General features: G+C 38.5%; 4 protein-coding genes across 14 annotated transcripts, besides 3 other annotated features; 2 read left to right on the top strand and 2 right to left on the bottom strand.

Annotated features, from left to right (window-relative positions):
* The first annotated feature begins 118,697 nt into the window (after window positions 1-118,697).
* On the top strand, window positions 118,698-139,997 carry C4orf54 (chromosome 4 open reading frame 54). Of its 2 annotated transcripts, none has more exons than NM_001354435.2 (3): window positions 118,698-119,031; window positions 121,847-127,295; window positions 135,330-139,997. In NM_001354435.2, the coding sequence occupies exon 2, from the start codon at window positions 121,878-121,880 to the stop codon at window positions 127,257-127,259; it is 5,382 nt and encodes a 1,793-aa protein (NP_001341364.1). In that variant the 5' UTR covers window positions 118,698-119,031; window positions 121,847-121,877; the 3' UTR covers window positions 127,260-127,295; window positions 135,330-139,997. The 2 variants fall into 2 exon arrangements, with proteins under 2 accessions (NP_001341364.1, XP_373030.5); XM_373030.12 differs by lacking the exon at window positions 118,698-119,031 and adding an exon at window positions 120,666-121,007.
* MTTP (microsomal triglyceride transfer protein) lies at window positions 152,529-212,396 on the bottom strand. Of its 3 annotated transcripts, NM_000253.4 has the most exons (19): window positions 212,289-212,396; window positions 201,556-201,717; window positions 194,434-194,621; window positions 193,009-193,152; window positions 186,776-186,883; window positions 185,175-185,291; window positions 184,736-184,875; window positions 181,643-181,793; window positions 179,302-179,459; window positions 175,793-175,961; window positions 174,812-174,919; window positions 169,566-169,778; window positions 167,549-167,760; window positions 165,286-165,383; window positions 165,073-165,194; window positions 163,386-163,613; window positions 157,428-157,552; window positions 155,295-155,465; window positions 152,529-153,849 (listed from the first exon to the last, which is right to left on the bottom strand). In NM_000253.4, the coding sequence occupies exons 2-19, from the start codon at window positions 201,614-201,616 to the stop codon at window positions 153,678-153,680; spliced, it is 2,685 nt and encodes an 894-aa protein (NP_000244.2). In that variant the 5' UTR covers window positions 201,617-201,717; window positions 212,289-212,396; the 3' UTR covers window positions 152,529-153,677. The 3 variants fall into 3 exon arrangements, with proteins under 3 accessions (NP_000244.2, NP_001287714.2, NP_001373069.1); NM_001300785.2 differs by lacking the exon at window positions 201,556-201,717; NM_001386140.1 differs by lacking the exon at window positions 212,289-212,396 and having other exon boundaries at window positions 201,556-201,702.
* Window positions 212,184-213,383: an enhancer, noted in NCBI's record as "BRD4-independent group 4 enhancer chr4:100484300-100485499 (GRCh37/hg19 assembly coordinates)". NCBI's record gives its function as "activates an origin of replication core promoter dependent on BRD2, P300/CBP, MED14 and CDK7 cofactors, and independent of BRD4, by STARR-seq in HCT116 cells {active_cell/tissue: HCT116}" and the evidence as "EXISTENCE:reporter gene assay evidence [ECO:0000049][PMID:35650434]".
* Window positions 212,409-212,468: an enhancer, noted in NCBI's record as "active region_21740". NCBI's record gives its function as "activates an Ori minimal core promoter by ATAC-STARR-seq in GM12878 lymphoblastoid cells {active_cell/tissue: GM12878}" and the evidence as "EXISTENCE:reporter gene assay evidence [ECO:0000049][PMID:35858748]".
* TRMT10A (tRNA methyltransferase 10A) lies at window positions 212,487-229,815 on the top strand. Of its 7 annotated transcripts, none has more exons than NM_001134666.3 (8): window positions 212,487-212,613; window positions 217,176-217,372; window positions 218,315-218,477; window positions 219,110-219,181; window positions 220,306-220,380; window positions 222,592-222,741; window positions 225,536-225,641; window positions 227,170-229,815. In NM_001134666.3, the coding sequence occupies exons 2-8, from the start codon at window positions 217,188-217,190 to the stop codon at window positions 227,436-227,438; spliced, it is 1,020 nt and encodes a 339-aa protein (NP_001128138.1). In that variant the 5' UTR covers window positions 212,487-212,613; window positions 217,176-217,187; the 3' UTR covers window positions 227,439-229,815. The 7 variants fall into 7 exon arrangements, with proteins under 7 accessions (NP_001128138.1, NP_001362811.1, NP_001128137.1 ...); NM_001375882.1 differs by having other exon boundaries at window positions 217,165-217,372; window positions 222,592-222,720; NM_001134665.3 differs by having other exon boundaries at window positions 217,165-217,372.
* Window positions 212,819-212,948: an enhancer, noted in NCBI's record as "active region_21739". NCBI's record gives its function as "activates an Ori minimal core promoter by ATAC-STARR-seq in GM12878 lymphoblastoid cells {active_cell/tissue: GM12878}" and the evidence as "EXISTENCE:reporter gene assay evidence [ECO:0000049][PMID:35858748]".
* Window positions 234,223-265,505, bottom strand: C4orf17 (chromosome 4 open reading frame 17). Of its 2 annotated transcripts, NM_032149.3 has the most exons (9): window positions 265,254-265,505; window positions 263,318-263,537; window positions 253,817-254,026; window positions 251,941-252,005; window positions 246,568-246,711; window positions 238,776-238,857; window positions 237,156-237,363; window positions 236,071-236,114; window positions 234,223-234,616 (listed from the first exon to the last, which is right to left on the bottom strand). In NM_032149.3, exons 2-9 carry the CDS (start codon window positions 263,442-263,444, stop codon window positions 234,417-234,419), a joined length of 1,080 nt encoding a protein of 359 aa, NP_115525.2. In that variant the 5' UTR covers window positions 263,445-263,537; window positions 265,254-265,505; the 3' UTR covers window positions 234,223-234,416. The 2 variants fall into 2 exon arrangements, with proteins under 2 accessions (NP_115525.2, XP_011530617.1); XM_011532315.3 differs by lacking the exons at window positions 234,223-234,616; window positions 236,071-236,114; window positions 238,776-238,857 and having other exon boundaries at window positions 237,196-237,363.
* Window positions 265,506-288,358: the final 22,853 nt, after the last annotated feature.

Genomic DNA, 288,358 nt, shown 5'->3' with positions numbered 1-288,358 from the left:
TCTATCCTTTTATTTTGAGTTTATGCATGTCTTTGCACGTAAGATGGGTCTCTTGAATACAACACAACAATGGATCTTGATGCTTTTTATTTAATTTAATTAATTAATTTATTTATTTGAGAGGGAGTCTCACTCTGTCACCTAGGCTGGAGTGCAGTGGTGAAATCTTGGCTCACTGCAACCTCTGCCTTGCGGGTTCAAGTGATTCTTCTGCCTCAGCCTCCCAAGTAGCTGGGACTATAGGCACGCGCCACCATGCCTGGCTAATTTTTGTATTTTAATAGAGATGGGGTTTCACCGTGTTGGTTAGGCTGGTCTCGAACTCCTGATCTCAAATGATCCACCCACCTTGGCCTCCCAAAGTGCTGGGATTACAGGTGTGAGCCACCACACCCATCCTGGATCTTGACTCTTTATCCAGCTTGCCATTCTATGTCTTTTAATTGGGGCATTTAGCCCATTTACATTTAAGGTTAATATTGTTATGTGTGAATTTGATCCTGTCATCATGATACTAGTTGGTTATTTTGCAGACTTGTTTATGTAGTTGCTTCATAGTGTCAATAGTTTGTGTACTTCAGTGTATTTTTGGAGTGGCTGGTAACAGTTTTTTCTTTTCATATTTAGTGCTTCCTTCAGAAGCTCTTGCAAGGCAGGCCTGGTGGTGACAAATTTTCTCGGCATTTGCTTGTCTGAAAAAGATTTTATTTATTTCTCACTTAGGAAGCTTAGTTTGGTGGATATGAAATTCTGGGTTGGAAATTCTTTCCTTTAAGTATGTTGAATATTGGCCCACCATCTCTTCTGGCTTGTAGGGTTTCCACTGAGAGGTCTGCTGTTAGTCTGATGGGCTTCCTTTTAGAGGTGACCTGGCCTTTCTGTCTGGCTGCCCTTAACATTTTTTCCTTCATTTCTACTTTGGCGAATCTGATGATTATGTGTCTTGGGGTTGATCTTCTCATGTGGTTCCTTATGGGGTTCTCTGGATTTTCTGAATTTGAATGTTGGCCTGTCTTGCTAGCTTGGGGAAGTTCTCCTGGATGATATTCTGAAGTGTGTTTTCCAATTTGGTTTTGTTCTCCCCGTTTCTATCAGATAGCCCATCAGTCATAAGTTCAATCTCTTTACATAATCCCATAGTTTTTGGAGGTTTTGTTCATTCCTTTGCATTCTTTTTTTCTCTAATCTTGTCTGCATGTCTTATTTTAGCAAGATAATCTTTAAGTTCTAATATCCTTTCTTCCACTTGGTCTATTTGGCCATTGATACTTGTGTTTGCATTGTGAAGTTCTCGTGTTGTGTTTTTCAGCTCTATCAGATCATTTATGTTCTTCTCTAAACTGGATATTCTGATGAACATCTCCTGTAATATTTTATCATGGTTTTTAACTTTGCAATTAGTTAGAACATACTCCTTCAGCTCAGCAAAGTTCATTATTACCTATCTTCTGAAGACTACTTCTGTCAATTCATCCGTCTCAGCCTCAGTCCAGTTCTGTGCCCTTGCTGGAGACATGTTGCAATCATTGGGATTAGAGACACTCTAGCTTTTTGAGTTTTCAGTATTTTTGTGTGTTGATTTTTTCTCGTCTTCATGGGTTTATCTACCTTTGACCTTTGAGTCTGCTGACCTTTGGACAGGGTTTTTTGGGGTCTTTTTCATTGATGTTGTTGCTTTCTGTTTGTTTTTCTTTTAGCAGTCAGGCCTCTCTTCCATAGGGCTGCTGGGGTCCCACTCCAGACCCCATTTTCTTGGGTCTCTCCTGCCCCTGGAAGTAACACCAATGGAAGCTGAGGAACAGAAAAGATGGAAGCCTGCTCCTTCCTCTGTGAGCTCTGTCCCTGCCGGGGCACTGATCTGATGCTGGCCGGAATGCTCCTTTGTGAGGTGTCTGGAGACTTCTACTGGGAGATCTCATCCAGACAAGAGGAGTGGGATCAGGAACCCACTGAAATAAGCAGTCTGGCTGCCCCTTGGCAGAGCAAGTGTGCTGCTCTGGGGGTAATCCTTCTCATCTGGGCTGCCTTGACCCTCCAGAGCCAGCAGGCAGAAAAGATTAAGACTGCTGATCCATGATCCTGCAGCCACTACTCCTCCTAGGGGCTCCTCTCAGGGATATCAGAGTTCTGTCCATAAACCCCTGGCTGGGGATGCTGAAATTTCCACAGGGAGCCCCAGCCTGGTGAAGAGGAGTGGATTGGGGTCCTGCTTAAAGGAACAGTCTGGTCACGAACTGTCCCAGCTCCTGTGCTGCACTGTGGTGAATTACTCCTCATCCAAACTGCCCAGTCTCACTGGCACCAGTGGCAGGGGAAAACGGCGGACTGGAGCCACAGTGATGACGGTTGCCTCTCCCAACCCCGGAACTTGGTCTTCTTAGTCAGTCTCTAGCCCGCCGTGCTGGCTGATGGGGATTCCAAGCCAGTGGGTTTCCATGGGAACAACGCCACTTGGCTCCCTGGCTTCAAACCCCTTCCCACAGGAATGGATGGATCTCCTGTCTCACTGGGGTTCCTGGAGCCAGAGTATGCAAAAACTCCCATGTCTCAGTGCCTGCTCGAGTGGCCGCACACTGAGCAGTCCCCATGAGTCTGCACAGCTCTTTTCTTGGGGCCCAAGGCCCTGGTGACATGGGCTCAATGAGGGAACCTCCTGATGTATGGGTTGCAAGGATCTGTGGGAAAAGTGTGGTTTTCAGGGAAGGGTAGCACAATCCTTCACCACCTCCCTTGGCTGGAGGGAGGGAGTTCCTTTTGCTGCATGAAGCTCCCAGATGGGCCCTTACTCTATCCTGCTTTTCCTCGCTCTCTGTGGGTCATGTCTACCACCTAGTCGGTCTCAATGAGAGAACTTTGGTACCTCAATTGAAGATGCAGAATTCACTCACTATTTTCATCCTTCGTGGGAGTCGCAGAGTGGAGCTGTTTCTATTCAGCCTTCTTGGTTGCTGCAACCCAACACTGTGTTTTTGACACATGGCTTGTCTCCCTTCCTTTTGTTACCCTTCCTGGGCCCATGTAGGCATTTGAATTTATCCCAATTCAGAGAAATTCATGAAGACAAAGATTAAAGAGCACAAGAATAGCAGATTCTCCAACAGAAGTTGGAGCCAAGATCCCAGTGTGGTATAGAGTAAAGCAAATAAGTCTTTGAAGTCAGAGAAACCAGCTTTGGTATATGATCTTATACAATTTATTTAACCTCTTTAAGCCTCAGTTTCCTCATTTGTAATACCATATCATATGATTGTTCTAAGAATCAACTAAAATAATGCATAAAAACAGTGTTGGATGCCATCAGTAAAGGGTAGATATAATTATTCTCCAAAGTCTCATTTCTCAACTGCAAAATAGGGATCATACCACCTGTTTTACAACTCTATTGCAAAGGTTAAATGAGACATTTGAAAAAGTACTTTCTGCTTTTTAGCTTAAGAGCCAATCAATATATGTTGGTTTCCTTTCTTCCTTCCCAAAATTAATATAAAAGAAACATCTATTTTGGTGTATAATATTTGTCTTGATTATGATAGAACAGGATTTAATTATGTTGCAGAAAGTAGTCAAATGAAACCAGAAATAACACAAAAGTGACTGGAAACCAAATACTTAGAATCAGCTTAAATATTCTTCCAAAAAAGAGTAACTACTAACAGAATCCACAGCATTTATGTGCCTAGAATAAAGATTGTAAAAGATGCTGTACTTTCTTTTTTTTTTTTTTTTTTTTTTTTTGAGACAAAGCCTCACTCTGTTGCCCAGGCTGGAGTGCAGTGGGGCGTGATCGGCTCACTGCAACCTCTGCCTCCCAGGTTCAAGCAATTCTCCTGCCTCAGCCTCCCAAGTAGCTGGAACTATAGGCACACGCCACCACACCCAGCTAATTTTTGTTATTTTTTTAGTAGAGACAGGGTTTCACCATATTGGCCAGGCTGGTCTCGAACTCCTGACCTCGTGATCTGCCTGCCGTGGCCTCCCAAAGTGCTGAGATTACAGGTGTGAGCCACCGCACCCAGCTGATGCTGTACTTTGTTTTCTAATTTTGCTATGCTAATAAAAGAAATTAGTTTCCAAAAAATGTTAATTTAAGCAGAAGGGATGAGAGACAAAAACAGTTATCACAAATTTTTAAAATGTTGGAACAGGAAGATATAAAAATATAAGAGTATAAATATAGCAAAATATGTAAGAAGATGAATTCTGGAGTTGGAATTCCAGCTACATCTCTTAGTAGCTATGAGGCCTTAGTAAAGTTACTTATCCTCTGTGCCACACTTTCTTGTCCTTCCTCCATGCCTCATTTCTATCTTTAAAATGGCTACAATGATAGCAGCTGTCTCACTGGATTGTTGTGTATTGCAAATGAGTTAGTTGAATATATCTAAAGTGTGTTTAAAACAGTGCCAGAAACATCATAAATGCTATGTATAAGCTATTATTATCCTAAGAGGCAAGATGGATAGAGAGAATTCTGATTCTCTTTTCTAAATATCAGAGACTGGAAGTATATGTTATAAACCTGTCAAAATACTCCCAAGTAAAGCGTCGATGGTGACTCTGATAGAGAAGATTTTAAAAACAAACATTGCCCCTGCTCCCAACCACAGAAGTAGAAGAAATAGTAAAAACAAAGAGCAAGTCAAAGGCAACTGTGGGGACACAATGAAGCTGTTAAAAGACACAAGTGGTCATGAAAGAGTAACCACCTAGAGAAAATTTCAGTGACTTTTTTTTTCCGCTTAAGATACAGGGTGGTGGTAGTGTTAGGGGAGGAACATTGAAAGGGAGGTTATGGATAAGAGAATTATAGTATTTTGTGAGCTCATTAAAAAAATTTATGTGAATAATATATGTTTATCATGTGGAAATTTAAAAATATATGTGAGGTAAATAAACAATAGCAACAACCCATGATCCTATTGTGGTGGGCAGAATAATGGCCAACACAGGTGTCCATATCCTAATCCTGGAGCCTCTGAATATGGTAGGCTATGTGGCAAAGGGGAATTAAAGTTTCAGATGGAATTAAGGTTGCTAATTAGCTGCCTTAAAGTAGGAAAACTGGAGGAGCCAAGATGGCCGAATAGGAACAGCTCCGGTCTACAGCTCCCAGCGTGAGCGACACAGAAGACGGGTGATTTCTGCATTTCCATCTGAGGTACCGGGCTCATCTCACTAGGGAGTGCCAGACAGTGGGCGCAGGTCAGCGGGTGCGCGCACCGTGCGGGAGCCGAGGCAGGGCGAGGCATTGCCTCACTCGGGAAGCGCAAGGGGTCAGGGAGTTCCCTTTCCTAGTCAAAGAAAGGGGTGACAGATGGCACCTGGAAAATTGGGTCACTCCCACCCCAATACTGCGCTTTTCCGACAGGCTTAAAAAACGGTGCACCAGGAGATTATATCCCGCACATGGCTCAGAGGGTCCTACGCCCACAGAGTCTCACTGCTAGCACAGCAGTCTGAGATCAAACTGCAAGGCAGCAGTGAGGCTGGGGGAGGGGCGCCCGCCATTGCCCAGGCTTGCTTAGGTAAACAAAGCAGCTGGGAAGCTCAAACTGGGTGGAGCCCACCACAGCTCAAGGAGGCCTGCCTGCCTCTGTAGGCTCCACCTCTGGGGGAAGGGAACAGACAAACAAAAAGACAGCAGTAACCTCTGCAGACTTAAATGTCCCTGTCTGACAGCTTTGAAGAGAGCAGTGGTTCTCCCAGCACACAGCTGGAGATCTGAGAACGGGCAGACTGCCTCCTCAAGTGGGTCCCTGACCCCTGACTCCCGAGCAGCCTAACTGGGAGGCACCCCCCGGCAGGGGAAGACTGACACCTCACACGGCCAGGTACTCCAACAGACCTGCAGCTGAGGGTTCTCTCTGTTAGAAGGAAAACTAACAAACAGAAAGGACATCCACACCAAAAACCCATCTGTACATCACCATCATCAAAGACCAAAAGTAGATAAAACCACAAAGATGGGGAAAAAACAGAGCAGAAAAACTGGAAACTCTAAAAAGCAGAGCGCCTCTCCTCTTCCAAAGGAATGCGGTTCCTCACCAGCAATGGAACAAAGCTGGATGGAGAATGACTTTGACGAGCTGAGAGAAGAAGGCTTCAGACGATCAAATTACTCTGAGCTATGGGAGGACATTCAAACCAAAGGCAAAGAAGTTGAAAACTTTGAAAAAAATTTAGAAGAATGTATAACTAGAATAACCAATACAGAGAAGTGCTTAAAGGAGCTGATGGAGCTGAAAACCAAGGCTCGAGAACCACGTGAAGAATGCAGAAGCCTCAGGAGCCGATGCGATCAACTGGAAGAAAGGGTATCAGCGATGGAAGATGAAATGAATGAAATGAAGTGAGAAGGGAAGTTTAGAGAAAAAAGAATAAAAAGAAATGAGCAAAGCCCCCAAGAAATATGGGACTATGTGAAAAGACCAAATCTACGCCTGATTGGTGTACCTGAAAGTGACGGGGAGAATGGAACCAAGTTGGAAAACACTCTGCAGGATATTATTCAGGAGAACTTCCCCAATCTAGCAAGGCAGGCCAACATTCAGATTCAGGAAACACAGAGAATGCCATGAAGATACTCCTCGAGAAGAGCAACTCCAAGACACATAATTGTCAGATTCACCAAAGTTGAAATGAAGGAAAAAATGTTAAGGGCAGCCAGAGAGAAAGGTTGGGTTACCCTCAAAGGGAAGCCCATCAGACTAATAGCGGATGTCTCAGCAGAAACCGTACAAGCCAGAAGAGAGTGGAGGCCAATATTCAACATTCTTAAAGAAAAGAATTTTCAACCCAGAAATTCATATCCAGCCAAACTAAGCTTCATAAGTGAAGGAGAAATAAAATACTTTACAGAGAAGCAAATGCTGAGAGATTCTGTCACCACCAGGCCTGCCCTAAAAGAGTTCCTGAAGGAAGCGCTAAACATGGAAAGGAACAACCGGTACCAGCCACTGCAAAATCATGCCAAAATACAAAGACCATCCAGACTAGGAAGAAACTGCATCAACTAATGAGCAAAATAACCAGCTAACATCATAATGACAGGATCAAATTCACACATAACAATATTAACTTTAAATGTAAATGGACTAAATGCTCCAATTAAAAGACACAGACTGGCAAATTGGATAAAGAGTCAAGACCCATCAGTGTGCTGTATTCAGGAAACCCATCTCACGTGCAGAGACACACATAGGCTCAAAATAAAAGGATGGAGGAAGATCTACCAAGCAAATGGAAAACAAAAAAAGGCAGGGGTTGCAATCCTAGTCTCTGATAAAACAGACTTTAAACCAACAAAGATCAAAAGAGACAAAGAAGGCCATTACATACTGGTAAAGGGATCAATTCAACAAGAAGAGCTAACTATCCTAAATATATATGCACCCAATACAGGAGCACCCAAATTCATAAAGCAAGTCCTGAGTGACCTACAAAGAGACTTAGACTCCCACACATTAATAATGGGAGACTTCAACACCCCACTGTCAACATTAGACAGATCAACGAGACAGAAAGTCAACAAGGATACCCAGGAACTGAACTCAGCTCTGCACCAAGCAGACCTAATGGACATCTAAAGACCTCTCCACCCCAAATCAACAGAATATACATTTTTTTCAGCACCACACCACACCTATACCAAAATTGACCACATACTTGGAAGTAAAGCTCTCCTCAGCAAATGTAAAAGAACAGAAATTATAACAAACTATCTCTCAGACCACAGTGCAATCAAACTAGAACTCAGGATTAAGAATCTCACTCAAAACCGCTCAACTACATGGAAACTGAACAACCTGCTCCTGAATGACTACTGGGTACATAACGAAATGAAGGCAGCAATAAAGATGTTCTTTGAAACCAACGAGAACAAAGACACAACATACCAGAATCTCTGGGATGCCTTCAAAGCAGTGTGTAGAGGGAAATTTATAGCACTAAATGCCCACAAGAGAAAGCAGGAAAGATCCAAAATTGACACCCTAACATCACAATTAAAAGAACTAGAAAAGCAAGAGCAAACACATTCAAAAGCTAGCAGGAGGCAAGAAATAACTAAAATCAGAGCAGAACTGAAGGAAATACAGACACAAAAAACCCTTCAAAAAATTAATGAATCCAGGAGCTGGTTTTTTGAAAGGATCAACAAAATTGATAGACCGCTAGCAAGACTAATAAAGAAAAAAAGAGAGAAGAATCAAATAGACACAATAAAAAATGATAAAGGGGATATCACCACCGATCCCACAGAAATACAAACTACCATCAGAGAATACTACAAACACCTCTATGCAAATAAACTAGAAAATCTAGAAGAAATGGATAAATTCCTCCACACATACACTCTCCCAAGACTAAACCAGGAAGAAGTTGAATCTCCGAATAGACCAATAACAGGATCTGAAATTGTGGCAATAATCAATAGCTTACCAACCAAAAAGAGTCCAGGACCAGATGGATTCACAGCCGAAGTTTACCAGAGGTACCAGGAGGAACTGGTACCATTCCTTCTGAAACTATTCCAATCAATAGAAAAAGAGGGAATCCTCCCTAACTCATTTTATGAGGCCAGCATCATCCTGATACCAAAGCCGGGCAGAGACACAACAAAAAAGAGAATTTTAGACCAATATCCTTGATGAACATTGATGCGAAAATCCTCAATAAAATACTGGCAAAACGAATCCAGCAGCACATCAAAAAGCTTATCCATCATGATCAAGTAGGCTTCATCCCTGGGATGCAAGGGTGGTTCAATATACACAAATCAATAAATGGAATCCAGCATATAAACGGAACCAAATAAAAAAACACAGGATTATCTCAATAGATGCAGAAAAGGCCTTTGACAAAATTCAACAACGCTTCATGCTAAAAACTCTCAATAAATTAGGTATTGATGGGACATATTTCAAAATAATAAGAGCTATCTATGACAAACCCACAGCCAATATCATACTGAATGGGCAAAAACTGGAAGCATTCCCTTTGAAAACTGGCACAGGACAGAGATGACTTCTCTCACCACTCCTATTCAACATAGTGTTGGAAGTTCTGGCCAGGGCAATTAGGCAGGAGAAGGAAATAAAGGGTATTCAATTAGGAAAAGAGGAAGTCAAATTGTCCCTGTTTGCAGATGACATGATTTTATATCTAGAAAACCCCATTGTCTCAGCCCAAAATCTCCTTAAGCTGATAAGCAACTTCAGCAAAGTCTCAGGATACAAAATCAATGTACAAAAATCACAAGCATTCTTATACACTAACAATAGACAAACAGAGAGCCAAATCATGAGTGAACTCCCATTCACAATTGCTTCAAAGAGAATAAAATACCTAGGAATCCAACTTACAAGGGATGTGAAGGACCTCTTCAAGGAGAACTACAAACTACTGCTCAAGGAAATAAAAGAGGATAGAAACAAATGGAAGAACATTCCATGCTCATGGGTAGGAAGAATCAATATGGTGAAAATGGCCATACTGCCCAAGGTAATTTACGGATTCAATGCCATCCCCATCAAGCTACCAATGATTTTCTTCACAGAATTGGAAAAAACTACTTCAAAGTTCATATGGAACCAAAAAAGAGCCCACATCGCCAAGTCAATCCTAAGCCAAAAGAACAAAGCTGGAGGCATCACACCACCTGACTTCAAACTGTACTACAAGGCTACAGTAACCAAAACAGCATGGTACTGGTACCAAAACAGAGATATAGATCAATGGAACAGAACAGAGCCCTCAGAAATAACACCACATATCTACAACTATCTGATCTTTGACAAAACTGAGAAAAACAAGCAATGGGGAAAGGCTTCCCTATTTAATAAATGGTGCTGGGAAAACTGGCTAGCCATATGTAGAAAGCTGAAATTTGATCCCTTCCTTACACCTTATACAAAAATCAATTCAAGATGGATTAAAGACTTAAACATTAGACCAAAAACCATAAAAACCCTAGTAGAAGAAAACCTAGGCATTACCATTCAGGACATAGGCATGGGCAAGGACTTCATGTCTAAAACACCAAAAGCAATGGCAACAAAAGCCAAAATTGACAAATGGGATCTAACTAAACTAAAGAGCTTCTGCACAGCAAAAGAAACTACCATCAGAGTGAACAGGCAACCCACAAAACGGGAGAAAATTTTCACAACCTGCTCATCTGACAAAGGGCTAATATCCAGAATCTACAATGAACCCAAACAAATTTACAAGAAAAAAACAAACAACCCCATCAAAAAGTGGGCGAAGGACATGAACAGACACTTCTCAAAAGAAGACATTTATGCAGCCAAAAAACACATGAAAAAATGCTCACTATCACTGGCCATCAGAGAAATGCAAATCAAAACCACAGTGAGATACCATCTCACACCAGTTAGAATGGCAATCATTAAAAAGTCAGGAAACAACAGGTGCTGGAGAGGATGTGGAGAAATAGGAACACTTTTATACTGTTGGTGGGACTGTAAACTAGTTCAACCATTGTGGAAGTCAGTGTGGCGATTCCTCAGGGATCTAGAACTAGAAATACCATTTGACCCAGCCATCCCATTACTGGGTATATACCCAAAGGACTATATAAATCATGCTGCTATAAAGACACATGGACATGTATGTTTATTGCAGCATTATTCACAATAGCAAAGACTTGGAACCAACCCAAATGTCCAACAATGATAGACTGGATTAAGAAAATGTGGCACATATACACCATGGAATACTATGCACCCATAAAAAATGATGAGTTCATGTCCTTTGTAGGGACATGGATGAAATTGGAAATCATCATTCTCAGTAAACTATTGCAAGAACAAAAAACCAAACACCGCATATTCTCACTCATAGGTGGGAATTGAACAATGAGAACACATGGACACAGGAAGGGGAACATCACACTCTGGGGACTGTTGTGGGGTGGGGGGAGGGGGGAGGGATAGCATTGGGAGATATACCTAATGCTAGATGATGAGTTAGTGGGTGCAGCGCACCAGCATGGCACATGTATACATATGTAACTAACCTGCACATTGTGCACATGTACCCTAAAACTTAAAGTATAATAAAAAATAAAAAAAAAAGTAAGAAAATTATTCTCTTGAACTAGGTGGGCCCAGTGTAATCACAAGGGTCCTTACAAATGAAAGAGGAAGTCAGAAGACAGACCAGAGAGATGGCTGCATCAGAAGGTTGGGCTGGCTTTGAAAACAGAGGAAGGGGCCATGAGCCAAGGAATGCAGGCAGCCTCTAGCAACTGGAAGGACAAAGAAACAGATTCTCCCCTAGAGCCTCTAGAAAGAAATGCATCTTTGCTGACATCTGGATTTTAACCCAGTGAAACTCAGTTTGGATTTCCTGACTATATTAGTCCATTTTGCATTGCTATAAAGGAATACTGCATGAGGGTCAGTAATTTATAATGAAAAGAGGTTTATGTTGGGCCCACATTTCTGCAGACTGCACAAGACGCATAATGACAACATTCGCTTCTGGTGGGCCTCAGGAAGCTTTTCCTCATGGCTGAAGGCAAAGGGGAAGCAGGCATCACATGGCAAGAGAAGGAGCGAGAAAGATGTCAGGCTTTTCTAAACAAACAGCTCTCACATGAGCTAACAGAGTGAGAACTCACTCATTACTGTGAGGAAAGCGTCAAGCCATTCTTGAGGGATCAACCCCATTACCCAAACACCATTCACTAGGCCCCATATTCAACACTGGGGGTCAAGTTTCAACATGAGATTTGGAGAGGACAAATTCTAAACCATATCACTAATGACAGCATTGTAAGATAACAAACTGGTGCTGTTTGAAGCCACCATATTAGTGGTAATTTGTTACAACAACTATGGGTGTATTAGTCCTTTTTCACACTGCTATAAAGAAATACCTGAGACTGAGTAATTTATAAAGGAAATAGGTTTAATTGGCTCACAGTTCCATATGGCTGGGGAGGTCTTAGGAAACTTACAATCACGGCAGAAGGCGAAGGGGAAGCAAGCACCTTTTTCACAAGGCAGCAAGAGAGAGAAGAGCAAAGGAGGAGCTTCTAAACACTTAAAAAACCATCAGATTTCGTGAGAACTCACTGTCATGAGAACAGCATGGATGAAACCGCATGATCCAATCACTTCCCTCCCTTGACATATGGGAATTACAAATCGAGATAAGATTTGGGTAGGGACACAGAGCCAAACCGTGTCAATGGGAAACAAGTGCACCTACTATCCAGGGACAACCACTAGTATAGGTAAACATTTTAATGTATGTATATATATATATATTTATGTGTGTATGATTTTTGCATAAACAGATTTTTTGAAAGCAGAATTCTTTAAGAGACTGCTTTGGAAGCAGGAAAAGTAGAGAGAGAAGGGAAATAATGCAAGTTAGGGTTCAGTTAGCAGTCAAATAATATAGCAGCAGTGTCAAAATAGTTGACGTCTGCAATGGCCTGAGTCAGCCAGGGCACACATAGAAAAATGCTGTGAATGGTACTCAGAAGATCTGCAATAGGGTTCACTAGGATGACTCACACTTCAGAAACAAATTTGCCAGAATTAGTTGCTAAAAGGTTGAGTCACTCATGACAGTATGCCAGCTGGCAAAAAGAGTGCCACTTTTAAGTTGAATAAAGCTGAGGTTAAAGATGCAAAAATTATCTCATGTGGTAGGACACTTTCTCCCTCCAGTGCACTGTCCTTCCTCACCTGCCAGACCATTCACCATTTCCACCTATGGGTCTGGGTGCAGTGATGTTTAAGCAAACCCGAGTTCTCCCTTTCTTTGCTTTAATCCCTTTTCAAGGCTATCAGTTCACACGATGTCATTCTGGGCACCAGGCTGTAGGAGTCTATCTCTGAACTTAACCTGGCTAGTATATATTATGGCTTCTTCTTAGGGTCTCTTCCATTTTCTCTCCTTGAGGCTGAATCCTCCTTTCTAGATCTGCACCATTTTTCATGCCCACCTTCTGACAGATTCACACAATAACAACAGCATCTCTTGGAACCCTAGATTTATTTTGCCATTCAGGCAATGAGCTTTTAGGTTCCTTTTTACACAGGTCAAGCTCCCATGGGATGCTGAGAATCTTGGGTACAGACATGATCAGTCCAATGATGCAAGGACAGTGGCAGTCTTTTCACTTAAGCAAAAGAAAATTAGACTTTGGAAGCTGCTGATGTTTTAAACATCGTTCCAAGAGGTTTCAAGACGAACTTGCTGCAAAGCTGCAAAGAACAGCAGAGGCCATGGCATGGATGCTGCAGAGGTTCAAGACAGCAGTGGGGAAGTAACAAATGTGCCAAAGGATGGGGTGGGAAGACACTTACGATGTTCAGGACTATAGAAGAAACTTGAACAGACAAATATAATTTTCTCCTTAAGAACACCCATGATATAATGTGCCTGAGAAGATGCCAATGATGGGGTCTTGTATCCTAGTGCCAGCTGGTGGGGAAACCAATCAAGTGACTAGCAGAGAGAGATAAAGATCCCAGGAAAGATATTTAAGAGACACTCTTGTGACGGTGATTGGAAGGTGCTGCCAGTGCTTAGTTATAAGTAGCTGACATCCTTCTGGCAGTAAATTTTTAAAAGTACAGCAAAGAAGCGGTATAATTATAGCTCACTGTTGAGTGCTTACCACCTGCCAGACACTGGGTTAAGTGCTTTATATACATGATTTTATTTTTTATTATTTGTTTTGGGAGATGGGGTCTCGGTCTGTCACCCAGGCTGGAGTGCAGTGGCACAATCTCAGCTCACTGCAAACTCTGCCTCCTGGTTTCAAGTGATTCTCATGCCTCAGCCTCCCGAGTAGCTGGGATTACAGATATGCACCACAACACCTGGCTATTTTTGTATTTTTAGTAGAGACAGGGTTTCACCATGTTGGTTAGGCTGGTCTTGAATTCCTGACCTCAAGTGATCTGCCCACCTTGGCCTCCCAAAGTGCTGGGTTTACAGGCGTGAGCTACTGTGCCTGGCCCACATGATTTTATTTAGTATACCTTATTATAGCAGCCCTATGAGGGATATTGTTGTAAACAGAATTCTAAGATGGCGTCCTTGGTCTCTGCCCTATAACAATAGGTCCTGCATTATCTCCTCCCCAAGAGTGCAGGTGGAACCTGTGATTTGCTTCAAACCAACAGAATATGTCAATCCCTCAGTGATCCTTGTTCATTTCCTTCATGGTGCTTAGGACAATCCAAACAATAATCATTTACTTCCCATTGCTCCATGAGAACTTGGATGATCCCTGTTTTGTTCATTGTTGGATCTGTAGTGGTAACACACTTGTGCCTGGCATTTACCAGCAGCTCAACAAACACATAATTTATCAGATGAATGAATTAAGGGAGATCCCCTGTTCATATAATGTAAAGAAATAAAGAAGCAGAACTATAGGAAGGGATGGACTTGAGGATGAAGCTTTTGCTCAGGAAATTGACATGCTCAGATGGCAGCCATCCATGGGAGACTCACACTGCCTATTGCTGGCCAGCAATGAAGTGTTCAGGGCCAATAGCAAACTTTTGACCAAAAGGTGGAGAGAGGCTGGAGGAAAGCCAACAATACTGGGTCTCTGAATAAAAGTTGTCTAGGTGTGGGCAAATTGAAGAAGGAAGGAAGACAGAATCACAATTGTGTCAATAATGTTATTGATTGAGTGGAAACACAGCAGTCAGAAACAGGTAAAAGTTCCAAAGGAAGATCCAACAGAATGGATAAGACACACTCTTGAAAAGAGAAGATTCTGGTAGATGAAAAGAAAATAATGAAGACTTGGGGATACTGCAATTATAGGAAACTGCTATCATATATCTATGGAAAGTTTTGGTAATTGGGAAGTGTAAAAATATTACAATTAAATAAATTTGGGTATTATTAATTTGCATATTTACATAAATGTTTTCATAGAAACCTATGAAATAACATATATAAAAGAACTTTAGAAAAGCAAAAAAGCAATTGCAATGAAAGCCAAAATTGACAAATGGGATTTAATTAAACTGTAGAGCTTGTGCACAGCAAAAGAAACTATCATCAGAGTAAACAGGCAACCTACAGAATGGGAGAAAATGGAGAAATTCAAATCAAAGCCACAATGAGATACCATCTCACAACAGTTAGAATGGCAATCATTAAAAAGTCAGGAAACAACAGATGCTGGTGAGGTTGTGGAGAAACAGGAACGCTTTTACACTGCTGGGAGTGTAAGTTAGTTCAACCATTGTAGAAGACAGTGTGGCGATTCCTCAAGAATCTAGAACCAGATATAACATTTAACCCAGCAATCCCATTACTGGGTATATATTCAAAGGATTATAAATGATTCTACTATAAAGACACATGCACACATATGTTTATTGCAGCACTATTCATAATAACAAAGTGTTGGAACCAACTCAAATGCATATCAATGATAGACTGGATAAGGAAACTGTGGCACATATACAATATGGAATACTATGTACCCATAAAAAAGGATGAGTTCACACCATTTGCAGGGATGTGGAAGAAGCTGGAAGCCATCATTCTCAGAAAACTAACACAGGAACAGAAAACCAAACACCACATGTTCTCACTCATAAGTGGGAGTTGAACAATGAGGACACATGGACACAGGGAGGGGAACATCACACACCGAGGCCTGTCACGGGGTTGGGGGCTAGGGGAGGGATAGCATTAGGACAAATACCTAATACATACGGGGCTTAAAACCTAGATGACAGGTTGATAGGTGCAGCAAACCACCATGGCACATGTACCTATGTAACAAACCTGCACATTCTGCATATGTATCCCAGAACTTAAAGTAAAATAAAATAAAAAAGCAACATATAAATGTAAGCAATTTTTTTCTTTATAATCGCAGCAGTGAGAAAATCATTAATGCAAGCATCCCCTTGGAGAGACAAAGTACTAAAGCTAGGCAAGCCTTGAGACACAGAGTTCTTTTCCTCACCAAAATACCAAGAACAAAGGAACAAAATGTTCAGGAGAGGAGCCGCTCTGTAGAAGTAAGATGAGTAAAATAAAGTTGCCAGTTGTTAACATATTGCTTGCATTATTTTTTTGAATCGTAACTTTCCTAGTATTTCCTGTATCAACTTTTATACTTTAGTGCTTAGTTCTTTCTCAGATGTACTTCATAACTACTCAAGAAAGACTTAATTACATGACATGAGGCTCTTAAAACAGTTCCTAGCACATAGTAAGCAACTCCATACGTATTTGATAAGTAAGTGCATGATTCTAAACATTCACCTCAAGTCTGAATTTCATCTTCTATGTGGTTTTCTTTATCATACTTAAACTCAACAGGGTTAAAATATGAAATGAAACAAATGATTCACAAAAAGACTGGGAATGGGTGTATTAAGTGGGTTGGTACATTTATAAAAAAGAGTTAAATGACTCATCTTACAAATTTTTTTCTCTTCTTCACACTCTTCTTCCCCCACTTCATATGATCTATAAATATATCTGAACACTGGGAATTTTACCCTAACACTTTTAAAGACTTCAGCAGAAAGCTCGTATTTCTCTATAAAAATAACCCTTTCCTTTTCATTTGTGACTAATCACTTCCCCCAATCATCCTTAAAAGAAGCATGACAAAAAAGTGCTTAAAATTCATGTTTCTATGTTCTATTTATTGCTCTGAAAATACAGGATATCTGTCGAGGAATGTGGAGTTTAGTTTTCAATTTGCTTTGTCAGCATATGGACCAGCACTGAATTTATGTTTCTTCAATTCCAGATCTCTAATGGACTGAATTTATGTTTCTTCAATTCCAGATCTCTAACGGACCACACTAAAATTCCTTCTGGTGAACTGTGGGAAATTTTCCACTTCCCAGTTGGTGCTGCTTGAACTTCATTTAGAACTCTGTGATATGTGCCTCCTGCCTTGTGTTTCTTTCTCTGCCCAAATGTGGAAGACCGGATGGCACAGAGGGGGAGGACACAGAGGCGGGACTGCAAGTGCCTGCACCTGTTGGAAATGGCAGGTCCTGTGCTTTCTTCCCTGCCCCTCATGCCTCATGTCCATCTCTTCAGCTCTCAGGGCTGAAGGTTCTGCATTCTTTTTTCCTAGCTTGTTTCTGGCCCCAGTTCTTACATGTTGTCCACTAATAGGAGTGATGCATGAATGAAAAGCGATGAGGAGGGGGTGGGAGCCATGGGCTGGGTGGGATCCAGGCATATAGGGGGCTGTAAAGAGGGTACAATCTGACCTGGAGCAGATGTTATACCTCTGTGAGCCATCCTGGTGGCTCTACATTAGGGAACTGATTTTTCAACCCATATCACTGTGGGAGAGAGGGTGCACAGTACTTCACATTTAAAAATAAAATTTGTCTTTAAAAATATCTATTTTATTTTATTTTTTTGAGACAGAATCTCCTTCTGTTGCCCAGGTTGGAGTGTGGTGGTGTGATCACAGCTCACGGCAGCCTTCACCTCCCGGGCTCAAGCAATCATCTCGCCACTGCCTCCTGAGTAGCTTGGACCACAGGCATGCACCACCACATCCAGCTAATTTTTAAATTATTTATAGAGATGGGTCTTGCTATATTGCTCAGGCTGGTCTCAAACTCCTGAGCTCAAGTGATCCTTCTGCATTAGCCTCCCAAAGGGCTGAGATTACAGGCATGAGCCACCATGCTTGACCCTAAAACTGGTCTTTGAATTAGGGAAGAACAACTAGTAACAGGATAATTAGTTTTTAAAAAAAACTAAAATTCAACGTTTTACCTCACACAGATGGGATAAAGGGAGTTTTAAATTTATTTCAGGGCTAATAGCCACAATTTAAAAAATACTAAAAACTACACATTGTTCAATAGTGAAAGAAAGTTGTTATGAGATTTGTTTTGGATGGGCACATATCCAGTTCACTTTCTGGCACGTTGATTACTAATTCTCCTTTTTAAAAACAAAGACAGCAGGGTCTATATCCCAAGACTTGGGTTCCAGCCTGAGCAGCTTGTCAGACATTATTCAAACTCTTTGGACCTCAGCTTTTCTCATTTGTAAAATAAAAGATTTAGTTCAAATGAGGGGTCGGCAACCTTTTTCTTTAAAAGAAAGATGGCAAATATTTTAGGCCCTGAGGTTCATATAGTCCATGTAACAACTCAGCTCTGCTGTTGTGCTGTGAAAGCAGAGGTAGACAATAAGAAAACAAGTGGTATACATGGATTGAAACATCACCCTGTACACCATAAATATGTACAATTATTATATGTCAAATAAAAATAAAAGAAAACTTTTAAAAACTCATTTAAAAAATTCAAAAATTCAGTCATTTAAATGACTGACCAAAATGATGAATCATTAGGCCAGGTGTGGTGGCTCATGCCTGTAATCCCAGCACTTTGGGAGGCTGATGCGAGCAGATTGCTTGAGCTCAGGAGTACAAGACCAGCCTGGCCAACAAGGTAAAACCCCATCTAAAAATACAAAACTTAGCCTGGCATGGTGGCACACGCCTGTAATCCCAGCTACTCAGGAGGCTGAGGTGGGAGGATCGCTTGAACCCAGGAGAGGGGGGTTGCAGTGAGTCAAGATCGCACCACTGCACTCCAGCCTAGGGGACAGTGAGACCTTGCCTCAATAAAAAGAAAAAAAAAAGTCATCAAAAAATTCAAATGATTAACAAATGTGAAAAAAAAAAAACAAATGAATATGGCAGTGTTCTGATACAATTTTATTCACAAAAACAGGTACGGGGCTGGATTTGGTGTGCAGGAGGTAGTTTTCTGACCACTCTAGAGAGGTCTAGATCACTTGTCTTTCAACTGTTTTCCTCAGAGATTGCTGGGGCTGCCTTAGGAAGAAAAAGGAGTAGGGAGCCTGAGCACATGGGATTGTGCAGTTCTCGCCTCCATTTCAATCAAAGCACTTCTTTTTCATATTTTGGACTTCTAAGATTTTTTTTTAAAGGTTTTTCATTTGAAAAGCATGTAAAAAATATTGTCTTTAAAGTCCCCTTGAAAATTGTATGCTTCTGGCCGGAAACGGTGGCTCTCACCTGTAATCCCAGCACTTTGGGAGGCTAAGGCTGGCAGATCACGAGGTCAATCTTGATCGAGACCATCCTGGCCAACATTGTGAAACCCTGTCTCTACTAAAAATACAAAAATTAGCTAGGCATGGGGGTGCACGCCTGTAGTCTCAGCTACACGGGAGGATGAGCCAGGAGAATCATTTGAACCAGGGAAGCGGAGGTTGCAGTGAGCGTAGATCGTGCCACACTGCACTCCAGCCTGGGAACAGAGCGAGACTCCGTCTCAAAAAGAAAAAAATCCTATGCTTCTAGGCAGTGTCAGCCACTCATGCTTTTGACCGCCTGCTTCCCACCCTCCTGCTTTACCCGCGCTTCACCCTGATGATATTGCGGCTGCTGTGTTTCCTTTTCTGGTCCAGAATTCTCCATGGATTAGACCCCTATATTCCAATTTCTTTCTGGACAACTCTCTGGATTTTCCGCAACTACATCATAATCAATATGTCAAAAATACTCATTATTTTAAACTCTAAAGCTGCTCCTTTTCTCTTTTTTCATCTGAGTTAATGGCTCCAGCTTCCCTCTAGTCACACAAACAGAAACCTGGGACTTAACTCTTTTCTCTCCACTGAGAACCAGCCCCCGGTTCTGACAGGTTTTATCTTGTGATCACATGTTCTAATCTGTTCCCTCCTCTGTGTTAGTGCCTTCATCCTGATGTAGGCCTCCATCTCTCATCTGGGCGGTTCCCAAATGAGAGAAAAGGAGAGAGAGAAACTGGTGACAGGAATAAACTGGTCTTTGCCACCTTCTCAGTGTGTGAGAATGATCTGTCTAAAATGCAGCACTGAGCTGGAAACTCGCCTGATTAAAATGCTTCATTAGTTTTTTATTCTATGCAAGATAAATCTCAAGTTCCTTAACCTGGAATTAGTATAAAAGTTGTCCATGACCAACTTCACTGGTTAGAACCACATGAAATAGCCATTTCTCTAGGTCAAAATGGCTGACTGTAATAATGGTTTATGGTTAACCTAAAACTTTTCTGGTGTCATCTCCTACCATTCCCTAACTCATACTTCATACACGGGAAGAGGGGGACGGGATGGGGGTGGTGACGGGGGAGGGGGAAATTCCTTTGCTGAAACTGAGATCCGCATCTTGACTGACCTCATTAATTTCTATACATCTTTCTCACCTTAGTTCTGGTGGACATTTCCTTCAGATCTCCAAAGTGCTTCCTGAGAAAATGTTCCCTCTCTGTATTCCCAAAGTAACCACTGCAAAAGACAGCCATAGTACTTAGGCATTGCGTTGAAATTGTCAAATGATCTGTTTGTGTCCCAGCCATCTGCCCAGACCTTCAGGAATTTGGAAGCATCTTTGCCTCCCCTCTGCCTGGCACAATGGATTTAGTCTATTGAACTACACTTAATAGACTGGATCAAAGCTATCAAGGTGTCCCCCAATTCTTAGCAAATAACTATCACTAATAAACTGCTTTTGGATTTCACAGTTGTGTTTGAATTTCAGAACTCTTTGGTGGATTTGAGACTGACCAGTGTTTTTATGTGCTGATAAATGTGATTTGAAGCATGAAGCATTAACTAAATGAATATTCAGCTTTGAGAATTCAAGAATAAATTAAGCCAAAGGCTTGTACTTTTAGTCATAAGATTTATATCAGAATAAATGATTTGAGTAAAGGATTTCTGGAGTTGTGCTGTGGGAGAAAAACATTTTTATAGTATGAGTAATGCAAACTTTCATTTTCAAGTTCTCTGAATGTGCAAAATTGCTTTTCTTCATTACATACAGATCTGCATAGATGAAGATGTGATATTTCAGCCCTCCTCCCCCACAAAAAACATACTGAGAAGATTGTAGGCAAATAGTAACTTTAGTTTAGATAAAAAATAATTCTCAGTCATAATTATAACAACCCAGCTGTGAAACTATATATGGCGTGGGAACAGACATATATATTGGGCTGTTGGGGGAGGTGAACAAACTTTTATTCATGCAGGGATGGAATGTTCCCAGATAAAGCTCTCCTGCCTGGTGGAGAGGTAGACAACAAACAAGCCAGTAAGCAATGTCAGCTAATGGGTCACATAGTTGTGTGGGGCTCCTGGAGTAAAGAGCCCAAAGAGGGAGGCAGCCCGCTGCAAACAGGTGATGGCTGTACATATTCAAAGAACTGGAGTGAAACAATAAAAAATAGCAGGCTTATATGGGAGGTAAATATTGAGCACCTCTCCTAGATACTGTGCCAACTGGAGGGCTCTCACAAAGAAAGCCTCACTGTGGCATCCTCCCCTGTCCTTTAAATGCCACACACAGCTGTTAAGCCATCTTGCTCACCAGTATGTGTTAGGAGCCTCATCCCCAGCGCAGCACTAGGCATATAGCAATTAGCAAAGGTTTTTTGACAGTCAAAACTCTCCCACAGGGAGAGGGAAAACTGAAGACCAAGAAGGACACAAGCCTGTGCAGAAGCTACATGAGCATACCAAGGTTGCAACATATCCTGTGCTCAGAAAGGGCTTTATATCCTGGATATTGAAGCAACATGTGTGGAGGATGTGTACAGGATTTCATGGCTATCATAATCAGTGTAAAATCTAAATACAGTGAATACCATGTTTTTCTCCTCTTCTTCCTCCCCCCCGCCCTTCCCTCTTGCTCCAGAGCTGTGTGGCTTATCAGAGAAAGCAAGGTGACTTTTCTAAATGCAGTTGTGTGGAGTCTTATTTTACTGCCACACCTGGTTCCATGTCCATATGAAACCGCATGTATTCCCATTTTCCTTTATCTTCACTTTGAGTACTTTTAAGTGTCTGGGTTACTCTCCATTTTCCTTTTTGGCTCTCAGCCATCATTCTCATAATGATCTCTAATGGCTTTCTCTGGGCCTTGACCAGAGATTTTTTTTTTTTTTTTTTTTTTTTTTTTTTTGTCCCCTGTGGTATTTCCAACCAGAGCTTTTTTCTAAGGAGATTATATATATATATATATATATATACTCTCTGCTTCTTGTAATAATGGTGATGATGGTGTGTGTTGTTTAGCCAACATTTACTGAGTATTATTACATGCCACACACTGCTATGAGAAATTCAAATATGTTATTTACTCTCATTCACTCATTATTTGATTTTTATTCTCTGTGTAACTCATTAAGTTAGGTATTGCCATCTTCATTTTTAGATAAAGAACCCAATGGTAAGAGAGAGAAGTTTGATTAATACTGTTAGCAATTAGCAAAGTTAGAATTTAATCTGTGTTCTGTTTGACCTCAAAGCTCAGGCTCCTTCTACTTGATAACTTTTGTTGCAAGTGGTTGCACCTGGTTCTCCATCATCACCTGTTTTTGTTCGTCTAAGTTGGCTTCATTTACTTTTCTTTCAATGTATCCTACGTATTTGACTGGTACTTTTGTGTGACTGTTTACAAATTTGCCTTTCTGTTCTAACTCACATTCAGAGCCCACCACCTAGCATTCTAAAAAAATGTGTTGGAGTTCTTTCTACAAACCTTTATAGAAAGACAAAATATCTAACCATTATTCCCAAGCCCTTCCTAATTTAGCTCTTTTCTATAACTCAGAGAGCCCTCATAATTTGTCCTGTTCCCTAACCACAAAATCTTTCTGCTTAATTTTAACCTTTTCTATAATAATGTGCAAGCAAAATTCAAATACAGGTATTATGTTTTCTAATGTTCTTGAACTGACCTCCTCTATGTCTTTCAAGGGTATCCTTTTAATTATTGACTAATTTACTGAAAAGGTTTCAGATTGTTGCAACAGAAAATATCAAGATAAAGTTAATATTGTTCTTCTGGCATCCAAAATAGGATTTTGCAATGATGGTTTTGAAAGCTGGGCATTTTGGAAGAATACAACTTTAAAGTTCCTTTATCCTGTCTTTCAACATATGAAGAGCAGGCCCTGGTGTACTGGTTCATAAAGATTTATTTAAGGAAAGTCCCAATCTGATAGAAAGAAGAAGGAAGAATAAGCTTTGGGAGAAGGAAGATTTCAAATGGTGATGGGGGAAGAATCATCCAGAGGAAGCCTACCTGCTTACATGATCTGGAGAAGGCTGGAAGTCTCCAAGAGAAGCCAGACATACGACCATTTTCAACAGGATTCAGAGAGACGATATAGAGGTACCAGCAGGAGTGAGCTAAAAAGATAATGCCTCAGCTTACACAAAGCAGTAATGGAGTTCAGGTGTGCCCAGATGCTGATTTAGGAAAGCACTGTGGCTCTTAGAGGATCTTGGTAGGTAGAGCCTAGGGCTGGGGAGAGGAGGTGTTTGACAATGGAGAGCAAGAAGATCAAAGTTCACGTGGTCAGAAAGAGTGGAACACTCTCCAAAAAGTAGGATAGGATTCGTTGCAACTCAATATTCACCCATTCAAGCAGCCACTGAGACCAGCCACTCTGCAGCAGAGCCTGGCAAGAGGTAGAAGACACTGCATGGATCCACATCTTCCTACCATTCCACCAACCGTGGGATCACATGAGCCAGAATTATTTCCTGTATATATAAGGCCATCTTGAAAGAATCAAGGAGAAGAAATACATTTGAGAGACTAAGAAATTCCAAGTATGAACACAGCTCAGGCTCATTATAGAAAAAAGAACCACAGAAAATACTCACAAAAAAGAAGAAAATACTCATAATCACATACATCTTGCAACAGATCCTGTTAGATCCTTTCAATATCATTCCCTCATCTCTCTCTCTCACTTGCTGTCTGTCACGCAGGCACTTATTTTCTGTGGCTCAGCCTCTTACCACTCATGCGACCTTGAGCATATTCATCATTTGTGAAATGAAGGTAATAATAATAAGTCATGTGCTGCACAATGATGTTTTGGTCAATGACAGACTGCATATACAATGGCAGTGCCATAAGATTATAATAGAGCTGGAAAATTCCTATTGTCTAATGACATGGTAGCCATGGTAAGGTCATAGCACAATGCAATAGTGTTTGTGGTGCTGGGTGTAAACAAACCTTCACAAACTTTCACAGTACATATAATTATGTATAGTATATAATACTTGCTATTGATAATAAATGACTGTTACTGATGTATGTATTTACTACACTTTTTATCATTATTTTAGAGTATACTTAATTCTTCTACTTATTAAAATAAAAGTTAACTGTAAAACAGCCTCAGGCAGGTCCTTCAGGAGGTATTCAGAAGGCACTGTTATCATAGGAGATGACAGTTCCCTGCATATTATTGCCCCCAAAGACCTTCCAGTGGGACAGAATGTGGAGGTGGAAGACAATGATATTGATGATCCTGACCCTGTGTAGTCCTAGGCTAATACATGTGCTTATGTCTTAGTTTTTAACAGCAAAGTTTAAAAAGTAAAAAAATTAAAAATTAAAAATGTAAAAATAGAAAAATGCTTACAGAATATATAAAGAAATAATATTTTTGTACAGCTGTACAATGTGTTTCTGTTTTAAGCTAAGTGTTATCACAAAGGAGTCAAAAAGTTTTTAAAAATTGTAAAGTTTATAAAGTAAAAAAGTTCAAGTAAGCTGAGGTTAATTTAATGTTGAATAAAATTTTTTACTTTGGGAGGCCGAGGCGGGCGGATCACGAGGTCAGGAATTCGAGACCACCCTGGCCAATATGATGAAACTCCATCTCTACTAAAAATACAAAAATTAGCTGGGTTTCATGATGCATGCCTGTAATCTCAGCTACTCAGGAGGCTGAGTCAGGAGAATCACTTGAACCCGGGAGGCAGATGTTGCAGTGAGCCGAGATTGCACCATTGCACTCTAGCCTGGGTGACAGAGTGAGACTCCGTCTCAAAAAAAAAAAAAAAGAAAGTAAATAAACCTACTGGATCCTAAGGGTACAGTGTTTATAAGGTCTGCAGTAGTGTATAGTAATGTCCTAGGCCTTTACATTCACTCACCACTCACTCACTGACTCACCCACCCAGAGCAACTTCCAGTTCTGTAGGCTCCATTCATGTTAAGTGTCTTATACAGGAGTAGTTTTTTTTTAATCCTTTGTACCATATTTTTACTGTAATTTTAAATGTTTAGATTTTTGGATACTTAACACTGTGTTATAATTGCCCACTGTATTCAATATAATAACATGCTGTCCAGGTTTATAGCCTAGAAGCAACAGGCTATACCATATAGCCAAGGTGTGTAGTAGGCTAGACCATCTAGGTTTGTGTAAATACACTCTATGTTTGCACAATAAAGAAATTACCTAATGATCCATTTCTCAGAATGTATTCCCATTGTTAAGCAATGCATACTGCATACTGTACCTACCTCGTGGAACTGTTTTAGAATTAAATAAGGTGCATATAAATGTTTAGCAGTACAGTTGTCCCTCTATATCCATAGGAGATTGGTCCCAGGACCCCTCCGGAGATATCAAAATCCAAGGATGCCCAAATCCCTGATGTAAAATAGCATAGTATTTACATATAACTTGCACACATCTTCCTATATACACTAAATCATGTCTACATCACTTTATAATACCTAATACAATGTAAATGCTATGTAAATAGTTGTTATACTGTATTGTATCAAGAATAATGGCAGGAGAAAATCTGAACATGTTCAGTACAGAGGCAATCATTCATTTTTATTCCAAATATTTTTGAACTGTAGTTGGTTGGATACACATGTGTGGAACCCATGGATATGGAGGTCCAACTGTATATCTAGCACATAGTAATTATTCAACACATTTCAACTGTTTAGTTTTTAAAAATGGGGTATAACATATTTTAAGGTAAATATATGAATATCTTTGTATGTCACTAGTTGCATTTTTCTATAACATTAAAGAGTTGAGTAGTATCTGAGCACGTGACTGTGCCATAATTGAACCAAACCTCTATTGTTGGGCATTTGGGTTTTTCAAACTTGTGCTGTTACAAATAGTTATGATACAAATATTTTTATAAGTACGTATTTGGAATAAATCCTTGAGTGCTTTTCTATGTTGATTGTCCAGAAGTGCAATTTCCTGGTCAGAGGACAGACATTTAAAAACCTTGAATAAGTATTTTCAGATTGCTCTCCAGTAAGGCTGTACTCAAGATTGGGGTACCTTTTAATAAATTCAACAAAACATGTCTGACTGAACATCCTTCATCATCCTTGACAATGTAACAATGATTCACCACAGGATAAAGTTCTTCTGTGGATCAAAAAAACCCCACCTAGAACAAGAGGTCTGACATTTGGCTTTTTCAGGCAGTGAAACCTGAGAGAAGCAGAGAAGGAAGTTCTCAGCTCACCTGCCTGTTTTCATGACTGATTGTCTGTCAACTGTCATGATTTTCTTACTGAGGCAACCTGCCTTTTCTTTGAGAAGCATTTTGTGAAGGCTCTTGTTTGAAAGACATCCACATTTTAATTGGCTGGTCTTCTACATCATTATGTTACATCTCTAACTGAAAAATGACATTAAAAAACAAAAACCTATTACCCTGAAAACACCTCCAGTCTGGAGATTAGTTCTTACCCCTGCATAGCTTATGATAGCTATGATTTCCTTAGGAATTACTCACAGGAGCAAGAGCAGTCTGCTTTGAGCGTGGCAAGATTGAAAGCTGCTAGTCTACAGAGCTTAATTTAGAAACAACCTGCAAAAGATAGTTAGCAACTAAGGAAGGTTAACTGAGCTCTCCCTGGGGATGGTTCTCCTGGCTTAGCTGTAACGGTGCAGAGCCTTTTTTACTTTTTGCATCTGTTATGCCCAGGAGGCCAAAGAGGGAAAGGGGACCAACATGAGTCAAATAGAGTCAGCTCTTCTGTCATAACCCTGCTGCCCTACGTAGGAAGGAAGTGAAGTTCAGTCTTAGAAACTAACATACACTTTTTCAGACAGACATGTATGGTCATCCTTTCTCAAACCCCACCATGGTATAGTAATTACCAGATTCAGTTGTTTTAGGTGTCTCATGTCAAACCTAGATGCGGAACATGTTGAGCTACAAAATAATGATGGTCATTTAATCAGATACTTTAAATATTTTTCAAATTTAAATAAGATATTAGTCATTTAGTCAGATATTTTAAAGAAAATACTAGATTTCTTTTGTGGTATAAGGAATGGCTTGATAGTATTAACAGTCTTAGGTGAAGTAATTCAACAAATTCTTGATAAACATCTATGATGGGCAAAGTGCACTTAGGCAACATAAGTATGTTTCTCTCAAAAGAGCTCAGAGTCTGGAATAAGATATAAAATGTAAATAAGTAACTAAAAGAGGCATATAGACTAGGATAGTCTATATAGACTAGTCTATATAGACTAGTCTATATAGACTAGGATAGTCTAAAAGAGGCATATAGACTAGGCATATAGATAGGATTTTAAAAGGGAGACAGATGCAATCCAGCAGGGCAAAATCTAGGAGAGGCACTCCAAATAGGTATGGACCTACTGAGATAAAAGCAAAGGCCTGCTGTTGGGAGAGCACTTAAAATTGTCAGCCCTTCTTTTTGATTAACATATGGGATGTGTGAAGGGTTTGGGGGATAGTGGGAAGATGCAGTTAGGAAGGTATAGAAGCCAAAACATGAATATATACAATGTTAGCATTGTCAGGATCTTCAATCTGAGATAGCTTATTTCATATTCTTCATTTGATGTCTGAGGAAAATTAGCCCCAGAGAGGTGAAGTGACCTGCCTGAGGTCACACAGCTGGTTAAGGAGCAGAATAAAAATAATCAGTGGAATGAAGGCTTTTCAAATTTCTCAAGTTACAGTTAAATTTAACATAAGATATAACTAAAAAATATCTTCATGATATACAAATTGTGACTAAATTAACTATTTGTTGAAGCAATAATAGCAAATATTTATGGAACACTTTCAATACATGTCCAGCAGTGTGCTAAGTGTTTAAAAACCATACTCTCACTTACTCTTCCCATTAACTCATGGAGTAGTTAGCATTATTATTTCCATTTCACTCATGAAGACACTGAAGCTGGAAGGAGTTAAATAAATGGCTCAAAGTCACACACAGTTAATGAGTGGCAAAGCCTGAATTTGAATTCATTCCCTGACCACATGCTGTTAAATGTTAAGCTCTTCATAATATTCCATATATTATGAAAAGTTTATCACTATGTTCAGGTGATTTTTTAATACCTACAAGTCTAAGTATCTAGGCTAGAATTTATTCTTAATAATCAAAGACAGTCATTGGTTAGCCCTTGATGTCAATAATTGAGTTTAATTCCTTCATTAATTTATTTAGCAAATATTTATGCAAAAAACAGACAAAAACCTGTCTTCATGGAATTTACATTTGAAGTGGGTAGTTTCAAAAATATGGATAAATGATACTGTGTTTGTGCTACTATAACAAAATACTTGGGACTGAATCATTTGCAAAGAGCAGAAATTTACTTTCTCACAGTTCTAGGGCCTGGGAAGTCCCAGATCAAAGCACTGGTAGATTCAGTGTTTGGTGAGGGCTGCTTTTTGCTTCTAAGATGACACCTCCTTGTGGTGTTCTCACATGGTGGAAAGGGACAAAAAGGGATGAATGCTGTGTCCTCACATGGAAGAAGAAATGGAAGGTCCAGGCAGATTTCCGAAGCTTCTTTTATAAGGGCATTGATCTATCCACGATGGAGGAGCCCTCATAACTTAATCACTTCCTCAAAGGCTCCATCTCTTAATACTACCACAAAGAGGACAAAGTTTCAACATGAATTTTGGAGGGACACAAACATTCAGACCATACCAGATACTAAAAATAAGCTTGTTGATAAGGTCTTTGAAAACAGACAGTTTTTTTTGGAGTATAGTTTACTGTTTGTAAACAGTAAATTTCTGTATGTGTGTAAACACACATACAGAAAAAGTGCATAAATCATTAGTGTGCATTTTGATAAATCTTCACAGTGCAAACGCCTCCATGAACCCAGCACCGGGATTAAGAAATAGACCCTAGCCAAGACACCAAAAGTCTCATTTTACCCCCCTTTCAGTAAATAGCCATTCCCCAAAAATGACTACTCTCTTGGCTTCTCAAATCTCAGATTAGTTTTGCTTGTTTTCAACTTTATGAAAACAGAATAATAGAATATGAATTTTCTATGGTTTTAATGTGTCCCCTAAAATTTCATGTGTTGAGAACTTAATTTCCATTGTAACAGTATTAAGAGATGGGGCCTTTAGGAGGTGATTAGGTCATGAGGGCTTCCCATGATGAATGAATTAATGCCATTATTTTGGAAGTGGGTCAGTTATCAAGGGAAAGGGCTTCTAATCAAAGGATAAGTTCAGCTCCAATTTCCTTTCTGTCTTTTGCACTTACTTGCTGTGGGATGCTTTCCACCATGGGATAACCCTCACCAGATCATGGTGCCATGTTCTCAGACTTCCCAGCCTCAAAAATGGTGAGCCAAATAAACTGTTCTTCATAATTTACCCAGTCTATTGTACTCTGTTGTAGCAGCAGAAAATAGACTAAGACAGAAGTTCTTGGTGTATGGTTTCTTCCACTTAAATTATGTTTACTAACTTATCTTGCTGTATAATAGACCAATGCATGAAATTCACAATTTATTTATCCATTCTGCTACTGAAGGACATTTTGAGAAGCTTCTAGATTTTGGGACATATGTACACATATCTCTTTGGAATATACCCGGGAGTGAAGTAGCTGGGTCTGATGATATTCTTGTGCTGCAGAGGCTCAGCTTTAGTAGATATTGCCAGTTTTCCAAGGTGATTGTGTCAATTTACACTTCCACCAGTAGTTCTCTACAACCTTGCTGACACTTGGTATTGTCTGTTACATTTAAGCCTTATGATAAGCATGCAGTGCATCTCATTGTGGTTTTAATTTGCATTTCCCTGATGATTGATGAAACTGTACATCTTTTCATGTTCATTAACCATTTGCATATTGTCTGTCATGAGACATCAGTTTAAACTTTTGCTCAATTAAAAAAAATCAATATTTTAAAGTTATACTACAGAATTAGAAGTCACTTAAAAAAGTTGTTTCATTAGAGACAAGCTTTTTTTGTTAACTTATCTGGGACACACATTCTCAACAAAAATGTCAGGAGAAGGTTGGATAACACAATCAGGTTGGCCCCAAGCAGAGTTCTCTATTAAGCACAGTTTGCCTTTGATATTCTTTTTTCTTACCTATTGGATTTTCTCCCTTCCAAATTCTCTGTACTATCACAACTTCATCAACAACTCTTCCTCACTAGACCCCTCTTTTTCTGTATCCTGGGGATGGGAGGGTGAGGCAGGAATTGCATTTAAAAGTACCATGGCTAGGTTTCTCTTTGGACATTGTTTATATAAGCACATTTATGAGGTTCTGATGTGCAAAGGTTTAGAGCCACATTTGAGAGTAAGGACAAAATAGAGCTTAACTAAATTGGAAGTGAGAAAAATCTGGATTGGAGCAGGAAAGGACTTAACCCTAAATAGAGCTAAGGAGGAGAAATGGGAGGGGAGAGTGAGAATTAAGAATCCAGCAGCATGAAGTGGCTCATGCCTGTAATCCCAGCACTTTGAGAGGTGAAGGCAGAGGAATCACTTGAGCTCAGGAGTTCTAGATCAGCCAGGGCAACATAGTGAGACCCCATCTCTACAAAATTAGCTGGATATGGTGTCACATGCCTGTAGTCCCAATTAGTTGGGAAGCAGAGGCAGGAAGATCACTGAGCCCAGGAGGTTGAGGCTGCAGTGAGCCATGATTGTGCCACTGCACTCCAGCCTGGGTGACAGAGAGAGACCCCATCTCAAAAAAGAAGAAGAAGAAGAAGAAGGTAAAGGAGAAGGAGAAGGAGAAGGAGAGGAATTATTCTAATGGGGGGGTCTAAATAATTTTTAAATTTTTAAATTTTACTTTTTAATTTTGAATTTCTGAAAAAATACATTTACATGGTTCATAAATCAAAACAATATTGAGAAATATAGCATAATGTCTTAGTGCAAATTTTGTCCCTATCCACCTCATTCCACCCCTCTCCTCCATAGATAATTTCTTTTTTAGTTTTTATGGTATCTTTCCAGTGATTCTCTATGCAAAGACAAATCAAAATGAATTTATATTATTTTTTCACCTTCAAAAATATTTTAACAGTGATGTCTAATATTCAGTTTAAGTTATGTGAACTGTAAAGAAAATCCTCAAAATCTAGTAAAATCTACTTTACATAACAATCTTATATGAAATGTGTATGTGTGTGGTTGTGTGGGTGTCAAGGAAAGGGACTGAGTTGTACATCTGGGCTGACATTATGTGGAATAGTAGCACATGTGGGATAGAGAGATCATCTATACACTGATTTAATTCAGCAAAAGCAAAAAAAGCTAGAGGTGAGTGTGAGAACATAAACCCACCAGGAATTGATAAAAACCTTGAGAAGGGTGTTGGATTTTTTACAAAATGTATATCTGTGGTTAGAGCCAATCTTATTTAGTCCCCAAGGGAACAGTGTGGCCTCAGTTGATATCTGAATTATACATTATTGCCTTCAACTATCAAATAATTCTTAATTATTAACTAATTGATACGGCTTGGTGTATCGCCACCCAAATCTCATCTTGAATTGTAGCTTCCATAATTCCCATGTGTTGTGGGAGGGACCCAGTGGGAAATAAGTGAATCATGGGAGTGGTTTCCCCCATACTGTTCCCATGGTTGTGAATAAGTCTTACGAGATCCAATGGTTCTATAAGAGTTTCAGCTTTCACTTGGCTCTCATTCTCATTCTCTCTTTGTCTGCTGCCATTTAAGATGTACCTTTTGCCTTCCACCAGGATTGTGAGGCCTCCCCAGCCACGTGGAACTGTGAGTCCATTGAACTTCTTTTCCTTTATATATTACCCTGTCTTGGGTATGTCTTTATCAGCAGTGTGAAAATGGACTAATACCCTGATATGTTGGGAACTGGTGATAAACCATCATCATTGTCAAGCTGAAAAGCTTAGATATTTTCTAAAGGCAAATGGAAAGTCTTTGAAGGTTGTTGAACATAGGAATGACATAAACAGAACTGTATTTCTAGAAGTTTAATGTGGCAGCAGAAAAATGAACAATTCTGGATTTGGGAATATCCATTTAAAACATACTAGTTATCTATTGCTGCATAACAAATTATCTAAAATTTAGCAGTTTAAAACAACAAGCATTTGTTATCTCACAGTTTCTGTAGGTCAGAAATCTGGGGGTAGTTATTGGCAGGATTCAGCTCCTCAAGGGCTGTTGGACTGGCAGCCTAAGCTCCTCAATGACCATTCACTGGAGACTGCCTCAGTTCCTCCCTGTGAGCCTTTCCATAGGGCAGCTCATAACATGGCAGCCAGCTTCCAACAGAGAAGCAAGAGAGCAAGAGAGGGGTAGGTAGCAAGATGGAAACCATAGTCTTTTGGTTACCTAATCATGGAAGGAATATACCATCACATGTGCCACATGTGAAGCAAGTTGCCAAGCCTGGTCCACACTCAAGGGGAACTGATTCCACAAGGTGTAAATAACAGCAGGCGGGGATCACTGGAGGTCATTTTATTGGTTCTTTCAACCTAGCAAGCTGGAGATAGTGAGGAATTGCAGTAGGTGGTTCCTGTTGGCAAGGAGCGAGGGGAATGGCATGAAAATGAAGACAGAATTAGAATTGCCAGGACTTGCAAACAGATTGGATTGGGAGGATGATTGGAAGAAAGGAGTCAAGCCTGGCTGATTGGGATGATTGCCGAGGGACTCACAGAAGGACGAAACACATGAGAAACAGATTTGGGAGAAATGTCAAGTAATGAGAACAGGTTTTAGCAGACTTAGCATTAAAGAATCAGGAGAGAAAGGAATGAGAGTGTTTTGGGTCCATTAACTTGTGGCAGCTGGTGTAAAATCAAGAGCATGCAGACTGGAATCAGACCTGGGTTCAAATAGTGACTCTTCCATCACTTACAAGTCCTGCCCCTCTGGAAAAACTATGCTGAAGCTCAGTTACTCTTTTGTTAATGTGGAAGCCAATTCCTACCTCTCTTAGTTGTTTTCAGTATTATATGAGACAACCTACTTAAAATTCATACTACAGAGTAGGTGCTCAATAGATGGAACTACTCTGATATGGTTCTGCTACGTATTTTCAAAAGCAAGTATGAAAATACCCTTTCTCAGTGTCTCCTTACAACCATTGAATAACCCCACTTGAATCATGTTACTATGATTATTTCAACAGCTGCCATAAAGTTTACTTCTGTGTATTTGTACAGCTCAAATCATCATATGTGTACAATAGTTAATGTCTTCATTGTGTCATTAAAATATCCCCCAAATGAGGTACCTAAACATTTAGACTTGGAAGCCACTAGCTTACTCTTCATGTGCATCATTAGTGTATTGCTTTCCTCCTCTCTCTCTCTCTCTCTGAGTCCTACTCCAATCTCTAGCCTGAACTTTATTTATTTATTTATTTATTTATTTATTTACTTACTTACTTACTTAGAGATGGAGTCTCGCTCTTTTGCCCAGGTGGACTGCAATGGCACGATCTCGTCTCACTGCAACCTCCACCTCCCAGGTTCAAGTGATCCTCCTGCCTCAGCCTCCCGAGTAGCTGGGATTACAAGCAACCGCCACAATGCCCGGCTAATTTTTTGTATTTTTAGTAGAGATGGGGTTTTGTCACATTGGCCAGGCTTGTCTCAAACTCCTGACCTCGTGATCCACTGGTCTCGGCCTCCCAAAGTGCTGAGATTACAGGTGTAAGCCACTGTGCCCAGCCTGAACTTTATTTTTAATAGTCTCTCCTTTTGTTGTACAGAAAGAGTAGTAAGTGGGGGACAAGACCTGGGTTTGAATCATAACTTTCTTATTTTATGAGCCATGTAAACTTTTTGGGCTCTAGATTCCTCATTCATAAAAATGGGGAGAGTATTTCCTGTCTTACATTCTTATAGAGAGAATAGCTGATAATTATAGGGGTCAAAGTTGCCATCTTTGTTTTCCCTGTACCAACTCAGAGTCAGGGCCTTGTCATTATGTCCACCTAAGTGCCCAGTGCAGAGTGTGCTGTGAGAAGTTGATATTGTGGATGGGCTAGTACAATGGGTAGGTGGATGGGTGGATAAATGGGACCCCATCAGTGGCCATCATGTACACCACCCTCCAAGAGCTGACAGGCAAGAACCCTGTAACATGGATGACGGTCATCTTTGCCACCATTTGGTCAACATTTCCAATATTGTATCTAACTTTCTACCATGTTAACATTTTCAAATAATTCTTCTGTGTTTAAGGGATTCAGGAAGGGCAGACACTAACAGTGAAGTATGTGAAAGATTGTTTGAGATAGAAATGGATGTTTAGATAATTTTTCTTCTTTGTTTTACCATGAATCTATAGCACTGCAAAAATCCACAAGGCTACATGTGTAATGTTAGAATTACACATGTAAGTTTCACTGAACATTTTTTCAAGCAACATTGATATTTCTTTGCAGTTGATAATTGCTAACATTAGCTGAGTACACAAACTGTGCCAGGTACTGTATTTTATACTTACTAACTTGTTTAATATTTGCCATAAACCAGTCAGGTGGGTATTATGACCCCCTTTTACAGCTGAAAAAACTGAGGCACAAATTATTGGCCTTCTTGGAGATCATGGGAAGTGACAGAGTTGGGCATTGATAGATAGGCAGCCTGGCTGCAGAGCCCATACTTCTAATCACCCCTATGCCAAATTTTAAGTGCTAAATAAGTGTTTTCAAAGTGTGATCTGCCAACTTTTTGGTCTCAGAATCACCTGCAAGTCTTAAAATACCTATATCTGAGCTCAACTCCTGACCTACTGAATCAGAGAGGCTGTAGGTGGTTCCTAGAAATCAGAATTTTAGCAAGAATTTCAGTATTATTCTAACACATACTAAAGTTTAAGAACCACTGCATGAAATAGTGCACGATCTCAAATTGGCCAAGAGTCAAGAATCATAGGATACCAGGTCTTGCCTATTTTCTCCCATTGCAAGGACCATTGATGAGCCCCTCTTGAAAATTGAAAGCTGAGCCCATGGAGATCTCTGATTTTTTTTTTTTTTTTTTTTTTTTTTTTTTTTTTTTTTTTTTGAGACAGAGTCTCACTCTGTTGCCAGGCTGGAGTGCAGTGGTACGATCTCGGCTCACTGCAGCCTCTGCCTCCTGAGTTGAAGTGATTCTCCTGCCTCAGCCTCCCAAATAGCTGGGATTACAGGCACCCACTACCACGCCCAGCTAATTTTTGTATTTTAGTAGAGAGGGGATTTCACCATGTTGGCCAGGATGGTCTTGATCTCCTGACCTCGTGATTTGCCCACCTTGGCCTCCCAAAGTACTGGGATTACAGGCGTGAGCTACTGTGCCCGGCTGAGATCTCTGATTTAATTGAAGTAACAGCATCCAGTGTAACTATCCCAGCTCTGCTGTAACCTTAGGTTCTGGGGTTCATTAGTACGTTTCTGCATATTCCTGAGACATTAATTTCTAACAGATTAATTCCCTTTATTTATCTTGTCTGGTCTTGGGCAGCTTATAAGGAACTGTTCTCCTGGCAAGAAGCTCAGGGTTCTTCATGAAAGAATGTCTGTCCAGAGTCTGCACATTTAGCTTCAAAACTACCTTCCCCATAGCTCTCCACTTCTACATTATTCTCTTGACACTCTTGTTTAGGGATGCATCCACTCGCTCATTTCTTCTGATCATGTATCATCCTGTATCACAGGGTCCCTTCCTGGCACACTCCCAGTCCTCTCTGCCCCAGCACTCTCACATGGGTGACCATTCCTGAAATAAGTGATCATAAGAGACATCCCATCTTAGATTTGACTGAGCCAGCCTACCTCCCACCAGATGTCTGTCCCAGCCTCACAGTTCCTGTCCGGTGAATTCCCAAGAATCCCTGTGCCTGCAGGGCTGCCTTTCTTTCCCTTCAGCTTTCCCTCCCTTCCAGGATTGTGGTCCTGCCCCTAAACTCCATCTGGAATTCTATCACTGGATTTGCACTCTATTTTCACTTCTTGATTTCCTCAATGTTGCATGCTTAGCTCCAGACACACTTTTTTTTTAGTTGCTATAGGAGGACTCCTTTCTTGATGCAGGGTTATTCTTGTTCCGTGTGTTATCTTTTGGTTTGGAACACTCCCTGTCTCCTCATCTTTCACTTGGTAACTCCTTCTTAAATTTTGGCTCCAATGTCTCTTCCTCCTTTAGCCCCTCTCAATATTTGGCCAAATGTTCCTCCTGTGACATCTGAACCATTCTGTAGTTCTGCAATCACAGAGCTCACCACATGATAGCGTCATTACCTTTTTACCTCTACATAGTCCCTACTAGGTTTTAAGCTTCCTAATGACAGGGTGTTCATCTTCCCCTTAGATCCTTAGTGGCCAGTGTACAGTTGTTGTTCAGTAAACATGTACTAAATAAGTGAACAATGAATAATGTTTTTCCAGATGCTGGCTAAGTGCCCATCTGAATCAAAATACTTCTTGTTCTGGCTTGAAAGGATGCTACGTTTTGATGCCCAATCATACCCTTATAACACTTTGCTTGGCTCTCTACATTCCAGCAGTGGCATTTGTTGCTATACCTTTCAGATAATGCATCTGATCAGTGGGACTTCCCCAAAGGAGAAGCAATTGTTTTCCCTGCCATAGGGTGTGTCTTATTCCACACCTGCTCCTTTACAATCTACTCTTTCCTATTCTGGTTTACATCCTGTAGACAGGATGTAGACTACTTCAAAGATGGTTCCCAGTAGTTTTCACTTCCTGGTATTTTTGCCTGCGTGTACATTCAATTGCATCCTGTAATCAACTGGAAGTTGCAGAAATGATGAAATATGGCTTCCAAGGTTAGGTCATAAAAGATGTTGTGGCTTATACCTCACTCTCTCTTGGATTCCTATCTTTGGGGGAAGCCAGCTGCCATGTCATGAGGATTCCCAAGCCACCCTTGGAAGGAACTGTGGCTTCTTGCCAAGAGCCAGTTTCAATTTGTGAACATGTGAGTGAGACATTCTGGAAGCAGATCTTTTAGCTTTGTTCAAACTTATGACTGCAGCCCTGGCAGGCATCTTGACTGCAACAACCAACCAGCCAAGTGACTCCTGAATTCCTGATCAATAGAAACATGCAATAATAAATGTTTATTGTTGTTATAAGTTGCTAGGTTTGGAAATTTGTTACACAACAATATATAACTAATTAAATGTCTTAATCCTCATTTCATCAGTGGCATCGAGACCACTCAGCCAACCATGAAAGCAGTCTTAACAGGCTGACGAATGTTCACTAAGACATATGAAAACCTGACCAAGAAGTTTACACACACACAGACAAACACACACACCCCAAAAGGTGTCCTCTTCACTCCCCATAGTTCCTACCTGAATCAATTGTTGGCCCATTTAAACATAATACATATGACAAGGTAAAATTTGGCTCCAAAAGAAACAAAATAAAACATAATACCTATGTGTGTCTTCAAATGCAATACTAACTCTACACCTCCAGAAAATCCACTAGCCAACCTGGAAAAAAAGAGTTGTAAGAGGGCCTAATATTGGTACAATAATAAAGGGGATTTCATATCAGGATAGATATTAGAATTTTTTAACCTAGAAGATAAAGGTTGAAAGGAAATAGAATTTAAGTCTTTAATATTCTGCAGGATTTGGACAAGTTAAAGAGGAATTGTTCCTCTGCTGTCAGTGTGAATGCTTACCACTCTAACAATATGGTCTTTGTGGATGTCTTACCCATATTTGGATTACTTAAAAAATGATCCACACCATGAAATAAACATAGTTTTTAAAAATCATATAGAAATGGCAAGTTGGAAATAGAAACATGCATGCAAAGCTTATAAAAATTATAAGCTTCAAGGAAGATGACATAAGAAGGTCATCCTATCTTCTCATTGATTAGTCCTTAGTCTTAATGTCTCAGTCTGATACCTGCTGAGAACATTCTCATAGTCTTGCAATATCCTCATCCAAATCAGCCTTCTTACCAGTGCTCTTACTTCTGCTATTCCCCCTTCCCAATTCATTCTCCACAAGGCAGCTGGCATATTTACTTAAAACGATGAACCAAGTGAGCTCTCCTTTGCTTAAATCTTCCATCCCTTTTCATTGCTCTTCCTCTGAAACAGACACCTTCCTATGATTTGTCAGACCCTGCAGTCCTGGATCTAACTTCATCACCCTGCCTCCTTCCTTTTCTAACCATCTTCCAAACGCTTCTTATCTCTGGCTTTGGCAGTGAGAGTGCCTCCTGTGACTTACTTATTCTCCTCCTTCAGGTTGCAGTTTAACTCCCACCTTCCAGAAAGGTCTTCCCAGAGAATCCCATTGAAAGTATTCTACACAAGTTGTGTGATTTGATTACATGGTTGATTTCCTTTGCACCATTTATCATTATCTAAAATTACATATTTTTTCTTACTTGTTTATTATTGATTTACAACACCAGTCTGTAGTTCCTAGAGGCTTGCAAGAATGGGGGTAGGGAGGATAGAGAAAAGTGGGCTAATGGATACACAGTTACAGCCAGATTGGAAGAATAAGTTCTAGTATTCTAATAGTACTGTAGGATGACTGTAGTTAACCATAACTCATTGTATATTTTCAAATAGCTAGAAGAGAGGATTTTGAATGTTACCAACATAAAGAAACGATAAATGTTTGAGGGAATGGGTATGCTAATTACTCTGGTTCCATCACTATACATTGTATACATGTATACATGTATCAAAATATCACTCTGTACCCCATAAATATATACAGTTATTATGTGTCAATTATAATAACAAAATCTGTAAACTTCAGATGTCTTGTTCATCATTTTACTCCCCAAACCTAGCACAGTCCTTGACATTTATAATAATAATTATTGCTACTTTTATGATATTAGATATATTATCATTATTAGAGCAATGAATAAGACAAAATAGACAACTAAACTGCTAGATATTTCCTGGCAGATTTCCATAACCAACACCAATTACAACCTCTTCCCTTACTCTTTTCCTTCCTCCTCTATCCCTCACCCAACCTCTTCTCTCTCTCTCTCTCTCTCAATTTCTCTATGTCTTAGAATATCTAAAGCTTTAGTTTTACACTTTGCTGTTCATAGAGGGTCAAGGCAATTCTATTGTGCTCTTAGCTCCTAGTGGAAAGACTGTATGACTTTATTAATAACTGCTGCTTCCCCAAGGGCCTGGGTTTCTTTTTCAGAACAATGAACATACATTTTCTATTTGGTGAAGCCTTTTGACATACTTAGTCCAATGGTGTTTTTCTGTTGTGGAGTATTATTAGTCTGTGACAGAAAGTGCTGAGGGAGTGAAGGAAAGTGCCATGGTTGGCAGCACTATTAATAGCAATTTGGGGAATTGAGACCTACAGGAGTAAAACTTTAGTTCAACCTGAGAACTTGACATCTGTGCTGGCCAGGAACGACAAGCTTTCTGGTAGCATTGCCTGCAAACATTTACTGAATATTTTTTTTCACTTGACCAAAGGGCAGGTTAATATGACCTGAATTAAAATAGAATAAAACAAACAATAACCTTTTATTTGTTAAATTACTTGTGTGTTAGGTTTTTGATAAATTTTCATTTTATTACTGCTTTCATGAAATTTATTACATGCTTTTTTATTAAGAAAAAGAAAGAGTTCTTTTGATTTTCATTTTTATTCATATTTTCCCATATACGCATGTTGCTGGGATAATAATGTTTTGCATAATGATGAAATATTGGAATAAAAATCAAGGTCTGAGAGAATGGCTATTGTGGCAGCTTTAAAATTGGGAACCAAGAGATAAGTATTAAGATAAGATTTTAAAAAATAAAATAAAAGTTTATCTTCCATAGGGCTAGAAAAAAAGTATACCCTAGATTTATTTAGCAGACTTTATTTACAACAGGGCTTCCTAATCAATTATCAATAATCAAAACTGAGTACATGTACACAATTACATATCTACAATGCTGAAGTCTACTGGTCTGAAAATGAAAAGTTGTCGTTTGCTTTTGTGACAAACTGATTTGGCAACAAAATCTAACCTGAACTGATTCGAGGCTGTTAATAATCTTTATCCAATTGAAGGTGAATAGCCATCATTTTACAGAAGAAATAATTTGGGGTTGTTGCTCCAACACCTATTGGAAATATTATTTAAAAAGAGCTTGTGCAATTTATTACCTTTGAAAGAATATGAAAAGCATGAATTCAGTAACATGTGACATGCAATCCCAAGGTTTACAAATAGGGGATTGAGGACCTATATTGTAAAATCATAAATAAATATTTGATTTGGAAAGTACCTAAGATGTAATATATTCCAACCTTCTCATTTTATGAATGAGGACTCAGTCCAGAAAAGTGCAGTGACCTGCCAAAGGTCTTACTACTTGGTTAGTAGCAGAGATAGAAATAGACTCCAGTCCCCAGGTGCTCAAGTCCCAGGCTCCTTCTACTCAGAGCCCTTTAATGAGCTCTTCCTCAGTGGCTGGGATTTCTAAACAAGTGAAATATACATGAGTGTGTCCTTCATCAAGGCTCACTGTTTCAGTGTGGAAGTACATGCAAAATTGGGGGCATATCTACTTTAAAAGAAGCATGTCCCTCTCTTCTCTTCCCAAATCTGTTCCTATAACATTATTTCACTAATCAGCACAGACTTCCCTGACTTGTTAGGCACTGTTACAAATGATAAAAAGGCCAAGTCCTTCATCTTACCCTTCAGTTCAGCTTCATTGTTTAACAAGTTTCTATTTAAAACACTTTATTAGTTCTCCAGAAATTTACAGCCATCTCCTATGTGCCCGGTATGGTAGAAGGACTAAATCAGTGATTTTCAACCAAGAGGGAAATTTGCCCTTCAGGGAATATTTGACAATGACTAGAGACATATTTGGTTGTCACAACTTGGCATGTTTTACTACTATTTAGTGGGTAGAGGCCAGGGGTGCTACTAAACACTTTATAATGCAAAAAAGTAACAAAATGTTACCCTGACACAAAAGGTAAATAGTGTCAAGATCAAGAAACTCCAAGACAAAAATATATACTATTATCCTTTTCTTCAGAGACTATATACTCTAATTGGAAAATAGCAACCTAACATTCATGAAGTTAAGAAGAATAATTAAGTACTAAATTCAGTGGTCTCAAGATTTAGAGTCAGAAGACCAAAGTTCAATCCTCACCCTAATACCTCCTTTGTGACCTTTGGAAAATTATTTAAACATTTGAGGCCTCAGTATTCTTATCTCTAAAGTGGGACTACTGATAACCAACTAAATTATTTCATGGGGATGCTGTGGGTATCAAATGAGATGGTGTTTGTGAAAATACTTTGACAACTGCTTTATGTAAACATAAAGCAGTAGTACCACTATTCTTTGTAACACTGCCTTTTACCAAACATAGAAGACATATTTCACATTTATCAACCTAGCACTGAACTTGCAGAAGTGTCTACCCTGATTTCAGTGAAGAACACTGTCAGAGGTGTGTGAACCAGACTAACTCCATCTTAAATAGGAGCTGGGTAAAATGAGGCTGAAACCTACTGGGCTGCATTCCCAGATAGTTAAGGCATTTTAAGTCACAGGATGAGATAGGAGGTCAACACAAAATACAGGTCATAAAGACCTTGCTGATGAAACAGGTTGCAATAAAGGAGCCAGCCAAAAGCCACCAAAGACAAAATGGCCACGAGAGCGACCTCTGGTTGTCCTCACTGCTATGCTCCCACCAGCACCATGACAGCTTACAAATGCCATGGTAACATCAGGAAGCTACCCTATATGGCCTAAAAAGGGAAGGCATGAATAATCCACCCCTTGTTTAGCATATCATCAAGAAGTAACCATAAAAATGGGCAACAAGCAGCCCTCAGGGCTGCTCTGTCTATGGAGTAGGCATTCTTTTATCCCTTTACTTTCTTAGTAAATTTACTTTCAGTTTGCCCTATGGACTCACCCTGAATTCTTTCTTGTACGAGATCCAAGAACCCTCTCTTGGGGTCTGGATTAGGACCCCTTTCCTGTAACATATTTCTGGCGACTACAAAGGGACCATATAGTGCAGAAATCCTGACCCAATGGCTACCTTTGGGTAAGTGTTGGGGTCCTGTGACATCTTTCTGACAACCACAGAAGTGACTATACTGTTGCGGGAAGTCAGGGACCCCAAATGGAGGGACTGGCTGAAGCCATGGCAGAAGGACATAAATTGTGAAGATTTCATGGACACTTATTAGTTCCCCAAATTAATACTTTTATAATTTCTTACACCTGTCTTTACTGCAATCTCTGAACATAAATTGTGAAGATTTCAATGGACATTTATCACTTCCCCAATCGATACTCTTATAATTTCCTATGCCTGTCTTTACTTTAATCTCTTAATCCTGTCATCTTCCTAAGCTGAGGATATATGTCGCCTCAGGACCCTGTGATGATTGCGTTATCTGTACAAATTGTTTGTAAAACATGTGTTTGAACAATATGAAATCTGGCCATCCTAAAAAAACAGGATAACAGCAATTTTCAGGGAACAAGGGAGATAACCATAAGGTCTGACTGGCCTGCAGGGCCAGGCAGAACAGTCATATTTCTCTTCTTGCAAAAGTGAATAGGAGAAATATCGCTGAATTCTTTTTCTCTGCAGGGAACAGCCCTGGGAAAAGAATGCATTCCCAGAGGAAAGCCTTTAAAATGGCCACTCTGGGAGTGTCTGTCTCATGCAGTTGAAGATAAGGGATGAAATACACCCTGGTCTCGTGCAGTGCTTGCTAGGATTAGGAAATTCCAGCCTGGCAAATTGTAGCCAGACCAGTTGTCTGCTCTCGAACCCTGTTTCCTGTTAAGATGTTTATCAATGACAATGCGTGCACAGTGGGACATGAAACCTCATCAGCAATTCTAATTTTGCCCTGGCCTTGTGATCTTGCTCTGCCCCCATTTGCCTTGTGACAATTTATTGCCTTTTGAAGCATGTGATCTCTGTGACCCACACCCTATTCGTACACTCCCTCCCCTTTGAAAATTGCTAATAAAAACTTGCTGGTTTTCAGGCTCAGGGGCATCACGGAAACTGCCAACATGGGATGTCACCCCTGGAGAGCCAGCTGTAAAATTTCTCTCTTTTGTACTCTTTCCCTTTATTTCTCAGACCAGCCGACACTTAGGGAAAATAGAAAAGAACCTACTTTGAAATATTGGGGGCTGTTTCCCCCGATACTATACTGCAGAAACCCCCTACCCAAAGGCTAACTTTGGGTAAGTGGTGGGGTCCAGTAACATCTTTCTCACAAACCACGAAAGGGACAAACTGAGGCCACCCTTGACCCAAAGGAACTAGACTGGAGAACTGATTGGATGACTTTGGGTAAGTGGTGGGGTACCCAGATAAAGAATGGGATTGGGTTAGAGGCCCAACTTAGGGGAGTTAGAGTCTCTCCTACGACAGAGTGGGTTAGAGGCCCCTCTTAATAAAATGCAAGGAAGCTTGACCAACCTCGGGTTAGAGGCCCAACTTAGGAGGGTTAGAGTCCCTTAGATTTAGGGGGTTAGAGGCCCCTCTCAGTAAAGTCCCTCTCGGCTAAGAATAAATTTGGCACTGTGGGATGTTAACTTCTATTCTCTTTGGATTAATCTGCCTTGAACTCTTTGCTGATGGCCGTGGGTGGCAGGGTTAGGCATGTACAGCATCGTGGGACAGGGGAGCTTTTTTCTCTACCAAAAGGAGAAACTTGAGAGCTAATGAAACTGCTGGAAAAAAAATCCCTTCACAACAGCAGCCTCCTGAAATTTTCAGTGTCGCTGCAGTGGGTGGATCTTTCTCTGGCCGCCCTGAGAATTTTGCCTTCGCCACCTGCCACAGGTAATGTTTGTCTTTCTCTCCTTTCCCTTTCTCATCTTTTCTATTACTTAGGGTGACCATCTTTCCCAGAGACCACATGTTGAAACTCCTAGTCAGAGGTTGGATTAAAGATGATGGGGCCCATCTGAGGGCAAATTTAAGCCTTGCCAGTTTGATATTGGGTGCTAAGCAGAGTGGCTAATGTCTATGTTTTATCACATGTATTTTGCTCTGGCCAGAATGAAAAAAAAATAATTTTTCTTTATGATGTGACTTGGCCCCCAGGGCAATGCTGCTGCAAGCTGGATCACTAGGGCTGCTTAGGAAAAGGGAACCTAGAAGCCTGACATGCAGGGAAAAGGGTAAGAATTTCTTACCCATCAGATTTCTGGCTTCTCTTTCTCTGTGCAAACAGTTGAATAAATGGTTCAAAAAAAATCAGTATTTATCTTCCCTGTGAAGTTTAGATTAATGCAAAAAACAGTTATTTTATTTTTTGAGACAGAGCTTCACTCTTGTTGCCCAGGCTGGAGTGCAACCCCCACCTCCCAGGTTCAAGCGATTCTCCTGCCTCAGCCTCCCAAGTAGCCACCATGCCCAGTTAATTTTGTATTTTTAGTAGAGATGGGGTTTCTCTATGTTGGTCAGGCTGGTCTCGAAGTCCCGACTTCAGGTGATCCACCCACCTCGGCCTCCCAAAGTGCTGGGATTATAGGCATAAGCCACTGCGCCCAGCTGAGAATTCTAAGTCTAATCTTAAGCTGGTGTATTTTGTGCTTGAATTCGTTTATCTTTGGGATAAAACATGGGCTTAGAACACCTGTAAGCCCGCTTTTGAAGATGACCCGGCAAGCTGGTCTGTAACAAACTTGGCTTCAGGTCCCTGAAACAAAGAAAAAAACTGGATGAAGTCTCCACCTTGTTTTATGTCCTTGGGAGCTTGATCTTTTAACCCTGTGGTGGTGCTTTCTTTTGGTCTCCGCCTTCAGGGAATAGGAATTTTACGGTTCATGTCATAGTTAGCTCTAAAAATCATATTAAATAGTTAAAAACATTTTGAAGCTCAAAATTAACTACTCTAGACTTCTTCTGGGAGACAAAGTAGCGACTGTGCTGTAGCTCAGTAGTCAGGGTCTTGCACTTTCACAGTGGCTGTCTGGTGTTCGATTCCCCACCTACAAAATAAGTCATGTCTAGTTTAGTATCTGAGTGACCTTGTCTATTCTCTTCTCGTCCGTGGACTGTCTTAAATTTTCCTTTCTCTAAGCACCTAGGAGGTTACCTTTGGTAAAGTTCAGAAGCTAGAAATATTGGCCGCTTGGCAAGGCTAAAGTCGGGTAATAAGAGATCTGAAAGGATTTTGTTTGTTTGTTTGAGACGGAGTCTCGCTCTGTCATCCAGGCTGGAGTGCAAGCTCCCCTTCCTGAGTTCACGCCATGCTCCCGCCTCAGCCTCCCGAGTAGCTGGGACTACAGGCGTCCGCCACCACGCCTGGCTAATTTTTTGTATTTTTAGTAGAGATGGGGTTTCACCATGTTCGCCAGAATGGTCTCCATCTCCTGACCTCGTGATCTGCCCGTCTCGGCCTCCCAAAGTGCTGGGATTATAGGCATGAGCCACCACGCCCAGCTAAGATCTGAAAGGATTTTTTTAAAAAGTGCTACAGTTAAAAGTCAGCTTAATTAAAAATGGATGAACAAGCTATAGATATATTTAAAAGGTCTTTATGTTATTCTCTTCTTGGAACTTGTTTTTCTGGGAAAAGGTTTTTTCTTCTCAGTCGACTGAATTATTCTCTATTTCTTTTGTCTTGCCACTCTTAATGCACACACGAGAGGCCCTAAAATAACTTCTGGTAGCCTGGGACTCCTTGGGAAAAATAGAGGAGGCACCCCGTTTTGGGAAAAAAACTTCTGTTTTCCTCATGAAACCCTAGAAATTAAAAGCAGATAGATCCCTCTCAAAATCAAAGGTTTCCGTACTGTTTTGCATTGTGTTATCTGATGGTTTTGAGTTTTGGGGGTATCAGAAATTACTTCGCATTATGAGAGAGTTTTGGTGTGTAATAACTAGGTAGGAAATATACTTTAAGGGATGGCTAATAGTAGTTATGGAGGGATAATTGACCAAATCTTTGCACACTTGGATCAAAGAAGCATGCTTTTGTCCACCTGGAAGATAAGGAAACACCTCCACCCTGACTGGGAGATGGGAATCCCATGAAGGTTGGGCTAATTACAAAATAGGCTAATTGGATTTGGGTTGCCTTGCAATGAAATGCAGAGTAGAAGCACTGCTCTGTCTTCTCCCATAGTATTTCCCTCCTTTGGGGGATCCAGGAACCAGTAAAAAATGGCACTCTTAATTCTGGGGATCTGTCTTTGCCTTCAGCTGTTTATTTGCTGCTTATTTGGCCCTAAAATGGCATGCTTTTCTGGCCCTGTTCTTCTATGGGGTCCACCCTAAAGCCAGTCATCCAATTAAGAAACTGGCAAATGAAAAATCTTACTAGTGCTGAATCTTCTGTCTGCCTATGTATTTATACGTGTTGTATGTTTATATATAAAAGAGCTCTAATTAATTGGCTTAGAAAACTAAGTGCTTAAATCAAATAATTTGTCAGAAAAATGGGAATTTTAATGCCTTTTTCTTCACATGACTTTAGTAATCTTTAGGAAAAGACAGTTTTAAAGATTATTGGTAATATAAAATGCCTTGAAAATGGAGATATTTGGTCTAAATTGAGGTCAGATATCAGATTTGCTAACTGCTTCAAGGTCACACGATTTCTTTGACTTTTGAAAACTATTCAATTTACCTACCTTACAGCCATTAGATTCTAGATAAGGCCTGGGGACATGTGGAATTAGCCATGCCCCCTAACTATACAAGGAAGATTATAAAGAAAGAGATTTTATATAAGAAACGATCTTGTATGGTAAATTCTTGTCCTAAAGTAAAATGACTGGTTGTTTAATAGGAGGAATGTTTAGGGCAAGTCCGAAAGTTCAAGGATATCTCAGATGGTCTGTGTAAGTCATGAAAGGATCTGTGCAAGGAAATTTATGTGAGAAATGTACATTTCAAAGGTTGTTAGGCCACCTCAATGCTTCATAAAATGCCACTATGACTCTTACTGTAAAACTTGCCTGCTTAAGTAAGGTAAGGCCTGGGATATGTGGAGTTAGCCACAGCCCCTAGCTATGCTGGAGGGCCAGCTGTTAAATGCACTTCTGTCTGGTGTGTCCTAGGCTAGGCTCCACATCTAGTACATAATTAAAATCTCAAATTTACCAAGGTTTTCACCAAAAATAGAAGTTGCTAAGACTTAACATTATAACATGTAATTAAAACTACTAAAGAAACAATTTTTCATGAAAGGTGTGAAAAGAAAGTAAAAGTATTTTTGGTGAAAGATTATAAGAAGTCGTAGGAATGTGGATTTTTTCAGCCTAGAATAAAGTGTTAAAGGATTGTTTTAAGTAAAAAAAATCTAAAGGTTTAAACAAGTTACGGAAGATTTATAAAAATTAATTGTAAGACATTCTGTGTGTGAACATATTGGCTAAAATTAAAAGGGTATTATTCAATTTTTCTGTAAATTAAACATTGGAATAGAAGCACAACAGATTTTTCTTAGAGCATTAATCTGCTGTTTCACAAAAATGTAAAGGGTTATAAAAGGTTTATAAGAATATTACCTTGTGGTTAAACATTAAAATTGATTAAATATGTCTATAAGGTTTTATTAAAAATTGGGATTAACATTAATAGCACATTAATGTAAAGGTGTAATTTGGCTTATTTGGTATAAAATCATACAGGAAGCATTATCAAATGTGAAATAGTGTTTTGCTTTCTTTGGACTATATTTGCATAAAAGTGTTATTGGTATATGTTTCAAAGTTATGGGAAACTCCTATAATTCTAATATGAATTAGTATATGTTATTAATAATTATAATTATTATGTAAAATTTTGTGTGTCACAGAAGTAACTAAATTTCCTTATCAATTGTGGTTAAACTTTTTATCATCCACAGACAATTGTTGTCTTGTTTTAATCCTCTTTAGAAGGTGGTTTATATAATCAACTATAGAACTCTTGCAGGTGTTCTTAAACACAGGTTTGCTGGCTGGGTGCAATGGCTCATGCCTGTAATCCCAGCACTTTGGGAGGCTGAGGTGGGTGGATCACCTGAGGTGGGGAGTTCAAGACCAGCCTAACCAACATGGAGAAAACCCATCTCTACCAAAAATACAAAAATTAGCTGGGCGTGGTAGCACATGCCTATAATCCCAGCTACTTGGGAGGCTGAGGCAGTAGAATCACTTGAACCTGGGAGGCAGAAGTTGTGGTGAGCCAAGATTGCGCCATTGCATTCCAGCCTGGGCAACAAGAGCAAAACTCCATCTCAAAAAAAAAAAAAAAAAGAAAGAAAGAAATGCAGGCTTTCTGATAACTTTGGAGATTGTGACATCAGAATAAAAGAAAAAACTTTCAGAACTCTCATAGAGAACTGAAATGTTCATAACCATCAAACAGAAGTTAACTACATGGCCTAAACTGAAGAAGTTTAGTCTTTTTAACTTTGCTTAAAACGTTGCTGATCCTCTGTTTTGTTTTTCAGAGTCAAGGAAACTTTTATTTTGAGCTATTTACAGCTTTTAACCATTGATTGTACTCCTATGAACAAAATTTGGAGCATATTTATTTCTCTCTACCTGATTTCTCCAGAATTTGGAAACTAGTTGTGAGTATTCTTAACTTATGGCACTATAGTTATTTGCATAGGTGCAATAAGAGGCTGTTTTCCTTTGTAACAGGACACAATTGGAGAAATTGATTATTTTGCCAAGGCCTTGACTGGAATAGTGTGTTTCCCTTTAGGGAATTTAACTTGACTTACAGAGCCACTAAAAACCCCTTGGGGAACTGGCCTCATACCTTGCCTACAGCAATCCTTGTAGAGGGTTTCTAATATATGGTAAGTAAAGAATGTAACTTTCTCACAGGTCTGGGAGCCCCAAGTTATCTCCTCAAAAGGAGAGGAATTTACCCAACTCATAGGTATTTGGCAGGGCTCAGCTTTTAAAAAGTCTTATCTGAGATTCCTTATGAAACAGAGTTCCATCAAAGATAATTAAAAAGCCTATGTGAAAAATAATTATTCTTGCTGCATTTTATACAAATAATCAGGCCAAGTATAATAAAGCAAATCAGTCGTACTATAATTTGTCTTTAGTAAAACTGGGAAACTGGAGTGAGAAATACTATGTTTCAAAAGCTATGGTACACTTGTTATTAAATTCTAGTCTTATTATTGTTTTTAAGTTTGTTTCTGCATTTAGACTGACCCTGCTTATTCCTGTAAACCAACCAGTGATCTCTGGCTGCTGCTCAGAAGAAACAAGAGGGATGGGTAATGTAAAAATCTGGATCAATATTCTAATTCTGGGCACATTACAATCAGCTAACAACTCTGTATCAGCTTAGTTCCAGCAGTTGCCCAGTTCATGAAGAGCCTTCTAATTTAATTTACCTGGAATAATGTTACTTATTTTTATTTGCTTTTGTGGAATATATTGCTGTTACACTCTTTGTGTAGGAATACGGGACAAGCTTACTGAATGTTTTCTTAAATTATACACTTATTAATCTTGCAGATGTCACCTTTTGTTGAAACTCAAGAGTTATGAATGGACCTTACCATATTGATGCTTTCTGACTGAGCTCCTCTCTACCCTGAATTCAAGAGACCCCTGATAGTTAGGCAGGAATATCATTGCCCAATTCAGCCTGAAGAAGTTATAGAAGATGGACCTTCATCCCTCCGCAACCCTTAGGATTAAGAGTTCTCTTATAAAAGGGAGGGGGGAATGTCAGAGGCATGTGAACCAGAACAACTCCATCTTAAATAGGAGCTGGGTAAAATGAGGCTGAAACCTACTGGGCTGCATTCCCAGACAGTTAAGGCATTCCAAGTCATAGTATGAGATAGGAGTTCAGCACAAAATACAGGTCATAAAGACCTTGCTGATAAAATGGGTTGCAATAAAGGAGCTGGCCAAAATCCACCAAGACCAAAGTGGTGATGAGAGTGACCTCTGGTTGTCCTCACTGCTACACTCCCTCCAGCACCAAAACAGTTTACAAATGCCATGGTAATGTCAGGAAGTTACCCTATATGGTCTAAAAAGGGAAGGCATGAATAATCCACACCTTATTTAGCATATCATCAAGAAGTAACCATAAAAATGGGCAACAAGCAGCCCTTAGGGCTGCTCTGTCTGTGGAGTAGCCATTCTTTTATCCCTTTACTTTGTTAATAAACTTGCTTGCTTTCACTTTGCACTGTGAACTCGCCCTGAATTCTTTTTGTGTGAGAGCTAAGAACCCTCTCTTGGGGTCTGGATTAGGACTCCTTTTCTGTAACAACACCACCATCCATTTGTAATCCAAGTCGGGAACCCAATACCATCATTGATCCTCTTCTTTCTCTCCCCAGTTTGTCACTGAGTCTTGAGGAGTCAACGTTTTTTTTCTTTTTAAAAGACGTTAAATGCAGAAATAGAAATCTAAATTAACCTTCCACGCAGGCACTTACTGATGAGTCTAATGTTGAATCATGGGCTAATACACAACATCCTATGCTGTATTGTCTTCCTCTCCTTCTACCTTGCCCTCCTTCCCCTTGAAATTTCTTCCTTTATCGTTTGGGAGGAAATATCCTCCTGGAGGCTCGGTAGGAGGTCCATTGTTTCCTGATACCTCACCACCTTTGTTTTTGGATATAGACTCAAAGCCAGGTAGATAGTTGTTTTCAAAGTGAAAATCAGGATGTGAGCAAAGGCATGTGTTTTTGAGTATAGACTCAAAGCCAGATAGATAGTTGTTTTCAGAATGAGAATCAGGATGTGAGGAGCAAAGGTGAGTGAGATCCTCAACTGAGGCCTATCGAATGAGAACAGGTGGTTTTACTTTGCCGGAGTTCCCTCTGGTTCCTTAAGTTCCCAAGCATGAGTCTTTGAGGATGTCTGGTACATCTTTCTGGAATGCATGAGCTAATTGGCTAGTCTGGGGATGTCTGTCATATATGTAAGAGGGTACCACAATTTATGACTCTGTGGACTATTTGGCTTTATGCACATTTAGCATATAAACTCCTATGTATAGTAAAAGACTTACTATGGCTTCATTATTCACTCCTTAAAAGATGTTTTGCTTGTGAAGTTACTCCCAACAGTGTAATAAAGACCATTCCAATGCAATTAAAATATATTTTGATTTACAAACAAATGTTTCAAAGGCAGATATCTTCTGCTGTGTCAGGTGATATATATGGGGTGGAAGAAAAGGACAAATGGGCAGTCCCTGCATTGCTGGAAGAATCATATGTATACACACATTGAAAAAGGAGAAAAAAGCTTTCTTTTAAAAACTTATTGATGCAAATCAGTTTATAGAACCAAATCCAATTTTAAATCCATAGTGTCTTCATTGTTTATAGTTTACAAATCTCTTTCTATGGTTTAATATGAACATAAATAAATGCAGTAAAGTTATTTATTTATATTTTCTTTCCCTTGATGTTTTGATCTCATGATAATATAAAATCTCAGCATGCAGAAGTTCTTTAGTGAAATGTCCTTCGAAAATTCCCAGTGTCACTTAATGACATATAAATGGTTACAATACAAGCATTGGCTTTTTCCCATAAGACACACATTTTTCCTGTTACATAGGACCACCCATGTTCTGATTTGATCCCAGCCATAAAGCAAAAGGGAACAATCTTGCAGTAGTTGGCTCAGCCATCATGCCCATCCTTGCACAAAGCCAGACTGGAAACTTCATTCCAACATGAATACTAGGTTACCTTTCTTTTCCCAGGCTATACATCTCTTTGACTAGCTTTCTTCATGTATGAACACCAAGCCTCCTGGTGGTGAGGATGATTGAGGAGCAGGGAAATAAAAGCACACTAGATAAATCTCATTTTACAAATTATGAGGAAATCTGGGCTCTAAACTCTAACACAACATAAATTAGCTTATCCTGTTGGATTTTTATATAATTTTCTAGGGCCCTATATCTCATATTTACTAGTTTTAGTGATGTTAATGCTTATGGTTGTGCATGGACAGAGCTGTCTGATGGGTTTATAGGGAGGCTAACTCTGAAACACATACCAGACTGAGACTGCCCCTGTAACAATTCCAATAGACTTTCCAGGAAAAACCTCTTTCTAACCCAGAAAAAGCCCATCCTCTATTTTTTCTTTCATTGAGCTCCATCTAATGGCAATTGCATGCTTTTCAACAAGGAGAGAAATTCATGGCTTCCAGGTAAACAGTAAACTCTCTCAAGGGTGTCAAGGGAGCTGAGTTTGGGCTTTCTCAGTAACAGTAGTTAAGCCTTGGGGTTTATCATTTTCTGCATCAGGATTTTACTGATTGGACTGATTTCAGTTCAGGGCACACAGAAAGTCAATGCAAGAGAAAGAATATGCTTTTACTTAATCATATCATAAAGCAACGTACCCCTGGTGCACAGCTCCAAGACACATTTGTCAGAGCCATCCAGCTGTTTTAAATGCCAAGTCAGATAAGGAAATAGCTGGCTTGAGACAGAAGACTTCAGGCAGCCTCTAGAACAGCCCTTTACTGCATTGTTTTATAACACTGAGGCAATGTAGAAACGTGCAGAAAAATGCACACAGCAGTGGGTGTGCATTTCAAGATGAAAACAGTGAGAGCAAAGATCCATGACTCATTGGTCACTATACTGCTCATAGGAGTGGAGAGACCTGCAGTAACTGTTCCAAGGCTGTCATTCAGTAGCTGCTGAATGCACGCTCTGCTGAGTCACTGGCCTTGGCAAATCGTGTTGGCTGGGGCATGGTAGGCAGGTGATAGAGAAAAAAAAGCTGCTCTTTAAACTTAGCTGCTCTTTAAACTAAGTTAGTTCATTTTATAAGACACACTTTTAATTTTAGTACATCTCTTCTACTTCTTATGTTTGAGCCATTCAAACAATATTATAAATATTTTTACTTATAAATGTCTTGAATAATTACAAATAATCAGTCTCCAGGGAGAAGGAGACTGGCTTTTTCTTCTCTCCCACCAAATATGTAGATACATGCATACACACATATGCACACATACACACACAGATGTATACACACACACACTTACAACTGCCTGCCTAGGGAGAATTTGTGTTTTTTCCTCATAAATGCTGGTTTGGAGAAATTAAAGAATCCAATACTAGATATGGAATAGTACAGAAAAAATGAGCAAGACCCATCGAAGGCACCCCTGTCCCACATCTGTGACTAAAGGCCTCGGTTGTATACAGCGCTGTCCTTGCATTCAGCGTGAACTCAGGCTACCATTCGAGGTGGGCTCCTCTGGGAAGCATTGCCAGCTCCCACCTCAGGCCTTTACACCAACTTGCCTAATTGGAAAGATTTTCTATCCTCTGAGTGAGCCAATAAGTATTTCCGCTGAAAGGCTGTGAAAGGTGGGAATGATACATCCGGAAGCAGCTGTTTGAGTTCCAAAACACCCATCAGGCCAGCTGGAGTTCCCTTTATTGTCTGTTTGTTATTGAGATAAAGTTGCTCCTTATAGAAGAAGCCGGCTTCTCAAGGGCATTGCATTTCAAGTGTCTTACTATATTTACCCATGTCCAGTAGGAGTGACTTTGCTCTTCCAGTCAAAGGTGAATGATGATCACAATGCCTTGAACATAAAACATGACCTAAGGGCTGGGATGACAGTAAAAGAGAGGCCAAAAACGCAGTCATATATCTCCTTTCAATTTCAATTAATTTAGGATCATCCACCCAGCTCCCCAAACCAGATACTTCTTTAATATCTCTGCTACTGTTTTGTTTTTTGGCCATAATTTTTGTTAACAAGGAAATTCTTGTCCTGGGCAGCCTTCTCCTAGAGGGCAGTAGAATAGCAATTTCTGTAAGGAAATAAGGATTTAAAGAGAGAGAAAAAGTCTCTGTGTCCTTCTATACTGAACTTGTTGCCTCCCTTCGAAGTGCCAGATTGTTGCTCAGGAGGACTTTTGTAGCATCACAGGAATTGCTCCTTCACTTATAACCTTATTTCTTTACCCCTCCACAGAATGCAAGCTCCAAAAGGATTCATTAGCATGCAAACTCCCTTATAACCAACACCCACACTGTGTCTCAGACCTAAAGGTAATAATGCAGGCCCATAATCCTCTTCCTTCCCTGAGACAGGGGAAGGTGTATTTCCTCAATTCTTCTCATTCATCCACCCACTGGGAAGATTTCAGGTTGGCCTAGAAATAAAAAGCTCAGGATATGACGCAACAACATTTAAGCCCTGCCATTCTTCTGACTGCCACAATTCAACAGTTCTTAGGATTGCCTGTGCCAACTTATCAGATATTCATTCAGCCTCAAATAACAGAGCTGTCCCAAGAATGGCTTACATTCATGAGGGTTATTTCCCAGAAACTTGCAGTTTATTTTATTGTCTGCAATGGTATCACCCCTCCAACTCTGAGAGAGTCTAGGGAGTTGAGATTTTTAGTCAGGTACATTGTTACTTTGAAAAATATGAATAAGGAAGCTGGGGGAAGAGGAATGAATTTTGGGTAACAAAATAGTAACTCATGACTGCTACAATTCCAGCATTTGTTGTGCTTGGCAAATAGTAAGTTACACATATGTATTAAATGAGGCCCTAAGATGGTAAGACAAAGCATGATCAAAGTCAGAGCACTTATCCTGAAATGATTAGCCCTTTTGGGATGTTACATGTGACTAAGAAAGCATGCCCAAGAAAGTTTCATGGGCATAGACATAAGCATAAAAAGCAAATAACTGATTCAGTTCTACTTCATCCTTGCCTCACTCTATGAAACAGAGAGAGAGGAAACTCAGAATAGGTCTTTAATGTGATTCTAGTCATTCTTATAGTAGTATTATAGCTCTCAAAGTTACAAGGACCTTGACACTAGCTCTTTCCTCAATTATGTGTATGAATTCCAAGGGCAACGGTCCTCACCACATTTCAGATCTGATATCATGTCTATAATTTCATAGAAAGCATCTCAAAAAAGGTACATGACTCATTATTATTGTCTTGGGAGAGACTTCATTATTTAGCACCTTAATCACAGATGAATTTTCATATAACAGAGGTGTCCGATGATGTCTTTGACTTCAATGAAACCTTGACAATTCACTTCAACAAGGTTTATGATGCATCAACTGTATTCCAAAGACTGTGCTTGTTCCTGAGAATACAGAGAGGAATTATACACTGCTTCTCTCCTCAAGCAGTTTATAATTCAGTGGTGAGAGATTGCTGATACGGTGAGTGTTATGACAGTGGACAAGCATGATGCTGTAAGATGATGATGGAACTAAACTCATTTGGAAAATATTCTCTAGGGTTGTTAGAAAGATCTGAGATGGGCCTTGGGGTAGAGTAGGACTTTATCAAGTAGAAGGAGGTGGTTGAAAATTGTATCCTTTTGCATTTAATTTATTAAAATAATTACATTAGCACTAGGTAAGAAAGAAATGCTGAGTATGAAAGAAGTCTGTGTTTGGGAGAGTAAAAGTTTGAATCTGAATTAAAACCATACCTTTAAAGATGGTTACTAAACCTGTTGAAGATATAGTCATTAGGCACATCACTGCCACAATCCTAAGAAATGTGAAAAATATTTTGCAGACTGATGAAACTTTCCAAAGACTAAAGATATAAACTCTCTTTTCCCTTGACCTTTGATGGAGAAAGTTGAGAGTCACAGGCAACCTTCCCATAAATTTGTAATTGTGAGTTGGGAAGTGCCATTCGGTCCCTTGGAGAGCAAAACCTTTCCCAAACTAAGGATTCTCAGATTACAGTCTGCTTAAATGATTTCAAAATACTTAAAAGGATATTTAAAAATTAAGTCAAGGATCTAGCAATTTTCTTCATAATGCAAAATGCCCAGATGTTTATAGAATTTACATTTGCAAAGTTGGAAAGTAGGTAAAAAGCAATGTGACCAAAATCTTCAGACTGAAGCTTTGCCCCTGCTAGGAGAGAACAGCTGCTTCTGTGACAGTCTAAGAAAGAATTCATGCCCCCTCCAACCTCCACTCTAATCTCCTTTCCCTGACTAACATCAGGGGAGCAGAGATAATCTAGCTCAGAAGTCACATGGAGGTAGATGTTACAGGAGACCAAATATCCAAACTGTAGTCAATCAAAGCACATGATATGGTTGTAGATGACTGACCCAATTGGAGCTTAAAATGATAGTACAGAAGAGATGCCTTGGCACTCTGTGTAGAATAGTTAGATATTTTATCCCCTCCCAGATACTCTGTGTTGCTGTTTGTTTTTTAAACCCCAGTCAGCTTGGATGTTTCAAGTTGTGTTTTTTTCATTTTTCAAAGCTCTGATGTGTGTTCCACATAGAGGTATCCAAATTTAGCACATCTTTGGCTTGAGAGAATGTGCTTACTCTTTTATAGCGTATTTACTGTCGTGTTACTTTAATTTAGTTGTGGGTTGCAACCGAGCATGGCACAACTGCCTGTTTCATTGTGTGTGTGTGTGTGTGTGTGTGTGTGTTTTCTCTTGCACTGCTTTTTGCCTCTTCACGGAAAATTTATACACAAGCTAGGCTGATGATTAGTTCCCTAGTGAGAGTAGCTCACACTCTCCTCTGGGAATGTAGGAAATGGAGCAACCTCAGTGTCTCTCAAAACCAGTTAAGCATTTATACATAACCTGTGCCCAAATCTTATCAGACAATTAAGACGAAAGGACATTTCAATATAATGAAATGAAATTGCAACTTTGACTTTTGAACTGGAATCACTGAAATGTCCTACTCTCCCTTAACTTGGTCAAAAACTAATCTATTATAGGTATGACAGATTAAGGACAACAGCCTCCCTTGGTCCTTTCCAGCCATTCCCTTGGAGAAGGTCCTTTCCTGTGTGACCATTAATGAGCTGGAGCTCCTTAGCACCTAAATATTCCTAACTGTACCCAGGGGCCAGAGCACATGCAAGGAAGCTGAGGGTGACAGATGGGGAAGCAGAAAGAAATCCTTCTTGGCAACAATCATTTCTTCTAAGAGGCATTTTTCTTGTTTGGCTGGCTCAAAGAGCATTCTATTTTTTTTTTCATGGAGGGTATAGACAGCTTTCTGCAACACCTATTTTCTTGTTTATTGAAATTAGGAATCAGGTGTATATGAAAAATAGAAATATTACAAATAGGTAATTTTAAGATTTGTAGACCTCAAAAATAATGTAATATCAGTCATTTAAAAAACCCATTAATTCTGGGATATTCAAATATTGCTTGATACAGAGGAGATCTCTTAAATAGAAACTTTTTTTTTTTTTTTTTTTTTTTGAGATGCAGTCTCCCTCTGTTATCCAGGCTGGAGTGCAGTGGCGTAATCTAACTGCAACCACCACCTCCCGGGTTCAAGCAATTCTCCTGCCTCAGCCTCCCAAGTAGTTGGGACTTTAGGCACACACCACCATGCCCAGCTAATTTTTGTATTTTTAGTACAAAAGGGGTTTCACCATGTTGGCCAGGCTGGTCTTGAACACCTGACCTCAGGTGATCTGTCTGCCTCAGCCTCCCAAAGTGCTGGGATTACAGGCATGAGCCACCATGCCTGGCCTTAAATAGAAACACTTTGCATGATGTTTCCTTGTTTATATATGAAAATCAGATATAGATCAAACAATAATCAGCTGATTAGCAGATCGTACTATGTTGCTACTCTAGCCCAAGTTAATTGTTTATTTAAATTAGGATGTTATTATCTTTACGAGGTTTAGTTTGCTAGGGGCTCCATAACAAAGTACCACAGACTAAGTAATTTAAATAAGAAAAATTTATTTTCTCATAATTCTGGAGGCTAGAAGTCTGAGATCAAGGTGCCTGCAGGGTTGATCTCTTCTGAAACCTCTCTTCCTGACTACATTGTAGATGGCCATCTTCTCCCTGTGGCTTCACCTTTTCTTCCTTCTGTGTCCTAATCTTTTCTTACAAGGATATCAGACATATTGGATTAGGGCCCACCCTAATGACCTCATTTTAACTTAATTACCTCTTAAAGACCCTATCTTTAAATATAGTAAATTCTGAGGTTAGGACTTATATGAGTTTGCAGGTTGGTATGGTTTGGCTATGTCCCCACTCAAATCTCATTTTGAATTGTAGCTCCCACAATTCCCATGTGTCATGTGAGGGACCTGGTGGGAGGTAATTGGATCATGGGGGCAGATCTTTCCTGTGCTATTCTTGTGTTAGTGAGTAAGTCTCATGAGATCTGATGGTTTTATAAAGGGGAGTTTCCCTGCACAATTTCTCTTCTCTTGTCTGCCACCATTGAGATGTTTCTTTCACCTTCTGCCATGATGGTGAGGCCTCCCCAGCCACATGGAACTGTGAGTCCATTAAACTTCTTTCTTTTGTAAATTACCTAGTCTTGGGTATGTCTTTATCAACAGTACGAAAATGGACTAATACAGAGGTATATAACTTAGTTTCAAACAGGAGGTATTAGCAAGCAAAATAAATTTGCAAATACATAAATTTTTCTAAGCCTACTACATTTCAGGCAATGCGATACTTGTTTTATATACATTATTTCATATACTTCTTACACTGACTTGAAAAGCTAGATTATTAGAATCTCCATTTTACAAATGAGAAAAGTTGAGCTAAAAAAGTTCATTAATGTTTTCAAATCTATAGAGAATGAATTCTCAAAACCATATCTGTACATTGTCTCCAGAAAATGGAAAAATTACTATTATGCTCTTGTAGGAGTGAAGGGAACTTTCCTTCTACTCTGATGTTTTGATAATTTGCATCTCTGGAATAAACTAACAGTAGACAGATTAACAAGAGGAAAAGCATACAAATTTATTACATGCAAATGCCCAAGAGCCTCACAAAATATAAGACTCAAAGAAGGGTCAGATGGTTGAAGTTTAAATAGCAATTTATTTTTAAGAGACAGGGTCTTGCTCTGTCACCCAGGCTGAAGTGTAGTGGTGTGATAATAGCTGTCACTGCTGCCTCAAACCCCTGGGCTCAAGTGATCCTCCTGCCTCAGTCTCCTGAGTAGCTGGGACTATAGGTGCATGCCATCATGCCAGGCTATAAATGGCATTCTGAGCTACAGAAAGAAATAGAGGCTTAGGACTTCTTCATGTGAGGGATCAACACAAGCTGTGAAAGGGTGAGGGAAGGAAATGTATGGTGAGCAAAGGTGTTTTGTTATGCAGGTAGTCTCTCAGGTGACAGTATAGGTGGTATAGTGACCTTTAGTCTTCTTTCCTATGAGTTAATCTTCCCTGTTCGATGGACTTTTAAGGCAGGAGCTCATGACAATTACATTCTTTTGCAAGAAACTTCCCTTAGTCAAATAAACAAACTTCAGGGAAAGCCCCTCCCTGCACTTGGAGGAGAAAGAGGGATGAGAGATAGGAGGGCAGAAGAGGATCAGAGACCTTGGTTCTTCTTTAGTTCAAAGTACTCAGCATGCCAAAGCACCATACTTTGGGGTATTATTTTCTGAGCCCCAACACTCCTTTGCAATTTACCCAAGTTTACATAGCTGGTTGGCAGCCAATACAGGCCTCCTGATTCCTTGTGCAGCACTGATATGCAAATAATATTAAATAAATCTATAAACAAATGTAGTTTTTAGTGAAGCAGGAAAATTTCCCCGACCCTTTTGTGGACCGGAACTAGAGTGTGAGCATGGGAACTAGCTGGCTGCTTCAGCGCTGGCAGGGGCAAACTCCACTCACTCAAACCCGCTGTGCTCAACTCCTTGCAGAAGGGAGCATGCAGGTGAGCAAGTGCAGGAGCCTGGGTGAGTGCTTTTGGCTGTTGGCAGGAATGAACTCTGTATAGGTCCTGTGGCAGCGTCTAGTGGGGGTGCCTGCAAACCCTGAAGCCCCAGAAGAGTGTTACAGTCAACGTCCTTTTAGTTTTGCCACCTGTGGACAGCTTAAGTGTTAACACCTCAGTGGAGGGTCAATGTGACAGTCTTTTGCACCCGCACCCGAGTTCTCATCCAGTATCCAGGAGGAATGAGGTCACATGAACAAATTTGAAGGATGGTAAATGTGGAGGATCTTATTGCCAATGAGAGTGGCACTCAGCGGGAAGGGGAGATGAAAAAGGGATGGAGCAGGAAGGTAATTTTCTCTTGGAGTCTGGCTGTCTCCAGCTGGACTCCTCTCTGAAGTTATGCCATCAAGCTGTCCCTCTGAAGTCAAGCTGCTTCTCTCTAACTGTAGCCTCCGACATCCATTGTTTCTCCTCTCTTCTGCTGGTGGAACCTGTGGTTTTTATGGACATAGCATGTGGGGCAGGGCAGGCCATGGGAGGTTTTGGAAAAGGTAACATTTGAGCAGGAAAACAGGAATGTATGTTCTCACTTTGGGCTGTGGTTCCAGGCTCCCAGGTGGCACCCTTGCCAGGGACCTGCCCCCTTCTGCCCAAAATTTCCCTGCCTCTTGTCCCTATCATTACTACTCTGCTTATTAAAAACAAGGACTTTACTTTTTCCTTCTGTTAGTTAGACTTTTTAATTTTTCTAGGAACAGAGAATATTGAACAGGATGAGTTCTTAAAAACCATCAATGCTTTGCTTGTTAACCCAGTTAATTAGGGCTCTGGAAAGGATATATACTGGCAGGATAACTAACCATCCCAGTTTGCCTGGAACTGAAGACTTTCCTGCAGTATGAGAGTTTCTAAAGCTGAGATAGTCTTAGTTTAGAAACAGAAATGGTTTTAGAAGCAGAAAAGGAAAGAAACCATCTTAGTGATCAGAGAGCCAGGCCTATGAAGGACTAGGTGATCAATTTGAATACAAACAATAGAGACTCCCAAGAGACTGATATGCAAATGGACAATGTCCAGACCATATATAAAAATAGAACTTTGATCCACAACTTGTAGAAACCTGCCCAGGAAACCAGCTCCTTATCTGCAATGAGCAACACAAGAAGCCATCCTGCTGTAAGTCAGACCTGCAGGAAGCCAGATTGCTATCTGTAGTGATGATCCAGGAAGCTAAACAGTAGCTGCTATAGCAATAGGCCCCAAATAGCCAGGACTTGATTAATAATTGACAGCATCCCTAATTTTGATCTCTGCTTCCAACCTAGGACCAGAGAAATCAGAATATATACCCCTAACTAATCACACAGGACAACCTGATTCTGGTTAGCCCACTTATAGCTTCCCCAGGCCAAAGCCTCCGATCAGTGCATGCCTGAAGCCTTCCCTTTTTTCCATTGTAAAGCTTTCCCACTTCTTTGCCTGCCTTTAAATCTCTGCCAAAACTCAAGGGATGATGCAGACTCTTCTGCTATAGCAAGCTCAGAATAAATAACCTTTGCTTTTCTCATTTGGTTGGTCTTTGTTTATTTCCACACTCCCGTAACTGCCCGATGGGTTCTTCCTGCTCACTACACAAATAAAATCAACTCACCAAGACCATGGCATTGCAGTAAAGAAAGAGTTTAATTGACATAAGGCCAGCAATGCCATGTGGGAGACTGAGTTATTACTCAAATGAATCCCTGAAGGCTCAGAGGTTAGAAATTTTTCAAAGATAGTTTTGTGGACAGGAGGCTAGGGTAGGAAGCATGCTGATTGGTTGGGTTGGAGTTGAAATCATAGAGAACCAAAGCTGTCCTCTTGTGCTGAGTCAGTTCTAGGGTGGGGGCCACAGGACTGGTTGGCACGTCTAGGTGGTGACATCTGGTTGTCAGAAACGCAAAAACCTGAAAAGACACCTCAAGAGGCCAATCTTTGTTCTACAACAGTTATGTTATCTTCAAGACTAATAGGGGAAATTGCAAATATTATGACCTCCAGAATAATGACTGAAAATTATTTAGAATTCAAGCCCCTCTCATCCTCCTAACTTGGTGCCATTTCATTAAGCTTTACAAGAACAGTTTAGTTTTTAGAAAGGTCTATTATTACATAAGCTATAAATTAAGTTTCTCCCAAAGTTAGCTTGGGCTATGCCCAGGAATGAGCGAAGGGAACCAGCCTGTGAGGCTAGAAGCAAAATGGAGTCAGCCACGTCAGATTTCTCTGACTGTCATACTTTGGCCAAGGTGGTTTCAATACATCAACAGGGCACATTGTTGACTCTCTGGTGTTCCAGGATTGCGGCGACTCAGCATTTTATCCTTACTGCTCTTATCTCTCCAGCTGCCATAGAAAATACCCTGTCATCCTTGTGTTCCCAAGGCTTCTGTTTGCTACCTTATTCCTGCCTCCTTCAGGTTCTCTTCTCCTCCACTAGCTGCATTTCTCCTAGAGCTAAACTCTCGAAGAGATAGAAAATCTGACTGCAATATGTATTGAGCACCTAGTGAGCATCCTTATTATGCATTGTTATGGCTCCAGCCAACTGGTGAACTGCAGGCCAGACTACAGATTGCTGCTTTTGGCTCAAAAGCCTGTTTTGAGGCAATTAGCTGTGCTCATCGTAACACCATCATATGGTTCAAAGCATGGCCGTTTATGCATAAAGTATCATTTCATTCAAAAGGTGTATGTGTACACTCCATGTATTCTCTACTTTTTTTCTTGTTTCCAAGAGCTCCTTTTCCCGGTATATCTGGAAATAAGAAGCTTTGAGTAAGTGCTCAATCTGATTTGGCAGACTTTTATCCCTGCCTTGTTACTACTGGGTTTTCTTGAATAGAATCTTACAAATCAGATTCCAAATGAACAATATGGCATTCTCTCACCTTACTGAATAGTCCTTTGCATACGAATAATTGTTATTAATTCATAATTCTATAAACTACTTTATTTTCAAAGGAATTTGAAACAAATAATGGCTACTTCCGATTCCATTTTTCATAAAGTTCTTCAAGATATTTAATCTTGAATTACTTGTATTCTCTTATTTGTCATGTATTTCTCATATTTTCTGAGCACCTAATAACTTTCGGGCACTATATGATTATCTATCTGTCATATAGTCTTATTTCCAAAGCAAAATTGTTATGCTTAAATCTTCAAATTACTTCACTGTAGTTAAATCGGTAGGGGAGTAGTCAGAGAAACAAGCATAATTTCAATAACAGAAGGTCACTAGGCTTAAGGGTTGCAGTTTTAGGATCTAATCTCCATTGCCCATGGAGATGAGAACTCCTATTTTGTGGCACACAACTAATCGAGATTACAGGAAGATGAGTTCCAGAGGCAAAGGGAAGTTGCTAGATTCTGTCTTAATCCCACAGCCACCCAATTCTCTTAATTTTTAACTTTGTAGTCACTAGACAAATAACTGTTCTTTTTTACAAATAGCTTTTCTAATGGGAAATACAACCTGTTGACCAGTTAAAATTAGAGTTTACTCTTCCTGGCAGTGGTGTTTCTCTCAGTGTGCTGATAACAAGTATTTCATTGTACAAATTTTTATTTCCTGAGTGTGATTTGCTTGTCTCAAGATCTTATCAAACTTGAAGGAAAGAAACTTAATCAGCCTAGAGGTCCTCTCTGACCAGAAAAGAGATGATACACCATGGAGTGGACATTCCTTTCATGTCTTTCTTTGGTGCTGAGTATAGATGCTAGGGCGTATAAACAAGTATGAATGACAGTAGTTGTCAACTCATTTCTGAAAGCAATTGGTATTGTGAGTTTATCCAAGGAAGACCCAGATAGCGCAGATCTTGGAATAAAGACAGGGCTGTGGCATTCTGCTATGAGAGCCAGATGGGTCAACACTCAGAAGCACAGGGCAGGTAATGGATGTGTGTGTGTGTGTGTGTGTGTGCACGTGTGTGTGTGTGTTCCAGCTATAGAGAGGTGTGTGGGCATGGGAAGTAGGAAAGGGGATTGGGAATGACTGGAATTGGGGGAAAAAGAGTTTTATTTTCAAAAGCCCAAATCCAGGTGTTGGGTTCAGAAAACAAGCCCAGGAAAAATGATTTCTTCAAAAACTAAGAACTGAGAAACAGACCCTAGCAAGCTTGGGACAATTAAGAAGGGCTTGCTGTTTCCATTCTGTATCACTTAGTATTCTGCACAAGGTATGGCCCTGTTTTGAGATTTCTATCATAAGTTAAATCCATTCTTATACCTTTTCTAAATCTTTCTGTAGGTTTGAGAAGCAGAGTAATGTTGAGGGCCACTGCTGTGTGCACAAAGCTGCAGCTTATGTAAATGCTCTATTCATCATTACTCAGCGATGGCAAAGGTAATCACTAATAACCTCTGCAGGTTTAAAACTTCTCACCAGCTGTCAAATGACCATAAAAAGTATAGTTGACATATCTGCACAGAAAAATTCCAGGCTGGATGAGGTTTACAATCCTTAGCTGCCCTGATTCTGTCCCACCTTTTTGCTTTGCTTTACCTTTTTGCTTTGCTCATCTTTTTGCTTTGCCCTACCACCGTCTTTCCAGCTTCCTTAGCTAGAATGGCCCCTGTCATCTGCACACCACATCCTTACTCATACACTGCACCTCTCATCCCAACCATGCTGCCACCATGTAGGAAAATTACTCTTACTTCACCTGAGCAGGTTAGTCTTTGACTCTAGCATAGAATTGGATGGCACAGAAAGCACAGCTTTTTTCCCCTTACCTGACTAAACCTCACCTCACGTGACTAAACCTAACCACATGTATCTTAGCTAGAAAGCATTACTCCACCTTAGTTCCTTCTTGTTCACACCCTGTCTACGTTTACTAGATTAAACAGATGTGGATTCATGCTGTTAAAATTATGGTAACAGTTTCATCCAGAATTGATTCTCAGAGTCCCAGGGTGCTCAGTCACTGTGTCTTCATTTCCACCCTACTCACTGTCCCTCAGGAAGAAAGCCATTTCTCAATGTGTTCTCAAGCTTTCTGTCTTGAGCCATCACCATCTCACTGACTTCATTCATGGTGGGCTCTATGGCATTGGGGCCCAAAATATTCAGCCTTATGCCCTCATTCATTTCACTCCAGCTTGTATAATTTACTTGATACTACATGTTTACTAGCTAGTGAGATACTAAGATTCATTTCACCCTCAAAATAAGCTCAGCTTCCTCATCTACTATTCCAAATTGGCATCAGGGCCAAATCTTATCATTATTTATCTGTCTCTGATGACAGATTCCATCCATTCTCATTTCAAATCTCTATCAGTTACTTCTGACTAGGAGAAACAGAATGTCTGTCTTTTCATTTTGGAATTGTCCATATGGGTTCCCTAAGTTCCTATTTCCTCTCTAAAAGATGCCTTTAAATCTTAGCTCATTTTCAGAACAAGGAGACTCTCAGTGAGTAACCAAACTTATGTCAGCAGCTCTACTCATTGCCCCAGGTTGTTCTAGGTGACTCACCCCTGAGGAAACTCTGAAATGTCATTTTCTAGTATCCTGTACCTGCACTACTTAGCAACAGCAAAACTATTTTATGCTGACTATAAGCACAACAGACACAGTTTCCATCAAGGGAAAAGAAGAGCTAGTAACTGACAAATTCAAAGTATCAATTACTCCCTAAGCTTAATATCAGAAAAAGCCCATAGTATCTATTTTGAAAGTGGTTTTCCTGGTCCACAAGACACACTAGTATGTCTCAATAGGATGTTTTTAAAATAATGTACTACATGTAAACTGCAGCTCAAAGAATGTAAACAATTGAAATCATCATACCATGATTCAGGAAAAGTAAGAAGTTATTTTAGAATAGACCTGATCTTTTTTTTTTTTCTTTGATGGAGCCTCACTCTGTCACCCAGACTGGATGGAGTGCAGTGGCACAATCTTGGCTCACTGCAACCTCCACCTCCCGGGTTCAAGCAATTCTCCTGCCTCAGCCTCCTGGGTAGCTGGGATTACAGGTGTGCACCACCACGTCCAGCTAATTTTTGTATTTTTAGTAGAGATGGAATTTCACCATGTTGGCCAGGCTGGTTATAATCTCCTGACCTCAAGTGATCTGTCCACCTCGGCCTCCCAAAGTGCTGGGATTACAGGTGTGAGCCACTGCTCCCAGCCTAGACCTAATCTTTACATTAGATTTTTGGCACACAATGCTGGTATCATTCAAACATTAAACTTCACTAAGTGTATAGGAATTTAATTCACTCACAAGCATTCTGTAAACTTTTAAGGTTTATGTATTTTTATGAAACATTTATTTCTATAGGTTCTTATGTTTTTGCAATTATTTTAATTAAAGTACATTCTGGATTTGCTATGTTATCTTATTAAGAAAAGATTAGAGAATCTACATTCTGATGAGTCAGCATAGCCAGTTGGCTAGTCAGAAGTGACTCTGTGTTCATCAGTATCAGCTGTGACAAGTATTTATGTCAAAGGGCAGCCATGAGCATTTGTGCAGGCATAATATTAATCAGGGGAAATATTAATCAGAGAAAATGTATAACATGCAAATGATGAGTGTAAGCCTTCTACTGAAAAATTACATGAGTAGTTCTCCAATTTCTGCTTCAATATATTATAGCTTCTTGGTAACACAAGCAGGATAATCCTTTAGTTCTATCAGAAATACAATTGCCTACCATGGTTTAACATTTGAATTTTCTTCTCAGGAAACGTTACGGCGTGAAGCAAACTGTATCGGAAGATGCAGCTCTACATCATGTCTTAGCCTCAGCAGAACAGTAGTCAACATGAGCTACTGAAGCTCAGACATGATATAATAGGGTTTAAGTTCTCTCTTCTTCTGTTCTTCTTCAAACTAAAGTAGATTACTTTCACTTTACTATTTTAAAAATTATATTTTATAATAAAGAAATATACCTCCATAAATGGTAATGGAACAAATGTTATCCACATTACAAAATTATTATTATTGGATCCCTACTACCTACCACAAACAAAAATCAGTCCTAAGTAGACTAAAGATTTAAGTGAGGAAGAGAAAATATAAACCTATAGAAGAAAATATAGTAGGATATCTTTAAAAATTGGAATAGGGTAGAATTTTTTAGACAAAAGTAATCCAAACCATGAAGGAAAAGATGAATGAATTCGACTACATTAAATATAAGGACACTTTCTTTTCCCCTCCCTCCTTTCTGTCCTTCCATAATAATGCTACCCAAAAACTATAGGGACCAGGGGCCTGAGCAAGGAAGGCACATCTTACAAAGGCAGCAGCATCTCACAGAGGTGTTGGGTGCTTTTATGAGATAGGAACATCCAGTTCTGTAGCAGCCCGGCAAGGTCAGTAGATTGCTTTCATATGAGGACTGACCAAATGTGAAAGCAGATTGAGAATAATGGGAGCAAGATTTCACAAAGTTGGAGAAAAAAGTTACAATTACAGAAAACAGGGAAAGCTAATATAAACCCCAAAGTTTTCAATATATGGAGGTCATAAAAATAAATATATTCATACATACGTAAGTGTGCATGTGTGTGTTGCTCTCTGCATGGCATATTGCTCATTTGGAAAATATTGCTTCACTGAGATATGCAGATCTTCCAAATTTGACACTTTTTATTGTATAATATCAAATAAACACATTCTTAATAAAGCCATTAATCAGAAAAGTCTTTATGTATTGGCAAACTGTTTCTTTACTGTGCAGATACAAGTTTTCTAAATTCTGAATTTGCCTAAAAGCTTAAAATGGAATTTTGTCATTGGCCATAAAGACTGCCTGGATTCTCTAGAGAATACACCTTCCAGTCCTTGCTAGATTGGAGCAGAGGTAGTCACTTAGCTATGAGGTGTGGGAGGCTACCTGGGAATCTACATGCTCTTTATACATACTTTTATCATTTCTCACTACATTTCTCACCATCTACTTCCACAGTAACTGGTGCATCCAATGCTTGGGACTCTCCTTGGTGCTGCTGTATGAAACAGCTTGCTATTTTTGAACATCTTCCTTTGCATCTTAGATGCTTACATTTCAGCTTTCTTTACTCTGCCTAGCCAACATCTCATCTTCCAAAAGTTTATTGACATACCTCATTTCCCGTAGTCTATTCTCTTTTTAAATTGTGGTTTTAGAATATTTTTATCTTTTATTGTTGTTTTAATAGGGTTTAGGGGAGGAAATAAATATTTGTGCTTAATCTGCCATGTTCAAGGCTCCTGCATTAAGAATGTAATTTTAAAATTTGTCTTTCTCACCTCTTCAAACAAAACCGTTCAAGCTTAGAGGATTCATGTCTTAGATTGCATTCATAATGTAAAGAATATCACCCATCTTTCTTCGATAGTGAAATTGTGAGACTTCTTAGTGGTACAGGTTGCGCATCACAAATCCCAAATCTGAAATGCTCCAAAATCTGAAACTTCTTGAGTGCTAACATGATGCTCCAAGGAAATACTCACTGAAGCATTTTGAATTTTAGATTTTCTGATTTGGGGTGCACAACTAGGATGTATAAAGCAAATATTACAATCTAAAAAAAATCAAAATCTGAAACATTTCTGGTTCTAAGCATTTTGGGTAAGAGATACTCAACCTGTAGAAGGCAATAGAGATGAGGAATGCTAACAGTCATTTTTATGTGTGCTAATTTTCCCTGTGGATTAAAGCTACTTTCTGGGTGTAAATTGTGGTTCAAATATTTTGCCCACTTTTAAATTGGGTTGCTTTTTTTAGTATTTCTATTCTGGGTACAACTTCTCTGTTAGCTATGGGTATGTAAATATTTTTCCCATATATGGTTTGCCTTTTCATTTTGTTAATAGTGTCTTGATGAATAAAAGTTTTAAATTTTAATGAAATCAAATTTATCTATTTTTCATATATAATTAGTACTTTTCGTGTCACCTCTAAGAAATCTTTGTCTCCCAAGGTTCCACAGATGTTCTCTTATGTTTTTCCTAGAAGCTTTATAATTTTTGCTTTTACATTTAGGCGTGTGATCCATCTTGAATTGATTTTTATGTATAATGTGTGGTTGAAGTTGAGGCTTATTTTTTTTCCATATATTTATTCCAGTTTTTCCAGCTCCATTTGTTTAAACAATTTTTCTTCACCTATTGAATTGTCTTGAAACCTTTATAGAAAATCAACTGACTCTGTATATAAGGGTTTATTTCCCAACTCTTAAATCTTTCCTATTTTTTGTCTATACTAATGATAATTCTAAATTTTTTAATTACTGTAGCTTTATCATAGGTCTTGAAATAAAATGTGAGTGCTCCAACTTTTTGTAGAATTATATTGTTGATTTCTATAAAAATGCTTCAGTGTTTTGATTGGGACTGGGTTTAACCTATAGATCAATTTGGGAAGAATAGACCTCTTAACAGTATTGTGTTTGTTGATCCATGAATATTCTATATCTCTCCTGAAATTCATTTAGATTTTTAAAATTTATTTCAGGAATGTTTATAATTTTAAGTATAGAGATCTTTTATATCTTTCATTAAATTTATTCTGAAATATTTTGTATGTTTGTTGCTATAATTTAAAAATATTTTCCAATTGTTTTCGGCAAGTACATAAAAAGAAAGTTAATTTTTTGGTATATTGATCTTATTTCTTATGACCTTTACAAATTCACTCACCAGTTCTAGTACTGTAGTTTTTAAAAATAGATTTCTGGCCAGGCACGGTGGCTCACATCTGTAATCCCAGCATTTTGGGAGGCCAAGGTGGGCAGATCATTTGTGGTCAGGAGTTCGAGGCCAGCCTGGCCAACATAGTGAACTCCATCTCTAGTAAGAATACAAAAATTAGCCGAGTGTGGTGGCATGCACCTGTAATCCCAGCTACTTGGGAGGCTGAGGCAGGAGAATTGCTCGAACCCGGGAGGTGGAGGTTGCAGTGAGCCAAGATCGCGCCACTGTACTCCAGCCTGGGCAACAGAGCAAGACCCTGTTTCAAAAATAAATAAGTAAGTAAACAAATAAAAATAAAAATAGATTTCTTCATGATTTCTAGATGAAAAATCATGTCATCTGGAAGATAAATATGGTTTTCATTTTTTCTTTCCAATTTATATATTATTTTATTTCCTTTCCTTGTCTTACTGGGGGGTTTCTCAACCTCAGTGCTATTGACATTTTGAGTCTGTCCTGTGCGTCCTAGAATGTTTAACAGCATCCCTGACCTCTACCCTGTAGGTAAGAGTAACATCGCCTTTTCCCCAGAGTTGTGAAAACCAAAAATGTCTCCTGGCATTGCAAAATAATCTCTTGCAGGGCAAAATCATCCTCCTGAGTACCACTGCCTTTTTGCATAGACTGGGACCCCCAATGACATGTTGAAGAGAAGTGGTATAAATGGACATTCTTGTGTTGCTTTCAATCTTAGAAGGAAAATATTCAGACTTTTGCTATTAAGTAAAATGTTGGCTGTGGGTTCTTGTTATATATGCCTTTTTATCAAATTGAGAAAGATTAATTCTAATCCTGGTTTACTGAGCTTTGTTTTTTGGTCATGAATGGATATTGGATATTGTGCAATGCTTTTACTGCGCGTATGGAGATGATCAAATGATTTTTCTCCTGTATTTTGTTAATATTGTGAGTTGCATTCTTGATTTTTGAATGTTAAACTAAACTTACACTTTACTTAGAGTGTATTATGCTTTTTACATATTGCTGAATTTCAGTTGAAAATATATTTAGGATTTTTGCACCAATATTCTTGAGAAGTATTGTTCTGTAATTTTCTCTATTTGCAGTATTTTTGTCAAGTTTTGGAACCGGGGTATGGTATCCTCAAAAAGTGAGTTGGGAAGCTGGCAAATTTGTAATGTAATTCTCTATTTTCTGAAAAAGCTTGTGTAATATTGGTATTATTGTTTGTTTACAGATTTAAGAGAACTCATCAGTGAGCCCATTTGAGTCATGATTTTTGTGTGTTTGGGAAGATTTCTAATTAGCAATTCAATTTCTTTATTAAATGAAGAGTTATTAAGATTTTTGATTTCTACTTGTGTTGATTTTGATAGTAATTGGTTTTGGCAGGGGTAATTTGTCCTTTTCATCGAATTTGTCCAATTATTAAATGGGTTCTTGATTGGATCCGTCTCATACTAATTTTGGTATATAATATTTATCATATGAACATATATTCATATTTATATACACAATTAAAATTAATTAGACCAAATAGGAAATCATCCTGGCTTTTCAGTCTTTGTAATGATGGTTAGTAAATAATCTGAACAAGGAAACTAAGTAAGTGTTCATTATTCTGGTTAATATATTTGTGTGTGGAAATAAGATATATTTTATACAAACTCCAAAGTGTGATTGATTGAAGGGAGTATAAAACCAGTTTCATATGAATTATTATTTTTTGTTTTTGTTTTTCATTTGTTTTTTATTATAGCCATCTCTTTTTAAATATACTTTAAGTTCTAGAATACATGTGCAGAATGTGCAGGTTTGTTACATAGGTATACATGTGCCATGGTGGTTTGCTGCACCCATCAACCTGTCATCTACATTAGATATTTCTCCTAATGCTATCTTGCCCCTTGCCCCCTGCCCCCCAACATGCCCCAGTGTGTAATGTTCCCTTCACTGTGCCCATACGTCCTCATTGTTCAATGCCCACTTATGAATGAGAACATGTGGCATTTGGTTTTCTGTTCCTGTGTTAGTTTGCCGAGAATGATGGTTTCCAGCTTCATCCATGTCCCTACAAAGGACATGAACTCATCCTTTTTTATGGCTGCATAGTATTCCATGGGGTATATGTGTCACCTTTTCTTTACCAAGTCTATCATTGATGGGCATTTGGGTTGATTGCAAGTCTTTGCTATTGTAAATAGTGCTGCAGTAAACATACATGTGCCTGTGTCTTTACAGAAGAATGATTTATAATCCTTTGTGTATATACCCAGTAATGGGATTGCTGGGTCAAGTGGTATTTCTGGTTCTAGATCCTTGAGGAATCACCACACTGTCTTCTACAGTGGCTGAACTAATTTACACTCACACCAACAGTGTAAAAGTGTTCCTATTTCTCCACATCCTCTCCAGCATCTGTTGTTTCCTGACTTTTTAATAATCGCCATTCTAACTGACGTGAGATGGTATCTCATTGTGGTTTTGATTCGCATTTCTCTAATGACCAGTGATGATGGGCTTTTTTCATATGTTTGTTGGCCACATAAATATCTTCTTTTGAGAATGTTCATATCCTTTGCCCACTTTTTGATGGGGCTTTTTGTTTTTTTCTTGTAAATTTGTTTAAGTTCATTGTAGATTCCGGGTATTAGTCCTTTGTCAGATGGATAGATTGCAAAAATTTTCTCCCATTCTGTAGGTTGCCTGTTTACTCTGATGATATTTTCTTTTGCTGTGCAGAAGCTCTTTAGTTTAATTAGATCCCATTTGTCAATTTTGGCTTTGTTGCCGTTGCTTTTGATGTTTTAGTCATGAAGTCTTTGCCCACGCCTATGTCCTAAATGGTATTGCCTAGGTTTTCCTCTAGGGTTTTTATGGTGTTAGGTCTTACATTTAAATCTTTAATTCATCTTAAGTTAATTTTTGTATAAGGTGTAAGGAAGGGGTCCAGTTTCAGTTTTCTGCATATGGCTAGCCAGTTTTCCCAACACCATTTATTAAATAGGGAATCCTTTCCCCATTTCTTGTTTTTGTCAGGTTTGTCAAAGATCAAATAGTTGATGTGTGGTGTTATTTCTGAAGCCTCTGCTCTATGCCATTGGTCTATATATCTGTTTTGGTACCAGTACCATGCTGTTTTGGTTACTGTGGCCTTGTAGTATAGTTTGAAGCTAAGTAGCGTGATGCCTCCAGCTTGGTTCTTTTTGCTTAGGATTGTCTTGGCTATACGGGCTCTTTTTTGGTTCCATATGAAATTTAAAGTAGTTTTTTCTAATTTTGTGAAGAAAGTCAATGGTAGCTTGATGGGGGTAGCACTGAGTCTATGAATTACTTTGGGCAGTATGGCCATTTTCACAATATTGATTCTTCCTATCCATGAGCATGGAATGTTTTTCCATTTATTTGCTCTCTTATTTCCTTGAGCAGTGGTTTGTAGTTCTCCTTGAAGAGGTCCTTCACATTTCTTGTAAGTTGTATTAATAGGTATTTTATTCTCTTTGTAGCGATTGTGAATGGGAGTTCACTCATGATTTGGCTCTCTGTTTTTCTGTTATTGGTGTATAGTGATAGTGATTTTTGCACATTGATTTTGTACCCTGAGAATTTGCTGAAGTTTCTTATCAGCTTAAGGAGTTTTTGGGCTGAGAGAATGGGGTTTTCTAAATATACAATCATGTCATCTGCAAACAGAGATAATTTGACTCCCTCTTTTTCTATTTGAATACCTTTATTTCTTTCTCTTGCCTGATTGCCCTGGTCAGAACTTCCAATACTACGTTGAATAGGAGTGGTAAGAGAGGGCATCCCTGTCTTGTGCCAGTTTTCAAAAGGAATGCTTCCAGCTTTTGCCCATTCAGTATGATATTGGCTGTGGGTTTGTCATAAATAGCTCTTATTATCTTGAGATATGTTCTGTCAATACCTATTTTATTGAGAGTTTTTAGCAGGAAGTGGTGTTGAATTTTATTGAAGGCCTTTTCTGCATCTATTGAGATAATAATGTGGTTTTTGTCATTTGTTTTGTTTATGTGATGGATTACCTTTACTGATTTTCGTATGTTGACTTAGCCTTGCATGCCAGGGATGAAGCTGACTTGATTGTGGTGGATAAGCTTTTTGATGTACTGCTGGATTTGGTTTGCCAATATTTTATTGAGGATTTTCGCATCTATGTTGATCAGGGATATTGGCCTGAAATTTTCTTTTTTTGCTGTCTCTGCCAGGTTTTGGTATCAGGATGATGATAGCCTCATTAAATGAGTTAGGGAGGAGTCCCTCTTTTTATATTATTTGGAATAGTTTCAGAAAGAAAGGTACCATCTCCTCTTTGTACCTCTGGTAGAATTTGGCTGTGAATCAGTATGGTCCTGGGTGTTTTTTGGTTGGTAGGCTATTAATTACTGCCTCAATTTCAGAACTTGTTATTGGTCTTTTCAGGGATTCGACTTCTTCCTGGTTTAGCCTTGGGAGGGTGTATGTGTTCAGGAGTTTATCCATTTCTTCTAGATTTTCTGGTTTATTTGTGTAGGGGTGTTTATAGTATCCTCCGATGGTAGTTAGTATTTCAGTGGGATCAGTGGTGATCTCCCCTTTATCATTTTTTATTGTATTTATTTGATTCTTCTCTCTTTTCTTATTTATTAGTCTGGCTAGCAGTCTATTTTGTTAATGTTTTCAAAAAACTAGCTCCTGGATTCACTGTTTTTCTTGAAGGGTTTTTTGTGTCTCTATTTCCTTAAGTTCTGCTCTGATCTTAGTTGTTTCTTGTCTTCTGCTAGCTGTTGAATTTGTTTGCTCTTGCTTCTCTAGTTTTTTCAATTGTGATGTTAGAATGTCGATTTTAGATCTTTCCCACTTTCTCCTGTGGGCATTAAGTGCTATAAATTTCCCTGTAAACACTGTTTTAGCTGTGTTCCAGAGATTCTGGTACATTGTGTCTTTGTTCTCATTGGGTTCAAATAACTTATTTATTTCTGCCTTAATTTTGTTATTTACCCAGTAGTCATACAGGGAGCAGGCTGTTCAGTTTCCATGTAGTTGTGCCATTTTGAGTGAGTTTCTTAACTCTGAGTTCTAATTTGATTGCACTTTGGTTGGAAAGACTGTTTTTTATGATTTCCGTTCTTTTGCATTTGCTGAGGAGTGTTTTACTTCCAATTATGTGGTTAATTTTAGAATAAGTGCTATGTGGTGCTGAGAATAATGTATATTCTGTTGATTTAGGGTGGAGAGTTCTGTAGATGTCTATTAGGTCTGCTTGGTCCAGAGCTGAGTTCAAGTCCTGAATATTCTTGATAATTTTCTGTCTCATTGATCTGTCTAACAGTGGGAGTGGGGTGTCCCACTATTATTGTGTGGGAGTCTAAGTCTCCTTGTAGGTCTCTAAGATCTTGCTTTATGAATCTGGGTGCTCCTGTATTGGGTGAACATATATTTAGGATAGTTAGCTCTTCTTGTTGAATTGATTCCTTTACCATTATGTAATGCCCTTCTTTGTCTTTTTTGATCTTTGTTGGTTTAAAGTCTGTTTTATCAAAGACTAGGATTGTAACCCTTGCTTTTTTTTTGTTTTCCATTTGCTTGGTAAATCCTTCTCCATCCCTTTATTTTGAGCCTATGTGTATCTTTTCACGTGAGATGCATCTCCTGAATACAGCACACCGATGGGTCTTGACTATTTATCCAATTTTCCAATCTGTGCCTTTAATTGGGGCATTTAGCCTGTTTACATTTAAGGTTAATATTGCTCTGTATGAATTTGATCCTGTCTTTATAATGTTAGCTGGTTATTTTGCCCATTAGTTGATGCAGTTTCTTCATAGTGTTGATAGTCTTTACATTTTGGGTTGTTTTTGCCATGGCTGGTACTGATTTTTCCTTTCCATATTTAGTGCTTCCTACAGGAGCTCTTGTAAGGCAGGCCTGGTGGTGACATAATCCCTTAGCATTTGCTTGCCTTTAAAGGATTTTATTTCTCCTTCACTTATGAAGCTTAGTTTGGCTTAATATGAAATTCTGGGTTGAAAATTCTTGTCTTTAAGTATGTTAAATTCTTCTCTTCTGGCTTGCAGCGTTTCTGCAGAGAGATCTGCTGTTAGTCTGATGGGCTTCCCTTTGTGAGTAACCTGACCTTTCCCTCAGGCTGCCCTTAACATTTTTTTCTTCATTTCTACCTTGGTGAATCTGACAATTATGTGTCTTGGGGTTGCTGTTCTTGAGGAGTATCTTTATTGTGTTCTCTGTATTTCCTGAATTTGAATGTTGGCCTGTCTTGCTAGATTGGGGAAGTTCTCCTGGATAATACTCTGAAGAGTGTTTTCCAACTTGGTTCCATTCTCCCTGTCACTTTCAGGTACACCAATCAAACATAGATTTGGTCTTTTCACATAGTTCCATATTTCTTGGAGGCTTTGTTCATTCCTTTTCATTCTTTTTTCTCTAATCTTGCATCTTCATGCTTTATTTCATTAAGTTAATCTTCAATCTCTGATATTCTTTCTTCCACTTGAATCGATTTGACTGTTGATACTTGTGTACGCTTCACGAAGTTCTCATGCTGTGTTTTTCAGCTCAGTCAGGTCATTTATGTTCTTCTCTAAACTGGTTATACTAGTTAGCAATTCCTCTAACCTATTATCAAGGTTCTTAGCTTCCTTGCATTGGGTTAGAACATGCTCCTTTAGCTCAGAGGAGTTTGTTATTACCCACCTTCTGAAGCCTACTTCTGTCAATTCATCAAACTCATTCTCCATCCAGTCTTGTTCCCTTGCTGGCAAGGAGTTGTGATCCTTTGGAGGAGAAGAGGCATTCTGGTTTTTGGAATTTTCAGCCTTTTTGCTCTGTTTTTTTCTCATCTTCATGGATTTATCTATCTTTGGTCTTTGCTGTTGGTGACCTTTGGATGGAGTTTTTGCGTGGTTGTCATTTTTGTTGATGTCGATGCTATTGCTTTCTGATTGTTAGTTTTCCTTCTAACAGTGAGGCCCCTCTGCTGCAGGTCTGCTGGAGTTTGCTGAGGGTCCACTCCAGACCCTGTTTGCCTGGGTATTACCAGCAGAGGCTGCAGAACAGCAAAGGTTTCTGCCTGTTCCTTCTTCTGGAAGCTTCATCCCAGAGGGGCACCCACCAGATGCCAGCTGGAGCTCTCCTATATGAGGTGTCTGTTGGCCCCTGATGGGAGGTGTCTCCCAGTCAGGAGGCACAGGGATCAGGGATCCACTTAAGGAGGTTGTCTTTCCCTTAGCTGAGCTCGAGCACTTTGCTGGAAGATCCACTGCTCTCTTCAGAGCTGGCAAACAGGAACATTTAAGTCTGCTGAAGCTGTGCCCACAGCCGCCCTTTCCCCCAGGTGCTCTGTCCCAGGGAGATGAGAGTTTTATCTATAAGTCCCTGACTGGGGCTGCTGCCTTTCTTTCAGAGATGCCCTACCCAGAGAGGAGGAATCTAGAGAGGCAGCCTGGCTACGGCAGCTTGGCACGCTGTGGTGGGCTCTGCCCAGTCCGAACTTCCTGGTGCCTTTGTTTACACTGTGAGGGGAAAACTGCCTACTCAAGCCCCAGTAATGGTGGACGCCCCTCCCCGCACCAAGCTCCAGCATCTCAGGTCGACTTCAGGCTGCTGTGTTGGCAGCAAGAATTTCAAGCCAATGGATCTCAGCTTTCTGGGCTCCTTGCAGGTGGAATTCACTGAGGTAGACCACGTAGCTCCCTGGCTTCAACCCTCTTTCCAGAGGAGTGAACAATTGTCTCTTGCTGGCATTCCAGTCACCACTGGGTTATCAAAAAAACAAAGCAAAACAAAACAAAAAAACTTGTGCAGCTAGCTCAATGTGTGTCCAAATGGCTGCCAGTTTTGTGCTTGAATCCCAGGGCCCTGGTGGTGTAGGCACCCAATGGAATCTCTTGGTCTGTGGGTTGCAAAGACCATGAGAACAGTGTAGTATCTGGGCCAGATAGCTCCATCCCTCACAGCACAGTCCCTCACAGCTTCCCTTGGCTAGGGGAGGGAGTTCCTTGACCCCTTGCACTTCCTGGGTGAGACGAAGCTCCACCCTGCTTCTGGTCGTCCTCCGTGGGCTGCACTCACTGTCTAACCAGTCCCAATGAGATGAATCAGGTACCTCAGTTGGAAATGCAGAAATCACCTGCCTTCTGCTTTGGTCTCACTGGGAGCTGCAGAAAAGAGCTGTTTCTATTCAGCCATCTTGCCCAAGGCTATGATAGCTATCTTATTGAGTGCCTCAAAAAATTATTAAGCAAAGTGTTACGTGAATTCAGAGTATGCTAAATAGCTTCCAGTCAGGGGAAACTAGTGAAGTCTTCAGGAGGTGGAAGCTGTGAGGCAGCCAGAAATGGACAGCAGAAAAAAAAAAAGGCATAAGCTTGGGGAAGCAATGAAGAGACATGGAGGCAAATAGACATGAGGAATAGTTAAGAAACAGCAATGTGTCCAGTTTGATGGGATCAAGCCTGCTCAAGAACAGCAATTGTGGTTACATAAGGAATGGTGTCTTGGGAAAAGTTTCTGAAGGTCCAGAAATGCCAAAATTTGAAGTTTAGATTTTTTCCTTTAAGCCAATGCTTTTTAATATTTCCCTCTCTTCTTTCTTTTCCCTTCATTCCCTTTCCTTCTTTTTCTGAATTTTTTCAAATATCAAAGCAGAGCCCTTCCTTCAGATTAAATATTACATGGCTGACTAGAATTGAAAATAGGCAAAATCAAAGATGTTTCATCAAAATGTGTGCTGCATGGAGGAAACCTTAAACTTGTCACATGATCCTCTCCTTGAGATGGCTCCTGAGGGGTCCTCCTAGGGCACTTTAAAATCTAGATTAAAACTGCAACTCTAAGCAATCGGGAGTCAAAGATTTTTCAGATGAGAAGGTGAGCCTTTTCCCAGTAAGCCTTGAGAACATTATTTGCCTCTGTGGGGCTCATTTTCTCCCTTGTAACATGGAGATAATGATACCTTCCAGAGAGCTTGTAACATTGACAAAAAAAGTATGTGGCATAGTGCCTGGTCTATAGGTGTTCAGATAAATGTAATTGCAAAGTTAATGGTTATGACTATGATAATGGAAACAGAAGGCATTGCCAGACACCAAGTTTCAAATTCCCAGTCTTATTACCAGATTTCTATTGGGATTGAATTCCTGGCTTACTCCAACACCAGGGTCAGAAGATCCCAGAAACTCAGTAGCCCTCCTGAAGAGTTACCACCTCTCTATGTGTGTACCTCTGGCTATTCCCGGATATTCAGGAAATGAATCTCTTTGAGGTTTTCCTGAGTCTGAACAAGAACCGAGCTTGACTGATCCTCTATGGTGGCGCTGATTGTCCTAGCATGCTTCCACTCAGAAGTGCTACTCTGGTATGAACCTGGTGCACCAAAGACAAAACAAGGAACTCTCTCCTCTCCACACTCAGCGTGGCATAACCCTAAGTATTTCCTACTCCAGAGGAATCAATGCAGCAGATTTCTCCACTCCAACTCTGGAACTCTGAGTAAAGCAGCTGGTTACACTCTTTTCCCTTTAGATTCCCATGTGTCATTTTATAAATAAAATACATCTGACTTATGTCATAGCTATGACATATTTTCTGTGAATAGTCTTCTTTTATGGGAAGGTAAATTCATTTACTGTTTATTTATTCATTGACGCAACAAACAACTATTGAGTGCTCAGTGTGTGCCAAGCACTGGTTTGAGTAGACACTAAAAATACACTGACAGACCAGCCTGCAAACTAAACATCACAAAAATACTAGTGATATGTTTATATTTGTGTGTGCGTGTGTGTGTACAGATAGATGTACACACACTCAAAGGAAATTTAATATGGAAAGTCAAAGTCAACTTCTAAATGTGTTTGTGTCTTTCCAGGCTGACTTATGTGGCATTGCCAACACCATCTGCTCTAGAGCAGAAAGACTACTTAATAGGCAAAAGCAGCTGCCAGCTTAGGCTCAAAGTACTCTTTTAGTTCCCTCCAGGATGACCTGGTATGACCACCCTTTCTAGGTAAAGAGGATTCCATCGCCATTTGACAATGAATCCTCAACCCGATCAAAGAGAGATCATGTCAACCTGGCTGACTTTAAGTCACAGGAGGGTGGCATTTTTATGACTTAGTACTACCAAGCAAAGGCCAGTGTGTCAATCATTCAGAAGGGTGAATCTAGGTAAGTTTGGTTTGGGATTTGACTATTATCAATGTTTCTATACCACTGATGTGAGGAAAAATAATATTTCTGAAAAACTAACATATATTAATTTTTCCCTGATATTTTGAGACATAGTAAAATGTGGTGGCTAATCCCTAGAAAGTGGGTGCAGGGAGGGGTGAAGGTAGAGGTCATCTGGGGAAGAAAGGAGAATGAAATTTGAGGTCAAGGTGTTCTCCTCTTGCAAAATGATGACTTGAAATAAAAATTAGTTTTGCTATAGGAAAAAAACCTTAAAAATCTCTTTCTTAGAGGCTTGATATTGTCAGATGAGAGTTGCAGTTGCCTCAGATACTTTATAGGGATTTGGCCTGAAATGAAAGTATCCTAATGCCAGCTGCTCTACAGTAGGCAACTTTGGCAAATTGCTTGATAATGGCAGCAAATATTGCAAGGTTATTGTAAGAAATTTCGAAAATGTAAAATGCCTAAAGAGAAAACAGTCTCATTTATAATATTGACATCCATTTCCTATTCTCTCTTCATTTAAAAATAGCATAATTAAAATTATCCATATGTAGCTTTTAGTCTACTGTGTTTTGACATTGTATAAGTAATATTTTATGAAAGTGTATTTTATTAAAGTGTTAATGTTAACAATTATTTTACTGTTAAATGGCCATACTGCCCAAAGCAATCTACAGATTAAATGCTATTCCTACCAAACTACCAACATTATTTTTCACAGATTAGAAAAGATTATTGCAAAATTCATATGGAACTAATAAAACCTGAATACCCAAAGCATCCCTAAGCAAATGGAACAAAGCTGGAGGGTTCACATTACGTGACTTTAAACTATAAGCCTATAGTAATCAAAACAGCATGGTACTGGTACAAAAACAGATACATAGAACAATGGAACTTAACAGAGAACCCAGAAATAAAGCTGCACAACTACAGCCATCTGATCTTCAACAAAGTCTACAAAAATAAGCAATGGAGAAAGGACTCTCTATTCAGTAAGTGGTACTGGGATAGCTGGCTAGTCATTGGCAGAAGAAGAAAACTGGACTTCTACTTTTCACCATATACAAAAATTAACTCAAGATAGACTAAAAATGTAAATGTAAGATCTCAAACTATAAAAGTCCTAGAAGAAAACCTAGGCAATATCATTCTGGACATTGGCCTTGGCAAAGAATTTATGACTAAGTCTTCAAAACCAATTGCAATAAAAGCAAAAATTGACAAGTTCGACCTAACTAAACTGAAGGGCTTCTGTACAGCAAAAGAAACTATTAACAGAGTAAACAGACAACCTACAGAATAGGAGAAAACATTCACAATCTATGCATCTGACAAAAGTCTAATATACAGAACATTTAAGGACTTAATTCAACAAGTAAAAAACAACAACAAAAAAACCATTAAAAAGTAGGCAAAGAACATGAAACAGACACTTCTCAAAAGAAGACATACAAGCAGCCAACATATGAAAAAATGCTGAGCATCACTAATCATCAAAGAGAGCAAAATCACATTGAGATACCATCTCACACAAGTCAAAGTGGCTGTTATTAAAAAGTCAAAAAATAACAGATGCTGTTGAGGCTGTGGAGAAAAGGAATGCCTATTCACTGCTGTTGGGAATGTTAATTAGTTTGGCCACTGTGGAAAGCAGTTCAGATATTTCTCAAAGAACTTTAAACAGAACTACCATTCGACCCATGGAATATTATGCAGCCATAAAAAAGAATGAAATCATGTGCTTTGCAGTAACATGGATGCAGCTAGAGGCTATTTTCTGAAGAAAATTAACACAGGAACAGAAAACCAAATACTGAATGTTCTCACTTATAAGTGGGAGCTAAACAGTGGGTACTCATGAACATAAAAATAGCAACAACAGACACTGGGGACTACTAGAGCAGGAGGGAGAGAAAGGGGGAAAGGTTGAAAAACTATTGGTTACTATATTACCTGTACGATGAAGTCATTTGTACCCCAAATCTCAGCATCACCCAAAATACCCATGTAATAAACCTGCACCTATATCCCTTGAATCTAATGAAAGTTGAAAATATTTACAAAATTAATATTTTAATGTTTTAATGTCATTAAAACATGTAAATAAGAAAATTATTTTATTATAAAAACTAACCTATGTTAATCGCAGAAAATTTAGAAAATAAAGTTTAAAAAATTAAATTTTTAAAAGATAACTAATCACTCTTAATATAGTTAGCTCTAAATTATAGGCAAATGTCTTACCTCTAAAAGCTTCCTATTATTTATCTTTAAAATGGACATAATGATAGTAATTTCCTTATAAGACTTATATTTCATGTTAACGTAAAATGTTTTTCACAGTTCCTTATACATCATAAGCACGTGTTTATAATTTTATACCAGTTTTAAGCAAAGCAACATCAACCTATACAAATTGTTCTGTAAATGTAATCTGCTTTTTTAAAAATATGAACAATATATCAGGATCATTTTTCCATGTTAGTAAACATAAATCTGCAGTATAATTTGAGTAACTATGTAGTATTTCTTTTTATGATTGTGCCATACTTATGAGACAATTAGACTGCAAATGTAATTTTTAATGGTTGTATAATATTTCATCATAAATATGTACTTGGATTTATTTAACACTTTGTGTCATCTGTTATGATTCAGCTGCCTGGGGAAAATGAGGCCATCTTAATAGTAATAAAATATATTTCTCTGAATCTCTTCCAATTTTCTTCTGCTGAACTTTAAGTTCTCTTTAAAGACTCCTTCTCTCATTTCCAACAGTCCCCAAGGGATTCACCCATCCCTTCAATCCAAAAATAAGGAGCACATGCCATGTACCAGACAGTGCAATAGGGATGCAATAATGAGAAAAAAAAAGATTCAGCTGCTGCTATCTTGGCATTTCCAATCTTAAAGGAGAAAACAAACCTTAACCAAATAATCTCCCAGGTAATCAAACACAGACTATGTTATGCACTACAAAGACAAAATAGAATGCCATTAGAACAATGGCAAATGCCCAAATATAGACTGGGGTTCAGGGAAGGTCTCTGAGGATTTAGATGATTGAGATGATATCTGAAGTGTGGAGAGGCTCCCTAGGTCTGGGGAATGGTTCAGGATGAAGAGGGTTGCTTCTGGTTGGAGGAACAGCAAGAGCAAAAGCTCCCTGGCAGGAGGAATAGTGGTTGCTTGAAGCCTCTAGGCTGTGGGTGAATGCATACAAGGAACAACATGCAAAGCCAAGTTGGCAGGTACCACCCATTTGTTTGAAAATGTAGGCTTTATTGTTATTCAAGCATAGTGGGGCCAGCAGATCAGGAGATCACTGTTATTAAAAATTTAGTTTGTTATACTCACACATCCCCAGAGGAGGAGGGCCTGCCACACCACACCCAAGCTGAGTTAGGGGTTGGGTTGGGGGCGGGGACATGGAGAAACACCAGAGTCAGTCAGGAGGCAGAGAGATTTAGTGGGAAATGTGGGAAATAACCATTATGGTGGTTTTCATGGGAAGGAACAGAACAGGCAGGGTATGCAGATTTAGGATTGGCTAGTTTGAGTAATTTCAGCAGGCTCTAGGGCATAAACCTGTCTCTAGTTTTCTGGTGCCATGCCCTGGGGTGATCAGGAAAGGGGTATAATAGCCCTGAGTGTGAGAGCCCAGTGGAGGAGGTGGTTGGGGGTATGGAACCTTAATTGGTTAGCGTACATATAAAAGACACTCACAGGCTAGTTGTTTACTATCTCTGGGAATTAGCTAGCCCAGGAGGGGCAGGTTTTTCAAAGTCAGCAAGGCTGGAAGATGTTAATGCCCTTTTTATGGAACTCTGCAACTCTCCGCAACTACCCCTTTGGATGGAAGCTGGGAAGCATGACTATTTTTATCCCATTAAGAACTGTGCTCCAGTTGGCTGTTACAGTTTGGGAGACTCCATTAAGCTCACTCAGCCTACCCCAAATCAGTAAGCACGGTATAAATAAAGGAAAAAAATTAATTAAGGGAATAATGAGCCCTTGTAATGGTTTGACACCTGCTACTCCAGAAGAGACTGGCTTTTGAAAACTCTGATTCCAACTTACTTAACACCTTTGCAGAGGTGTTATAAACTAGGAGAGATCAGTTAAAGGTAATGACAATGTTGGGAAATATTTCCTGATATTACTAAAGTTCTGTTCTGTGAATTGTTCCCTGAGAAATTAAACACCTTCTCATTGAGCGTGAGAACTAGCCCTGAATTTCATGAAAGATTGAAAAGCTCATCACCAGCAGGTCTATTTCTGCTCTCAAGAGAAATTGATAATCTTCAGAGGCCAGGCCCTTCCCCACCCCTCAGAGTAGCTATTGTACCTCTCAAATGGTCAGAAGTTTTTTTTTTTTTAAGTTTTATCATTCTATATTGTTTTAAATGGTTTTGTTCCATTATGACCTTGTTCAATTATAAAATAAAACATGAGCTATCTAACTAAATAAGCTTTAGTAAATGCATAGAATTGTACACTGCGGTATAGCTTAAAAGTGAGTGTAGGAGGGTGATATCAGCAAGATAGTGGAGGAGAAATTTTCAGTACTTGTTCCTTCACAGAAACACCAATTTGAACAACCATCCATGCATGAAAACATCTTCACAAGAGCTAAGGAATCCATATAAGATATTACAGCACTTGGGTGGAGCATAGATATAAAAAAAGACACCCTAAAGAAGGTAGAAAGAACAGTTTCACCTTATCTGCATCACTCCTCCACAAACCTGGGCACCACAGTATGGCAAAAGATACCCTCCACCTAGGGGAAGAAGAGTGAAGTGAGCACCTGACTTCACCATCAACTCTAGTTAACCCTGGCACCAGGCCCACTCCCATGGACCCAAGTGCCAAGCCCATCTCCGTGGACTCAGGTTCCAGGCCTGCCCCAGCACCAGGCCAGCCCCAGTGGACTCATACTTAAGTCATGCTCCAGCACCAGGTCAGCTTCTATGGAAACAAATTTCAGGCTCACTCTTGTGGACCCAGTCTCCAGGCTTGTCCCTGAAGACACAGACTCCAGGCCAATTGTTATGGACCCATCATGAGCCCCATCCCATTGGACTCAGATCCAGGCACATCCCTGCAGACCCTGGTATGAGGTCAGACCACCTAAGTACACCAACAGGAAGCACACACATGGACCCCACTAGATGGCCCACTTAGAATTTCTAGGCAAGGTGATGGGAGAATAGCTTTCTCTTTTGAAGCTAGTTTGTAAATACTGAAAGAGGTGTCTACTTCTTAAATGTGTAGACACCAATACAAAGACACATGGATCATTAATAATCAGGGAAGCACAGCACCACCAAAGAAACAAAATAAAACACAAGAAACCAACCCTAAAAAAATGAAAATGCATGAACTGTCTGACAAAGCACTCAAAATAATTGTCTTAAAGATGCTCCACCTAGCTACAAGAGAACAGAGACAATGAAATAAAATCAGAAAAATAATACATGAACAAGATAAGTTCAAGAGATAGAAACCATAAACAAGCACCAATCAGAAATTCTGGAGCTGAAGAACACAATGACTGAACTAAAAACCTCCATGGTGTGCTTTAACAGTAGGCTCAGTCAAGCAGAAGGAAGAATCAGTGAGCTCAAAAATACACCACTAGAAGTTACAGAGAAACAAAAAGAAAAGAAAATGAAAAAGAGTGAATAAAGCCTACAGAACTTGTAGTACACCATCAAGCAAACCAATTATGAAAGTTTCAGAAGGAGCAAAGAAAGGGAAACAGAGCAGAAGCCTATTTAAAGAAATAATTACAGAAAACTTTCCAAATGTGAAGGGGTAAATAAACATTCAGCTCCACAAATTCAAATAATTAAAGAACCTCAGATAAATAAAGAAATGGTCACTGGGACACATTACAATCAAAGTCTCAAAAGTTAACTACAAAGGGAGAATTTAGAAAGCATTAAGAGGAAAGTGACCAGTCACAAGTAAGGAACTCTCATAAAACCATCAGTGGACTTCTCAGCAGAAATCTTGCAGGCCAGGAGAAAGTGTAATGTTATATTCAAAGTGCTGAAAAAAAAAAAACCTCTGCCAACCAAGGATACTATATTTAAGTGAGCTGTCTTTCAGAAATAGACAGATAGAGACTCATAGACAAACAAAAGCAAAGAGAGTTCATTACCAGTAGACCTGCCTTGCAAGAAACACTAAAGTGAGTTCTTCAGGTTGAGAAAAAGGATGCTAACTAACAATATAAAAACATAAAACTCACTGTAAAGATAAGAATATAGTCAAATGCAGAATACTCTAATAATGTAATAGTAGTATGTAAATTACTTTGACCTCTAATATGAAACATAAAACTATTAAAAATAACTATTATTATAATATTGGTTAATGGATGGATAATATAAAAAGATGTAAATGGTGAGGTCAAAAACACTGAATATGGGAGGAGGAGAAATTAAAGCATAGAGTTTTTGTATGTGATCAGAATTAAGTTGTTATCAGTTAAGTTGTTATCAGCTTAAAACAGGCTGTCCTAACTATGAGATGATTTATGTAGGCTTCATGGTAATGACACAAAAAAATGTCTAGTAGGTATACAAAAGATCAAGGAATAAGCATAACACTGCAAAATCATCAAATCAGAAAGAAAGACATCAAGAAAAGAAGAAGAAAGGAACTACAAAATCACAGAAAACAATTAACAAAAGACAACAGTAAATTCTTATCTGTCAATAATTATTTTAAATGTAAACAGATTAAAATATCTAATTAAAAGACATAGGGCCAAGCGCTGTGGCTCTTGCCTGTAATCCTAGCACTTTGGGAGGCCAAGGTGGGCGGATCATCTGAGATCAGGAGCTCGAGACCAGCCTGGTCAACGTGGTGAAACCCCAACTCTACTAAAAATACAAAAATTAGCTGGGCGTGGTGACAGGTGCCTGTAATCCCGGGTACTCAGGAGGCTGAGGCAGGAGAATCACTTGAACCCCGGAGGTGGAGATTGCAGTGAGTTAAGATCATGCCACTGCACTCCAGCCTGGGTGACAGAGCAAGACTCCGTCTCAAAAATAAATAAATAAATAAAATAAAATAAAAATAAAATAAAGACATAGAGTGGCTAAGTGGATAAAAACAAAATTCAAATATATGCTGCTTAAAAGAGACTCAACATAGTCCTAAGTACACACATACACACATAGGCTGAAAGTGCAGGGTTGGAAAAAATATTTCACAAAAATGGTAACTAAAAGAAAGCAGAGGTGGCTATACTTATATCAGACAAAATTGACTTTAAGTCAAAAACTGTGACAAGAAACAAAGAAAGTCATTATATAATGATAAAGGGTCAATTTATCAAGAAGATGTAACAATTGTAAATATATATTCACCCAACATTGGAGGACCTAAATATATAAAGCAAACATAAACGGAATTGAAGGGAGAGTAGACAGCAATACCACATGAACCAGCCATCTCACTTCTGAGTCTATATCTAAAATATCTAAAGGAAATAAAATCAGTATTCTTTTATTATTATTATTATTGAGACAGGGTTTTGCTCTGTTGCCCAGACTGAAGTGCAGTGGCATGATCATGGCTCACTGCAGCCTCCACCTCCTGGGCTCAGGTGATCCTCCTGCCTCAGTCTCCTGAATAGCTGGGATTACAGGTACCTAACACCATGCTGGGCTAATTTTTGTATTTCTTTTTGCTGTTTTTTTTTTTTTTTTTTTTTTTTTTGAGACAAGGTCTCACTGTGTTGCCAAGGCTGGTTTCAAACTCCTGGACTCAAGCAATCTGCCTGCCTTGGCCTCACAAAGTGCTGAGATAACAGGCATGAGCCACAGTTCCCGGCCCTGAAATCAGTATCTTGAAAAGATATCTACATTCTCATGTTCATTGTAGTATTATTCACAGTAGCCAAGATATAAAATAAACTTAAGTGTCCATCAAAGGATGAATGAATAAAGAAAACATGGCATGTATATACAATGAAATATTATTGAGCCTTAAAAAGGAAGGAAATTGCAATATGGATGAACTTGGAGAACATTATGCTAAATGAAATGGGTTAGGCACATAAAGACAAATATTGCATGATCTCATATGTAGAATCTAAAAACGTCAAACTCATAGAAGCAGAAAGTAGAATGGTGGTTGCCAGGGGTAGGGAGAGGTAGGAGAAATGAGGAGATATTGCTCAAACGGTACAAAGCTTTGGCTATATAGGATAATAAGCTCTGGAGATCTAATGTATAGCATGGTGACTATAGTTAGTAATACTGTATTGCACACTTTAAATTTTCTTTCTTTTTTTTGAGATGGAGTGGTGCTCTGTCACCCAGGCTGGAGTGCAGTGGCATGATCTCAGCTCACTGCAAGCTTCACCTCCTGAGTTCACGCCATTCTCCTCCCTCTGCCTCCCGTGTAGCTGGGACTACAGGCACCCACCACCATGCCCAGCTAATTTTTTGGCATAATTTACATTTTCTAAGAGAATAGATCTTAAATATTCTCAGCAACAGAAAAAAAAGCTAATTATGTGAGGTGATGGATATGTTAAGTAGATTGATTGTGGTAATAATTTCACAGTGTATGCATATATCAAAATATCACATTGTGTACTTTAATATATATGATTTCTATTTGTCAATTGTACCTTAATAAGGCTGGGGGGGGGAAGAAGACCCCCAAAAATGAGACACATAAAATAAGTTGAAGAACAGTACATAAAATGTAATTTCAATTGTGTTATTAAAAAGAAAAGATATTTTAATATTCTTGAAATATATCTGTACTGAGAAAATGGCTGCCATAGGCAAGAGGTGTAAGGAGGTCAGGAGAGTGATAAGATACAGGAGATGTTTGTTTTTCAGAGGTTTTGAATACGCTGTTTGCTTTTCCACCTGAGATTCTCCAGGTGACAGGATGCCATTTAGGAGGCTCATGCCTTGTATGTAATTTAAAACATTAAGCTCTTTATTTGTTTGCTAAATGTTGTACTTTAATTATAGGTCAGAAAGACTCCTAATAAAATAAATTAGTCTTTCACAAAACTGTTTTATGTGCCATTCACTTTTCAGAATGGCTATACCTTCCACCAAAGAATATAGTGAATCTTTCAAGTAACTAATATATTTCTCTTGTTTGATCAATGCCCACCTAGTTGGCACGTTTCTACTGACCCGTAGCAATACTGATTTTGCGGTAAACAGTTACAATAGTTTCTAGGCAAAGAATGCTTTGTATGGTAGACATACACTACTCCCAAAAATGAGACAAGTCACTCAGTGGCTGATCACAGTGGAAAGCAGAATCAATAAATCTTTGTAACATTGGGCTTGCCAAGCAAAGCCCTGTTGCACTACAAATATACTGACTAGTGAGAGAGAGAGTCTCCAGGTCACATCATTCACTCCACACCCCCAGCTATCTTTCTTCTTCTTGTCCAACTTTTTTTTTCCATGACGATACTGCAGTCTCTGCTGAAACTTAAGAAAGACTAAAAATCAGGGACAGCTGTTGTAGTTGGAAACAACCATGTTTTCTGTGTTATAGTGGTCATTGAGCCCAACAGCTGCACATATGCAAGGCCAGTCAGTGTTCACTTTAATAGAAGTGTCTTCTCTGTTTGGAAGAAAAAAAATGCCATCAGAACCTCAGATTATAAGCTGATACTGTGGGTTGTTTCATTTTTGCACAAGAAATATTTTTTCATTTGTTTCTTCCACACATATAAACTTAGATGACAGCACTTGCAGTTAATTTAAAGTCAAAGTGGGGAATCATACAGATATATGTATCTATGTTTAAATATTTTATTTTATCTTAAACTATAGAAGTTTATTTATTTTCTAATGTCTAATGTAGATCCAATGATGATTTTGGTGTGAACATGGTGTTTGGAGTTCTGTTGTTGCCTCTTTTATGTGGATGTCACTTTTGTATTTTGTAAAATTTCTTAATGTATTATGCATTATAGATTTCTTTAAAGTAGAATTAACACTCCAAGATAGTTATAAAACAATCTGAGAGTAGCTTCCATCTAGATTTTTACAATCTTTCCCCAAAGAATTAACTCATTCATACATAACTCCTCAGCAGCATTGTTAGTAATTAGTTTTCTGATGCTAATACTTCTTAGTATTCATAGAAAAAATGTATTAGTCAGTTTTCACACTGCTGATAAAGACATACCTGAGACTGGGAAGAAAAAGAGGTTTAATTGGACTTACAGTTCCATATGGCTGGGGGAGGCCTCAGAATCATGGTGGGGGGTGAAAGGCACTTCTTACCTGGTGGCTGCAAGAGAAAATAAGGAAGAAGCAAAAGTGGTTTTTTTTTAACATAAGCCCATCATATCTTGTGATACTTATTCACTATCATGAGAATATCATGGAAAAGACTGGCCCCCATGATTCAATTACCTCCCCTGGGTCCCTCCCACAACACGTGGGAATTCTGGGAGATACAATTCAAGTTGAGATTTGGGTGGGGACACAGTCAAACCATATCATTCCACTCCTGACCTCTCCAAATCTTGTGTCCTCACATTTCAAAACCAATCATGCTTTCCCAACAGTCCCCCAAAGTCTTAACTCATTTCAGCATTAACCCAAAAGTCCCCAGTCCAAAGTCTCATCTGAAACAAAGCAAGTCCCTTCTGTCTATGAGCCTGTAAAATCAAAAGCAAGCTAGTTACTTCATAGATACAATGGAGATACAGGTATTGGGTAAATACAGTCATTCCAAATAGGAGAAATTGGCCAAAACAAAGGGATTACAGGTCCCATGCAAGTCTGAAATCCAGCAGAGCAGTCAAAATTTAAAGCTCCAAAATGATCTCCTATGACTCCAGGTCCCACATCCAGGTCATGCTGATGCAAGAGGTAGATTCCCATGGTTTTGGGCAGCTCTGCCCCTGTGGCTTTGCAGGGTACAGGCTCCCACCTGGCTGCTTTCACGGGCTGGCACTGAGTGTCTGCAGCTTTTCCAGGTGCACAGTACAAGCTGTTGGTGGATCTACTATTCTAGCTTTTGGAAGGCAGTGGCCCTCTTCTTACAACTCCACTAGGCAGCGCCCCTGTAGGGACTCTGTGTGGGGGCTCTGACCCCACATTTCCCTCCCACACTGCCCTAGCAGAGGTTCTACATGAGGGTCTTGCCCCTGCAGCAAACTTTTGCCTGGCCATCCAGGTGTTTCCATACCTCTTCTGAAACCTAGGCAGAGGTTCCCAAATCTCAATTCTTGACTTCTGTGCACCTGCAGGTTCACTGACACATGGAAGCTGCCAAGGCCTGGGACTTCCACCCTCTGAAGCCACAGCCCAAGCTGTACTTTGGCCCATTTCAGCCATGACTGGAGTGGCTGAGACACAGGGCACCAAGTCCCTAGGCTGTACCTAGTACGAGGACCCTGGGCCCGATCCATGAGACCACTTTTTCCTCCTGGGCCTCAGGGCCTGTGATGGGAGGAGCTGCTGTGAAGGTCTCTGACATGGCCTGGAGACATTTTCCCCCATGGTCTTGGGTATTAACATTAAGCTCTTTGCTACTTATGCAAATTTCTGCAGCCAGTTTGAATTTCTCCTCAAAAAATGGGTTTTTCTTTTCTACTGCATCATCAGGTTACAAATTTTCTGAACTTTTATGCTGTGTTTCCCTTTTAAAACAGAATGCATTTAACAGTTCCCAAGTCACCTCTTGAATGCTTTTCTGCTTAGAAATTTTTTCCACCAGATACCCTAAATCATCTCTCAGGTTCAAAGTTTCACAAATCTCTAGGGCAGGGGCAAAATGCTGCCAGTCTCTTTGCCAAAACATAACAAGAATCACCTTTGCTTCCATTCCCAACAAGTTCCTCATCTCCACCTGAGACCACTTCAGCCTGGACCTTATTGTCCATGTCACTATTAGCATTTTTCTCAAAGCCATTCAACAAATCTCTAGGAGGTTTCAAACTTTCCCACCTTTTCCTGTCTTCTTCTGAGCACTCTAAACTGTTCCAACCTCTGCCTGTTACCCAGTTCCAAAGTTGCTTCCACATTTTCGGGTATCTTTTCAGCAATGCTCCACTCTACTGGCACCAATTTACTATATTAATCCCTTTTCATGCTGCTGATAAAGACATACCTGAGACTGGGAAGAAAAACATGTTTAATTGGACTTACAGTTCCACATGGCTGAGGAGGCCTCAAAATCATGATGGGAGGTGAAAGGCACTTCTTACATGGTAGCAGCAAGAGAAAATGAAGAAGCAAAAGCGGAAACCCCTGATAAACCCATCAGATCTTGTGAGACTTATTCACTATCACGAGAATAGCACAGAAAAGACTGGCCCCCATGATTCAATTATCACCTCCTAAGTCCCTCCCACAACATATGGGAATGCTGGGAGATACAATTCAAGTTGAGATTTGGGCGGGGACACAGTCAAACCATATTTAAAAAAGTACTCTCTTTTCACTCTATTTCACTGGCTTATATAACAGATAATTAAATCAATATAATCAAAATAACAAGTACGACTGGCATTTACTGGCTTGAAGACAAAGTCCAACTGATCCTTGGACAGTAAGTGGCTCTCCTGGAGGGACTAGCGGGGGTAGCTCTCTGTGGGAACAGCCCACAGCAGTGCCCCATCAGCCACCAAGTGCATCTGTCAGCACATCTTACTTAACTCTGGGAGAAGGTGAAGTACATGTTGGTTCAAGGAACATCTGCTGTTTATTAATTTCTTTTAGAGATTCGCAATGCGTTTTAAGCAGCATGACCCTTTCTTCAGTTGCAATCATACACAGAAAAACAGAATATCCATCAAGAGAGGAGCTGTTCTGGGGGAGTTATATTCATCATCTTTATTCCCCCATGGTGGTCCTTGAGAAATATCTAGAATTGTCCCAGGCTATATGAAGCACAATATGACAACCTATGACAGAGTCCAGTCCTTTTGCATTAAAGTGATAAACTGGAATCTAAAGATCTTGTGACCAGAACTCAGTTTTTCTACTTCTTGAGCTTATACTTTTTTTGTCACATTTTCCATCTTTTACTTCCCATGTGACTTGCAGCTGCCTCTCATGGGGTCTTTTAGACATCTGATTTTCTCTGAGTGGCAGCCCAGAGGCACTTACAAGTACCCAAGTGCCCGCCTCCTTGGTGTCAGCCCTGACATTTGGCCTAGAGGTTAGGAAGGAAAATAGTAGCTTGGCTCAGCATGTCCTTACTCTATATAATTTACTGAACTTGCCGCAAGCAACTGACCCCTGTGAATCAGGGGTGTGGTGGACCAGGCATGAATTTCTTTCTCTCTGAAATTTTCTTCAAGACTGTTACTTTCCAGTAGTCTGTGGGTCTAAGAGGTTTTATTTTTTTGACGGAGTCTCACTCTGTTACCAGGCCTGAGGGCAGTGGCACGATCTCTGCTCACTGCAATCTCTGCCTCCCAGGTTCAAGCGATTCCCCTGCCTCAGCCTCCCGAGTAGCTGGGACTACAGGCACACATCACCACGCCTGGCTAATTTTTTGTATTTTAGTAGAGACAGAGTTTCATCAAGTTGACCAGGATGGCCTCGATCTCCTGACCTCGTGATCTTCCCACCTTGGCCTCCCAAAGTGCTGGGATTACAAGTGTGAGCCACTACGCCCAGCCAGAAGTATTTTTATTGTCTTCAAATTGCTCCCAGGGGGGGTTATATCCAAGCTGGGCTTGGTCAGTTAAAAGAGATGGAAGGGTAAAAGGAAATTCTAGGCAGAGGGAATATCAAATGCAGAGCCCTTAACTTGACTTGAGCAAGCATGGTATTACAGAAGCAAAAGATAAGAACAAAAGCCAGAATCATGAAGGGTTTTATAACTGTGCTAAGGAGTTTGGATTTTATTCTGAAGGGAGTGGAAAGTTATCAAAGTTAAAAGCAAGCAGGGGAATGGTATGATCAGATTGTGATTTAGATGGGTCACCCTGTCAACACCAGAAAATGAATGGGGACAAGGAGAGATTGAGGCAGGGAGACCAGATAGGAGGCTGTAACAGTAACTCAGGGGAAAGATGATAGAGACCTGAACTAAGGCAGTGATAATTCAAATAAAGAGGAGGAGATAGATTCCTAGATATTAAGCATGCCTCTACTTAGGACACTTTCCAGTGCTAACTGACTAGAAAGCCAGATTAAAGTGGCCAAAACAATTTTCAGGGGCATGAAAGAGAGTGTAGATTTCACATGTAATCAAGCTTCAGATTCAGTTTAAGGAATATTGTAGAGCTTCTAGTTTTCCTATTGGGGTTGCCATGTATGGCTAGATGTGCTGTGCACTAACACAACTTTATTTTTTAAATATTTTAAATGTTTTCTGAGACGGAGTTTCGCTCTTGTTGCCCAGGCTGGAGTGCAATGGCACGATCTTGGCTCACCACAACCTCTGCCTCCTGAGTTCAAGTGATTCTCCTGCCTCAGCCTCCCAAGTAACTGGGATTACAAGCATGCGCCACCCCACCCGGCTAAGTTTGTATTTTTAGTAGAGATGGGGTTTCTCCATGTTGGTCAGGCTGGTCTCTAACTCCTGACCTCAGGTGATCCACCCGCCTCAGCCCCTCAAAGTGCTGGGATTACAGGTGTGAGCCGTCATGCCCGGCCACAACTTTAAAATGTGCTATGATTATAGACCAGAATGTGTTTGAAGCCTCTTTGAGTTGTGCAATGCTTCAACTCTTCTTCTTATGATTGTGCAAACAAAAATTTCCAAAGATAGTCTACACAGCTTCTTGAGAAATGTCATGGGAGGTATATAAGCCCTAAGATCTAATGTAAGACTGAAACAGTTATTGCTCCACACAGGTGCTGAGAGAGGTAAGAGAGGAATGCCGATGGCAACAGGCTCTGAGGTAGCTGGGGAAGGACCCCATAAGAAGGTAATATAAAGCCCTTTGTATCAAAGCAGACTGAGGGAAAACTTCCATCAATGTGTCACAGCTTGGAAACTAGTCCCAGTAGGGACACTCCACAATGGTGCCCAATTCAGGGGCTCAGGATATGGACTGCAGAAGAATGTGGAAGAGTCTCTAGATTGCTAAGCTCCTCCATAGGATCTGCTCCCCAAAACCAAGAGTCCTTTTCTTTCCATTCTCTTTTTGGGAAAGGCTGAGATACATGCACCTTCCTTTGCTTCATCATAGCCAATAAAGTTTGTAAGTATTCTAGAAGTAGACCCTTTGTTCACAATCCATGATGTACCTGAAATATGTGAAGAAGTAAATGAATATGTGTACTTGCCCATTACTGTACACAGTAGATATATTTCTGATAAGTTGTAGATACACTACATAGAAACCAAATTTTACTTTTAAATAGTTTTTATCATGGTGACATTCTAAAAATATGTAGCAACTATAGTTTATTTAAACATTTACTAAGCATTTTAACCCAGGGTGGACATCTGTAAGACAGGAAAATTGCAGATGAAATTACACACACTGTGTTGATTTTATCAGTGCTTAACACATATATGTATCTGACACATAGTAGACACTTGATGAATGTTCACTGACTTCACAAATAAATGAGTCTGTTCAACCAAGAGCTTCTACACAAATTATCTCATCACTAACAAGTCTGTGAAGTAGGTGTTGTTATCTCTGTTTTACATAAAAGAAAACAAAAGCTCAAAAATGTTAACTGACAAGTCCTCAAGGCAGAACTAATAAATAATGTGGCTGGAACATAAATTGAGATTTTTCGATTCTTTCCACTATTTGGCAGCTATTTGTAAAAGCTTTATTCTGAATAATTCTGATTTTTGAGAAAGCTACTGAAGAATCCTCTTACAAAGAAGAAAACCATGTCCTCATTTAAATTTTGTAATTAAAAAAAATTGGCAGGGGGGATTTTTCTATAGTGGGATTCTCATCTTATAAATGCATGAAACACTAGTTTCCATTCATTTTGAAGATGGAATAATTGAGTACCTGAAGAATATACAAATAGTTGATAGGCACAAAAAGAGAAAAAGAAAAAGGGCAAAATACAAAAAAATCCACAAAATTTTAACTTCTTAACTCTCCTATTTTGTTCTGCCTATTGTTATCACTTCTTTCATTTTTAGCTAGCGTTATATAACACTTATTTCTTTTTTTTTCTACCTGCTTTCAGATTGAAAGATTTGTTTTCCAAAACTGTTATCCTAATTTGTTGAGTTGACTTGATAAACTGATAAAATAGAAATCTTCCAGAGAACAAACAAGCTTTGAAAGAAATAACAGGTGTTGAAAATGATGGGTGGAAGGGACCATGATTCACTGGGACTCTGAGGTTTCCTCTGCACAAAATCTAATGCAGTTGACCCTAATGTTGGGGGAAGCTGGTTTCATAGTGTCACCTCTCCAATATGCCACAAAGAGTATACTCTGCCCATTTGTGGTTATTCAGATTCCCACATCTCTCCCACCAGCATGGGGACCCCTTGGGCTAAAGTCAGCTTAAACCATCACATCCTCCCTTGGTGATCCCCGTGGCTTCCACTGGAGATCATGTTCCTTGGTTCCTGTCCTAAATCAGTGCTGAGCTTTGCACACTTGATGTGCTTTTTCTCCACTATCTTTTTTTAGGTGAGGGTGGACTGAAGTCCAAGGATCAGGTGCTGGCTACAGAACAGAGAGATTTAGTTTCTGTCAGGATCAAAGGTGAACATAAACCAAAAATAAGGTCAGTACCTCCACTGTTAGGGTCCTTTCAGACAATAAAACAGGATACATATTTATAATCTGTAAACACCACTCAGGAGAATTTGTAGCAAGCAATGCACTACCTTAATTTGATTGACCCAATCCTTTTTTTGACTGTGAAACTGTCCATGAGGACACAGGGCAGTGGTTCTCTGCAACCTCAGTTGGCATTTTCCAAGAACTGCAGAAACTTCAATCTTATCTTTGGTTAATCTTCTTTCATTCAACCTGCTCTGATTCAGAGATCTTTTTATTCATACTTTTTCTAAATCATTGAACAGGAATTGATTAAATATCAGATTTTAAAACAAAAAATAAATTTGCTGGGGGTTTTAACTGATAAAAGAAGGTCCAATAAGATATAAATAAATACATGCATGCGTGAAATTTTGGTGGAGGTGGCAATGTACTCCCCAGCAAGTAAACTGCAAACTCACAATGGTGTTTACTGAAGTGCACTATTTTTAGAAAAGGCAAGTCTAATAGAAGTTGGCTTTGAGAGCCATTTGATCCAGCCTTTCATCACTATGAGGTGGAGACGACTTTGGCAAGCCCTGAGCTGGGAGAAATCACCACCAGGGCTTCCACTGCACGAACCTCCGCCCTTGTGACCAAACATAGCCTTGCTGTTTCAGGAAGGTTTGCATAAAAAGGGATTGATTTTCATTTGATTCTGCAGATGGACTCCCGGAGCTAGCCTGGTGGAAAGGAAGAGAATAAAAAGGGCAAAAAAAATTCTTTGGCAGTTCTGGCCAGCTTCCAAATGCTTCAAGCTGCCAGCACAACTGGCTTAATCTGCTTCTTTAGAGCTGAAGACATGCTTAACTTTCAAGGCCAGAAACTCAAGACTTAATGAGGGATAATCTAAAATTCTGAATCTTTTTTTCTGGTAAGAAACAAAAACAAAAGAGAAAAAAAACAAGCTACCATTCTTGGACTCTTCTGCATTTAAAAATTTTTAATTGCAGGAATGGTGGTCATTCTCATTTAAAACCATTTTTAAAATAGTAAATATGCACAACATCTATAAGAAAGAATCCTCTTGCATGTGTTGTTATTATATGATTGGGTTAAAACTGTTTAAGACAAGAAAATATCTCCCTGAAATAAAATATATTGAACTTGATCTAAAATTGTTACTTTTTTGCAGACCATTTATCATGGGCAGGCATTAATTTTAGTTTAGTTACAAAGATGAAAGATCAATAAAACATATTCCCTATACTCAGGGACCTCACAATCTAGCAGGGGAAACACAAAATCATGAATATATAAAGATACGTCTCCAAATTTTCATGCAGTGTGAAGAGCATTATGTGAAAGATATGGGCAAGATGTGAAAACAAGATAAGGTAGCAACAAATTCAGCCTAGGTGGAGAGAAGTTGATTAAGGCTTCACTTGCATATTAATGTTTGAGCTGGGCTTTAAGGAAATATTATCTAACAAGTGTTGGAAGTGAGACCAGGACTAAGTGAGGACTTGGAAAGCACTTGCTAATGGTGAGGTCAGCTCTGTTCAGACAAGGGGGTTGGGCCACACACAAGATTGCACAGCTCCTACCACCTCGTCAGAGCTCCAACAGACTTCACCAGAACTGGAGCATTAGGCTTCTGACAGGGCTTCTTGCTTCACCCATCATCCTTCTATAGAAGACTTTTCTCCCCAGAGTTTTAAGATTCAATACTTTAATATATAAATCATTTATTTCTTAAACACATGTTTATAGAGTGCCTACTATATGTCAGGCACTCTACTAGACACTTGGAATACACCAGTAAACAAAACAGAAAACTCTGCCCTTGTTGAACTAATTCCCTGGCAGTGGGAGATAGTCTTACCATGAAAAAACATAATAGATAAATATAAACTAAAATTTATTGTATGTTAGAAAGTAGTATTATTTTTTAAAAATATGAAAGTGGATCAGAAATAGTGGAGTGGGAGGAGGTTGAAGTGTTTAAAAAGAGTGGTCAAGGTAGACTGCACTGAGGCATTAGTCTTTAAGCATAGACCTGAAGGGGTTAGCCATGTGAGTCATTGGGGAAGAGTGTTATAGGCAGAGGGAATAGCCAATACAAATGAAAAAAGTATTTTCAAAAACAGCAAAGAGGTCACTGTGGCTGGAACTGGGATCAAGGGAGAAAGAAATAAAGTCATCTCATGAAGGGTCAGGGTATCACAAGATATCTGGCTTTACTTGGTGGGAAATGGGTTTAGAGCAGAGGAATGAAATGCTCGGATTTATACTTTAAAATGAAACAACCTGGCTGACTTGAGAATAGACTATAGGAGAAAATGTTGAAATGGAGCATGCTTGAGAGACTACATCAGCAACCAGCAGAGAGAAGGAGGCTGAAAACAGAGAAATAAGCAGAGGAAGTTGGGTGAAGCAGTGAGAGTCTGGATATATTGTGAAAGCAGAGCCAATAGGATTTGATGATGAATTGGCTGTGAGGTGAGAATGGAAGGAGTTGGTGATGACACCAAGGTTTTTGGCCTGAGCATCTGGAAGAATGGAGTTGCCATCCACTGAAATGGAAAAGGCTATAGGTAAAACAGGCTTGGGGATAAGACAAGGAGATTAATTTGGGGCATATTAAGTTTAGACACCCCAGCAGAGACAGAAACCTGAGTTTGTGGGAGAGGTGAGAATGGGGATATTCATTTGGAAATCATTGGTGTATAAATTGTGCTGAGTCATAAGCCTGGGTGAGATCACAAAGTGAGTATGTATACAGGGAGAAGAAAAGAAGATCATGTGCTGGGAAAGGAACAAGCTCAAAAGACGGAGAAGGACCAATGATCAAGGTAGGAAGAATACCCAGGCACTGTAGTTGCCTGCAAGCCAAATAATGAAAGTTGTAATCAAAGAGGAGAAAATGGACACCCCTGTCAAATGCTGATGAAAAAAGCAGAGAACTGCCCTTTGTATTTATCAACATAACTGTTAAATCCAGGGACTCACTGGTAAATTTTACAAGAGCAATTTTGGTAGAGTGGTCAAGGTAAATCTTGATTGGAGTAAATCATTCAAAATTTCTCCTTTAGAGCCATATTCCCAAATTTTCCGATTTTTGCCCTGCATCTGATCCTCCTATTCACCTTGCTGTTTTCTTTTTTTTTCTTCTTCAACTTATATTTTAAGTTCAGGGGTACATTTGCAGGATATGCAGATTTGTTCCATAGGTAAAGGTGTGTCATGGTGGTTTGCTGTACAGATTATCCCATCACCGGGGTATGAAGCCCAGCATCCATTAGCTATTCTTCCTGATGCTCTCCCTCTCCCCACTCCCCCAATAGGCTCCAGTATGCAGTGTTTCCCACCATGTGTCCCTGTATTCTCATCATTCAGCTCCCACTTGTAAGTGAGAACATGCAGTGTTTGCTTTTCTGTTCCTGTGTTTTCTGAGGATAATGGCTTCCAGCTCTATCCATGTCCCTGAAAAGGGCATGATCTCATTCCTTTTCATGGCTGCATGGTATTCCATGGTGTTATGTACCACATTTTCTTTATCCAGTCTGTCACTGATTTACATTTAAGTTGATTCCATGTTTTTGTTACTGTGAATAGTGCTGCAGTGAACATACATGTGCATATATCTTTATAATAGAATGATTTATAATCCTTTGGGTATATACCCAGTAATGAGATTGCTGGGTCAAATGGTATTTATGCCTGCAGATCTTTGAGAAATTGCCACACTGTCTTCTACAATAGTTGAACTAATTTACCCTCCCACCAACAGTGTATAAGCATTCCTTTTTCTCCACAACATTGCCATCATCTGTTGTTTTTGACTTTTTATTAATAGCCATTCTGACTGTAGTGAAAAGGTATCTTATTGTGGTTTTGATTTGCATTTCTCTAATGAGCAGTGATGTTGAGCTTTTTTCATATGTTTGTGGTCTCATGTATGTCTTCTCTTGAGAAGTGTCTGTTCATGTCCTTTGCCTGCTTTCTAATGGGTTGATTTTTTTTCTTGTAAATTTGCTTAAGTTCCTTGTAGTCTTTGGATATTAGACCTTTGTCAGATGGATAGATTGCAAAATTTTTCTCCCATTCTGTAGGTTGTCAGTTCACTCTGATGGTAGTTTATTTGGCTGTGCAGAAGCTTTAGATGCCATTTGTCAATTTTTGCTTTTGTTGCAATTGCTTTTGGTGTTTTTGTCATGAAATCTTTTCCTGTTCCTATGTCCTGAATGGTATTGCCTAGATTTTCTTCTAGAGTTTCCAGAATTTTGGGTTTTACATTTAAGTCTTTAATCCTTCTCGAGTTGATTTTTGTATATGGTATAAGGAAAGGGTACAGTTTCAATATTCTTCATATGGCTAGCCAGTTATCCCAGCACCATTTATTAAATAGGAAATCATTTTCCCATTGCTGGTTTTTATCAGGTTTGTTGAATATCAGATGGTTATAAGTGCGAGGTCTTATTTCTGCGTTCTTGATTCTGTTAAATTGGTTTATGTGTCTGTTCTTGTACCAGCACCATGCTGTTTTCGTTACTGTAGCCTTGTAGTACAGCTTGAAATTGGATAGCATAATGCCTCCACCTTTGTTCTTATTGCTTAGCATTTTCTTGGCTATTTGGGCTCTTTTTTGGTTCCATTTGAATTTTAAAATAAATTTTTCTAATTCTGTGAAGAATGTCAATGGTGGTTTAACAGGAATAATATTGAATCTATAAATTACTTTGGGCAGTATGGCCATTTTCATGATATTGATTCTTCTTATCCATGAGCATGGAATGTTTTTCTATTTGTTTGTGTCCTCTGATTTCTTTGGGCAGTGGTTTGTAGTTCTCCTTGGAGAGGTCCTTCGCTTCCCTTGTTAGCTGTATTCCCTGGGTATTTTATTCTCTTTGCAGCAATTGTGAATGGGAGTTCATTCATGATTTGGCTCTTTGCTTTTCTATTGTTGGTGTATACGGATGTTAGTGATTTTTGCAAATTGACTTTGTATCTGAGACTTGGCTGAAGTTGCTTATCAGCTTAAGAGGCTTTTGGGCCAAGATGATGGAGTTTTCTAGATATAGGATTCTGCCATCTGCAAACAGAGATAATTTGACTTCTTCTCTTCCAATTTGAATACCCTTTATTTCTTTCTCTTACCTGATTTCCCTGGCCAGAACTTCCAATACTATGTTAAATAGAAGTAGTGAGAGAGGGTATGCTTGCCTTGTGCTGGTTTTTGAGGGGAATGCTTCCAGCTTTTGCCCATTCAGTATGATATTGGCTGTGGGTTTGTCATATATGGCTCTTATTATTTTGAAGTATGTTTCTTCAATACCTAGTTTATTGAGAGTTTTTACATGAAGGAATGTTGAATTTTATTGAAGGACTTTTCTGCATCTATTGAGATAATCATGTGGTTTTTGTCGTTGGTTCTGTTTGTGTGATGAATCACATTTATTGATTTGTGCATGTTGAACCAAACTTGCATCCCAAGGAAGAAGCCAACTTGATAGTGTTGGATAAGCTTTTTGATGTGCTGTTGGATTTGGTCTGTCAGTATTTTGTTGAGTATTTTGCATCAATGTTCATTAAGGATATCAGACTGAATATTTTGTTTTTTGTTGTATCTCTGCCTGGTTTTGGTATCAGGGTGAAGATGGCATAGAACAAGTTAGGGAGGAGTCTCTCCTTTTCAGTTGCCTGGAGTAGTTTCAGTAGAAATTGTGCCAGCACTTCTTTGTACCTCTGTAGAATTCAGCTGTGCATCCATCTGATTCTGGGCTTTTTTTGGTTGGTAGGATATTTATTAATGTATAAATTTCAGAACTCATTATTGGTCTGTTCAGGGATTCCATTTCTTCTTGGTTCAGTCTTGGGAGGGTGTATGTGTCCAGGAATTTATCTATTTTGTCTAGATTTTCTAGTTTATCTACATAAAGGTATTTACAGTATTCTCTGATGGTTGTTTGTATTTCTGTGGGGTCTGTGGTGATATCCCCCTTATCATTTGATTGTGTTTATTTGATTCTTCTCTCTTTTCTTTTTTATTAGTCTAGCTAGTGGTCTATCTATCTTATTATTTTTTTTCCAAAAACACAGCTTCTAAATTCATTTATTTTTTGAAGGTTTTTTTGTGTCTCTATCTCCTTTAGCTCAGCTCTGATTTTGGTTATTTCTTGTCTTCTGCTAGTTTTGGGGTTTGTTTTCTCTTGGCTCTCTAGTTCTTTTAGTTGTGACATTAAGGTATTAACTTGAGATCTTTCTAGCTTTTTGATGTGGAAATTTAGTGCTATAAATTTCCCTCTTAACACTGCTTTAGCTGCATCCCAGAGATTCTGGTACATTATCTCTTTGTTCTCATTAGTCTCAAAGAACTTCTTGATCTCTGCCTTAATTTCATTATTTACCCAGTAGTCTTTCAGAAGCAGGTTGTTCAATTTCCATGCAGTTGTGTGATTTTGAGTAAATTTCTTAATCTTGAGTTCTAATTTGATTGTTCTGTGATCTGAGAGACTGTTATGACTTTTTTTTTTGCATTTGCTGAGGAGTGTTTTACTTCTGATTATGTGATTAATTTTACAGTAATTCTCATGTTGCAAAGAGAAGAATGTATATTCTGTTGATTTTGGGTGGGGAGTTCTTTGATATCTATCAGGTCCACTTGATCCAGAGCTGAGTTGAGGTCCTGAATATCTTTGTCAATTTTCTGTCTCCATGATCTGTCTAATATTGTCAGTGGAATTTTAAAGTCTCTCACTATTATTGTGTGGGAGTTTAAGTCTCTTTGTAAGTCTGTAAGAATTTGCTTTATGAATTTAAGTGCTCCTGTATTGGGTGCACATATATTTAGGACACTTAGCTCTTCTTGTTGAAAGGCATTATATAATGCCTTTCTTTGTCTTGTTTGTTGGTTTAAAGTCTGTTTTGTAAGAAACTAGAATTGCAACCCCTACTTTATTCTGTTTTCCATTTGCTTGGTAAATTTTCCTCCATCCTTTTATTTTGAACCTATACGTGTCTTTGCATGTGAGATGAGTCTCTTGACCACAGCATACCTATGGATCTTGGCTCATTATCCAGCTTGCCATTCTGTGTCTTTTAATTGTGGCATTTAGCCCATTTACATTTAAGGTTAGTATTATTATGTGTGAATTTGATCCAGTCATCATGATGCTAGCTGGTTATTTTTTAGACTTGTTTATGGGTTTGCTTCATAGTGACACTGGTCTGTGTACTTCAGTGTATTTTTGCAGTGGCTGGTAACAGTTTTTCCTTTCCATATTTAGTGCTTCCTTCAGGAGCTCTTGCAAGGCAGACCTGGTGGTGATGAATTTCCTCAGCATTTGCTTGTCTGAAAAGGATCTTATTTCTCCTTCACGTATGAGGCTTAGTTTAGCTGGATATGAAATTCTGGGTTGGAAATTATTTTCTTTAAAATGTTGAATATTGCACCCCAATCTCTTCTGGCTTGTAGGGTTCCCACTGAGAGGTCTGCTGTTAGTCTGATGGGCTTTCTTTTATAGGTGATCTGGCCTTTCTCTCTGCCTTCCCTTAACATATTTTCTTTCATTTTGACCTTGGAGAATCTGATGATTATGTGTCTTGGGATTGCTCTTCTCATGAAGTATCTTACTAGGGTTCTCTGGATTTTCTAAATTTGTATGTTGGCCTGTCTTGCTAGGTTGGAAAAGTTCTCCTGGATGATATACTGACGGATATTTTCCAACCTGGCCCATTCTCTCCCTCTCTTTCAGGTATCCCAGTCTGTCACAGGTTTCATCTTTTTATGTAATCTCATATTTCTCAGGGGTTTTATTCTTCCTTTTCATTATTTTTTCTCTATTCTTGTCTGCCTTTTTTCAGCAAGATAGTCTTCAAGCTCTGGAATTCTTTCTTCCACCTGGTCTATTCTGCTATTGATATTTGTGATTGCATTGTGAAGTTCTTGCATTGTATTTTTCAGCTTCATAAGGTCGGTCATGTTCCTCTCTAAACTGGGTATTCTAGCTATCACCTCCTGTATTGTTTTATCATGATTCTTAGCTTCTTTGCACTGGGTGACGAGACACTCCTTTAGCTCAGTGAAATTCCTTATTACCCACTTTCTGAAGTCTACTTCTGTCATTTCAGCCATCTCAGCCTCAGCCCAGTTCTGTCTTTTCTGGACAGGTGTTGCAATCATTTGGAGGACATGAGGCACTCTGGCTTTTTGAGTTTTCAGCATTTTTGCATTGATTCTTTTTCATCTTTGTGGGCTTATCTACCTTCAATCTTTGAGGTTGCTGACCTTTAAATGGGGTTTTTTGGAGTTTCTTTTTGTTGATGATGTTGTTGTTGTCTGTTTGTTTTTCTTTTAACAGCCAGGCTACTCTTTCATAGAACTTCTGTGGTTTGCTGGGGATCTGCTCCAGATCCTAGTTTCCTCGGTATTTCCCATACCTGGAGGTATCACCAGTGAAGTGTACAAAACAGCAAAGATGACAGCCTGCTCCTTCTTCTGGAAGGTTCATCCTAGGTGGGTACTGACCTGTTGCCAGCCTGAACTATATGTGTAGGAGGTGGTTGGAGACCCCATCAGGAGGTCTTACCCAGTCAGGAGGAATGGGAATAGGGACCCACTTAAAGAAGCAATCTGGCTGCTTTTTGGTAGTGCAGCTGTGTTGTGTTGTGGGGGACCCTTCCTCATCTGCACCATCTGAACTCTTCAGAACTGGCAGGCTGGAACAGCTGAGTCAATGGAACCACAGAGATTGTAGCTTCCCCTCCCCCTTAGAATGCAGTCCTTCTCAGGCAGACTCTAGCCTGTTGCTTTCAGCTGGCTGGAATTCCAAGCCAGTGGCTCTTACCTTATGAGGTGCTGTGGAATGGGTTTAAGACAGAAACCGATGGCTCTTAATTTATGGGGCCTGAAAAACAATGCTGTTTGGCTCCCTGGATTCAGCCCCTCTCCTAGGGCTATGTATGGATGGATCTCCCATCTTGCTGGGAATCCTGGGGCAGAATATGCAAAACTCCTTGGTCTCTGTGCGTGCCTGAGTGGATGCTCTGCTGGGACTCCACACAGCTCTGTGTGTTGGAACCAAGGCCCTGGTGGCATGGGCTTACAAGGGGATATCCTGGTTGCAAAGATTCATGGGAGAAGCATGGTTTCCAGGGTGGGATCACACAATCACTCACTGCTTCTCTTGGCTGGGGTGTGGGTTCCTTTGGCTCTGTGCTGCTCCTGCGTGGGCCATTGCCTCACCCTGCTTTTCTTCATTCTCTGTGGGCAGAGCTGTTTTCCTAGTCAGTCCCAATGTGAGAATCTTGATACTTCAGTTGAACATGCCAAATTTACTTGCCACTTTGATTCCTTTCTGTGAGTTCTGCAGACTACCGCTGCTTCTAATCGGCCACCCTGCCTTACTGGTTTTTTTGTTTCTATCTTCCTATCAGGTTTGTACTTGGTGCTTGGCCCCATCTCCATGGTTACAACTTTGCTTCCTTTAAATAATGACTATCTGTCCCAAACACATTGCCTTCAGATGTGTCAAATACAAATCTCTTCTAGCTCTCACTGACCCTTATCTTCATGGCTTGTTGCTACTGGATTTTTTTCTGGCTTTAGAAGGGACCAGAGAAAAGCGTCAAAGAGCTTACTGTAAATTGGATTGCTGGCAAGTCTTCCTGGTACATAGATCCTAAACCAAGTTTCTTTTTTCCCTTAACCCAGTCTGTTTCATTTTCCCTAAGGCAGATTCACCAACCTGGCTGTAACAATTTGTCTTCCTTTCCATGAAACTGGGATATTTCATGTCTTTATCTGGCCACAAGACCTAGTTTTTTTAATGGAGAGTTTTATCTCCTGGAAACCTGTCTTTTCTGAATTCTTTTGAATTCTTTGGCACTTTCTACTTCTAAGATCATCCCATATGAGAACTTCCACTAAGTTTTTGTTATCAAGAACAGGTCTTATATTCATCATATTTGCAACACTATATGCTAGGGTCTGCTGAAAGCTAGAAAAGAAGGTCAGGAGGGTTCCTAATACTTTTCATCAAAAGAAATATGATATAGGGTATTCTTCAGGAGCTTATGCTGATCCTTATGTTTGTTGTGGCTCCATTCAATACCAAGACCTGGCTATAATGTCAGCATGATGGTAGATCTAGTATTTAAATGTCCTTGAAAATTAAGGGGATGAGGGGCTAAGAATAAAGAGTTGTTGAATAATGACTGCTAAAAGACACTATCCAGGGAGAAAACTAATTTCTCTTTGTCCGTATTCTTTAGTCCAAATATTTTATGATGCCTTCCTAAAAATAAGCACAGTAGTGGCACTTTAGAATGGCCGTAGTGGTTATGTAAGTCATCCTAATAGCAACTGTGTAAAATTGACCACTTACTTAAGTTAACAATGATGGAAAATTGTGATGGTAAGCTCTTTGACACTTTCATAAAAATGATGATAGCCAGCCTCCAAGATGGCCCCAGTGATTTCTTCCTTCCAGTATTCCCACTCTTATGTAGTCCTTTTCCACAATATAATGGATGTGACTTCCAAAACTAGGTTATAAATGGTGCCATGGATTCTGTAGTGCTCTCTCTCTTTCTTGGATCACTTGCTCTGGGAAAGCCAGCTGCCATGTTAGGAAGCCATTCAAAACAGCCCTGTGGAGAGGCCCACATGGTGAGGAACTGAGGTCTTCTACCAACAGCCAACAAGGAACTAAAATTTCTTGCCAGTGTATGAGTGAATCTGGAAGTGGATTCTCCAGCCCCAGTTAAGCCTTTGTATATCTTGAGCCCTGTCCCACATCTTGACTGCAACCTCATGAGAGATTCTGAACCAGAACCCACTAGCTAAGTTCCTTCCAAGTTTCTGACTCACAGAAACTATGTGAGATAGTAAAAATTTTAAGCCACTAAATTGTGGCATAATGTGTCATGCAGCAATAGATTACAAATACAGTGTTGTATGGAAACTTTTGAAGGTACTATCTTCTCTCAAATTCTAGAGCGCTAATAAAATAATTGACTTTGTTTATCTAGTGTCTATGTGTACAATTTAATCTCCATTTGAAAATGTTTTCAGAATTCTGGAAATTTTATTTCTTTACCTTAGTATTTACCAAATTTTAACAATAGCACTTGATGATTCAAAAGTTGGGCCTTGGAATCAACAAATTTTAGTTTAAATCACAGTCCTGCTATTCATTACCAGTACGACCCAAAGAAAGATGGGCCTCTGTTTTCTTGTCTGAATCATGATTATAATAAACACCTAACCTAAAAGACTAACATGAGGATTAATTAGATAATTGCAGGATCCCCTAGTTTCCTCTTGCTTTCTTCCTGTGTCCTTACTGAAAATCACAGAGTGCCTTGACCATTTTGTGACCCAGCCAGCTGCAAGTTTTTCCCAGCAGGCCTGAAGCCAAACTAGGGCCTTGAACATTCATAGACACTGATAAAGGTCTCTAGGTTGTTGCCCAAAACACTGAGAGGAACTGGCTCCAGCCTTGAGTAAAAATTTTTAAACCCTCATATAAACTCTGTACCCTGACCCCCGCTCTGCAGACATACCTAAGTAAAATATCCTTTTTCTCTCACTGTCTGTCACAAGGATTAATGCAGCACTCTGTAATTAGGTTCCCCTAATAAATGCTTTGGGCCGATTACCCTGGCATTTATTGCTTCTTTCTTTGGAATCCCAACCAGCTCCATCTCAGCTTCGTGTGGGGACACCCCTTGTAGGAATTCCCCTGACACTGCTTTTGGGGGTGATTCCAGCCTCAGCGTCAAAGGACCAAAACAATAATATATGTAGGCCGGGCGCGGTGGCTCACACCTGTAATCCCAGCACTTCGGGAGGCTGAGACGGTTGGATCACGAGGTCAGGAGATCAAGACCGTCCTGGCTAACACAGTGAAAGCCCATCTCTACTAAAAATACAAAAAAAAATTAGCCGGGCGTGGTGGCAGACATCTGTAGTCCCAGCTACTTGGGAGGCTGAGACAGGAGAATGGCACGAACCTGGGAGATGGAGCTTTCAGTGAGCCGAGATCGCGCCACTGCACTCCAGCCTAGGAGGCAGAGTGAGACCCTGTCTCAAAAAAAAAAAAAAAATATATATATATATATATATATGTGTGTGTGTGTGTATGTGTGTGTAAAACAGCATATTGCTAGCTCATAACAACTACTCATTAAATTGTACCATTGATGATGATATGATGATGATGAGGATAATGTTGACATGATGATGAGGATGATGGAAAAGGAAAAAATCTCCTTGTTTTTAACCTGTAGGTAAATTCTTTATGAGGTAAAAGATAGAAACTTTGCATTTCTGTATTATGGTGTTCTCAGTTTATTGCCCTGTATTTTCTTCTTGAACATGTATAATTACATCTTTAATAATCATTATTTAATTTGGCAACATAACTCCCTAGCTTCTTCACCGTTTTCCATAGCCCATGATAAAGAAGGCATGTTGCAGGTATTATCATGATAAAAGCACATACTATCGAGTCAATTAAGGGACAATTTTATCTATAAGTTTAATTTTGGTCATTATTTAGATTCCTACTGATTGCTTTTTCTGCAGTTAGTTTACTTGATAGTAAAGAGATAATGAAATGCATAAATTGTTCAACTATTCAACCCTTTGTAGAGAGGTACAACTATATCCTTTGGCCAAGGGTCTGAAAACCTTGTAAGGTTAGTTAAATCTCAATAGTAGGATTAATTTTAAAAGCTACATAGAGTTCACTTTCTTTAACAAAATTTTACTGTGTCTCAATCTCATAGTTAAATGTGAGTTTGGATTTCCTTTCCCCATGGAGTTTAACAAATGAGAAAAGAAGACCTACTTATTATCACTGATATGACAAGTATTTGGTGCTTCTCCTAGTCTCAATTTTCTTATCTTTAAAGTGAGTGGATTGAGCTAAATGACTTACAGAGTAATTCTTCTTACAGATTTCTACTCATGCTCCAAGTGGTGAACCACAAATCCACTTCCCAACAAAGGCTACAAAATAAATGCTTTGCTGAATCTTGTTTCTAAATGAATATCTAGCATTAGAGGAGAATTCTACCCAGCCTTTTATGTGTCTTTGGAGTATCTGGGGTCAGTAAGTTATGAAAACTTTACTAGATGGTCCCCAAAAGATCAAAACTCATTGCTAGGATGTCGTTTGTGATGAGACTGCAATAGAAATGATAGCAACAAACAACACTGATGGGCTCACTGTTTTAAGCAATTCACATGTATTATCTTGTTCAATCCTAAATCTGACTCTATCAGCTATTGCTATATTTTACAGGGTCACCTGGTGTCTCACTAAGAGTATTCTACCTTCTCCACTTCCAGACATAGGAGAGATCATTCTTATTCTCTCTACAGTGCTGTGCCCTAAGCAATTGAGTCATTGGCATTGTCTTCCTCATGCCAGTAGCCATGGAAGCTGAACTTTTAAAAAATGTAGTTCTGCAAACCTAGAACTAAACAAGAAAATGTCCATTCACGGCAAAAGGATAAATGTGTGCTCTAGAAGTCCATTCTGAGAGATATAAACACTTTGCTCAGAAGCCGTAAAGCCCAGTATTCCCCAACCCTTTCACTCCATTATAAACACAAATACTGTAAACACATACAGAGGGTGTTCACTCCTGCCATTTTACATAACCTAAATTTGATTGAATACCAAAAGAAATGGAAAACACATTTAATGGCTTTTTTAAAAAATGCAAGTAAACCAGATGAATGAATCATTTTATACAAGAGAGGAAACAAATAACAGGAATTTGAAAAGATCAGGGCTATGGCTAGGAAATAAAAAATTCTGCCTTTCTAGCTAATAATATGGGTCAGTGGTTCCTAGATATGTGTTTCTTGTGTTTATTTGATTTGTCTAATTAAGGCCATTGGTATTTATGAAAGCGTTTCCATGGAAACAATGTCTAAGGTGCACAGCTGGTTCCAAATGGACTTGTTTCAGACACAGAACAGGAAGCAAGACTTCAGAATAGAACTCAGAGGCCAAAAGGTATATCTAACCTCTGAAATAGAGAACTTTCTTGAACTCAAGGGCATTTGATTTATATAAATTCATCCACTCTGTGTGTGGGGATGGGGAACTCAGAAATAAAATGTTGCCAAGTGTTATTTTGCATATATGTTCTTTATTATATACTGAATAAATACGTGCATTTATATATTGCATACAAGTATGTGCATTCACATATTATGTTATGCAGGTTTTTACTCAAAATCCTGAAATCAGAACTTATGAGTGATTTAAAGAATTTCTAAGGATAATTTTCACCTTTCCTGCTTTTTATTTTAACATGTCTTAGAGGCCCAACCAGATAGCAGCCTGAGACGCCACTGTGAATTAAAATGTCCCTGTGAGTGAGTGACAAGGCTGAAAGGATGGATGCCTCCTGGTTCCAAGTATTAATTCAGATCTGTTTGCTAATAAAGTAGTGTCTCTCCCTTTCAGATACTGCAATTCACCTGGAATAGAGAAGGAGGAGAAGTCAAAGTGGCTCAGGAGTGTATTTGATCAGTCTGTTAGATTTGATCCAGAATTGTGCAGAAGTTGCTTTAGTTACACTAGGACAGTTGGGAGAAAACCCAGGTAAGAATATCTTTCAACTAGGAGGACACATTCCAAAATCAGTGAGAGAGTGTTCTGTAAGGTATCGTATTAGAAGTGTGTTGTGTTGAGTTAGAAATGGTTTTCTTGCACACAATTTTGCTTCCTCAGCTGCTGAAGGCATACAGAGAGGATGGCTTATCAGAGTTAGTCAGAAAAGCCCTCTGCAGTTATTTCTATTCTTAGAGGCTGTGTGTGTGGTAAAGGTACAGAAATCAACTCAAGTCTTATGGAAGGGGGTATATGTTTCAGGGACTAAAATAATACCACATTTAAATCAGGTAGGTACTTGCCTAGGAATGAAAAGCCATCCTCTCTAAAAAGTCTCTGGAGGTTTTTATTTAAATGTTTTCAGCAAAATAAACTGTTACTAGGAAAACATGTTCTCATAAATATAAGAAGGGTCTGCAGGCCTGAAATGTATCTGGCTGATGTCTCTTTCTTTGTAATCCCACTAAGCCCAGATACTCAGCCATGAAAGTCAGAACTCCCTGCACCCTTCATCACCCATGGCTGCTGGCAGAAAGCAGCCAATGTTCTGAGCTTAAAGTAAACAGTCTTTCTTGATTAATGACCCCTGACCTTTTAAAGACCATGTATTCAGTGAGCTATTTTGACCACAGAGGCTCTTACATGATATATGGGCTGATCAACAGACATGGAAGAATTCTGTTGGCCTGGTTTAATGAAGTGCTATAGCATACTCCAAAGAGACCTACTCTTGATTTTCCTCATCACTTTTTGAGCTGAATTATAAACAAAAATTATTACTTCAGAATTTATTAATTCTGAATTTGCATCATTTAATAACAGCATATTAAGTATTTTATCTTTGCTTTAATTTAAAAAGTGTTCTACTAAGCAAATTTATAATGTAAACAAGATGAGGAAATTTTTGCAAACTTTTGAAAATTAAGTGTTTCTAAGGAGTTTGTATACAACTATTTGTAAACAACATGTTTGTAATACCCATAGATCATAATGCTTTGATGCATTAATTATAAATTTTTTTACCTATTCAGTAAAGGAGTATTTTTTCCTAAATAATCTTGCTAGCTTCTCTCCGGTTATCCAAAAGTAATTATTAGACTATTTAATTATTGATTCAATAATGTAGATAAAAGAGCATTTGCTGAGTTTCTATTGTTCAGTCATTACAGAGTTAATAAAGATGTATTGATGCTCACTATGTGCTAGGCCCTTTTTTGGGCACTGAAGACAATATCATGAACAAAGGAGAAAAAATAAAAAGAACAAAAAGAAAAAAGAAAATCTTTGTCCTTATGAAGCTTGTATTGTCCTAGATGTTAGAATTAAAACAATAAATATGTTAGACATGATTCCTGCCTGTATACAGTTTTGATTCAGGTGGGAAAGATGGGCAACAAACCAGGAAAATAATTTTATAAAGAGAATTCAATAATAAGGTAATGTACAGGGTGATGGGATAGGACATGGTCACTCTGACTCCCACTTTGGATACAGTGGTCAGAGAAGATCCCATGAAGAAATGATTAAGCTAAAACATGAGGGATAAGAAGGAGCTGGAAATTTAGAGCCAAGGGAAAGGGGAAGAGATTTTCAGGCCGGTTTATAGCCCTAGGCAAAGAAGAGTTTGCTGGGGGAGGAACCTATGACTGGAACTTAATGTGAGCAGCCCTGGAGGTTCAGGTGGGAACCAGATCATGTGTGTCCTTGTAACCTGAAGTAAGGGGATTGGGCTTTACCTAAATGAAATGGAAAGGGGTTTAAGACAGGGAGTAGCAACCAATTTCTATTTGTAAAAAAAAATGTCTGCCTGCTGGAGAATGGATTGCAGAGGGGCACGGAGGGAGCAGGAGGGCAACTTGGAGCCATGTAAGAATGGTGAGGGCTTGGACCACTGTGGTGACTTTGAAGATGGAGAGTAGGGAATGGGTTTGGGATGGACTTTGGAGGTTGATTTGAGAGCGTTATTTAAAAATGGGAGCACCGTAAAAGGGAAGAACCAGGTCTAAATTGATGAAGTGCCACATATTAAAATGGAAAAGACCAGGGTAGAAATAAGGTTTGCTGAGGGGAAGGTTGACATGAACAATGATGAGTTCACTTTTTGATGTGTTTAACCTCTGTAATGGCAGTCAGGCATCCACATGAAAATGTCAAGTAGCCCATGGGATATGTGAGTTAGAATTGAGGACACTGTTTAGGCAAAGGCATAAAAATTAGCAATCATCAGTAAACACAAAATGTTTAAAACAAAGGGCCAGGATGAGATCAACGGAGAAAAGAATATAGATGATCAGGGGTCAATTAGTCAGCAATTCTTTATTGTGTGCTCCTTATGTGAGAGGCACATTGCCTCGTCAATGTTGACAGACAAAGATGTATAAGACAATATCTTTATCCTCAAGAGACCTACATTCAAGGTGAAAGGAAAAACACATACAATTGAAAGCAAATGTCAATAAAAGAACCAAAATGTATTAGTCCAGAGAGTAATTACTTTGGGTATCAAGAATTAGACTCATTTTGTGATGGTGCTGGTAGTCTGGGGAACCCTAGATGGGAGGCTGGTCTAGGATTCAGGGGGATTGTAAAACTTCAGAAACTAGATGGTTTGTATACATGTGCGTATTTTTTTAAAAAAAGAGTGAATTGTGAAATTCTCAAAGGGTTTTCTGAATCAAAAAAAGGATTAGAACCATTGCCATGGGAGATAAATTTAGTCTCAATCTTAAAAGGATTGGTTAAATTATAGAAGGTACAGAGAAGGAAAAAGGATATTTCAGGAATGGGGAGAGTGCAAAGAAACTTCCTGAGATAAAAAGACATTCAAGGCATCTGTGGGAATAGTTTTAGACACTGTGTTTGGGACAGGGGATTTATATAAAGCAGTGAATAAACTAAAACTGGAAAAATAGGTGGGAACTGAAATGAGGGACAACCTTAAAGGAGAACTAAGGAGATTAAATTTTCTTCTACAGACCATGGGGAATTATTGCATTCAATTCAGCTAAAAAATATTGAGCATCTGATAAATGCAAAACAATGTGTGATGTCCTGGTGTGTGTGTGGTAGGGGGCGGAGACTCACATGTAGTAGGAGAAGGGTTAAAATTTCTCCAAAGCATAACAATAGTTACCAATCATTAGCATTTATTCAGTGCTTACTATGGGCCGGGTTCTGTACTGAGTGCATTAAATGTAGTTCTCTAACTTACTCGGCACAACCTTATTGAAGTGTACCCTTTTGGGATACAAGGAAGCTAAATTACAATTCCTCGGTTACGTGACTAGGAATGGTGGAGTCACTATTCAAATTCAGGCAGTGTGGCACTGCCCATGCCCTGAATGTTGGCTCTGACTCCCTGCTTCTCACACCAGGGGCGCTGATACCTCTGGAGGCACTCTGCAGTGTACTAAGTGGTATGTGAAGGACAAAATAAATATTGCATATTTTAATAAGCCATAAACTGTATTTCAAGATTTGAAATATATACATATGAAAACAGACATGATTGTAAAAATCACATTAATTCTTAATGACTATATTGTATAACATTTATTCAGAAAAGTGCACAATCATAAGGATACAGCTCAATATACTTTCACAAAGTGAATGCATCCATGTAACCGCCACCCAGATGAAGAAATACAAGATTATCAGCACTCTAGAGCCCCAGTGTGCTCTCTGACAACTGTAACTAAAATTAACCACTATCCTGATTTCTAACTAATGACTGATTACTTTGTCTTGTTTTAGATTTCTATATAAGTAGAATCATATAGTATGTTCTATTTGCCACTGACTTCTTTTCCTTAAAAGTATGTTTGTGGCCGGGCGCCACGGCTCACACCTGTAATCCCAGCACTTTGGGAGGCCGAGGCGGGCGGATCACGAGGTCAGGAGATGGAGACCATGCTGGCTAACACGGTGAAACCTCGTCTCTACTAAAAATACAAAAAATTAGCCGGGCGCAGTGGTGGGCGCCTGTAGTCCCAGCTACTCGCGAGGCTGAGGCAGGAGAATGGCGTGAACCCGGGAGGCTGAGCTTGCAGTGAGCTGAGATCGCACCACTGCACTCCAGCCTGGGAGACAGAGCGAGACTCCGTCTCAAAAAAAAAAAAAAAAAAGTGTTTGTGAGATTCATTCATGTTTTTACATGTGACAGTAGTTTGTTGATTAAATACACATAGTTTTTAAGATAAAATATGATGTCACAGTGAAATTTTTTGCTTTTTGAGGGAATATACAGCAATTTTTTGAGAATGCAATTAAGTCTCCTTCTGGTCACTCTGATGACAAAGTCTGAACAACACAAGAGCAAACACTGATTTGGGGTCAGGAGAAATGGATTTTAGTCTTCCTCCACTATTCATAGCTGTGTGACCTTGGGCAAGTCTCTTCTCTAAACTTCTGTTCCGGTACTGATAAAATAAGAAAGTTAAGCTAAAATGTCTGTCTTTAGTCTACTTCATTGTGAATGTTCTTTACTCTAACCCCAAGCTTCAGCTTAGTTTGGGTTTAACTTAAGGAAAAGTTATAGAGAAAATACATTTTTCCAAAATAAAATTATTTTTTTATTATAAAAGAAAAGCACATTTGTTCTAACAATTCAAACAAGACAGAGCTACCTAAAGGAAAATGTAATAATGCACTCATCCCTTTGTTGAATTCTACCTTCCCAGACATACAAAAATAATGTTAGTTTTGTATTTATACTCCCATAATATTTTCCATGCTGATAGAACCCTATGCTTACTTAAATGGATGTTACTGTTATTGTTATTGTTTTGTTTTTTTGTTTTTTTCTGAGACGGAGTCTGCACTGTTGCCCAGGCTGGAGTGCAGTGGTGTGATCTCGGGTCACTGCAAGCTCCGCCTCCCGGGTTCACGCCATTCTCTTGCCTCAGCCGCCCGAGTAGCTGGGACTACAGGCGCCCGCCACTATGCCCGGCAAATTTTTTTTTTTTTTTTTTTTTTTGTATTTTTAGTAGAGACGAGGTTTCACCGTGTTAGCCAGGATGGTACCGATCTCCTGACCTCGTGGTCCTCCCGCCTTGGCCTCTCAAAATGCTGGGATTACACGCGTGAGCCACCGTGCCTGGCCTGTTACTGTTATTTTTGAAATGGAATGGTACTAACACATTTTATTCTTCAATTTTCTCTTCATGGAAATCCTTTCAAGGTTAAAACTGTTCATTTGAATTAAAGTCTGCACAATGTTCCATAGCATGCATTCACTGTAATCAGTCAATCATTTCTCTATTGATTGATATTTAGGTGGCTTCCTTTTTTTTTTTTGCTATCATAATGCACTACAACAAGCATCCTCATGCATATAATGTTAAGCCTTCATAGTCTTTCTCATTTTGTATGATAGATATAAATGGTCAGATTGTTTTCTAAAAAGTTGCTCTAATTTGCATCTCAGTACTTGAGGTTTGTGAAGGTTTGAATGTGAGATTTAAAGAAAGCGAAGACATGACATCTTAAATAATTTTCAAAAATATTCATAGAAATAGAAAGCTAAAAAATAAAATATTGAGTGTATCTTTACAGGCTCGTGTTTGAAATTGCTGAAGTCTGAAATCAGATGTGTAGGGAGAAGAAACATTTTCCAAAATAAACAGAAACAGAAACATGGTTTTAGCCCCAAAAATGCAATATCAAGAATTAAAAGGTGAAAAAAATTATTTCTTAAAAAAAATCACAGAAATAAGTCACTCATGTGGTTCATAGACAGGTAGCTGAGCTGGCTGGTTAATGAAACACTGTTTCAACATCAACCTGAAAAAACTTACAGTAACTTCTTAAAGCCTAATGAGGCAGCTCTTCTGTCCTGCCCTCCACAATGGGGAGGGTATCCTTGGCCACTCACTTTTCGGGTCCTATATCGTTCATGCTGGGATAACAGACAGAGGTCTCGGATAAAATGGACCAAGATTTAGGGTTAGGCTACTTGAAGTTGCCAGTATTATATAGAGAAAGATTTGTTTGTCCTGTTGATATTTCATTCTGAGGCTAGTCTGGAAGGAATAATTTTCCATTATCCAGCAAAATCTGAAACACCAAAACTTCCACAACTCCCTTGAGAGAAAGCCAGATGAAAACCACTATCTGGGACAACAAGTCAGGTACTAAGAGGAAAAAGAGGGGCAATGGGAGTGAGGAAAGGGAGGGCAGATGCCTAACAGACCATTCAGAGAGGAGAAGGAGAGGGAGGGAGATCAGAGAGGAGTGACTCCTTGATATACAACCTGATGCAAGGGGGAAAGTAGCAAACATTTTTGCATCACCTCTGGCCTCTGTGTGCAGGCTTGAGTGGCTGTTAGTAAGGTTTTATTTCTGGTGGTGAATTGTTTCTTCCTGTCCTTCCAAGTTTTAATGGCATAGCTAAGGGGTTGCATCTACAATGTGTATGGCATGATTCTACAATAACGTGCTCTTCTTTGCACAAGAAGATAGTGCTACTTATTCATCCTCACGGTACATGCTGTTTTTCTATTCACAGGGATAGTTTTATACTAATCCTGCCACTCCGTTTCCTTGGACTCCATGGTGACCAACTGTTCCTGTGTGCAGGCAGCTGGTTGAGGCTGTGAAACAGCTAACTGGCCAGCAGTGGGCATGACCCTGTGACCTCCACCAAATAGACTGAATGCTCAATCATCAACTTAGCGTGAGCTCCAGTCACTCAGAGCTGGGTTCTAATCAAGGCTCCAGCACTTATGATTATGAAAAGTCATTCAGGGCACATGTCTTCACTCAGCCTCCAATTCTTATCTATAAATGGGAATAATAGTTGTTCTTTCATGGTATGTTTGAGAGGAGTAATGAGCAAAAATATGTAAAGGATTTACCCCAATAGACAAATAAATAGCACTCTTTGGCACCCTCAGGAAAAAAGATAATACGGTGCCTCTCCTTCAGATGTAATTCTTTTGCATGCCTACCTTGGCCAGGAGGAGAAACAGCTGGCCACCCTCTGAGTATTAATCTGTGGCCCGCAGAAGAGACTCCTTTCCATCAGTGTGTGTGAATAGCTGTGCAAGTGTCTATGGAAAGCCTGACACAAAATTTCAGGTAGTCAGAGAATATCCCTCACCCACCACATCCCAGAAAATCCTGAGAAGGTCTGTGTTTGGTAAATCCTTTTTCTGACTCCTTATTTGAGTCTGAGTTTGACTCTCTCTTCATTTCTGGTCTAGTGGTACACCTTTGATAAACTGTTCTTCCTTTTGAATAACATATTTATTTATCTTATTATGCCACTGTCAGAAACCCTAAATATAGCCGTGTCCTTTTACCAACTGGTGGATAGTCTGGCCTTCATTCTTTTACATACCATCATCTCCAACACTTTCAGGGAATGCTAAGAAACTTTCTCTGCAGAGATAAAAATAATGATACTGAGTCATTGCCTTTGTTACTCTTTGAATTCCCATATAAAGTTATCAACTAAGTGTACCTAGCCTGGTCTAGCAAGTATGCCTGCTTAATATGGTTTAATGCTGGTGACATTAGTCACTGTTAATTGCTCAAGAGTTGAGATCAGGTAGGCAATCACTGAGTTCATCTGTTAAAAAAATGACTGTAGTCATATTAAGGAATAAAAGGCTCCATGGCTACCTAATGACTGCAAGTTATTTCAACAAAACTGACAACATCCATTTTCATAGTAACATATACTACTCCAGAACTCTGAAAATGCCAGAGGGAAAGCAGTTTGGGGTTCTTAATTGTTTTACTTTAGCCTTTATCGTTTTTCTATTTATCAGTTGTTTTTTGCTTTTAATAGAGTCTGTTCTATTCAAAATTTTCAGCTCACATGGTTTTTAAAGAGAATTTGTGGTTTGAATTAAACCCGACTGGAAATTGACTTCATTTGAAAAAGATTTCTCTTCAAATTTTTTCCTACACTGGCATTCATTTAGCTAGAAAGCAGTAAAGGAGCCACACAGATACTTTGGAGGTAAGTACTACTGTCAGAATGATGCTCTCTCTTTGCCTCTTGGGGAGTTTTAACTAGGGCTGTGCTCTGTGGAGGAAGCAAGATGCTGCAGGTAGATTTTCAGAACTTTGGGTATTAAGCAATTATGTTTTAACCTACACTTAGGGCATATGACCTTCCAATTTTGTAGTGTGCCAACTGCAGAGAGAAACTCAGCTGAAATCTGTTGTCATGACAGACAAGGCCATATGAAAAGTGCTGGAAAATTCCTCCTTAGACTATAATTGACTTGATGGGCAGAAACTCTGCCTTCTATTCCACTATGGAGTATGTATGCACCACAGTGCTCACAGCTGTGTTCATGGTTTATCGTCCAAGACACGGTTAGCCTCAAAGCAAAATTTAAATGGGACATTGAAAATACTCAGCTTGCCTGAAGGAGCCAACTATATGTTATTTCATTTTATTTCTAGGATTATGATCCTTAATCCCTGAGTACATAATGTGTACACAGTTTTGTTATATGAAAAACCAGAAAAAACAAACAAGTTATATGGTATATGTGTGGTCACGCAGATGAAATGAAATTGCCTAGTGGATAAGTGGCTTCCTTCTAATTGTGAATCCGGGTGCCCTGCAGAGTATTTGAGCATGGAAGTCAGCAACACTGTGTAGCATAATGGTAAAGGTCCAAGCTCTGAAGCCAGACTGCCTGGGTTTGAAGTCTGTCACATAATTTCTTAACATCATTCTGCCTCAGCTTTTCCATCTATAAGGAATTAGAACAATGATTACACCTAACTCATCAAGTTGTTATGGGGATCAAATAAATTAATACACACACATTTAAAAATGTTTCAAGTAGTTCTTGGCACATAGTAAATGCTATGTAAGTCTTAGCTGTGAATATTGTAATTACTATCATTAAGAATCTAAGAGCTGGGCATTGTGGCTCACGCCTGTAATCCCAGCACTTTGGGAAGCCGAGACGAGTGGATCACCTGAGGTCAAAAGTTCGAGACCAGCCTGCCAATATGGTGAAACCCCATCTCTACTAAAAACACAAAAATTAGCTGGGCGTGGTGGGGTGCTCCTGTGGTCCCAGCTGCTAAGGAGGCTGAGGTACGAGAATTGCTTGAACCCGAGAGGCAGAGGTTGCATTGAGGCAAGATCATGCCACTGAACACCAGCCTAGGCAATAGAGTAAGTCTCCGTCTCAAAAGAAAAAAAAAAAACTAAGATAAAAAAAAACATGGCTCTCTATAATCAAAGAGTTGATTGCACATTTAGCAAGTTCTCTCGCTCTTTACTCTTTCATTCTCTTCCTTTCTTTGTTTCTTTCCTTTTCCTTTCCTCTTTTACTCTCTTCACCTAGATCTCTGGCTTTATGTCTATATTCTGATTCTTGGTATTTTTAGTCTTGCCTTAAGTCATACTTTTAATGGCAGTGGTGTGGGCAGAAAGGAGTTGAGAGGATAACGGCAGGCTTGTGTTGTCCACAGCCCAAGTATGAGAAGGTAGATGCTTCAGTTGTTAGGGGCTCCCACTCCATACCTACCCACATGCCTATTCGGAGGAAAGAACATTTTTCTGTGTGGAGGTGGCATTCATGTTGAAAGGGGATGGTTGATGGTGTTATTTTTGTTCCCTGCAAATGTGGTTGTTTAAAATAGTGCTTTATTCAATCGGCATAAGTGACACATAGACTATGTATAGTGGTGGAACTGGGCCTGGCAGGTGACAAGGGTCAGATCTCACCAAAATCAAGCATCATGGTTCTCCACCGATAGTACCCAAGGAATCAGCTCTGAGGATGGCCAGCACAGACCCCCATCTTAAGTTGACTGGCAAATTTGCTTGCACAACTACCAAATTGTCTGAAATGGAGGTACCTCAGAGCCAGTGAACGGGGATTTTGGCTTCGTTTCCATGGGGCATGCCAGTGGGTCACATTTCCTCTCTGAATCTCCCTCCAAGCCGCACTGTACTCTTGAAGGGTAAGTGTATTTGTTATTCTTTTGCTTTTTGACTCAGTGCCCTGCAGGCCTGGAATTCAGCCAGCGTAACCGAATCATGAGGCTGCAGCTCAGGCTATATTTAATTGGAGGTTTGTTGTCTTGCCATGGTTCTACAAGTTTAGGGATCTTTTTTGAGATTGATTAAGGCACTGTAGGGATTTGAAGTAGTGTCAATTTTGGCTCCATGTGCCCTTTTTAGTGACCATAATGAAAAGTTTGCTTAAAGTGTTAAGTTTAGGTCTTTGAAAATTGCCCTTTTATACTTTGAGTCACCACAGTAAGGATTCTAGGAGAGATTCTTCTATTTTGAACCAAACAGGTCGTGTTTCATAGAGTGTAACTTTGGGGAAAGAGGGATGGAATATTCTATTCTTATGAAAAGTTTTACTACCAAAACTCATCTGATTTGGCTCTCCAAAGAAAAAGAAATGCATAGATTTTGAGGCAAATATAAGGCTACCATATGTACCAGGGAGACTTTGAAATATTTCCAGAGTGTCCTTAATTCATGCGAAATGCGTGAAAAATTTGAATTTTATTTAAGAACAAGTGGGGGGAACCATTTAATCAAAAACTTGAGAGTGAAAGATGGCTGTGAGGAAAGAATAATTTCATACTTGCTAGACATCGCTATAATAGATTACATAGAACATTTGGCTGATTTGAATTAGAATCCACATGCCTCCTCCACCCCCAACCTTCTCTTTTCATCTCATTAGAGCCTCTTCTTTCTACCCTCAAGTGTGGTTTCGATATGACTACGGAATGGACACTAAAAATATTTCTGGAATGACGTGACCTTCTCTCGCCCCATCCAGGAAAGGGACAAGGCTTCACAAGAAACAGCACATGCTTTCCTTTCATTTCTGGAAGTCCCGGGGTCAACCTACAGATGCTGCTTCTTCCGTGGCCGATGGCATTCAGACTCCTCGCTGCTGCCGACGGTGCCAGGCAAACAACTGGACAGGACAGCTCAGCTACAGAACACTGGCCACAGTCTCGGCCGGAGCAGCAGCCCCCCAGCCACAGACCACCTCCACCGCCTCATCCAGGAGCCTTCCCACCTCCCTCAGGCTTGCTGCGGCCCCGCCACAGGGGCTGAAGAACTGGGAGGTGGTGGCAGCAGTGGCAGCAGTGCCTACAGCCTTGGGGCCAGTCCAGATACGTGGGACCCTGCTTCGGGCAACTCTGCAGCCCCTCCGGGGCCAGAGACGGACCCAAGACTTCCCCAGCGATCACCATTGTCTCTTCCTGTCGCTGAAACCTGGGCAAGGGCTCATAATGGAAGCTGCCCCTCCTGAGCTGAATTCGAAAGCAAGACAGGCGGAGGTGGGGGACGGGGTGAGCAGTGCTCAAGACAGCCAGGAGCTCAAGCAGCAGCTGTGGCCACTTCCCAAGCCTTCAGCCTCCTCCCAGCGAGAAGCGAAATATGTGGACATGTGTGCTTCAGCTGAAGTCCAGAGGGAGAGTCCCCAGACCATGAAACTTACCCTGGGGCACTGCCCTGGGGGTCAGAGGGCCTCTAGGAGCCCAAAGGAGAAAGCCCAAGATGAACCCAGCAGCAAGACTCCAAGCCCCCAGAACAATCCTGCCTCCTCCCAACTCTCTAGATCCCAGCACTCTGCCTCTGAAGAGGGTGGCAATTTCTCATCTTCCTCATCCTCCTCCCCGATGAACAAAGCAGAAGAGGATGGCCTTTCCAAAATGGAGGACTCCACCACATCCACAGGGGCTCTGGCCACCTCCTCTTCATCCTTAGGCTTCGAGAGTGAGAGTGGTGAAAGTGAAGGTTGCCAGGCCGTGGGAGGAGAAGGAGAGAAAATATCAGGAGGAGGGGGAGGAGGAAAAGGAGGAGGGGGAGGAGGGGCAGGAGATGGAACAGAGTGCAGGGACATTATTGCCAAGTCCCAGGGCAGCAGGGACCCCCCCAAAGTCGAAGAGGCTCACTACATCACCACCCATGAGATCCAGCTGAGTGAGGTGGAACAGGACATGGATTTCGACGTGGGACTGGCCTCCCGCTGGGATTTCGAGGACAACAACGTGATCTACTCGTTCGTGGATTATGCTTCCTTTGGTGGCAGCGACGAGACCCCAGGGGACATCACCAGTCTGACCGAAGAGGACGACGACAACAGCTGCTACCTCAGCACCACTCCCAGCACCAACACCACCCGGACGCCCAGCCCTACAAGCAGCGACCTGGCCCGCCCCAATGCAGGCCGCAGTGGCCGCGACACCAGCAGCACCGAAGTGGGCAGTGGCCCCTCTGACAGTGGCCCCACTCCCCCACCCACTGGGCCTGGCACTGCCCCCCTGACTGAGCCCTTGCCTGAGACCCCGGAGGCAGCTTCAGGGGCAGCAGCCGCCGCCGCAAGCAGCTGTGGGAGTGCAGCAAGCCAGATCCTCCTATCAATCAAACCGGCTTCCCGGGCTATAAATGAGCCTAGCAACGTGCGTGCAAAGCAAAACATTATTTATGCTGCCAAGCATGAAGGCGACATGAGCCTCCGCGTCTCTACAGCTGCTGAACACAATTCAAGTTCGCTGAAGCAAAACCCGGCTGCAGCAGTGGCTCAGGACCATGCAAAGAAATTCATTGCTGTACCTGCTCGCCTGCAAACCAGGTGCGGGGCCATCCGGGCGAAGGAGCTGGTGGACTACTCCAGCGGAGCCTCCAGTGCCGTGAGCGAACTGGACGATGCGGACAAAGAGGTGCGTAACCTGACCTCCCGGGCCTTCCGGAGCCTGGCTTACCCCTACTTTGAGGCTCTGAACATCAGCTCCCGGGAGTCCTCCACCACGCTCTCCGAAGTGGGCTTTGGGCGCTGGTCAACTTTCCTGGACTTAAAATGTGGGGGTGTTGGGGCCAGGGTGGAGCAGAGCCTCCTCAGGAGCAGCGCGGCCTCTGTGGCTGCAGGTCTGAGGAAGGGCAGTGGGGCCCGGGCCACTGCCGACCAGCTCTACATCCAGTCCAAGAAGTCTCAGACCAAGGCCTTGGAGTTCGTGGTCAGCAAAGTCGAGGGGGAAATCAAACATGTGGAGACGCCCCTGTGTTTCCAGAAGCAGGTCCAGACGGGCTCCCGCGTCGTCACCCTTTTGGAGCCCCTGAATGTACGCAGTGAGAGCAAAGCCAGCTCGGCCCCTGGGCCCGGCAGGGCCACCAAAGGCCCCGGCAAGGGTCCCGGGTCGGCATACACGGACGACGGCTCCGAGACCTCCGAGGGCAGCAAGCCCACCTCCCGCGCCGATGGCCCCCAGAAGTCCAAGTTCGCCTCCAGTCTGCTCAAAAATGTCATTTCCAAGAAGATGCAGCGGGAACACGAGTTCAAAATGGAGAGGGGAGAAGTCATGGATACATCCCACCACCTCTCAGGCACCTCCAAGGAGACGGAGGGCGCCCGCGGGAGCGAGAGGCAGCGAGAGAGGGGCCTGCAGAGGCAGAGCTCTCGTCACTCCGAGGCCGGCTCCGAGTACACAGTGGTCAGCATGTCCGACGCGGGCGGGGAGGGGTCCGTGGCGGGCTCCAAATCTCCAGTCTTCAAAGCCAGTACTCCTCGCGAGCGCAACGCAGGCCCTGGCCGGAATTTCACCGATGGACACACAGAAGTGTGTGAAATTAAAAAGAGTGCCTCAGAGACCGTCAAGGGCATCTTCCTCCGTAGTCAGAACAGTGCGTTCCGGTCATGGAAGGAGAAAGAGGCCGAGAAGAGGGAGGAACAAGCCCCTATAGGGAAGCTGAAGCTGCCCAAAGGAGGCGACTGGCGGGCTGATCTCGGGGAGATTTCTGCCAGCAAGAACACCATCATGTCTCGCCTCTTTGTCCCCAACATCCAGCAGACACCCAAGGACAAGCAGCCGAGGAAGCAGGCCACCAAGTACCCTGCTGCTCAGGCCACCTCCACAGCGGTGATCAGACCCAAGGCTCCCGAAATCAAGATCCGGCTGGGGAGTGTGCAGCAGCCGAGCTCAGACTTCAACATTGCCAAGTTGCTCACGCCCAAGCTGGCCGGTGGCAGCGCCTCTAACCTGTTCAAGACCATCGAGGACAACAGCAGGGCACAGCAGAAACTCTTCCGCGGGGACAACCTAGAAAAAGTGCCCCATTTCCAGGTGAGAGACATCAGAGACAAGTCCAAGGCTCAAGGCCCCCTCCACCAGGTGAGAGATGTCAGGAAACTAATTAAAGGGTCAGGGGATAGTAGTGACAAGGGCAGTGTTACCCCAGAGCAGGGGCTGACTGGACCCAAACCCAGGCAGCTGTCTGCAGCAGCTGGCGGATCTGGATCCCTGTCCCCCATGGTGATTACATGCCAGGCTGTAGTGAACCAGAGGGAAGACAGCATGGACCGAGAGCCCAGGGAAAGCATGGGCAAAGGGGGCGGCAGCAGAGTCTTGAATTCTTCCTCCCCAGAAGGGACAGTCTTGGTTCACAGGGCATCTGGCAGGCTGCCTGTGGCTACCATTGCCCCCAATAAGCCCGAGCAGGGCTCATACCTGCCTGTGCTCAAGATTGTCTCCAAGGCTTCCACCCAGAAGACCCCAGAGAAGCTCAAGGAGGAGGAGGTCAAGGAGGAAGGGAAAGCCACGAAGCCAGCCCGGAATGCCCTGGAGAAGCTGACTGCAGCCGTGAGGTCCATGGAAGAGCTGTACAGCTTCAACAGGAACGAGTGGAAGCGCAAAAGCGACCCCTTGCCTATGATGATGGACAGCCACGTGCTGTCGCTCATTGCCAGTGAGGAGAGGGAAGGGGTAGTGGTTGCTGATGGAGACCACGACAAGCTGTCCAAACGGCTGGGTGAGGTGGAAGAGCGGGGCACAGGAAACAAAGCTGGTGTGGTCCTGCGAGGGGCCCCCATAGAACGTCTGCAGCGGAGAAACTCCAACCCCAGCGCTGAGAGTGTGTCTGCCAGGGCAGCGGCCTTTGAGAACCTGGCCAGGGAAAGACCCCGATCTCTCTATATTCCCCCAGTCCACAAGGATGTAGAGAGAACCCAACCCCTGCAGCCCCTCCCACCACTCCCCAGCAACCGGAACGTGTTCACAGTGAGTGCCAGCAGCATCCAGAAAACTGGGGGTGTCGCTGGCAAGTTCCCACAAGGGCCTTCTCCGGAGAGTCCTTCAGCAGCTAAGGGCATCAAGTCGCAGGGACTCCGGTCCCTCAAGATCTCTCCAGCCACCCGGGCACCTCCTGATGAGGTGACCAACAGGAAAAGTGGCAGCAATTTGGAGAAGAGCAACAGTGACTGTGAGAATTACCTGACCATCCCTCTTAAAGGAAGCTCTGCTGCAGGGGAGCTTCTTAGCAGGCCTGGGGCTTCCAGGGAGGGGCCCCCCAACTCCTCAGCTGCCACTCTCTGTAGTTTACCCCCGCTGAGTGCCCGCAGTCAGGTCCCCAGTAGCTCCAAAGGCTCTCAGGTTAGTGGAACCAGCCGACCAGCTTGGCGTACCAAACCTGACAACCCCCGGGAGACAGTAGCTGCCCCCCCAGGGCCACAGAGCCCCGAGCATCCCCCCACCACCATCTACCACCAGCCGCCGCTGCCCTTCACCCTACAGGGGGCCCAGCCTCAGGTCCTCTGCTTCTCCCCACCCAGCATGCCTGCCCCAGCACCTGCAGCCTCAGCTCCCGTCCCCACAGACCCCTTCCAGCAGGCACAGCCTCAACAGACCCAGCGTAAGATGCTCCTGGATGTGACAACAGGCCAGTACTATCTGGTGGACACACCAGTACAGCCCATGACCCGGAGACTGTTTGACCCTGAGACAGGGCAGTATGTGGATGTGCCCATGACCTCCCAGCAGCAGGCTGTGGCTCCCATGTCCATCTCTGTGCCTCCCTTGGCCCTGAGTCCTGGGGCTTATGGACCCACCTACATGATTTACCCTGGGTTTCTGCCTACCGTGCTGCCCACCAATGCTCTGCAGCCCACACCAATTGCTCGCGCTCCAAGAGGAAGTGAGCTCTCCCCAATGGTGGCAGAACCTTCCAGCAAAGAGGCAGCTGCAACGTTCACCGAGGCCCCATACTTCATGGCTTCTGGTCAGTCTCCGGCCTCCTCAACCTCCTCAGCCCCAGCAGCCACATCCCAGCTCCTAGGGGCCAAGGCCTTTGCCCAGCTGCATGGCAAGCCTGTCATCAGCATTACTTCGCAGCCCCTGGGGCCACGGATCATTGCTCCCCCTTCCTTTGATGGCACCACCATGAGCTTTGTGGTAGAACACAGATGATGAGCAGCCACCAGGAAGCGGAATGAAAAACTGCTGGTAAGTGAATTTCACTTTGATAATCAGGTTTAAGAGAGTAAGAACAATATTTTTTTGTTTGTGTTTGAAGTGAGAGATTTACAATAAAGGAGGCTGTCTCTAGAAATGGATGTTTTGAGAGAATAGAACAAAACTGCATCCAATTTACAAAGGGGATAATTTTGCCAGGATTCCCCCTCTCTCTAGGCTTCAGTCCCCAAGGTCGGCCTTTGCCCTTTGACCTTTTCAGATTGCCTGAGTGTTTTTTCCCACCTGAGAGTAGAAGGGAAGTGAACCTTGGGTCTGTTCCTTCAGTCTGTCCGTGGTGAACGTTGTCAGGGCAAAGAAATGAAAACCCAGCTTGGATTTTGTGGAGTGAGCCTCACTCTGTTCATGACAGTCCCAGGGACAGGAGGCACTGAACATCCCAGGAGGTCATTGGAAACCCCTTCAATCTGTTTGCTCCCCAGAAGTATGGAGAAGCAAAGACAGATGTTTTCTTGTAGGAACATTTTCTAAAATCTGCAGAAAAGCTTCTTTCTCCTCTGTATCTTCCTTTTGAAATTGCTTATACAAAGCGACTGTATTTTTTAAGCTCTTGTTTTTCAGTTTTCAGATAATCAGAACATGTTCTCAGGATGAGTTCAAGGTCTCTAATGTGTCTTACACACACACACACACACACACACACACACACTTTGTTCTCTATGGGGGAGGGAGGATTCTGGAGCTGCAGTTACTCCTTGCTTGAATGGAGTTGCTGTGTTTAATCCAGTCCTGTCCAGACTGAACACATTATGCTTTGCTGCTAATCCCCACAAGACTGTTATTTTCATGTCTGCATTCTTTCTTCAGAAAAGAATCAACTTCCACACCTACCCCTAGGTAAAGGAAATCAGGGTAAATAGATTCCTGACAACTAAGTTAATCCAAATGTCCAAACAGGAATCCCTGGAAATACAGTACATGGAACTTGATAGGAAGAGTGAGCTTTACTTGTTCAAACCGGGACACTTCAGGTCAAACACATGACAGGGCAAAGACACCTTCAGATAGGAGCGTAAAGGTGTCAGAACTGTGTGGGGACAAACTTGCCCCTTACACTCCTGTTCTCTTCAGATTGGGAAAAGGTGATATTATAAAAGCTTCTAGGACTTTCAGTCTTTGGTAAGATCATATTCTGAACCAAAAAAAAAAAAGAAAAAAAAAGAGATGGAAAGAAGAGAAATCCTATTTATGCTTCTATAATAAAAAATATGTTATTTCTCTCTTCTCTGTTATAACTGAAAAGGAACAGGAATATTGTTGCTTTGTGCAATGAAAGAGCCTTCATTCGGGAGTTAGCATCACTGGATTTTGGAGTCACACAGCTTCTCACCAGCTGTGTGATGTTGGGCATGACAAACTTTTTAGCATTCATGTGTCACCTCTAGTAGGGACAATAAATAATATCTAACCCTAAACATGTATCTAAATATCAGATGATATAACAATGTATTGCAAGCTAAAAATTTTGTTCAAATTAAGAGATTGTTACTGAATATTATTACACTTATTGGACTGTAAGACAATATTAGACACTTTAAAAAACCCTTAAATCTTTCTCTAAGAATTCACTTGAAAGCACAGCCTCATTTTAGCTGCAATCTAGAAATACATTATTTAAATTCTTCTTCTGGGATAGTCTGCAACAGACACTGTGTGATGATAACAGATGAAGAGGGGAGGGAGAAAATTAAAGACAAATAAGTCATCTTTTGTTTAGTGTAGAAAATTAAAAAAAAATTCAATATGCATGGGTAGGAGACTCAGAATTAGAGAATTAGTTTCGCAGAAGGAAAAGAGTAGCCTATAGGCAAAAGTGTTTTAATCGCTTAGACAGGTGGTGTGTTTACCTAGGGCTATTTTGGACCAACTAATGCTATGAGGCCTTTGTGCAAGCTGTGGAGGTGCAGAAGCAAGGGGAAGGGAGGACAGGGAAGAGAGAAGGGAGGATCGGGCACACACTTGCACAGTATCCTCTTAAGCAGCTGCCTTTGGCCTTTCCCCTGTCTGTTGAGTCTAGAGAGATTAGACTTGGAGTTTTTTCCAGTAGACACAGATATACATTAGAGTTTTTAGTGTTTGGGACTTGAATAGTGATATTTGCAAATTTTTCCTTTTTGAAAGCACGACCTTCATTTTAGTAAATAAAGCCCTAAAGATAGACAGAAAGGCCAAATCTGGCTGGCAGCTAAAGATTAGCTTTTTGTATGCAGGTAAAAGTTGACTTAGCCAAATTGAAATAATGAATTAAAAATTTTTCAAAACTCACCTTTGTGAACATTCAATACCACCTTCCAAAGAAAAGCCAGATGGATTTTTTTTAAGTGTGTAATTCTTTTCCTTGTGTAAAAAAGTTGTAACTACCATTCAGATATTTCAAGATGGTCAGTATGAGAAATCTTGAAAGGGATTTCAGGTCAAAATTTCCCTTAAAAACCAGACTTATTGCAGATATTTGTTTTGAGGTAGGGTAGGTTTATGTCCTCTTTTCAAATGAGAATTTGTGTAAATGATTTTATCTGACCACAGTATTTCACAGAGAAGAAAACTGGGACTTAGAAAGAAATGGTTTTACTGAGGTCCCCAGAGAATGAGAGAACCAGGACCTTTAGAACCAGCTCTTAACTCCTGGGCCACACCTTGCTCCCTGCAGACCACTCTGTGTTCCTTGGTGTGAGGCATGGAGCAAAAAAGGGACAGTAAAGGAGGTGGTAATGAGCTCTGAACTGGCAGCAAGGACACCTGGGATCTGCTCTGTGGTGGCATTTGGCCATTAACCATCTGTGTTTCCATTTGCCTCTCTGGACATTTGTAAAATGAATGTTTCAACAAAATGCACTAATTCAACAAGCATGAATTACATGCCTACATTCTACGAGCCACTGTGTACTCCCTGTTGGGGCCGTAAACCCACATACGGATAACACAAATTAGGGGCCTACACTCCAGCAGGAGTGTAGACTTGTACACACAAAACTGCAAAACAAGTGTTCAAGAACTGTCATAACCTTTAAGATTCATTCCAGTTCAAATAATAAGTATTTCATCATCTATTTTTAGCACTACATTGCAATAGGGAGCTTCACTTTTGTTCCTTCCCGTATATATTTGGACATAAACAGCTGCTGTTATCTTTTTCTGATTATTCTCTTATAAATGTTCCTTTATTAAAAAAAAAATTATAGGTGGGGTTTTCTCACTTCTCTTCATCCTGTGGTCAATATCCCAGTTATTCTCAGATTTTGCCATGCCACAACCCATCTAAAAAGATAATATTATTCACTTTATTATTATTCAGTACTCTCATCTCACATTGTGATTAAGGCACAAGGCTGTGTACCACCTGGGACCCAACTGCCCAGATGGCTACAGCAGTAATCCAATTGCAACACACCAGTGTACTAGGCACAGCAGTTGCAAAACTTCACCACTTTCTTTTTTGTTGTTGTTAGGCCTTTTTGTCTGCCTATTTTGGTTTTTAATGTTCCCTCTTCACATGATCTTTGACAACTTTTTAGTGAGAATTTTTTTTTAGATTTCTGTTATTTGAGGAACATGGCTATGTTTTTCCCTTCCTGACATGCTCTCCTGCCCATCCACTTAGATGCTGTATTTTTGTTTTAAGATTTTAATTGGGACTTGATGCTAAATACCATTTACAAGGGCATAAAGATAAAATAAATATGTAATATTAACAAAAGAAAACTTTCATTGGCACAAGTAGTGGATATCAGCCTAAGAGAATTGCAATTATTTTGTTTCATTTGTATGTTCTTTTTTTTTTTTTTTTTTTTTTACTGTAAGCCTTTGTTTCTTCATTTCTCCCTGTGTTTCATGTTGCTCCTGCATTGTTGGTCTTTCTTTTCTATTTAGTCCCTCAGAGTTATTTCTACCCCCTGTATAGGGCCCCATGCATCAGCAACTAAAGTAGCAAGAGCAAGGGCTGGATTCAGGGAGAGCTGTTTTATTATTCTAATGAGTCCCTAGACTGGGTCCTTAGATCATCAAACCCAGTCTCTTTGTATTGAAATTCCAAGAGGAAATTGGCACTCAGAGAGGTTAAGTGACCCTTCCTTAGTCACAGAACTGGGACTCAAAACCTAAATATTCCATGCCAGAGTCTTTTTCTTTTTTAGAGATGGGGTCACTACATCGCCCAGGCTGGAGTTCAGTGGTACACAGGCGCCTTCTTCTTCTTGTCCATTTCTCCTTTTCCTTTTCTCCCTAAGGCCACTTTTCTTTGATGGAGTTACTTCCTGGTGTCTGTCCCACTAGTCTCTCTTTTTTCCATTGCCATTTGCTTGAGAATTTATTTTCTGTCCTTTGCTTTTTTTTTTTTTTTTGCAACTTGTTCCTTATTGCGGTTTCTCATTTTCCATTCACTTCAACTTGATTTAGTTCAACATTCCACCACCTTGCTTCTTCCCTTCTCCTCACTTTTTTTGTAGTTTTTTTTTTTATTATTATCATAGATTAGACAGCTTAAAGGGTAGGACTGGGTGAGTCCTCCAGCTCCCTCACCTGAATGTTCTTGAAGCGTTGTACTTGGAGCCCACGCAAGTCATCTGAAGGACAGGAAATTTGCTGCTCCGGTGCATGCAGGCCAGGTAGCTAATCTGCAGGCTATAACCTAGACGTTTTATTTTCACTTCATTCCATAGTTACCTTCATGAATTGAATAGTTTATTTCTATTTTCCCCACTAACTTGGTAGTGACTTCCTCTCCCAATTATTGTAAATAGCTTCTGTTTTATTTTATCTTCTTAATGTATTTGTTTGTTTTTGCCTTTTCTTTTCTCCCTTTCCCTTTAATTGCATTGTGGCTTTCCTCTAGCTTACTATTTTGTACCTTTCTTCACGATTCCATTACCTTTACATTTTCTTTTTTAACTTATCTAAAATTAATAAGAAATTAAAAGTAAAAGCTAGTATGTATTAATCATTTAGTATATACCAAGACTTAACATCATTGAATTAACACAGATAGGTACTATTTTTAATCTCTGTTTGACAAATTAAACATTAACTTATCCCAGATCAACACCTATTGAAATCCAGGCACTTGGAGCTCCGTGGCCCGTGCTCTTATAGATTACCCCCTTGCTCATTTATTTGTCTTATTCTCTGCTCGCTGGTCTCAGTTCTTTGTTGTAAATTGTCCCTCTTCTCTTATTTGTTCTTTGTGTCAGGACTTTCCCACTACCTAACTTCTCCAAAATTTTTCAGCCATTGCATTTTTCCTCTCGGCCACATCAGTACGTTAAAGGGTTAATTATATGAAACATTAAAGTCCTTGTGGATGGTGGAAAAGAACACAGTTGGAATTGACTGGCTGCCCTGCTGCTAATTTTCCAAATTTCTGTTTCATTCAGAGGAAATAGAATCTTCTGGCCGTTTTACTGCCGCGGAGGGGGTGTGTGTGTGTGTGTGTGTGTGTGTGTGTGTGTGTGTGTGTGTGTGTGTGTGTTGTGGCTTGGGGGAAAGGGCAGGGAAAGGGAATAAGGTAAGAAACTGACCCTGAATCTGTCAGTGTTAAGCATATACTAAAACTCTATGTGTGTTTTTCATTTGATTAAAAAACTAGCTGTCCTTAGAACATTATATGCCCCAAAAAGAAACCTGAGACAGCTTAAGGACTCCTAGGAGCTGTGGCTCCCAGAGGTAGGAGAATTTTTGTTTATGTAAAGCAGAAGAATGTGCGCTGTAAAGGTAAGGGTGAAATCTTCTTGGATGCCAGTGGATTAAAGCATTTTAGTTGAAGGGAAGCTGTGTGGCTTTTACTAAATCACAAGTACGTGTGCCTTGAAGTCAGGCAACCCCAACTCAGATTCTAATACTGTTACTTACTAGTCTAAGTAACTAGTCTTACTTACTAGTCACAGTGTAGTCCAGGCAAGTGACTTGTTGTCACTGAGCCTCATTTTCCTCATCTGTAAAATGGGGTACATTTCAGGAGAGTAGTGAAGACTGAATTATAAAACCATGACAGAAGACATAGCACATAGTACATTGCTCGTAGTAGGTGTTCAAGCTCCCTTGAAACTAGATCCTCATAAATGCCTCAGAATCCCCTTATCTTCTCAGGGCCCCTCACCAGAGCAGAAAATCAGCCCTTATCAATGCAGACTCCCAGGGTAAGCATCATGGACCTGTGCCCAGGATTGCTCTGTATTTCCCCAAACCGGAGGCAGTGCCCACAGCTCTGCAGTCCTCTTTGAGCTAGCTGGCTGATCTCTCAGGGCAGGCCAGTTGGCTGTGTGTCAGGGTACTCTAGTATCCCCCAAGGCCTTCCAGAATGTTATACAACTCTGAGCATAGCTTGCCAGCTGTGTGCGGTGATTTTCCCCTCTGTCTGGGCACAGGCCGGCGTGGAGAAAGGGAAAATCTGACCCAGCATCCCTGTTGAACTCTGTCATGTGTTCTGGTCCTAAAACCGTGGGAAGTCATCCAGTTAAACTCCCTGGTGACACAGGGTAGTCATCCCTTCATCTTTACTGACTTCTTCGTGATCCATTCTACTGCAGTAAATATTTGTGAGGCCTCTAACAGGTTAGCTATATTGGCGATTTTTATTACTTTTTCTTTAATAGGAATTGGGAGCAACTTTACTACTTTTCAATTTCAAACCAAATTCCTCTGAAATTAATGTAAGCAGAAGCGATATTCTGTGACTATCCAAAAAGGCAATATCTACACTATCAATCCCTAAATATGATCCTAGCAGATTGTATAACCAGATTTCTCCTTCATTTCTCAGACTATTACCGTCCTATAGTGCAATCTCTCTCGATTGTTTCTTTCTTTTCTCTCTGTTTCCCCTTAATGTCTTCTCACTGCTCAAGGAGTCTTTGCAAATCTTGCCTAGTGATAGGACTCAGTCAGAGTTGTTATCAAATCCTTGTATCCACATTGAAATTATTCTTCTCAGTCCCACATTTTCTTTTCTCCCTCTTGTAATTAAATTTTCTTTTCGTATTGCTGCTTTTTATGTCCTAAGGTAGAAAAACTTACATTTAGCAAATGAGAGGTCTCCAAATTCACAATGGTCCCTTTCATCTTGCAGGTCATTCCTCAATATAAAGTACAACACAATAAAATAAACATGGAGTGTATACATATAAGCTTAAAAATTATTCTTATAGACTTCTTTTTTAAAACACATATTTAAACAGGTTTGTTTCTAGATGACAGAATTAAAATGTCCCTTGCCTTGCTACTCTGAGTGCATATAATTGGCTAGATAGCTGTTATTTGATACTTCTTGGAGGTTATTTTTCACATGAGCCTTCTTAATCCCTAACAAATATTACCTGTAGGCCACTCTATTTCTGTTTTCATAATATTATGTTCAAATATCAACTCCCAAATGTTAAAAAAAACTTACTTAGGCAAAGTTCTGGTAGATATACTAGAACTTATATGGAGATAGAGAGAGAAGGCTAACCTTCAGCAAGCTTTTGAACATGTCAATGCTGTTCTAGAATGGATTTAACTAAGATAGGTTCTAACCAGTACATCTTATTTTGAACAAAATGTACTATGTGAATTTCCACATAATTTAAGTACTGGTCATTTGCTTTACAAGAATTCTCAGCATGGAGTTTACTCATTTAATAAGATTGATAACTAAATTTCAAATATTTCCATTTAGCTTAAATATTTCTGCATGCTAATATTAGAAACATATCTATTATAATATTTTATCTTTGCTATGAATGATTTCAATGAAACGGAACATTTAACTTTAAAGTCATTTTTGAAGAGTTGATTAGATTTGATTCAAATTCCACTTGGGGCAATTTCCTGAAGTTGGCATAATGTTTAGTAAGTTCATAAACACATTTGCCAAGCACATGTTAAAATGTTAACTTCATTATTAACATTGAAATTAGTCAAACAGTTAAATAAAATGTATTTTAATATTTTTCTTGTTTGTAAAAGTGAAATTTGCTTTTAGAACTAAAAATCTTTTCCTTGACTATGTTTTTTCTTAATTTTTTTATTTTATAGGAGCAAGACAAAAAGATGGACTATTCTTCTTTAATCTGGAATTTGCATTGTAATAGCACTAAGAATTATTTCATCTGAAAAACTTCTTCCACATGTGTTATTCTTAATTTTTGCTTCTTATAAGCTAAGTGTGTAAGTTTCTATATTTTTCTGAACAATCCTCTTAAGGCAGTTTTTATTTTAATTTTATTAAGTTGATTGAATGGTTGCATTTTTTCCCTTTATGACTATTTCTTTTTATACTTCAACACAGGATATAAGCTTTCTATTCACCTCCTTCCCCCCTGTACTTGTGACTAGACAAACAATTCCTTTGTTCCCATTGTTCAGTCAAAACATACCACAGAATGGGATTGATTCTGTTGTAAACCAAGCTAGTAAATGAGTAATTTGGATCACGAATCTCCTTATAGTTTCTTGGAATATATCAAGACTAGCTGGCTGAGTTGTAATACGTATTTAAGTTTTCACTATGATGGTCTGCTCTTTGAATCATATATCAGCCAAACCTACCCATTCTCTTGGTTATGCTCTATATGTTCTTTTATTAGGTTTGGCATGATTTCAAATGTGATTGTGAAAAATGGTGGTTGTAATGTTTGTGCTTTATTTTATTTTTCCCATTTGTACAATGCCACGACACTATTTGTTGCCTTAAAATAGAATGGCTTGAAATACTGGAAAGCCAATGATTGCATCTAAAATTAAGTACTTAGTCTCAGAAAGGTATAAAATATCTATTTTCCTTTAAGAATCCAATTATTTTTGTGGGTGCATAACATTTTTCTTTTCTTCAATAATTCCCTCCATAGTTGCATACTCGTGTCTCTCATGGATTGTTTAGAGTCTAAAGAGTGACCCATTTGGGGCAGTAGAGTAGAATATGGCACTAATTCAGTGGCTCTGATTCACTCCAGCCCTAGCCTCGCTATCCCAATAACAGTAACCTAGAGTTACAGCACTTGCTCCTTATGAGGATGAGGCAGGTTTGAAGAGATGTCAAGAATCCAAATCACAGAATCTTTTATTGACATTTAGTACTGTCTCAGTTGTAACCCAATTCTGAAGGCTATTTGAGTGAGTGTTCACAGGGAGTCTTGAAGACTGGAAGACTTGATTGAACAGATAAATATTTAGCTTGTCATAATAAGTGTATCGATATATACTTGGCAAATGTTACATTGAAATATTACTTAATTACTTTTTAAAGGAATAATTTGAAGGTTTTCCCAGGATTTTTTTTTAAGAATCTCCTTTTATTTACCAATTTGTTTAAAGATAAAGCATTCTGGTAATTTTTTAAACACCCTAATATTATTTTAAACCTCAGCAATATTTGATTTCTGCTTAAATTTTCTTCATAAGCCACAGAATTTTATGCTACTCATGACAAAAAGTGTGAGTAAAAAACTAGGAGACTGAGTTTTGTATGATTTATATAATCTTTTTACTTTGTAGTTATGCTTCCCATCTCAGACTCTTAAAAAAGACTTAATTTCACTTTCAGGGCCTTCCTTTAAGGGATCTTACTCTGAAAAAAAGTTCTCTTGGGTATAGGGAAAGGTTTGAGGCGGGAATAGTCAGCTCTGATCACGATTCAATTGCTTGTTGTGCTGATGAGCTATGAAATGAAGCTATAGACTTTATGAGACATGAAATATGAAACATAGTCTCTGTGTATAAAAAAGATGCCCTTGTGCCAAATTCAAGAAAAAGATATTTCTTTATCATAGAGGTCTTCTTACCCAGGCACATCAATCAATTCCCCCCAGAACTTAAAGTAAGTTTTATCCACTGGGGAACAAATCTTATGGCATCAGAGCTTCCTCGTTTTCAGGAGAGATTGGCTGGGTATAAGGTAACTTAATATTGACCCAAGAAAGTAGAATCCCTTTCAGAAATCTTACACTTATTTTACTGAAAGCAGCACCAAGAAACCTCCAGTATTTGAATACACCTGGTGAAACCTATATAGGATTTGGGTGGATAGTACCAAAATTGTTAAGACTGGTTTAAAGCCAAATGCGACTTTCAGGAAAAACCAGTGGCCATGTTGAGTAGTGACTGCTCACCAACTCTTCCAAAAGAGAGACAACTCCTTCTCTAGAAAATGTGGTAGAGTTGAGGGCTTGGGACCCCTAATCTATGTATCAGTGTTTCTCACCAGCAGATTTGAGTTTTAAATTCTCACACTGAGGTAAATTAGGACACAAACTAAGGAAAGAAAGAAAAAGCTTTTCATTTGTTTGTTCTATACAAGAGGCTTCACCTTTTAGGAAGTTGCCAAGGACACAGTGATGTCCAAGTGGCTAAAAACGCAACTTTTAAATAATGTTCTATTAATATCATGTCATCTATCGATAATTTTATGGTTCTCTATTTCACCAAATCATACAAAGCTGCTAGGCCATTCACTACCTCCAGTGATAGGGAAAAAATATTTTCACGGGCATGAGGTAAATCTCAATCTTGATTTTTATTGTTTTGTCATTTCTTGAGGTTGCATGAATATTTGAATGAAGTGATATACCCTTCCTTTTATAGCTCAAGGGGAATCAAACAAGAGCCTATGAAGCCTTCTGACCCATAAAACTATTACCCTAATAATGTCCCTTTAGTTACTGAACTTCCCTTTTATTTTTTATTACTATAAAACCATTAGTAAAACATTTCCTAAATAGTGCCTTGAACTTGAATCTAATCAGAATTGCAGAGTCTGGCTTTTATAATATCCTCTTAGGGTTATATGTGTGGCTTAGTTTTCCAGAAGATCCACTTTTTACTTGTTGATAAAATGGTCATATTTGAAATATGTCCCATTTCAATCATTTCTGGAAAACTGAACACATGTGTAACCGTATAAAAATTTAATTCGCCAGAATGTATGTTTTTAAAAAGTACTCAATGAAGTTGCCCTCAGGATTAAGTGAAGGCCCAGATATGTAGGTAATGACATAGCAGAGAGGCTCTCTATATGTCCATTTATCAGGGAGTAAATAAGCTAAAGCAAATCACACTTTATATCTTTATAACAAATCTCAACTATTGACATGCATTTCTAATACATCCTTATGTCACTGGAAATATCTGGTGATATAAATTCCTTTTTCTTATTTTCAAATTTGACATTATCATCCTTGCCTCTTAAAAAGATAGATTTTAATTGTTTTCATACTTCATAGAAATCAAAGTCTGTGTTTGCTACAAATTGAATGCTCACGTTACCTGAAATAATACTTTGGACTGCAGGACAGGACAGTATTGATTCCTAAGTAGATTGACTATAATCTCATGATAAGTATGTATATGTGCATGGGAAAACAACATTCAATAATAGTCTTTGTGTTTAAAACTATCATGGTATACATTTTCTTATGTGGTGCTTGAGGAGTTTCATTCTACAGTTTACAAGGTGTAGGTTTGCACCCCAAATTCTCAGGGTATGCTATTTCACCCAAATACTTGAAAGAAAAAGGTGCCCTGTATTTTATCAGTACTGTTGAGGGGGAAATTTTTTGTGTAAGTTTGTTTGATAAAACTGCTTATAAAAATCAAATTCACAAAATATGTTAGGCTTTCACATAATTTCTAAGGAGATATATGTAGAAATAAGATATATATTATCAAGAGACTGCTTATATATTCTTAACTAGCTTCTGGGTCCTAAGTAGACCTCACAGGTGCATAAAATCATTAATAAAGCATGTAGCACTTGCTAATTGGTGCCTTAAGCTTGAATCTAATCAGAATTGCAGACTCGGGTCCTCTGGGAAAAAAACATGTCCGTCTGTGGCACGTGTGAGTACTAGGCCCAGGGGAAGAGTCTGAAAATTGAATTCTTTTGTGTGTCCTGTGTCTCAGAAGAGAACTGAATGTTCAGAGCAGCGTTTGTAAGCTATTAACATTCAGTATTTCGTGTTGCAACTAGAACACATTATTAGATTTATTCCTGTTTAATTCATAATGGTGCAGAATAAAACACACACATCTGATTTGATTTCTTTTTCTTTTTTTAAGTTTCATAATTGCTTTTTATGGCTAGTGTTAATGGCAAAAAGTCCTTTCCAGGGCTCCCTGAATAATCTACCATACCTGTATCCATAGCAGGTGATGCTTTTTTTTATCCCCACTTTGAAGACGTGTGTTTCTGTATTTACACATAAATCATACTATTGTATATTAAAGACAGCAGTGGTTGAAAAGAATGTGAACACTGTAGAAGTTATGTTGGAAAAAAGGAGAGTAAATTGTGTGATTAATGGGGAAGGATATTGGATAATGTTATACCCCGGACTATGAAAAAAGCTGGTGGTAAATGGGAAGAATGTGAAATTTTAAACTGCTCTCAACGTAGGAATCTTGGTGGAAAAGTTCCTACCTGAGGTCTGATATGATTCAATTATAGAATGCAATGAGCTTGGCCAAGGGGACTTTGAATCCAGCCAAGGAAACTTTGAATCTCGACAGCTCTGAGAATCACATTTTCAGTGCATTGAATATGGAGTAAACTATTTAGACAAGGATTCTGTGAGACTAGGCTACTTACCTTTAATTGCCAGCATTTGTAAATGATTGTGCAATCTTGTGTAATGGTCTTTTATTTTGACTGTTTTGGAAAAAAAATGTTTTATTGTTTTTTTTTCCCAGTAAAAATTACTTCAAAGAAAACGTACATTGTTTGTCTTTACTTTAACTCAAAAAACAAGCTATGGATAGTTTTATTTTCTTCTACTTTAAATCCTTCATTTAATTAAAATACTCTATTAGTATTTCACATCCAGGTACTATTAATTTTCTATTGCTGTGGTAACAAATGACCACAAATTTAGTGGCTTAAGACAACACAAATTTATGATCTTACAGCTCTGGAGGTCAGAAGTCTGGTATTGATTTTTGTCTGTACCCAGAGTATTTTACTTCCTGTACCTAGAGTATTTTGGCCAACCTAAGGAGTCTGATCTGAGCTTGGCTCATTAAGTAGCATTGTGAGGAACACCTACCAAGGTGTCTGACATTCCACTGACACCAAAGAGCAACACAGACAACATGTGTCCCTGAGAGTCCACAGTGAGGCCCCAGAAAGTAATGTGGTCGTCCCTCTCAAAAACTACATATCAGAGACATACATTTTGGAAACCTACTGCACAGTGAAGATTAATGCTGTAACATGTCCCTTAAATAATCCACTAGTCAATTGAGATCACTATAAACCTTAAGATTAAGACCCCAAAACACTTGAACCCATATTGCACAAAGACAGACATCCAGGATTCCTCACATCTGTCTAGTGGTTGGGGAATATAGAGCAAGAAAGGAAATTAAGGGCAGTTTCAGATCTTATATGTCACCTCTGAGTCACCTCTGGCTTCTGGCTCTTGTTTCTAATCAATTCTCAAACTACAGTCTCCACTTTGCACCAAGTATGCGTCATTTTTCTCTGCACTGCATTACCCCACCAGCCTTCATTGCAGCACACTCACCCCATCCTGAGTATTCCAGAAACAGCGACTGTATGTGTGGCAGGATTTGGCTGAAGGTTTGCTGTAACTCGATGGAGATTAGCAGGTAGTTCATCATATGGCAGGCAGCTGCATTAGCATACACCTTAAACCTGAACCACTGGCATTCCAATTCTTAAATAGCCCCATGCCATCTCTGGCACGAGATCATTTTCTCTGGTTGTTGAGTTTATTTGTGCTCCAGACACTCTCCTAATTGCTAGAGCCCTCTACTTTCATCTTCCACTTCCTCTGCTCCCTAGATTTCTGGCTCCCCATCCTCCATGTTTCTGTAATTTCTTGTATACAGCAATTTACCTATCTAATGAATCCCTACTGATGCAGACCCACTACACTATATCCAGAAGATCTTACTTTCATAAATAAGCATGCCCATTGTTCTAGTTATGTACTACTGAGAAACAATCTACCTCAAAACTTAGTGGCTAAAAATAACAAAAATCATCTGCTTAGCTCATGAATCTGCAATTCAGGCAGGGCTCAGCATGGCAGATTTGGGTGTGATTCACATAGTATCAGTCTAGGAATGGGAGAATCCACTTCCAAGATGGCACACTCACATGACTGGCAAGTTGATGCTAGCTGTCAGCTGGAAGCTTAGCTAGGCCCAAGAGAAAAGGGTCTTGATTCCTCTTCATTTGGGCATCTTGCTGCTTGGGCTTCCTCAGAATATGATGGCTGGGTTATAACAGTAAGTATCCCCAGAGACAGGAGGCAGACAGTGCCAGTTTCTTAAGACCTATTTCAGAAACTGACAGAGTCACTTTCATCATCTCTATTTGACAGGAAATCACAGAGCCCAGATTCAATGGACAGGAACATAAATTCTACCTCTCAATGGGTGGAGTGCCAAGAACTGGGGGACATGTTTTAAAAGCACCATACTCATTAAGAGGTGTTTTTAAACGGTTTTTTTTAAAAGGAATTCTTAAGTCAGTTCTTCAATCAGTATCATCTCTGTGAAATAAGTTTAGTAATAGCACTATTATTAACAGTATATAAAACACTATAGTGTGTGTTTATGTATATAATATACACAAACACAATATATTTAACAGTATTACAATATACCATATTATATTTATGACATATGTATCATTATAATGAGAAAATTATGAGATAATATGTATCACTCCTAGCCTATAGTTAGCATTCAAGAAACATTAACTGCTATGATACACCTCCCCATTATAGAACCTCTGCTTCTGAAAACTTCAAATTCACTGTTATACAGCGTACTTAAAAATACTCAATCATTTATTGGGATTCCTTGTATGCATTATATTTACAAATATAATGCATATTCATTGAAAAAAATTTAATTACAATATTTTAAAAATTAGAAAGCAGGGGGAAAAATTTTTACTTGGAGACCCACTGCACAAATTGCCTCTAGAAAATAAATATTTATAAGTATATTTGATATTTTACATGCTATTTTGTTGTCTACTTTTTTTTGCTTCATAATATTGTACCTCTTCATTTACCAATTGTCAGGTTCTAACGAAGATCCAAGGGGAGTCGGTGGGCGAGTGCGGGGGAGCTGGAAAAACACTCAAGGAAACGTAGACAGTTTCGACATGGCTTTACTCTTTCTAGGCACGAGCGAGTCCAGGCACGAGCCATATGTACAGCGTTAGCAGGATAATTATACCTTTTACAAACAATAGTCGCTCCAAGCCTAGCATGAACTCACGTGGGTGATCACCTAATGCGCCTCATGTGGCGTGGTTACACAATGAGCAGAGTTGTGCACCTCTGCTCCAAACTCACTGAGTCATGCTGGACTGGATGTCTGCCTCGGCCTGTTTTGACCACAGCACATCCATTTTCCTTACACCAATATTCTACCTCTTTGTCTTCCAATATTCTTGGAGGAATGACTTTTAACTGCTCTATCTTTTTTCTCATATAGCTGTATTATAATATGTTTAATCAATCTCATATTTTAAAGTATTTATAGTTTGGAGCTATGAAAATGATGCTGCAATAAATATTTTTGAACATAAATCTTTGTAAGCATCTCTGATTATTTTCATGAGGTAAAGTCCTCTAATTAGAATTACTAAACAAAAGTGCATGAGCATTCTTAGAAATTTTGACACATGAGATTTTGAAATGTCTTCCTCCCTCCATCTCCCAATTCCACCATCCCCCTACACACCTAAATCACCAGTTCCTTAGAAATATTCTATGCTAATGAGAGCTGCCATGCAAACACTGCATTTAGAAACCTCATATTTTAGCACTTCACTTATTTCAAATTATCTTGAAGGTGGAAGCATGAGCAGCTCCTTGTGATTTGCAGAAATACATATTTCACTGCAGAAAGTAGTATATAAACTTTTACTTTGACATTTCCCTCACTTGCTACTTTACAGACATCAGGAAAGAGTAATGGACTAATGGTCTTATGTGGTCTTAGGATTGTCCTTGTCTTTCTTCGTTCCTGGGTCAAGTTTCTCTAGAACAGGGCTCTCAAAGTGTGGTCCCCACATCAACAGCAGGGGAAACTTAACGTGTTTTCAATGCAAACCCTCAGACCATCTTACACCTGTTAAATCAGAAATGGACAGGGAGTGGTGAGAAGCTGCAATCTGTATTTTAACAAGCCCTCCAGGTGCTTCTCATGCAAATTTGGGAACCACTGCTCTGGAACACTGTGCCCTGGCAACACAGTTTGGTCACTTCCTGGACGGCAGCAAGACTGATATTCCTGAGTAGAAAACTCTGCTCTTGACCCATTATATTAGTGTACTAGTCCCCAGTGAGATATTTTCTCTCCAATCCTCATTTTCCTCAACGATCTTTAAAAATGGAGACAATAAATGCCTGCCTCAGGGTTTTTGTGAACATTTCATAAAAACAATTCTTAAAAAATATTGTTTTCCTTCTATATTGATACAGTTAATCTAGCCTTTATTTTTTGAACATTTATCTTTTTTTTTTTCTTTTGAGGGAAGTGTCAGAGTACCAGGGCATGAGGGGAGAGTAAATTGCTTTGCTATGGAGGCTGTAACAGAAATCTGCCCACTTCAAATGGCACCTTGGACATCCTGAAGAGCAGTTTAAGTTATGGATGTCCTTAGCATCCATAGGGAACAGCTCAGGGGTCATTGAACACAGACTATACACTGCATGAAGAATACTGAGGATATATACATGGCGCTGAGTTTGAGAAGCTCACACTTTATTTAGAAAGATATTTACATAAGTAATCTTAAAGTAAAACTTCTAAAAAATAATGACATAAGGCAACAGAGAAAGGCAGTCACCTAAGTTGGTTTGGTTAATTTCCAGTTGGGTTATATATTTAATAAGCATACATGGGAAGCAAGTGTCTCCATAGCTGGCAGATTCTATGTGCAGAAAATGTAATAGGAGCTGGGCTTGGTAAGATTTGTTTCGGCAGAAGGGAAGGGGGAAGGCAAGAACACAGAAACAAACAGCTAAGGGTAAGATCTGTTTGGGACAGTGCATATTTCAGGGGCAGGAAAGGTGATATTCATGAAAAGTCATGCATAGGAGACAGGAATGAAGTGTGGAACCTGAGTGTGAGGAGAGAATTGAATTCTAGTCTTAGGAGCTCAGACTGGATCTTGCCATAGGTAGCAGACTCCTCTAGAGTTAAATCTTGCAGAATTAAATCCAGACTCTGCCTTTCGCCAGCTGTGAGACATTGGACAAGTCACTGAATCCCTCTGTTTTGATTCTTCCTAAACAAATCTAGTGTGTAATAATAGTTCCTACTTGGTAGGGTTCTTATGAGAAGGAACTGATTTAATGCCTGTAAAGGGCCTAGAGCAGTACATGGCACTTAACAAGTGTAATATAAAATGTTTGCTAAATAATAAAGGTAGAGAAAACTTTGTTTAGGCATGTTAAGTAATGTTAATTCTTGGGAATTGTCTGCTCACCTAACAAGTGCTTTGTATTTACCATAACTCCTTCAGATCTCATTAAAGAGCGAATGTCTGTTTTTTTTGTTGTTGTTGTTTTGTTTTTTTCTTTTTTTGACGGAGTCTCACTCAGGCTGGAGTGTGGAGTGCAGTGGCATGATCTTGGCTCACGGCAACCTCCACCTCCTGGGTCCAAGCGATTCTCTTGTCTCAGCCTCCTGAGTAGCTGGGATTACAGACGCCCACCACCCTGCTAGTTTTTGTATTTTGAGAAGAGACAGGGTTTCACCATTTGAGGAATATATGAGAGCATCTCTACCTTTAAGCATCTCTGTGTATCTTGGCAATTTGAAAGATTCATTGCACCCTGAAATTTTACTCCATGACTGTTTACATGGTTAATCTTCAGGCAAATTGAGTGGGAGAAGTATTTTAAAAAGATAGATATCCCCAAACCAAATAACATTGACTCATTTTCACTAACAAAGGAAATCAGTTAATTTATAACTAAAGCCTATTCTGGAAAGAGAATGTCCACACTTTTACATGTAATCCTAGAAGATTATGGCAGGAATCTTTCTATTAAAAATAGAAGGGTGAAAATAGCTTACAGATTTACATCATGTTCCAGTTAACTATGAATAAATTAAGCTTTTATGAATAGGATGGTAGCAAAGGATGACTAATGTCACTCTAGACTAACTATAATCCCAAGATAGGAGGTAAATGATTAGCTAATATACCTCCAGCAGTGGAATTTTTATCAGTCTAAATATTCATATTTTTTTCTACTCTCATCAAATAGGATTGCAATTTTTACAACAGGCTCTGTAAGACTGCAGATTATTTCTCTGCACACTCAAGCTGAAGACTAGCAGACCTGACTCTATGCTGGGGTCTTAGATGTCGTGGACAGTAATGGAAGCTGATACAAAGTTAAAGGAAAATAGCAGTTGGTTAAGTAGCAGCTGGGGTTGAGGTAAAGTACCCATGTAGCCTAATTCAAATATCACCTCCTCGATGATGTTTTCTTCATCTTTTTTCTCTTTATGCTCCATTAGGATTTTGGATATGTTTCTTTTACATTTGTATCATTGAACTAAACTATTTTTACATGTATTGCTTCCCTCACTTCACCGAGTTTCTTGAGATAAAGCAGCATATCTTGCTTTTTTTTTAGTCTAATACATTTCTTGATTCTAATAGGTGCTCCATATTGCATAAGACAAATGATTAAATAAATTAACAAGTTGTAGAGAAGGACTCATCATATAAGCTTGGCTGGATTTCCTTCATTTTCCCCTTCAAACTACTCTTGACTGTTTCTACCTGCTTTGTATATAGTTTAGATTAATAGTGCACTCTTGCCCTCTGGCTCCTGGCTGATTCAGCTAAGGGGTGCCATCAACAGAAGACAGAGAGATGAAAGAAAGTGAAAACAGAGTTTCCCTAGTTTCCACCCAGTGGAGATGGTGAGGGTGGTTGCATCCCTCTACCCAAGGCCACAGACCAACACAGTTTATATTCTATGGATGCCAATAATCACTCCCTCCATTGACTTTTTGGGATCCCTGTTGTTAGGAGCCTCAGGGAGCTACATCATCCCTTGTGGTTTTTTCTATATCCTGCCCACATCTTTATAGAGTTTTTTGAGCTCTCCTCAAATTACCCAGTTTCAGTTTCATGTAACAACCCTATTTCTTATAGGGGCCTTGACATGGAAGGAGAAACTGATGTTAAGGAAGATGAAGACTGAGAATAGGTAGAAGTTTAAACATAGATATGACATTCTGCTCAAGTCCTAAACAAGAATGACTGAGCTGGAGTGGTGTCTTCTGGTATTTTCTTTCCTCTCAAAAATCCTATCCATTTTATTTATGATGTAGAGTTCTCTTAAGATTTTCTCCAAAAACTTTCTACTAGAACTTTCTTATTTTGTGGATGAATTTTAAATTCATTCCATGCCCCCTAGTGAAAAGACTTATTCTTTTACTCTTGGTAATTATCATATTTACAGAGGACAAAAGCAAAGAAAAATGGTAAAGAAAGGATCAGTGAAATCTCAGGTCAATTTAGGTATGCAGAGAAATGGATGAAAGTCATGTTTTTACAAAATGGAGGAATAATTTTTTATAATGTGAAAGTAGTGTTTTCATGATAAATAAACAAAACTGGTAGCCATTCCAAAACTTATGATGTTCATGGATGAATGTCCAGAAAATAGATTCACTCCATTGAGTCAAAACATAAAATGTTGCTTTACTCAGAAATTGTATAAGACTGCACATGAAAAGTTAGTATTAATGAGTACTTATTAAATGCTTGTTATGCGCCAGGAACTTGCTTATTACCTTACTTCATCCTCACAACAACCTATGAGGTGCTGCTCATTTTCCCAATGTAGAAGCTGAGAGGCTTGAAGGTTTATGTAGCAGTAGTAAGAAGAAGAGGTGAGATTTCACGTATGCAGGAGTATCTTACTCCAAATCTCCTCACTGCTGCAATCCCCTGCCTCCTACCTTCCTGGATGCTGCATGGGAAAGGTTTTCATGCCATTCTGCACCAATTCTGGAGAGTTAGAGAGAAAATTACTACTATGCTCTCCAACTACCTGTAAGGAAGAGGTAGAAATAAAGTGCAAACAAACTCCTTTTTATTAAAACTGATCAGTTATAAGATATTGCTCACTACATCTCCAAAATTAAAAACATTAACCAAATGCTACCAAGTATGTGCTGGGCAGTATGCTTTACATGCATTATCTCCATGAATCCTTAAAACAACACAATGAAATAAAGATTATAATACCCATTTTGGAAATGGCAGATAGGTTGAATCCCATGTCCAAGATCCAGCAGGTAGTGGAACTGGATTTCTAAGCCAGGCCTCCCTGTCCTATTCCCTTTCTCTCCCCGCTTCCTTCTAGGGGAGGAAGTTGACTAAGTTGACAACACTGAAGCTTCAACCAATCTGAATCTCAAACATATCCTTAGTGCTGGTACAGGCACCTCAAGTTGTGTATCTCTTCTCTGTGCAGTCAGACATCTAGACTATCTTGAAAGTGTTTTAAACGTTCAAATAAGCTTTTATTAATTTTCAAGCACAGCAGAACTTACAATACTTCATATGCATGAGTTCTCCATCTATGGATAGATTCAACTAACTGAGAATCAAAAATATACGGAAGAAAAATTTCATAAAGTTTCAAAAAGCAAAACTTGAATTTGCCCCACATTGACTACTAAGTTGAAGCCATGTGAATGAAGTGATGTTTAGACATTGTATTAGGTATTATAAGTAATCTAGAGATGCTTTAAAGTATACTCAAGCATGTGTGTAGTTTATATGCAAATACTATGCCATTATATAAGGGATTGAGCATCCACAGATTTTAGTACCCACAGGGGTCCTGGAACCAATCCCCCACAGATACCAAGGAACAACTGTATATTACTTAGTGAAAATAGAACTAGAGCTACTGCCAAACAATTTGGGCCTTCCTTTCATGTCCCGTGGTTATTAGTGTCTGTCACTGCTGTCACCACCACCACATTTTTCACCAGCATTATCATCTTTGCTATGTCCACTCTCACCACTTCTATTCAAGATTGTGCTGGAGGTTCTTGCCAGGGCAATTAGTCAAGAAAATAAAAAAAGAAAAACATTCAGATGGGAAAGAAAGAAGTAAAACTATGTCTATTCAAAAATGACATTATTCTTTACATAGAAAATTCTAAAGAATCTATTACCAAAAGATATAGAATGAATAAATGAGGTCAGCAGTGTTGCAACATAATTTGTTTTTACAGGAGCAATATATTATACAAAAAAAAACTATATTTTTATATACTTGCAATGAACAATGAAAAAATGAAACAAAACAAATGTGTTCAGAATAGCATCAAAAAGAATAAAACATTTGAAATAAATTTAACGAAAAAAGTGCAAAGCTTATACTCTGAAAATTACAAAACACTGTTGAAAGAAATTCAAGATGTGTATAAATGGAAAGATGTTTCGTGTTCATGGACCTGGAGACAATATAATTAATTTTTGATGCACAGGTTCAACACAATCTCCATTTGAATCCAAGCTGGCTTTGTGGAAATTGACAGGCTAATCCTAAAATTCATATGAAAACTTAAGGGACTCAGAATTGCCAAAACAATCTTTAAAAAGAACAAAATATGCGATTCACACTTCACAAGTACAAAACTTACTACAAAGCAACAGTAATCAAGGCAGTGCGGTACTAGCATAAAGATCAACATAGAGATTAATGGAATAAAACTAACAGTCCAGAAATGAGCCTTCATGTTTGTGGATGCCAAAATAATTCAATGGGGACAGAGTTGTTTCTTCAACAGTCAATGATGGGACAACTGGAAATCCATACACAAAGGAATAAATTTTGATCCTCTACTTCTCACTATATAAAAAATTAACCATGATGGACTAATTTAACAGCTAAAATATGAAGTTCTTAAAAGAAAACATAGTGTTAAATCTTTGTGACTTTGGATTTGGCAATGGTTTCTTAGATATGACACCAAAAGAACAAACAAACAAAAAAGAAAAAGTAGAGATAAATTGTATCTCAGCAAAATTACAAACTCTTGTACTTCAAAGGCCGTTATCAAGAAAGTGAAGACACCAACAGAATGAGAGAAGATTTTTGCAAATTATGTATGTGATAAGGGACTTACACTGAAAATATATAACTAATTCTTGCAATTCAAAAATAAAAGGAAAAATATTCAACTTTAAAAAGGGCAAGGACTTGAATCTTTTTTTTTCTTTTTTGAGACAGGGTCTCGCTCTGTCATTCAGGCTAGAGTGCATTAGCACCATCACGACTCACTGCAGCCTCAACATCCTGGGCTTGAGCGATTCCCCGACCTCAGCCTCAGAGTAGGTGGGACTACAGGCATGTGCCACCAAGCCCAGCTAATTTTTTTATTTATTTATTTTTTGTAGAGATGAGGGTCTTCCTATGTTACTCAGGCTGGTCTCAAACTCCTGGCCTCAAGCAATCATCCCACCTTGGCCTCCCAAAGTGCTGGGATTACAGGTGTGGGCCGCCATACCCAGCCAAATACATTTTTTTATTTATTCGAAATATAGTGCTAACTTCACACCCACTAGGATGACTATAATCAAAAAGAAGTATATTAATAAGTGTTGGTGAGAATGTGGAAATATCAGAACCCTTATACACTGCTGGTGGGAATGTAAAATGGTTCAGTTACATTGGAGAAAATTCTGGCAGTTCTCAAAAAGTTAAATATAGTGTTACCATTTGAGTCACCAATTGTACTGCTAAGTATAAAGAAATGTAAACACATGCCCACCAAAAAGTTTGTACACAAATGTTCATAGCGGAATTATTCATAATATCCAGAAGGTGGAAACAAACCAAATGTCCATTAACTAATGAATGGATAAACACATGGCATAACTGTATAGTGCAATATTATTTGACCATAAAAAAGAATAAAGTGCTCATACATGCTACAACGTGTACGAAACTTGAAAACACAATGCTAAGTGAAAGAAGCCAGTCACAAAAGACTACATAGTATATATGAGTGCATTTATATGAATTGTCCACAATGAATCTAGGCACAGAAAGTAGGCTAGTGATTTCCTAGGGCTGGGAGATGGGTACATTGGAAGTGATAGCTAAAGTGTACAGGTTTCTTTTTGGAATGATGGATGCGTTCTACAATTGATTATGGTGGGCTTCTGATTCCATCAGAGGAGGAGACTGAACGACCACAGAGAAAGGGCAACAAGTCCGCCGGGCGCAGTGGCTTACACCAGTAATCCCAGCACTTTGGGAGGCCAAGGCAGGCAGATCACGAGGTCAGGAGATCAAGACCATCCTGGCTAACACGGTGAGACCCTGTCTCTACTAAAAACACAAAAAATTAGCCAGGCATGATGGCGGGCGCCTGCAGTCCCTGCTACTCGGGAGGCTGAGGCGGGAGAATGGCATGAACCTGGGAGGAAGAGGTTGCAGTGAGCTGAGATTGCGCCGCTGCACTGCAGCCTGGGCGACCGAGCAAGACTCTGTCTCAAAAAAAAAGAAAGGGCAACAACTCTTAGCTTTATTGCTGCTGTCACATGTTTCTCATTTTCATAACCTACTGTCTGTATTCGTTTGGCAGCAAATCTTTAAAACCAAAAGCATGTGGGAAACATCCTATAATGGGTTCAGAGAGCAGGTTCTGAGGTGAAACTACTCATATTTGAGTCCTGGTTCTTTCACTTTCTAAGTGAGAAAGTGTCTTCTGTGGGGCAAATTAAATGTCTTGTGTGCCCAATATTGTACTATTCAATACAGCAGCTTCTAGCCACATGCATCTACTGAACACTTGAAATGTGTCTCATCCAAACTGAAATGTGCTTTATATACAAGATATATACCACATTTTGAAGACCTAATCTTCCCCACAAAAGTAAAGCTTCCCATTAATAATTTTTATGTTACTTATATATTGATACGATAATACTTTGGATATTTTGGGTTAAATAAAATATATTATTACAGTTTACTTCGCCTGTTTTGGTTTACATTTTTAATGTGGCTACTAGAAATTCCAAATTGCTTATGTGACTCATATTATATTTCTCTTAGTGCTGATCTATCATATGGAAATAATGCTACCTATTAAATATAGTTTTTATGAAGATTAAATTAATGTACGGAAAAGGCTTTAAAATACCTCGCATATAATAGGCACTCAGTAAGTGTTAGCTTTAACACTTACTTGAAGGTGGTCAGTTTAGAGAAGCAGGGAGCAACTTGTCACAGGCAGGACTGCAACATGAGCCAGGGAATGACAATAACACTTCACAGAAGAAAAGAAGCCACGCTAATCTTAAAGCTTGCAGGAAAGATCTGACTGGACAGAGGCCTGGAGATTCACATTAGGGGGCTATACAATTCCCAAATAGATGTCTTTTCAGAAGACAAATGTGTCTGTATGCTGGCATTTATAATGGAGAAGTAGTCAGAACTAGAGGACTGCAAATGAGGTTTAAAGTTATTTTTCTGGCTCCAATATCTTATTTCCAAATGTGGACTATCACTCTACCCCTCTTCATTTTCTGTCTTGTTTATCTACAAAGGAGTTACTGTTTGTCCTATGCTGCTGCTTTCTTGTTTCTTTGGAGCATGTTAGAGTTGCTCAGGATCATCCATTCTCCACTGGGTGGGCAGATACTTGGCTCAGCAGCCCAGTAAACAGTTGGGAAATGGCAAAACACTAACATTCAGAGCACCACAGTCATCATTGTTAAGTAAATGATTACATTTTGCAGAGGTGGCTGTGATTTGTTAAACCTCACAGGGCTGAAGCGCCTGAGTCCACAACATCTTCAGCTTAGTACCCTAGACCAACTCACTTTCCCTGCGACGTCAGCATCTTTACAGAGTGGTTTCCCCAAGGCTGATGCTACCACATACCATGCTCCACCCACCACCTTAGTTTCTGATTCCTTTCTTCCTTTTTAGTAACATGACAGTAAAGGGGCCAGTCCAGAGCTTTATGAAAACTGGGGTTATGGCATGTTTTCAAGCTCACACGTCCTTAAGAGGTTCTGACTGCTGATATTTTCAGTGGCCCATTTTTCAAATGGGTCTGGTCTCCCATCTAGAGAACCTGGCCTGACCTGTATTGCTGCAGAGGCTTAACTGTGTATGTGTCTAGGCTCAGAAAGTGGCAGGAATGAGAAATATGGTGTTGGAAGTAACAAAAGACAAAAGGAATTCAATATGATTTCTACATATTTATTTTATCACACTTCGTTTTCAATTTACAACAAATAGTGGGCTAGCTAAACTTTCATTTCATGTGTCTGTGTTTAGTGGAAAATAAGGACCTGTCATTTGTTTTGGGTTTATCACCACATCTGTTTATTAATAAATATTTGCAAATGTTCAACATGGATCTTTTAATTCATACAAATAAAAACATTTTTTTCCTTATTTCATATTTTGGAAATCCAAATCCACCAGTTTCTTGAAGCAATGTTCTCTTAGTCATCCTAGCTATTGTGCAGAGTACAGTTAAATGAACTAGAGCTCTCACCCCCAAAAAGGTGAGATAAAATGAGGATGTCCCTTAGAGGACAGTGTACCATATTACAGTCTCAAAAAGACACAGCAAAAGAAAAATCAAATGGAGTTTCTGAAATTAATTTTCCTGATTCCTCTGTGCTAGGTCCAATATTTTTGCAGGGCTGGAGGTAGAGACCTGAATGTCTTTGGAACAACCTCACTAAAATGGTCAGCAGAAAGATGAGATGTTATTTCTATGTGCCTTCTACCTTAAGGCTTAAAACTAACAATAACAGAGACATAAATATTAATTCTTGAAGTTGGCTAACAAGTCTTTTAAAAGTCTTGTCCCTTCTCCCTGGGCCCCCAACTCCAAAAAAAGAGAAAAAAAATGGTTTGTTTGTGTCTTACTTTTTTTTTTTTTTTTTTTCCTGATTAGGGAACGTGTTTGGTTTTCCCGTCATGCTTAAGGAAGTCCTATCAAGAGCTTCATATACATTGATCAAAAATTGTTGAAACAAAATTGGGTTCTCCTTGTGTGGTTTTGTTTTTATTTTTGTTTTTAACAAACACTAGTTTCCTCTTAGAGAATAACTATTCTGACTGTACCAAATGAGATTTGAGAGAGGTATAAGTAAACTAAGAACGTTGTTGAAAGCGTCACATGATGATTCAAAATGACGCTGTGGGTAGCATACTGCATATACCCAAATTTGATCAAACTGCAGTTTTTTGTAGCTTTTTACAAAAATCTTAAATACAGGTAAATATGTAAACGCTGTGCTCTCAGAGAGCAAGTACTTAGTCATGCCACATTGTGTCCCTTTCGGGGAGACAAATTCAAGTAAAATATCACAGGTCAGTTTCAAAACCATCCGCTGGAAGTACTATCCGGCTGAGGGGCAAACACCACTTTGCACATCTCTGAGTTCTCTTGATGGAGCGGGAATTCACATCCTGCTAATACGCTTTCTTTTCTTTTCTGAGAGACATAACCTCTGCCTGTGGACAGCCTTTCGTACTTTTTCTCAAATTGCCTGTACAACAACAGCAACAATAACAGAATTACACACACAGTTAAGTCACCCTATACCTCTCCAGCCAAGTTACTGAATGTACTTGAAGTTTCTGTTCCAAAGCAATCTGAGAAAGGATATGAGTGTCAAAGGCTACTCCATGAATGGGTGATTTTCTTCTCATTTCTTTTTATATCAACAGAAACACTTCAAATGCCTGGGATATGGGAGTCCTGCCATACATTTTTCTAGAATGAAAGACTAAATTCATTTCAGCTTTTTGGTGATGCCATTAAGCTTTGCAGGCTGTGCTGTGTCTCACCCTTCATTCCAGAAGCCCCACCTTGGGAGCACTCTCCTTTTGAGTAACAGGCAAGCCCAGCTGGATTTAAGCAGAGAATGCGGACAGAGAAACATTCTAAGAGCTCTGGCCCAAGGCAAATGTGGAACCAAACCAATTAATCATGTGGGTGGGTTGGTGGTCACTGCATTTCAACCATTAGAAGGTTGGGGTTTTTAAAATGCATTTGTGGAGGTTCATTCTAGATATAACTTAATGTAAGTTAGTGACAGCTTAATAGTTTAACTATAAAGCACAATCTTTTATTCTCTGAAAATACAACTGACTCGTTTACTTTTATATAATCAATGCGTTTTTTAATATGAATCATGAAATGTCAGTAAAATAATGAAGGTGCTCAATTTTGGCCTACTTAAAAAAGGAGATGATGTAAGATGTGGCTTGCTGTTTTAACTGTACAAATGACCCTTATGCTTACCGTAGGTCAACTATTATGAAAGGGTCAGTGCTACCTAGACTCAAGGCATTCTAGCTCTATGTGATAGTATTGTTACAAATAATGGTTACAAAATTCAAATGACACAGCACAAATGTTACATGGAAATTATATCTTTGTATTTTAAAACACTAACTATTTTACCAAAAGCATTATTTAAAAAAATTCAGAATCCCAAACTCTGAAACTTGAGCCAAAACTTAAACAGGGTCAAGTTGCTGCTATATGGAATACTTAAAAATTGCGAATTCATTTTGGCCCTTAAACATGGTAAATGGATTGCCAGGTGTTTTATTTGAAATCTTTTGTCCAGCAGTTTATTGTGAAGATACCAGACAGTAAATGTGTATCTGATTTTTTTTATGAAACTATGTGGCAACTCCTATGGTAAATCATAGGCCTTTCTTTCCTGGATAAATTGTTTCTGGATTAGAATATGATAACTATCTCCAGAATCAAATGAACTAGTCATTAGATTTTTTTTTGGTATCCCAGAAACTGACTTTTTTTGGCCTTATCAATTATTCTTCTACTCATTTAAAGAAAATTCATCTTTCCCTGGGTTTCTACTGTTTTGTTTTAATTCTGAAACTGAATGTTCTAAACTGAATGCAAGTTCCTGGTGCACTGGGGATGGTCCTGGAACATGACCTGAACGCTGCATCTTACCTGAATGGAGCTTCATCCTTGTCCATCTGCATGCAAACTAAGAATGGGTACTGAGAAAACTGCACTGTGGAGATAAACTCCAAGCCTGCTTCTGTTTCTGTACTGGTTTCCAGGCCAGCTTTCACAAAAGAGGAGTCCACTGTGATGTCAGTGGTTATTACCACAGTCACCCTAAACATTTGAGAAAAAAAGAAAAAACTTGTTCATATTATATTTAATGGTATTGGACTAACAGCTGTAACTTTACAGGGTCTGAACGTATGATGCCAGTGACTGGAAGGAAACACTTAAGGGATTCAGAGGTGACCTGGATGTGCTTAGAGTTCTGCTGGTAACCAGGGCCTGGTGAGTCTCAGATATTGGGCAGGGAAGGTTTGCCCTTCCCCTGAGCTCTCCCCTGCCTTCAGTTGCAGATGTGGGGAGTGTCTGTAAGATACTACATTGTTTTGTATGGGCATAACAAAGACCAAAATGAAAACATTCTTGGAACCCAGTCCTCTCAGCAGGTCAGAAATACCCAAGTTATATTAAAATGGAGTCTAAACTCACCAAGAAGACAATCGATGCTTATAGTTTTTTGTTAACTATCTCTCTGTTGGCTTCTAGGCAGCTATTTTAATTCCATTTCATTACCTTCTCCAAAGAGTCTCTAGAGGCGTAAGCCCTTGATTGCCAAGATATTTGAAAAAATATTGTGTTACAAAAAATCATTCTTACAGTGGGGCATGTACAGTAGGTCCTAGGAGGAAAAATATGGTGGGTCCTTTAATGATGCTCTAGATAACTGGATAAACAGATTGCATTGGCTGGGGAATGTGCCCTGGATAATGATGAAGAGGATAAATAATTTCAACAGAAGACTTACTTCTACTGTAATTGAATTGTGGACTTTAAATCAAACTGTGAGAAACTGCTTTCACAATTAAATGAGAGTTTTATGCCCTTATGTTTTGACAGGAATATTAATTTTTGCTGCGCAAATTAAAACCCCTGCTGCTGTTATGATCAGTGTAAAAATAGGTCAGAGGTCGTTTTAATCCCTGAATCACTTAGAGTACCTTCTGATGTCCTATATTCAGCAAAGGTTTAAAAGATATTTTTTTCAAATGAACAAGTGGAAATGGAAGACAGATTGGTTACAATATGGATAAGGGTAGATTCTTAAGGATACTGTGTACTTTTTTAAAAAATCCAAATTACTTTTTGTTGTTGTTGCTGTTGTTGATTTCTCTTTGCAAAGAATTCAATTCCATTTCATTTGGAAAAACTTCTGTCTAGAAAGTACTTTGGAAAGAGGTGAAAGATGACTGATTATGTGGGAAGCCCTAAGTTATATTGTGAACCTTTTGATGACCAGTGTCATTTTTCATTCTGTGTTTCCTTTTGGTAACACTGTGGGTCACACTTCACATTAAATGTGCTACTGTTTGATTGCTCTCAGTTCCTTCATCCATAGCTCAAGATGAATCAAAAATTTGATTTTATCACATATCTCACTTTTGCCTGAATGTGTTTTTAAATATCAAAAAATTAAAATTAGTTGCATTTCTATTTCCTTTTTAAAAATTCTGTAACAGAAGGCTAATAATTTTCATCTTCACACTAGTTCAAAGACATTGTTTTATATTCAAAGTAAAACACTTTCATTAAATCTCACAGGTAGATTAGAAAAATTAAAGGAGCTTAGAGTATTTTATTTAGAAAAAGGAATGCTGATGAAAAGACTTAAGGACTCTTAACATTTAATAGTTAGTTTCTGCACAGATGAAATTATCTATTTTATTTTTCCCCACTGAAGACAACAAAAGAGGAAAGTTTACCTTAAAGTGAAATTTCTTCTCTTGGTGGAATACCAAAAGAAGATGAACCATCTGATTCACAGGGCATCCTGTCTATGTATGTCTTTAAAAGCAGGAAAATTCTTGGCTGAGTCATATTAGGTACTGACCTGCTCATAAGAAGCTATAGACAGAATAATTTCCTATGATCACTTCCAACTCTATCGTTTTATAATTCCAAATAGAAAGCATAGATTTTGAAAAGTCAGAAGATTAATTCCCAAAACATATTTCGGAAGTTCTCTGTATATAGTCTTATATGTAATTCATAAATGTATAATGCATAAACACTTACCTATTTTTCACTCGGGTTTTAGACTCACGATACCACAAGCTAAACTCCATTGCACCTGAAATATCAATAGCTAGACCACCCTGGACCTCTATATTGGCTTTTAGTCCAGATTGTAACTGAAGTTCCTAGAAGAAAAAAGCATAATAATAGTTATAAAAATAATAAGTACAATTTAGTTAACCCCCTTTCCAATGGCACATTTGACCTCCTGCTGTAGATAATTCCATTTGAGTTGTGTTGATGTTGGAGTCTTTCTCTAGGCTTGGAAACATGCTGTCCTAATTTTAAGCACCGGAAGTAGACTCTGTTGATTTGCTAAATTAATTAGTCAATTAAAATACCAGAGTGATGAAGTGCCAATTAAGAAGGATGTTTTCCTTCAATCATTGCTACACTTTGAAAGGAACAATGGTTCTCAAAGTGTGTTTCTGTGAACAACAGCATCAGCATTGCCTGGGAACTGGTTTGAAGTACAGATTATAAGTTCCCCTTCATACCTACTAAATTAGAAACTCTGAGGATGGGGTCTAGCAATCTATGTTTTAACAAGCCCTTGTATGATTCTGATCCACCTAAATTTGGAAACTTTTGAACTAAGGAAAATGAAGGCATCTCCATCAGAAATCTAGCTGTGGCTTTTTGTCCAGGGAAGTAAGGGGAGGAGGTTTGGATCAGGTGATCTCTCGAGGTCCTTCAGCACTTCTCTAGTTATGTGCTGTGGCAAATACAGTCAACTGCATCCTGCTAGAAAATAACAGACAAGATTTAAAACTCCCAGTGGAGTGTGTTTGTCCGTTAGTATCCAAGGGGAACTTGTTATAGGACTACCTATGCCCAGCCCTGAGTATAACAAAATCCAAGGGTGCTCAAGTCCCTTATATAAAAAGGCATAGTATTTGCATGTAACCTACACCCATCCTCCCATACACTTTAAATCATCTCTAGATTACTTATAATACCTAATACAGTGTAAATGCTATGTTGCTGTTATGCTGTATTTTAAAAATTGTATGAATATATACTGTCGTTTTGCTATATTTTATTGTTTGGTGTTTTTTTTCCAAATATTTTTGATCTGAGGTTGGTTGAATTTGATGAGGAACCAGCGGTTACAGAGACGCCAACTGTATACAAGTTCCAGGAATTGCCTACATCCAACTAGAAAACGAAGGCAAATTTAACTAAGCCTAATACCCTGCTGTTTGACATTTGAAATGACACTGAGTTAATAGTCAAGTTCAACATGAACTCAATAGTATTTTTCATAGGGACAGTAATTATTTACAAACATGGCCCATCCTGAGCAAATTTTGTGGTTGTCTGAAACCCATTGTTTTGTGCTGTTTGCCTGCATTTAGCCTTTAAGTCTTGCATTTTTTTTTCATGTACATTAGTTGAGGTGATGTTGGCACAAAACTTTTTAGTTGGATTGGAATCAGATTGCCTGGGGACAGTGTTGGAAGTGATAATGATTTTGAGAAAGAGACTCAGTATCCTTAATTTTGATATTCCTCCAAAGATCTTAAATTCCTGGCAACCGGCAGGATGACTAACTTCTTTATGTAACTGCCCTACTCAGACCAAACAAGCCATGCATTTGCCAGCTATAACTGCCATGATTTAACTTTCTAGCAAGGATTGTGTTGATCTCCCTGAGTTCTCTTCACTTTCCAAAAAAAGGTCACAGGAAACCCCAGGCAAAGGACTTGGTTTACAACCAGGTGTATTAAAAAAGTACGGTTGCGGCATGAAGCTACTTTCAGTCTGAAGGACACTCTTTGATGGAAGCATGAGATTCTCAGTGCCATGCTCAGGACACATTAGGAGATAGCTCTAAGGATACTTAAAGAGACATTTGATATAGGACAAAATATGGCTGCATGGGATGAAGGGGTTGTTTGAGGCATTATAACTAATGTGATGGACACAAACTATCCTGAAGAAAACACAATAGTCATGCCCACATTTTCACCTATGCCTGTGAACTATGGGACCAAAATATGAGAGTTCTGTATGTGTACTCCAAACATGATTATTTCCAAATGAAAGCTATGGTGTGCCTCACCTCAGAAATATTCCTTTCTTTGCATCTTTTTCTCTCTTCCTAATTTGAAAATTATAATCTTGTTCATCCACCCAGTCCAGCAGAGGCCTGTGATGTGGATCTTGGCCTTCCCACCAACCATATATTAAATGGAAGGCAAAATACACCAAGTGCCATGGAAAAGGCCATTTCATGGCTGTTAGACAACGCACCTTTTGTGGGGAGAGAGCATTTCCATTGCAAGGTGGGTTATGAGGAGTGCCTTGGATTTCTGGGAAAATTCTACTTCCTTACACAAAGGGACAAAAGAAGAATGCATGTGCAAAGAGGAATTTTCTTGGACCCCCTTATAAAGATAAACCACTGACTCCTGTAGAAAAACAAAGCACTCTTTCCTTTTTGAAAGGGACTAAGCCACATGGTGCTAATTTTTAAGCAGTATAAAGTAAGTAGAACTAACAGGTTTTGAGCACATACTGTGTGCCCAAAGCTCTACAAAGCTTTGGTGTCTCATTTAATCCTCATACCAATATTCCATGGTAGGCATTATATCTTAAGATTGAAAGGAAAAATCAGGCTCAGAGGCTACACATGAAGCCAGAATAAACACTCCAATTGTCTCTAGGGTGAAGACATTTCTTTTCTTTCTTTCTTTGAGATGGGGTCTTGCTCTGTCACCCGGGCTGGAGTGCAGTGGTGTGATCATGGGTCACACCAGCCTCAACCTGCTGGGCTCAAGCAATCCTCTCACCCCCACCTCAGCCTCCTGAGTAGCTGGGACTACAGGCATACCCCACTATGCCCAGCTAATTTTTTTATTTTTTGTAGATCTGGGGTTTCACCATGTTGCCCAGCCTGGTCTCAAACTTCTGAGCTCAAGGGATCCACCTGCCTTGGCCACCCAAAGTGCTGGGATTACAGGCGTGAGCCACTGCACCTGGCCTGGGTGAAGACTTTTCTACTAATATTCATGGCTATCACAAACTCATACCTCTCTTTTGTCTCCTGGTGTACAAGAAAGCCTGTTCTAAGAAATATTGCAAAAAAGGAAAAAAAAAGAGAGAGAGAGCATAGGTTTATGTCCTTGTTTGGCCCAGAGTGCATATTTATTTAGATTCTTTCCTATGAACTAGAGGAAAAAGTTATTAGAACTTTGTAGCTAATGTGACCTCTTTGATCCTCTTGGTCCCATAAGTGTTTCTTATAGCTCAGATGCTGACATTTTGACAACTCATCCTGTTGCTTCCATTTAGGGAAATATGTTCTTTACTGGCTAAAGAGGATCCCCTTATTAAACTGACTTTATGAGACATCTTTCTCTGAAGAGTAATCCAATTAGCTGAAGAGAGAAAGTGTGAGCAAGCACAGAGTAATTCCATCTGCCCTGGTGGCTGTGATGGGCTACCCACTGCCAACATTTCCTTCAGTGTCAGCACTTGACCTAGAGTGGTATGTGTCTCTGAAGCTAGGATGGCATTACTGGAGTGCTCTGCAGAGCCAGGGGGCCTCAGACAGCTTAATTTGTATAATAACCTCAGATCTGCCAAATACTCCAACCTGACACACAGACACTGGGCTATGTTTAATAGCTAGGGGGCAATCTTTCTCATAGAATATGCCTTGCCTTAGCTGCCCTAGCTTAGTGAATAGAAAAACTGTACAAGATAATCTAGATCAGGGATTGGCAAACTATGGCCAGCAGGCAAGTCTGGCCCACTGGCTATTCTTGTACATAAAATTTTATTGGAACACAGCCATACTCATTTGTTAATGTATTGCTGATGGCTGTCTTCACTCTACAGTAACAGAATTGAGTGGCTGCAACAGAAACCATGTGGCCTGCAAAGCGTAAAATATTTACTTTCTACCCTTTACAGAACAAGTTTGCTGACCCAGATCTAGATTACTCCTCATGGTTTTACACCCCGATTCAAATCCTCAGGCATTGTTTATGGGTAGCTAAGCACATACAGGTGGTGTTGAGCTGTCCTCTGTGTCCTAAAACGTGGACTACTTTTTCAGTACTTATGCTGCCTTTAGACGATTCTTTCATTAAAACTGGAATTGTGCAATGTAAAATTCTGATATAATTTGAGAACTGTTTTTTTCATGTGTGACTTGAGGATTAAGGGATACAAGACGCACTGCTCTTTGTCCTTTCTACATTTGTATTGACAGAAACAATTTTGTTCAGACACCCATTGAAAAACTATGTTCAAAAGCTTCTCTCTCAGCTAGAGATAGCCATGTAACACCGTTTTGGTCCAAAACCTAGACAGGGATTCCAAACAATTCTTGAAAAAGAGTCAGACTCTGTGACCTCTTATCCTTCCCTTCTTCCATCTTGGAATGAGGAAGTGGTGCTGGAAGTGGAGCAGCCATCTGATAATCACAAGGTGACAAGCATGAGGTCAAAAGTCACAAGTAAGAATGGCTGAGCTGAAGGAAGGCAGCTTGGATTCTGATGATATCTTAAGATTTCCATATTAACCCTGGACCACCTACTTCCAAATGTTTGTTACACTATAAAAGTGAAACTATTTAGTTAAGCCACTCTAAATTGCTTTTTGTTTTTGTTATATACAGCTATCCTGAGCTGATATGAGGAACAAGAAAGATAGAAAATTAACACTGTTTAATCCCAAATAATGAGCTTTTGGAGGAGTTTTAATACAGTCTAATACCTAAGATATCTCCCAGCCCTTAAAATCTATGATTTCATAACCAGAACCTAACAAATCAGAATCCTCAAATTATCTGGCAAACAAAAAAGCTGATAAAATCTTCAGACCACCTGTTCCAGGTGCCTCATTTTACTAGTATGAAATTGTGGCTTAAGGCTATTAAGTAACTGCCCAAGAGCACATAGCAAGAAGGTAACGGAGGCAAAATTCAAACGTAGGCTATTATCCATTAATGTATTAAAACAATAAAGTAAACTTTACAAGTCAATCCAATCATCTGTAAATTTTTATTTCAATCTCCTTATATATTCTCAATATAATAAGTATGAATTAGAGTACACAGTGATCACTTTGATTCCTCATAAGATTTTATTTAGCAAATATATCATTTTTTATGTTGCTATGCTTAGTGAAGCAGAAAATAAATCAAACTATTAAAGAAAAATTTTAAGCACCAAACATTCAGACTCAAAGGTTATTCAGATTAACCCTCTTCTGTTTTTCAGAAAATCTAATTAGGCAGACCATCTCCATCCCACAGTATCTTGGCCACTTAAATCTTACTGCATCAAAGATAGTATTGTCATTTTTTGGTACAGTATCATAAGATTTCGGGCCACAAAAAATTGAAAACCATTTTGAAGAATGTGGCTCTAGAGAATGAAAGTACTCCTATACTCTAAGAATGAACACATCTTTCTGAGATTTTATATACATGAGAATTTTGGGCAAAGAGTCTTCATGATTTCTTGCATGTGGCTCATGGCCGTGGTTGCTTGTGCCTCTACTAATTTGGCAGGGTCAAAATGATGCACTGTATGCATCTTCATCATCTCTGTCATTACAAATGTCATCAGTGACTTATAAGGCCACATAGTTCAGCTCCTGCCTTCAGGATAAATATCACCTAAGCCCTCGTGCCTGAGAGAGCCAAGTGAGGAGACAGTGGTAGCTCTATTCTGTTGTGTCCTAAACTTTCTTGTTTCTGTTAACATCAACATTTTCTCTTTGCCTCCAATTAAAGGCACTTATTAATCATCTAATATATGAAATTATAACATATCTATAGTAAAGGAGAAAGGGGACCAATACCAAGAGGGCCAAGTGCTTGGAATATGAGCTCCAAGATGGGCACAATTTTGTCTTGTATCCTCCAAGAACTAAGCATATTTAAAACGTGCCTGGCGTATTTTAGGGACTCAATAAATACTCACAGACTGAATGAATTACCTGAGAATGATCTATTAGCAGAATAAGTCCTTTCACCACACTGATAGGGTCGCCAGATGCTGACAGCATTTTGGACATCAAATCACTGTATCCGTTGAAAAAGGTGACAGGTCTGAGCTGAACATCAAAGAGGATGGCTGACATACCAGCATAGGAGTCAAGGTTCTCCTCCCCCTCGTCAGGGGTGGCTGCGATTAAGGCTTCCAGTCCTTGGGCTTCAATAACCACCTGGATAAAATCAATATAATGTTCATGACGCAAGCTCCCTGCCTGCTCTGTAAATAATGGTGAAGCTTCTGAGCTGCAGCTAGAACTTCTCAAGGGGCCAAAAACTTAAATATTTGCAACAGCTAAAAACAAAAACTAAAACAGACAAAAACCTCTGTGCCTGAATATAAGGTGGGTTAGTTTTTCATTGAATCCTCACAACCACTCTTTGAAGTACATATGATATTACCCATTTTGTAGATGAGGCAAAAAAAGTTTTCAAGTTTACTCAGCTAATAAATGTCAGAGGCGGGACCCATACCCCTTCTGTCTGACTATGAAAACCATGAGCTTTCTATTTTATGATGGCATCCTACAGACTCTTAGTCTTTCCAGGACTGTCATATACAACGCATCAGCTGTCTTGCAGAGCATCTAAAAGTAGATGGAAAGGTGTTGGCAGAGTCATTCTAAGGCTGCTGCTATGTGAGGACATGGTATTCTCTAAGCCATGACTCACCCCATTCCATGTCAAACTTTTCTCCCTAGCCAAAAAAAAAAAAAAAAGTCGATAAACACCATGAGGGGGCTAACACACTTATTTCCACAACAAATAGGAATCCTACATATTTTCTGTCCTCCATACCCAGCCCTTTAACCCCTGGATGTTTTGCATTTCAAAGTACATATCAGAAAACAGATTGTGATTCCTCAGGACAGAAAGGCATAGTACTCTGACTACAGTACTACCAAAAGGTATAGTAATATAAGATTGATAAAGACTCAAGTTTTTATAGCATTGGATCATTTTAAAAACTTAAATGGCTGTATTTACAAGGTAATAATTTCATGTACATAAAAACTAAAAAGAAAGTACATGTCATTATTAGGAAGTCTTTATAGACCATCACCTCAATTTGGATAACACTAAAGGGATGGAAGTCAGCCAGCTGTTGAATGCCTACATTTTATTCTTTTCTCTTCTAGCAGTGTTGGAGAAATACAGATTGACTCTTTAGAGCATCATATTCTATTATGAAGGGTTTTATTATGGGGAATCAATCTCTTCATAGAAACAACCAGAAAAGGAAAATATATTCTAGAATTAAATACTTGGGGGTGAGAGGAGGCTAAGAAATATATCTGTGAATAAAAATAAAATATTATTTTTAAACGTTTATGTAAGAAATATTGGCACAATTTCAGTTTTGTGAATATGTGCACCTTTGAAAAGACAAATGGACATTTGTCAAGTTCAATGGATCAAATTACTTAGGTTTCAAGTTCAAATTCGAAACTTTCTCTGAGTGACTATAAACCATACAGCCTCTTACAGATAAGGAAATCATGGGCAAAATATGACAGAAGCCACCATTAACTTATACATTCTATAGCATTACCCACAGCATATATGTTTTATTTTACCTCAGCCTGATTTCTTGCATACTTTATTAAGCAAAATCCATGAGAAGTGAGTTACCTGGCTACCGTGAAGACCAGCCTTCCCAATGTACTGAAAGATGTTCAGGTTACTTCTCCTTAGAATGCCAGAACCCGAGTAGAGAATGTCTAGGCTGTAAGTAGATGCCGAACGGGGACTACCTGATGACACACAATAACTGTAATTTAATAGCAGTTCCAGCAATGCTAAGTTGTGGGGTATGGAAGGAGAACCTCTTTTTGGTGTACATACGTTCTATGTAGCCAGTGTAGGCAGAAGAAGATCCACTCCTGGAGAAACGGTCATAATTGTGAGCGACCATTTCCTTCAGAACTCGACGGACAATTTTGCTGCAACATATGAGGAAAAAAAAAGCTGCACATTCATTGTAATGACTGTTTCCCAAGTCAAATTTGGAAAAAAAAAATCCTCAGTGGAAAAAAGAGGAAGCCAAATTTTCCTCATGCCTTTCCAAGAGCCAGGGTGGTGCCAGCTGGCGTGGTAGCATCAGGATTAGGGCTAGCCCCTTCATTACTCAGATATTTGAAATTTAGTTTGGTATCAAAATGACAGCAAGGCAAGGGTGTCCAGCTTTGAGGTGGCTTAAGTTGACTAGTAGACACATTTCAGGCATGGCAAAATTCTTTGATTCGTCATGGTTTTATTGTTTAATAGTGCATACACTTAAAGGAAAATTGTGCCAAACTGGGGAGATTGCACAATATTTCTTTAAATGTTTTTCTGCATTCCCTAATAGTCTCTCTCACTAATGACATATAACAGTACATTTCCAGTATTTCTTCTATATCTGTGAAGTTTCCAATTACAGAAACAGCTCAGTAAAACCCATATAGAAATCATCGTCTCCTCTGGAGTAAGTCTTAATCCTTACCCCATTGCGTCCATCTTGTCTAAGTAATTAGTGTTAAGATGTTCATTTCTGATTACATAACATTAATCATATCAGTAATAGCAACATTATGACAACATAGCAAAACATCAAAATAATCAATTATAGAAATCTGGTCCTAGGTCTAAGGTAGAAAATAATTGAGGGGAGGCAATGGCATCCTGAGAGGTTTCCCCTCCAATATCACTAGGTTATAAGATTTTAGCCTAGAGAAGCAAAGATGAGAAGGGTTATGACAGCTATCCTCAGATATTCAAAGGGTCTTCTTGTGGATGAATGACTAGACGTGTTTTGCTTTGCTCCTGGGATAAAACCAGAGCCAATAGGAAGATTTCAGATTATACAAAGACATAATGGTGAGAGTCTCTGAACAACACTGGCACAAGTTCCCTCAAAGATGGTGAGCTTCCTGTCATCGGGAGAGGGAAGCAAAGTCTGAATACCACCTGCTGGGAGACTACAGCCCTACAGTGGAGAGATACCAAGCAAGGGAGCCTTTAGTGTTCCTCCCCACTCTAATGTTTTTGGTTCTGAGACTCTGAACCATAATGTTGGTGATATTTTCCTCACAATTTCTAGTCTGTTCTCTACCCCACTGTCTCCTCTTTCCGGGTCCCTGAAATGCTAGAGCCATAAGACGAAGGCAGCAAGTACACCCAGGATCTCCTTCACAGGGTCTCATAAAAGCAAACAAAGAAATGGAGAAGCTAAATGCGTTCAACTAGAAATACATGGCTGCAGAGAGATTTGGCTTCTTTTCTCACTCACTTGCTCCATTGCTCTTTCCTGAATGTCCTGCTCTTATCTCTGTTCTACTCACACCCGTTTCTTATGTCTTCCTTCAGTCTTAGTCCTTGTTTCTCTTTCTTTCAACCTTTTAATGCTGTCTTTTTTCATTTTCTTTCCCTTTATTTTCCACCCTTCCAATCTCTGTGGTGAATGCTTAAATCTGATCTTTCGTGGGGGTAGTGTTCTGCATGTAACTCAGGAAAAATGAAACTTCCTTCTCTGACCCTCTAATTCCAGGGAGGAGGCACCTTGGGGGAGCCACTTTGCATTTGGGAGGACAGACTTGGTAACTGGAAGGAAATTAATTCAGCAAGAGTTATAGAGTGATGAACTCTACTGATTGCACTCTTTAAATTTTGAATCACCTTGAAATGTGGGCCGTGCCTAAGATTTTAAACTTAAATGGGAAATTTATTTGATCTGTGATAAATGAGGCTTCAAAAATTCCTAACACTTGAAATGTTACAATGAAAACCATTTGGTAAGAATTTACTTTGTTTTGTTGTACTTATTTTTAAAATCCTGTTGAAAATGCAGTTAGCTTTTAAAACATTTGGCAATATACACTTGCCAGACTGAACAAGACATCCCTACTAAAAATTATACCCAGAGTTACCAGTCATGGACTCATAGTGCCAAAGTGAAGTTGTTTCATCTGGCCCCCTAAATAGCCCTATTATGGGAAATCTGGCACTCTTTGGTTTTATGCAACGTAACCCTGCATAATGACCACATCATTATTATTAGCTACATCGGTACCCCATGAACACACAAATAAGCTTGAATACACAGAGAGACATGTGCAATGTATTATACCTTGCAGGCATTTCAAAACGTAGGATGTCTTGAACAATGGCGAGCATGTATTTATTCATTTCTTGGGGAAGCTCCCCAATAGACAGCAGGATGTTCTTGACGTCCATGTAGGATGGATTGTTATTTAAAATGATAGCAGCTGCAGCAGTGCGCACAGTCTTTTCATGAACTTTACGGTTTTGGTGGTATATTCTGTTTAAGGTCTTCTTCACCTGTTCATAAGATGTTCAAACTTAGTGCACATCTAGATTTTTAAAATGGACATTTCAGCAGGAATAGCAGGAATAGTGAGTGTTCATAAAAATATACATGTGTTACTACATTTCCCAGATTCCTTTGTGATTTGGTGGGGGCCACGTGACTAGTTCTGGCTAATACGCCATGGATAGAATCTATGAGGATCACTTCTAGGCTGAGGCCGTTAAGAGCTGGTGGCTTTCTCCATCTCTTTCTTCCATGACTGTAGTGAACTTCAGACCACATACTTCCTTATGCACATTAGGCATAGCCTGAGAAATAAACATTTTTTTTTTGAGGCAGAGTCTCGCTTTGTTGCCCAGGCTGGAGTGCAGTGGCACGATCTCGGCTCACTGCAACCTCCGCTTCCCAGGTTCAAGTGATTCTCCTGCCTCAGCCTCCCAAGTAGCTGTGACTAGAGGCGTGTGCCACCATGCCCAGCTGATTTTTGTATTTTTAGTAGAGATGGGGTTTCACTATGTTGGCCAGTCTGGTCTCGAATTCCTGACCTCGTGATCCACCCGCCTCGGCCTTCCAAAGTGTTGGGATTACAGGCGTGAGCCACCATGCCTGGCTCAGAAATAAACTTTTAACACATTGCTGAGATTTTGAGGGACATTTTTTATTGCAGCATAACCTGGTGTTACCTAACTAATATAGAATTTTAAGGATACTACATGGCATGGGGCTCTGGGGAAAGGTAGTTATATGAAGTAATGTTTCCTTACAATGAAGTACCTCAGAATCTTCCCATCTCTCTTTTTTTTAATTAATAGACTTTTTAAAGAGCAGTTTAGGTTCACAGCAAAATTGAGTGGAAAGTACAGAGAGTTCCCACACACCTTTTAACCCTACACACGCACAATCACCCCTTGTATCAACAATGCCCTCAGTGGTACATCTCTTACATTCAATAAATCTACCTGGCACTTCATTATTACCCAAAGTCTGTAGGTTACATTAGGATCCTTTTGTTTTCTAAACAAAACATTAGCATCGAAGAAAACGTGCCAAAATAATTGCATTCCATAGCAACAAGTAACTTCATTGATTATTAGAACTGCCTAATGATATTCAATGTGTAAGGATCTATACTAAGCATTTATAAATATTTCTTTAATTTCATTTCCCTTTACCTTTTACTAACTCCCTCAAATCTTGGCTTTGCTCTCAGATATGTAGATGTTAAACAAGTCACCCAAGAACAAACAACCAGGGAAGGACAGAGCCAGAGTTTATACGTAGGTCTGTCTTTCTCAAAAGCCTGTGCCCCTAACCATCATGATTTGCAGCCACCAACTTCAACACAAAACTGGTGGGAAGGTGCTTAGCTATAAACTGGAAACACCATTCTCGGCAGATGGTTTATCTTGAGATTTATAGACATTCTCTGCCCTAACAAAGGTTTAATTTAGATGGCTTCCTGAAAAATGTAGTTGTAGTAACAAACAAAGTTATACTTAAACCAGGATATTTCAGTATTGAAAAATGTAACAGCATCTTAAAACTTATAAAAGTAAATATATTTCAAAAAAGAATTTGTTTCTTAAAATAAGAGAATATGCTTCAATATTTATGCTTCAGGATATAGATATAGGACGTTACCCTGTGAGGATATTTAGAATAGCCGCAAATGCAATTTAAGAGTTATTTTTAAGCAGGAGAGAAGACTATTTGGGGAAAATACAGAGTGACTTGAGCGGAATTTGCATTTGACTCATGTTCAGCATGCTTTTTTTTTTTCTTCTGTAAATGTTGCAAATATTCTTGGAGATTTTACCTCATCAGTTATGAAAGGGAGATCATATCTCTGGAGAGCAGTGGTAGCCAGGTGGCTGATGGGCCCTTCTCCTGCTTCTGCATACTTCAGAAGACTTGGGATGCCTTCTGGAAGCAGGGCATTCTTCAAAGCCAGCAGATACATCCTGGTGTCCTCTTTTTTCTCTGCTTTTTCAAGTCCTCCCAGGATTAACTTCTTAGCTTCCACTACTGCCTGAAAAATCATATACCTTAGATATATGCATGACCATACATTGAAGAAGACTTGGGTGAGACTGGCTTTATTCTTGGGTCCAAGAAAGCAACCTACAGTTTTACAAAGTTTTGCATTGGTTGCTTGACTGAGGCACACAGTGGAATAAAAGCAAACAAGTAAAGCTTGATAAAGGTGTTATGCTTTTTTTAAAAAAAATACATATACATTCTTAAGAAGCAATGAGTATTATCAATAATGGGCATATTTTGTTTTGAACACATTTTGAATATATAAGGCCACTTTTTAATTTCATTGTGATTGGTTATTCAAAAAACTGCTCATTCACTGAATTGCTAAAGCAACAATTAGATGGAGTCTTAGTGTCACCATACACCTTTCCTTAAGTAAGAACTTGGGTGAGACCTCTTAGAGTTCAACCATAAAGTCTGGCTCTAAATGTTTTAAAAGTGTTTGTTTTCACTTAATTCCAAATTTAATTAATGCTGCAATATAGTTCAAAAAATATTTCCTCAGTACCTCCTATGTGGTAGGTACTTTACTAGGTACTTTTCAAATATGTTCTACAATCAGAAAAGTCCTTTTGTCCTAGTCTGAGAAAAAGGGGGATTGAGTGTAAGTTAATAGTTTAATGGGAAAGCAAATTAGAAATAGGGACATCTGGGTTCTGGTCTTATATTTGCCACTACATATGTTTTAGAGGCTTCAGTTTCATGTTTAAAATAAAGATTCTTTGTATGACAGAGTCTAGGCTGAAAAATTTTTTAAAAATAAAGGGTTTTAAGATCTAATTCATCCACAGGATTCATAACCTCTGAAATTAGGCTACAAGCACACACAAACACACAGACACACACATACACACACACACACACACATACATGGGGTTGGGGAGAATGGATGATATGGGGAAGAGTGGAGAAGTATTAACAAAAGGCTCCCAATAGAAGGAAAGATGCTAAACATCACACTTAATCAGAGAAGTGACATTTCTCAACTATCAAATTGGTGAAAAATTCAAAAGTTTGCTAACATATTTTGTAGGTGAGACTATGGGGAAATAGGCCTTTTCATAAATTGCTGATGAAAGCCTAAAATGGTACAATTCCTATGGAAGATAATGTGAGAAAAACAAACAGAACTGCTTTTTGACCAGCAACTCTATCCCTGAAGCTACATCTCAACAATAGCAAAAATCTGTGCCTGAGATTATTCACTTCAGTATTATTTATAACAGCAAAATAGTGGAAGCCACTTACATGACCATTCATAGGAGATATTAAATAAAACATAGTCCATAGACACAATGGAGTACTAGGCAGTTGTCAAAAGGAATGAAAAAGATCTCTATGTAGGGAATATTTTCATGATATATTGTTAAGTGAAAAATGTAAGATACAAAAAGAGTATGTATAGAATGATATATTTTGTGCAAAAAAGTATGTAAATGTGTGAACATCTGTTTACTGTTGCAAAAAGAAACATAGAAAGAAAAATTTTTTTTAATGAGTGATTTTTTTTACCTAGAGGAAGTAGGTGAGATTGGGGGAAAAGCATCGAGAAGCGATGAGACCTCTCTGTTAATACTTTTAAAACACAGTTCTGCCTTTTGAACCACATTACTATTTCACATGTTCAAGAAATAAAATTAAATCAACAGGATGGAAAATTATCAAAATTCAGTTTAACCAGAAACAAATGAAACTAAATGTCTATCAACTTGATAATATGACTAAACAGAAGAGAATGAAAAAGAATTAATCCAAGTAACTTTTGAGCATAGAACTTTGTGTACATGCGATGGAATATATTCTAAGGACAAAAAGAACTGTAAAAGTCTTGAACTTTATTTAGTTTGTTTCTGTAGTAATATCAGTATGGCAATTCCAAAAATATATTGTGTATGTTTTAGAATTGAGCAGGTGAATCAATATATTGGTGTTCTCGAAAACCACAGTTGTCACAGTGGGAGAAGGAAAATAGAATGATGAAATGAGGGAAAAAATAACCCTGTAGTGTTGAATTAGAATTAGAATTAGAGATAGCAGTGGGAACTCACAATTTGGTAAATACATGTATTTTTTTCATTGTAAGAGACTAGTTGCAATGGCACTCAAGTAATAAGAAGTAAAAGTATTTAGAGGTAAAATGTCAGATGTCTGCAATTTATTATCAAATTATTCAACTAAAATAAGACAGAAAGAGATAAAGCAAAGATGAAAATACGTTAACAACTGATGAATCTAGATGAAAGATATCTGGGTGTTCATGGAATTGTACTATTCTTACAACTTTTCTGTAGGTTTACATTTTTTCAAGTACAAATTCAGTGAAAATAAGGAATTAGGATGCCGGGAGGTCAAAACATAAGCAAAAGACAAACATAAAAAAGAAACATGTGGCATAGTACTGGTTGTGCACTTGTCTAGCTGCCATTCAGACTGTCACAGGACTGTAGCTTTTATCCTAGTAAGTTCTGAAAGGCTATAGAACTACACAGAATGGCAGGTTCCTTTTACACAGCATGCATATAGTGTGCCCAGTAGCTACCTTAAATTTGTGCTTATTTAATACAATACATAATTTTCTTTCCTTTCTTTCATATATCTTTGATTTGGACAAAACGTAGATGAGTGTTTCACAGCAGAAAATTCAAAAGAAAAACTGAACCTTTACTACAGTTCTTCTGTAGTAAATTCACTATGGCCAAATCTTATTATCCTCAAAGATGAAAAAAAATGTTTGCTCAAAAATATTAACAAAATTGAATGCCAGTGATAGTAGATGGTTTGCAGCTACCTTCAAGGTAATTTTAAAGATGTGATGAGAACCAGGCTGTCCATTATCAGAAGAACTTTAAATTTGATCCTTTGTTCTGTTTCCTTATGCTACATGACTTTCCTAGGTAACCCCAGTCTCTTTGAAGGTTTCAGCCACTCTCTATTTCTGACCCTAACTTCTCTCCTGAGCTGCAGGTGAATGTGGACACCTGCCTGTTGGACAACTGAGCCTGGTGACCCAAAGGATTTTGAACTTAACATGGCCAAAACAAACTAATAGCTCTACTCTCCTCCCACCCCCAACCAGGCTGTATAAACCTTACTTAAGTGGTCGGCATCACCATACACCTGGTAACCTCAACTGAAAGCTTTAGAGTCACCTGGATTCTTATCTCTTTCTCATTTTCCACATCTTATCAGTCACTAAATAAAGTGGCCCTTGAATGTATCTCCTCTCAGCCCTCTGCCCCTACATTAATTCAGACCTTTACTAATTCTTGCCTAGGTTATTGCAAATGCTTCCAGTCAGATCTCACTAACTCTAATCCAGTTAAACAATCAGTCCACAAAACATCTTGCTTCTTTCTTAATAAAAAATCTGAGTATGTCATTCATCCGCCTAAAGACTTCACTGTTCTCTTCTTTCTGTGGAATGAAGGCCAGACTCCTTAGCTTGTTATTAATGAAGATCTGGCTCACCTTCCATCTCTTTTCCCATCTTTCCTGTGTCTCCACTGTCACTTATCTGCCCCCAGAAACATACATATTTTATGTTCCAACCCCACAGAATTTCTCACTGTTCCCAACCATACCAGGCCTATTTTGACTTTGGGCCTTTTCATACATTATTGTATGTCTCCTAGAATGTCTTTCATTCCATACTTTGACCTCTTCACTTAAAAACCTCTTCTAGATTAAGTGCAAAAATTGTTATTTTGGTGGAAACTTCTCGAGCACACTCAAACAGAAAACGTTGCTGCATCTTCTGTATTGTCTGAGCACTTTGTTTATATTTCAATATTATTTATTTGTTTATATTTGATAAACAGACTAGGAGTTCTTTGAGGATGGTAGAATATTTTATTTATCTTTTTATTTGAGGACTAGCATCATGCCTAGTACAGAGTAGATGCTCATTAAATACTGCTGAATAGATCTTTTGATATGTGGGTTTTATCTTTTGCCAAGATATTTAATACACAAATAGCTGAAGTAAATCAGCTACTCAAATAATTATGGAAATTGAAAAATATAAGAAGTCATGCTTCCCTAATATAAAAATAATAAATTTAATTTCTGCCAGAACTTAATAAGTTAATACCCAAGCCTTTTCAGTACTACTGTTTTTAGTGATCTTTTTCATACTTAATGTATATTCTAGTTTTGGCTTGCCTCTTTTGGGACCATTTGGTTTCAAGAACATTTTCCCTACTATTTTTAATAGCAAGCACTTAGTAAGCAAAATGATATATAGTGCTGTCTGAGGTAGAAAAAATGCTGATGGGACACTGGCTGTATAATGTGGACAGAAAAAAAGACTATGTTGTTATATATTTAGCATCTTTATTTGCATTATAGAAAGATGGACTGTGTTAGACATTAATCTATTTTGGTTTTCCATATTTAGTTATACTTAAAAAGTGTTTTTGCTTTTTGCTTTTTAATAAGAAAGACGTGAAAATTGATAGTCCACTCAGGCAAGTGGAAAAGCTTTAGGCAAATGAAATTGAAAATAAAATATAAAGTTCTCTGTGATTAAAAGTAACTAAATTTCTACTATCAAAACTTAAAACTGGAAACCACACTTACTATATACAAAGTTCTACTCTAGGAGATAGACTTAGAGTCTAATATTTCTCTGAAAACAAGAAGTATATCATACACACCATTTAAAACTGAGTACATAGTGGGCACTCAATAAAGTATATGGGTAGGGAGGTTATTGTACTATTCACTTTTTAGCAAGTCTTTATTAAATATTATCTATGTACCGGGAACTGGTGAGCAATTGGTGTTGAAAAAAACTGAGATCCATTTCTTCATGGAACTTACATTCTAGTGAAATAGAAATATACAATAAACATAATAAATGACTGAATTTTAATATATGTTAGATGGCAAAAATTGCTATGCAAATAAGGTAAGTAGAATAGAGTAAAGAGAATTAGGAGTGCCAATAGTAGGCAGCATGGTGAGTATCAAATGGACAATGGTGTAGAATGATGTAATACATGAGATTGGATTTGCACTTACTTTGAGTTTGCAGCCTTCATTCTGACACAACTTTCTGACAAGTGTCCCAGTGATGATCATAACAGTTTCTCTGATGTCACTGCTACCAATAGAACCTTTGAACTTACTCTATTAACCAAACAGGGATAAAATAGGTTACCAAGACATTTAAATATTTCCAAGGAACACTTTTAGTTAAAAAATAAACACATACTTGGTAAAGTATTTTTATGTTTCTAGATTGCAAACTCAGAATTTTGCTTTTGAGACACTTACACATTTGCTATCTAGCTTTGAATTGAAGAGTTAATCCCCTTTTCAGGGATTTTTAACCTGTGGTACAGGGAATTCTTAACCCTGGAAATTTATGGATTGGATTCATGGGGTCAATGAACAAAAAAAAAAAAAAAAAAAGGAGGGGTGAGGGTTATAAAATTTTATGTATGAGTAAAAAGGGGCCTCATCACTTTTATCAGATTCTGAATGGGTACATTTTCCATAAAGATTATGAACTATTCCACTAGATCATAGGTAGACAAGTGCAATTAAATAGATAACATTCTTGGACACAAGAGAAGTCTAGCTTTTGTTTTCAACATAAATCTTTAACAGCAGAAGAATTGTATCTCTTCAATGTAGGTGTATTAAATATCATGAGAATTTTTGAAGTCAAAACAAATCTTGTAAAATTGATTACTGAAGCATAAGCTAGATTTCTCCCCTCTGAAATTCTGTCCTATGCTATATAACATGATAGGTGAACACAATCTTTAAATTTCCATATAGTTTATACTACTTACTGAAATTACGAAAAAGGCACTAACTGAAATAATTTATTATACAGTTAATAATTAGTGGATAGAAAATACCCCAATTTGAATATGAATACTCAGAAGTCTCTAGTTGATAGCCTTCATTCAGATCTAAGAAACTTTTAATTACTGTTAATATTCTTAAGAAGTTTTATAGGAGTTGAGGGTCTTTATTTTCTATTTGACTTACAATGAGGGCTCTCAGGAGTTCTTCATTGGGATGAGAAGCAAATCCACAGGCATAGAGAAACCTCTCCTGGAGGATAATGCTGCTGTCACTTTTGAAATCCAAAAAGTCCAAAATGGCTTCTAATGAGTCTGAGGTCTGAGCAGAGGTGACAGCATCCACCAGCTGAGGTCTATAAAAAAAGGCATAATCATGGATATCAATGTTTAGGGGAAGGAATACTTAAAAATCTCTACCATTCACAGAGTTTCTATTGGTTTGAGTTTTCTCAAGAAGTGATTTTTTTTTTAATTTGAACAAATGAAAAAATGATTAAGACTTTCTCAAAAAGACCCCTCCCCATTTTATTTTAATTTTCTCCTTGAACGCCCCTCTCTCTCACTCAAACAATGTATACTCAGAATATACAAACTAATTTTACTATATTAACCTAAGCCAAGTATAATTTGGCGATTTGTAAGTAAAAATTATATAAATACAATTATAAATTAAGTTCAAATTCTTTCCTATATGAGTAATACATAAAAGCTATGGGTCCCCAAATTTATTCTCTTTCTTTAATTAGCTTTGCAAACAAACCTATTTCAGAAGTGCCTAATTGAACTAAAGCAGTATTATTTGATGGAAAATCCTTTAACCTTAAATCCAAGGGGAAAGGTTTTCCTCTTTTTAAAAATAAAAACACACCATAGTATAGTTCTATGTTTAACCACAATGAATATGTGTGAACAGAATGGAACCCCTACAGGAAAACTCTAGTTATATATTCTAGTCATCAAAAATCTTTGGCTTTTTGAGCCCGGGATGGTAAAACTTCTAAAAATAGTTGTCATACTAATTAACACATGTATGTAAATATTACATACTACCCCTATATAAGCACACCAGACAATGTGACATGTGCTTAGTAGTTTATACTTTTAAAAAATGATATACTTGTACTATTTTGATCATAACAAAAAACTAGTGAATTAAGCTTAGATAACTAGAAGACATAATACTTATTGAGTTTATATTGTGCAAGCACTGTACTAAAAATTTTATGTGTCTAATCTCTAAGTTCTTCATCTGTAAAATGAAGCCAAAGTAGTATTTACCTCAGGATTGTTGGGAGGATTAAATTATGTTATCTCTGTAAAACATTCAGAAGAGTGCTTGACATATAGTAAGTGATTGATAAATATTAGCTGTTACTAATACTACCACCTCATTTAATCCACTGAACATCTCTGTCAGTTTAATATTAATATTCCCCTGTACATGCTAGGAAACAGACGCAGATATACCTAGTCATTTGTTCAAGGTCATATAGCTGGTAAATGGTAAATGGCATTGCTGGGATTGAAACCTAGGTTTTTCTGACTCTGGAGTCCATGGTTTCTTAATTATAGTGATGTTTCTCAAAGTGTTTTCCATGTTAACACTAGTCTTACAAAATGCTTTAAGAAAAGGGATTTTCAAGATCATGTGTTTTAGAAAATATTCAAAACTTACCAGAATATTATCTGATTAAAGATACTGAAAAGTTCTGCAACAGAGAAATTAACAAGGTTTCATCCAGTTTTGCAAACTCAGTTGCTCACAGAATCTTTTCCTTTTTGCATACCTGTTAACTTCCTGCAAATTACAGGATACAACATATAGGCTTTTTGGGAAATGTTACATTCCACCACCCTGCCTCTCACTAGCCTACAATAAATAGAAAGAATTATTATCCCTATTTTACAGATGTTGAAAGTGAGGCTCAGAGAAGCTAAATATAAAAGACTTCCTTGGCCATGTGCGGTGGCTCACGCCTGTAATCCCAGCACTTTGGGAGGCCGAGGCGGGTGGATCACCTGAGGTCAGGAGTTTGAGACCAGCCTGACCAACATGGAAAAACCCCATCTCTACTAAAAATACAGAATTAGCCGGGTGTGGTGGCACATGCCTGTAATCCCAGCTATTCGGGAGGCTGAGGCAGGATAATTGCTTGAACCCTGAAGGTGGAGGTTGTGGTGAGCCAAGATTGCGCCATTGCACTCCAGCCTGGGCAACAAGAGCGAAACACTGTCTAAAAAAAAAAAAAAAAAAAAAAAAAAAAGACTTCCTTGAAGGATATACTGTTGTTGGAGGTCAGAATTTAAACTAAATTTTCCAATTTTAGTTCATCTTAGTATCCTTTCTATTACACTACACTACATGTGTGTTGCATGTTATATGGTTCAATATTGTATAAATAATCTGATTTAGAAAATACATCATGCAGTCCTCCAAATTATTGCTGCCTTAAGATTTTTAGGATACAGATAATGCTAATAAGGTTTAATGTAATCTCTATTCTAAATTAATACCTAATTATTCCACTTTTATTCTCAGTAATGTCTGCCTTTAATGTTAAGACAATGCCTATGTACTTTGAGAGTGGTAAAATTTTTAAAGAATCTTAAAAATATAAAAAATAATGTTAAGACAAGTCCCTCTACCAATATATTTTAACATGCTGTAATTAAAACAGAGCCTGATAATTTATGATTTTGCTTCTTTTTCAATTTCTGGTTTATTTATTTTTGAAGAGAATAACCAACTTTGATTAGTCATTTGGAATTCCTATCAATTTTTTAATGTCCTTAAGGCAAGTAAATAAATGCAATTGAGCATAAACAGACTTTTCAGAAAAAAGCTGCAATTTTCCTCCTGTTGGGGAATTCAGTTCTTTGAACTCAGTGACTGCTACTGCTGTGTGTGTGTGTGTAACTTGGCTAATTTCCACTTTTGATTATGTTAATGACTGTTTTTCACTGTTTGTCAAATTAATTGGGCCTTGTTCTATATCATCAATTAGGATAATTGGTATCATAAGCTCAATTTGTATATATACACAAATTCTGTATGATAGACTAAAAATACATTCTATTTAGAAACAGATGCAATGTTTTGGGGAAAAATTAAGTCAACTCTGTTTATTACACATGTAAAATGGATCATAGTTTCACCAAATATTAAGTAACATATGGATTTATTTTCTCCAGATTCTTTTCACCATTCGCCTCAGTTCTCAATTTTTTACATAAAACATAGTTTCAACTGGCTGTTTAGTGAAATCACATTTTCAACTGAAGAAGTCAAACCCTTTTTGTTGTTTTCTTTTAAATGAACTCAAATCTGTTCAGGTGTCAATTAACAGCATGAGGAACATAATTTCAAAAACAGCGAGGCAGCACATGCCCCACGATGTCACGACGAAGCCTTGCCTTCACTTATCTATGTACCAATCTAGTCCTGATTTAAACTCATAAACACAACAACATGTTTATTCCTAGTCCCTGCTGAAAATCTGCTATTGTATTTCTGGTCAAGTGACCATTAAATTACTGCACTGTGGCATAACTTTTCGATGAAAATGTAGTACAAGAAAATAATTGTTTTGGTGGTGGGGCAGTTGGTTTAAAAGGGGTCTTTCTTACTTCAAAAAACCAACAATCCAGAAATGTTTCTGACAGACAACCCCACACAAAGGTTGGGGAACTTACAATACTTCCTTATTTTCCATCTTTAGTATTTGAAGGATCTCTTCTTTCTTCGCAGTCCTGAGGTGCTGAATGAAGGCCAGGAAGTTTCTGACAGCCTCAGCCTTGGAAAGGTTGTCAGGCTGCAGGTATTTCCTGGTGGACCGCCAGAGCTCCGAGAGCTGCAAAACATACACTGCAGGCTCATACCCCACTCATAACTGTGAACATCCACATTTACAAAGGGTGTTCTCCTAGGAATAAAATGTCCCTTGTGTCTGAAGCGAAAGCAGCTTTTTGTACCTTACCTCAATACACATGACAGTTCCCTGCCCATATCATACCCCTGGGACTTCCATCCACTCTGTGAACCATTCCTCTATAGGAGGACTGTTTTTGTCTATTCATATTTAGCTTGAAGATCCTAGGGCAATAATTAACTGGTTTCTGGGTATATAGGTCATTTCACGGCTACACCAAGGGAATTTATCCGAGGCCAGGCTTTGACTACCATAGTGCAATTTAAATTGTGCAGAACTTTAATTAACAGCAAAATATTTCAGAGATAAAATAATGAGAACTGCTGAAGAATTGCATCAGGTTTCTAATTTACCTGCACCTCACTGAAAATCAATTTTTCGGTGAGCTCCCTATTCTCTCTCTTTATTTTATTATTTGTACAAAATTCAATGTTTTGCTGTTGCTAAGGTCTGAATTATTCATTTCTTATATCTATGTTTTTTAGAGTAGCATTTAGATAAAGGTAATTCTCACACACACTAAGTTATTCTATTGCGGTTTTAAAAATAATATTAGGTTGTCACAAAAGTAATGGCAAAAACCACAATTACTTTTGCAACAACCTAATAAATAGTTCTAATTAACAGCATCTCTCGGCTTTGAAACTAACTGAAGAACTTATTTTTCATACTTTACTACTTTCCCCCCTAGTTTTATGAAATCCTATCAGTGACTACTAACTCTCTAACTCTATAGTAATAACTTGCTGCCAGTTTTTAAATTATTCATTACTTTTAATAAGCAATGGATCCTTTTTTTTCTCTTTTTCAAGTGCCTTTTAGCTATGTAATCTTAAGAAGATATTCCAAGTGAAATTCCAGCTGCACTTAGCTAAAGATTTACTGGGTCATTTCTGAAGGCAGAGAGCATATCAATATGAATTCAGGTGTTTTTGTTTTTGTTTTACTTTAAAGGGCTGCAATAGAATTTACAAAAGCAAATTTGGAATTTGGAATTCCAAATTTGGAAAAGCAAATTCCTCAATAACATAAATAAATCATTTTCTATAATAATTAAGAAATAATTATCAAAAATCTTAGATGGCTCATAATGTTTAATATCTATGGGAGAGAAATTAATAGTGCAGAGCATAAGAAAAGTTTAGTTTTATTAGCCACCTTCCTAAATAATTTCCATCTCATACAGCATTAGAAAATTACATTAGAACATTAAATGACATATGAAAAAAAAAACAGGTAAAAGAAGAAACAATGTTTGAAAATGATGATTTTGTGTTTTAAAATGTTTCCTTTTTCCTCTAACTCAATTTCAGAAACTAATAAGCAATTACTGTCTTGTACTTTAAGCAAATTATGGTATTACATCTTGATGATTTCACTTTTCTGAACACCAGTAATACTGAAGGAAAGAGCATCTCCCTATAGTTACACACAGAGCATGAAGCCAATGGTTTGCTCTTCTGACAAGAGATTACAGATAAGGAAATGCTGGGTGGTAAGTCATTTCTCTGAATGTATATCATAACTGATTCATGCAATAAAAGGAAAATTTTCTTTGTTGGATTAAAAATGTTACAATGATCTACACTTTGCCCTGGGGATGAGATATCGCATTTCTGACAGGAATTGTAGGGGAAACTGGGGTAAATAAATGTTTCCTAATTTAGGCAAAGATCCTGGTATCCTTTTTCAGTCCTTGCAGCAATAATCAGAACACTGAGGCCAGTAAAGTATGTCACCTGTGGACAAATAACTATTATGTGACAGAACTTTCAAGGTTCAGCCGTTGTCCACATTCTTGACACCATATGCTTCCCCCTAACTTCATTAAGCCCTCTATCCTCCCTGAATTCTAGATGTGACTTATTAAAGGCTGCCCTTGAGTTATAACACTTTTTGAGAGGAATGAATGGTAACTATTTGTTAATTATTGATGTGTCATGCACTATGTCAGGTGCATATTGTGAGACTGCTGTCATCACAACTCTGTGGTAGCTGGTAGTTCTTTAGAAACTGTCTTCATTGAATGAGTTGATGCTTTCACTGGAGACAAAATGAAAACAGAGTCTGATGTCATGATTATTCCCATATTTGTCTGCACTTACAGAAGGACATCCTTTACAGTGGCTCTGGAAGACCTGCCCCACAATGGGAATGGCCGTGTACTTTGAATCAACTGCTTTGATTATGGCTGCAGCCTGCTTTCCAGACATCAATCTTGGGCCTGCTTCGGTTGTCTTCAGCTCTAATTTCTGCCTGCATAATACCAAAGGGAAATGCTATATTATAATCATTCTTTTGAGTGAACAAGATACTAATTGCCATTCTTTTGGCAAACAAGATAGTAATTTATTCAAGTTGTATATAGCCATGTCTTTCAAACTGTGATATCTCCAGAGGTAACTGAAAGCTCATTATGAAGTCTTTCTGGAGCAACAATTATATTAAAAGATTTGAAAATTTAAGTTTGCATTTTCAAAATATTATTTCAACAGTATACAGGGAAGAAAAATTGCCTGGATGATGAATAAGATATGCAATGTCAGCTCTTTTGAATTTAGCCCAGCTTTCTGAAAATGATATCGTCAATACAACCACGTGTTACTTATTAACCAAGACAGCTAGAAAATCTTATTTTCCAAAAATAGTCTCAACTCTATTTTTGTCTGACATGCTCTTCCAGAACCTGTCTGTCATCAAAAGGTAGGGTCTACATCCCTCTCCTTGAACCTGGGTAGGACTCTGTGACTGCCTCAACTAATAGAGGAGACTGAAAGTAACACTGTGTGATCTCTAAGGCTATGTCTTAAAAGAGAATTCAGCTTTTCTCTGGCACACTATCAGTACATGTGCTTCGGAGCCTTGAGCTACTACATAAGAAGTCTGACATGAAGCTGCAGTGCTGAGAGGCGACAGGGAAATAAAGATAGTTGCATGAGGAGCCTCAGATGTTTGAGTCTTTCCAGCCCATGCACCAGATACATGGGGGAACCACCTTTGAATAGTTTGACTGTCTGAAACTACATAATAGATGCCTAGCAAGGCCAAGGCAAGCCTGTAAATTATGACAGAGAACAGTACAGTGATTGTTGCATTTTATACCACTAAATCTGGGGTTGTTACATAGCAATGGAAATCTCATAGGCCTGATAAGTTATTTAAAATATTTATTTTATATGAAAATATAATAAAACACTATAGATATACCAGTAGTATATGAAGTAGAATGCAAAATTCTATTCCAGATGAGACTTCTATAAAATTTCAAGCATTTTAATCAGGCATTTTTACTACTATTTTGCATCTATTTGGTGCTAATATTACAGCTACTCCAGAGAAATTTTTTGAGAAGCAATGGCATAAGGTATAACACATTCACTGCTAGAAAACATTGTTTTCTGAATTAAAATCTGAAAATAACAGAAACTCTAAGATTTAACATTCTAGTTCTTAATCCTGTTAGAACAATTCTGTCCAGAGAATGGTCTTCAAATGATAAACAGGCCTAAATATTTAAGTTGCATAAGTCATATCAAAAATTTTGTCACATCTCTTCACTACGGAACTTTTTATGTTTTTTAACAACAATTTTTTTTAAAAACTCTTAAAAATTACAAATGCTACCACTTTTTTACCTTAATATTAAAAACATTTGACAGAGAAATTAGAAAATGAACTAGAATGAATCAAGTAGTTTGTCTTTTTAAAACTTAAAACCTGTTCAATAAATAATTGATTTTTAATACAATTTTATTTAAAAAGTAATTATTTACCATGTGCCGTGAATTGTTGTAGATGATGTAAAAAATAAAGATGAACAAGATATAATCACTATTTTCAAGGAGCTCACAGTTGAAATGAGGAAGCACAATAAATACAGTCATGTGCTGCACAAGGACATTTTGGTCAATGATGGACCCATGTACAAAGGTGGTCCCATAAAATTATGAAGCTGAAACATTCCTCTTGCCTAGTGACATCATAGCTGTCCTATCATCACAGTGCAAAGCATTACTCACGTGTTTTTGTCGATGCTGGTGGTTAACACACCTACTGTGCTACTGTTATATAAAAGTATAGCACGTGCAGTTACGTACAATACATAATACTTGATAATGGTGACAAATGATTATTACTGATTTCTGTGTTTATTATACCACACATTTTATTATTATTTTACAGTGTACTTCTTCTACTTATTAAAAAAATTAACTGTAAGACAGCCTCAGGCAGGTTCTTCAGGAGGTATTCCAGAAGAAGGCATTGTTATCAGAGGAAGTGACAGTTCTATGTATGTTATTGCACCTGAAGACCTTTCAGTGAGACAACATTTGGAGGTTGTAAGTGCCTTCCACTGGAGGAAGACAGTGATATTGATGATCCTGACCTTGTGTAGGCCGAGGCTAATATATATGCTTATGTCTTAATTTTTAACCAGAAATTTTTAAAAGAAAAAAATAAAAATAAAAAATTTAAAAATAGAAAAAAGCTTATAAAGATTTAAAGAAAAAATATTTTTTGTACACCTATACAATGTGTTTTAAACTATGTGTTATTACAGAGTACTTCAAAAGTTAACAAAAATTAAAAAGTTTTTAACGTAAAAATATTACAGTAAGCTAAGGTTAATTTATGATGGAGGAAAAAAGTTTTTTAGAAATTCAGCGTAGCATAAGTGTACAGTGTTTATAAAGTCTACAGTAGTGTACAGTAACGTCCTAGTCTATGACATTCACTCAGTGCTCATTTGGTGATTCATCCAGAGCAACTTTCAGCCCTGCAAATTTCACTTATGTACCTTTTATGAATAAAGGTACACCTACATAGTATCTTTTATACTGTATTTTTCTGCTGACTTTTTCTATGTCTAGATACACAAAAACTTACCATTGTGTTTAATTGTCTACAGTATGCAGTACAGCAACATGCTATACAGGTTTGTAGCCTAGGAGCAATAGGCTATACCATATAATGTAGTGTAGGCTATGCCATCTAGGTTTGTGTATGTATACTCTATGATGTTTGCACAGTGATGAAATTGCCTAACAATGCTTTTCTCAGAACTTATTCCCATTGTTAAGCAATGCATGACTACACGCGCACACACACACACACACAAACACAGATCTATTTACAAATCAAGTATAATAATATAACAAAGAATAGCAAAGAAAATAAAAATTTTAGCATTATCTTACTTCGATACTATTTTCCCCTTAATGGTTTGTAGGAAATTCAGTCCAAAATTGTGTGTTTCTTCAGCAAGCACAGCTATAACAAAGCTGTCTTCTATCTTATAGGTGGTGACAGATGTAGCTTTTGAACTGACACCCAAGACCTAAATAAATAAATAGCCATCTTTATAACAAGTAATCATCGTTTAAATTATTGAATCAAGTCAAATAGCAAACTGTCTTTCAGTCTACAAACAGCTTCCCCATTACACCCATCCCTCATTACTAACACCTACAACAATTGAAATGGGTCTATTCATTACATATGTGTGAATTTGTAGCCTAAACTAAAAATTACAAATGTTTCAAAATTCTATTTCTACTTTATTTTTCTATTACATTAAATTAGTCTCTACAAAATGTAATTATTTTAATGCCTCAAAGAAAGTGACATCTATCATACCTGATTTGGGGTCGTAAATCCAGACCTCGCTATTTTGCATGAATCCAAGGCCTTAATTTTGATCACTTTGTCTTGATGAGCCTGGTAGGTCACTTTACAATTTCCAGAGATATCTACCTAAAAAGAAAGGCAAGGGCATAATGCTTGGGATTCCTTGTGGGCCATTTGAATTCTAGTGAGAAGTGGCTTGAAAATTGAGGTCTCTAATAGGCCATAGGGGACTTTTTTTCTCCCCCAGGATGATAAGATACAAAGACAAGAACAAGGTTTCTGGTAGCTCATTGATTCCCTCCCATTCTCTTTGGTTGAGTGTCTTAATAGCGCCTTCTCATTTTTTTTCACAAATAATGTGGGATTTCCTACTTCTCTCGAAATCCAATTAAAATTAGACAAATGGCCTGGTAATAATTGAAACTTTGGATAAATGGGTAATTCTGTGGCAAGGGAGTTGATTGTTAATGCTGTATCTAGATTCTGTGTGTGTGTGGTGTGTGTGTGTGTGTGTGTGTGTGTGTAACTTCAACTAGCTGAACATGATTAGAAATTCTTAAAATCCTGTGGGATTAATTAAAATCCACTGGGATTAACTCAAATCATCATTAGCTACATCATCAGTTTGAGTTTAGGCAAATGTATCCCAATACAGACTCTGTCTAGCTTCTCTGAGCTTTTTCCTGGGGCCTCTGCCAGCATCACAGAAGCAGAGGTCTCTTTTCTAGCAAGCTAACCAACATTCTTTTGGTCCAACCCTACCATCAGATTTTTCACCCACTCATGGGCTGGTTGAATTCAGTCTAAGAAACTTGGACTCCAGCCTTGACTCCAGGTATGATACTGGAAGATCCACCTAACTTCTCTAGTTTCTTCTTTTGCAAAATGAACAGTGTTGGTATAGACCAGTGGTTCCCTACATTGACAATGCATCCAAATAATCCACAAAGACTGTTAAAATACAGATGTTTGACCAAGCGCGGTGGCTCATGCTTGTAATCCCAGCACTTTGGGAGGCCAAGGCGGGTGGATCATCTGAGGTCAGGAGTTCAAGACCAGCCTGGCCAACATGGTGAAACCCTGTCTCTACTAAAAATACAAGCCGGGCATGGTGGCACACGCCTGTAATCCCAGCTACTTGGGAGGCTGAGGCAGGAGAATCGCTTGAACCTGGGAGGCAGAGGTTGCAGTGAGCCGAGATTGCGCCATTGCACTCCAGCCTGGGCCACAGAGTGAGACTCCATCTCAAAAAAAAAGACGTTCGGGTCCTCCCCGATCTACTGAATCAGAATCTCTGGGATGAATATAGGGAATCTATATTTGTAACAAGCCCCTCCATGGTACAGTGGTGCACAGTGATATCTGGGAACCACTGGAATGATCCCCACGAAGCTCCTTTAGTATAAATATTTCTAATCCTCTCTACCTTGTAATTAATTAACAAAACATTGGGATAAATGGCAATTGTTTCATAGGCAAATGCGACTTCACTACACAAGTCACCTTTTCTGAGCATTACCTTAGTAGTAACTCTTCTACTGAAATTGTATAAGTAGAAATCCTTACAAATTTTATTGAGATGCTGAATCCTTATTAATATTGGTAAGTACCTCATTGGTGGTTCCAGAGCTTAACTGTGTCTGAAATAGGCTAGCCAGACCTCTCTTGATATTTTCTATGGCCACTGCCTCATTTTGATATGAGTAGAACTCTTTGACCTGGTGGGGAGAGGGGAACAGAACACAAATGAAGCAAAAATGCATCATTTATCAGATTTAAATAAGTGTCAGGCAAGGTCAGATTCTTACCTGTATTAATCCTGGGAGAAAGAGATCTGACACTCCAAATCTGGAATTTCCTTTTTGTGAAAAGAAGCTATTTAAATCTCTGAGACCATCAGAATATGAAGTTTAGGGAGACCGATAATGAAGGCTCTTGCATGATGGGCACAGCATTGGGAGAGAGCACTGATATAGGCTGGGAGCCTCATGAAAACAAGGATGGCCCAGGGAAGAGAAATGATGAACATTCTGTTTGAACATGTCAGCATGTTCTCTACCTGTAACTGTACTTGAAACAAAAAATAACTAAGGTTTAAAATAATAGCAAATAAAAAAGTTCTTGGACGAAAATGGCAATCACTACCTTTGAGATTCCTGAGATGGCACAGCCTTTATGGGCTATTGCAAGGCCCCAGGCATGGCCATAATACCCATGGTCAACATTTCACAGGGGCAATGTTTTCCACCCTCCAGAGCATTTATATTGGTATTGGGTAAAAAAAAAATATATATATATATGAATATATATATGAACATATATATGTGTGTATATATATGAACATATATATGTGTGTATATATATGAACATATATATATGTGTGTATATATATGAACATATATATGTGTGTATATATATGAACATATATATATGTGTGTATATATATGAACATATATATATGTGTGTATATATATGAACATATATATATGTGTGTATATATATGAACATATATATATGTGTGTATATATATGAACATATATATATGTGTGTATATATATGAACATATATATATGTGTGTATATATATGAACATATATATATGTGTGTATATATATGAACATATATATATGTGTGTATATATATGAACATATATATATATGTGTGTATATATATATTCAGAAGGCTGGAAAATTTGAGGTTGAGATTGCTACTGCTGCATAACCTGCCCCAGGCACTGCTTTGAGGTTACCATCAGAAGGCAGAGAAAGGAGGTTGAAATGAGGAGGGTGACTATGATTTGGCAGGAATAGTAAGCCACTTAGTTTTGTTTTATCATCTTTGATATTTATAGGCACAGAGATGATAAGTGTCTTTTGCCATTTTGATAATTTAACTAATGTTTAAGAAACAAGGATAAAAGTACAAAGTGAATTTAATGAAAATCAGCTTGTTGGTTTTCACCCTGTAGACTTGATATGCATCACACAATTTAGAAATAGAGGATAGATACATGTTCCCTGTAAAAATTCCCAAGGTCTATGATAATTATAGCTGAGCATTTCTACCAGAAATATCCTGAATGCCTTCCTAGTACTCTTTAAAACCAACCATAGCTTCTAAAGTAAAACATAAAGCTCAATAGCTATGCAATGAATCCAAATAATACCAAGCTCAGTAATTTAGTCTACATGAAAATTATCTTGTGCCTTAGAAGAAGAGAATACTTTTCCTGAATTATCCAAACAAGTGTCTCAAATCTCTATTTTTACTTCCTACATATACTCTGCCTAGTGATGGATTTACTAGGTACTTTATCTGGCAATCAGTTTTAGTCATTAGACTGGACTAACCTATAAATGTTGGAATAGTGTTTGTCCGACTTAGAAAGGAACTGGAATAATGACCTCAGTGTCTGAAAATTCACAGTATCATATTCTCAAACAAATCACTGGCAATATCTCAGACCCAAGCCTGAGTTTCTGAAGTTCTATTTTGTAAACTATATCTCCTTCCTCTAATAATCACAGTGTAATTTCCTTTTCAAATATTTGGAAGTGTATCTCCAGGTATCATGACCATTAGAAGTTCATAACTAGATTGCCCCAAAATAGTCAGAAGTGTTCACTCAGTGGCAATGCACACATGTCTATATGGCCCATGTCTTTTTGGTATGAACCTTAAATACTTTAGAAAGCAAGATCTCCTAAGTGGGAAAAATACCAGTATTGTCACCACTATGTCACTTTCCTTCCAGGCTACAAAATGTATCTGAGCTATTTTTAAAGTTTTACCTAAAAGGTAAGGAAACCCAGTTCTTGGATTTAATCTTTGGACTGTGCATAAGGTTCAGTGCTTATCTGTTACTGACCCACTGCAATGGATCAAGTTTTGATCTTGACCTCTGGATCCCTTAGAAAATGGTGTTAGAGCCTTTTTTCCCTCCTGGCAGGCTGAATGATAGATATAAACTGTGAAACACAATGAAAAAAGTTTTTTTAATCCTTTCTATTAGTTTTTATTGCTTCCCCAGAACTAGAAAAATGAACACATCTCTTTTTCTTTTATATGACTGCTACTTCTAGGGCCTAAATTCTGTTTCTTTAGTGTAGACTGATGAGATCCAAAGTGAAGATAGTACTGATATCCATACCAGCTAAATGTCAAAACTGTTAGAATTGAGCTGCCTTGTAATCATTTAAAAAATAATAATCTGAAATCAGAATTTTGCATTTCAAGCCACATGGCTGTCACAGCAATAATCTTAAATTTATTATTTCACAACAGGAACTGAGTAAGTTTTATTATACTCAGGCCATAAAGTTGATTACTTCATTCAGCAATGAAATTAGTTCTGAACATCCAAGAGCACAGGTTCTTATCTAAATTTACAGTACTCAGAGCTTCCAAAGAGCAGCAGCAGGTATGACCTGGTTACAAACGAAGTCTTTAACCCAAGGAAACCACAGCTAGAGGGAGACTGGGTAAAATGGCTGGGAAGGTGGTACAGTGCCTCTTCCAGCCAAATATGAGGGGCCAGTTTCCTCTTGAAATAGGTAGGCATCATTCATATTGTTTTTTCCTTAGGAAGAAGATGCCTTTCTCCACACCTTCCTTTATATTTATTTTAAGAATAAGAGGAGACTAAATTCCATTAAGTGGCCAAACAATAAAAATAATAAAAAGAATCCCAGCAAACAAAGATTAGTAATTTTATCTTTGATATCTATCTAAGACAGAGCATGGCTAGGAAATGACACACTGGAGAACAAACAAGTAAAGAAATATACAACAAATTTCAGAAGGACTTTCAAGGTGTCACATTTCTTGTGGCAGTTCAGTGTGTGTACAAGAGCCATGCTGATTTAGAGAGCAAATCAATGCCCGGAAACAATACAAAATAAAGGTCTGACTCAGCAGCCACGTGGTTAATTTAATCAACACAAAGCCAAAACCAGAAATGGAAATCTGGTAATTATCCAGTTAATTGGAGCAGCATTTCAGGCCTAAAAAAGAATCCATGGTATAACTTGAGGCATCTTTCACTCGTCAGCATTAATCAACGTAATCAGATAACTGTCACGTTTACAACTTAATGATTTGTAGACAAAACTAGAGTTATGCCCACTTATGTAGGGAAGATGAGTGGGCATGGAAAAAAGAAGATGTGCAATGAATATGTATCTAAGTATTTTAATGGACTCTCTTTTAAAATGTAAATATGAGAGCCTCAGATGGGAAAGGGAGACAGGGGGAGGTCTGGAAGGACAAAAATTACATGCTGATGAGCATCCTTGAAATCCCAGAAACTTCAGGAGCACAACTTAATTTGAGCCTGTGGTAGAAAATGCTCTCTAAGAAAATAGCCTGTCCATAGCCTTACTCTGCCTGTCCATAATTTCTCTCATAGTAAACTGAAATGATAATTTAAGTAATGATCTTTCTGACAGTGACATGGCCAAAACTTCCTGTTGGCTTCTTAGTCCTCATTGTTAAGTTTTTTCCAACAAATATTTTATTATATACTTGAAAGATACAATGATGTACTTTAACCTGTGGTTACAGTAAATCATCGCAAATCATAGCTCCTCTAGAATTGGCCCATTGCAGTTATTAAAATAATGATGTGGCAGTTCCATCCCAGCCTTTGAACAGTGAGGGTACTGAGTCCTTTCATGTGTGTAGCAGAAGACTTTGTACTCAGCTGCTACCAAAGGAGCTATAAAATGATTGGTTGTCAGTAAGATTATAAATGCAAATAATATCTATGAACTCAAGTGTCTTGCCACATTGGAAGCTCAGAGAAGAAAATAACAATATTTCTTGTTGTTAACAAAGTTGAGCCATAAGAAAATCAAATAAGTCAACTGATCTCATGATGTAAATAAGGAACACTACAAGTCAACCAAAGAGGCAGGCATTTCTCCAAATACTTTCCAGCTGGAAGACAGTAGGCATAGAAGTTTGAGCATAGACTCTATTTCAAGTCCCAACTCCACCACCTGCCAGTTGTATGACCATAGGCAAATTTCCTAACTTTTCTTAACTTTGGTTCCTCATCTATCACAAGAGGTTGATAAGGCAGCCCTTACTGCTCAGGGCCATTACAAGAATAAAAGAGACAGTTCGTGTAATGCCTTTAGTCAGCACCTAGCACACAGTAAGTGCTTAGTTCATTTTAGCTATTATTAAGTAAACAATAAGTAAAACCTTTATCAAAGTTCAACTCAGTTGAGCCCCATATAATCTTATTTGTTTATCCTTTATTTTAGAAGCATCTATATTCAGTATCCCCTATGAGCAAGGTGCTGAATAGACAGATACAACTCTGCCCATGAGAAACTTATTCTGAATGTGGAGAGCCAAGACATAAAAGGAGAGTGACAATACACTGTGATAAACGCTTTGACAGAAATAGGCCCAGGGGTTTGGAAAGATGTCGGAGAAGGCTTCATAAAATATTCAGTGCAAGGCATAATTCTGGGTGCTTTGGGGAAGGAGGGAGTGGAAGGGCATGGAGGTGAAGGGGAGAGGCTGAAATACAAAGAGGAATTGGATTTTTTTCTATCCAACACCCATAATCTAGCAATGAACACAAATGACCAAAAACAAAGTGATAAGGGTCATGAGTGAGCTGCAAAGTGCTAAGAGCATTCTAAAGAGTGATGGTTATTTCCAGCTGGCTGGAAGGGTATGAACTTTATGACAGAAATGGCATGTGAGCAGTCAGAAACATGGCAAGTATTTTGACAAGTAAAGAAGGAAGAGAAAGCATTCTTGAAGATAGTGATTCATATTTGGTTGTAGGCGAGGTGAAAACACAAGATTTCTTCTTGTGAGTTCCTTTTTAGAACTTCATATAAAAATGTGCATCATGATTAGCAATATACATATATGAAATGTCCAAAGTATTTGTTTTCAAATACTTCAGTTGAAAATAAATAAAGTATTACTTTATCAGTATATAAAGATCAGTTTTTCTTTATTTTGAATTTAGAAAGTGAAATTTCAGAGACGTATGGAATTATAACTCAATGTTCCCTTTCTGTTTTCCTGCTTTTGTTCCTAAAATTGAGCTCTCATCTTTAGACACATTTTTATGTATGTCAACACACTATCTGTAATTTTCATAAACACAAATATGTAATGCCTAATAATCAACTGATCACAATTGTTTCTCAATTCCAAATTTATTTAGACCATTTCAATTGACTAGAATCAAGCCATAAGTAATGCACACATAGAATTTTTAAAACAGATTTTCAAATATATATTATAAAGTGTTCAATCATTATTTTAATATATAAAAGGCTTTTCCATGTCATAGTTTTAAAATAATTTCTAAAGGCTTTAAAAAAACTCTACTTTAGACTTGTCATACCCTTTTAAAATCTTTAACCTTGTACTTTAGCCAGATATCGATAATCTCATAACAAATCAATATTACTAATCTCAGTTGGATCATTTCAGTCTCATAATTTGTCTCCTTTCCTGAATTCATCCAATCATGCTTTGATGACTTGCTTTGTTACATTACGTTTGTAATCCCTTATAATTTGATGAGAAATTTACCTTTTAATAATGCCTTTCATCAATAAATAAATACTTCATTCCACTATAAAGATTTCCAGAAAAATAGGAAACAAATTGGCTAGTAAATGTAAGGGAACTCAGGGCATTGATTCAGTTTGGAAACATTTAATTTACAACCTCTGTTCTTTAGTTCTTGAAGAAATTCCATTTACCATAAAAGTAGTTACAATGTGATTACCTCAAAATAATATCTACTGAAGGGAAGAAAAATATGAAGTTGGAGAAAAAGTTGTGGAATCTAAACGCCCCTTTACCTTTCCATGGATTAGATGAAGGAGCGTAGGTCTTTGCAGAGCTTCCAAGTTTTCCTTTCCCATTATTTTAGATGGGCTTTTTCCTTTGAAGATGCTCTTCTCTCCTCTCTGCTGATTCACATTTTCAACATTTACATCCTTCATCTGGAGTAACAGAAAGAAAGCTGTTAAAAAAAACTTCCTATATCTGTCTTCATCAGAGTATCTCTGAAAATAAAATGATAAAGAAACAGAAAGAGTTGGCCACAATTTCTTCTGTCATTTTTCAATTCATGATTTATAGGACCTTGCCACTCACTTTAAAAGAATGGAGAAGGTATTTAAAAACTAGGTTTTTTAATAAGGCAAAAATAGCAATACTTAAAGAACTCTGTGACTTTAGGCTTAAAATAATTGTGACTTGAGTGTGATTCTTTCCTATCATTGCCACTCTTCATTTGTTTTTTGTGGTTGCTGTCTACCTGATCACTTCACTTTCTTTACCACTTGTTGGAAAGGACCCCTGCCCTATTCTACCTTATCTGTGTAAATAAAAATAAAGTCTAATTACTGAATAAGGAGGAATATAATGTTTTCTGGAGAACAGTTTACTGTTGTATTGAGAAATGGCTCAGAGAGATGGATGATGATGCTTAGATCTAACTTGGAAAACACAAGAGCAATTAGAGACACCCAAAGAAGCAAATATCACTTGTAAATGTATTGCTATGACACCTCAATATAAAGGACACCAGCAACTACTTGTTCCAAGTACTTTGTCCTGTGTACCTGTTTCACACCAAGATGTAGAAGAATAACTGACTTTACTCAAGGAATCTATTATCTTTAGGTTCTTGAGAAGCAAATAAGGGAATCACCATATATTACAATTGGAAAAGTCCCCAGAGACCAACTAATTTGGCCTCCCTTCTCAGCACATAAATCTAAACCATTTTAACTGACCAAACACTGTTATTCAGGGGAGTACTTGGTTCCTTCCTCAGGAAGAACACAGACTAGGTTTACTCTCTCTTCAGTAATTCCACCTGTTGTATCAAGGAATGCAGGAACCTCCTAACTGATCTCCTCTTGAGTTAGAGTGGTCTAAATTGTTTTTCATACAACATGGATTATTGACCCTTCTCTCCCAGAACATTTTGAAAAGACTCTAGTATAACTTCCCTATTAACATGATCTATAGAATTGAACACCATACTCTGGTCGTTTACCAGTATATACCTTCTATTGTCTGTTGCAATAACTTGGAAAGATCAGTTCACTTTTCATCAGCAAAACCTTTAAATACATAGAACTGCTTGTTTTAGTGATAGATAAGAAACTAAATGGATTTATAAACGGGAACCCAATACAAGTGCTGTCCAATGGTACACTTCTCAAAAACTTCTGATATCTAATCTTTGCATTTATCTGGTAGAAAATGCCCACCGTTATTTGGATCAACTGGTCATCATCACCATCAGGATTCCTCCATAGTAAGGCCACATCCACGTTGGAGGAAATGCGGTAGCCCACGCTGTCTTGCAGTTTTCCTTTGCCCCGATCAAGAAGAACTTCAGTGGAGTACGTGAGCTTGTACAGCCGGTCATTATTTAATGAGAGACCAGTTGTGTGACCTGCATAAAGATAATGACACATATCCAGTTTTCATTGTAAGGGAACATGCTGTCTCACCATCAGTGCATCTCTCTACCACAGTGGGGCTCAGGAAGCTTGGTAAATATTCGCTGATTGAAACATGGTGCTACTTCATCTGCTGAAATCATTGACTTGAAAAACATAGATAAACAAACAAAAAACAAACAAATAAACTCCCATTTCAGAGAACCTTAGTTTGTATTCCTAATCACTTATCCGATAGTGCCATGGTTGAACTATAGATATTTTGGGTTTTTTTTTGTTTAAATGCCATTGTATTTCTCTTAATTATATGAACATGATTTCAAGTAGAGGACCCACCAGGAATTGGTTGATAAATTTAATATGAGCCATTCGTAATTAACGTATTATTTAAATGCAAGCAGATCAATGCCAAGGTAGTTTTAGTGGTTAGAAGGAAGTTCTTTAATTTGGACATTTTTGATATTTAAGAAACATCTCTTCAGTGTAATTTACTCTATTAATGTAATTATCAAACTTTTAGTACAAAGGTACATTTCAGCGTTGCACATATGTAACTTTAAATTAGCTGTGCCCGAATAAAATAATGTTTTACTATATGAAATCTTAGTACAGGCTTAAAGTTGGCATGGGGTAATTTAAAAAGATCAAATAGTATACAAATCTGTACTGTGAGCCAAGAAAACTGATGTATGAATGAGTTCACACAGTATCCAATTCAGTTTACCTAGCCCAAAGAAATGCCAAGGAGCAAGTCTTTCCCAGAGATGACTTAAAATGTATGGTCACATAAATCTTTTTTCTTTTGTATATTTTCTATGTATGGCTCTCAGGAGATAGTTAAAAAAGACTTCAGTTTACCTTATTCCTCAATGCTAATGGGGTTGCATTGCCCAGTTTACTATGACACGCAACCATAATCTTTTTTTCTCTCAGGAAATATACATATGGGGAGAGGGACAGAAAAGGGGTTTGGGGTGACTAGACAAGAAGCAAAGCAGCTGAGAAAGGTGATAGCAAAAATTACTTTGCAATGCCTGAAAAGGCCTTACCCACCTACACAGTAACAATCTGTTCACTGTCTCCTCTACATATGACAGCACGTACTTGCCCAGAGGAAATGGTGGTCAAAAATCCATCATCTGCATGTTACATGTATTAACTTATTTAATCCTCACAAAAATCTAATGAGGTAGGCACTATTATTAGTCTCATTTTATAGATGAAGAGACTGAGGGGACACAGAAACTATATAATTTACCTAAGGTCACCCAGGTAATTCATCATAGAGACATGATTCTTTTTTTTTTTTTTTTTTTTTTTTTTGAGACAGAGTCTCACTCTGTCGGCCAGGCTGGAGTGCAGTGACACGATTTCAGTTCACTGCAACCTCCATCTCCCAGGCTCAAGCAATTCTCCTGCCTCAGCCTCCTGAGTAGCTAGTAATACAGGTGTGTGCCACCACGCCTGGCTAATTTTTGTATTTTTAGTAGAGACGGGGTTTCACCATGTTAGCCAGGCTGGTCTTGAACTCCTAACCTCAGGTAATCCACCCACCTCGGCCTCCCAAAGTGATTATAGATGTGAGCTACCACGTCTGGCTGGAGATATGATTTTAATCCAGGCTGTCTGTCTCTAAAGATGATGCTCTTATCTATACTATATATCTCTAAAACTATAGGTTGAATTATTTTCCATTCCTAGGCAGTGAGCTAGAAATTTATTCATTCATTCAACTAGAATATAGTGAGTACCTGTTGAATAGTAAGTACTTTTTAAGGCTCTGGGACTACACCAGTTAACAAGCAGAGAAAGGCAGAGAAAGTTTCTTCTTCTTTCTTTACTTTTTTTTTTTTTTTTTTTTTGAGACAGGGTCTCACTCTGTCACCCAGGCTGGAGTGCAGTCATGCGATCTCGGCTCACTGCAACCTTCATCTCCAGGCTCAAGTGATCCTCCCACCTCAGCCTTCTGAGTAGTTGGGACCACACACTCACGCCACTAAGCCCAGTTAATTTTTATATTTTTGTAGAGATAGGGTTTTGCCTTGTTGGCCAGGCTGGTCCTGAACTCCTGAGCTCAAGCAATCCACCCACCTCACCCTCCCAAAGTGCTGGGATTACAGGTGTGAGCCACCGCACCCAACCAGCAGACAAAGTTTCTACCTTTTGTAAATTTAATACCCTTTGTAAATTTTCTACCCTTTGTAAATGTAAATTGGAAGGTACATTTAAATGCGATGGAGAAGGGCAATAAAAAAATGAGTACATAAGCAAGTTATATAGTATGATAGAAGTGCTCATAAAGAAAACTGAAGCAGGAAAGGGAATGGAGATGCTGAGAGAAAAACCTCTGTGGAAAGGTGACATTTTGGACAAAGGTTTTCGGTGAGCTACATGGATATCTGTGGGAAGGGCATCCCCCTCCCCCAACTCCTACCCTTTCTACCCCTTCCCCTCACAGAGGAAACAGCAAGTGCAAAGGCCCCGAGGAGGGCTCCTGCAGGTGTAATGGAGGAAGAGCAGGGAGACCAAAGAGGCTGGAAATAAATAAGTAAAAGACACAGTGAAGGAGACAAGGTAAAGGAGGTACCTATGGGTGGCAGGAAGATTTGGGGAGTTTGAGTGAGATGGGACGCTGCCATAGAATTTTGGGTAGTGAAGTCACATAATCTGTCGAACCTTCAAAGAAAAGGGACAAGCATTTTCATAGGAATCAAGAAGAGCCAGGAGAAGGAAGTATGAAAGGATCTATGTGTATACACAAAACCAAGCTGTGTCCAAGCACCAAGTCAGGCAGAAACTGAGGTGTGAGACACAGAAGGCAAAGAGAGTCAGGAAAAACCTTGAAGGGGATGAAGACTGGGATTCCCTCTTATCTCTATGTCTTCTGCATTGTAATTGGGGACTCTATAGCGGGTTCAAATACTGGCTTTCTGGTCAGGAAAAATATTTCGGTCAGGAGGCCTTCTTTTTATGACACCTATCAAATTCCACATAGGGCATAAAGGAAATACATGTTGTCTTATCTAATCCTCAGAGCAATTCTGAAAAGTAAGCATTGTGTGACAGCAGATAGAAGCTGACCCCAAGTTCAACCCAACATAGCAAATATAATGCAGATTTGATGTTTAAATTTACCAAAATCCAAGTTCTGTGGACTATATTAAGGTGTCCTCTGGTTAAAATAACTACGAAACATTTGTAGGAAGGTAACCTTTCTTAAATTCCAAAGCTTTCCAAACTATTATGTTATTCACTTCTTTTCTTACCTCTACTTTACTGGCCATATAATAAATCAATTTTTGACTATGAGTAGGAAATGTTAAAGCACAGAAAAGAATGGGCCCTTTATTCCTCCAAACTGTTTCCTACCTCTTTCAACAGGAGATAAAGCCTAAAACGGTTCAAATAAGGTGGACTGTGCTAGAGTGTCATCCTCTTATACTTTCCTTTTTGATAAGTATTTCTCTGTTTATGCTTTGCAGAGATCTGGCAACACTGGGCATTGGGGCATGTCCCATTTATATTGTTGACTTAATTCCTTTTGTAGGATAGTGCTCTTCAGAGTATGTATAGTAATATTTTTTGATAACTGTTGTTAGATAAAACCAAAACAGAAAGTAATATTAGCCAAAAAAGTCAGAATCTCTTTCATTTGCCCTTCAAGTGCATTTAGAATTTTTAAGTGACTTAAAAGCAACAAAACTGTTAGTTTTGAATCTTCAAGAAATATTTTTTAAATACTCCTTTGTCAGATTTATATGAGTACAATCACTGATAACTGGCTTAGTCAAGAAGACAAAGCAGAGCTGAGTTATTGGTGAGGTTTGAAGAGACATGCAGTGATGATAAGGGTGATAGGTAATGGCATTTATGAACCCAACAGAAAACTAAAGGGTCAGAAGTTAAAAAAGAAGATGAAGGGTAAGAAGAAAAAAGAACTGGAAGATGATTAATAAAAATTGACTAAAAAGTAAGGGTGGGGTGAGGGATTGAGAGAAAGACTGGAAATGAAGGAAGTGTACAGGTTTAAAGGTGACAAAATTAAATAGAAGGTAAAAATACTATATAAGGAAAACACAGAGAAGGCGCTGAAAATAGTCCAACCATGACAAAGTATAATTAAGAAAAAGTAGGGAAAACTTGAGTCTTTAGAAAGTTCACACAGCAAATCATATAGATGTGCTCTTTTATCCTAATCCTAATACCCTCTTCAGATTCCAATCTGCCATTCAATTTTCCTTTTTCTTTTCTTCCTTCCTTTCTTTCTTTTCTTTCTTTTTTTTTTTTTTTTTGAAACAGAGTTTCGCTCTTATTGCCCAGGCTGGAGTGCAATGGTGTGATCTCAGCTCACTGCAACCTCCACCTCCCAGTTTCACGCAATTCTCCTGCCTCAGCCTCCTGAGTAGCTGGGATTACAGGCATGCGCTACCATGCCTGGCTAATTTTGTGTTTTTAGCAGAGATGGGGTTTCTCCACGTTGGTCAGACTGGTCTCGAACTCCCAACCTCAAGTGATCTACCCACCTTGGCCTCCCAAAGCGCTGGGATTACAGGCATGAGCCACCACACCCAGCCTCAATTTTCTTTAGATTCTAACCTGCCCTTCAACATCCACCCAGATCTGAGGATTTACCAAACAGTTGCATTGGTAATTTAGAGATGAGTTTTGAGGCAATGAGGCATGGGATCCCCAAATTTTAAATGGACTGATTTTAAGGTAAACTCTTCACAAGTTGTTTGCTAATTAATGTCAGTTGTTACAAGGGCAAAGAATCTATAATTAAATCATGGTACCATAATGCAAAAAGTTATTCCATCTAGGTAAAGAAGCTCTCAAGTTGTACACTTTTAATTTATGATATCAGCATAAGCAACGTACCATGATGCTGATGAAGCTTAAGCTCTCTTGCCCAGGATCCTTCCAAAGACTCCAGAAGTGGACCCTAGCAATGTATCCACATGCCATATCTTTTTCAGTAACCTTTGCAATAGTAAGATATTTTTGTAATCTTTTCTCAAAAGTGGCCCCTAAATTATATATGTTTCAAGCTTTAAAAATCTAGATTTACTACTAAGCTTGTTTACAATAAACTGTAGCTACCTATAATATTCTAAACCACATTTTCTCATTTATGCCATTTCCCAATTATGCCATTGTCTAGTGTATGTGTATATTTAAATTTTTTTTTTTTTTTTTTTTTTTTGAGACGGAGTCTCGCTCTGTCGCCCAGGCTGGAGTGCAGTGGCGGGATCTCGGCTCACTGCAAGCTCCGCCTCCCGGGTTCACGCCATTCTCCTGCCGCAGCCTCCCAAGTAGCTGGGACTACAGGCGCCCGCCACTACGCCCGGCTAATTTTTTGTATTTTTAGTAGAGACGGGGTTTCACCGTTTTAGCCGGGATGGTCTCGATCTCCTGACCTCGTGATCCGCCCGCCTCGGCCTCCCAAAGTGCTGGGATTACAGGCGTGAGCCACCACGCCCGGCCTTAAATTTTTTATAAGTATATTTGAAAACATGAGGTCACCCAATGTTCTAGTTTATAAAATGGGAAAACAGGAGAAGCTCATGATAAGTACCATGTCTCAATTATTTTTCTCAAAATACTTATGGTATTAGGTTTGATACTATGGTATTTAAATCACACATATTTTGACTACTCAACAGTTTATTTGGCAGATGAAATAGTAAGTCCTCTATATAACACTCTCAGTCAGATATAATTTATAAATCTTCTTCTCATTAAAAAATTTCTTTTGTCCAAGTAAGAACTGTATGTTTAAATAGTAAATATTTAGAAATTGGTGAAAATATTTTCTTTAGTTCAAGAACCTACAGTGTGATTTGCTGAGGTGAATTGGTTTAAATTTAACCCTCTATTGCTCCAATAATGAAGATTAGGTTTTTTTCCTCATGTGGAAATTTTCTACACAAAAAATCCTGAGGCAAACTTTACTTTAATATCAAAAGCCACATTTATCCCTAACAGGTTTTATAAGTTTATAAGTGAATTGTTTTCTATCAATTACTTAGAGTACATGGTTTTAAAATTGGTCCCTATAACGCTATGTTGTTATATCAATTGGTTTTTAACAGTGTGTCTTCCTAAGAAACTAAAAAGTGATCATTTTACACAATGCAGCATTTGGAAAACCGATGTTTATAATGTAGCTGATCTGAAACATGATTCTATATTAATACACTTCACAACAGTTTTATGAAACCATTCCTCATAAAATGTTTTTTCACTTGCCTTTTCAATGGTATTAATTCATATGTATTTTTAAAATTAATTTCATCTTAAAATAGAAACTGTAAGTAGCAACATTATTTTTCCAAAGATAATGTCTTATTTCTTAAATCTGTATCAGGAAATTTAATTTTCTTTAATTCACTATGAATTCTATCATTTTTTAATTGTAACGGAATTAAATATATGTTGTGCCATTTCATTCATAATTCTTTGGCAAATCAAATGCCTTTTTCATTGGGTCTAATTCTTCTTGAGGTCACATTGCTAAGCAACTAAAAGAAAATTTAAGAACTCGGTTTTTAAAAAAAATCCTCATTTACAATTCAAATGAAGGAGCTGCATTCAATGTGACCAACAACAGCAGGTAACAATAGTGGGTATCTTTTTTCCTTCTTTTAAAAACAGACCATGAATGAGAAATTGAAGCAAGAACACACTGGTCTGAGGAACTGAAACTAAAAGAAATATCTGTTTTCTTAATGTTTGTAGGGATTTGAATTTGGTTTTCATTTCAACTCAGCCATGCTTTCACAAACATTCCAAAGTTACATGGTTTTGAAGATAGTTTAGTCAGAAACTCTTTCACTATTCACTCACACAAACACACACACACGCACGTATCTGCCTCCAACTCCAAAGATGGAAATTAAAGTTTAGCAAAAGGCAACACAAACTTACCTTTAACAGAAGCTGAATATGAGGAAATGAAGCAGAGAAAAAGCACAGCAAGAAGAATCATATTGACCAGCAATCCTCAACTGCATCCAGTGCCCAGCTAGGAGTCACTGAGAAGTGGACTCTTTCAATGGCAGCCAGTGAGGGAGTGACCCTCTTCAGAACCTGCAACAATCATGTTTATCTTTGGGGAAAGGTCAGACTCCAAACTCCAAAATCAGGACCTAAGTTCACTGAAGGGCTCACTATTAATGATTAAACGTAGGTGGGCTGCAGTTTTCAGTCTCTCACTCTTTTTAATTTTTTTCACCCAATGAGGAAACTTTAAATGTTTTCACTTTTGAGAGCTAAACCAAACCAGTCTACCATCCTATAAATGCAGAAGTACTGAGGGGCATTCAAAGAAAAAAACTGGTGGTGATACTTCTTTCTGCTTAATACATAATCATCATTATGCCTGTAATAGTAACTGCCTATATTCACATTACAATACTATGTGGGAGGGTAGTAAGGATTCTCAAACTCTGCTAAACCTAACCAAATTTTAATTTTTCTTGTATGGACATCTTTGAATTTTTATGCTATTATAAAAAATTCACACTGAATTTTAGGATTTAAATTTAAACTGTTAATTCATACCACCACCAATCACTTCAAAATAATGTTAAAGTAGATAGAACTTTCATGAAACATAGATGATTGTCCTTATGTGTGAAACTGTATGAGGTTGGAGCAAATCAGCATTGTCTGTCATTAGCACACTAGCAAGCCAATTATTTCATAGTAGACCTCTATTTGTGTCTGTGACAACACACATTTGTCTGAGTTCCCAAACAGGCTGGATGCAGTCCTGTCCTTTCTGAATCTCATTTCTAGGAAGAGATTAAGAGGGGGAATTCCAGATCTTAGTTCTTTTGCTACAGAATATTAATTAGAAAACTTCTGTAGAATTAAAGCAAATACCCTAGTATGGCTAAGGCCATACTAACTGAAGCAATCCTTGTCCCTGGAAACTCCCATGAGAGAGACCTGATATGAACAAAACCTACTAACCCTACTAGAGCACATAAAGCCTGCTAAACCTACTAAACCTATAAAATGAGGTGACTTAGGCCGCCTGTGGGAATGTTTTGGCAAAGAAGGGAAAAAATGTGCCAGCAAAGGGCTATTTGAATGTATTTAAAAATATTTATGGCCATATTTTAGTATAAAATGAATTCTTAAATCTATCCTGGTCACTCTCAAAACCCTTTTCTCAAACCGTAACCTTGAGCTTAAATCTTCCAGACAATCTAGGTAAAAGATAGTAGACTTGATACAGACACAATGCAATTTAAAATGTAAAAATCTACAAAGTTAAGCATATTTCCTCTTGAATTATATATATGAAGATCGAAACATGAAAATTGTTTGTTCTTCTATTGGGATTAGAATTTCATTTGCTGTCACAAATTTTGTATAAAAAATATAGCTATAGTACCTAGCAAAAATAAATTGTTTGGTTGGAGAAACCCCCTTAAGTTATAAATACGAAGTTTTCCGGGAGTTAAACAGAAAAGTAGCTTTGTTAAAGAAATATAAGTTTTTATGAAGAGTAGGGATTTTGAATACAAGGCAATGTGAAAGTGCTTTGTTACTTTCCATTTGAATAGATTTCTACAGTTTGCCACAATTTCTGTGATACATACATAGGGATATAAAATCATTATAGTCACTTGAACTTTACTTACATATTTATTTAAATTAAAAGCTAGTTTGTATTGTATTTGATTGTATGAGAGCTGTCCTTATGTATTTTCATTTGAGGCTCACAGTTACAAGACCTTTAATGTTTGTGGTTAGGCTATGTGGTGCATGATACGTGCCCTTCGGGTAAAGTACTATTCGTTGTCAAGTGTTTTCCAGAGTCCAACCAATAAAAGACATATCACTATTGCCTAACAAACTAAATTCTATTTCATTTGAGCATTTGATTTCCACTAGAAAGCTCCTATGAGTCACTGTATTAAGTAGCAATTTCAACATAAGATGTTCAAATAAGGCTGCTTCTGCTGGTTATAAATAACATCATCCTTTTATAAAATATAAACATAACTTTTTTCTTTTTACAAGGACATTTTAGAAAAGACTTCTGGAGATTGTTTCATTACAGATGACATAAGAATGCCAAAGCCTTTCCAAATTCAGTAAACTCTGTGTATCGAAGAAGTATGCTCTTCTGTTACTGTTGATCGTCCACAGCAAACACTGTGCAAACATGTGAGCACTACCTCCTAAAACTCACCAGCTATTTTACATAATATGTGAAGCAGGGCAGAAGCAAAGCACAGTAAAAAAACAAGAGCTGCCATCTATGGAACAATTACATACTTTGTTAATCACCTTACGTTTTTATAATAATCCTTACAACAGTCATTTGACATATTAGAAAAATGAGTCTCAGATTAATTTACTGAAGTGATATTAGGACTACAGAAAAATAAACCTTGAAACCTAGACCCAAGTATTCTTCTTTGCTTAAAAAAAATTACAGGTGGGGAGTGAGAAAAAAATTGATTTCTTACAGATGACATGCAATTGTTAATTGGGACTGTCTTCATAATAAGTCATCACAATTTTGTATGAAAACTAACAGAGCCCTTGATTTTTGTGAAATTGTGGTTAGACATTCAGGCTGAACATACAGGGGTAAAACTGATCTATGATAGTTAGATCAAAATCAAATGATACATTTCAAAACAATGCTATTGCAATGAAATTCCTTAGGTAGTACATGACACTGTGAAATATTTGCTATACTTCCATTTGCATTGATAAATAAGGAGACTATGAAATAAAGATGGATGATTAATTCCAAAGTACAGTTGTGTTTCTGTTGAGTGTCAGAGGTTGTCAGGAGTTAACGTATTTTCTTAGATTAGAAGACAAATGAACTTCACCCCACTAAAGGTTGGAAGGAAATGTATTACCCTACTAGATATAGAAAGTCAGGATGTATGAAAGCTATGTGAAAAAACAGTCTGTTTATAACATTGAAACACTTTGTTCTTAGAAAGAAGCATGACATTAATGAAAAAAAAATTTAGAAGGACACTTTAAGTTATCCCTACATGGTCATAATAGTTTAAACTCTAAAAGTATTTTCAAATCAATGAGGGAGTTAGCATTTTGAAAGAATCTTGAAAAAATTTCTTAAGTTAAAAATATTCTTAATGTGATGACTTTTTTTATTCCAAGGCAAAATTATATAGGAATACATACAATATTTTGAAAGGTATTGTTTAAAAATTCTCTACGAGAAAATAAAGATTCACTGAATTCCTTATCAAAAGCAAACTTGGTTTGAAACACTGGGAATCTAAAACTCCAAAAAGAACATTCATTTTTCCAAAATAGAGTCACTAACCAAATTTTCTACCCCCTATACATATATACGCACATACAAATTTGACAACAACCAAAAAAATCCTTTGTATCATATCAGTTACCATAAAAGGATTCTAAATTATCTTTGACCACACAAAACTGAATTGCTAGCATTTAAAGGAGAGAATTGATGTAAACTCTTTTAGTAGACTACTGTAAATACAATAAGATTTTAATTTTGATCAGAATAAATTTATCAGACATTTAAAAAAAGAAATTTCAAAACCTAAAATATAATAATATCCAAGTATAAATGCAATTTTCCTTTTAAAGTATATACGATACAACAATTACATTTATGAACTAATTCTTAATATGTAGATATAAAAATATGAATTTATTTGAAGTGGAACAAGAAGCCAATTGTTTTAAATAATTACCAAAATAAGAAAATAAAAAATGTTAAAGAGAGGTCAAGAGATATAGAGGATAGAGTGAGTGGTGCAAAGGCAATATTTGGGGAATATATTTGAAGAATTTCCAAGAACTATTGAAAGGCACTGTATCAGTTCTCCATAGCTACCATAACAAATTACCACAAAACTTAGTGGCTTAAAACAGCAGATTTATTGTCTTATACTCTTGGAGGTCAGAAGTCTAACACTGGTCTCACAGGGATAAAATGAAAGTATTGGCAGGTGTATCCCTTTCTGGAGGCTTTAGGGGAGAATTTGTTTCTTACCTTTTCTAGCTTCTAGAAGCTACCTGCATTCCTTGACTCGTGGTCCCTTCCTGCATTTACAAATCCAGCAAGAGTAAGCTGAATCCTTTTTACTTCATATCACTCTGACCATCTCTTCTGTCTCCCTCTTCCGTTTTATGAATCCTTGTGATTATACTGGGCCTGCCTAAATAATCCAGGATAATCTTTTTACCCTGAGGTCTGTGGATTGGTAACTTTAATTTCATCTACAACCTTAACTTAGACTATCACAGGTTCTGGAGATTAAGACATTTAAGATCTTTGGGGAGCCATTGTCTGCCTATCACAGATACCAATCCACAGATTCACGAGGCTCAATAAGTCTTAAGCAGGATAATTTTTAAAACACACATACACACAAGTAGATACATCATAATTAAACTGCAGAATATCAGAGAGAGAGAGAAGATATTTAAAGGAACTAGATAGAGAGGACAGATTATTTTCAAGAAGAAAGAGAAGCAGACAACTACTAAATTATTAACAGTATCAATGAAAATTAGGAGACATTAGAATGTTGTCTTCAATGTGCTGAGAGAAAATACTTGTGAATTAAGTATTCTATATATATTCTGTAAAGATGTCTTTTAAGTATAAACTTGAAATAGAGATTTTCCAGAAAAACTAAAACTGAAAATTTACCAGTAAAGGACTCCTCCAAATGACATCTTTAAAAATCTGCTTCAATTAGAAAAAAATTGACCCCAGATAAAATCTGAGATGCAAGAAGGGATGAAGAGCAAAGAAAGTATGGTGGAGAAACACACTGGCTCTTAATAACAGTGTCTTGTGGAGTTAGGCATAAAGTGCACAAAAAAAAAACATTAAAAATGGTGTCACAAGGAACTTTGTGGTATAGTGAAAATTTGGATACCATGTTTGGTTAATGACAAAAATAGTTCAATAAATTATGGCGTATCAATTCAACAGAATTCCATGAAGCCATTTTAAAATAATACTATAAAAGTGTGTATTTTGTATAGTTTGGTATATGTAAATATGTAAACTTGTAAATATAGTATATTTACCATATCTTAGTAAGTAAAGGAAGCAGTCTGGTAAACAGCAGATGTAGATATGGTTTGAGATTTCTTGTTTAAACAATATACATACATATGAGCACAGAAAAAGGATTAGAACAATATTCACTGAACACCTTAATAATTATTATCCCTGAGAGACGGAATATAGTTTGTGCTTGCATTTTCTTTTTTTGCCATTATATTTTCTCACATTGTATAATGTATATGTTACTTTAAAATAGGTTTATTGTTTATAACAGTTTTAGATTTACAGAAAAATTGCTAAAATAACACAAAGATTTCTCATATAGCCTGCACAGTTACTTCTGTTAATAACTTACATTAGTGTAGTTGATTTGTTATTATTAATAAACCAATATTAATATATTATTAACTAAAATTCATACTTTATTTAGGTTACTTTTGTTTTTACCTAATTCTTTTTTTCTTTTCCAATCTCCCATCCAGGGTACATTACATTTAGTTCTCAAGTATCTTTAGGCTCCTCTTGGCTGTAATAGCTCTGAGGAGAAATGGTCAGATACTTCGCAAGATATTCCTCTAGTGAATTTTTGTGGTATTTTTCTCATGATTTGACTGAGGTTGTTAAGTTTGGAGGAGGAATACCACAGAGGTAAAGTGCTATTTTCTTGATACCACATTACATCAGAGGTACATAATATCAACATGATTTATCTCTATTTACATTGACTTTGATCACCTGGCTCAGCAGTGTTGTCAGATTTCTCCATTGTAAAGTTAATTGTTTTTCTTCACCCTTTTTTTCATAGTGCACTCTTTGGAAGGAAATGCTATGTACATCCCACATTTATGGAGTGAGGAGTTATGTTCCTCCTCCTTGAGGGTGGAGTAGCTACGTAAATTATTTGAATTCCTCCACATGGGAAATTTGTCTTTAATTTCCAATTGATTTATTTAATCACTATATCAATAAGGACTTGTGGATATTTAATTTATACTTTGGGTTAAGGTTGAATCCTTCTTTGTTGCAACAATTGTTCTATCTTTAGCCACTGGGAGTTCCTTCAGTTGGCCCCGTTCCTTTGACATACCCCATAAATGTGTTTTGTTTGGGTTCTGGTTTTAGTTTTGGTTTTTAGCATCTCCTTATTATCTGGCACTGCAAGATGCTCCCAGGTCATCTTGTGCATTTTTACTCCAATCTTAGAATCACTCATTTCTCCAAGAATCTCTGGTTTCCTTTATTGAAGAACTGTACTAGAAACCAAGATCTGGACACTAGGTGTGCTCATTTTTACAGCATCAAGTCTCTCAATCTATGAACACATATCTCTCCATTTATTTAGATCTTCTTTGACTTCTTTCATCAGAGTTTTGCAACTTCTTCATGTAGATTCTGCTCAAATTTTTTAGATTTATACCTATTTCATTTTGGAGGGGTTGTTTCTTTTTAATTTCAAGTTCCAGTTCTGCACTGCTGCTATATAGGAAGGCAATTGACTTTTGCATGTTAACCTTATATCATGTGACCTTACTATAATTGCTTATTAGTTTAGTGAGCGTCTTTTTTTGGTATGTTTTTGGGGATTTTCTAGACAGACATTCAGTCATCTACAAATGGTTTTATTTCTTCCTTCCTTTTATTTTCTTTTTAAATCTTATTGCACTGGTTAGAATTTCCAGTACAATGGTGAATATATGTGTGTGCTTTCTATATTTCTTATTATTGTCTGAGTTCTTTTATTCATCTTCAAATATTTATTTTTGAATCATTTTCATTTTTATGTGGTTCTCTAATATTTTCTATTATTTAAAACTTGCTCTCTGTTTTGAAATATTACATTACAGTTTTCATCCACTTTTTTTTGCTTCATATTCTCTTTTCTATTATAGCAACTTTAAATGAAATTCGACCATGATCCTTTTCTGTGGTATATTTTTAGGCTAAGTTATTCTGTATTTTTAAGAGGGAGGATTGGGTAGAATATCTTTTCCAGTTTCATGGCTCTAGAGGTTCCTTTTCTAATATTTCATAAAATGACACACGTGTCTTCATATTTTCTGAGATCTGTCTCCTCTCTACTCTCCCACTTTTATCTGCATCTGCTTTTTTGTTGGCCCCTATTGTCTCTGTTCTGTTCAATTTGGATTCTACTTTCAGTAGTTTCTCCCTAGTGTTGGGCTATGTTCAAGAACGGAGCTCCAGTTTGTTGGTTTCGAGAATTTACAGGCCTCACATCCCTCCAGCAGCTTCAGACCCTCCTGCTCATTCCTTCACACTTAGCTGAGCTTAGAGTCTGCTGAACAACCTGCCAGTTTTGACGCCGACCTCACATTGGTTTCCTCTGTTTTTTAGTGATTTTTTGTTGGCAGTTTTGGGGCCTTCCCATTCTGAGGGTCTTCAGATGATCTGTTGTCTTCCCACTATTCCCTCCTACACAGTTGCTGATATTAAGTTGGGTTTGCTCCTTCCTGTTCATATTTTGAGGTTTTAGGGATTCCTTTTCACCTAGTTATGTTATAGCTATCTTCTGGGATTTTGTTATTGTCTATCCTAGATGCTTTACCTGTTTTTATCAGGAGATTCAGGAAGTTCACAGACTACACTGCCTGTCTAATCACCTTCCCAGAGTCTTCAATATTCATATATTACGTGGGAGGATACCAGTAATATGTATGTATAAGTATGTAAATGTACAAATACATTTTAAAGTTTTTTTTCTGTATTTTTGGAGTCAGTCGAAATGCAGGTTGAAATGATTATAGATGAGTGGCCGATTCTTCCTTGTAGCTACCTTTCAAGTCATGTTTAAAAATGGGTTTCTTTTTGGCTTTCCTAGCCTGAAATTAAAGTACTCACAAGTGTTACTCTATTTCCACATCTCCTCAACTCCCAACTTGCTGAAGAGTATCCTAAGACTTAGAATTAAGCTTAAAATAATGGAATTTGTAATGATTGCCCAATGTTTTGAAATCAAACTTACGGAGGGGTTCATAATCATAGTTATTACTGTATTTTTATGTCCTAAAGTTCTAGTTCTGTCTGTAGCCTCCTTCTTATTCTACCAACTAGGGCCCAATTTAACAAACTGGTTGCCAACTGTCTGAATATAGCCCACAGACATATTTTATTTAGTCTGCTCAGTATTTTAAAACAAACAAAATAGCTGCCAACACTTTAAAACCAGATTTCATATTTATGGCTGTTCTTAAAAAAATGAGATCTGGTGCCATTAAGCCCATATTCTCTCCTGGAACTTTTATCCTGATTAAAGAGGAATTGCACTCTCAGGTTTGTGATACTTTCCTTCTAGACGCTTCTCTCATTTGCTACCTTCCAGTCCCCATAGATACTATGCATTTGTAACCCATGGAGTAGTATCTCTTTGAGTCCAACCTCTTATATTAGCTTAAACTACAAGTATGTGCTCATTCTTTTTAAAATCTGTTTCTACTCAGATGTCCTGCAGACTCCCCAGAATGCACATATTTTAAAACAAAACTATTTTTTCAAAACCTATTTTTCTTTTTTTTTTTTTTTTTCTTTTTTTTGAGACGGAGTATCACTCTGTCACCCAGGCTGGAGTGCAGTGGCAGGATCTCGCCTCACCGCAAGCTCCGCCTCCCGGGTTCACGCCATTCTCCTGCCTCAGCCTCCGGAGTAGACGGGACTACAGGCGCCCGCCACCACGCCCGGCTAAGTTTTTGTATTTTCAGCAGAGACGGGGTTTCACTGTTTTAGCCAGGGTGGTCTTGATCTCCTGACCTCGTGATCCGCCCGCCTAGGCCTCCCAAAGTGCTGGGATTACAGGCGTGAGCCACCACGCCCGGCCTCAAAACCTATTTTTCTTCCAGTATTCCCTAAATGACCCGGTTAATGTTACTGCATTCCTACAGTTGTCCAAGTTAGAGAAGCCCTTAGGGTTATTATCTCCTCCTTCTTCCTCATTCTATCCACAGCTTTTCAGTCATGTGCAAAACTATGACACGCTTAGGTCTTTGCTTTCACTGTTCCCAATATCTTAAACTTCTTCACTTTTCTGACACCTGTACAACTCCTACTTACTTTCCAAGATGAAACAAAATTATTTAATCTCCAAAACTATGTCCTCTGCCTCAAGGAGCATTTAGTTGCTTCTTTCAAAGTACAAGCATCTCAAGTACATGTTGTATGGTATTTATTTACTGCTGGCTCCCCTATTAGATTAAGGATTCCTTAAGCACAGAGAGCATGATTTCGTCATTTCTGTATCACCAATACTAAGACAAAACGCATAGAACTCGATACATGTGTCAAATAAATAAATACATAAATTTTACAAATCAATGAAAATATTGTTTCACATGATTTCACCGTCTTAAACTTTCTATATGTTTCAATTTTTTGTTAAATTGACTTTTGCTGGTGCTCTTTTGGTGCTTACTTTGGATTAATAATAGAATCATTTTAAATTTTGCACCAAATGACTACAAAGTTAAATGTCTATGTCAAAAGAAAATTTATTGACTTCATTATTAGAATATGAAGTGGTTTTTTTTGCTTTAAAACTTTGTTTAAAATATCTAAGGAGGCCAGGTATTAACTCTGAAAAAACTGTATAATTATTTATAAAACAGATCCCATAGGAGCAACTGAACAGCTGTGGAAAGATTTGGCACATCACTTTGCCAGCCTGAATTTAATGACCTACATGTGAAGGGCTACATATCCAATTACTAATCCTCCCTCAGCTACTCTTTGCCCTCATATGGAGGCAGCTGAAAAAAGATGCCCTACTAACAGATCAGAAGTGGATCCAGACTTTTTTGCCAGTGCTCAGTTAACAAAGATCTTTTAGGTTTGAGATGAGGAAGAAACAGAAGAGGGACTCACAACAGTGTTATAGCTGATACAGTGTTTCAAGTAAAATTTAAGGGCTTATGGCAAGAGTGACTTTAGTTTTGTAACTAAAGTCAAAGAAATTTCGGCTCTTTTAGAGAATCTCAAATTCTGGATTTAATTTTCTATTCACTGAAGCCTTTAAACATGTTCAAATATCTTCAAGGATAATTTACTTCAAAATTCTTTCTATATGAGAAGCCAGTCTTCTATTCAAGATGCAAACCTCATTCTTACCTTCAAATTCTGCAATAATCACCTATTAGAAGTAGAGGAGAAAAAAACTAAATAGAAAATGACAATCTACGGGGTTGTATTTCATTTCTCTCTCAGTTGACATGATCTATATATAGCAAAAGATTATATAAGGTCAAGTATTATAAACAATGAAATGTCATCTGATGTTTTGCAAAACAGCATAGGAAAAATAGCTCAAGGAATGAATAAAGAGTAAAGCTATGGCTGTTTTACTTCAGCCATAAAAAAGCCTTACAGATTCTAAATTTAAATGCATTTTATTGTGAATCTGACTCACTTTTTGAATTTAATTTTCCACTTGAGTTATGTAAAATCATGTGATATGGTAATTTTCTGTATAAATTAAAAATAATATAGGCAAGAGATGTTTTTCTCTCATTTTCAACACAGAAAAATTAGGAGCCTTTCTTCGTTGTTTTGCATTTTTAACAGTGGGACTATCTTAATTCCTTCATCCAATACTCACAAGAATATATGAATGAATACACGTCTGCAGGTACACACTTAATTCTTGAACGGGAAAAAACAGACATCACTGTAACTACCTCCCACTCCCAAAACACTAACTCCAGACCCCGCCCCGCATAAACCCCTCCCCTTTCTTCCATTGCGGGTTCGAAATGGCCGCAGTTCGATGACGTAAGACGCAACCGCCGTAGCCTCCACTGCGTAACTACCGCCCCTGCCTCTGGGAATTGAAGTTTCTGTGGAAGGAAGCGTGAGCCGTAACCAGGCCAACCCAGAAAGGCTTTCTTTCTGAGATTTCACTTCCCTGTCAACTCTTCAGCTCGGTAAGTGTCCTGGCACTGGTTGGCGCTCCCCCGCACTATGGTATTCTCTGGACGCAAAGGGGCGCGTGCCATGCAGCCCCCTACTAGCAACAAGGGCTTCCGGGGGAGAGGGGAGCAGTGGTGTGGAAGTGGTTTCCTGCGGCGCTCTTGCTGAAGGAAATGACGTCGATGACAGGCGCCCCCCGCGGCCTACCCAGCTGCTCCCTGGTTCGCCAGAGACAGCTTAATCCCGTCTCTGAAATGCGTTTGCTGGCTGGGAGCCTAGAAGGGATAGTGGGCGAGGCTCCGCCCCGTGGTGGGGCGCTTTCCGTCGGCGTGTGTTTTGGGGTTGCCATCGGCCCGTAGTATGTGAAAAGTGAGTTTGCAAAGAATCAGTGGGAAATCTGTACTCTAAAGGGCCGGAAAGCGTGTTATGGCCCTGCCACTTCGTGGCTAGAGACCGTGGGCTTTACCTCTTTAAAGCTGCCTTACCTCATTTTTCCTGCAAAGGGCTGACGTCGCTGAACTCTCTGAAATGTAGAGAGCCCGAGGGGAAGTTGCTGCAGGTGCTGTGAGCTGAGGACAGTTTTATAAAGATCGAAGTGTTACTTGATTTCACTGAAATACTTTAAATTTGGGAATTTTTCTACAGATATGAAGAGGATGGCAACACATTACTTGTCACTTTCTGAAAGAATTTCATCTGCCCCTTCCATTCCCAACCCTCTGCCCAAAAGGCTTGACAACTGAAGTGAACAAAGGGCTTTTCGCTCCTCCACGTTTAGTCCGCATGTCTTTTAAAAGGGCATTCCTGGCCGGGCGCGGTGACTCACGTCTGTAATCCCCGCACTTCGGGAGGGCAAGGCGGGTGGATCACCTGAGGTCAGGAGTTCGGGACCAGCCTGACCAACATGGTGAAACCCCGTCTCTACTGAAAATACAAAATTAGCCGGGCGTGGTGGCGCATGCCAGTAATCCCAGCTACTGGGGGGGCTGAGGCAGGAGAACTACTTGAACCCAGAAGGCGGAGGTTGCAATCAGCCGAGATTGCGCCATTGCACTCCAGCCTGGGCAACAAGAGCGAAACTCCGTCTCAAACAAACAAGAAAGGCCGGGCGCAGTGGCTCATGCCTGTAATCCCAGCACTTTGGGAAGCCGAGGCGGGTGGATCACGAGGTCAAGAGATGGAGACCATCCAGGCCAACGTGGTGAAACCCCGTCTCTACTAAAAATAACAAAAATTAGCTGGGCGTGGTAGCGCGCACCTGTAGTCCCAGCTACTCGGGAGGCTGAGGCAGGAGAATCGCTTGAACCCGGGAGGCAGAGGTTGCAGTGAGCCGAGATTGCGCCACTGCACTCCAGCCTGGGCGACCTAGCAAGACTCCCTCTCAAAAAAAAAAAAAAAAAAAAAAAAAAAAGGCATTCCTTTGCTATCGCTGTCAAGTCATTAATTCCAATCTGCATTATTCCCACATTCGTTGAGATTTTTCTGAAAAGGAGACTGTCATAAATTAACGACGATTATTTATTTTATCCCAATCCATAACTTAATGCAGTTTTAAAAAACTTTTTTTTTTCTTTTGGTGCTCATTGATGTAGGATGTGTCCTTGCCTTACAAAGTGAGATAGTTTGTAAGCCCACTTAATAACCTATGTCTGCGAATGAACCCCACAAATTTTTAAAATTTTATGCAGGAGTAAAATTTCACACACACACACACACACACACACATATATATATATATAATTTTTTTTTTTTTTTGGAGACGGAGTCTTACTCTGTTGCCCTAGTTGGAGTGCAGTGCTGCGATCATGGCACACTGCAACCTCTGCCTCCCGGGTTCAAGCGATTCTTCTGCCTCAGCCTCCCGAGTAGCTGGAATTACAGGCGTCCACTACCACGCCTGGCTAATTTTTGTATTTTTAGTAGAGACGAGGTATCGCCATGTTGGTCTTGAACTCCTGACCTCAGGTGATCCGCCCACCTCAGCCTCCCAAAGTGTTGGGATTACAGGCATGAGCCACTGCGCCCGACCTCACACAAATATTTTTATAGTTACTGTAAAATACGTTCTTGAACATTTGTTGAACTTGGTTGAATGAATGAAAATGTACTGTGAGCATCACTGCATGTGAGAAAGGAATGAAAAACTCTGCCATGGAATTTTATAAATTATTGCCCAAACTAAAACAATTAGAAAGCAAGTATACCTAATAAAATGCTGTTTTGCTTAACAGGTAATCTGAACACGCTAGTACATAGTGCAGTGTAGATATACATTATACTTATTGTATAGTGTAGACAGTGCGAGTTGGTAGATATCTTTGTAAAGTATACTATACGGAATAATTTATAAGATATCAGGTTAGCATCATTTTTGTTGCATTCCATTTGTCTCAGTGCACCTGGCTTATTTAAAGCCTAAAAACTTCACTTAGTACAGTCGTTTTCTTAGTTAGGAATAGTTTTTAAAAAGATGATGATGATGATGATGAAGATGTTGACCATCTCATGACCTTTCCTTGTGTTTGAGAGATTGAAACATTAATGTACTATGACAGGTCATATTAAATTTAACTTAAGACTTCTTAGATAGGAAAGGCATATGCTCCCCCTGGTGTACATGACCTGTAAAACATTACATTGCTCTTTAAAAAGTCTTCACGTAGGCCGGGCCTGGTGATTCACGCCTGTAATCCCAGCACTTCAGGAGGCCGAGGCAGGCGGATCACGATGTCAGGAGTTCGAGACCAGCCTGACCAACGTGGCGAAACCCCTTCTCTACTAAAAATACAAAAATTAGCCAGGCGTGGTGGCGCGCGCTTGTAATCCCAGTTACTCAGAAGGTTGAGGCAGTAGAATCGCCTGAACCTGGGAGGCGGAGGTTGCAGTGGGCGGAGGTTGCAGTGAACGGAGATCGCGCCACTGCACTCCAGCCTGGGTGACAGAGCAAGACTCTGTCTCCAAAAAAAAAAAAAAAATCTTCACATAGAGCTAATCAACACATGCCGTTTTTGAATAAAATAGAGAACTAACTGAAAATGATGCCACTGATAAACAGAAATGTACTCTCTTGGAATATTATTATTTCATGAAGAGAGCAATTTGTTTCCTGTGAATTTTAATTGTGCTTTTAAGTTTCCTCCACTCGGTGTCGTTTTGGATACCTGCATAGCTGAATTTTATTTAATGTATTGTGTATTGCAAGAAAGGAAAATAAAAGTGATCCAGGGGATCAAAATACATATTTTTTAATTTTTTTCCATCTAGCCTTTTTAGGCTTATTCAGTTTCCCCACCTCCAGTTTCTTAAATTGAATGCTTACCTTACTTTCTAGATTTTTTTTAAAAAAATTAATGAATGCATTCAAGGCTATATGTTTATCTCTAATTACCTTTTTTTCCTGTATCTCTCTTATTCTGTTATCCAAGTCTTTACTGCTCCTCCATATTATTTTTCTGTTCTATTTGTGTCTGCATCCTGAGTCAGATTGTCTTCTAAGTCATCAGTTACTTCTTGGGACTCCAGATAATCTGGAGTTTGTCTCTTCTATTGAACTTTTTATGTCTTCATTTCCTAGTTTTCACAGATTCTTTTTCACTGATTCTGTTCTTTTTCACTGATTCTTGTTTTACTTTTTAGTAAAGCCTGCTTTTATATCACAACTTTCTGTCTTGTTCTTATACTTCTTATTCCCTTATGACCTCTCTGAAATATTTCAGCCAAATTTATTTTAAAGTCATTTTGATTGCCCTATTTTTAATTTGTATCAAGTGAATTTATTTCTTGGTTATTGATTTCAGTTTTAAAAATCAGTTCTGTCTTTTTGTAGTTTCCCTCATTCTACAGCATTAAAAAAGACTATAGAAAAGATGCTTTTCATCTCTTTTTAAAATTTTTTGTTTTATTAAAAACAATATATTTTCATTATATAACTTTAGAAAATGCAGAAAACTGTGGGTAAGAATTAAACGTGTGTGTGTATACCTTTTTAAAAAAGTTGGTCGTAATGTATATATTGTTTTCTTTGATTTTGTTTAATGTATAACCGTTTCCCCTTATCATTAAATATTTTTGGATATATAAGTTTTTCTGGCTGCTTAATATTCCTTGCCCATGTTATAGATTAACCGTAATTGTTTAGTTTCCTTTCACTGACATTCAGGAGGTTTCTAACTTTTCACTGTTAAAAATAACACTGCATTGCATATACTCTTGTGCACATTTTTGTGTGCATTTCTGATTTATTTACAGAAATTTAAGGAAATACTGAGTCAAAGGGTGTCTAAATAGAGATTTTGAAGCTCTTAAAACATATATATGTGTTGCCTTCTGGAAAAATTGTACCATGACCACCAGTAGTATATGAAACACCCCATTTCTTTAGACCTTTACTAGCATTGCTGAATATTTAATTGATATTAAATGGTATTTAAATGATATTTACAATTAAATGACATTTATTTGTCTAAAGTTTTATTTATATTATTTTATGGTTTAACTTTAATCATATTGATTATTTGAGTTTTTTAACTTTTTTGTGCTTGTAAATTATCTATTCATGTCAAAAGTTGTTTTTCAGAGGCACCAAATAATGTCATCTGAAATGTTGCCAGCATTTATTGAAACTTCTAATGTTGACAAAAAGCAAGGCATAAATGAAGATCAAGAGGAGAGCCAGAAGCCAAGATTAGGTGAAGGGTGTGAACCAATATCTAAACGACAAATGAAAAAACTAATAAAACAGAAACAATGGGAAGAGCAACGGGAACTCCGCAAGTATGTGTTTCAAAATGTATATGCTCTCTTCCTATTTAGAGATATGCAATGTTAAACCTTGCATAGCCCTTTGGCATATTAAATGTAATTGTGTTACTTAAAATTCAATTACTAATTTTAGACAAAAGCGTAAAGAAAAACGCAAGAGAAGAAAATTGAAGCTAACAACGTATATTGTTAGCTAACACTGTCAACTGGCTGTTAAAACTATTTTTTAAAATTGTTTGGGTTTCTTTTAGCACTGTTGATGATCTTGCACTCAACACTTTTTCTAATGCAGAACCTTATTATGAGTAGCAGCACAATTTTTGAAACAACTGACTTAGATAAGGGATGTAATTAGTGTCTGTGTGCTAGTTATGGAATAAAAACAGCCAACTCAGAAAGATCAAGTTTTGGCCTGACATTGATTTTGCCACAAGAACTGTTGCAGGTTTTGGTGAAAGCAGTTTGGCTAAATTTGTCGTTGTAATAAATGCCAAAATTTATGGAGAGAAAATAAACTGTAGTTGGTGTAAATTAGAGAAAAAGTATGTAATTTTTTTAATGAACAATTTTATTTTGCTTTTTTCTATACCTTATAAATGTGGCTTAAAAATCATATAGGTAAATTATGAAAATAAAATTCGTCATAACTCAAACTCAGTATTTATAAGGTTAGGGATAGTATGATACCAATAACAAATGAAACTATTCAGATAGTATAGTTAGGATTTAGATAGAAAGCTTTAGATCATTTTTGGAAGCTCATTTCCTTCCTATCTGAAGCTTTTAGATGGGTTGTATAAAACTGCTAATACTTGACCATTTTTGAATGGTCACAGAAGTGACAATTTCATATGATTTAACCTGATGATTTTTAAAAGGAATTGTTTATTTAGAAGAGTCTTGTAAATAACTGAATACACAATAACAAAATGTTATTTCAATTACTAATTTTAGACAAAAGCGAAAAGAAAAACGCAAGAGGAAAAAATTAGAGCGACAATGTCAAATGGAACCAAACTCAGATGGACATGACAGAAAACGTGTTCGAAGAGATGTTGTTCATAGCACCCTTCGCCTTATTATTGACTGTAGTTTTGATCACTTGATGGTATTAAAGGTATCATGAATCATTGTCAGAAAAATCTTGTATGTGAATTAGGTCGAATCATTTTTGTTTTAATATGCAATATCCCTTTTATGTAAATTTGTGTATTGAAATGAATCTTCAGTTTTTCAAACTTTCCCCTAAGTTAAATTAGCTAGCAAATTGCATTGATATAATAAATATGTGTATTTATATATGTGTGTATGTGTGTGTGTCAGTATGTGTGCAGACAGGAAAGAGAGACAAACACACACTTTGTAGTCTAGATGACAGAACTAAATTAACTACTTATTGATCATAAAGATCTGTGGGGTTTTACCAGTGTTGTTGGTAAAACATGAAAATAGTAATAGTATGGCTCTAAAAGTCTTGTTGTTGTCTCTTTAGAGAGTAGCCGTTTTCATGAACTAGCATTTTAAATAAATACAAAATATGAAATAATGGGTCACTTACAGAGCATTAACTTACAGTAATTTTGCTAGTATGTAAGGAAATCAAATAACATTTATCAGAATGCATTTGTATTTAAGAAGAAAAATTGTATGTATATAGTCATCCCTTCTGCTTATTCCATTCCTTTAAGATCATAGAATGGCCATAGACAATTTTAATAACTTTGCTTTAAAAATTGAACTCTGTGATAGGACATTAAGAAACTTCATAAGCAGATTCAACGATGTTACGCAGAAAACCGACGGGCACTGCATCCTGTGCAGGTATGTGTAAAGATTTTAAAGCAGACTCTAGTTTTCTTTTATGTCTTTTGTGGCAAAAGACATAGATAATTCCTATAGTCTTTGCAGTAGTCTTACAGGTAATCTTGTTTAATGCCTATGTGAAAAAAATTTTTTTGACAGAAATGAAGCAAAATATTTTAAACATCTTTTAATATGTTATCTTAGACACACTCTTTCCAGTAATCATCAGTCTTATACAAATTGGCCTTTTCATTGCCTGTAGTTGATATCTTCATTGTGGGACATACATATATTTTTATACCAGTTTTTCAGTTTACAATTACTTCCAGTGTGGGAGAGAGATTGGACAGAGAGGCAGAAGCTGTGGCTGCCACCGCTTGACATATGTCGTGGTATCTGTTGTATAGATTTTGTCTACTTAAAGGTTTTTAGTTTTCTTTTGGGTCACTGAGAGTTTTGACAGGTCTTTTTTAAGCTGAGGTGAGGGAGTGATTTGGGAGACTATTTGGCTACTGTTAAGAATAACATCTTTCTGTTGGAATTCTAGGTGACCTAAAAATTAATACTGGCTCACTGATGTTAAGAACCAGGAACTATTAATATATTTTGGTTAGATATTTTGTTTTTACCAAGTGATAGTAATTTTGTATTTTTGTTTTTTATACTTTTTGTTTTATAGTCTCATATCACACTTCTGTGATAGTCCTTTTATCCCCATTTTTATCTGTAGTAGACCCCTTCTCACCCTTGATTCAAACTTAAATAGGTGTCAGGGTTTAGAATCAAAGAAAAATTATGAAGACTTTGTATTGTTTTAAAAAAAAGAGGAGTGGGAACTTGACATGGAAGCAGGGAGTTTGTAGACAAGTGATGATTAAGGTACAGGCATGTTATAACTACTTGGGATGAAAATGTAAATGGGATACTGCAGCTACTGGGTTATGAAACATGCACACAAAACGTACTATTTCTACCACAGTTTATTGTTTGCTCAAAGCATGTCACAAATTTTTTTTCTAGATGAATGAGAATAAATATATTTTGTGTTTCATTGATCGTCAGATAAGTAGATGAGAGAAATAAAATATTAGACTTAAATGGTCATTTGTTCTCTTTTTCTATACTTACAAATCTTTTATCAGTTTTACTTGACAAGCCACGGAGGCCAGCTGAAAAAGAACATGGATGAAAATGACAAAGGATGGGTCAACTGGAAGGTAATTAAAACAGATAAACTCTCACATAATTCCAAGTATTTTTATGTTTCTAAAGGTCTACATTTTGTACCTAAATTCTATATAATGCTACTTAATACAACAATCTCCAGATGCAATCTCTGAACCTAAGTCTAAGATTACAAATCAGAGATGCTGAAGAAGGGAGTGAGACATCTGGTAGCTTGTATTTGTTCTCATTAAATCTTCCCTATTTTATGGTCAACTTTTAAAACGTATTTTTAAAAAGAAATAATTTTAAGGGCCTTTATATCATTTCTCCCTAACATACTAGCTATACATTATATGTTACCTATAAAAATGAAGTCACTCTAAATTTTGGAAGTGTGCCTGCATTCTGTTTCTTCTTACTCTGTGCTGGCCACTATCCACATGTGGCTATTGAACTTGAAATGTGACAGTCTGAATTGTGAATTGAGATGTGCTATGAATGTGAAATACATACTGGATTTCAAAGACTCAGTACCACAAAAGAGAAAGAATGTGAATATCTCCTAGGTAATTTTTAAAATATTTATTATATGTTTAAATGATAAACTTTTGGGTATACTGTATTAATAAAATAAATTGTTAAAATTAATTTCACCTATTTTCACTTTTTAAAATTTGGATACTAGAATATTTAAAATTGCCTATGTGGCCTCACAGTTTTTTCTATTGGACCAAATTGTTCTCAGTCATTGGTAAAGGTGACTAAATAGATTGGCCTTGGTACCAGTCCCTGAGGAACTTGATCCTATTTAGGGAAGTACTGGGTTATCCCTATACCTTTTTTCTTTCTCAAAGTCAGTTCTCTCAGTGACACACTTTCCCTTTCACACTCACTAATTCCATAACAAAGGCATTTATTTTATTAATAGCCTATGATATGAAACATTTTCAAAGGCTTTTAAGTTTTTAAGTACAGTATATTTACCAAATCCTGTATTTGTGCCCATTTTTCCAAGAACTAGTGTAATAAATTAAAAGAGGCATGTTTTCAGTTATTTTGCGACTTGTTAAATTTATCATTTATACCATCACCTTTCCAGAGAGACTTGAGATTCATTGGTCTCTAATTAATCAGGTTCCTCTTGGGGCCTTAAATTTGTAATATAACATTTTCCAGAAAACTGGCTATTTATTAATTATACATTTTAGGAGAGAGTTCTTTTGCCTCATTCTTGGTTTCATTAAAAATTATGGATAAATGTCATCTGAGCCTGGTGATACATCTTTTATGCAGTCAATGTGGCTTACAAAATCATGACTGCCAGCTATTGTTCAATTTTGTACCTGTGACCTGACAATTTTGGTGAAGAAGTTTTCAAATGTGTGTCTCTTTGTAGAAACAGATACATGGAATTAATTAAATCTATAAACTATTTCCTTTTCTTTTTTTCTTTCTTTTTTTTTTTTTTTTTTTGAAACGTAGTCGCTTGCACTGTCACCCAGGCTGGAGTGCAATGGTGCAATCTCGGCTCACTGCAACCTCTGCCTCCGGGATTCAAACAATTCTCCAGCCTCAGCCTCCCGAGTAGCTGGGATTACAGGAGCCCGCCACCACACCCAGCTAATTTTTGTATTTTTAGTAGAGACAGGGTTTCACCATGTTGGCCAGGCTGGTCTCGAACTCCTGACCTTGTGATCCACCTGCCTCAGCCTTCCAAAGTGCTGGGATTACAGGCATGAGCCACCGCACGTGGCCAGCTATTTCCCTTTCATGATTCATGTAGATGGAGAGGAAGTAATTGGAGAAGGCATTCTTTGGTCATAGAACAATGTGAGCAAATATGTGGCAGTAAAAATGCGTTTGTTTTGTTGGAACAGAAATAAAGTTGGAAAAGTAGATTACTGCCATATTCAGGAAAGAGTTTTTAAATTAAGGATTTCAGATTTTATCCCACAGAAAAAGATAAAACATTGAAAGTAGTGTTTTTAGAAAATGAGCCTGCTATCAGTGTGTGGAAGTAGGTTGGAGGGGTCTGAGGCCAACAAGGAGGAAATAAAATTAAGAGGCTATTTAAATGATCAAAGTGTGAGATATAAGAAATTGATGTAGTAAATTCAAAATAATGCATTGTAATTATATTATTTCAAACTTTGTTTCATATATTTTTGAATGGATTTGTTTTGGGAAAAGAGAATAATCATTTTTAGCCAACTTTCATAAGGTCTTATTAATTAGTAACCTCTTTCCCTGTTGTCTTAAAGGATATCCATATCAAACCAGAGCACTATAGTGAACTCATAAAGAAAGAAGACCTGATTTACCTTACGTCAGATTCACCTAATATACTGAAGGAATTAGATGAATCAAAGGCCTATGTGATTGGAGGATTAGTAGATCACAACCATCACAAGGTACTATTAAATTTTTATTTTTGCTTTTGCTTGTTCTTAAAATTGATATATCACCATTTCCTGAAAGTAACAATAATACTAATGATAGCTCATCTTTATTGAGTGCCTACTATATGTCAGTCACCTTCTGAGCTAAGCAAAGTATTTCACATAAGTTAGCTTGCTTAATCTTCACTCAACCCAGTGAGATTAGTGCTATTATTATTTACGTTCCACAAGTAAGGAATTCATGGCACAGAGAAATTAAGTCTAAAATCAACAGTAGTAGGTGACAAAGCAGCTATTTGAAACCAGGCTGATTGCTCTGGAGTCCACATGCTTAAATGCTGTCTATGCTTTACTGATAGAAGATTCTGCTGCTAATCAATTGCTAAGCCATTGGAACTTAAACTAGTTTTTAAATATGTTATTTTCATGGGATGTTTTTTCTATTATCTTTCATTTGTACTTTTCTCTCTTCCCATCCATACCTTTATTTGGATGAAAAATTACAGAAATGCACTTTCTAAAAGAAAATGTCATTTTGTACTTCGCCAGCTACATTGCAGCATGCAAAATTCTTCGTATCTGCTTGTCCAGTATGTTAGGTCTGTGGCTATTGAGCACTTGAAATGTGTACAGTATGACTGAAGAACTGAATTTTTTAAATTGTAATCAATTTAAATTTAAGTAGTCACACATGGCTACCAATTGGACAGTTGCAGCTCTATTGCATCATAGGGAATTTTATCAGAATGATCTTTTAGCCTTTTTGTTTTTTTCTTAGTGGAAAAATTCTATTTTGTTATTTATATAGAACCACATTTTTTCTCATGTTTATGTTTTTCTGAACTAAAACAATTTTGTTTTCAAAAGCACCTGCTTCAATCTATTATTATTTGCTGCCTCCCCCCCCCACCAAGTATGCAAACCATCAGTTGACAAATTGAGCTTTTCTTTCTCCTGTACTCTGTTTTTCGACCATTTCAGTTCTGGTTGGACATAGGTTTCAAGGATTTTAATTTTGAAGAGAGATGAAATTCATATTCTGCATTTTTTTAATTGACAGGGAAAAATAAAACTTGTCAGTTATTTAAAATTTCTCAATTCAAGTTTTCATTTAATTTGTCTTTGTCATTTGTGCAAAGTAGTGTTACTAATTGAAATTTAATTTTTTTTTACACTTACGGGAAGAATGATGGTGCTTCCATAGGAATTCAGTTTAAGTTCAGTCGTATGTTGCTTAATGATGGGGATACATTCTAAGAATTACATCATTTAGCGATATCAATATTATAGAGTGTAGTTACAGAAACCTAGATGGTATAGCCTACTACACATAGGCTGTATGGCATAGCCTATTGCTCCTAGGCTACAAACCTATACAGAGTGTTACTGTACTGAATAGTGTAGACAATTGTAACATAAAGATCTTTGTGTTTCTAAACATATTTAAACATAGATGATATAAAAGATTTTTAAAATACAGGTATACGTGGTATACATGTATAGGGCACTTACCATGAGTGGTGCTTGCACAACTGCAAGTTGCTCTAGGTGAGTCAGTAAGTGAGTGGCAAATTAAATGTGAAGACCTGGATATTACTGTACACTGCTGTAGACTTTATAAATACTGTACACTTATGCTATACTAAATTTATTTAAAATTTTTTCTTCAATAATGAATTAACCTTAGCTTACTGTAACTTTTTTACTTTATAAACTTAATTTTTTAAACTGTTGGACTCTTTTGTAATAACATTTAGCTTAAAACGTAAACACATTATACAGCTGTACAAAAATATTTTCTTCATATATCCTTATTCCATAGGCTTCTTTCTATTCTTAATTTTTTAACTTTTTAAAATTAAAAAAAAAATTTTCCTCTTTTTTTTTCAACTTTTTAAACTTTTTTGTTAAAAACTACTACACAAACACACACATTAGCCTAGGCCTACATAGAGTCAGGATCATCAAAATCACTGTCTTCTACCTCTACATCTTAGTCCACTGAAAGGTCTTTAGGGGTAATGACATGCATGGAGCTGTCATCTCCTGTGATAACAGTGCCTTCTTCTGGAATATCTCCTGAAGGACCTGCCTGAGGCTGTTTTATATGTAATTATTATTTTTTTTTTTAGGAGTAGGAGGAGTACACTCTAACGATAAAAAGTATAGTAAATACATAACAGGTAACATTTATTATCATTATCAGGTGTTATGTACTGTACATAATTGTATGTGCTGTACTTTTATGTGATGAGCAGAAGGTTTGTTTCTTCCAGCATCACCACAAACACATGAGTAATGCGTTGCAGTATGATGTTCCAACAGCTCCAAAGTCACTAGGTGACAGGAATGTTTTAGCTCCATTATAATTTTATGGGACTACCACTGTATATGAAATCTGTCATTGCCTGAAACTTTGTTATGCAGTGCAGGACTGTATTTTAAGCTGAGATAAAGGCAGGGTAGAATGGGGAAAAGATATTTGAGTTAGGAGATATGTGAGCCAGATTTTTCTCGTGATTCTGCCACTGAGGAGCTTTGTAACTCGGCAGGAAACATAATGTCTTTGGTTTCCTCATTTGTAACTTGAGGAGCTTAAAACAAATGCTCTGCACATTGACTATACTTATTGTCAAGAGAATGTTTCCAAATGAGCAGTAAAACACACACATACCCCCCATTCAGATAATATTCTCTGAACTATAAATTCTCTGAACTATAAATCTTATCTAAAAATTATTTATACTATTACAGAAACTTTAAATAATTTAATGTTCTTGTCGAAGTCATAGTGTCTTTGTTTTAGGGACTCACATATAAACAAGCGTCAGATTATGGAATCAATCATGCACAGCTCCCACTTGGAAATTTTGTGAAGATGAATAGTCGAAAAGTTTTGGCAGTTAATCATGGTAAGCTGTAAGGGATAAACTGAAAATATACCTGAGCGAACATTGTGAGAAAGAATATTACATTTAGTATTTGAACAAGTAGAAAGTATTACACCTTCCTGGAGACAAAATTGTAAAAAGTAATAATTTATAATTTGTTTAACAGAAATAATGTGTATTAGAAAATTTTGAAAATGTACGAAAGTATTAAAAAATTAGCTGTGTCTTACTACACAGAAATACTTGGTGTTAACTTTTTGGTGTTGACCTCTAGTTCTTTTCCTATGTATATATATTATTATTTATTACATAATTGGATTTTCACTATATTACATACAATGTTGTGAATCTGGGATATTTTCTCTCCTTTATTACTTTATTTTTTATGTCATTGAATGATTGTTAATGGTGGCCAGGCACAGTGGCTTACACCTGTAATCCTAATCCTAGCACTTTGAGAGACCGAGGCAGACAGATTGCTTAAGCCCAGGAGTTCGAACACAGCCTGGGCTACGTGGTGAAACTTCATCTCTACAAAAAATACAAAAATTAGCTGGGCATGATGGTGGGTGCTTGTAGTCCTAGCTATTCAGGAGGGTGAGATGGGAGGATCACCTGAGCTCAGGAGGTGGAGGCTGCCGTGAGCCATGTTTGTGCCACTGCACTCCAGCTTGGGTGGCAGAGTGAGACCTTGTCTCAAATAAATAAATTTAAAAAATGGTTGTTAATGGCTATGTAGTCCATCATTTGAATATACAATTATTTAACCATTCTACTATGGTTGAATTGTGTTTTTTTTCTTTTTGCTGTTGCAAATAACATTGAAATAGACATCCTTGTACCGGTCTTTGCCTGGACTTTGCTTTAAAAAAATTTTTAAGCCGAGTTTTTAGTCAATACACAACTACTTATTAAACTTTTTATGCGCTACTTTCTATATAGCAGGTTCTAGGGAGTTATAAAAATGAAATTATCGATTCAACAAATGAATTGCCTCTAAAACCTTTGATATATAGTAGAAATTACTTTTTCCACAAAGTAATTCAGGTTAGCCCTTCAGCAGTATGCTGATGTGAGAGTACCCTGGAGACAATATTGATACTCTTGACTACAACCAATGTGAAAAGAAAAACAAAAGAAAAAAAAGCAGTCAAGGAGATCCTAGTGTGAGTGGCTCTTTACAGGAAACATGAAGAAAGTTAAGTGAATGCTAACTAGGTTGTTAGCATGTAAAGGATAAAGATGTGAAGGGGCTAAAAAAGAGTAGGAGAGAAACTGAAAAGGTCTTTATTGATTATAATTGACATGGGATACTGGTAAATTTCTGAGTGCTTAAGAACTGAACTGAGAAAAAGCTAGATAGGAGGTAATAGACTTAAGTACCTTGGGGCAAATTGGGCTTGACAGACAATAGAAAGAAGAGCTAAGAACAAAGTAGTTATTAGGACAAACTAGCACTCTTAACACAAAGGCAATGTATTTTAAAAGACATTGTGCAGCATTGTGATGAACTTGGCTAAGAAATGTACGGAATATGTCTTTATTGCAGTGTTTGAAATTATTCTGGAATACCTGGAAACAAGAGACTGGCAAGAAGCATTTTTTACTATCTTGCCCCAACGGAAAGGAGCTGTTCCCACAGACAAAGCCTGTGAAAGTGCTTCTCATGACAATCAGTCTGTCAGGATGGAGGAAGGTGGATCGGACAGTGATTCCAGTGAGGAGGAATATAGCAGAAATGAACTAGATTCACCACATGAAGAAAAGCAGGATAAGGAAAATCACACTGAATCTACAGTGAACTCTCTGCCACACTAATGTTACCTGGTTTCCTTTTAGTTTAAGGAAAAATTAGGAGAAAGTGAGGTGCTATATAGAATATTGAAATTGGAAGAACATTTTATTTTCTCTTATTTCTGTTGTGATTTTTAAAAACTTTTTTTTGGACCTAAATAATAATAAAAAAAAAAGCCCTTTAAACTTTGTAAGGAAATATTTTTTGATTTTGCGTAAGAAGATTTAAATGTGTATGTGATTTTTTTTGTTTTTGTTTTTAAAGCCTCAGTAGTTTCTAGATAATTTTACTGTATTAGTATATTTTCATTTTCTTTCATTTTATATTCTTTAGAATGTGCCTTCTGACCTTTCAGTTTTTTAATTTTATAGTCACATCAACATCTTTATGATCTATTGCCTATATATCTGTGAGGGCACATATTCATAAATATACTGTCAATCTATCAGCATTTGTGTATGGTAGGTTACCCTCTATTTGCAGCTTTTATGTTTAAATTAGTTACTTGAAAGAATGTAGTAATTTTAGGAAGAAGTATCAGTTTGATAGACTTAATAATTCATTTCTTTTGGACTATGGAGCGCATATCTGTTCCTTCTTTATGATGCCTTTTTATGGTTCTGAAGTAATTACTGAAGAGTTGAGAATCTCTTTAATGCATTTTCTTAATTCTTACAATGGTGATAAGTTACTTCAATTATAAAATTGAATTTTGCAGACTAAATTATTTTATAAGGCTGTTGCTATTGAAAGATCAATTTTGTCTTTACCTGCATTTAAAATGGAACAGCTCTTAGCAGCTGTGGTTTTTTTTTCCATATTTTTTTTAAATTTGTTGGCTCTTAAGATGAATAAAGTTTATAGGTGCATCTGCCTCCTCTTCTCTAAGAATATGCATACTAATGTTTGTTTCTATAAATCAAATACACATGTGATAATATGCATGTAAATACATAACTATCCTCATCATGTATGGCTCTCAGTTCTTAATTGATGATAACATGATTGAATTGCCATATATCTGTATTACTTGTGTGAATGGTTGTGTTGAACACGCTAAGAACAATTTGAATTTTATTAAGTACAAAAATCCTTAACGTTTGTATGGGAACATTGGCAAGAAAGAATAGTGTGAAAGGGAACTGTTTTAGTTTCCTATCAGTAATTGTACATGCAGTTAAATGTTTAAGGTAAAATGATTGGTCTCTGTCACAGCTAAAAGATTTCAGTAGCCTTCATTGAGTTTGGGTAAAATAAGTTGCTGTTCTTTTGTCTTCTTTTTAATATATAAAAGTTATATTTAAAAAGTATATAACATACTATATATGTTACATACTAACATATATATACACAACAGAAAGTTTATTGGATTTAGTACTGATATTTACTGTCTATTTTTGTTACTTTGTTCTTAGTAATCTATTATAGTTACCTATTTTAAGGTAAGGTCTGTAGGCAAGATATGTAAGTAAAGACAAGCCCTACAATTTTAAAATAACAAAGCTTATGTCTTAAGTTGTATTTTTTCAAAGGTTCATGTTTTTCTGAGTAAATGTGGTTTATTAGCATGAAATATTATGCCTTTTACTTAAATTATTTTATGTAAAATAGGGCACTGTTTAATTATGAAAGGGGGAAAATCATTCCAAATAAGAGTTTAATTTTTATTAATTATAAAAAACTCTGTATTAGTTTCCTAGATGTGCTAGAACAAATTACCACAAACTGGGTGGCTTTAAACAACAGAAATTTATTCTCTTAACAGTTCCAGAGACTAAATGTCCAGACTCACAATGTCCCAGTGCCATGCTTCCTCCTTAGGCCCTAGGAAAGAATACTTCCTAGCCTCTTCCTGGCTTTTGGTGGTTGCCAGCAATCCCTGCTGTTCCTTAGCCTATAGTGGCTTGACTCCAATCTCAGTTTTGTTGTCAAGTGGTCTTCTACCCTGTCTTCTATGTTTGTATCCGTGTCCAAACTCTTTTTCTAGGGAGACCAGCACTGGATTAGAGTTCACCATGATCCAATATGACCTCATCTTGACTACATCCGCAAAGACCCTGTCTCCAAATAAGGTCACATTTACAGGGTACCATGTGTTAGGATTTGACATATCTTTTGGGGGACACAATTCTACCCACTACAGGCCCATATCTTATCTAGGATGTTGGTGGCAAGAAGGTGAAGATTACTACCTCTTTTGATATAACTAGTTTCTGAGGTATTTAAAAATTTGGTTTTAAAAATATTAAGCTTTTTGCTCATTTGCATGTATACTTTTCTCTCAACATTGTTTTGGTTTATTTAGGTTATTTGTTAAAACTTCAGTAAATACTAAAGTTACTTGTATTAGAACATAATAAAAGTAGAGAATTAAACTACCTAAATAAATGCATCAAAAAATATATGTCTGCTGAAATACAGAATTTCCTCACATTTAATTTCTTTAATAACCTACAGTGATCATAAAGCAAGCTCATTCTTAAGAGAAGAACCATTCTTCATTCTGATTCTCCAGAGTTTGGTGCTGTTGACATTATAGCATTTGAAAATGCTCAGAATGGAAAAATCAAAATTGAGAAAAGAAAGTAATTCTACTGAATAAACATCTTTTGGGAGGTAAATGAACAATGATGAAATCCAGCAGTGACTGGCAATTATAAAGCAAAGGGACATACTATTTCACTTTATAGACAGAAAAGGTAACAGAAATGATGTAGATAAAAGGCAAGAATTGTCCATAGAGCCCTGAGAAAGTATACAGACAACAGGTGTAAAATGAGATAAAGAAAGAAAGGAGAATGGTAGAGATTTGAATTAAGGGCAGTAAAGGCATTTAGTAGTCATTAAACTTTGATTTCAGTTAGCATGCAGGTATTTATCTCTGTTTCCCTGTCTCATTACCAGACAAATATAGTAGTCATCTAATAAATGTGAAGAAGAGAAGCAGTGACAGAATCAAAAGGTGGTAATATTGACAATCAATGGAAACAGTAGGGAATTGGACTAAGCATAAGCCTTGCCACTGCCACTGTTGGTGTTGAGACTTTGGATGAGTTATTCAACCTTTGTTAGGCCTCAGTGTTTTTATATGTAAAATGGAAATGTTATTCCATTTACTCTGTCAGGGCTTGAGCAAACAATTGTCAAGCAGTAGCTAACGATAATGCTTGTATTGGCTTTCTCATTTCTTGCCTTATTTCCCTTGTTTCTCAGTCTTTTTGACATTGCCTGCCCTAAAATGGTAATAATATATAGGATTTTGATTCAGGCTGTACTTTCTGAGGAACCCAGGCTTAGATAAGATTTTTAAAATGTAAACTTTCTAAATTACCAAATGAACACTCACTAAACAAAACAAGGAAATTACAGATCATTTAGTGAAACATTTATAAAAGCAACAAAAACAATGCTAACATAAAACACAATCACACGACAAAATCTATATGGCCTATCAGCAAATTTAAATGGTCCAAAAATCTTCCAGATTGGATTTAAAAAAGAAATATATGCTGTATTTAAAACTACTCAGCAATATTGAAAATAAAAAATAGAAAAAGCCATACCAGGCTAATAAAACGAAGTCAGAAGTCACAGTCTTAACATTAGATAAGGTCCAACACATTACAAATAAAGAAAAGGAGAAGGACATGTTGTAATTGTCAAGAAGGCAATCCTTAGTAAAGATCTAACCATTATGAAAATCTGTGTATCAGGTAACAGTATTCAAAGTCACTGACAGCCTTTGGGAATTACATGAAACAATACATCAGTATAAGGAGTCTTTAACTCATACTTCTCAACCTATGACAATGTAAGTAGACAAAAGATGAGTATGTGGAAAATGTACATGCTATAATTAATACAGATAGTGATACCAAATTTTGTAGGCTAAAAAAAATGCAACTCGTATTCATAAAAGTAACTATATTAGACCACAAGGAAAATTTTCCAGAAGTAAAAATATAGGCAGCTTCTCTGATAACAATACATTAAACTGGAAAATAAACTTGGTGAGATGGGATGAAAGCCTTATTTTAAATTTGTTTTCTCAAGAGCTTATAAAAGGGGAAAGATAAAAAGAGGAAAGATAGAAGAGGAAACCAAATTTGAAATTATGTAATATTTTGAAAATAGAGATAATAAAAACACTACATATCAGATCTATAGATCTAGCTAAAGCTGTGATTAGAGGAAAATTCATCACTTTAAAAATTTATGCTAATGAGAATAACTGAATATAAACATATTAAAAAGATTTGACTCAAGGCATTAGAACAATAATGAACCTGAAGAAATAAAAAATGGAACTTAATAAAAAATGAAAAGAGATACAAAATAGAAATAGGAAAATTGTTGGACATATGAATAAATCCAAGATCTGTTGTTTTTTGAAAATGGTAGCAAAATGTGAAAAGTATTAGCTAACTGGATCAAGAAAAAAATTACAAATACACAAAAATGAGATTGCAGAATAAACAAATTTAGATGAATTATGAGATAAATCTCAATTCTATGAAAATAAATTTGGAAACCTGGATGGAATGGATAATTTTCTGGGAAAACATGAAGTTCCAAAATTGATCCTCCGCTCCAAAAATACAGAAAATATAAATAGAACAGTTACCACAGGAGAAATAAAATTGTCAAAAAGCTACAACTCCCAAAATACAAAACCTATGTGATCTGATAGATGAACGTTAGCAAATTTTTAATGAAAAAGAATTGGCAATGCCATTGTAACATCTTCATAACAGAAAAGCAAGAGAGAGTGCACTTTATTAATTTTATGAGTTGAGCATAATCTTGTTATGTGTCACTAGCACCTAGTGCTTAAGCACATAGATTCTAGCCATACCTTGAGCCAGCCATGAAATCTTTGTGTCAGAGAAAGTTGACTGTCCACCAAAAGCTAATTTTTGTTAACATAGAACATAGCTGTAATTGGAATATGATTCCCACTCAAGAGTTTTTAATCAGTTTCCCTTTCAGCTATACTAATTCTCAACCATGGAATGTAACTAGAAGTGATGTTTACCATTTCAAGGCAAAGACTTTAAGCAGATATATCCTCCTTGTGGAAGGCATAATAATGTCCGTTCAAAGATCCTAATTCCCAGAACCTTTGAATATGTTAAGTTACGTGGTAAGGGGGAATTTAAGGTTGAAGACAGAATTAAATTGCTAATCAGCTGACCTTAAATGAAGGAGATTATCTTGGATAAGCTGGATAACAGGCCTGATGCAATCACAAAGGTCCAAAAGTGGAAGATGGAGGCAGAAGAGTCAGCATCAGAGTGATTTGTTATGAGAACAACTTGACTGGCCATTGCTGACTTTGAAGATGAAAGAGAGCCATGAAGCAAGGAGTATAGATAGCCTCTAGAAAATGGAACAGGTAAGGAAACAAATAGTCCCCTAGAGCCTAGGAAAGGAATGCAGTCCTGCCACACCTTGATTTTAGCCCAGTAAGACCTGTTTCAGACCTCTGCCTACAGAATTGTGAGAGAATACATTTGTGTTGCATCAAGTCACAAAGTTTGTGGTAATTTGTTACATCAGCAATAGGAAACTAATACTTTACTCTCATTTTTTCTTTGGCCAGCATGGTACAGTTGACAATGGAGCCTTAGGTGATGGTTGAGCCACAAGATGGAAGGATCCTGGGCCTCTAAATCACCAAGTAAAGCAAAGTTATCTTTGAATCACACACTTTAGACTCTCACGTGGGAAATAATTGTATTTGAATGATAGCATTTGTTACAACTTATCCCATCACAATGAGTTCAAATCTGTGCCTCAGCTTTCTTATTTTAAATAATGAGAAAAATAAGAGTAGTTACCTCAAATAGTTTTTGTGAAAATTAAATAAGTTATTATATCTAAAGTGTTTAGAATGATTCGTGACACATAGTATGTTATCATTAAAAGTTAATGTACATATAGACATGCATGCATATGCACACACCACACACTGAATTTATAGTATCTCTGATGAACATCAGTGTGAACATTCTAAATAAAGGATTGGCTTATTGGTAGATAGACTGCAGCAACATGCTCAAAGAATCATATCTGTGGCCCAAGAGTGGTTTTTTTTTTTTTTTTTTTTTGAGATGGAGTCTCGCTCTGTCACCCAGGCTGGAGTACAGTGGTGCGATCTCGGTTCACTGCAAGCTCCGCCTCCCGAGTTCATGCCATTCTCCTGCCTCAGCCTCCAGAGTAGCTGGGACTACAGGCACCCACTACCGCGCCCGGCTAATATTTGTATTTTTAGTAGAGACAGGGTTTCACCATGGTCTCGATCTCCTGACCTCATGATCTGCCCACCTCGGCCTCCCAAAGTGCTGGAATTACAGGCATGAGCCACCGCGCCCAGCCAAGTGGTTTCTTTTAAAAACACAAAAAATTCAGTATGAAATGTTAATGTCCACCATTAGTACTGACTGAAAACTAGTTTCTTTCTGGCTCATGAGTTAGAAACAATATGTATATGTTTTCTTTTTGGAGGGGAGGGTAGCATTTTTTCATAATAGTTCAACAACAGTGAGACACTAGATGATAAAAACCATCTCACATGTTAAAATTCTGTTGTTGGGTTTGTTTGTTTTTGCGGTGATGGTGGTGTTTTGTTTTTTGTTCTTTGTGTTTTTTTCCCCCTCTAACAGAGTTTGGGGTAGGTGTCAAACTGTAACTGCCTAATTCTGATTATGGATGATTTTTCTAGTATCAGGGCTCTATGCTCATGTACTAATAGTGCAAGACTGGAAACATAGTATATAAATAAATGTATTTCTTTTACACATCGTATTAACTACAAATGGAAATATCATTTCCAGTAATATTTATTTGTAGCATTACATACAGGTATTTTTAGATTTACATGTGCCACCATAAAGAGGACCACTTGATTCCTCAATACCAAAAATATTCATTTGAAAAATAATTTGATGATGTAAATGTGAAGCTCATATTCATGAAAGAATTCACCCAGTCTAGAACTTCTACCTCCGGTGTGTTGAAGGATAACATGCTCTTTGGGGACAGAGGTTGTATTCTTGTATACTCCTTGCTGACACTGGTTTTGCTGATCCACTCTCCTGAGTGTTAGGCCTGGGAGGAGAATTTGGTTTGCTGAAATATTCTGCAACAGGTATTTTCATATTATTTCTTCTTATAAGTAGTGGAGGCTTGTGCTCAGCCTCTGAAATAGAGAAAAAAATCTAAATAAGACCATAATTGAGACACTGAATACACCTTCTCCATGTTTTAGTAGTAAATTATCTATAAAAAACTATATGAAGTTTAGGTGAATCAGATACACCCAAAATTCACAAAAGAATATATTCCTTTTCTTTTTTTTTCCACCACATGCTCATCTTTAATGAGTTATTTGTTCTGTAACATGCAGGATATGTTCCTTCACTCTCAAAAGTAAACATGATTTTGATTGCATAGAATTGTTTATGGGTAAGAGTGACAGTGAGAGAAAGAAGGAAGATCTATGGTCCTGATAGATGTAACAAGAGAAGAGACAAACAGGCTAAGACAAGTTAATTGTGCTCGTAAGACCTACATAGTTGCACCCAAGCAGGAATAGGGATGTAAGGAGATGCTAAATATCGACAATGGAGAGAAAGGGGCATGACTTGGGAATTCTTATACAAAAAATTCCAAATATCTAAATGATAAAATATGTGTGAGCCTTACAGGTAAGACATAAAGTTGAATAATAGAAACCATCACTGTCATGATGTTATAGTCCCAGGATGAGGAGTTTGGTAGGAGAGGCCAGATACAATAGGCTGTCCTTGGAGTCTAAGTAAGGGAGTACTTTGTAATTTTTAAACTATACTTATTATTGGCTGTTAGGAGATAGTGTCTTTTTTGGGTTTGGTTAATCACAGTGGAACTTGCTGGAGTCTAGGGTGACCCCAGTGAGCTCTAATTGATTATATATCATTCCTGGTATAAAGGGAACTTGTAGAAATGACAAGACACATTTTTGTATAAAGCTTGTAGATACACTTCATAGTTGTTGCTCTGTAGTCATGAATGCTCTCCTTGTTTTAAAGCTAGAAACTGCCAAACCTATAAGGATACTTTGGGCTATTTTGGACCAAGGTAGGACTTTCCACAATTCTTGATTCTCCCTGGTTCCCCTACAGACTGGAGCTGGGCTTCTGGTGGAACACAAAACTGCTCTTTTCAATTGTATTTCAGCTGTCTTGTAGGTCACCTGCTTGTGGCTGATTGCCATTTTACTCTTCTCTCTGGTTGACTTTGTCTCCAGTGAAATTATTTAACTCCATTAAGCTGTGAAGAACCAAAACTCTGAGATCATTGTCCTTTTGTTAGGTCAATGCAGGGTTTCCCTTTTCACTGAATTGCTATAACCAAACCTATAGTTCCTGTTGTCCTGCTGTCTTGCTTCTCAAAGAGTGTCTGTCCATGATCAGGCACTTTGCCTTTCAAAACAAAGGTAAATTTATCTTTATGAGAAAGTAAGCAGATGCTCTCTCAAGAATTGATCTGGAAATTACTATTGTATTTTTCTGTTTTTTTAAAAGCACTGATCCTTAAAATCTGTTCCCTGAGTCATTAGTACTTACTGGTTTCTTTATACCAACTCAATAGTTACCAAAAACTGTACTTAACCTTTTGGTACTTCCTTGTTTTCTTCAGATCCTTGACTTGACACTCTAGATCAGTTGGAGAAAGAAAAAAGTGAATTTCACAGATACAAAAAAGTATTTTCTATAGACTACACTGTCATCAATAAGTTCAGTGTATATGTATCTTAAATATGCTACCCCAATTCTTTGTTTTTTTTAATGCATACAGTATTAAATTTACTTCCCAATGAAAAATTCTTCTTACTTTGAGTAAATATTTAACTATTGTATCATATGTTAGTCATTAAGGTACAGATTAACTCTTACTATCTTCTAGTTTCTGATTTTATGGAAACTTTAAGATACGGACAGTTAGTAATACAATTTTTTTGTCTTAATGCTTTTTAAAGTGACATATTTATATTTTCAAAAATGTATTTTTCCTCTAACTTTAAGCTTTACTCAACTTTTAATTTTAAAGCAACAAGATTTTCTCTCCTAGCTTAAATAACATCCTACCACACATTCTTTCACCATGATTCTACATAAATATATATTTTTCTTCTGTTATTGAAATAACAGCATTTAAGAAAAATTTCTCCTGCAATAATTTCAATTATTTTAGTAGTTATTTTTCTCTCTAGGGGGCCCCAGGAGTAAATCAGAGGAAATTAAGTGAAGCAATTTATTTTAATCTTGCATTGTTCTACACAAAAAAGTGAAACCTGTGTGATACACATTTAACAAAATATACAATAACTGTAACAATACAATTTTGTTTTCCTTAATTGCATCTATTTTTAGTTAAACTATAAAAATCTTTATTATCTTAGATTTCTAGGTAGCCACTCTTGCTTTTCCCTTAGTGGAAAAATAATTTTTCTTAAAAAGAAAGGTTACCAGATAAGAAAGACATAGTTTCTGCCAAAATGTTCTAAACAATAGAATTGAGAACAATTCTTATATTACATATATGAAAATGAAAGCAAATATATATTGCAGTCACTTACTGAATAAAGCGGAGCTTTAGAACCTCCTGTTTAACATTTTGAAAGATAAATAACAAGAGAATTCAAAGTCTTCATGTGCCATAGGCCCTCCCTCTAGGGGGCCATTATATCTAATTACCTGGTTGGTTGATCCCCTTCTGTATCTCTGGTCAGCACTTTTGATTTTGCAGTAAAATTTGGGGGCAATTTAACTGTGGGTGGTGATTTAACTGTGGGTGGCTTCCCAGTCTCTGCTGCTGGTTCCATTGAGGTGTTTCTTCTGTGATGAGTTAACAGGTTTATCTCGGCAAGCTCAGAATGAATCAAAGCTGAGACCCACTCTTTTTCTGGTTTAAAAGACAAAAAAGGGTGGGAGGAGTGAAGGTTGCAATTATCATGTTGGATAGAAACACAGGAATATCCAGCTCCTGAGTATGAAAGACTGGTCATCTATTTTCTGGATAGTTACCTATGTGGGAGTAAGGACTTCTGCAGAAAAGTTGGTTCATTTTAACATAGTTTCTGTTGACCTGTGATACTGTAGAGTGCCCAGAGTAGTTAACTCACTGAGGCACTTGTCCCTGAATAGCAGTGGAATAGTTTTAAAATATTGAGTACAGTAGCCAGTCTTACAGGCTGCTGCCAAAGATATAAGGATACCTATACAAAAATAAGAAGGGTAATATGATTCCATTAAAATACAGACTAATAGGTAATAAATAGTTACAAGCATATCTAGGAAGATATACACCAAAGTATTCACTGAAATGATGTCTGTGGTAATTTTATTGATTATTTTTTTTCTGTCTCATCTCTTTTTTTCTTTCTGGTTCATCTGTTCTTTCTCCCAACAATAAGGATTTATTACTTGTATAGTTTATTAAATGTTACATTCTTTAAAAGGAAAAATAATTGGAAGGTAACTAAAGACCCATCGCCTCTAAACACTTCTCAATTGCCTAAAAAGTAGTGTTGAATTCCTGGGGAAAGGTAATATTTCCAGAATGCTTCCTACTTTAAAACATTAGACTTCCTCACACATTGGTACTTGCTAGCATTGATCAGTGCAGTGATTCTCAAAGAGTAGTGCTGAGACCAGCATTATCAGCATCACCTGAGAACTTGTCAGAAACACAAATTCTCAAGTCCCACTGCAGAGATTTTGCCTCAGTCAGTCTGATGATCAACTACATTTGAGGATCAGCTACAAGTGAGGATAGCTCTCTGCCATTTATCATTGTCCCGATTGGGAATGGCATGTGTTTTCATGGAACAGGCCAGGAAGGGCCCAAAAGAGGTTAGGAAATGACTGAGTTGATGGTTTTGCTGGGCAAATGGCAGAGCTGTTACAGGTTGGATAGCTCTTCTACTGTTCTCCTTACCAAAGGAAAGAAATAAGCTTTGTGTTCAGAGTTAACAACAGGCCAGAGGATGTGCTCAGGGAGGCCTCTGGGTGTGTGGACTCTGGAGGAGCATAAACCAACTCTAGCTGAGAATAAGACCGCCCTTGGACACAAGTGTTTCATGTCACCCAAATGAGTTCAATTTAAAGCGTACTGAATTTTGGGTTCATTGAATGACCCACATGCATGCAGCTGGATATGCAGAACAGTAATCACCCTGATACTGAAACATTGCGGAAATAATATTGCAACATTATCTTTGCAAATCCAAGGTACAAAACTTCAGATATTGGCATATTCCCAGTTTCTGACAATAAATTGAGCTCAGTGTTTTAAAATTTATATCTTAATCGCACCTTTTGAAGTTGCATGAAGCAGCCACTGTAAAACTTCTGCCAGAGAATCAGTATGCAAAATGCTACAGAGCTTTGCCAGGATCTGACAGAGAACATTAGAGTTACATATGAGCAAATAAATAGTACAAGGCTTATCAGTTTTCCTTTACCTTCTCCAGAATCCCATCTTCCCAAATATCACTTTGTATATGATGTGCAATTTAGTTAATTGGGATTTTTAACTCACGAGCTCGATTTCAAATAGCACACAGTAGAATCTTAGTGAAAACAACATTTCCAGTACAATTAGCAGTTTAGGGTAGGCTATGGAGTGTGTTTGTCTGAGGTATTGCTCCTCACAAGAGGGCATTAGCTGCGGGGGTCTGCCTGCAGACCCTGACCTCAACAACGGATGAATAAAACATACACTGACACACAGATATTCTGTTTTGCCAGTCCAGCTGAGTGTCCAACCGCCTGTGCACCAAGAGAGGTTTGTCACTGCGGCTTGCCCTGAGCAGCTCACACTCCAGGCATTTATTTGATATACAATTAACAACAGAAGCTTTGAGTAAACACACTTGCAGATAATTAACATGGTTAAGAGAGTAGTTCTAGGAATGATTAAAGCTCAGGTACCAAGGTCTAAGGTAAATACCATTAGGGGGCAATATCCCTAGTCGACCTCCCCCCAAGAAGGCCATCTGGGTCAAAGGTTAGTTAATGGAGGTGGGGTAAACAGACAACTGGGGAAGCCTCTATTGTCCCTAGTATTTACCCTATGACCTGATGTTCTGAGGGAAGAACAGGCTGCCTCCAGCCTGTTCAATTATTACAAGCTGTGTAACCTTTTGGCCTTCCAAAAGGTTCGTGACTATTCCCTATAACTTTCCCTAATATTTGACTTTAATATTTCTGCCACCATCCTGAGTGAATCCCAACATTTGTCTTGTTTTGTCTGTTCAGTACCAACATCTTCTAGTAGGAACATACTTTTGGTGAATTTATCCTTCCCACTGTACCACAGGGTTCTAATGAGAATCCATCAGTCACAGAACTGGCCCCATCTGCCCTGCTCCTCTACATAATCTGAGACAGAGGGAACAGGCTGGAGACTGCCTGTGATGGGACCAAGTTCCCAGGGGAAGGGGCAGCCAGCATATCTGTGTTTTGGTCAACTCAGCTGTTCTAGCCTGCTGGCTCCAGGGAGTGCAGGCCATCTGGACAAGGAGGAGTCCGCCACAACACAGCACAGCTGCTGTGCCAGATCATGCCCAGACTGCTTCTTTAAGTGGGATCCTGGTCCATTCCTCCTCACTGGGTGGGGCCTTCCTGTGGGAATTTCAGCAACTCCAGCCAGGGTCATACACACAGAGCTCTGATCTCCCCCTGGGACAGAGCCCCTTGGGGGAGAGGCAGCTGTTGTCTCTGCATTTCAGTTGACTCAGCCATTCCAGCCTGCCAGCACTGGAGAGTCCAGGTCTGGACGTGGAAGAGTTCCCCACAATGCAGCATACCTGCTCTTCCCAAAAGCAGTCAGACTGCTTCTTTAAGTAGGTCCCTGATCCCATTCCTCCTGACCCGGTAATACCTCCCAATAGAAGCCTCTACACACCTCCTATAGGAGCATTCGAGCCAGCAACAGCTCAGTACCCCCCTAGGATGGAGATCCCAGAGGAAGGAGCAGGCAGACACCTTTGCTGTCTTGCAACTCTCACTGATGATACCTCTAGGTATGGGAAAACTCAAGGCAACCAGGGTCTGGAGCAGACCCCCAGCAAACTGCAGCAGCCCTACAGAAGAGTGGCCTGTTAGAAGAAAAACAGAAAAAAACAACAACAACAAAGATGCCACAAAAATCCCATTTAAAGGTCAGCAACCTCAAAGATTGAAGGTAGATAAGCCCACAAAGATGAAAAAGAATCAATGCAAAAATGCTGAAAACTCAAAAAGCCAGGGTGCTGCTTCTCCTATAAATGACTGCAACACATCTCAAGCAAGGGCACAGAACTGGGCTGAGGCTGAGATGGCTGAATGAGAGAAGTAGGCTTCAGAAGGTGGGTAATAACAAATTTTGCTAAGCTAAAGGAGCATGTTGTAACCTAATGTAAAGAAGCTAAGAATCATGATAAAACAATACATAAGCTGATAACAAGAATAGCCAGTTTAGAGAGGAACATAACTGACCTGATGGAGCTGAAAAACACAAGAACTTTACAATGTAATTGTAAGTATTCATAGCAGAAAAGACCAAGTGGAGGAAAGAATCTCAGAGCTTGAAGCATATCTTTCTGAAATAAGACAGGCAGACAAAAATAGAGAAAAAAGAATGAAAAGGAATAAGCAAAACCTCCGAGAAATGTGGGATTATGTAAAAAGACTGAACTTACAACTGATTGGAATACCTAAAAGAGATGAGGAGAATGGAACCAAGTTGGAAAACATACTTCAGGATATCATCTAGGAGAACTTCCCCAAACTACCAAGACAGGCCAACATTCAAATTCAGGAAATCTGGAGAACCCTGGTAAGATACTCCATGAGAAGATCCACCCTAAGATACATCATCGTCAGATTCTCCAAGGCCAAAACGGAAGAAAAAACATTAAGGGCAGCCAGAGAGAAAGGCCAGGTCACCTACAAAGGGAAGTCCATCAGGCTAACACCAGATCTCTCAGTGGAAACCCTACAAGCCAGAAGAAATTGGGAGCCAATATTCAACATTCTTAAAGAAAAGAGTTTCCAACCCAGAATTTCACATCTGGCCAAACTGAGTTTCATAAGCGAAGGATAAATAAGATCCTTTTTAGACAAGCAAATGCCGAGGGAATTGTCACCACCAGGCCTGCCTTGCTCCTGAAGGAAGCACTAAATATGGAAAGGAAAACTTTTACCAGCCACTACAAAAACACAGCTAAGAACACAGACCAGTGACGCTATGAAGCAACCACATAAACAAGTCTGCAAAATAACCAGCTAGCATCATGGTGACAGGATCAAATTCACACATAGCAATACTAACCTTAAATGTAAATGGGCTAAATGCATTAGAGAAATACAAATCAAAACCACAATGAGATACCATCTCACACCAGTCAGAATTGTGATTATTAAAAAGTCAAAAGACAATAGATGCTGGCAAGGTTGTGGAGAAAAAGGAACAATTTTACACTGTTGGTGGGAGTATAAATTAGTTCAACCATTGTGGAAGACAGTGTGGTGATTCCTCAGTGATCTAGAGGCAGAAATACCATTTGACCTAGCAATCTCATTACTGGGTATATACCCAAAGGAATATAAATTATTTTGTTATAAAGATATATGCATGCATATGTTCACTGCAGCACTATTCGCAATAGCAAAGTCATGGAATCAACCTAAATGCCCATCAATGATAGACTGGATAAAGAAAATGTGATACATATACACCATGGAATACTACGCAGCCATGAAAAAAGATCATGTCTTTTGCAAGGACATAGATGGAGGTGGAAGCTATTATCCTCAGCAACTAATGAAGGAACAGAAAACCAAACACCACATGTTCTCACTTATAAGTGGGAGCTGAACAATGAGAACACATGGACATATGGTGGGGAACAACACACACTGGGACCTGTCAGGGGGAGTTGGGGGAGAGGGAGAGCATCAGGAAGAATAGCTAATGGATGCTTGGCATAATACTTAGGTGATGGGATAATCTGTGCAGCAAACCACCAGGGCATACATTTACCTGTGTAACAAACCTGCACATCCTGCACATGTACCCCGGAACTTAAAATAAAAGTTGAGGGAAAAAATAGTGTTTTGTTCTTGAACGTAATTAATATATTGGCAAGTGAACTTGATGTCTTGAAATTTTATTTTAGGATTTGAGAATCTAGCCTAGAGTAGCCTCTATTGCAGGGCTATTTTTAAGGTGTAACTTTTCTGGGGTCTGAATTGAAGTCCTGGTATGTTCCCGCAAGGTATCTTCACTCTGGCAAGGTCTTTTCAAGGTTTCTTAGAACTCCAGCAACTCTAAGCTCTGTGATACCTCCCATTATCTCTCCTTACCAGGTCTCAGAATCACCCTGTACCTGTGAGGCTTCATATTGGACTGAACACTTAATGGTACCCCTAAATTTCTGGAGCTCATTCTCTGCATAGATTTATCTTCTTCAGATCTTACTTTGCAAGTTCCAGCCACCTCAGCATCCTCAAATGCTAAACTCTGTTTTCTGTACCTAGTGAAGCTGCTGCTCTCTGTTCAGGCTCCACTTCTCTGTGCCATGATTAGGCATGTGCCCCAGGCAGAAGTCTGGGTTGAATATTGAAATAACCCCAATTGTTTCTCTTCTCTCAATGGTCCAATCTGTAGTGTCTGTTGCCCAGTACCTGAAAATCATTTCTGTATATATTTTGCTGAATTATATAGTTTTTTACAGCAGGAGGTTAAGCGTTGAGCCTAATCTATCATTTTGGAACCAGAGTCCCTTGTTTGCAACTTTGTCACCCCTTATCTCCCCAAATTAATCTGCATATTGTATCCAGAGTGATTTCTAAAGTACAGTTCTAACTATGTAATTCTTACGCTTACAAAGTAATTCAGTATCATTTAGTGCTTAAAATTCTTTGCTGGCTTCCCACACCCCTTGGGATGAAATCTGGACACCTTGATAGGACTTATAAAGTATTACATTATCCAGTCTGTTCTTAAGTCTCCAGCCCCATCTCTTGCCACTTTCTCCATGCACTGTCTGCATCAACCATATTAATTGTTGTTCGTTGTTTTAAATAAGCAATGCTCTCACTCCTTAGTCTTAAGATACGAAGGTCACTTGACTGGGAAAGATCTCTTCCACACTTCTCTTTATCTTCTAATTATATCCTAAACATTCTTTATGTCCCTTTCTCCTTAAAGGCTCTCTGAGCTACAAAGTCTCCTGGTACATATTCTTATAACAGCTGCACTATTATTTCATAACCTCTATGAATGAAGAAATTAATTGTGTCCTCACACTCTAGTATTTTGTAGTTTGACATTAAATATTTACAGAATAAATGGATGTGTTTGGTCCACTCTTCTTTTTAAATTTGAGACTCAGCGGGTACATGTGCATGTTTGTTATGTGGATATACCAAATAATGCTGAGCTTTGGGCTTCAGTTGACTCCATCACGCAAATAGTGAACAGAGTTCCGGATAGTTTCTCATTCTTTGCTTTCCTTCCTTCCTCCTACATTTTGGAGTTTCCAGTGCCTATTGTTCTCATCTTTATGTCTACATGTTCCCAGTGTTTAGGTCCCATTTACTGGTGAGAATATGCGGTATTTGGTTTTCTGTTTCTGTATTCATTGACTTAGAATAATGCCCTCTAGCTGCATCCATGTTGCTGCAAAATGTATTATTCCATATTTTATGGCTGTGTAGTATTCCATGGTGTATATGTACCACATTTTCTTTATCCAATTCATCACTGATGGGCACTGAGGTTGATTCCATGTCTTTGCTATTGTGAATATTGCTGTGATAAACATGCCAGTGCGGGTGTCTTTTTATCTTTTAGAACAATTTATTTTCCTTTGTGTATATACCCAGTAATGGGACTGCTGGTTTGAATGGCAATTCTATTTATAGTTCCTAGAGAACTCTCCAAACTGCTTTCCACAAGGGCTGAACTAATTTATAGTCCCACCAACAGTTTATAAGAGTTTGGCAGACATTTTGGTGTTATGTCTATAAAGATCTTTGGAAGGAAGGCTTAAAACAAGGTGCTAATAGACACGGAATTATGTTTCTCTTTCCTTTTAAAGTAATAATCATGAAACTGCATACCTTTTCACACATACCCCTGCAAAAACATTTCCTGATTTCACAGCCCATTTAGAGTTACTCAATGGATAGTAGGAAATTAGAAAATATTACACATTTTTTTGTAGGAAACATGGAAGAATAGAATGCCTCCAAGATGAGCAGTATTTCCGGGGCTCTTTTATACAAGCCAAAACATCTTGATAAAACCTACTTTATCACTTTATTCCCTCTCCGTTCATTTATTTAGCAAATAGTCAACAACTATTTGGCAAAATGCCATTGTCTGTGTGCCAGTTAATATTTTTCAAGCGAAGTGGTGAGTGCTAAGAAATCAGTTGTGAACAAGGCAGACAAGATCCCTGCCTTCAAAGAGTTTATATTTTAGTGTGTTTTATATCAACCGATGTCCAGTGAAGTTGATTTTTGTAGGATAGAAGATGCTTTTGAGAGGAGGGCTCTTTCATAGATGCCCAGAAAGCCAGCTCTATAGGATCACGCTGTTCTATTGATATGCCCAAGGAAGAATGACAGTCTTACTAAAACTGCATTCATTTTATGGATTATTTGAGTTGAGAACTATATATTTAGCTGATTTTCTACAGTTATCCTTTTGATTTTGAGTTCACTTTTCCTTTTAATTTATTTATTCAATATCCAACAAATACTTATCTAACAATTACTAGGTGTCCAGCACTCACCTAGGCACTGAAGATTAAGCAGTAGCAAAGGCAGACAAGTGTGAGATCTTATATGATTTAAATTTCAGTGGGAGTGGGGCGAGGAGAGAGACAAAATATTGAACTAAATAAATAAGTCTGAACATACATATATAGCATATTTATGCAAAAAAAAACAAAGGGTAATGGGATATAGAGTGACTGGTTAGCTACTTTAGATTGGATGGTTAGAGAAAGTATCTCTGAGTAAGCAATACTGAAACTGAGACCTTAATGAGCAGGTGATCACTGAGCCAATAAAGAGAAAGATAATTCTTAGAGGAAAGCTCTTAAGGTGAGAATGAGAAAATTATAGAAAGATCAAAGTGGCCAGAGTGTAGCAGGTGAAACAGTGGTTCTGAAGACTCTGTATAATATAAAGCCTTTAGCCAGAATCATCAGGAAATAATGTATAAACATAAGTCAAATATGTAGATACTCTCCTTTCTATACATTTCCTTTTATTCTCCTCAAGTTTAATTATCAGCATAAATTATTACACCAATGTCACTATCATACTCTGTGCTCTACTTTTAAAATACTTCTTTGTTAGGCTTATTCAATAACCATCTCTACAACATGCTCTGTTATTTGTATTTATAACTATAGACACTGATTACTTAAAATTCCAGTTAGAGGCATCATTACAATCTTCTAACCCTTAGTTCATTGTAGTGGGACTTATGGTGGTTCAATATGGAGGTTACCAAAGAGATTAAAAGAAGGAAAAAATGGCAGATGACAAATATCAGCTGACTGACGTATTCTTGATTTTATATCATTCTCAGAAATAACTGTGGCTGGGGACGGCCTTTCAGGAAGCTGATATGACATATTACTATTAATATAACTAAGTTTATAACCCCAGACAGAGAAAGTTTGAAGACATAGTTTTGCAAGGAAAAGAGGAAGAGATGAATGTTGATTGGAGGAATCTATGCTTTAAAATATGAGAAGTAAATGTATAGATTGCGGCAAGACATTAAGAGTAGTGTCTCTCAAGTATTAGAAAGATGATAACGAAAGATGGAAAGAATAGGGTTGGGTTTGTGTGATAAACACCAAGCTTTTCATTACGTCTGAATCAAAGATTGTGTTTATCTGACAGTGGCAAGATTCCAAGGAAAGTTAAGACTGGGAATGAAAATAGGAGTATGCCTTGGATTTCAGGCTAAGCAGTCTTAAATCAATTCAGTTATCAGTAAGGAATCATTTAAGAGTTTTAAGGATGCTAGTGGTATAAATTTTTTTGTATATTCATGCTGTTTCCAAGTTATGGATTTGATAAACCTGATACTTACTTTTATTTCCTGATCCAGATAGTTTGGTATGCAAATGGTGTTTGCTTTCACATCATTCTTGGTACTTGTCATCCCTGAAGAACAGGAGCCAGGAGTAGAGCATGCCTTTGGAGGTGATGGTGGTCTTTTGGCCTTAATTTCTTCCTAAATCAAAAGTATAATATAACCAATATACATTTGCATCCACCTATATTTTCTATGAAAATTCAATGTAAAATGAATGAGAAATATTGTGCCTAATAAGAGAGATACATGAAAGTAAAAAAAGGTTAGTTTTATCTTAAGCTATCAAATATTTATATTTGGAGACAAAACAAATAGTGATATCTTATTAACTTTTGATGAAATCATTTTAAACTCTTGGCTAAATAACAAGATAACAAATTTGTAATATGCAATGTATGACCTTTTATATTGCAGTTTCAGATAACAGCCAACTCATGACACATGAGATTTGCTGTTAAGTTGGGAAGATTTCTCTTTTATGGCCAGGAAAAGACAGCTGAGAGGTTTTATGCTTTGTCTGTGAAGCAACTGCATGATGCAAATTGCTACTTCCTTGCTGCAAGTAACAGCTAACAGCTGAGAGTTAGAAAGGCAAACTAAATTTCTTCCCTTTATCAGTTGGAAGGGAAATAGAAAGGTTATTTTCCCATTCTGGGAGGTAAGTATACTGTTTGCAATTTTTAAAAATTAAAAGGTTCTGGGAGCTTTTAAGTCCATGAAGAGTTACAGAAGCCTTAGATCCATGGGCCTGTTCCAGGAAAGGCTTTCTACCCTTCAGAAGTGACTGATTTATAACAACACATAGAACTTAGTGCCTAAATGAGCCAACAACCTGGGATTTTGATGATTGGAATTGATAAAACAATATTTAACTTTATGTTTAGCAAAAATAAATCTACATTATATTTGAGGCATTCTTTTTTTAAGTTTATTATACAGACTTTGTTATGGAAAAATAGTAACACAGTAAGTCCTTAATGTTGTTGATAGCTCTTAGAAACTGACTTTACGTGAGATGATGTATAACAAATCCAATTTTTTTTTCTCATCAACTGATATGGTTGGCTCTGTGTCCCCTCCCAAATGTCACCTTGAATTGTGATAATCCCCATATGTCAAGGGCAGGATCTGGTGGAGTTAATTGAATCATGGGGTCAGGTTCCCCCATACCATTCCCATGAAAGTGAGTTCTCATGAGATCTGATGGTTTTTATAAGTGGCCTCCCCCTTTACTTGGCTCTCACTTTTCTTGACTGCTGCCATGTAAGACATGCCAGTTTTGCCTTCTGCTATGATTGTAAGTTTCTTGACTCCTCCCTAGCCATGCAGAACTGTGAGTCAATTAAATCTCTTTTCCTTATAAATTACCCAGTCTTGGATATGTCACAAAAATAAAGTCCAGCAATTGAGTCATGAGTCAAAGAAGAAATAATAATGAGAATTAGAAAATACACTGAACTCAGTGAAAATGGTATATACAAAAATTGTGAGAGTGGCTAAAGCAATCTTCAGTGGGGAATTTATAGCTTTAAAATACATATATTAGAAAGATAAAATGAGTTAGAAAAACAGCAATAAGATAAAGTATGTAATAGAAAGAGAAAACTAATAACAGCAGAAATTAATAAAATAGAAAATATACAACATAGAGAATCAAAAAATCATGAACATCAATTCCTTGATACACTAATAAAATCAATAAACTTATTGAATAAACTTTTGTTGAAAATTATAAACTTCTTTTAATTGAGAAAAACAAAGACACAAGTTAACACAACTAATATGTAAAAGGGTACTTCTTACAGAACCAGCAGATATTTTTAAAAGAATATAAGGATATCATGCATAACTTTGTCAATAAATCTGAATTTAGACTGAATAAACAACTTTTAGAAAAGAATAGATTACCAAAAACTGATTCAAGGAGAAATAGAAAATCTGAACAGTTTTGTAACAAAATAGATTTTAAAGCAAAGAATAGTGTCAGGGATGAAGAGAGTAACTTCATAATGATAAAAAGGTCATTTTATCAAGAAGACATAGCAAACCTAAACAGTTTTATGCCTAATAAGAGAGCTTCAAAATACATGATTAAAAACTGGTAGAAATGGAAAGAGAAATTTAAAAATCCACAATTATAATTAGCGATTTCAACACCTCTCCCTCAATAATTGGCAGAAAAAGTAGCCAATCAGTAAGGCTATAGAACGAGGGTCCCCAAATCCCTGGACCACAACCTGCTGCACAGCAGAATGTGAGCAGTGGGAGGGCAAGTGAGCATTACCGCCTGAGTTCTGCCTCCTGTCAGATCAGCAGTGGCATTAGATTCTCATAGGAGTGCAAACCCTATTGTGAACTGCACATGCAAGGGATGTAGGTTGTGTGCTCCTTATGAGAATGGAACACCTGATGATCTGAGGTGGAACAATTTCATCCTGAAACCATTCCCCCCACCCCACCATAGGTCTGTAGAAAAATAGTCTTCCAAAAAAGTTTGGGAGCTGCTGCTGTAGAAGACTTGAACAACAGTATCACCTAACTTGACCTAATTGATATTTATATTGCGTTCTACCAAACAACAGCAGAGTGAATATTTGTTTCATGGGTACATGAAAAATTTATTAAAGTCAACAATATTCTAGGCCATATAACAAGTCTCAATACATTTAAAACATTACAAAGTATACAAAGTGTGTTCTCTGACTACAATGGGATTAAATTGGAATTAATAACATAAAGATATCTGGAAAATCCCCCAAATATTTAGAAAGTAAATAATATGATTTTAAGTAACCCATGGGTGAAAGAAGAAATTAAAAAGGATATTAGGAAGTATTCTGAACATAACGAAAATGAAAATTCAACACAGTAAAATTGGGGGATGCAGGCAAAGTAATGCTTATAGGAAAAATGTAATAATAAATGCTTATATTAGAAAAAAACAGTCTCAAATCAATGACCTAAGATTTTACCTTCTATAAAGATAGGAGCCAAAGTCAATGAAATGGAAACACAAAAGCAAAACAATAGAGATACTCAATGAAATGGAATACTGATTCTTTAAAATGATCAATAAAACTCACAAACCTCTAGCTACAAGACACGAATTGCCAAAATCAGGAATGAGAGAACAAACATTAAACATTATAAAATAATAAAAGGAATATTTTAAAAAACTTTACATCAGTAAGTCAACAACTTAGATGAAATGGACATATTCTTTGCAAAATACAAACTACCAATGCTGGCTAAAGAAGAAATAGACAACCCAAATAGCCTATAGCTATAAAAAAAAAAAAAAGAAAAGAAAAGAAATTGAATTTGTAGTTAAAAACCTTGACTCAAAGGAAATATCAAGCCTAATATTTTACTGAAGATTTCTACTAAACTTTTAAGGAAGAATTAATATCCATTCTACACAAAATCTTCCAGAATATTAAACAGGAATTCCCAACTTATTCTATAAAGCCAGCATTATGCTGATATTAAAACCACAAAAAGACTTTATAAGAAAACTACAAACAAATATTCCTCATAGACACAAGAATGCTAAAAATTTTTAATGAAATTTTAGTGTATGACAAGGATAATACATCATGACCAAGTGAGGTTTTTACTGGATATGCAAGGTTGGTTCCAATTTGAAACTTAGTCAATGTAATTCACTATATTAACAGACTAAAAAAAGAAACATCATTCGATCATCTCAGCTAGATACTGAAACAGCATTTGGCAAAATACATCTCTCCCCATTTCTGTTAAAACTCTTAGCACACTAGGAATGGAAGGGAACTTTCTCAGCCATATAAAGGTCATCCACTAATATGAACATAATATTTAATGGTGAAAGTCTGAACGCTTTCCTCCTACGATCAGGTACAAGGCAAGGATGTCTGCCCTCATCATTTCTATTCAACATTGTACTAGAGGTTCTAGCCATTGCAATAAAGCACAATACAGAGATAAACAGCATGCAGATGCGAAACTATGATGGAAAAAATTACAAATTTTTTAAAGACACATCAAAATAAGAGCAAGCCTCAGACTGGAAGAAAATATTTGCAAAAACATGCATAACAAAAGATTTAATCTAGAATATATGAAGAACTTTTACAACATTATAATAAAAAAGTCAACAACCAATTTTTTTTTTTTTTGAAACGGAATCTTGCTCTGTCACCAGGCGGCAGTGCAGTGGCACCATCTCGGCTCACTGCAACCTCCTCCACCTCCCGGATTCAAGCAATTCCCCTGCCTCAGCCTCCCAGTAGCTGGGACTACAGGCGCGTACCACCAAGCCCGACTAATTTTTTTTGTATTTTAGTAGAGACGGGGTTTCACCATGTTGGCCAGGATGGTCTCGATCTCCTGACCTCATGATCTGCCTGCCTTGGCCTCCCAAAGTTCTGGGATTACAGGTGTGAGCCACTGCGCCTGGCCAACAACCCAATGTAAGAAGTGGACGAAAGATCTAACAATATATTTCCCATAAAAAGATATATACATGGCAAGTAAGAATTGGAAAAGATGTCAACATCATGAGGAAAATGCAAATTAAAACCACAATAAGATACTACTACATACCCAGTAGGCTGGCTAAAAATAAAAAGACTGACCATTCTAAGCTTGGGGAAGACGTGGAGGAAAAAAAACTCATACACTGCTGGTGGGAATGTAAAATGGGACAATCATTTTGGAAAACAATTTGGCTATTTCTTAGAAACTTAAACATACAACTACTATAAGACACAGTTATTTCACTCATAGGAATTATCCAGGAGAAAAGAAAGTATATATCCAAAGACTTGTAGACAAATGTTCCTATTAGCTTTGCCAGAAATTGGGAAGGACCTAAATGTCCCTCAACAGGTAAATAGATCAACACATTGTAGGATAACCATACAATTGAATACTACTCAGCAATAAAAAGGAATGAACTATTGATGCACATAAAAACATGGATGAATCTTAAAATAATCATGCTGAGTTAAAGAAACCAGATTTTAGAAAGAGAACTCACCATATGACTTTATTTTTATAAAATCCAAAAAAGTCCATGCTAATGTTTAGTGACAGAAAGCAGACAAACAGTTGCCTGTGGGAGGGCCAGAATCGTGAGAAAACTTTTGGGAGTGATGAGGACGTGCATTCTCTTGACTGCAGTGGTAGTTTCCCAGGTGTGTATTTGTCAAAGCTCATTAAATTGTGCATTTTGAATATGTGTATCTTATATTATGTTAATTAGACTTTACTAAAGCTGTAAAAATATTGTGAAACATGGTGACTTTTCGGAAAGGTATGTAAAGAAAAGGAGAGGAACTTATAGAAGTCAAACTAAATAGATAGCAGTAAATAGCTGTTCCTTACCTTTTTAATTACTAAGGGATTCTCACTGGAAGTTTTGAAGCACTCTTTAATTTTTCTACTGGGCTCTGAAATAAAATTGAGGAAAAATGTATTTAGATTAAACTGAAAAAGAATTTATATCACATGATATATGTGTCAATTGCTGAAATAGATAGAGTGTTTCTGACTTTAAGGTCAATTCAGGAATCTGTTTATAAATATTAGGAAATTTGCAGGTAAATGGCATTATAATAACATAAAGTATTTGCATTTAAAAACTAGTTCTATGCCCAAGATGATGATATAAAAACACACGGCAAATGCTTTCTTGATCTGGTTAAACTGATTTAAAAAGTATATATTTTAGGGAGGCCAAGGCGGGCGGATCACGAGGTCAGGAGATCGAGACCATCCTGGCTAACACGGTGAAGTCCCATCTCCACTAAAAAATACAAAAAAATTAGCCGGGCGTGGTGGCGGGCGCCTGTAGTCCCAGCTACTTGGGAGGCTGAGGCAGGAGAATGGCGTGAACCCAGGAGGTGGAGTTTGCAGTGAGCGGAGATTGCACCACTGCACTCCAGGCTGGGCGACAGAGCAAGACTCCGTCTCAAAAAAAAAAAAAAAAAAAAAGTATATATTTTAGTATAAGACATATTTTTCTCTGTTTTCTGTCCATATAAATGTCACTTTATCTAATTAAAGAGAATTTTTTTGTTATTTGACCTTTAGACAGAAAGATGGTTTGTGCTGAATTACAATTACATTCTTTATTTTCTTTCTTCTTTTATCAGCCTCTCAACCCTACCCATTTCATACTCAGTCATATAACTAGATCCCCCTAAGCTGCCCTAAAACCACTTAAAGTTTTACTTAATTTCCCTTTACATTAATTTATAGATAAAAGAAAAAGATGACTTTTTCCCACATCTGCTATAGAAATCTTATTAGGTGGTGACACCTGATCCCCATCAAAGGCCTCTTTCTTGCAAATGTAGTTTTTAAGTTTCTAGGTTCTACAGTATAAAAAGGGACACAAGAAATAAGGGAAAATAAGTGGGCTTTGACTCTTCATTGCTAGCAGAAGGGAGGGAAGAGAAATTCTTGAAAGGATGAAATGAATTAAGTATGAAGACTTTAGAACAGTATATGTCCATATAGTGAGTACTCTATAATTGACCACTCTTATTGCTATCTTTAGAGATATATTTTACTACATTATGCCATAATAATTTTCATGTGTCCTGATAGTTTTAGTAATAGCATGTAAATTGTATGGGGCAAGAAAAAGAGAACTGGATATAATTTCTACCATGCAGAATTCCTTTCTTATTTTACCTTGCTCTTTGGATTTTTCCACATTTTACTTTTATCAGTGCCTTTTTCCTTCAATTCAGTAAAAATTAATTCAATTGTTTACTAAGGACCAGGCACTGTGCTGGGACCTGGGGAGAAAGGAAGGATGGCAGAAACACAGAAAGCAGTAACACAGGGCCTGACCTTAAGGAGACGACAGTCTCATGAGGACAATGTAAACATGCAATTTCATTCTTACTGTGTTTCCAGGACTCGATTTTCGTCTGACATCATTTCCCCATCAGTGTTGGAACAACATTCATTTCTGGCATCTTTTAGCTAGTTTTGTAGGGATTAAAGACTAGGACCACACCAAATATGTCTTAGGCACTATTAATAGTAATGGTAATAACATTTTTGACATCATTGTGCTACTGATGAGATTAGAAGAGTGAAAAAAAATTATATAACAAAATTTATGTTCCTCACAGTGAGGAAACTTGATGTAAAAACCACTGCAGCTATTTTAGCATCATATAGACTCCCCACAGCCTTGTTTGCAGGAGGCATAAGGAAACATTTCATCAGTTCTAACTCAACTCACCAGAATGAGGCCGTGGAGGCACTTTGGCACCGTTTGGGGCTGGCGACATTCCTCTTACAGGGCTCTCCTGGACTGCAGTGCTGGAGGGGTAACTGCAATTGGCAAATGGTATCCTGTTCTTCTCTAAGTAGTTAGACTGGCCAACTCCCCACAATGTTCCAAATGCATTCTCATCATCATTCACAGTACAGATTGGAATGTTATTCAAGCCTAGGTGAGTAAAGATTAAAAAAAGAGACAGATCAAGCAACCAGATTAGATGTTTGGAAGGTTTTCTTTGAATGATCAACAATTTCCCAACCAAATATCATTAAATGTATGTAAAATGTTGAACTTCAAATTGTATAAACCAAAAAAAAAAATTGTATTATGAACCAGTGCAAGGTAGACATTCTTTGAAAGTCAGTGTGGCCAATTACATGCTTCCTTAAAATCTCCGGCCATTTTGTCAGTCTTCAGGGCCAGACCACATCGTCGATGTTGGTCTGGGATTCAAGTGGAGTAGACCTTCTATCCCAGACAAATCTCACACTTCCCAAAGCTTGATAATGACTGAGAGGGTTTGTGCTAGCTCTCTTCATGAATGCCAGATTTAAATTTTTTAAAGCACTCAGAATGCCTCAATGTAACTAGGTCTTCTAGAAGAGATACAGTGGTTCCTCTTTTGTCCTGGCAGAGGTAAAAAGGTGTAGGAGCTGGAAATAGGAGACAGGATAAGGTAGATTGTGAAAGAAGGAGGAAGGAGAAGTTGGTATAAAAGGAACTCCTTCCTCATGTGAGAGACTTCTGGGTTCACTCTCTCTCCTAAAAATAACTATTCACTTTTGGCTCAAATATAGGATTTGGTTCAAATAATCAGTTATAGACAGGTTCTCTTTTCAATATCAATGCTAAGTCTTGTGGAATTGGACAGCTTAGGAAATGGGGGTGTGCCGGGCATTGCTTTCTGTTAATCAATGAGTTATGACAGGTATTAAGAGATGGCTGCGTTGTCTTCCCAGAAATTGCCAGGCAAGCTTCTGGATAGTGTTTTCTACACTTGCTCATTTTTCCAAATCTCTCTCCAGTACCACTGGTTCACCTAATTCTTAATTGTCTTCTCAAATAACATCAAAATCATCTTTGCTGGCAACTCTGTCTGAAATGTGCCTGATCACTCTCTGTCCCCTTATGTGCTTTTATTTTTTCCACAGCATTTATCACATATCATAATACATCTGTTTGCACACTGCTTCTCTGAGCTGCATTAGAATGTAAGATTAAATTATTTAAGATATAGATCTTAAATACACAATATGCAATGGTCACAAATTAAAATCTACTCTTTTTTTTTTTGAGACATAGTCTCTCCCTGTTGCCCAGGCTGGAGTGCAATGGTGCAATCTCTGCTCACTGCCAGTGCTCCCCCTCCCAGGCTCAAGTGATTATCCTGCCTCAGCCTCCTGAGTAGCTGGGATTACAGATGTGCACCATCATGTCCGTCTAATTTTTTGTATCTTTGGTAGAGACGAGGTTTCACCATGTTGGACAGGCTGGTCTCGAACTCCTGACCTTGTAATCCGCCCACCTCAGCCTCCCGAAGTGCTGGGATTACAGGCGTGAGCCACCGTGCCTGGCCCCATCTACATCTTAAATACACATTTAAGCTAATGCTTATTAGCTAATTTGGAATATTAGAATATCTAACAAATTAACTTTGGAATTACAGTTTAAAATGTTAAAATGATTTTACATTTCTGATTTTAAGTAGAACACTATGAACATATTATTAAGTTGGTAAACAGTAAAGAAATGGCTTAATCTATACTTATAAGTATAATTTATTTAACTTACAGGAGTTATTTACAGCTTAGTAAGAATTTGTTAAGTATGTAAAATATTTTTAAAAATCAAGTATATTTAATGAATAAGTGCCATTTAAAGCTTTTAAAGCTATTAACAAAGTTTGTAAATGGGACCAAATGTTAATCAAAGATTCCCTCCAACCAAGAAATGAGTTTTAAAATTTGCTAGATTTCTAAGGCAGACAAATAATGTTGGAATTGAAATTTTTCTTTCAATTGAACATATATTACCATGAGCATGGCTTTGTGGCAGGCATTAGAGGAGAGTTGAAGACATAAAAATTAGTCCCTTGCCTGCCAATAGTTTTATAGTATATGATAAGAAAATGTGAAGCAGAATGTGAAATAAAATATAGAAGAGGTATACATCAAGTGCTTTAAAGTATATAAAACCAGAAAGAAAATTCTTCAATGTAATACTATTTGTTTTTCATAGGAAAAAAAGTTTCAATTAAAAATTAAATGTGGGTTGGCTGGTTGCGGTGGCTCACGCCTGTAATCCCAGCACTTTGGGAGGCTGAGGCGGGCGGATCACGAGGTCAGGAGATCGAGACCATCCTAGTTAACACGGTGAAACACCATCTCTACTAAAAATACAGAAAAAAAAAATTAGCTGGGCACAGTGGCAGGCGCCTGTAGTTCCAGCTACTCGGGAGACTAAGGCAGGAGAATGGCATGAACCCGCGAGGCGGAGCTTGCAGTGAGCCGAGATAGCACCACTGCAGTCCGGCCTGGGTGAAAGAGCGAGACTCCGTCTCAAAAAAAAAAAAAAAAAATTAAATGTGGGTTTTGGGGTTTTTTCCCACATGTAGGTTGTGAAAAACTGTGCCCTCAGGTTTGGCCAAGACAATGTAATCCAAGGCCATCTATGACTTCTTTACAGTGACATCTGTTTGCTTCCCCTTGGCCTTCATTTTCCTAATCTCCTTTAGGAATATGTCTTTGCTCATCACCTAGCCATTTTCCTTGAATTTGTTTCCCTCTGCTGGTTCTCTCTGTGCTGCTTAGCTGGACTTTCCTCTCTCTACCCCAAGTTCAACCTTCTCTTCTCCTCTCTCTGCCCTGGCCTGTCCCTCATTCCTTCCCACTTTGATGACTGAATCAGTCTTCTAACTGATCTCCCAATGTCTAGTGAGGTCCTGCTCATCTTCCACTTTCTACAATGCAGCTAGAATGATCTTTTGAATGAAATCAATTGCTCAGGGACACAGAACTGTGAGACTACTGATGTAGAATATAAATCCTATTTAAAATCTGTCAGTAACTCTACAATTTTATCTGGATGCAATTTAAACTCCTTTCCTCCCACAATAATTTATCTAGCACCTCACTTGTGGCAACTACTCCTTAGGAAGTTGAGGTAAATCATGAACAAAACAGACACACCTTCATGGAGCTCACAGCTTAGTGGAGGATTTCTGAAACTATTCAAATAATGAAGAAAATAACTATTACCACACCATAAGGTGTGGTAATTGCTGTAGTACATCCACCACCTACCTAGATCATGCCTTCAGCACCTAGGCTCTCAGCTCCCCAGCTCCACATATGTCAGTTACTTATGGCTCATTCTGAGTCCCTCTCTAGGAATTGCTCTTGGCTGAAGGGAGCTCTTGTACACAGTGAGAGCTCTTGTATATAGTGACTGGTTGGTGGGAATTACAAAGGCCTGGCCCCCTTATCTGGAATTGAGACACCTCTGAAGGGATATCCCAGCTCCACGGCTCCTCGTGCGATTGGCTGAGGTCCCTATTGTATCCGCAGTTCCACTTCCCCTTCTACCCAGTTCTTCTTCCTTCATTTACGGCTTTCTTATCAGTGTTGTTCCCAAAAGCACTTCCTAATAAAGCTCCTTCACACAAATCTCCACCTCAGAGTCATCTAAGACAATTACTTTAAAGAAAAATATACAGTACTATGAAAAAATACCATAAGAAAATCTAATTTAGATTGAGGATGTGAAGCCTGAAAAGTCTCTCTGAAATGATATTTAAACCAAAATGAGGAACCACAAATAATGAGGGGAAGTTTATAATTAGAGGGAAGAGTATGTGTGGAAATCCAGACGGAGGTGGGAAAGGGCCTGTGACATGTTCAAGCAACTTAGACAAGTCCACTGTGGCATATGCATAATGGGGGAGGGAGTTGATAGGAGATGAGGCCACATAATAGGGAACATTTTAGCCTATGTCAAAATTAACCACTTTATCCTAAATGCATGGGAAGCCTCCAAAGGATTTTGTGTAGGATAAACAGTCTCTCTCTCTCTCTGTCTCCCTCCCTCTCTCTCTCTCTCTCTCTCTCTCTCTCTCTCTCTCTCTATATATATATATATATATATATATATTTTTTTTTTTTTTTTTTTTTTTTTTTTTTTTTTAAAGAGACAGGGTCTTGCTTGTCACCCAAGCTGGAGTGCAGTGGCACAATCATGGCTCATTGCAGCCTTGAACTCGGGGCTCAGGTGATCCTCCTATCTCAGCTTCTGAGTAGCTAGAACTACAGGTACACCACCAACTCCCCACCTCAAGCGATCCTCCCACCTTGGCTTCCCAAAGTGTTGGGATTGCAAGTGTGAGCTACTGAGCCTGGCCTAAACAGTTAAATTTACATTTTAATATGATCTTTCTGGTTGTTCTATGGAGGATAGACTGGAGAGAGGGCAAGAGTGGAAGTAAAGCTGCTATGAGGGCTACAGATTGCAAAGTAGTCATCAAAGGAGGAGATAACAGTGGCCTAGAATGGAGCTGTGACAGTAGCCATGGAGAGAAGTGGCTTAATTTACAAAATATTTAGAAGGAAAATGACAAGGTCAAGTGAAGTATTGGAAGGGAAAGAGAATGAGGGAGAGGAGTTAAAGAAGAACTTCAGTTTTACAAACTTCAAATTTACAACACCATTTATTTGTTAGGATACACTGGTTGGGGGACCTTGCTTTTGAAGGAAGATCAAGAGTTCAGTTTTGAAGAGCACAGTTCAAGGTGCCCATGAGGCATTCCATGCCTTGCAAGTAGACAGTTGAATATACAGGTCTAAACTTTTGAAGAGGTGTCTGAGTCTGAGATACATATTTGAAAAATATTTGGTCTATAGAGGGTATTTGAAACTTGTGAATGAACATGTTTGCCTAGCATCCCAGTACAGATTAAAAAGAGAAAACAGCCAAGGACTGAGCTGTGAGGGACTCCAGCATTTACTGAAGAACAAAAATTAAGCTAGGAAGGAGAAGGCACAGAGGTAGAGGAAAAACAACTGAAGCATATATTGTTACAGAATCTACATTTTTTAAAGGTGAAGAAAGAAAGAGAAAGAGGGAAAGAGAGACAGGAAGGGAGGGGTGGTTAGCTGTGCCAAATGCAGCTAAGGGGTCAAGATGAGGATTGCAGTGTAGTGGATATCTGTCAATTCTGCCCAGAACCTGTTTCTATCTTTCCTTAACAACAGTACCCAGATTATTTTGCTTCATTATCCTCCCCTTATCTACCACTCTGCAGCCCCTGCAGCCCCTGCAGCAATATGTTCTGGGGAAGATTGAATCCATTCCCCTTGCTGTAGTGATTGGTTATTTGAACCATGGCCTACTAATCTGTGCATGCCACTTCCCTGTCCATGAGGATTCATTCAAGGATAGCATGAGACCTGCCGTGTGCTGGTAAAATGAAAATGTAAAGAGAATTTTGCGAAATCTGCTGGGAAAGAAGTCAGAGTGGCATGCAGATGTGAAACTAAGAACTGATGTAGCTATGTTGCCACTAGGAGAGGAGCAAGCCAGCTCTAGGTTGAGTCTGGAATTGTGGAAGACAGAGAGAAGCGCTTTTAAAAAGCAGGTTGTTTAAGCGAGCCATCAAATCAAACCTAAAGCCCACCTCCCTGATGGACTTTCCAGTTACTTGAGCCAATAGATCCTCTTTGCATTGGATTTGTCTAACTGAAGGATAGTGGCAACCTTAGCAAGCCCAGCCTATGCAGAATGGTGGATGAAAAGGCCACGCTTCGGTAGGCTGAAGAGGGGCCCCGAGGAGAAGAAGTAAAAACCATGAATGTAGACATTTATTTTGATTGTGAAGAAATATAAATTCCCTAGCATGATATCCAGAGCCTGCCTAAATCTGGCCTCTTATCCACTTCTCCACCCCGACTTCCCATTATCCCTTCCCTCCTCCCCACATGCCCCATAACAGGCATATGGAGCTTCTTCTACAAAGTTTCCTAATATTCTTTTGCTGTTCTCTTTGCCTTACTTGTTTGTATACTTAACCCCGTTGTAGATATTATTGTTACTAATGTCATTTTACAGAGTGGCTGGACCAGCCAGATAGTCCAGCTCCTGAGGGCAGGCTCTTCGCTATATTTTCATTGCAAATAAATGTTGAATGAATGAATAAACGTATAGATGGCTGAATGAATAAAGAGATGATCAATATTCATGCCTTTAAATATCATTTCTATGCTGATGACTCCCAATGTGCATCTCTACTCCTAAGTTCCTATTTGAGACTCAGACATGGATTTCTATTCTAGGTTTGGGACTGTGGGCAGCTCATTTCCATTTGGATGCCTGATGTTACTACACATGCAGTATGTATACCACTGAATTGATTTTATTGTCTGACAAGAATGTGAGCTCCATGAGGGTAGGGACATTTTTTTCCTCCCTCAGAAACTTTGGTCTATCTCCCACATCTAGAACAAAGTTTGTTATATGTTTGAAATTGAATAAACATCTGCTGAATGAAATGACTTCACCTTCTCCCTTTCAGCTTTCCTGTTTCATCATTTTTTAGTTATAATAACTAAGGGTGGAGAAAGGTGCAAAGGATATGTGATTTGTTCCTCTTCACCTTCTATACTAATCAGTTACCAGGACCTTTTCATTTCTTCCCTGCAAACTCTCTCTAGCCTCATATTCTGCCATTGCTTGGTCCTGCTGCCAAGATCATAGCAGGGATGTTTGTCCTCGTGTATCTGCACAGGTGCAACAGCCTCCTAATTCTCTTCTCTATCTCCAGGATCTGCCCTTTTTTTCAACAAAGCTTGGTTTATTTGTATCATGACTTTTTTTTATTTTTAATTTTTTTAATAATTAATTTTTATTTTTATTTCAATGTTTTTGGGGACACAGGTGATTTTTGGTTACATGGATAAGTTCTTTTTTTAACTTTTATTTTAAGTTCAGGAGTACAACTGCAGTTTTGCTACATAGATAGGTACACTTGTGTCATGGGGGCTTGTTGTACAGATTATTTCATCATCCAGGTGGTAAGCCTAGTACCCATTAGTTATTTTTCCTGACACTCCCCCTCCTCCCAGTCTCCACCCTCTGAATGGCCCCAGTGTGTGTTGTTCCCCTCTATGTGTCCCTGTGTTCTCATCATTTAGCTCCCACTTACAAAGGAGAACATGTGATATTTGGTTTCCTGTTCCTGCATTAGTTTGCTGAGGATAATGGCTTCCAGCTCCATCCATATCCCTACAAAGGACATGATCTCATTCTTTTTATGGCTGCAGAGTATTCCATGGTGTATATGTACCACATTTTCTTTATCCGGCCTATCATTGATGGGCACTTAGGTTGAGTCCATGTCTTTGCTGCTGTGAATAGCGCTGCAGTGAACATACAGGTGCAGGTGTCTTTATAACAGAATGATTTATTACTGGATAAGTTCTTTAGTGGTGATTTCTGAAATTTTGGTGCACCCATCACCCAAGCAGTGTACGCTGAACCCAGTATGTAGTCCTTTATCCTCACCCGCTTTTTAACCTTCCCACTGAGTCCCTAAGTCCATTATAACATTCTTCTGCCTTTGCATCCTCTAGCTTAACTCCAACTTGTAACTGAGAACATATGATCTTTGGTTTTCCATTCCTGAGTTACTTCACTTAGAATAATGGCCTCCAGCTCCATCCAAGTCGCTGCAAAAGACATTATTTCATTCCTCTTTATGGCTGAGTAGTGTTCCATGGTGTATATATACCACATTGTTTTAATCCACTTGGTTAATGAGCACTTAGGTTGGTTCCATATCTTTGTAATTGTGAACTGTTCTGGTATAAACATGCATGTACATGTGTCTTTTTCATATAATGACTTATTTTCCTTTTAGTAGATACCCAGTAGTGGGATTGCTGGATTGAATGGCAGTTCTACCTTTAATTCTTTAAGGAATCTACATACTGTTTTTCCACAGTGGTTGTACACTAGTTTACACTTCTACCATAAGTGTAAAAGTGTTCCCTTTTCACCATATCCACACCAACATCTATTGTTTTTTTAACTTAATTATGGCCGTTCTTACAGGAGTAAGGTGATATCTCATTGTTGTTTTAATTTGCATTTCCCTGATAATTAGTGATGTTGAGCATTTTTTTCACATTTGTTGGCTGTCTGTAGATCTTCTTTTGAGAATTTTCTATTCCTGTTACTTGCCCACTTTTTGATGGGATTATTTGTTTTTTTCTTGCTGATTTGTTTGAGTTCCTTATAGATTCTGGATATTAGTCCTTTGTCGGATGCGTAGTTTGCAAATATTTTCTCCCACTCTGCAGGTTGTCTGTTTGCTGATTATTTCTTTTGCTGTGGAGAAGCTTTTTAGTTTAATTAGGTCCCATTTATTTATTTATTTTTGTTTTTGTTGCATTTGCTTTTGTGGTCTTAGTCATGAATTATTTGCCTAAGCCAAATGACATTGGTTTTTATTATCACTTTTTCTGTCACCTCAGGAATATGACACATTTCCATCTGCTGGAGCTCACTATGGCAGCGTTTCTCTTGGGGATAAGAATCTCAGGGATGGGTGTGAGGGTCTATTTAGATTACGCCCAATAGCCAGTGTTGATATGCTACTTTGTCGGGGGTGGTATCACACAGTCACCCCATCCTAGGTGAATTGGCTGGTTCACCCCATGAAGTCCAAACAATTCTGCTTGTTTTCCATATATTTCATAACCTTGAGAAATGTACCTCTCAAAACATCAGAACCCTTTTCTCTTTGTACCTCTCAAAACATCTCAGAATGCAAGATGTGTTTAAAAACTGTATACTTTTAAAATTCTTCAATCCAAGCTCCATTGAACTGCCTCTCTCAAAAGGGAAATGCTGTTATTAATATCTAATTTTGAGTAATTCTACTGTATAAAGTTAAAGTAAAAGCTAGGAAAAGAGAGAGGAAGGAAAGAGAAGAAAGGGAGGAAGGAAGGGAGGGAATGAGGGCAGGAGGCAAGGAGGGAGGGAGAAAAGACAAGACAGAAGGGAAGGAAGCAAGAGTAAAACATATGCTTCCTTAGGGATGATATTTAGCATGCAGATGTGTGGATTGTTAAAATACTGAAATATTTTTATATCAATTGGTCAAGCCTGCCCTGAGCTCCCTGAGTGGTCCCCATTTTCCTGGCCACTTTGGCCCCTCTCCAGGCCCCTGTCCTAACAATCAAGCAATTTAAGGGTTACTGTCCAACACAGAGAGGGACTGCAGGCCTCTGCTCTCACTCCAGGCCTCTGCTCTCACTACAGTGCTGGCATCTAGTCCCAATAGTCAATTCCCATACCTCTCCAGTGGTTAAATATTTTGAATAGCAGCGTTGTGTTTACCTGCCAGAATTATCAAATAGCCCAAGTGTAGAGAATAGAGACACATACTAGGACCTTAAGTCACCTTACCTTTGATGTGGCAGACTCTTCTGGGATGAGGGGTGTGCCTGACTAGAAAGCAGCTTACATTTCTAGCCATAATATGGCTGCCTTTGCCCTCGATCTGAAGAGCAGATGTCGGGGGGTTGAGGTTCATGTTTGTGGTGTGTTTATTTTCCCCTCTTCACTGTTGTCACAAAAGTTTTTGGGGTCTAACTTGATTGACCTCACTTCCAGATGTGCTCAGACCCTGAAATCACAAAATGACAAACATTCTGACAAGAGTTTCTTGTCACTTTCTTATATATCAAACATTTCTCCATCTTCTTTGCTTGAACTAAATTGTTTCTCATGTTACAGCAATGTGAGGCTATTTTGTTTTCAGACCAAATTTTTGTAAACGTTGAAAAGTATAGGCATGGGTGGATCTAAAACATTTACCCAGGGGAAAATCAAAGTGTTTGATTTCAAAATATTTATATTATATTTGTAAAAAGTATAAAGTATATTCTGTTTTTAATTTCATTTGAGCTCACTTTGTTGACTTACCAAAAAAAATTACATGATTATCAATTTTGATATAGTAAATTTAAATGATGACTTTTAAATACAATACTCACAAATGCACTTTACATTGAATTAATTTTAAGTTAAGTCCCTTCATATTGTACTTTTAAAACCCAGCATCTTAAAATGTATATCATCTTCGGAGAGAATGGTAAAACCCAAAGAAGGAAAAAAATCCAAAAGAGTGATGTATCTGGAGATGATAAACCAGAGAACCTTTGCCATGTTGTTGTTTGCAATATTGAGTAACAGTTAACATTTTTAGACACCTATGGTGTCATAGACCTGGGAGATTAAAGATAATGTTATGTATCTTGGTGAATTCACAACCATGTGAGAAAGAACATTTCTGGATTAAGAACATAGAAAGTCGTTATTTAAATTTTCTTGAAAATAGTATGCTTTTGAAATCTAAGAAGGATGATTTTCTGGTGCTTGTTGTATTTTTTCTATCTTACATGAAAATCTTATTCATCGTAGCAGAATTGGGAAATACACATTTTATTTATAACCATGGCAGAGACTTTTTGGGTTAGAATAATTTGCAGTGTCAAAAAATGTTCATGTTCTAGAAATTGATCTCAGGATTTTGTTGGGATGGATGCTTTTAGATCGTTGACTACCTTTTTAGAACAAAGCAATCTATGTTTAAGTGTTTCATGCTATATACTTAGACTGTATGGTGTATAAATTCCCAGACTTGTTGCCACAGAATATCTGGTTTTCAGGAACTTCAGTTTGATATATATAAATACTAAAATTATCCTAGGTTGGGTAAAATATATGTAGACATTAAATGCAGAAAATATCTATCTAGCAATAAAAAGTATATTTTCTTATTGCTGTTTATGAATATCACAGTGAGGAGCTAGTTCTAATCTCTTTGTTTAAATCACACTTTAGACTTACTCATTCTTTTGGTGTGGGACCTTTTGTACAATTAAGCCAGTAAATTTGCTTTTTACTTGTATTGAGGGGAAAAGAGTACAGCAGACAATTTGGAGAGTGAAAAAGACATTAAACCAGAAATTTAAAGATAGGATTCATGGTCCCAGATTTGCCATTAACCAGCAAAGTGACCACAGATTAATTGTTTTATTGCCTAGATTTCAGTCTGTTTGTCTATTACCTGATGAAATTGACTTAAATGTTAGCTGATATTATTCAGTTATTCTGTATGTGTCTGTCCCACATCAATTCTCTTAGATTAAAGGGTAGTGATACACTTTAAATTTTGAAAAAAAAAAAGTCAACAAGAAAACAATGTGTATTTCATTTTCTTAAAACAGACTTATTTGGCTTTCACATACTCTTGAAAAAAGAATGAACTTGAGGACTATTAACTAAATCATACCTAAAATTTTAGAACATTATTGTAATGATGAATTTAAAATTATACCTGAGGACAATATTAAAAGCAGGTGATCTTGCTGACAAGAACTCAAGTCTGTTGATACCCTCCCAGCCTCATAATATGTCTAGACTGAGTTTTTGTTGATCTCCTTAAATCTCTGCACTTAAGCTAGAAGTTTTTAGTTGGTAGAGACAGACCAATCTCGAACGCTTCCAAAAGAATACAGCTGTCTTCATCCAGTTTCTCACACTCTTACTCCAAGGAGCCTGTGTGGCTCCCTGGTTGTTAAGATATGTTACATAGCTTAGCAACGTGGTAACATTCCTTAGAAAAATCTAAGTTCTAGAACCTCTCACCCACTATTCTTCTCAGACCTCCAGTTACCCACTTGACAAAACCATGTGGCCACAAATGGCTTTCCTCAATTTTGGACATATAATAGAGTTAAATCCAATGCAAGAGAAAGAAAAAGAAGAAAAATAAAACAGAGAGCAATATAAATCAAATTTATAATTTTTCCCACAATTCTGCTTAAAGAACAATTATGATATAACCAAATATAGCTTAATCCAAAACCAACGGGGAGAAGGTATACATGCTTTTAAGGAGTTTCTAATAGTTGTGAATGGAATATACTGCTTTGGTAGTCAGGATGTCTGTGCTGATGACATGTTCAATAGCCATGAAAAAATATTGAAATGTTAATTAGAAGTCATAGAGAAACACACACACATGTACATGCGGTGCTTCACAAGACTTTTCAGAATACACATGATTTTGAATTTCTGAATTACAATCTCTAAGAGCAATATAGACAATTTCTGAAAGGCAAATACTAGCTTAAAACAATGCAAGGATAGAGCCTAATTTGTCTGTTTTCTTGACTGGCCCAAGAATTAAAGGTTTAATTGCCTTTGCCTATAACCCATTCTTATGCCTTATGCCTCCCTGTTTTACTGTAGTTTATGGGGAATTTTATGGGAGATCTAATTGACTTTCTAAGGTAATTTTTGTATTCTGAGATTTTTAGTTTTCACTTTGTATCAGTTGAGAAACTTTATTACACAGCTAATAACAGAGATCAGAAATAGTGTTCTAAGTAAGATAGATGTGTATTTCTTCCTCACATGGAAGAGTTCAACCATCTAGGGTTGGTATGGAAGCTTTATGAAGCATCATTATGGACCTTGGCTTCATCTATGTTTTAGGTCCATCTTTCTTAATATTAGGCTTCCATTTTTGAAATTATCCCTTGTTCAAGATGGTTCCTGAAGTTCCAGTCATCCAAGATGGCTGCTATATTTGCACATATCAAATCTGTACTCCAAGCAGGAAACAAGAGGAAGGTTGGGGAGGTAAGGGCTGACAAGGGCACATGCTAGCTATCTGCTCTCTTTGTAAGAGCCTTCTCATGAGTCTCAGACAATAATCTATGTTGCATTGATGATTTATAGCTACAAGAAAGGATAGAAAATGTAGTTTCTTAACAGGGCACATTGACACCCCATTCTAAAACAGGGGCTCTAACAAGAGAGGGAGAAAGTATAAATCGGGTTATAAAAAGCAATCTCAACCACAGATCCTGACATTAATACCTAACTCTGGGTAGGAGAAGTCTACACTCTGTGTGCTGTGCTTTCCCTTAGAGAGGGTCACTAGAGATAAACATGTACTTGGCTATGTAACTATGTTATTTTCCATTTATGAAGCCCCATGGGGAATTTTCCTGTCTCATTACTAGGAAAAAAATGATACAACTGGCTTGTTTGCATTAATTTTGTCAGAATCAAAAAGACAGAGGTTGCTCTGCTGCACTGCTCAGGGTAGCACAGGTATCCTTGTTGCCTTGGATACTCTATTATTTTAGCAAAGAAAACAGATGGAAAGTTTTTTTGGAATATGTGCATATATTTATGAATGGTAATTAGTGATTTTTAAACTTATCTGGGGTCATGATAAGCAGGAAATCCACAGGTTTTTCATTGCCCACAGATATTTTGAAAATTGTTATGGACTGAGTTGTGTCCCCCAACAAATTCGTATCTTAATCTCTAACCCCCAATGTGACTGTATTTACAGATGGGGCCCTCAAGGAGATGATTAAGTTTAAATAAGATTATAAGGGTTGGACCCTAATCTTATAGGACTGGTGTTCTTACATGAAAAGGAAGAAACACCAGAGCCCTCTCTGTCTCCTTGCATGAGCTGGCCATGTTAGGACAAAGGAAGAAGGGGACATCTATCACCAGAAAGTGGCCCCTCAGCAGACATTCAATCTGCCAGTGCCTTGTTCTTAACCTTACCAGCTTCCATAACTGTAAGAAATAAGTTTCTATTGTTTCTAAGCTGCCCAGTCTAGGGTATTTTGTTATAGCAGCCCAATTTGACTAAGACAAGGCTTCACCAAAAACTAAGCCTGCCAGTACCTTGATCTTGGACATTCAGCCTCCAGAACTTTGAACATATAAATTTCTGTTGTTGAAGCCACTCAGTCTGTTGTATTCTGTGATGGCAGCACAAGCTGATTGATACAAGTGTAAATATGCAGGATACTCTGTAAGCTCTGTTCTCTCCATGAATAAGCAGTGTGGCCACATCTCAAAGCTGTGAACTAGTTAGGCCTATTCATTTTGATCACCTAAAATCCTCACTTTGCATTTACTATAAAAATGCCACAGGTGTCTGATTAACATATGAGAAAGCAATGTAAGTGATTTCGGAAAGGAAAAGATGCTAATTTAACATAATGGAAGAATAAAATTTAATTTCGTCTGGTGCCTTGACCACCCTATATTCTGTTCTGTCAATTTTGAAAGCATATGTTTCAGTCTCGAATTTGTAACAAATATCTACAATCACAGAAAATGGTGCTTTTCACTCTGTGATCTCCAGAGTACAACAAAAATGCTGACATAAGTGTCATAGAAAGAATTCTACAATGGCTGCCAAGATTTCCTCCCCATGGTGTACATACTCTGTGTTATCGCCTTCTCTTGAGTGTGGGTAGACCTGTTAATATGATAAATATCACTCCTGCAATTAGTTTGCATTTTCTGGCAAAGATGAAGAGATTTTACAGATATAAAGTCCCTAATCAGAATGACTTTGAGTTTATCAATCTCTGTTAATCAAAAGGAGATTATTTTGGTCTGTCCCAAACTAATCAGATAAGCCCTTTAAAAGAAGATTTAGGCCTTCCCCACTATCAGAGATGCTCCCTTGCTTACTTTAAAAAAGCAAGGCATTACAAGTTCTCAAGCTGGGAGGAAATGAACCTGCAAACAACCATGAGAGCTTGGGAGAAGACCTCAGAAGAAGACCCAAGCCACAGCACATATCTTGATTGCAGCCTTTTGACAGTTCTCACCCAGCCTTTTCCAAAGACTTCCTGTTAGTCATACCTTCCTCTAAGAATATGAGTAACTCAAAACTTCAAAAGAATTAAAAAGAAGCTCTTCAAAAAAGGTGAATACACCCTTAGAGTTCTCTTCATGGGGCAAAATCTGGGTTCACATTGGATAGATAGAAAATATAAAGCTTCAGGCCAGGCATGGTGGCTTATACCTGTAATCTCAGTGTTTTGGAAGACTGAGGTGGGAGGATTATTTGAAGCCAGGAGGTCAAGAGCAGCCTGAGCAACATAGCAAGACCCTGTCACTACAATAAAATTTTTAAAAAAGAAAATATAGTTTCCTGTTAGAAGAGCACTGTAGCAAAACTCCTAAGCCCGGTTGCTTACCTTGTTATTGTCCAGTCATAACCAACCCCATATGATCATCTGAGAGCCTCTTTTGGCAGGCATAGGAGTCCTGTGCCTTATAACATTCTCTTGCTGATAACATTGACTTTTCTGTTCTTCTCAGGAGTTATGTAATTAGATAAATTAAGATTATCTCTAGAGTCTCTTCTGGCACTATGATTTGATTTTGTTTTCTTCTGTGAGGTAGAAGAGTATTATTTTCAGACACAAAAAAATAAAAATACAACAAAACCACCTTTGAAATTTATAATTCCTTGATATCAAAAGATGATGGAACAGGAAGTTCTAAGCCCTCATCTCCCTATAGAAACAATGAAATACTTAACAATGTTAAGTTAACAATGATATGCAGAGCAAAATATCTTTGCACATATTTCAGATTGCAGTTAAGAAGTACCCCCAGATGAGCAAAAATACTGATATCAGCCACACTGAAATGAGTTGGAAGAGCAATTTTACTTTACCATCAGCCCCTCCCCCAAGTTGGCACAGCTCTGAGCTGGGAGAAATTGCCTTAGCTTGTGGATGCTCCATTCAGGAGTAAAAAGAGAGTGGAGCATATATTCATCATTCCTGGCATTTTGGCACAGTGCCCAAGGGACTTCTTCCTGCCATGCCTCGCTCAGAACACTGAGAGAATCAAAATAGTTTAAATCCCTAGGGGAAGTCTAGAATAAGGAAAAGAGGTGAGTAGCTCATCGCAGCTGGCACAATTCTGCAAGATTGGGAAAAGATACATAACCCTTAAACATTTTCCCCAGGAGGAAAGGAGGGAAGTGTCTGTGAGGAGCCACTGCACTCCAGTCTAGTCAATGTAGCAAGATCTCATCAAGAAAGAAAGAAAGAAGAAAGAAAGAAAGGAAGAAAGAAAGAAAGAAAGAAAGAAAGAAAGAAAGAAAGAAAGACAGACAGAAAGACAGAAAGAAAGAAAAGAAAGAAAGAGCAAGAGAGAAAAAGAAAGAAAGAAAATGAGAAAGAAAAAGGAAAAGAAAGAGAAAGAGAAGAAAGAAAGAAAAAAGAAAGAAAGAGAAGGAAGTAAGGAAGGGAAAGAGAAAGAGAAAGAAAGGGAGAGAGAAAAAAGAGAGAGAAAGAGAAAGAAAGAAAGTGAGAGAGAAAGAGAGAAAGAAAGGAAAGAAGGGAGGAAGGGAGGGAGGAAGGGAGGGAGGAAGGGAGAAAACGGAATGGAGAAAGTGGAAAAACAAAGAAGGAAGGTTGGTTGAAAACTTCTAAATCTGGAGAGGAAAATAGTCATCCAGATTAATGAAGCTCAAAAGATCCCCAACAGTATAAACATAAGCGAATCCACACCAAGACACAATATAATCAAATTTTCAAATGTGAAAGAGAATAAAGTGACTCGTGATATACAATGCAGCCTCCCTAAGTCCATCAGCAGATTTTCCAGTGGAAACTTGCAGACTAGGAAGGAGTGGGATGATATATTCAAAGTGCTAGAAGAGTTTGTTATTTTTCCCCAAGATATCAGATAGGAGACATTGTTAGCATGCTTCTCCCACTTGGAAAGACAAAATAGTGTGTAGAGATTCACACGTGAACTTTCTTCCAAGAAGCAAACACAGGAACGTAATAAGAAAATTGAAAGCCACAGACTATTTGAAAGAAGCATTGGGCTGTAGCTTACACTGTGAGCCAACTAGAAAACTGTAAGTCCCCAGAGTGTGAGAAGAGGATAGACTACCTCTGGAACATACACTCCTACTGGGAAACCTGGCAATCCAGGCCATGGGGGAAGGCCTTAACTCTACCCAGTGCTGAAGCTGACTTAGTGAGTGGTAGGGAGTATATGAGAAGAATTGACATTAGAACAGGCTTTATATTCATTTTCAGTCTCCAGCAGGGGTGGAGGGAAGACATTCCTGATCCTGCCTCACAGGGGACCTTGCCGAAATCTACCAGCTAACTCAGGTGGCAGTCACAGGTAGAAGGAAGCTCCCAACTGAGATTCATGATATAATCTTCAGTGGAGACAAACCCCCTTGGCCAGAACTGAGGGTTGAGTGGGAAGTGTGCCGCAGCCACAGGCACAGGAGCTGGGCGCCCCTGCTTCACAGGCAAACGAGGAGAGGCATGGCCTGAAAGCCATGGTTGCTGTTTCCTTGGGGGAAGAAATATGGCCTGGGGCACTTTTGAGTTCTGAGCACAGACTGTGTGGAACCTAGCTAGCTGCTGCTAGTGGAATGCTGCAAGTGTGAGACTGGACTTGCCCAGTGAGTGGGAGCTGGGTGGAGCTTACTGCCACCTGCTACTCTCCACTCTCCATGTGGACTCTTCTATACAGCAGAGGCAACTGTGCTCTTCCCTGGAACATTACTCTGGTAGCCAGAGAACTGCTCTATAATCCCCAGTGGGGCCACTGCTTTTGCTCACATGTGGAGGGCCTGAGCACAGACTTGCCTGACCCAGTTCCCACTTGCCTTTGCCCTTCCAACCACCCTGGCAGCTTCAACAAAGGACAAAAACTTTTGTGGGTTCTGTGTGGCCCCATCCATTTCCTGAGTCACCACAGTACATCTTCTGGATAACATAAGGCAAGCACAAATCCCACTGCTACCACTGCAGCTGGCGATCTTTTGCAAGTGCCACCTCCTGGCTGGAGGCCAAGTGCCACAGTTCATTATAGTCTCTACAGGCAAAATAACAGTGTGCAGAATGGAGAAAATTTGTGTGTGACCTCAGCTATCACCATTGCCTGTATCATCCTGGCTAACCAAGAGGTCCTGAGTCTGTCCACATGACTAGTTCCTTACTAGTACAACTGACATTTGAGAAAGCCAACAATACAGTAACGCAACTTGTATTCAAGGAATCTCACAAACTCTATGTCACTCCCCACCACCCTTTTCAGAGCTGGCGCTGATACCCACTTCTGGGCACCTTGAATACAGATCACATCACTGGACCCCTTACAGACATTCCCCAACACCACTCTGGAGTGTGGCAGCCCCACTGGGCAGCTAGACCCAGAAGAGTAGCAACATTCATAGTAGTCTGGCTCTAAGGGACTCCTACTCCTAGGGGAAGAGGAAGTGCACCACATCAAGGGAGCACCTCTTGGGACAAAAAAAAAAAAAAAAATCCAGATGGTAGGCCTTGAGTTCTAGAATTTTCTAGTTGTGGGAAGTTTCTTTCAGCAGAGGCAGAGGTGCAGTGCTGGGCTTGGTGGAGAAAATCTGCAGCTCCACTCCAGCAATGAGGCAGTCCTGGTGCTCCTGAAGGGTCTTGGAGAATGGGACTTCTTTTCCCCCTCATCCACTACTGCAGATACAACTGGGGCTCCTCCCAAAGGAGCTCGGCATGGATGCGCCTGTTGACAGCCTTTCTGGAACACTTCAGGGTGTCTGCAACCTCACAAGGGGAGTGCCTTCCAGGTGCAGGCTTGCATGAGGGGTAGAGTCATAATCCCTCTCTACATGGAACATCAGCATTCCTGCAAATGAAAAGAGGTGCCTGCCTAATCTGAATAGCCATGACACTGCATCAGGAGTGTGACTGCGAGGTGGATTGCCTTCCTGCTGAACTGGCAGGGGAGCTGAGGTGGCTCCCTCCCTTCCCCTGAAAAGACCTTAGTGCCTTTCACAAAGAGCTCCCCAAGCTGTCTCTGTCAAGGCTGGGACCTCTGCCTACCATTGGGTATTGGGTTTGCCAACCTGCGTTAACCACAGCTGGTTTGAACCCATGGATGCCTCCCCTCCTGGCCTGAAGCCTGAACTTTTCAACCCAGTAAATAAAATGGTGGGGGAAAATAAATAAACAAAGTACCTACCGCTGGAGAATGAGATGAGCTTCAAGAGACCTCTGCCATTCCAACCCCACAGGAGACAGTGAACCTGCACACAAACTAAGCACATTACTACTACAACCAGCATCTAAGAAGCCACCATACAAAGACTCTATATAACCAAGGAACTCATTTAGAGTCTCCACCCCTGAAAGCACCCAGAGCTGAACTACGTTACCATAAACTAAAAACATTAAAGTCACATCCTCAAGGGGGCATTTTTCTTTAAATCACAGTCAAATACAAGAGAACCTGGGTCATCACATTTAACCATCTATCTTGAGCACACTATGGAAAATTAGCTCATTGGATTAGCTAGTTAAGATCTTGGAAAGGACAAAGACTTGTTGTGACATAGGACCAGTTTGTTTTGAATAGTCATGTGACAAAATGGGAAAAGGCTGGGGAAAATGGCATTAAACCTGGATAACTAGGTGAAAGGAGAGAAGGGATGGCTTGAGGAGGGCACTGCACCCTAGGAGTGGATGGGACAGGCTGACACAGGCTGGTGTGTGTCATGCATGTGTTCTTTCTCACACTAGATGGTGAGCCTCTGAATACCAGGCCCTGTGTCTTACACACCTTCATATTCCTCGCTGTGATCTACACACGGCAGCACCGCACATACTGCATGTCAGTTAGTTGAGGTCCTGAAAAGGGAATGTCCTAAAGAAGACTCTGATAAAAGGAGAAAGATGGGGGAATTCTGAGATAGGCAGGGCAGTGGGAGAGGGGTCAATTTTGAAGCAGGAAGAAAGGGAAAGGCCTTAATGAAAGAATGGAAGAGAAAGAAAAAGAACTGACAATGACAGAAATAGAGGTAGAGCAGAGACTGAGATCCAGAAGAGCCAGTTAGTAGTGGACAAAGAGAGAGAAAGCAAGGAGAGTGTAGATGTGGTTGCTGGATCTGTGTGCCCCTTAGACTGTTGCCCCAGAGCCGATAGAAATGGAACCCACAGCAAATAGTTGTTACTCATGGTGCTTAATCTGTGTGAAACCTTTTACCTCCATCATAACATCTAATTTTTAAAATATTTATGAAGCAGCTATTATCTACATTGTAGAGATTAGGAAACTGGCACTCAAAGAGGTGAAGTGATTTGCCCTGATAGCAAATGCATTAAACTGAAGTTTACCAGATTCCAAATCCAGTGCTCTTACCAGTAACAAGTGCACACTGAACTGCTGCCAGACCCACGCATCCAGATTCTGCTCTGGCGGGAAGAATTGATAATGCTGTCTGAATGTAGCTCTGAAAGTACCCCCTGAGAGTAGCGCAGGGTTTTTTGTTACTAACAGCTTTCTCCTCATGCTAAGAATCCTATACAGTACAGAGCAGGGCCATCAGAGTGAGACATTGGAGCTTTGACTCTGCCAGTTACATGTGACCTTTGACTTGAGCACTTGGCCACTGTACATCTATTTTATTATCAGAAAAAGAAGGATCTGAGAGGACCTATTTCATTGCATTGGCTGCAGAGAAGCCAGTGTTTGTAAAGTTCTTAGCGCATAGCCTGCTTAACACAGGGCCACTTAAATATTATAAACTTTTCCCCCCGTAGTCTATAGAAGGAAGTCAATAGGCTCTGTGGGGGCTGCAGATCTGGGAAGGGAACCTGAGCACCTGAGTTTAGGTCAGAGCACAGTCAATAAGGCCAAATTAAAGAGAAAATGTGTGGAATGCTGTAGCCAATTTGGGGTTTGCAATGGACCAAGAAAATGTGCATACCTCTAAAACGGAGTTTGACAATGTAGGAAGAGTCGAAGTAGATCTTGAGAGAACAGGCAGAGTACAAACACCAAACAGGGAAGCTAGGAACTGCTCCTTGAACACCAGGACAGGTACTCAGTAATATCATTACTGTTCTCTAATCGTGTGGGAGAGGTTAGGAAGTGCCTCTTCCAATTATATTGTGGCCAGACAGAACAGTGAGTGGGATCCCTAAATGCTTCTCCTCTTTTTCTTATTGTATTGTGTCTGACTTCTTTAACTCAACCTTATATTTGTAAAGTTTACTCCTGCTGTTGGGGGCAGTTTTAGTTGATTTTCATTTCTGCATAGTATCCCATTATAGAATATGCCATAATTTGTGTATTTATCCATTCTCATGTTGATGGACATTTGGATTGTGTATAAATTTGGCTGTTATGAATAATATTTCTCTGAAAATATTTGTGCATGCATTTTAAGTGGACACATATTTAGAAATGGATTGCTAAGTCACAGGTTGTGTATCTTCAATTTAGTAGATAAGGCCAAAAGTTTTTCAATCCAGCAGTATCAATTGATGTTCCTGTTAGTGGTGTAAGAGGTTTCTGGTTTTTCCATATCCTTACAAACAATTGGTATTATAAGTCTTTTTAAATTTTAGATAGTTGAGGTGGTGATTAGTGGTATCTAATTGTGAATTATAGATTTAAATTTTTTACTTACTTATCTGAAATATAATTTGCACATAAAACTCATCTTTTTATAAGTACACAGTTCAATAATGATTTTTGACAAATATATTCAGTCATATAATACCACTACAATCAAGATATAGAATGTGTCCTTTAACACAAATTTCCCTCCCTTTCCTTGGCAGTAAGTTCCCTTCCCTCATGTCTATGACCGTGCAACCACTGCTAGGACTGAATGTTTGTGCTCCGCTAACATTCATATGTTGAAATTCTAACCCCCAAGGTGATCATGTTAAAAGATGGGGCCTTTGGAATGTGATTAAAACATAAATGGATTAGTCCCCTTATAAAAAACCCCAGAGAGATCCCTTGTCCCTTCCACCATGTGAAGGCACAGCAAGAAGACATCAACTATGAAGCAGAAAGTAAGCCCTCACTACACAATGAATCTGCTAGCACCTTGATCTTAGACTTCCCAGCCTCCAGAACTGTGAGAAATTAATTTCTGTTGCTTATAAACTACTCCATTTATGGCATTTTGTTATAGTAGCCCTAACCGACAAAGACAACCACTAATCTCTTGTGTTCATATGATTTTACATTTTTGAGAATATTACACAAATGGTTTGTAACTTTTGGATATGGCTTCTTATATTTTCACAATATTTTGGAGATTCATCTGTGATGCTGGTTATATAATAGTTATCTCCCTTTTATTGCTGGGTAGATTCCACTGTTGGGATACACCACAATTTGTTTATTCATATACCAGTTGATGAATATTTGAATTGTTTCCAGTTTTGATTATGATTAATAAAACTGTTATGAACATTTTTGTGCCAGTTTTTGTCTGGAAAAGTATGTTTTCATTTCTCTTAGGTAGATACCTAGTAGTAAAATTGCTGTGATAAGTTTACATGTTATCTGCTCTTTGGAATAGGAAACTACAGAAGAAGTGTATCTGGTCACTTAAATATTTCCTGAATACTACTACTGGCAATGAAAAAACCAAGTACATAGAATACACACATCATTTTATTTAATATACTAGCTTACATACAAGACACCTATGACCTAGACAAATCCAGGGACTTATCGAAGGTCACACAGACCTTGTCAGAGTTAAAATTCCAACTAAGGCTTATTGAACTAACACTCATATTCTATTCCCAGCCTCTGTTCCACAGAGGGAGTAATTGTTGTTCAGATTCCTGTGGATTGATTTAAGCATCAGCCAAATTAATAATGGATGTAAAAGTGCTCTGCAAATGATAAAGCAATATGGAAAGTTTGATGTTACTATGACATGCTGAATTTGATTAGAGGTGGCAGATGATACAACAACTCAACAGGCTTGGCTGCAGAGCACAATAAAGCTGTGAGGGAAGCATGGTTAATGATTAAGAGCATGGACCTTATAATTAGACAAACTTGAATTTGAATCCTGCCTCTGCTTTGTACTAAATGTCTGGTCTTATAAAATTATGTAAACCCTCTTTGGGTTAGATCTTCACTAGATACAAGATAATAAAACCTGTTGGATAAGGAATCCATGAAGACTGAAAGAGATAATATTCAATGGCTGGCACAGAGAAAACTCTTACTTAATATATAGAAATATTTACTACTGGTTGATTCTTTTGAATCAAATATTTTTCTAAGGAGGAAGTAGATAACTGTTCACAAGTAGCATGTATTTGTTCAGATCCCTGCAAAGACATGAAATCAGAGGAAAGGAAACATAAGCACTCCTGGTAGCCTTTTAACCTTAAACCATTTTAGTTATCCTTTTAATTATTAGTTACTCTATGGGAAGGCTTAGTTGACAACCGCTTATGAATAAGAATAGAACATAGATTATGGACTTGGAAAGAAGTTGTAAAAGGGAGCCCTTGGCCTCTTTCTCACTGTTGATTACTGTTAGTTTTGAATCAAAATATCTTCTAGGTCATTTTTATCATATTTGACAGAGGTTGCCTATAATTTACTAGTAGTGTGACATAGGGGAGTAGCATTATATGAGCATTCAATCAGTTTTAACTACAGGTGTTGAGAGTGTGGGTGAGTAGTAAAGGGACCTGGATGAGTAAACTGACACTATAGATAGATGGGGCAATTTGGCGGCCCTTCTGCTCAATGAACATCTGCCCTGGAGTGAGAGTGACAGGACAGATATGAATCTATTTTTCACTGAGCAGATCTCAGTTACCTTGCAGCTCCCATGGGGCGATCCTCTTGCTTCATTCCTTGATTCTGGTGTTTAAAGATCAATCATATTTTTTGTAGCATGATCATAAATAGACGTTAACTTCATGATCTTGTGCCCAAATGAAGAAATAGAAAATCCGTTTCAAAGCTGGTAGAAAACTAGCTCTTAATAAACTGAGAAACTGAATATCTGAATACTATAATTTATGAATGATTTAGAAGAATTTCAAGGATGGTTCTGATTTTCAAACCTATTCTCTGCTTAAGGTATATCTTCATTGTAGATCAAAGACAGACTCCACATTATAAGATTCTCCTACATTGTATGGTAAAATCTGTGTGAATATAATGTATTTTATCATAGGAGCTTGCTGTAGTTTAATCAGCCTACCCATAAACTAACATGAACCCACATGATAATACCATTCATTTTCTTTTGATGCCTTCCAGTTATTAAATGCAAGGCACTTGTGGTGTGGGAACCAAACATACCCATTTCTATTGAGGAGCTGAGTTGTCCATCTCAAGAATCATGAGATTCGAGTAGAGACACAGTGGGTACTGCATATCTGAGGACTAGGCTGGACCATGAGGCACCTATACCCCAGCACCGTGAAAACTTACAGAAAGGCCTCTTAAAACTTTCCACTTAAATAATACCTTTGGTTCCATGGCTGAACTTGTTGGGAATAAGCCCCCAAAATCTGGCCATAAACTGCCTCCAAAACTGGCCATAAACAAAATCTCTGTAGCACTGTGACATGTTCATGATGGCCATGGCGCCCACGCTGGAAGGCTGTGGGTTCACTGGAATGAGGGAAAGGAACACCTGGCCCACCGAGGGCGGAAAACCGCTTAAAGGCGTTCTTTTTTTTTTTTTTTTTAATTCTACTTTAAGTTTTAAGGTACATGTGCACAACATGCAGGTTTCTTACATAGGTATACATGTGCCATGTTGGTGTGCTGCACCCATTAACTCGTCACTTAGCATTAGGTATATCTCCTGATGCTATCCCTCCCCCTCCCCCCACCCCACAACAATCCCCGGTGTGTGATGTTCCCCTTCCTGTGTCCATGTGTTCTCATTGTTCAATTCCCACCTATGAGTGAGAACATGTGGTGTTTGGTTTTTTGTCCTTGCGATTGTTTGCTGAGAATGATTGTTTCCAGCTTCATCCATGTCCCTACAAAGGACATGAACTCATCATTTTCTATGGCTGCATAGTATTCCATGGTGTATATGTGCCACATTTTCTTAATCCAGTCTATCATTGTTGGACATTTGGGTTGGTTCCAGGTCTTTGCTATTGTGAATAGTGCTGCAATAAACATACGTGTGCATGTGTCTTTATAGCAGCATGATTTATAATCCTTTGGGTATATAAATCCCAGTAATGGGATGGCGGGGTCAAATGGTATTTCTAGTTCTAGATCCCTGAGGAATCACCACACCAACTTCCACAATGGTTGAACTAGTTTACAGTCCCACCAACAGTGTAAAAGTGTTCCTATTTCTCCATATCCTCTCCAGCACCTGTTGTTTCCTGACTTTTTAATGATCGCCATTCTAACTGGTGTGAGATGGTATCTCCTTGTGACTTTGATTTGCATTTCTCTGATGGCCAGTGATGATGAGCATTTTTTCATGTGTTTTTTGGCTGCCTAAATGTCTTCTTTTGAGAAGTGTCTGTTCATATCCTTCACCCACTTTTTGGTGGGGTTGTTTGTTTTTCTCTTGTAAATTTGTTGGAGTTCATTGTAGATTCTGGATATTAGCCCTTTGTCAGATGAGTAGGTTGCGAAAATTTTCTCCCATTCTGTAGGTAGCCTGTTCACTCTGATGGTGGTTTCTTTAGCTGTGCGGAAGCTCTTTAGTTTAATTAGATCCCATTTGTCAATTTTGGCTATTGTTGCCATTGATTTTGGTGTTTTAGACGTGAAGTTCTTGCCCATGCCTATGTCCTGAATGGTGTTGCCTAGGTTTTCTTCTAGGGTTTTTATGGTTTTAGGTCTAACATTTAAGTCTTTAATCCATCTTGAATTAATTTTTGTATAAGATGTAAGGAAGGTATCCAGTTTCAGCTTTCTACATATAGCTAGCCAGTTTTCCCAGCACCATTTGTTAAATAGGGAATCCTTTCCCCATTGCTTGTTTTTGTCAGGTTTGTCAAAGATCAGATGGTTGTAAATATGCAGCATTATTTCTGAGGGCTCTGTTCTGTTCCATTGATCTATATCTCTGTTTTGGTACCAGTACCATCCTGTTTTGGTTACTGTAGCCTTGTAGTATAGTTTGAAGTCAGGTAGTGTGATGCCTCCAGGTTTGTTCTTTTGGCTTAGGATTGAATTGGCCATGCGGGCTCTTTTTTGGTTCCATATGAACTTGAAAGTAGCTTTTTCCAATTCTGTGAAGAAAGTCATTAGTAGCTTGATGGGGATGGCATTGAATCTATAAATTACCTTGGGCAGTATGGCCATTCTCACGATATTGATTCTTCCTATCCATGAGCATGGAATGTTCTTCCATTTGTTTGTATCCTCTTTTATTTCCTTGAGCAGTGGTTTGTAGTTCTCCTTGAAGAGGTCCTTCATATCCCTTGTAAGTTGCATTCCTAGGTATTTTATTCTCTTGGAAGCAATTGTGAATGGGAGTTCACTCATGATTTGGCTCTCTGTTTGTCTGTTATTGGTGTATAAGAATGCTTGTGATTTTTGCACATTGATTTGTATACTGAGACTTTGCTGAAGTTGCTTATCAGCTTAAGGAGATTTTGGGCTGAGACGATGGGGTTTTCTAGATATGCAATCATGTCATCTGCAAACAGGGACAATTTGACTTCCTCTTTTACTAACTGAATGCCCTTTATTTCCTTCTCCTGCCTAATTGCCCTGGCCAGAACTTCCAACACTATGTTGAATAGGAGTGGTGAGAGAGGGCATCCCTGTCTTGTGCCAGTTTTCAAAGGGAATGCTTCCAGTTTTTGTCCATTCAGTATGATATTGGCTGTGGGTTTGTCATAAATAGCTCTTATTATTTTGAGATACGTCCCATCAATACCTAATTTATTGAGAGTTTTTAGAATGAAGGGTTGTTGAATTTTGTCAAAGGCCTTTTCTGCATGTATTGAGATAATCATGTGCTTTTTGTCTTTGGTTCTGTTTATATGCTGGATTACATGTATTGATTTGTGTATGTTGAACCAGCCTTGCATCCCAGGGATGAAGCCCACTTGATCATGGTGGATAAGCTTTTGGATGTGCTGCTGGATTCAGTTTGCCGGTATTTTATTGAGGATTTTTGCATCAATGTTCATCAAGGATATTGGTCTAAAATTATCTCTTTTGGTTGTGTCTCTGCCAGGCTTTGCTATCAGGATGATGTTGTCCTCATAAAATGAGTTAGGAAGGATTCCCTGTTTTTCCATTGATTGGAATAGTTTCAGAAGGAATGGTACCAGCTCCTCTTTGTACCTCTGGTAGAATTCAGCTGTGAATCCATCTGGTCCTGGACTTTTTTTTGTTGGTAAGCTATTAATTATTGCCTCAATTTCAGAGCCTGTTATTGGTCTATTCAGAGATTCAACATCCTCCTGGTTTAGTCTTGGGAGAGTGTATGTGTCGAGGAATTTATCCATTTCTTCTAGATTTTCTACTTTATTTGCACAGAGGTGTTTATAGTATTCTCTGATGGTAGTTTGTATTTCTGTGGGATCGGTGGTGATATCCCCTTTATCGTTTTTTATTGCATCTATTTGATTCTTCTCTCTTCTTTATTAGTCTTGCTAGTGGTCTATCAATTTTGTTGATCTTTTAAAAAAACTAGCTCCTGAGTTCATTGATTTTTTGAAGGGTTTTTTGTGTCTATTTCCTTCAGTTCTGCTCTGATCTTAGTTATTTCTTGCCTTCTGCTAGCTTTTGAATGTGTTTGTTCTTGCTTCTCTAGTTCTTTTAATTGTGATGTTAGGGTGCCAATTTTAGATCTTTCCTGCTTTCTCTTGTGGGCATTTAGTGCTATAAATTTCCCTCTACACACTTCTTTGAATGTGTCCCAGAGATGCTGGTATGTTGTGTCTTTGTTCTCGTTGGTTTCAAAGAACATCTTTATTTCTGTCTTCATTTCGTTATGTACCCAGTAGTCATTCAGGAGCAGGTTGTTCAGTCTCCATGTAGTTGAGCAGTTTTGAGTGAGTTTCTTAATCCTGAGTTCTAGTTTGATTGCACTGTGGTCTGAGAGACAGTTTGTTATACTTTCTGTTCTTTTACATTTGCTGAGGAGTGCTTTACTTCCAACTATGTGGTCAATTTTGGAATAGGTGTGGTGTGGTGCCAAAAAGAATGTATATTCTGTTGATTTGGGGTGGAGAGTTCTGTAGATGTCTATTAGGTCCACTTGGTGCAGAGCTGAGTTCAATTCCTGGGTATCCTAGTTAACTTTCTGTCTTGTTGATCTGTCTAATGTTGACAGTGGGGTGTTAAAGTCTCCCATTATTATTGTGTGGGAGTCTAAGTCTCTTTGTAGGTCACTAAGGACTTGCTTTACGGATCTGGGTGCTCCTGTATTGGGTGCATGTATATTTAGGATAGTTAGTTCTTCTTGTTGAATTGATCCCTTTACCATTATGTAATGGCCTTCTTTGTCTTTTTTGATCTTTGTTGGTTTAAAGTCTGTTTCATCTGAGACTACGATTGCAACCCCTGCATTTTTTTGTTTTCTATTTGCTTGATAGATCTTCCTCCATCCCTTTATGTTGAGCCTATGTGTGTGTTTGCATGTGAGATGGGTTTCCTGAATACAGCACACTGATGGGTCTTGACTCTTTATCCAATTTGCCACTCTGTGCCTTTTAATTGGAGAATTTACTCCATTTATATTTAATGTTAGTATTGTTATGTGTGAATTTGATCCTGTCATTATGATGTTAGCGGTTATTTTGCTCGTTAGTTGATGCAGTTTCTTCCTAGCCTTGATGGTCTTTACAATTTGGCATGTTTTTGCACTGGCTGGTACCAGTTGTTCCTTTCCATGTTTATTGCTTTCTTCAGGAGCTCTTGTAAGGTAGGCCTGGTGGTGATAAAATCTCTCCACATTTGCTTGTCTGTAAAGTATTTTATTTCTCCTTCACTTATGAAGCTTAGTTTGGCTGGATATGAAATTCTGGGTTGAAAATTCTTTTGTTTAAGAATGTTGAATATTGGCTCCCACTCTCTTCTGACTTGTAGAGTTTCTGCTGAGAGATCAGCTCTTAGTCTGATGGGCTTCCCTTTGTGGGTAACCCGACCTTTCTCTCTGGCTGCCCTTAACATTTTTTCCTTCATTTCAACTTTGGTGAATCTGACAATTATGTGTCTTGGAGTTGCTCTTCTCGAGGAGAATCTATGTGGCATTCTCTGTATTTCCTGAATCTGAATGTTGGCCTGCCTTGCTAGATTGAGGAAGTTCTCCTGGGTAATATCCTGTAGAGTGTTTTCCAACTTGGTTCCATTCTCCCCATCACTTTCAGGTACACCAATTAGATGTAGATTTAATCTTTTCACATAGTCCCATATTTCTTGGAGGCTTTGTTCATTCCTTTTTATTCTTTATTCTCTAAACTTCTCTTCACACTTCATTTCATTCATTTCATCTTCCATCGCTGATATCCTTTCCTCCAGTTGATCACATCAGTTACTCAGGCTTATGCATTCGTCATGTAGTCCTTGTGCCATGGTTTTCAGCTCCATCATGTCCTTTAAGGACTTCTCTGCATTGGTTATTCTAGTTATCCATTCGTCTAATTTTTTTTCAAAGTTTTTAACTTCTTTGCCATTGGTTCAAACTTCCTCCTTTAGCTCAGTGTAGTATGATCTTGTGAAGCCTTCCTCTCTCAACTTGTCAAAGTCATTCTCCGTCCAGCTTTGTTCCATTGCTGGTGAGGAGCTACTTTTGTTTGGAGGAGGAGAGGTGCTCTGATTTTTAGAGTTTCCAGTTTTTCTGCTCTGTTTTTTCCCCATCTTTGTGGTTTTATCGACCTTTCATCTTTGATGATGGTGACGTACTGATGGGTTTTTGGTGTGGATGTCCTTTCTGTTTGGTAGTTTTCCTTCTAACAGTCAGAACCCTCAGCTGTAGTTCTGTTGGAGTTTACTGGAAGTCCACTCCAGACCCTGTTTGCCTGGGTATCAGCAGCAGTGGCTGCAGAACAACAGATATTGGTGAACCACAAATGCTGCTGCCTGATCCTTCCTCTGGAAGTTTTGTCTCAGAGGAATATCCGGACTTGTGAGGTGTCAGTCCGCCCCTACTGGGGGGTGCCTCCCAGTTAGGCTACTCAGGGGTCAGGGACCCACTTGAGGAGGCAGTCTGCCCATTCTCAGATCTCAAGCTGCATGCTGGGAGAACCACTACTCTCTTCAAAGCTGTCAGACGGGGTCATTTAAGTGTGCAGAAGTTATTGCTGTCTTTTGTTTGTCTGTGCCCTGCCCCCAGAGGTGGAGCCTACAGAGGCAGGCAGGCCTCCTTGAGCTGTGGTGGGCTCCACCCAGTTCGAGCTTCCCAGCCACTTTGTTTACCTACTTAAGCCTGAGCAATGGCGGGCACCCCTCCTGCAGCCTTGCTGCAGCCTTGCAGTTTGATCTCAGACTGCTGTGCTAGCAACGAGCGAGGCTCCGTGGGTGTAGGGCCCTCTGAGCCAGGTGTGGGATATAATCTCCTGGTGTCCCATTTGTTAAGCCTGTTGGAAAAGCACAGTATTAGGGTGGGAGTGACCTGATTTTCCAGGTGCTGTCTGTCACCCCTTTCTTTGACTAGGAAAGGGAATTCCCTGACCCCTTGCACTTCTCGGCTGAGGCGATGCCTCACCCTGCTTTGGCTCATGCACGGTGCACTGCACCCACTGTCCTGCACCCAGTGTCCGGCACTCCCCAGTGAGATGAACCTGGTACCTCAGTTGGAAATGCAGAAATCACCCATCTTCTGCATCACTCATGCTGGGAGCTGTAGACTGGAGCTGTTCCCATTCAGCCATCTTGACTCCACCCCCCTCAAAAGGTGTTCTTAAACCACAAGCAATAGCATGAGTGATCTGTGCCTTAAGGACATGCTCCTGCTGCAGATAACTAGCCAAAGCCCATCCCTTTATTTTGGCCCATCCTTTGTTTCCCATAAAGAATACTTTTAGTTAATCTATAATCTATAGAAACAATGCTTATCACTGGATCACTGTCTTGCTGTCAATAAATACATGGGTAAATCTCTGTTCAAGGTTCTCAGCTCTGAAGGCTGTGAGACCCCTGATTTCCCACTCCACACCTCTATATTTCTGTGTGTGTGTCTTTAATTTCTCTAGTGCCACTGGGTTAGGGTCTCCCTGACCGAGCTGGTCTCGGCAAGCGGTGCCCAATATGGGGGCTTGAACCTGGGTCAAAGGGTCACCAGAAAGATGGTTGGAGAATGTGGAACTAAGCTGGAGGACACCCAAGTTCTCTTAAGCAATCCCCGTGGTGAGTAAGAAGGGGAGCTCAGAAGCATCAGGGTAACAATGGGACAAGTGTGAGCTCTGGTTCATTCCACCTTGGAACCTTTTCACACCAATGATGAGGAGGAAAGAAAGAGGTGGCAGAGCAGGCTTGTTTGCCAGCTAAAGCTAAAGCTGCAAAGGAGGAAGAGGTTCATCCCTACCCTTCTGCACTCCCTCATTATTTTGAAGAAAAAGAGTGGCCTGACCCTCCAGATCTTTCTTTTCTGGAGGACACTGAGCGAAAAGTAGCTGCCCCAGTGACTGTTCGAGCAGCGCCTCGAGTGAGCACTTTCAGTTCTGTTCAGGCAGGAATTCAGCAAGCTAGACAAGAGGGTAATTTAGAGGCTTCACAGTTCTCTGTTAGAATACACCCCCAGATCAACAGGGAAATATTATAGCTACATTTGAGCCTTTTTCTTTTAAATTACTCAAAGAATTTAAACAAGCTATTAATCCGTAAGGACCAGGCTCTCCTTTTGTAATGGGACTGTTAAAGAATTTTGCTGTTTCCAGTCAGATGATTCCTACTGACTGGGATGCTCTTACTCGAGCTTGTCTAACTCCTGCTTAGTTCTTACCACAATTTAAAACTTGGTGGGCAGATGAAGCTTCCATTCAGGCTGCTTGCAATGCCCAGGCCCAACCTCAAATTAATTTGACTGCAGACCAACTTTTGGGGGTCAGCAGCTGGGCTGGTTTAGATGCACAAGTGGCCACACAGCATGATGCCATAGAACAGCTTAGAGGAATGTGCATTAGAGCTTGGAAAAAAACCTCTTCAGGTAGAGAACCATATCCTTCCTTTAGTGCTGTAAAGCAGGGACCAAAAGAACTGTACATGGATTTTATAGCTTGGTTACAAGAGCCTCTTAAATAGGTGATTGCAGATTCGGCTGCTCAGGATATAGTGTTGCAGTTATTAGCTTTTGACAATGCTAATCCCAATTGCCAGGCTGCTCTGTGACCTATTAGAGGGAAAGCACATTTAGTTGATTATATCAAGGCCTGTGACGGTATTGGAGGTAATCTGCATAAAGCTACTTTGTTGGCACCGGCAATGGCAGGAATGAGAGTGGATAAAGGAAATACTCTGTTTCCTGGATCTTGTTTTAACTATGGGAAACATGGTCATATTAAAAAAGAATGTAAAAAAAATCAGTGAGTCAGGCTGCCAGATAGGGGAAAAAGGAAAACTGCTGAGCCTGAAATATGTCCAAACTACAAAAAAGGAAAACACTGGGCTAATCAGTTTCACTCTAAGTTTGATAAAGATGGGAACCTGATTTCAGGAAACACCAAGAGGGGCCCGTCCCGGGCCCCATTCCAAACCAGGGCATTTCCAGCTCAGGCCATTCCCTCACCCCTATACAATGTCTGTCCGCCACCACAGCCAGTAGTGCTACAGTAGATTTACACTGCACAAAAGCTGTGAGCCTTTTGCCTGGGGAACCCCTGCAAAAGGTCTCAACAGGGGTCTGTGGACCCTTGCCAACAGGGACCATAGGATTACTTTTAGGAAGGTCTAGTTTAAATTTAAAAGGGGTACAAATACATACAAGAGTCATTGATTCAGATTACAATGGGGAAATTCAAATTGTTATATCTATTTCCGTTCCCTGGAAAGCAGAGCCAGGAGAGCGCATAGCACAGCTCCTGATTGTGCCATATGTAGAAATGGGGAAAAGTGAAATTAAACAAACAGGAGGATTTGGAAGCACAAATAAACAAGGCAAAGCAGCTTATTGGGTAAATCAAATTACTGATAAACGTCCTACCTGTGAAATAACTATTCAGGGAAAAAATTTTAAAGGTTTGGTAGATACAGGAGCAGACATTTCAATCATTTCTCTACAGCACTGGCTGTCCATGTGGCCAATTCAACCCACTCAATTTAACATAGTTGGAGTTGGTAAAGCCCCTGAGGTATATCAGAGTAGTTATATTTTGCATTGTGAAGGGCCTGATGGACTACCTGGGAATATTCAACCAATTATAACTTCTGTACCTATAAATTTATGGGGGAGAGATTTATTACAGCAATGGGGAGCACAAGTTCTAATTCCTGAACAATTATATAGCCCTCAAAGTCAGCATATGATGCATGAAATGGGGTATGTCCCTGGTATGGGACTAGGAAAAAATTTGCAAGGTTTGAAAGACCACTTCAAGCAGAAAGACAAAGTTCCTGCCAAGGTTTAGGATATCATTTTTGATGATGGCTATTGTTAAGCCTCCAGTACCTATACCTTTAAAATGGTTAACATATAAGCCAATTTAGATAAAACAATGGCCACTGAGTAAAGAGAAACTGGAGGCTTTAGAGGACTTAAAATTGGCCTTTAATAGTCATAGATTTAAAAGACTGTTTCTTTACTAGCCGCTTAGCTGAGCAAGACTGTGAACAGGTTTGCATTTACAATTCCTGCGGTAAACAATCTGCAGCCTGCTAAGTGTTTTCATTGTTTTACAGATGGGTCTAGTAATGGTAAAGCTTCTTATTCTGGCTCAAAAGGTAAAGTTTTTCAGACGCCCTATACTTCAGCTCAAAAAACAGAGCTTGTAGCTGTAATTGAGGTATTGACTGCTGTTGATATGCCCATTAACGTGATTTCTGATTCTTCATACATGGTTAATTCCACACAGTTAATTGAAAATGCTCAGTTATGATTTCATACAGATGAACAACTGATGACTTTATTTACCCAATTGCAAACAGCAGTTAGGAGTAAAATGAACCCTTTTTATATCACTCACATTAGGGCTTATACACCTCTTCCATGACCTTTGACTGAAGGGAATCAAATGACTGATCGCCTAGTTGCTAATGCAATATCTAATGCTAGACATTTTCACAATTTAATCCATGTTAATGTCACTGGTCTCAAACTCAGATACAGCATTACCTGGAAAGAAGCTAAAGCTATTATCCAGCAATGCCCAACTTGCCAAATGGTACATTCCTCATCTTTTACAGGAGAGTTAATCCTTGAGGATTGGAACCTAATTCTCTTTGGCAAATGGATGTCATACATGTTTCCTCATTTGGGAGACTAGCTTATGTACACGTATGTGTGGACACCTTTTCTCACTTTGTCTGGGCTACATGCCAATCAGGAGAGTCTTCTGCCTGTGTTAAATGTCACCTTTTGCAGTGTTTTGCAGTGATGGGCATTCCAGCTTCTATTAAAACAGATAATGCCCCAGGCTATACTAGCCAATATTTAGCTACATTTTTCTCTATATGGAATATTAAGCAATCACTCGTATCCCATATAATTCTCAAGGACAAGGCATAGTGGAAAGAATAAATCTCTCCCTATAACAGCAGTTGCAAAAGCAGACAGGAGAAAACAGCAACTATGGAACACTGCAGATGCAACTGAATCAAGCATTATTAAGTTTAAATTTTTTGAGCCTGCCCAAAGGCCAGATGTTATTAGCAGCTGAACAGCATCTACAGAAACCAGCTGCAAAGACAGAAGCA

This window comes from Homo sapiens, chromosome 4, assembly GCF_000001405.40.
Source record: "Homo sapiens chromosome 4, GRCh38.p14 Primary Assembly".
Classification (NCBI taxonomy): domain Eukaryota; kingdom Metazoa; phylum Chordata; class Mammalia; order Primates; family Hominidae; genus Homo; species Homo sapiens.
This window is presented reverse-complemented; position numbering and strand designations above follow the sequence as displayed.

What these genes read in the sequence shown, in the direction of transcription:
- TRMT10A (NM_001134666.3), top strand. Translation starts at nt 217,188, where the DNA reads ATGTCATCTGAAATGTTGCCAGCATTTATTGAAACTTCTAATGTTGAC. An exon ending in GAGCAACGGGAACTCCGCAA is followed by an intron (nt 217,373 to 218,314) that starts GTATGTGTTTCA and finishes TACTAATTTTAG; the next exon opens with ACAAAAGCGAAAAGAAAAAC. An exon ending in GGGCACTGCATCCTGTGCAG is followed by an intron (nt 219,182 to 220,305) that starts GTATGTGTAAAG and finishes ATCTTTTATCAG; the next exon opens with TTTTACTTGACAAGCCACGG.
- C4orf54 (XM_373030.12), top strand. Translation starts at nt 120,940, where the DNA reads ATGGGGCATGCCAGTGGGTCACATTTCCTCTCTGAATCTCCCTCCAAG. An exon ending in CCGCACTGTACTCTTGAAGG is followed by an intron (nt 121,008 to 121,846) that starts GTAAGTGTATTT and finishes CGCCCCATCCAG; the next exon opens with GAAAGGGACAAGGCTTCACA.
- MTTP (NM_000253.4), bottom strand. Translation starts at nt 201,616, where the DNA reads ATGATTCTTCTTGCTGTGCTTTTTCTCTGCTTCATTTCCTCATATTCA. An exon ending in ACTGTAAAGGATGTCCTTCT is followed by an intron (nt 179,460 to 181,642) that starts GTAAGTGCAGAC and finishes TATGTTTTGCAG; the next exon opens with CTCTCGGAGCTCTGGCGGTC. An exon ending in ATGGAAAATAAGGAAGTATT is followed by an intron (nt 175,962 to 179,301) that starts GTAAGTTCCCCA and finishes CTTTTTTTATAG; the next exon opens with ACCTCAGCTGGTGGATGCTG.
- C4orf17 (NM_032149.3), bottom strand. Translation starts at nt 263,444, where the DNA reads ATGAACCTCAACCCCCCGACATCTGCTCTTCAGATCGAGGGCAAAGGC. An exon ending in AAGAGTCTGCCACATCAAAG is followed by an intron (nt 254,027 to 263,317) that starts GTAAGGTGACTT and finishes TTACTCACCTAG; the next exon opens with GCTTGAATAACATTCCAATC. An exon ending in ATCCCTTAGTAATTAAAAAG is followed by an intron (nt 246,712 to 251,940) that starts GTAAGGAACAGC and finishes CTTTTGATTTAG; the next exon opens with GAAGAAATTAAGGCCAAAAG.